Source organism: Hyla sarda, chromosome 3, assembly GCF_029499605.1.
Source record: "Hyla sarda isolate aHylSar1 chromosome 3, aHylSar1.hap1, whole genome shotgun sequence".
Taxonomy (NCBI): domain Eukaryota; kingdom Metazoa; phylum Chordata; class Amphibia; order Anura; family Hylidae; genus Hyla; species Hyla sarda.
Window position 1 is genome coordinate 378134446 of NC_079191.1, and position 288358 is coordinate 378422803.

General features: G+C 43.5%; 1 protein-coding gene and 1 pseudogene across 4 annotated transcripts; both read left to right on the forward strand.

Annotated features, from left to right (window-relative positions):
• Nucleotides 1-1965: 1965 nt before the first annotated feature.
• Nucleotides 1966-197997, forward strand: LOC130360833 (serine palmitoyltransferase 3-like). 4 transcript variants are annotated; one of them, XM_056563392.1, is made up of 13 exons: nucleotides 1966-2036; nucleotides 4004-4067; nucleotides 155124-155312; nucleotides 155608-155762; nucleotides 157410-157558; nucleotides 167701-167825; nucleotides 173198-173291; nucleotides 187630-187735; nucleotides 189871-190090; nucleotides 192277-192397; nucleotides 195434-195569; nucleotides 195991-196120; nucleotides 197050-197997. In XM_056563392.1, exons 3-13 carry the CDS (start codon nucleotides 155256-155258, stop codon nucleotides 197161-197163), a joined length of 1407 nt encoding a protein of 468 aa, XP_056419367.1. In that variant the 5' UTR covers nucleotides 1966-2036; nucleotides 4004-4067; nucleotides 155124-155255; the 3' UTR covers nucleotides 197164-197997. The 4 variants fall into 4 exon arrangements, with proteins under 4 accessions (XP_056419367.1, XP_056419366.1, XP_056419365.1 ...); XM_056563391.1 differs by lacking the exons at nucleotides 1966-2036; nucleotides 4004-4067 and adding an exon at nucleotides 121045-121252; XM_056563390.1 differs by lacking the exons at nucleotides 1966-2036; nucleotides 4004-4067 and adding an exon at nucleotides 133971-134296.
• A 39713-nt stretch (nucleotides 197998-237710) lies between these two features.
• Nucleotides 237711-237844, forward strand: LOC130363213 (U2 spliceosomal RNA; annotated as a pseudogene).
• The last annotated feature ends 50514 nt before the right edge of the window (nucleotides 237845-288358 follow it).

Consider the following 288358-nt stretch of genomic DNA (forward strand, 5'->3'; position numbering starts at 1 on the left):
TTTTTACATATGCAAAAGTCGTGAATCACCTGTGGGGTATTAAGGTTTACTTTACCCCTTGTTATGTTCCCCGAGGGGTCTAGTTTCCAAAATGGTATGCCATGTGTTTTTTTTTGCTGTTCTGGCACCATAGGGGCTTCCTAAATGTGACATGCCCCCCAAAAACCATTTGTCGCTCCTTCCCTTCTGAGCCCTCTACTGCGCCCGCCGAACAATTAACATAGACATATGAGGTATGTGCTTACTCGAGAGAAATTGGGTTTCAAATACAAGTAAAAATTTTCTCCTTTTTACCCCTTGCAAAAATTCAAAAATTGAATGTCATTTTGAATACTGTGGGGGGTGCAGTTTTTATAATGGGGTCTTTTATGGGGTATTTCTAATATGAAGACCCTTCAAATTTACTTCAAACCTGAACTGGTCCCTGAAAAAAAGCGAGTTTCAAAATTTTGTGAAAAATTGCTGCTGAACTTTGAAGCCCTCTGGTGTCTTCCAAAAGTAAAAACTTGTCAATTTTATGATGCAAACATAAAGTAGACATATTGTATATGTGAATAAAAAAAATTATTTGGTATATCCATTTTCCTTACAAGCAGAGAGCTTCAAAGTTAGAAAAATGCAAAACTTTCAAATTTTTCATCAAATTTTGGGATTTTTCACCAAGAAAGGATGTAAGTTACCACAAAATTTTACCACTATGTTAAAGTAGAATATGTCACGAAAAAACAATCTCGGAATCAGAATGATAACTAAAAGCATTCCAGAGTTATTAATGTTTAAAGTGACAGTGGTCAGAATTGCAAAAAATGGCTTTAAGGTGCAAAAGGGCTCAGTCCTTAAGGGGTTAAAGGGGTATTCCAGGCTAAACCTTTTTTTTTTTTATATATATATATATCAACTGGCTCCAGAAAGTTAAACAGATTTGTAAATTACTTCTATAAAAAAATCTTAATCCTTCCAATAGTTATTAGCTTCTGAAGTTTTCTGTCTAACTGCTCAATGATGATGTCACGTCCCGGGAGCTGTGCATGATGGGCGAATATCCCCATAGGAACTGCACAGCTCCCGGGACATGAGTCATCATAGAGCAGTTAGACAGAAAAAAACAACTCAACTTCAGAAGCTAACAACTATTGGAAGGATTAAGATTTTTTAATAGAAGTAATTTACAAATCTGTTTAACTTTCCAGAGCCAGTTGATATATAAAAAAAAGTTTTGGCCTGGAATACCCCTTTAAAGCCTGATGTAGCGTTTTGCTCTGCAGAATAAGCTTGCGCACCCTGAAAAGTGCTGGGTGTGGGGGGTTAGGGATGTTTGAGATCTCATAGTCTTGGACATCCTTGCCCTCGAAGACACTAGTCCTCCTGACCTGTATATGCGGGAGGGGGTGGCTAAGTGTCCCCCAGCCATATGGGGTTTTCTCTCTTATATACCTGGGATATATGGGAAATCTATAGTGACTATTCACCATTTTTATTTGATATTTATTTAATTCATTATAATTTGTTTTATATATAAAATATATTTTTTTTATTATATATTTTTTAGTATATACATTTTTTTATTTCTCATTTTTTTATATCTATATTTTTTTGATTTATCATTTTTCAGTTATATTTTTCTATGTAATTTTTTCTTATGGATTAATTTTATTATTTAAATATTATTTTCTATATTTTTTATTATTTATATGTTTGTCCTATGATTGGGCGCAACCACTCTAATTAGTTTAAGGTTAATATATAAGGGTTTTTGGAATATCGCACTGGTGTGAATGGCACAGCAAAATGTAAACTAGATGGTTTGTATAGCGTCAGTTGTTACCTGGATACCAGGTCGGGTGGCCTTGGAGAGGGTAACGGGATCGCGGCTCCCGTGTTTCCTCGCATTTATGCGAGTGATATCATGCGGGGTACTGTGGTCACGTGATGCATTATGGCCATGTGATCGGGCCCATGTGGCTGCTTGATAGTATCGCGCAGGCGCAGTGGAAATTACAGCACGCTAACGGCGCCATGTTCGTCATACAGAGCAGGTAAGCGCTATTCTCCTACATTGTTTCCATATAATCATGCACTTTTATGTATCTCATGTGCAATCTACTTATGAATTGTTGTAGATGATTAACTGTTATTGCGGAAATACGGGAGTTGTGATTCAAGCATTGTTTGTAACACTGAAGCACTTTCTAAGCACTTTACTGTTATATCTGGCACTGATATTTATAAATGTACATAACACTGTGATGTAATATTTGATATCATTTTTTTGTAATTGTGTGATTAAGTAGATGTTTAGATTTTTTTTTTTAATGACACTTACCTGGGTATATATACCCCTTAACATGTGTATATATATTTAAAGATATTATGAGCTACCCAAGAGAGAGACCGGACCCAAAGTTAAGTACCGTATTTTTCGCCCTATAGGACGCACCGGCGTATATGACGCACCCAATTTATAGGTGCAAAATCTAAAAAAATTAAGATTTTGAACCCAATAGTGGTCTTCAACCTGCGGACCTCCAGATGTTGCAAAACTACAACTCCCAGCATGCCCGGACAGCCGTTGGCTGTCCGGGCATGCTGGGAGTTGTAGTTTTGCAACATCTGGAGGTCCGCAGATTGAAGACCACTGCATAGGAGATAATACTCACGTGTCCCCGCCGCTCCGGACCCTTCACCGCTGCCCTGGATGTCGCTCCACCGCTGTTGCCGTGTCCCCGTCGCTCCGGAACATCTCTGCTGCCGGCCGGGTATCCTCGCTTTCCGTTGCCGCCATCACGTCGTTACGCACGCCGACGCACGTACGCGACGACGTGATGACGAGGAAGGAGAGCGCCGGCCATACAGGGGATCCCTGAACGGAGAAGACACCGAGGAGGCAGGTAAGGTCCCTCCCGGTGTCCTGTAAGCACTAACCCGGCTATTCACTCGGGCTGTTTGGGACCGCCGCGGTGAAATCGTGGCGGTCCCGAACAGCCCGACTGAAGAGCCGGGTTAGTGTCACTTTCCCTTCAGACGTGGCGGTAAGCTTTGATCGCCGCGTCTGAAGGGTTAATACAGGGCATCACCGCGATCGGTGATGTCCTGTATTAGCCGCGGGTCCCGGCCGTTGATGGCCGCAGGGACCGCCGCGATAGGGGTGTATTCGCCGTATAAGACGCACCGACTTTTTTCCCCCAGTTTTGGGGAAGAAAAAGTGCGTCTTATACGGCGAAAAATACGGTGACTACTTTTTATTCTGTATTCTAGCTTCCTCTACATTGATTATTTCTTTTTCTTTTATTTATTTACTTTTTTGCTGTTTTGCATAATATTAATATTTTGCAAAGTTATTGCTTTACACCGAACCTTCTAGTGCTGCATCCTTGTTTCTCACTATCCTTGGAACTTACTGCAAAACAGCTTCTTTTGTTAAAGGGGTTGTCCCATGAATATGTGGTGGCCCAGTAGAGCTTGTGCAGCAGCTTCCAAAAGGACTATTCTTGTTTGTACAAGGTTTGAAGGATGCATTGTATATGTCTCAAGTATTGTATGATAATGCAAGTATATTGTAAAATTTCTAATGTAGTTTCTGTATTACAGTGCATGTGAAAACACAGACTTAGTTCTACACTAGTGTTGGGCGCGAATATTCGCATTTAGAAATTTTAACTCAAATTCGCGAATATTGCGAATATATTCACTATATATTCGAAATTGCGAATATTCGTTTTCCTGCATATTCACATATTCCTTCTTTTCACTTGTGAGCCAATTAGAATGATGCAAATTCACTTGTCAGAGGATATCAACAACATCCCTAGCAACCAATAGTAAGGTTGACCACCGCCTCACAGTTTTCTTCCTCGAATATGCGAATATGCAATATAACGAATATAATGAATACGCAAAATTCGCAAATATAGGACGAATATTCGTCTATATATTCACAAAATATTGCGAATTCGAATATGACCAATGCCGCTCATCACTACATTACACTGCATTTCTTGTACAGCTAAACCAGACTTTTGGCCAATGAATTCAGGAGCCAGTCCTATCTCCCTAGCCTGGAAATAGAGGTAGATCTTGATCTTTTTAAGGACTATTGAGCCTATTGTTAATGACAGTTGTATCTTCTACATGTCACTAGTCCTGTCTGCAGCAAAGAAGTTCCTGAGCCTTGCCCAAATGAGTATATTTTTGCTCTTTATCATTTTTTTCGAAGAGATTTAACAAGGATAAGTTGTGAAAGGGCCTTGTTGTCTTTTCACTGGATCGTCTACTTGACCTCAAGTTTGGAACAATGCCAGCCTGTCTACCACATAAGGGGAATGTCTCCTGGTTACACTTCTCTGAGTGTCATGTCACAATTTACCACAACAGTATGTGGAGGGAAGTCTTTAGTCTGCAGTTCAAGCTACATTAAAGTTTATGTATTGTACTGGACTCATCAGGAGTTTTATTCCACAACGATAAATAGGTCTAAACAGATGTATTATATTATTATGTAAAATTAAATATAATATTTCAAATGTAAAAGTGTTACTGAAAATGTACAGATTGAAAAATATACATAATTATTAATTCCTTTTTTTCCCCTGTTGTCCTTGGTTATGACCATCTTAGGACATACACTTAGACGGTCACACATGCTCACTTCACCTGCATATTGCCCATTAGTCTCTACTGTGTATGCAAGCAAGGGGGATTGTGGGAACATATGTGCTCTTTTGCCTGGCAACAGCAGAGTCACAATTAAGAGAGGACACCAGAAAGTGATCAGATCCATGGAGGAGGGGTATAGCAGTACAAGGATGGATTTCATTTTACCATGAAAAAAACAGCACATTTGTCCTCCTTCACATGTATGTGTGTGCTATACAGCTGATTTTTACCAACTTTGCCATCAACTTTAGGTTATTGGAAAAGCCCTTTTCCTAAAGTTCAAGTTTACTGTAACTCTGGATGTGTGATATCCAAATATGTTCCGAATATGTGGCGCTCAATTATGAGGCACTGTGTGCAGGGTGATTGGATATGATCATATGGCCAGGGCACCTTTAACCTATATGGTCCAAGGATAGGACAGCTTCTCCTGGGCCAGGCGCGGGATAATAAATACACTGATGCCAGGCTATGGATAACTGTTTTTTTTACTGAGGCAGGAGTAGATGTTACAATCTTCACAGCGCAGATTAGAGTAGAAGAGATGCAGAGTAACCCTTGGAGCCCTGTAGACTTGCTTTGACTTGAAGTTTATTACACCCACTTGACTTCCTACTTGTTCCAGGCCTGAGACTTTAGATATAATGCTGAGGCCTCCTACGCTGGCTAGGGTTCTGATAATGTCCAATTAACGCTACACCGCCAGGGTATGAACTCTCACTGTGTGGGTTCCTGGGCGGGGAACACTTGAAGAATAGCATGGTCATTTGCTTGAAAATTTACTTTAGGCTTCCCTTGAACCACCTCACACTCCTGCTGTCTCTTCTCCACACTGGAGCTCACACCGTACTAAACTGAAACTAAACTCTCACTGAACTGAAGAGCTCCTCCCCCCTCACTATATTTGGCTTAGCTAGGGGGGCCTCCAATTGGGCAATTAGGGTCACATGGGTACTCTGCATCATGCCTTCTTACAGATATCCTGCACATTTCTTAAAGACACATTGCACAACAATATAAAAGAACAGACAAAGCATAACAAATATAATCAAAGCATCACCTGAGCAGCAGGGGGCAGCATAGGCACCTGAAGCAATGTTTACTTGACAGGACGCACTCCGGCACTGGGACACCACAAATATAATAGAAGTGAAATGTTCAAAAAGAGCGTGCATACACTCCCAATGAGCATGCATGTATTATGTACACAATACACTTCATAAATCATAAAGGAGCATAATCCATTTCCCATTGACATATATTATGTAAAGAAAACCACATTGCAACAGTATATATATGTATACATGTATTTATTTTTATAAATTTATTTTTTGCTGTATACAATAGAGTAGTCCACTACGCATTTGTATACAGCAAAATCAAATGTTCCATAGCTGTCTTAGTTGATTGGCTAAGAGGGACTGCATGGCTTACTAAGGTCCCATGATAGAAGAACTTGATCAATATCAGACAAAAGCCAGTGCACACCAGTCCTTGACCGTGTGATTTATTTCCCTTCTTTTGCTGATGGTGTGTTTTGTATGTGTGTGGGGAGGGGTATGACCAATCATAGAAAAATGAGTTGAAGCAGACATTGCACCTTGCCATTTTTGTAAAAAGGGGAGATGAAGAATATTGTATGTGGGCTGGTGTGGTTTAAAGGGGTACTCCGCTGCCCCAACATTCGGAACATTTTGTTCCGAACATTTGGAGCGGAGGTCATGAGGTTATGGCCACGCCCCCTTGTGATGCCCCCTCAATGAAATTCTATCGGAGGGGGTGTGGTGGCTGCCACGCCCCCTCCCATAGACTTGCATTGAGGGGGCGTAGCTTGACATCATGAGAGGTGTGAATATGATGTCACGACCCCTGCCGCCCACACCCTGCGTTCTACTGCACAGATATCAAAGGGGGTCTCAGCTGCGGGACCCCCAAGATCAGACATCCTATTTCCTATCCTTTTGAAAGGGGATAAGATGTCAAGGGGCACAGTACCCCTTTAGGTGCAGGAATGGCTTTTCTAAGCCTAGTCCAAGCCTGGGTACCACAGGCAATCATTGCACGCTGTGCACCTTTAACACCGCTGCTGAATCGCCGATCATACACATGCAGGAAATGGTCGGGAACACAGCTCTGAAAAGAGCAAGCGCCTTTAACTCTTGAAGGGTTTCTCTGGGGCACTGAACTTATCAGACACTTATCCCCTATCTACACTTGCCTATGTCCAGGAAGGGGGCTAGAGTGTGCTGAAGAGAGGTATGTAGGATGGGCCTATACAGTAGATCATGGGGGGACTCCAGCGGTTGGACCACCGCGATCTCCTGTACGGGGCCCATCCTACTTACCCTTTCTCAGCACATTCCTGTCCCCTTCCTATACATAGGCAAGTGATGTGTTTCTGTAAGGTAAGCTGCTGTGATATCCCTGGTGTGTTTCCATCAAGTATTTTCCTGTGAAATCACAAGTGTGTTTCCATCAGGTAAACTCCAGTGACATCACAAGGGGCTTTCAGTCAGGTAAAAGCTGTCAGCTTCTGTAACATCTAATATGACAAGTGTGTTAAAGTGAGGTAAACCTTTATGACATCCCAAATGGGTTTTAAACAGGTAAACATAACGTGACGTCACCAAAGTGTATCTTTCCGTTAAGCTGCTTGTCGAACTGCTTTGACATCACTCAAGAATTAGATAAACAGCTGTGAGATCACAGGTTGGTTTAAGTCAGGTAAGATACTGTGACATCACAAGCACTTTTAGACTTGGTTTCCACATACGTTTTTACATAGGTTTTTTTCTGGTATTTTTTGGAAAACTGCAGTGCCAGATGTGTATTCAAAAGGAGTGAGAGATATAAAGGAAGGACTTATACTTCTTCCTGCTGGATTCACTTCTGACTTTCGCTCAAAAACTGCTGTGGCAGTTTTCAAAAAAAAAAAACATCTGAAAAAAACTATGTGGAAACCTAGACTCAGTCAGTCAGGCAAGCTCAGAAATGCACATACCATATGAATTCATTTTGAGTCAGAAAAGCACCATTATAGGGAGATTTATCAAAACCTGAAGAGAAAGAGAGGTGCAGTTGCCCATAACAACCAATAATTTTTTTCATTTAAAAAAAGAGCCTCTTAAAAATGAAAGAAGCAACCTAATTGGTTGCTATGGGCAACTGCACCTGTCTTCATCTACACAGGTTTTTTTTTATATAAATTTCCCCAGTATTGATGTCAGACTTACTGGCCTATAGTTGCCTATAGTGATAGTTGGTATCACATCCTTTTAACGTGGGGACGCACTCCACCTATCCATAGTGAATCTGCTAATTCCCCTCGGTAAAGCCATGCATTCTGCAGTAACTCACAACAACGCACCCTACAAGCCAGTGTAAAGAAAATGTAAAGGTTTTTACCACCATAATACAGTCAACTATCAATGTTCCTGGGTTTGCCAGTGTTATGGATATGATTTGCTCATTGCACCTTATCACCTCACACTGTCTACAGATAGTACAAAATGTATCACTACTGTACCTGTAATCCTCTCAACAACTCATATATGGACTAGTGGTACTAGGCAGACCCAGCATTACAAGACAGTGGTGTCCTCTGTATAGGAGTCTCTTTGGATTGAAATCATTGATATACCGTAACTTATTGATGTGGAATGAGAAATAGGAATTATGGATTATATAGAATCCAGACAAGTCCCCTTCACTAATACAGACTACAGACCTGACCAACCTATATCAATTCAGACCCTATACCAGACTCATCAGATACTCACTCACCTCTCTGTGTTTTTTCTGTGTGCAGTACTTTTTACTACCAGACACTGCCACAAACATTGCCCTTATTCCAGACCAGAAAAGTACAGCACCACTAACCAGAGAGAATACAGCTAGACAGAGACAGAGACAGAGCATGCACTCATGCAGGCAACTTAAGGTGTGGCTCCAAAAGCCACTTTCATAACTAGGCCCGGCCTGAATTCCTGTAAGGTTCTAAACTGGTAATGGGTACTTGAATGACGTCTTCCCAGTTTCTCCCTCCTTTTCTCTCTCCTTTCATCCATAGTAGGGGACAAGATAGGTACTTGCCAGGGTAAATCTAGCACAATGCAGTGGCTCCCAGCGGCAAGGGTACTTAGGAGGTCTAGGCCTACAATAGAGAAGGGGGTAGATCAAACAGAATTTTCTCCCTTTGGGCAGTGGCTTGAGCATAGACATCCTACCTTCTGTCAGTGTAAGTCTATGGGCTAATACAAGTGCAGATAGGCTCACCTCTTCACAGGGCATATGGAGAGATATTAACGGTGCAAACATAAAATGCTTTTTTCCCACCATACACACTACACAGTGGGACACTGCACAGACCCTAGAACCCTAAACAAATGCACATGGCAGATACCCTAAATTCATAAATACTCATAATTCTCCTAAACTAAAACAAACTCCAGACCACCCACCTAAAACTACTACCTCAGACCAGACGCCACCAGATACCCAGCTCTCCTTATACATGCAGTCCATTTTACTCTGGGCACCACTGTTGACTGTGGACTACAAAAATGAGTAGACAACTTTTCCAGGAGTCACCTTTTTCTGGGAGCCCTCTGGGCATTTCAGGAGAGCTGGTCATGTATGTACATAAATAAGAATACATAAATAGAAGAATTTAAAACTTCACTAGCATCTTGCTGAAGAGAATAATTCCCAGAACCCTCTGCTTATGTTCCCCTTCACTTAGCACCCAGCAATCATGAAGATGAGAGTCACCTCCGAGCGCTTCCATCATTTCCCGTCTCTGGTTGGTGTATTGTTTATAATGTTCACAATGATTTGCAGTTATCTTTTCTTGCCACAAATTTATGCAAACTACCAGCAATTTTCTTTCATTTACATATATATTTTGTGACTCTGAATGCTTGAATTAAAAGGAAAAATAGAGAAAAAAAAACTATTCGCTGAGTTTTCTGTGTCTTAAAATATGATGTAAGATTCTTTGCTAAATTAATGTCTGATGTTGAGGGTTTATTTTATGCAAATAAGGAATGCAAATAAAGAATGTATCATTCGAGCATATATATATACCCAACTTAATGTCTTGATGGCTTCTTCTCGTCTTATATTTAAAGTTTGGTGCCTGTAAATCTTGGTGTCAAGACAGTAAAGATCTCAAGCATATGAATCACACCGCATGCACCGTCCATATGACATTTCCATATGGTTCAAATCTTTTGTATATGGCACCCGTAAATGGAACCACGAGACATCAGGGAATAGCGGCATTTAATGTTTAAATGCCGTAATCTGTATAGATCATGGTATTTAAACAGTTAAATGATGGACATTGGAGCGATCTCCGATGTCCGTCATTACTGGGAGATGTCAGCGGACATCTCCTGGTCATGACGCGGACCCTATCCACAGGTCCCCATCATGTTTGCCCACCCGACCCATGACATACATGTATGTCACGGGTCGGGAAGGGGGTTATATGTAATGAGGTATTTACAGGAGGAGTTAGTAGAGTTTATGTTCTGTGGCAGTTTATCAATGTAAAAGCTGGTGATAAAGAAAAGGGACAAAAAAACTATTAAAGCAAAGTCTTTGGAGAATATTCTCAATGCTGGAAGATATGTGGTCTGCAATGAAGTCCATTACTTTCTTTAGTAGGCTCTTTTAAGCATGGGGTAAAAGTGTGGGCAGTAGACGGTAGGCAGTTCCAAAATGCTGTGTTTAGAAAGGATCCTCACCATTCCAAGTGTCACATTGTTGGTTGGTTTGTTGTCATGTCATGTCAATTTTCAAAGAGTTTTATTAAAGATTTTTCAAGGGCATAAGTATAACAACATACACTGCTTAAAAAAATAAAGGGAACACTTAAACAACACAATACAATTCCAAGTCAATCACACTTCTGTGAAATCACACTGTCCACTAAGGAAGCAACACTGATTGACAATCAATTTCACATGCTGTTGTGCAAATGGAACAGACAACAGGTGGAAATTATGGGCAATTATCAATAAAGGAGTGGTTCTGCAGGTGGTGACCACAGACCTTTTTTAGTTCCTATGCTTCCTGGCTGATGTTTTGGTCACTTTTGAATGCTGGCGGAGCTTTCACTCTAGTGGCAGCATAAGATGGAGTCTACAACCCACACAAGTGGCTCAGGTAGTGCAGCTCATCCAGAATGGCACATCAATGTGGGCTGTGGCAAGAAGGTTTGCTATGCCTGTCAGCGTAGTGTCCAGAGCATGGAGGCGCTACCAGGAGACAGGCCAGTACATCGGGAGATGGGGAGAAGGCCGTAAGAGGGCAACACAGCAGCAGGACCGCTACCTCTGCCTATGTGCAAGGAGGAGCAGGTGGAGCACTGCCAGAGTCCTGCAAAATGACCTCCAGCAGGCCACAAATGTGCATGTGTCCACTCAAATGGTCAGAAACAGACTGGAGCCCTGTGCTCTTCACAGATGAAAGCAGGTTCACACTGAGCACATGTGACAGACATGACAGTGGAGAACATTCTGTGGAGAACATTCTGCTGCCTGCAACATCCTCCAACATGACCGGTTTGGTGGTGGGTCAGTAATGGTGCGGGGTGGCATTTCTTTGGGGGGCTGCACAGCCCTCCATGTGCTTGCCAGAGGTAGCCTGACTGCCATTAGGAACCCAGATGAGATCCTCAGATCCCTTGTGAGACCATATGCTGGTGCGGTTGGCCCAGGGTTCCTCCAAATGCAAGACAATGCTAGACCTCATGTTGCTGGAGTGTGTCGGCAGTTCCTGCAAGAGGAAGGCATTGATGCTATGGACTGGCCTGCCCGTTCCCCAGACCTGAATCCGATTGAGCAGATCTGGGATATCATGTTTCGCTCCATGCACCAAGGCCACGTTGCACCACAGACTGTCCAGGAGTTGGTGGATGCTTTAGTCCAGGTCTGGGAGGACATCCCTCAGGAGACCATCCGCCACCTCATCAGGATCATGCCCATGTAGGAAGGTCATACGGGCACTTGGAGGCTACACACACTACTGAGCATCATTTCAACTTGTTTTGAGGACATTACATCAAAGTTGGATTAGCCTGTAGTGTGGCTTTCCACTTTGATTTTGAGTGTGACTCCATATCCAGACCTCCATGGGTTGATAAACTTGATTTCCATTGATTATTTTTGTGTGATTTTGTTGTCAGTATATATTCAACTATGTAAAGACGAAAGTATTTCATACGATTAGTTCATTCATTCAGATCTAGGATGTGTTATCTTAGTGTTCCCTTTATGTTTTGTTGAGCAGTGTATATTCATATAGTGATGAGCGGCATTGCCCATATTCGAATTTGCAATATTTCGTGAATATATAGACTAATATTCGTTCTATATTCACGAATTTCGCATATTCAATGTATTCATATATGCGTATATTCGCATATGTGAATGTTACGCCGAGCGCTCCGGGTCCCTGCTCCTCCCCGGAGCGCTCGCGGCGTTCTCCTCTCTGCAGCGCCCCGGTCAGACCCGCTGACCGGGAGTGCTGCACTGTCACTGCCGGAGGGGATGCAATTCGCATAGCGGGACGCGCCCGCTCGCTGGTCGCATCTCAATCTACTTACCTGTCCCGTTCCCCGGCTGTCACGTCCTGGCGCGCGCGGCTCCGCTCTCTAGGGCGCGCGCGCGCCGGCTCTCTAAGATTTAAAGTGCCAGTGCACCACTATTGGTGCCTGGCCCAATCAGTGTAATTGCTCCCATCTGCTTCATTCCTATAAAACCTCACTTCCCCTTCCTGTCCGGGCCGGATCTTGTTGCCTTGTGCCTAGTGAAAGCGTTTTTGTGTATGCCCTTACCAGTGTTACCAGACCTTCTGCCGTTGCCCTTGACTACGAAGCTTGCCGCCTGCCCTGACCTTCTGCTATGTCTGACCTCGCCTCTGTCTAGTCCTTCTGTCCCACGCCTCTCTCAGCAGTCAGTGAGGTTGAGCCGTTACCGGTGGACACGACCTGGTTGCTACCGCTGCAGCAAGACCATCCCGCTCTGGTGAAAACCAGTAGCAACTTAGAACCGGTCCACGCCAATCCCTCTCTGACACAGAGGATCCACCTCCAGCCTGCCAAATCCTAACAGTAGATTCGGCCATGGATCCCGCTGAGGTGCCGCTGCCAAGTCTCGCTGACCTATCCACGGTGGTCGCCCAGCAATCCCAACAGATCACCCAAAAAGGACAACAGCTGTCACAGTTGTCTGCCATGCTACAGCAGCTTCTGCCTCTACAGCAGCAACCATCTCCTCCGCCAGCTCCTGCACCTCCTCCACAGCGAGTGGCCGCTGCTAGCCTCCGCTTGTCCCTGCCGGACAAATTTGATGGGGACTCTAAACTCTGCCGTGGTTTTCTGTCTCAATGTTCCCTACACTTGGAGATGTTGTCGGACCAATTTCCCACAGAACGGTCTAAAGTGGCTTTCGTAGTTAGTCTTCTGTCTGGAAAGGCCTTGTCATGGACCACACCGCTCTGGGACCGCAATGATCCTGCCACAGCCTCTGTCTAGGCCTTCTTCGCTGAAGTCCGTAGTGTCTTTGAGGAGCCTGCCCGGGCCTCCCCTGCTGAGACTGCTTTGCTGAATCTAGTCCAAGGAAGTTCTTCCGTAGGCAAATACGCCATCCAGTTTCGTACCCTCGCCTCAGAGCTAGCCTGGAACAATGAGGCCCTCTGCGCGACCTTCAAGAAAAGCTCATCCAGCAACATCAAAGATGTACTGGCGCATGAGAAATTCCTGCTAACCTGTCTGAACTTATCCATTTAGCCACCCGCATCGACATGCGTTTTTCTGAAAGACACCAGGAGCTCCGCCAGGAAAAGGACCTTGATCTCTGGGCACCTCTCTCCCAGAATCCTTTGCAACCTACCCCTGTGCCTCCCGCCGAGGAGGCTATGCAAGTGGATCGGTCTCGCCTGACCCATGAAGAGAGGTCTCGTCGCAGAGATAAAAATGTATGCCTGTACTGCGCTAGTACCGAACATTTCCTAGTGGACTGCCCTATTCGTCCTCCGTGTCTGGGAAACACACGCACGCACCCTGTGCACGTGGGGGTGGCGTCCCTTGGTGTGAATTCTGCTTCTTCACGTCTCACTGTGCCTGTGCGGATTTCTCCTTCTGCCAACTCCTCCTTCTCAGCTGTGACCTTCTTGGACTCTGGTTCTGCAGGAAATTTCATTTTGGCCTCTTTTGTTAATAGGTTCAGCATCCCAGTAACCCGTCTCGTCAAGCCGCTCTACATTTCTTCTGTCAACGGAAAAAAATTGGACTGCACTGTGCGTTACCGCACAGAACCACTGCTTATGGGCATTGGACTGCATCACGAAAAAATTGAATTTTTTGTTCTGCCCAACTGCACCTCTGAAGTCCTCTTCGGTCTGCCATGGCTCCAACGTCATTCTCCCACCCTTGACTGGACCACCGGGGAGATCAAAAATTGGGGTCCTTCTTGTCACAAACGATGCCTCACATCTGCCCCCACTTGTCTAACTCCTGAGGTTCCACCCTTACCAGTCCCTCCCAAGGCTTTCCAGGACTTTTCTGATATTTTCTGCAAAAAGCAAGCAGAGATCTTACCTCCTCATAGTCCCCTTCCTGGTACCACTCTGCCCCGTGGCAAGCTTCACCCTCTGCCCCCCTCCCCATTCCCACTTCTTCTGGAGTTCCTGCCATAGAGGAAATAACCCAGGACTTCTCCGTTATCTGAAAAGAGACTCAAGAGTCGCTCCCACTGGCCTCGTCTCGTATGAAGGGACAAGCAGATAAAAAGAGGGGGAGACCTAAGGGGGGGGGGTGCTGTTACACCGAGCGCTCCGGGTCCCTGCTCCTCCCCGGAGCGCTCGCGGCGTTCTCCTCTCTGCAGCGCCCCGGTCAGACCCGCTGACCGGGAGCGCTGCACTGTCACTGCCGGCGGGGATGCGATTCGCATAGCGGAACACGCCCGCCCGCGGGTCGCATCCCAATCTACTTACTTGTCCCGTTCCCCGGCTGTCACATCCTGGCGCGCGCGGCTCCGATTTAAAGGGCCAGTGCACCACTATTGGTGCCTGGCCCAATCAGTGTAATTTCTCCCATCTACTCCATGCCTATAAAACCTCACTTCCCCTTCCTGTCCGGGCCGGATCTTGTTGCCTTGTGCCTAGTGAAAGCGTTTTTGTGTATGCCCTTACCAGTGTTACCAGACCTTCTGCCGTTGCCCTTGACTGCAAAACCTGCCGCCTGCCCTGACCTTCTGCTACGTCTGACCTCGCCTCTGTCTAGTCCTTCTGTCCCACGCCTCTCTCAGCAGTCAGTTAGGTTGAGCCGTTACCGGTGGACACGACCTGGTTGCTACCCCCGCAGCAAGACCATCCTGCTTTGCGGCGGGCTCTGGTGAAAACCAGATGCAACTTAGAACCGGTCCACCGGTACGGTCCACGCCAATCCCTCTGACACAGAGGATCCACCTCCAGCCTGCCGAATCCTAACAGTGAATATTCGCATATTTGTGTATTCGAGGAAGAAAACAGTGAGTGGGTGGGCAACTTTACTATTGGTTGCTAGGGATGTTGTTGATAACCTCTGACAAGTGTATTTGCATCATTCTGATTGGCCCACAAGTGAAAAAAAGGAATATGCAAATATTCACAAAAGTGAATATTTATAATTTCGAATATGTAGGGAATATATTCACGAATTTGCTATAAAAATTTGAAATGCAAATATTCGCGCCCAACACTATATTCATAAGACATATTTAACCATTAACAGATAAAGGCCGATAGGGTCAATAGGGTAGACCACTCTTGCTCAGTTTCATTTAAGTTTTCGGTTATTTTGTGTTATTTTACAATAGCTTTCTTTGCTGCATCTTCAATTGCAAAGCTGATAGGGTCAGAGGTTTAGATGTAACCTTTGCACCACTTCTAGCTGCGCCACTGATTTGGACAGTGAATAGAAAGTCTTACAGAGGCAAAAACATGTGTTTGCAGCCCTAGGAAGACATATGTTTTCTATATGTCTTACCTGGGTCTTTTAGCAGTCACTTAGAGCTACTATTCTCATTCACCATAAAATAACCGCACACACCCTGGTAAGGCTTGTTTGATAGACACTGAGATTTCTGTTGTAACTTTACTTCTTTCTTTGCTTTATAAATTGATAACTATATGATGCACCTTTTGCTAATTTTGTATTTGTAATCATCCTTGGTGGGTTTATTTTGTATATGCTTAGTATATGATTGCAATTTTACTAGCCTTACAGTGTTATCTCACCAACCATCAAACTGGCCAAACAGAAAGTGGCCACAACTGGTTCACTCAGGAGATAAACACCTACACAAAAAGAACCAGTTATGTAAAAATAACAATTTTATTAGACATATATACAAAATGGACATACATATAAAATATCATGAAGGAAATAAAATACAGGTACTGAAATGACAATTACAGAAAAGGGGAGAAGGTATGGGAGGCTCAAAAGCAGGGAATACAGGGAATAATGCACAATATATAAGGCAACACCATTACTGATATAAAGAAACAAGGAAAAGGTTTCACAAGAACAAAAAAACTACATAGAAAAATCACAGAAAATGCCAACAACATAAAGATGTCTTGCCATGCATGCTGCTAACCTACCAGCTCCAACTCCAATGTACGTTTCGCTTTGTACTTCAGGGGGGCGTGTCTATAACCCCCAACCAAGTGGGTACATATATCATATATCAGCCAATGACCTAACAACATCATCTGAATGACAAGCAACCTGCCCAATCAGTAGTTGGATGTACTACAAAAAGCCCTGCCTATAAATCACTAATCATATTAACAACCTGTGTGGCAAAGAAGTATAAGCGTCCCGAATAGCGGGCGACATCATTGGATGTGACGACGCGGCGGAGTGGAAGTACGACTGCGTCAGGTGGTATGGTCATGTGATCGTGACTCTGATCACATGGCGCAGCATCAGCAGGTGGGGCATGGCCGGCTCTGGCTCCGTATTGGGTACTGAAAAACATAATATGCGCTGCATCCAATCAGAGGAATGTAATTCCCCCGAAGTATGCAGAGCATAAGAGATACCGGAGATGTAGCGCTTGCCAGCAGACATGAACAGGACAAGACAGACATGACTAAAAACGAAAAAGGCAAACATAAAACATGCAACCCAGTGTGTATAGTGTGCCACAAATAAATATAAACTGGTGCCACAGGGCAATCCCAAGTGTGTATTGTGTGAATGTGTACCACCACCGTGAAGATAATAAGGGAAGAGAATAGACAAATAGTGAGAAAAAGTAGATGTGTTAGGGAAAAGGTGTGCAAATGTAAATGGGTGAAAGTGTGTATGGTGAGAATGAATGGTGGATGTGTGTGCAGAAAGTGCAACAAACTAGGATAACCACCTACATGCAGTTATGTAATGTACAAGGTAAAGAACAAAATTCTCCTCAATGTCAAAAAAATGGAGTACTCAAGAATGCATGGTGACATCTAACAAATGGCAAAATCAAAAGGAAGTAGTGTTAAAAATAAATAAAAAAAATATATACAAAAAATATATATGAATATGAAAATATAAAAATATGTGATGAATATAGTGTTATGTGTGTGATCACAGTTTGTAATATAACAAAAATAGAAATATTAGTAATGAAGGGCATATATTGCCGTGAAACAGAAAGCTGGTGAAACCGATAGATGTTGGTGTAAATCACTTAGACCATAAATTGCATAAATGTAAACTAGTATATTATCCCTAGTACAGAAGAAAACTGATGTGAATACCACAAGATATAGAAAAAATAGTTTATTGACCTACTAAATTAGGAATATTGTTAAAAATAAGGTCCAAAAACAGAAGGGGCAAAAAACATGCACCAAAAATTGCAAAAGTGCTGGTATAATAGCAGCATACTTACCAAAGTGACAAGTGCAAATGCTAGAATAAAATCGGGGTTAAAACACAAGCTAAAAATGAGAGGCCGGTAGCAAGATGCATGGCAGGATGTACTAGAAGGAGAACGGCAACGGAAACATGGACGCGGCTTGGCTGAAGGACCTAAAAACAGAAAGAGAAAGAAGAAGAGAGAGTAAAGATTAAAATCAAATAGGATAAAATATAAAACCATATCAACCCACCAGACAGAGGGTAGTAAACAACAGACCAGGACCGACGGTAATAAGAATATACCCGATGCGCTTACAAGAATGGAACGAAACCAGCGTGATCGTTCAGGCCCTTAGGTTGTAAGGATTTAAGTTTATAAATCCATTTTCTTTCCAATTGGGTTAGTTTTATTTTCCAATTGCCTTCTCTAATGCCAGGAAAAATGCAGTCAATGCCTCTCACCTGCAGGCTACGCGGATCACAATCATGGAATGTTTTGAAGTGTCGAGAAACTGTAGTCAGACGTGTGGGGTCCGTTTCATGTCTTGCTGCTGTTATTCCAAGGACATGTTCTCTGGTATGCTTCTTGAGTTCACAGGTGGTCATACCTATATAGACAAAACCACAAGGGCAAGTAGCATGGTATATTACCCCAGATGTGTTACAAGAGATTGTGTGTCCAATCTGAAAGGAACGAGAGCCATCATGGTTATAGAAAATCGAATCTGGGCAGATGTTAGGGCAGGCAATGCATCTACTATAGAGGTGGCAAAGAAATTTGAAGGTTTTTTACCTTTGTAGTGACTATATACCAGCCTGTCTCTCAAATTGGCACTTCTGAATGTTATAGAAGGTTGTTTGGGGAGATACAGACTCAATGTGGGATCTGCCAATAGTATGTTCCAAATTTTAGATAAGATCTCTCTAACCTGGGATACCTGTGCATGGTAAGAGGTTATGAATCTTACCTGGTCATCCATCTTCTTCCTGTTTTTGGGTTGTAATAGACTTCGCCTGCTTGAGTGTTAAGTGACCCTTAGATATGCACGCCTGATCCAGTTGTCCTTATAACCGTGTTCAGAAAACCTGTTCCAAAGTTAAATTGACCGATGTTCAAATACCTCATCTGTGGAACAAATATGTTTAAAATGAAGAAATTGACCCATGGGGATCCCTTTAATCAAATCCTGAGGATGCGATGAATTGGCATGTAGTAGGGAATTGGTGGCAGTGGGTTTACGAAAAAGATCTGATTGTACATACCCCTGCTGTCCAAAAAATCCATGTGATGCCTTCCGGCTTTGTACGTGAGTTTACTATTCAGATTGTTCCTATTCAGAGAAGTCATAAATGTCTGAAGCTCCTCCTTTGATCCCTTCCAGACAAAAATGACATCATCAATATACCTATCCCACATTTAGATCAGTTAGAAAAATTGACCTCTCCCAGTTATGATGCGCTAGTCGCATCCAATGATGTCACCCGCTATTCGGGATGCTTATACTTCTTTGCCACACAGGTTGTTTATATGATTAGTGATTTATAGGCAGGGCTTTTTGTAGTACATCCAACTACTGATTGGGCAGGTTGCTTGTAATTCAGATGATGGTGTTAGGTGATTGGCTGATATATGATATATATATACCCACTTGGTTGGGGGTTATTGACATGCCCCCTGACGAAGCACAAAGCAAAATGTACGTTGGGGTTGGAGCTGGTAGGTTGGCAGGACGTCTTCATGTTGTTGGCATTTTCTATGATTTTTCTATGCTTTTGTTTTTTTTTGTTCTTGTGACTCTGTTACTCTTGTACCCATCTGTGGTCATACCACCTTTTCCGTGTTTCTTTATGTCAGTAATGGTGTCGCCTTGTCACGATGCCGGCTGGCAGGTAGTGGATCCTCTGTGCCAGAGAGGGATGGCGAGGACCGCGCTAGTGGACCGGTTCTAAGCCACTACTGGTTTTCACCAGAGCCCGCCGCAAAGCGGGATGGTCTTGCTGCGGCGGTAGTGACCAGGTCGTATCCACTAGCAACGGGTCACCTCTCTGACTGCTGAAGATAGGCGAGGTACAAGGGAGTAGGCAGAAGCAAAGTCGGACGTAGCAGAAGGTCGGGGGCAGGCGGCAAGGTTCGTAGTCAGGGGAGATAGCAGAAGTTCTGGTACACAGGCTTTAAACACACAAAACGCTTTCACTAGGCACAAGGGCAACAAGATCCGGCAAGGAAGTGCATGGGAGGAGGTTAGATATAGTCAGGGACCAGGTGGAAGCCAATTAAGCTAATTGGGCCAGGCACCAATCATTGGTGCACTGGCCCTTTAAGTCTCAGGGAGCTGGCGCGCGCGCGCCCTAGAGAGCGGAGCCGCGCGCGCCAGCACATGACAGCAGGGGACGGGAACGGGTAAGTGACCTGGGATGCGATTCGCGAGCGGGCGCGTCCCGCTGTGCGAATCGCATCCCCAACGGCCATGACAGAGCAGCGCTCCCGGTCAGCGGGACTGACCGGGGAGCTGCAGGGAGAAAGACGCCGTGAGCGCTCCGGGGAGGAGCGGGGGCCCGGAGCGCTAGGCGTAACAGTACCCCCCCCCTTAGGTCTCCCCTTCTCTTTGTCCGGTAACTGCCTCCCCTGGGATGAGGACACCGGGAAAGGATGGAGGGATTCCTCAACGGCAGGCAGAACAGCAGGAGTAGGAATGGGGAGAGAGGGCAGAGGGCGAGACCTGGCACGGGGCAGTGTGACACCAGGACGAGGGCCATGAGGGGACACAGAGGCTTGCCAGATGGGACTGGGAGGGGGGGAGAGGCATTTCCTGTGGCAGGCAGAGTCCTTAATGACCTTAAGGGGACCGGATACAGGAGGAATCACAGGATCACGGCAGGGAGTACTGGGAACCGGTTGAAGGCAGTCCTTGGAACAAGAGGGACCCCAACTCTTGATCTCCCCAGTGGACCAATCCAGGGTTGGGGAATGGTGTTGAAGCCAGGGTAGTCCAAGGAGAACTTCAGAAGTGCAATTAGGAAGGACAAAAAATACGATTTCCTCGTGATGAGGTCCGATGCACATTAGGAGGGGTTCCGTGCGGTAACGCACGGTGCAATCCAACCTGGCTCCGTTGACCGCGGAAATGTGGAGTGGCTTGGCAAGACGGGTCACCGGAATGCGGAATTTATTCACTAAGAACTCCCGAATAAAATTCCCAGAAGCTCCAGAGTCCAGGCAGGCCACGGCTGAGAGGGGAGAGCTGGCTGAAGTAGAAATCCGAACAGGCACCGTGAGACGTGGAGAAGCCGACTTAGCATCAAGAGACGCCACACCCACGAGAGCTGGGTGCGAGCGTGCGTTTCCCAGACGTGGAGGACGGATTGGGCAATCCACCAAAAAATGTTCAGTACTGGCACAGTACAGACAAAGATTCTCTTCCTTACGGCGATTCCTCTCTTCCAGGGTCAGGCGAGACCGATCCACTTGCATGGCCTCCTCGGCGGGAGGCCTAGGCGCAGATTGCAGTGGAGACTGTGGGAGAGGTGTCCAGAGATCTAAGTCTTTTTCCTGGCGGAGTTCTTGATGCCTCTCAGAAAAACGCATGTCAATGCGAGTGGCTAGATGAATGAGTTCATGCAGGTTAGCAGGAGTCTCTCGTGCGGCCAGAACATCTTTAATGTTGCTGGATAGGCCTTTTTTAAAGGTCGCGCAGAGAGCCTCATTATTCCAGGATAGTTCAGAAGCAAGAGTACGGAATTGTATGGCGTACTCGCCAACGGAAGAATTACCCTGGACCAGGTTCAGCAGGGCAGTCTCAGCAGAAGAGGCTCGGGCAGGTTCCTCAAAGACACTTCGAATTTCCGAGAAGAAGGAGTGTACAGAGGCAGTGACGGGGTCATTGCGGTCCCAGAGCGGTGTGGCCCATGACAGAGCTTTTCCAGACAGAAGGCTGACTACGAAAGCCACCTTAGACCTTTCAGTAGGAAACTGGTCCGACATCATCTCCAAGTGCAGAGAACATTGCGAAAGGAAGCCACGGCAAAACTTAGAGTCCCCATTAAATTTGTCCGGCAAGGACAGGCGGAGGCTAGGAGTGGCCACTCGCTGCGGAAGGGGTGCAGGAGCTGGCGGAGGAGATGATTGCTGCTGAAGTTGCGACACAATGGTGAATACTTCCGACAGCTGGTGGGTTAGATGGGCGATCTGTCGGGATTGCTGGGCGACCACCGTGGTGATATCAGAGATGTAAGGCAGAGGGACGTCAGCGGGATCCATGGCCGGATCTACTGTCACGATGCCGGCTGGCAGGTAGTGGATCCTCTGTGCCAGAGAGGGATGGCGAGGACCGCGCTAGTGGACCGGTTCTAAGCCACTACTGGTTTTCACCAGAGCCCGCCGCAAAGCGGGATGGTCTTGCTGCGGCGGTAGTGACCAGGTCGTATCCACTAGCAACGGGTCACCTCTCTGACTGCTGAAGATAGGCGAGGTACAAGGGAGTAGGCAGAAGCAAAGTCGGACGTAGCAGAAGGTCGGGGGCAGGCGGCAAGGTTCGTAGTCAGGGGAGATAGCAGAAGTTCTGGTACACAGGCTTTAAACACACAAAACGCTTTCACTAGGCACAAGGGCAACAAGATCCGGCAAGGAAGTGCATGGGAGGAGGTTAGATATAGTCAGGGACCAGGTGGAAGCCAATTAAGCTAATTGGGCCAGGCACCAATCATTGGTGCACTGGCCCTTTAAGTCTCAGGGAGCTGGCGCGCGCGTGCCCTAGAGAGCGGAGCCGCGCGCGCCAGCACATGACAGCAGGGGACGGGAACGGGTAAGTGACCTGGGATGCGATTCGCGAGCGGGCGCGTCCCGCTGTGCGAATCGCATCCCCAACGGCCATGACAGAGCAGCGCTCCCGGTCAGCGGGACTGACCGGGGAGCTGCAGGGAGAAAGACGCCGTGAGCGCTCCGGGGAGGAGCGGGGGCCCGGAGCGCTAGGCGTAACACGCCTTATATATTGTGCAGTATTCCCTGCTTATGCACCTCCCATACCTTCTCCCCTTTTCTGTAATTGTCATTTCAGTATTCCTTCATAATATTTTATATGTATGTCCATTTTGAATATATGTCTAATAAAATTGTTATTTTTACAGAACGGTGTGGGTGTTTACCTTACAGTGTTATGTGTACTTTAGGGATTGTTATTGGTGCCTCTATTTTTAATATGACTTTTTTTTTCTTTTAATTGTTAAAGATTTTTTCATTAAAGATTTTTTCATTTTTTTGATTAACCCCTTAAGGACCAAGGGCGTACAGGTACGCCTTTGTTCCCTGGTACTTTAGGACCAAGGGCGTACCTGTACAAATGCCCAAGGGGGTCATCAGACCCCCCCCATGTCAGCGATCGGCGCAACTCGCAAGTGAATTCACACTTGCGATTTGCGCGATTCCGGGTCATTACGGGTCTATGGTGACTCGGTGACCAGGAATATAAGGGGGATCGCGGGTGTCTAAGACACCCACAATCTCCTTGAAGAGATAGGAGTGAGGTGGCAGGGGTGCCACCCCTCCTATCCCTGCTATTGGTGGTCTAGACGCGACCACCAATAGCACATCGGGGGCGGGGGGTTAACTTTCGTTTTCCCCGTTCTGCCCACCCACAATAGGCAGGGCAGAACGGGGAAACGACAGAGGACCGGCGCCGGAGTCCACTTACCGATCTGCGGAGGCTGCGGGCGACGATCGGCATCGGAGATCGGCGGGCGGCGATGACGTGCAGCAAGCTCCCTGGATCCGACAGAAGCCGGTAAGTTGCCTAGCAACATCTGGAGGGCTGCAGTCCGAGACCACTATATAGTGGTCTCTATACTGTAGCACTCCAGATGTTGCAAAACTACAACTCCCAGCATGCCCAGACAGCTGTTTGTGCATGCTGGGAGTTGTAGTTTTGCAACAGCTGGAGGGCTACAGTTTGAGACCACTATATAGTAGTCTCTGAACTATAGCCCTCCAGATCTTGCAAAACTACAACTCCTAGCATGCCCACACAACTGTTTGCTGTCTGGGCATGCTGAGATTTGTAGTTTTGCAGCATCTGGAGGGCCACAGTTTGCAGTGGTCTCTATACTGTAGCTCTCCAGATGTTGCAAAACTGCAAATCCCAGCATGCTGGGAGTTGTAGTTGCGATCCCTCCAGCTGTTGCATAACTACATCTCCCAGCATGCCCTTCGGTGATCAGTACATGCTGGGAGTTGTAGTTTTGCAACAGCTGGAAGCACACTGGTTGGAAAATATTGAGTTAGATAACAGAACCTAACTGAAGGTTTTCCAACCAGTGTGCCTCTAGCTGTTGCAAAAGTACAACTCCCAGCATGCACGGTCTGTCAGTACATGCTTGGAGTTGTAGTTTTGAAACAGCTGGAGGGTTGCCCCCCCCCCCCCCATGTGAATGTACAGGGTACATTCACAAGGGCAGGCTTACAGTAAGTTTTCTGCTTCAAGTATGAGCTGCAGCAAATTTTTCGCCGCAGCACAAACTCCTAACAAGGAACTCATTGTAAACCTCCGCCAGTGTGAATGTACCCTAAAAACACTACACTACACTAACACAAAATAAAGGGTAAAACACTACATATACACCCCCTTGCACTGTCCCCCCCCCCCCCAAAATAAAAATTAAAAACGAATTTTACAGCAGTGTTTCCAAAACAGAGCCTCCAGCTGTTGCAAAACAACAACTCCCAGCATTTCTGGACAGCCACTGACTGTCCAGGCATGCTGGGAGTTTAGCAAAAGCTGGAGGCACCCTGTTTGGGAATCACTGGCGTAGAATACCCCTATGTCCACCCCTATGCAATCCCTAATTTAGTCCTCAAATGCGCATGGTGCTCTCTCACTTCGGAGTAAAACAGTTTAGGGCCACATATGGGGTATCTCTGTACTCGGGAGAAATTACACTACAAATTTTGGGGGCGATTTTTCTCCTTTTACCCCTTATGAAAAGGAAAAGTTGGGGTCTACACCAGCCTGTTAGTGTAAAAAAAAAAATATTTTTTACACTAGGTGTTGCCCTTTACTTTTTATTTTCACAAGAGGTAAAAGGAAAAAAAAAAGACCCCCAAAATTTGTAACGCAATTTCTCCTGAGTACGGAAATACCCCACCCCATATGTGGGCGTAAAATGCTCTGCGGACGCACAACAAGGCTCAGGAGTGAGTGCGCACTATGTACATTTGAAGCCTAAATTGGTGATTTGCACAGGGGTGGCTAATTTTACAGCGGTTCTGACATAAACGTAAAAAAATTAATACCGACATGTGACCCCATTTTGGAAACTACACCCCTCACGGAATGTAACAAGGGGTATAGTGAGCATTAACACCCCACAGGTGTTTGACAAATTTTCGTTAAAGTTGGATGGGAAAATGAAAAAAAAAAAAATTTTTCACTAAAATGCTGGTGTTACCCTAAATTTTCCATTTTCACAAGGGAAAATAGGAAAAAAGCCCCCCAAAATTTGTAACCCCATTTCTTCTGAGTAAGAAAATACCTTAAATGTGGATGTAATGTGCTCGGTGGGCGAACTACAATGCTCAGAACAGAAGGAGCGCCATTGGAATTTTGAAGAGAAAATGTGTCCGGAATTGAAGGCCACGTGTGTTGACAAAGCCCCCATAGTGCCAGAACAATGGACCCCCCCCAACATGTGACCCCATTTTGGAAACTACACCCCTCACGTAATGCAATAAGGGGTGCAGTGAGCATTTACGCCCCACAGGTGTCTGACAGATTTTTGGAACAGTGGTCCGTGAAAATGAAAAATAAAATTTTTCATTTGCTCAGCCCACTGTTCCAAAGATCTGTCAAATGCCAGTGGGGTGTAAATACTCACTGCACCCCTTATTAAATTCTGCGAGGGGTGTAGTTTCCAAAATGGGGTCACATGTTGGGGGGTCCCCTGTTCTGGCACCACGGGGGGCTTTGTAAACGCACATGGCCCCTGACTACCATTCCAAACAAATTCACTCTTCAAAAGCTCAATGGCACTCCTCCTCTTCTGAGCATTGTAGTTAGACCGCAGGGCACTTGACATCCACACATGGGGTATTTCCATACTCAGAAGAAATGGGGTTACAAATTTTGGGGGGTATTTTCTGCTATTAACCCTTGCAAAAATGTGAAATTTGGGGGGAAACACACATTTTTGTGAACCTTTTTTTTTTTTTTTTTTTTTACATATGCAAAAGTTGTGAAACCCCTGTGGGGTATTAAGGCTTACTTTATTCCTTGTTACATTCCTCAAGGGGTCTAGTTTCCAAAATGGTATGCCATGTGGGGTTTTCTTGCTGTTCTGGCACCATAGGGGCTTCCTAAATGTGACATGCCCCCCGACCAAAATTTGCTCTCAAAAAGCCAAATATGACTCCTTCTCTTCTGAGCATTGTAGTTCGCCCTTAGTGCACTTCAGGTCAACTTATGGGGTACCTCCATACGCAGAAGAGATGGGGTTACACATTTTGGGGGGTATTTTCTGCTATTAACCCTTGCAAAATGTGAAATTTGGGGGGAAACACACATTTTAGTGAATTTTTTTTTTTTTTTTACATATGCAAAAGTCGTGAAACCCCTGTGGGGTATTAAGGCTCACTTAATTCCTTGTTACGTTCCTCAAGGGGTCTAGTTTCCAAAATGGTATGCCATGTGTTTTTTTTTTTTTGCTGTTCTGGCACCATAGGGGCTTCCTAAATGCAACATGCCCCCCAAAAATCATTTCAGAAAAACGTACTCTCCAAAATCCCCTTGTCACTCCTTCGCTTCTGAGCCCTCTACTGCGCCCGCCGAACACTTTACATAGACATATGAGGTATGTGCTTACTCGAGAGAAATTGGGCTACAAACACAAGTATACATTTTCTCCTTTTACCCCTTGTAAAAATTCAAAAATTGGGTCTACAAGAACATGCAAGTGTAAAAAATGAAGATTGTGAATTTTCTCCTTCACTTTGCTGCTATTCCTGTGAAACACCTAAAGGGTTAAAACGCTGACTGAATATCATTTTGAATACTTTGGGGGTGCAGTTTTTATAATGGGGTCTTTTATGGGGTATTTCTAATATGAAGACCCTTCAAATCCACTTCAAACCTGAACTGGTCCCTGAAAAATAGTGAGTTTGAAAATTTTGTGAAAAATTGTAAAATTGATGCTAAACTTTGAAGCTCTCTGGTGTCTTTCAAAAGTAAAAACTTGTCAAATTTATGATGCAAACATAAAGTAGACATATTGTATATGCGAATAAAAAAAAATTATTTGGAATATCCATTTTCCTTACAAGCAGAAAGCTTCAAAGTTAGAAAAATGCAAAATTTTCAATTTTTTCATCAAATTTTGGGATTTTTCACCAAGAAAGGATGCAAGTTACCACAAAAATTTCCCACCATGTCAAAGTAGAATATGTCACGAAAAAACAATTTCGGAATCAGAATGATAACTAAAAGCATTCCAGAGTTATTAATGTTTAAAGTGACAGTGGTCAGATGTTCAAAGAACGCTCTGGTCCTAAGGTGTAAAATGGCCTGGTCCTTAAGGGGTTAATATCTGTGATTGTGTTTTTGATTTGGGGTTAATTATTGTAGGACACTATACTGGTTAAGTTTATTCTTACAGTGGTTTGAGCACCCTGTTTGTTTTCTTTTGTTTTCCATAAAATAGGTGATAAGATGTCTGACGTGCATACAACCATGCGTTCTCAATATTATGTTCAGAGCACTGGTTTTGGGAGGCCATGGTTGTGACGTCATGCCACTCCTCCTCCATTCATGTCTGACAGCTGGCAGAAATGAGTAAACTCATTTTACTCATCGTGGAATGGCTTCTATTAATAAAAACACTCAGTCAACCATTGTTTATTGTTAGCTGATCAAGTCCCAGATAACCTATTAATATCATCTCAGTCCTATATGGAGACATCACAAAGTGCTTGTAAATTATTTTAAATGATAAAGTATACTGTAGGAGACAATGATAATATAAAGGTAATAATAATAATAATGATAACTGCAATTAATTATAAAGAATAACACACTTAACAGGAATTTTCAGGGCAAGAAAATATATACAAACATAAGAGACACAGCAAAGCAAATAAACACATGCGCCCAACAGATCTTACAATTAATCACAAAGAGAATGATGCTGCATGCACCACTTGTATGCTGAAAAATCTTCTTTATTGGTGCTTTGTGGACAACGGGAATGACACACAAATCTTGTGTGGCTATTGGCCATTTTATGTCCTAAGATGCTTGATGGCGGATCACATGACACTTCAAATCTCCCAACAATGCCCACACGACTGGTCCCCTGTATTTATTTAAATAGCAATATCATGTTTTTCCCAGGGACTCTTCCAATGACCTATTTGCCCCCTGTTCTCAGCAGGCATAGCAGCAAATGGCCTTCCAGCTCTTAATGGGTCGAATCACAGCCGCTGATTTAAATACAATCACTGGTGATCCCTGTTCCTCCTATTAAAGCTGGATTCCCAGATTTTTTTTTGTAGCCTTGGGCTTTTGCTGATCCCCTTGATCTGCCCTGTATTTACCTTGCATTTATGTCTGAGGAATTGCTTGATTCCATTAGAACTTGCTCGATCCGAAAGGAATAGTCGAGTCACTTGCTTGCGGTGTTCAGCACTCGACTCTGCCTCTCCTCCATAGCCCTGTCGCCTATCGAGAAGTTGGCACTCTGACAACCACAGCCTTTAGTCAAACTGAGCTCGAAATACCTCACCGTGCTTTCTGTGGTGCCACAGAATGGCAGATGCTCCACCCCTCTCTGTTTCCCAGGTTGCAGTGCCCTCTGTCCTCCATATATCCTCCAGTGTGGATGCCACTCCGTCCATTCCTCCCTTCAGTCAGCTGCCGTCCGTTGCTGCTGCTGTTGCTGCAGTGGAGTTTGCCTCCATGCAGCCTACTGTTCCTACTGCCCCCTGCATTATCCATTGCCCCTACTTTAACCCCTGCTCTGTTGCTAACCCTAGACTGGGTGTTTCCAACACTCTCACTGCTCCTCAAGCTGTCCTTTGGGTTTCCCCGGTACCCAAGGAGCAGGCATCTGTTAAAGAGCAGAGTTATTTCAGTGCCAGGTCTTGTCGCTCGGTGTCCCCTGTCCCTGATCAACAATCTAGCCAAGGATCTACAGGAGGCACTCATAGCAACCCCAGAGGTCTTAAGGGTCTCCTATGCCTAGATGCAAACCTAGGTCATATGGGCATTGGCGCCTGTTTTGCTTCTCTGTGATGAGCCAGCGTTCTAGTTCCTTCAGGTTGCATTCTCTTTTAACTTCCTCTGACTCATCTGTCATCTCCAGGTTGTTTGATGAACCATCTCGCTATTGTGGTCGGAGATGTGGTCAATCATCTTGGATATTCCAGAACCAGCAGTGCCATGGTGTTGGTGGTTTTTACAGCTCCTGAAGCCTTTTTTAGTTTCTGCTTCTCCTGCAAGTGGTGGTGAATGTTCTTTTGGGAGGGCTTGGGGGTTGGGTTCGGGGTCTGAGCTTCACATGTGACCTACAATCCGATCTTTGAAAATAAGGATTACATTTCTGCTCCTATAATTTTACATTTCATATTGCTTACCTGGGAACTCTGGGTAAGATTTATTAAAACCTATCCAATCAGATCGCTTCTTTCATTTTTGAAAAGGCCTTTTGAAAAAGAAGCAATCTGACTGGTTGCAACTAAGCAACTTTTCCTCTCGACCGGTTTTAATAGATCTCTATAGATCTCAATAGAGGATGCGTCTGTGGTACTTGTGACCGTCTGCAAGCATCCTCCATTGTATGCAATTTTTGCTGGGGATGGCCCTTAGCAACGGTTCACAAGTGCAGGACCTCGACCCAAGCGATGGTGCACAGCTGCACTTGGGGTTGAGAGTTTCCTGCTATAACCATGTTCATGCATTTATAAGCCAACATGTCTTTGCTTAAGGCTTATACTAATGCACCTTTTTATCTTGCTGGGTAGCATTAGGGTTTCACCTGTGAGGCCTGCTATAAATGAACCAACCAGGGTGGGGCTTGTAACTTGTCTCCTCCCTCTCATTGTATGTGTGCTCAGTTCACACTGGAGGTAACTGAGGAGCAATCTGCAAGTCGGACCTATGGCTGCCGTAATTTGGTTCCTGGTTTTATATATCTGGCCAGGTAGGTTAGTTGATAGGTCCTGCACCATATGAGAAACCTTGGCGTGGTTTGCAGGCTCAAGTGTGTCCTTCATATAAGGATAAACTGGCTAATGTCTCAATTTTACATCAGTTTTGAGGGTTAGTTAATGTCATTGTTTACATTAAACACAGCAGTGAAACCACATTGTGATCCATAGGTGCAGGTCCTCCACTCCAACGTAGGTGCACAATAGTGATGAGCGGCATAGGCCATATTCGAATTCGCGTATTCGTCATATATTCGCAAAATGCGCATAATCGTTATATTCGCTTTTTTTTGCACATATGCGAAAATATATGCGCATATTCGCGAATATTGAGCCCTCCCTTCTTTAATGGTATAGGGAACTATGACTAGTGCATTAACTCTGTGATTTTTTGCACATTGAAAGCAATAGGCCCATTATGGTCTATGGGGATCTAATGGAATGTAAAACAGTAAGATAAGCAGGACTGTCTTGGCAGCACAGTGGAATGGGAGACCACCACTGGTTTGAGTCCCGGGGTGGGACAGAGTGTTACAGTGTTGTGGTTAAACTTTGCTTTCCTGGAAAAGTTTCTAAGTTGCCCATAGCAACCAATAAGATTGCTTCTGTCATTTTTCAGAGGCCTTTTCAAAAATGAAAAAAGAGATCTGATTGGTTGCTATGGGCAACTCAGAAAGTTTCCTCTGGACAGGTTTTGATAAATCTCCCTCTATGGGGGAGAGTCATCAAAACCAGCCTAGAGGAAGAGTTGTGCAGTTGCCCATAGCAACCAATCAGATTGCTTCTTTAATTTTTGAAAAGGCCTCTGAAAAATTAAGGAATCAATCTGGTTGCTATGGGCAACTCAGAAACTTTTCCAGGAAAAGCTGATGAGTTGCCCATAGCAACCAATCAGATCACTTCTTTCATTTTTCAGAGGCCTTTTCAAAAATAAAAGAAGATATCTGATTGGTTGCTATGGGCAACTGCACAACTCTTCCTCTACACTGGTTTTGATGAATCTCCCCCATAGAGGGAGATTTATCAAAACCTGTCCAGAGGAAACTTTCTGAGTTGCCCATAGCAACCAATCAGATCTCTTCTTTCATTTTTGAAAATACCTCTGAAAAATGAAAGAAGCGATCTGATTGGTTGCTATGGGCAACTCAGAAACTTTTCCAGGAAAGTAAGTTTAACCACAATACTGTAACACTCTGTCGCACTCTGGGACTCAAACCAGTGGTGGTCTATTCCACTGTGCTGCCGAAACGGTCCTGCTTAACGGGCCTATTGGTTTCAATATGCAAAAAAATCACAGAGTTAATGCACTAGTCATAGTTCCCTATACCATTAAAGAAGGGAGGGCTCAATATTAGTGAATATACGCATATGCGCATACATTTTCATATATGCGCAAAAAAGCGAATATTCATAATGTCGACTATATAGTGCTATATTCGCAATATCCGCGAATTCGCGAATATTCGATATTCGCAATAAAAATTCGAATTGCAAATATTCGCGAGCAACACTAGTGCACAACTGCACTTGGAGTTGACTACCTTGTATCACCTTAGACCACGTCAATGTAATTGTTTGTTTAATAGATCTCCACTTCTGTCCTTGTTATATATTTTCTTGCAATATTTTTATATATTGTTTGTATTTGCTCGATGGGTAAATCATACCTATTTACTGTCAAGCACCTGAATGCGGGCTGTCACGAAACTGGATGTGGATCCTCTACCTGTGTGGCTGATGACTCGGACCATATCGGGGAGCAGAGTCTAAGGTGCCGCTGGTCTTCACCAGAGCCCGCCGCAAAGCAGGATGGATTTGCTGCAGCAGGTGACACCCAGGTTGCTACCCCTGACACGGCTCGACCACACAGGCAACCGGAGGATGAGGCATAGTCAACGTAGCAGAAGGTCTAGGAAGGCGGCAAAGGTTCGGAGTCAAAAAACGCAGCAGGAAGGTCAGGAAACACGGGTAGGCAAAACAGGCAATAGGAACGCTTTCTCTTAGGCAATAAGCACTGAAGATCCGGCAGGGGGTGTGGGAGGTGCAACAACTTATAATGTGCTGTCAGGTGCGTTTACTAAATATGGGCGTACTAGCCCTTTAAATGTCAAAGTTCCTGCGCGCGCGCGCGCCCTAAGGGACGGTGACGCGCGTGCCGGAGCTGGGAGAGTGAGGGAGCTGCAGGACTAGGTGAGTGACGGGCCGGGATTCGTATACAGGCACGTCCCGCAATGCGAATCCCGGCCCCGCCGGTGGTTGGGGACAAGGGGACACTGCGCTCCCGGCCGGTGCTTGCGGTGTGTAACATTTACCGTGCCTTTTTCATTATATATATTATATTGTGTTAAGTGAAAATATATGTCATTTTGGATGTTTTTTATATTGATGACATATTCTTTTTTTCTTTACTTTGTTATGTTTATTATAAAACCATCCAATAACAATATTTAAAGCAAACAATACCTTTAACTACAAGCAACTACCTCAGTGTTTACCTGTACATGACATTGAGTCTTTGGATTCCAGAAAACATATGACTTTTCTATAGGAAGATTTTTGGTTTTTTGGGGGGGATGGGGGGCATTTTGTCATCCGCCTCCTGAAAACCCCCCCAGTGACCTCAAGAACATCCAGCCACTTAATTCTCTGCGAAGGTGTTGTAGATAGCCAAGCTCTGTACTCAGCTATCTCCGGCAGCTATATATAAAATAAATGGAATGGCTAAGCGCGCATACTAACTGACTGCTTCATTCAGTGGGAGAATCAGGTCCCTGTTGTTGAAAGTGCATAGGGCCCATCCTTAGAAATGGATAAAAAAATTTTTGCTGCAATACCACTCTAAACCAGGGTTTACTTGCATATGCTATAGTTAAGCCCTATGCCTGTAACACATATAGAGTGTTTTCTTGTTCCTATCACTTTTACTTAAAATTTTTAACTTCCATAACCACTAGAGGTCCCTACATATTCACCTAGTAACAATGACGTTAAACATTGAATAAATCTTTGTAGACTGTAGTACAACGTTACAGCTATAAAAACCATGTTAGTTACTATGTAAAGAAGCTAACATCACAGGTGCGGCCACCAAGCTGACCTTTTATAAAATACATATTGGGTATATTGTCATCTTATAAAATTCCATAAACTTCATTTCTACAGAAAGATACAGTTCATCGGTTTCAATATTACTATTTTAGTTTGTTATGTAAGGCTGCAAAAAGAATTCTAATAATGTTTGCCGTAATGTTATCCAAGTGCATACAAGTTTAGTACAAATGATGGAGGCTTTAAAAAAAGATAAGGGCCTCTAAGGAAGTATTGTAGAAGGCATTTTTAATAAGGTGCATATAGTGCTCTAGTCTAGTAAAAAGTGACCCCATGTGCATATCTAGGGGACCACAACTTACACCAAAATTTTGTTGATTTCGTACATATTATCCAAAGTGCACAGATCATCCATTTCAATTGTGCTCTCTTCCTTTCCTTGATGTGAAGGATCTTTTTGCAAGCTATGACATCACATCACAGCCTCAGTCCTCCCTGCCCAGGTTCCCTGCTGCCTCATCTAATGAGCCGTTAAGCTAATGGGGACAATTTATCAAAACCTGTGCAGAGGAAAAGTCGACCAGTTGCCCATAACAACCAATCAGATTACTTATTTTAGAGACCATTTAAAAAATATAATCAGCACTGTGGTTGCTATGGGCAACTGCTCAACATTTTCGCTGCACAAGCTTTGATAAATCTCCCTCATTGAGTGGTAAAACCAGTCCTTTTGTTTACATCACTGTGGTCCCGTGCTCACACTAGGGGGAGGAAAGGAGGAGAGGAGACGGAAAGCTGAGGCACTTCAAGGAAAGGCTGCATTTCCATTAGTGTTTGTGGTGACACAGGGGTTGCAAATTATACTTGTCAGGTCGTGATGCCAGGGCACCGTTAGCCCATACATGGTCCGAGGTGGGGCCAGCTTCTCCTGGGCAAGGCAGGTTACGGATAACTGTCTTTTACTGAGGCAGGAGTAGAGGGTACAACACTCGCAGTACAGAGCAGAGTGGAAGGGATGCATTGTAACCCTTGGGAGCCCTGTTACCTTGCTGGGACTTATGGTGCTTTTTACACACTTGAATTAGATAGACTGGAGATTTGAGACTTGGATATTAAGATATGTCCCACACTGACAAGGGTTCTGCTAAGGTCCAACTTCTGACACCGCCAGGGTATGACTCACCAACTCCTGGACGGGGAATACTTGCAGAATGGTGCGGTTGATTTGATGAGAGATTTTTTTAGGCTTCTCTTGGAATCACCTCACATTTCTTCCACCTCCTTTCCACACTGCCGCTCTGCACACAGCAGCAGCTGAACTCTGAACTAGAGCTCGGCTGGAATTCAACTGAACTGGGACAGCTCCTCCCCCCCTACACTATATACAGGGCAATTTGGGAGTTCCCATTGAATAATAAGGTCACCTGATTACTTTGCATCTCACAGTAAACAATAAACAATAGAACAGTGGGCCCAACACAGGAGCAGCAGGCATGTTTGAGGGGATCCACAGGACAGCCTTTGGTGCTGGGATACCACATTGATGGTAAAGCCAAAAGTAGATTCATGAGGAAGGAGTTCACCTGTTCATGGTCAGCCTGTTCATTCACACTAAACCTAGTACACTGGGTTAAAGTGTGGGTGAATATTCAAATTCGGCTGGCAAGCCTGCCTCCAGTGTGCAATTCACCGAAGATAGAAGCGTATATTTGGATGGACACCGCGACTGACTAAAGGTACGTATTTAATTCACTGACCTTCCATCGGTCTCCTGTGTATTGGGTTTAGTGTGGGTGAACACGATGACCGTTTTCCTACAAAGGGGTGTTGCAGCGAAAAGCAATTTATCCCCTATCTACAGGATAGGAGATAAGTGTCTGATCGCAGGGGGTCTGACCACTTGGACCCCCTGCAATCACCTGAATGGATCCAGGCTCTCTGCAAGGAGCACATGCTACAGACAGCACATGCTTCATTCATTTCTATTGAAGCACCGGGGTTGCTTGAGTCTCTCCGGCACTCCTGTACTGAATGCGTGGGTGCTTGCCGTCTGTAGCATGTGCTCCTCACAGAGAGCCAAGGCCTGTTCAGGAGATCGCGAGGAATCCCAGTGGTCGGACCCCCTTGTGATCAGACACATCCTCTGGATTGGTTATAAATTGCTTTTCTCTGAACACCTCTTTTTAGTCCTTCCAGTATATTTCCCATTCTTTTTTAATTCACTTATGGCTTTGACCCAAAAACTGCCAATTGGAAACACAGCCAAATGAAGGCAGCAAAGCGGACATGGATAATCTGTGGACTTTGAATAATAACACTATATTAGTTGCTTTATTACACTTTTTTGGCATATGCAGGTTGTTTCTGTTGCTGGACAACCCCTTACATTTTTAAGCATTTTTTTTTTCTTTTTTTTTGGGGGGGCGTTTCATGCACTTTTTTTTATGGAGCATTTCTAAAGTGTTTTTGCTTTTGTTTGCATTTTGGCACCTTTTATGGACAAATCAGGTCTTTGCATACAATTATCAATTGTTTTGATGCATTTACGACAAAGGAAAGCATCGGGCAGAGCACAAAACACACACATTTTCTTGCATGTAAAACAGCCTTTTTATATACAAAATAAGTACCATGCATCATGCAAAAAAAAAAAAAAAAACAGCAGCAAATGGGAATTGAAAAACCTTTTTACCATTGAATTCAATGTAAAAAAGTAAAGTTGCTTCACATTTCAAAATGCACTCCACAAAACTATTTGCAAACATAGTCTGATACAATTATAAATAAAAAATACAATTATTCCCATAAAAAAACATGTTTGGTATTGTTGTAAACATCAAGACCATTGGACACAAAAAAACAATAAAACAAAAAATAATACTATATATAAAAATAATAGTATATACTCGAGTATAAGCCGAGTTTTTCAGCACGATTTTTCATGCTGAAAACACCCCCCTCGGCTTATACTCGAGTGAACTCTCCACCCGCAGTGGTCTTCAACCTGCGGACCTCCAGAGGTTTCAAAACTACAACTCCCAGCAAGTTTTGAAACCTCCGGAGGTCCGCAGGTTGAAGACCACTGCGGCCTTCGACATCATCCAGCCCCCTCTCACCCCCCTTTAGTTCTGTACAGTACTCACCTCCGCTCGGTGCAGGACTGCAGGACTGTCCGGAGAGGAGGTGGTCCGGTGGGATAGTGGTTCCGGGCTGCTATCTTCACCGGGGAGGCCTCTTCTAAGCGCTTCGGGCCCGGCCCCAGAATAGTCACGTTGCCTTGACAACGACGCAGAGGTACGTTCATTGCCAACGTACTTCTGCGTCATTGTCAAGGCAACGCCTCTATTCCGGGCCCTCAGCGCGGAGAAGAGGCGCTCCCAGTGAAGATAGCAGCCCGGAACCACTATCCCACCGGACCACCTCCTCTCCGGACAGTCCTGCAGCACCGGACCAGCGCAGAGCGGAGGTGAGTACTGTACAGAACTAAAGGGGGGTGAGAGGGGGCTGGATGATGTCTAAGGCTGCAGTGGTCTTCAACCTGCGGACCTCCGGAGGTTTCAAAACTACAACTCCCAGCAAGCCCGGACAGCCGATGGCTGCCCGGGCTTGCTGGGAGTTGTAGTTTTGAAACCTCTGGAGGTCCGCAGGTTGAAGACCACTGAGGGCGGATGATGACAAGAGGATGATGAAGGGGGGGTGTGGGATGATGACAAGAGGATGATGAAGGGGGGGTGTGGGATGATGAAGGGGGGTGGGGATGATGACAAGGGGATGATGAAGGGGGGGTGTGGGATGATTACAAGGGGATGATGAAGGGGGGTGGGGATGATGACAAAGGGATGATGAAGGGGGGTGGGGATGATGACAAGGGGATGATGAAGGGGGGATGTGTGGGATGATGACAGGTGATGATGATGAGGGTCTGGATGATGACAGGCGGTGATGATGATGAGGATGTTAATGACGGGTCTGGATGATGACAGGGGGGGATGATGTATTTCCCACCCTAGGCTTATACTCGAGTCAATAACTTTTCCTGGGATTTTGGGTTGAAATTAGGGGTCTCGGCTTATACTCGGGTCGGCTTATACTCGAGTATATACGGTAATACTAATTAAATATATTCAGTCAGAATGCTAGGGTCTACATGCATTAAAGATTACCTGTCATCAACTAAACTTTCCCTATGCCTATTGAGGTTTAAAACGCTGTGGAAATACCTTTTTTTTTATCCCTCTTCATTAGCTCAGGAGCACTGTCTTTCTGAGGGGTGGAAGGAGGCGGGTCCCGGCAGGCATGATGTCACATGAAGCCTGGCTGGGACTCTGCTTCTGCCAGTCTTCCTGTATGCTGTTCTCCCTCTGCAGCAGTGTTTCCCAACCAGGGTACCTCCAACTGTTGCAAAACTACAACTGCTGTCCGGGCATGCTGGGAGTTGTAGTTTTGCAACAGCTGGAGGAACCCTGGTTGGGAAACACTGCTCTGCAGTGTGCATACAGACTAAGTACAGGGGAGGGACGGCAGCCTCTATCTCTCTCTCTCCTATGTCTCTCTGCACTAAAAAGTCAATGCTGAGAACCAGGGGCGGTGGGAGCAATTACAGAGGCAGTAATTAAGATGAATGTCAGGGGGGGGGGGCTCAGAACAGGGAGTGCAGTGAGATAATACAATGTATAAGATAACGTGTGGTGAGGGGCAGGGAGAACACAGAGCAGGGGGGAGGTGACTGGCCTCTGTTATATGAGAGGCATGTGCAGGCTTGTAGCTCACAGTGCGAGTCCTGAGCTGAGAGCACTGAACTTCCTGTGGAAGGACCAGAGCCCTTTCAGCATTAGTCCTAAAAGCTGTACACTTACTATGAAAAGCATAGGAAGCTGCCTGCAGACCAGGCATAGAAGAGAGACCCCTAGTGGCCAAAAGTATAAAATGAAAAAACTGGTATAAATATTAATATTTTTTAATGAAGATATATTACAATATGTCTTCATTAATGATTATGAACAACATATTAAAGGTTTTTGTTCATGACAGGTACTCTTTAAGTCTAAGAACTACTGGTTGCTGAACACTGCTCTGTAGAAATACCATTTACATATATGAACTGGTTGACAATGTAGGAAAATGATTATCTAGTTTTATATTGCCTCATGTGATAATAAAGTAACAAAGTGAAGGTCACAGTTATCCAGTCACATGACTGCATGCTTTATTTATTGCTCACCGTGATATGCTAAACCATAGCCCCAAAGCCTGCTGTGCTTCATGTAATCTGCTGTCAATGGTTCTACAAAGCGATGAACTATCAGGTGATATGCAGAATCATTATGTCACGAGTCGATCTTGGTAAGGCGGGCCTGTCTCTGTGCTGCAGAGTCCTATAATGATTTACTATCTGCTGAACAGAGGAAGAAAAGGGGATATGAACTGGAACGCCTCTACAATGAGCCCAATAAAACCAGGCAATAAACCAGCAATTGAATAGACACATCCAGATGTTAAATATCGCGTCCTGAGATAAAAGCCAACAAGGTAAAAGATTGTGCTTTTTATTTTGCAGCAAAGGATCATGCAGCAATGCTAAAATGCCCATTAAAAGTGTGTAAAATGTCTTCCAGCTGTATAACTTGGCTATACTCAACAACACAAGAAAGATCAGATGTCCCTTGTAGATAAGTTGTTATAAACTAAGGGTATGGCCCAGTTTGTAGCTACTGTACAAAACTACACCCACATGTAGTGACCATTGGCTGATCAATTTTGTCAGTAAGGGTACATTCCCACACGGCATATTTGCTGCACCAAATACGCAGCAAATACGCAGCAAAATACGCCGTGTGGGAACGTACCCTAATACTACATTTTTACCAAAAAAATTTTGTGACTAATGGGCACCATATGTGGGTTACATTGCATGTGTTATCTGTAACATGGGACTGTACCCTTAGCATATACCTGAGGCTACTACCTGAACCACATCCAATACTCTATTACCCCCTATCCACAGGAGTCCTGGGTCAGCCGGTAATTTGCGTGGCAGGTTGTCACTGAAACCTGTCTGTAAGGGTGGGAGCCAGAGTGCGCCAAAGACACGTGAGTAGCCGGCCCCCATACAGGAGATTGAGTTGGTCCCAGCGATTGCAGGGCCGGTGTAGGGATTTAGGGATTTTTGTCTACACAGACGTGAAAGTTGAGGTCTAGCGTTTGTAGGAAGCACCTGGGGCTAGGCAGAGTATTAAGCTATATTCACATGGCAGAAATTCTGCATGTGGATTCTGCATCAAGTAGTCTTCAATGGGATTCCACACTCCTATTCACACTTCAGAATTTCCACATGAAATCCGCACAAGCAAGACACTACCCAAATGAATGCGGATGCGGAATTGGTGCAGATGTGCGGAAATTCTGCCAAGTGAATATAGCCTTATGCATCCCAGGGGCTTGGCTAGAAACCAAATGGCCCTGTTGCAAAAAATTGCCTTGGGGTTTCTTCTTCAGCTGAATCCCACCCCTGCACTGTCCTCCCCCAGACCCCTCTATCCTCCTCCTCCTCCAGTCTTCTCTGTTACACACATCCCCCGACCCCTAAGTCCTCTCCATGCTCCTGTGTTCCACCCCTCCGACCCTTAAGTCCTCTCCTCGTACCTCTGTTTCACCCCCCCCGACCTCTAAGTCCTCTCTACGCTCCTCTGCCTCCTCCCTTAGACCCGAAAAGTCCTGCACCAGAAAGCTGTCAGAACATGAAAGGAGTTATAGTTGTGCAAAAGCTAGAGAGCAACAGATTGGAGAACACCAATCAAAACCAATATTTTCCAACCCATCAGTTGTGTATTTTTAGTTTTGTGTTGCCCTAGGCCAACCTGTACCTAATCACCTCCTGGGCCCCACCCTTGCCCATTGATGTACGTTATATGTATTTATGGATGATAGATGTGTATATGACTGTTGTATGTATGATAGATGTGTGTAAGTATGATAGCTACGTGTGATGGATGTGTATACGCATGATATATGTATGTATGATAGATGTATGTACGATAGATGTGTGATCTATCATACATACACACATCTATCATACACATACAATTATTATCATACATACACACATATATCATACATATACACATATCTATCATGCATACACACATCTATTATACATACATATACACATATTATCATACATACATACATTATCATACATACACACATCTATCATGCATACACACATCTCTCATACATACATACATACATACAAACACACATCTATGATAGATATATGCATCTATCAAACATACACACATCTATCATACATACATATACACATCTATCATACATATGGACGTATGGACATATGGACGTTGATGGACGTATGTCTTTTTTCAACCATACTAACTATGTAACTATATACACATACATATATACACACATTGTCATACATACACACATCTATCATACATACACACATCATACATACATATCCCCCCTCTTACCCCTGGTCTCCTCATCACCCCTTCCACCTTCTGAGTTCACTGTCCCCCCCCCCCGCATCGCATTCTTGGTCTCCTCGATTGCACCCTAACTTCTCAGTTCACTGCCTCCCCACATCCAATTCAACACATCCCATAATCTAACACCCCCCTCCCCCACATTCTTGGTCTCCTCTATTGCACCCGTACTTCTCAGTTCAGTGCTTCTCCACATGCAATCCAACACATCCCATAACGCCCCCCGTACCGCATTCTATGTCCCCTCGATCGCACCCCCCACTTCTCAGTTCACTGCCTCTCCACATCCAATTCAACACATCCCATAACCCAAGCCACACCCCATTCCCCGTTTACTCAATCTGACCGATACAATTCAACACATCCCATCCCCAACACAATCCAACCCCCCCTTGCCCTGCACCACATTCTTGATCTACTCTTGATCTCCTCTAATTCAACACATCCCATAACCCCACCCCCTTACCCCATTATTTATCTCATTGATCTCACCCATACTGCCCCAGCCCGCCACAACCCCCCTCCCAGTTCACTCCCAGTTGCGTGAGGCAGCGTGAGCAATGTGAGGAGGCGGAGGCTGACGTCTACAAGGGATCGTGCGGGGACAGAGGTAGGGAGAGGTCAGGTGATTGGAGCAGACGTGTGTCCCTGCGTGGGGCACGTCTACTCCCATCAGCCCCATGCCTGTTCCCTGCTCAAGTACAGTTCTGAGTGGTGATGCATACATGGTACGCATCACTACTCATTTTACCTTCTTGGGGGGGGGGGGGGGTGCTGGAAGTGATCGAAATCCCCTGCCATTGGCTGGGGATTCAGATTTTTCCACTCCCTACTGCCAACGCCCTAAGGCAGCTGCCTTAGCTGCCTTAGGCTATATCCGGCCCTGAGCGATAGGACCCCCCTGTGATCAAAAAATTTCCCCTATCCACAGTATAGGGGATAACTTTTTTTTTCATCATAGCACCCCTTTAAGAGTTGAGTGGTGTTGATACAATCAGCAAGTGTCACCTAATAAGTTTGACTTAAGGTCACTGTCTATGGTCCTAGGGTCTCACTTTCAGCTGCTAAACAGGGAATTACCTGGTCACTGCCTCCAGGAGTGGTCTTGGAGGGTTGGCAGAGTTTATTTGAGGTCAAAAGTGCTCTATTTGGTGGCACCCTTGGCACTTTATGTTCTACACAGTCTTCTCAGGAGCATTGCACTAGCCCCCCTCCGGCAGCTTCTAACATGCTCTCTCGGTCTAGCACAGCACAGCACAGCTTCTCTCTAATCACAAATATACATTATGCAGCATGGGTGGACACCCTGCCCTTTAAAGAGAGCATGGGGACTTTCTCACTACAGTCACATGTTCTCACACACACCAATCAGTTCCTATCTACAGGTCTTCCAGTTCTAGCCCCCACTATCACCTAAAGCAGGGGTAGGAAACCCCTGGCACGCATGCCACTCATGGCATGCCGAGTGCATTTGAGTGGCACGCGAGCGAGTGCCGACCTGCAGGTAGTCCCGTGACACTGTCACTTTAAGTGGCTTCTAAAAGATCCAGCCAGGGACGGAAGATGTATCCCTCCCCCTCCCTGCCCGGTTATTGCTGTGCTGCACTGTGAACAACTTCAGAGAGAGAGAGTTTTCTCTCTTTTCCTCCCCTGTCACCTTTCAGCTGCCGTCCTCCGCTGTCTGTCGGCAGCATAGAGGGGGATCGCTCTGAGCGCTGTACTGGCCGCAGTGAGGTACCTGAAGGGGGTCAGGGGTCAATGCTACAGACCAGTAAGTCGTCTGTATGTTTCTGTGAAATACACTTAGCTCAGCTCCTGGATCTGACAGCAGCTTTCCTGCCCCAGAGACCGGCTCTGGTCTGGTCAGTCTATAGATCCCCATAACTGTGTTATCTATAGATTACCCCATAACAGTGTTCATTCACAGCTCCCCCATAACAGTGTTCATTCACAGCTCCCACATAAGTGTGTCATTCACAGCTCCCCCATAAGTGTGTCATTCACAGCTCCCCCATAAGTGTGTCATTCACATCTCCCCCATAAGTGTGTCATTCACAGCTCCCCCATAAGTGTGTCATTCACAGCTCCCCCATAAGTGTGTCATTCACAGATTCTCCATAAGTATGTCATTCACAGATCCCCCATACGTGTGTCATCTAAGGAACCCTCATAACAGTGTGTGATTTGCATATTCCACAAAGGCGTATCATCTTAAGATCCCCCATTAATGCGTCATCCAGGGATTCCCCCATAAGTGTGTCTACAGATCCCCCTATAACAGTGTATCATCCCGATAACAGTCATCTACAGATAATGCATGACAGTGATACTGGGGTCTGATTCTGGGGTCTGTATTATGGTGGGGACTGATTCTGGGGTCTGTATTATGGTGGTTGGTGATTCTGGGGTGTGTATTATGGTGGGTGGTGATTCTGGGGTCTGTATTAGGGTGGGGTCTGATTCTGGGGTCTTTATATGGAGGGGTCTGAATCTGGGGTCTGTATTATGGTGGGGTCTGATTATGGGGTCTGTATTATGGTGGGTGGTGATTCTGGGGTCTGTATTATGGTGGGTGTTGATTCTGGGGTCTGTATTTTGGTGGGTGTTGATTCTAGGGTCCGTATTACTGTGGGATCTGATTCTTGGGTCTGTATTATGGTGCGGGGTGATTCTGGGGTCTGTATTATGGTGGGGTCTGATTCTGGGGTCTGTATTATGGTGGGTGGTGATTCTGGGGTCTGTATTATGGTGGGGTCTGATTCTGGGGTCTGTATTATGGTGGGTGGTGATTCTGGGGTCTGTATTACTGTGGGTGGTGATTCTGGGGTCTTTATTATGGTGGAGACTGATTCTGGGGTCTGTATTATGGTGGGTGGTGATTCTGGGGTCTGTATTATGGTGGGGTCTGATTCTGGGGTCTGTATTATGGTGGGTGGTGATTCTGGGGTCTGGATTACGGTGGGGTCTGATTCTGGGGTTTGTATTATGGTGAGTGGTGATTGTGGGGTCTGTATTATGGTGGGGTCTGTATTATGGTGGGATCTAATTCTGGGGTCTGTATTATGTAGGGCAGTGATACTGGGGTCTGATTCTGGGGTTGTTTTATTGTGGGGTCTGATTCTGGGGTCTGAATTAAAATGCTTATCCATGCTAAACAAATACTTTTGGCTGTTGTGGGCAATCCCTTCTCTTTGTATTGTCCTCACTGTAAGTTCCTTACAGCAGGGACAATATATTGGAAACATTTAGAAAAAAAAAACACCCTGTGACAAGCCACAACCCCACAAACCCCACCCACAGTAAGCCTCACCCATAATAAAGCCACACCCATATTTCCGGCACACCAAGTGCTTTCAAAAATTTTTTGGGGCACAGCACTACCAAAAAGTTGCCTATCCCTGACCTATAGGCAGCATGATGCATGAGGCTGAGAATTCCCTACTACAGTGTCCTGGATGAAAAACAGAGGAGCCAGTAGGAATAATAAGGGTTGTAGTCAATTGTCATGGTCTGGGTCGCAACAGTCAAGGTGGCTGGAGTGGTCCCACCAGAACTCCCACACTCCTTAGGCAAGCACACAGTTGGGTTAACCAGCGGTTATGGTGGTAGTAGACCCCTGGTGAAGTCCCTGTAAATATGGTTTTGGCTGATGGTGATGTTTAATTAATCCAGAGACAATGAAGCCGTTTGGGAAAGAACAACTCAAAGTTCTCTTTACTGGCAAATGCCGGTAACACTCCCAAGATAAAGGCACAAATATTTACACAGGTTCAGGCAATCTTTTGCTTTGGCTGGAGAAGGTTTTTTTTGGAGTAAACTGTAGCCGTGTGTAGTACTGTCTCTTGATAGCAGTTGCCCTTTTGCATATTTTTTCTTTATCATAGGGACAGGTCTGCTTGGCTCAGTATTCCCAATGCCCTAGTATGAATCTTTCTGGTATCACGATTTCCAGCTGCAGAATGCCATCATTCCCGATGTAGCCCCAAAGCTAAAGGGTCTTGTCTGCTTGTCTCAAAGTAAAGCCCAGAACCAGGGATTCTTCTTCTGCTTGGCTCAGTATTCCCAATGCCCTAGGATGAATCTGTGGTGCCACGGGGGTGCAAGGGATTCTTGTCAATTGGTGACGCCGGGGCACCGTTAGCCTATACACGGTCTGAGCTGGAGACAGCGGCCGGCATTAATCATTGTGTTTACCCTTTTTCCCCATCTATATTTGGTGCTATTTTGGTGCAAGTGTCCTTTTTAGCGCCTTTTCTTTTTTTTTTTTTTCTTTTTTTGCACCTTTTGGTTTACACATTTCGGCTGATTTTGAGTTGCAATCCGCTGTTTTTGGCAATACCTATGATATGGATGGGTTTTTGTGAAAAGGCGCAAGACCTCCAGAAAGGCGCAAAACCCTCCAAAAACCTACACCAGCCAAGACTTAACTTAGCTTTTTGGTGTATGTGAAGAGTAACAAATGCTCTGCTACCATTTAATAAATTTGGCGCTCCTACACATTACCGGCACACAAAAAAAAAAGGTGTAAAAAAAAATGCTTCATTTACACCTACAATGATAAATGCCTTCTCCTGGGCCAGACACAGGAAGTAAGAAACACACCAAAGTTAGGTTGCGGATAACTGTCTTTTACTGAGCAGGTGTAGATGGTACAACACACAGTAGTGCATATCTCAGGTCCATAGAATTCAAGTGGGTAAAAAGCACCATAAGTCCCAGCAAGGCAACAGAGATGCAATGTAACCCTTGGGAGTCCTGTTGCCTTCCTGGGACTTATGGTGCTTATGCACAGTAGATAAATAACATAATGAATGCAACAAATATAATAAATGTAATAAAGTAACATAGTAAACATTGTAAACATTTTCACAGTGGGCCCAACACAAGAGCAGCAGGCCTGCCTGAGGAGATCCGCAGCCCACAGGACAGCCCCTGGTGCTGGTACGCCACAAATCCTTCTGGTATCACGAATAAAGCAAAGAAAGCAGACAGTGGGATGGATAGGTTAGAGAGGGGTCAGGACATAATGGTGGGTGGAGAGGAGTCCTGTGGGGGGAGGTTAAGAGCAGTGGATAAGGAGATCCATGGGTTACAAACCAGCCGTAAAAATAAATGTAGCCCGAAAAATTGTAATACCAATAATTCAAAAAATTCCATTAGCCCCAATAACTCAATAACTACAATAAGCCCCATTAACTCAAAAAATACTGTTAGCCCCAATAACTTAAATAACAACGTTAGACCCAATAACGCAAAAAATCCCATTAGCCCCAATAACTTAAATAATAACGTTAGACCCAATAACTCAAAAAATCCTATTAGCCCCAATAACTTAAATAGTATAATTAGCCCTTATAACTCAAATAATAACATTAACCCCAATAACTCTGAAAATCCCATTAGTGAGACTATATGTGTAAAACTTAATGGAAATGTAAAGTGTATGTTCACAAATGCCAGAAGCCTAGCAAATAAAATGGGGGAGCTTTAGGCCTTGATACTGGAGGAACATATTGATATAGTTGGGGTCACTGAGACATGGCTGGACTCCTCGCATGACTGGGCCGTTAATCTGCAGAGGTTTACATTGTTTCGCAAGGATAGAATGAACAGAAAAGGTGGTAGAGTCTGTCTGTATGTAAGAAGTGGTATGAAAGCCAGTGTGAACGATGCCATAGTGTGTGAGGATTCTGAGGATGTGGAATCACTGTGGGTAGAATTACAAAAGTATGGAAATACTGAAAAAATAATATTTGGTGTAATCAACAGACCCCCTAATATCACTGAAGAGATAGAAGGTCGGCTGTATAAACAAATAGAGAGGGCCGCCCGGGCAGGTACAATGGTAATAATGGGAGATTTTAACTATCCAGATATAGATTGGGGCCGGGGGCTGGCTAAAACTACAAAGGGGAGAAAATTCCTACATTTATTGCAGGATAATTTTATGGGCCAGTTTGTGGAGGACCCAACAAGAAGTGATGCCTTGTTGGATCTGATCATTTCCAACAACACAGAGCTGGTTGGTAATGTAACTGTGAGGGAAAACCTTGGTAATAGCGACCACAATATAGTTACTTTTGACTTAAAATGTAGAAAACAAAGACAGACGGGGAAAGCAAAAACATATAACTTTAAAAAGGCAAACTTCCCTGGGCTGAGGGCTGCACTACAGGACATAGACTGGGGGAGGTGTTCTCAAATACTGATACAGAAGGTAAATGGGACATCTTTAAATCAACTCTAAATAACTATACAGCTAAATATATACCAAAGGGGAACAAATATAAACAATTAAAACTAAATCCTACATGGCTGACAAATGAGGTTAAAAGAGCAATAAACAACAAAAAATAGCCTTCAAAAAATTCAAATCTGATGGGTCAGCTATAACATTTAAACAGTACAAGGAGCTTAATAAAATCTGTAAAAATGTAATAAAAACAGCAAAAATTCAAAAGGAGAGACAGGTGGCCAAAGAAATCAAAACTAATCCTAAATATTTTTTTTAGATATATAAATACAAAAAACCCAAGGACAGAGCATGTAGGACCCCTTAATAATGATAATGGGGAGGTTGTCACGGGCGATCAAGAGAAGGCAGAGCTACTGAATGGGTTCTTTAGTTCTGTATACACTATGGAAAAAGGAGCTGACATTGGCCAGGTCAGTGCTGGTAACACATCATGTAATGTACTAAACTGGCTTAATGTAGAGATGGTACAAGGTGAGTTAAGTAAAGTAAATGTAAGCAAATCTCCAGGGCCGGATGGACTACACCCAAGAGTTCTTAGAGAGGTAAGTTCAGTAATATCTGTACCCTTGTTCATGATATTTAGAGATTCTCTGGTGTCTGGTATTGTGCCAAGGGACTGGCGCAAGGCTAATGTGGTGCCAATCTTCAAGAAGGGCTCTAGGTCTTCGCCAGGCAATTATAGACCGGTAAGTCTAACGTGCATTGTGGGTAAATTGTTTGAAGGACTTATAAGGGATTACATACAGGAATACATAGGGGATAATAGTATTATAAGTGATAGTCAGCATGGGTTTACTAAGGATAGAAGTTGTCAAACCAATCTAATTTGCTTTTATGAAGAGGTGAGTAGAAGCCTTGACAGAGGAATGGCTGTGGATATAGTGTTTCTGGATTTTGCCAAAGCGTTTGATACTGTCCCTCACAGACGTCTGACAGGTAAGTTAAGGTCCTTGGGCTTGGAAACTTTAGTTTGTAACTGGATTGAACACTGGCTCATGGATCGTACCCAGAGAGTGGTGGTCAATGATTCGTATTCTGATTGGTCCCCGGTTATTAGTGGTGTACCCCAAGGTTCAGTACTGGGCCCGCTGTTGTTTAATTTATTTATCAATGATATAGAGGATGGTATTAACAGCTCTGTTTCTTTCTTTTCAGATGACACCAAGCTTTGTAGCACGGTACAGTCTATAAAGGATGTGTACAGGTTACAAGATGACTTGGATAGACTAAGTGTCTGGGCATCCACTTGGCAAATGAGGTTCAATGTGGATAAATGTAAAGTTATGCATCTGGGTACTAATAACATGCATGCATCGTATGTCTTAGTGGGGATTAAACTGGCAGAGTCACTGGTAGAGAAGGATCTGGGTGTACTTGTAGCTCACAGACTACAGAATAGCTGGAAGCTGCTGCTTCCAAAGCCGGCAAGATATTGTCATGTATAAAAAGAGGCATGGACTCGAGGGACAGGGACATAATACTCCCCCTTTATAAAGCATTGGTACGGCCTCACCTGGAATATGCTGTTCAGTTTTGGTCACCAGTCCATAAAAGGGACACTGCGGAGTTGGAAAGGGTGCAGAGACGCGTGACTAAACTAATATGGGGCATGGAACATCTTAGCTATGAGGAGCAATTAAAGGAGTTACAATTGTTTAGTCTTGAGAAGAGACGTTTAAGGGGGGATATGATAAACATATATAAGTATATAAATGGCCCATACAAAACATATGGAGAAAAACTGTTCCAGGTTAAACCCCCCCAAAGGACGAGGGGGCACTCCCTCCGTCTGGAGAAGAAAAGGTTTAGTCTAAAGGGGCGACACGCCTTCTTTACCGTGAGGACTGTGAATTTATGGAACGGTCTACATCAGGAACTAGTCACAGCAGGAACAATTAACAGCTTTAAAACAGGGTTAGATACATTCCTGGAACAAAATAACATTAATGGTTATGCAGAATTATAAAACTACATCCCTTTCCCTTATCACCTTACACCCTTCACTTCAATTCCCTGGTTGGACTTGATGGACGTATGTCTTTTTTCAACCATACTAACTATGTAACTATGTAACCCAATGCACTGGCTAATAGTGTGGGTGAACAGTATGCTGATGCAGAGTCTCTGACTAAGATATGTACCTGCAGCCCGTAGTGGTGTCCCTCTGTAGGTCTGCTTCTTTCTTCAGTAAATTGTGCACAGGAGGCGTGCCTACTAATTCTCACTTGACGAGTGCCCATGAATATTCTAATTCACCTGGTGGACCCGCCTCTTGTGCGCAATTCAATAAAGAAAGAAGTGGACCTTCAGAATGACACCGCTCCGGGCTGCAGGCACATATCTTAGTAAGAAACCCCACATCGGTCTCCTGTTCACCTGCACTATAACCCAGTGTATTGAGTTTAGTGTGGGTGAACAGGATGACGGTTTTCCTTTAAAAAAAAAAAGATCAAACTAAAGACAGCAAAACCAATCAAACTAAAGACAGTGGAACGATTAAAGACAGTAAAACCGATGCATTTGTCAAGGTACGTCTCATCAGGATTCCAGGCATACATTTTTTATTTCATCTTCTTCAGCAAAATATATGCCTGGATATCTGCCTGGTTAGAGTCCATGTCCTGTTTATTACCACCCCATGGTCCGCTTACATTCGCCTACCCTGTTTGACTGACTCTTACTAGATAAAGAGGGCATGGATTAAACTTACCTGGGCACTTGGAGTGCTAGGGAAAGCCCCTTGGGCACTTGAGCTCCTTTATATATTAACAAAAAGGCTCATATCTTACTGATAGAGAAGAACATTGTAATGAAAAGAATTATGCACAGAATCTTGACATCTAGCAATATGTTTACATCCCTGTTTTCCTGCAGTCAAGTCCACTTTAGGGCACATGTAACACTTTGTAGGGGTTGCTTAGGGACACAACACTACCTGCATTTTGGTTTAAAGGAGTTTTCCAGGAATAAAAAAAAACTACAGAGCTAATTTCATCCAAAAAAAACACACACACTAGTCCTCCGGTTGCATGTGGTATTACAACTTTGCTGAAGACATGTGTGCTGCTGTTTATTTGAAGACATCAGCTATGTTTTTGCAATTCTGGATAAAGCCTTTAACCAGGGGTGGACACAGATAGCAGAGGGCCCCTTGTGTAAAGAATGTGCCTGACCCCCCCCCCCCCTTATATGTCAATTGTTCAGGACCCCCCCCCTTCATATGTCACTTAATCCAGTGGACCTTCATATGACACTTGTTCAGGGGGGCCCCGACCAATATCAGTTGCTCAGGAGGACCCCCCCTTAATATCAGTTGTTACTTGTTTATTAAGGCCCCCAGCATGCTGCAGCTCCTTCAGGCCCCCCGCATTAGATAGCATAGTTTCCCCACATTAGATAGCATAGTTTCCCCACATTAGGATGCGTAGATTCCCCACATTAGGTAGCACAGATTCCCCACATTAGGTAGTGGTTTCCCCACATTAGGTAGCGTAGACCCCCCCCTCCCCCCAACACACAGACAGACACACAGACGCACACACAGACACACACGCACACACACACACAGACACACAGAGAAACACTCACCTGGCCTGCGCATTGTTTCTCTCTGGCGCCGGCCTGACGAGTGACGTCACTGACGTCCTCCTGCGCCGGTCTGAAGAGGTACGTCACTTGCGTGACGTCCCGCGTCAAACCCAGGTTGGCCAGCAGGCTCACTGTCTAAAGTGCCCGCGGCAGCTTTTGAACAGTGAGCAGCCGCTGCTCACGTGTGTGTTGTGTGGGGGGGGCCCGCCGCCCTTTCAAAGGGAGGCGGGCCCCCTCACATGCTGGGCCCCTGTGCAGCTGAACCGGCTTCACGGGTGATATGTCTGTCCCTGCCTTTAACACCTTGGCACACCTGTGCACATACATTTCTCAGTAGTGAACATTAAAAGATAAAACATTACTGCAACATTAGAATGCAGATGACCAAACTGCCTCCCCACCATCTTACACATTGATGGTTTTGGAAGAAGGCTCAACTCCTTTAAATCTATGTCTATGTCAACTGTACAGAATTTGGAGCTTTGTACTATGCTCCAATAGCTGTAAAGGTACAGTTTGAAATCAAGCAGCAAAAAGTTTTGTAATTCTGTAGGATATATTTTAGACTATGGGTAGATTAACTTGACCAAGAAATTACTCCAAAAATTACTCAGAAAATCACAGAAAAGATGCCATACTTACTGGTTGTACCAGAAATCATAGAGTATGGCCTCTTTTTCTGTGATTTTTTGAGTAAATTCTCAGTTAAAGGGGTATTCCGGTGGAAAATAATTGTTTTAAATTCCTCCAAAGGGAAACTTTTTTTTTTTCTTTTCAAAATCAACTGGTGCCAGAAAGTTTACAGATTTGTAAATTACTTCTATTGAAAAATCGTAATTCTTCCTGTACTTATCAGCTGCTGTATGCTCCAGAGGAAGTTGTGTAGTTCTTTCCAGTCTGACCACAGTGCTCTCTGCTGAATCATCTGTCTGTCTTAGGCAGTGTCTAAAGCATGAGCAAATTTCCATTGTAAACATCTCCTGTTTCTGACAGATCCTGACATGGACAGAGGTGTGAGCACAGAGCATTGTGGTCAGACTGGAAAGAACTACACAACTTCCTCTGGAGCATAGAGCAGCTGATAAATACTGGAAGAATTAAGATTTTAAATAGAAGTAATTTACAGACCTGTACATCTTTCTGGCACCAGTTGATTGTAAAGTATGTATTTTTACATTTTGTTTCTTCACTTTATTTTACTTATTTAAACAGTGTAAAATAAATAACAGCATGGAGGACTTACTAACATAACAACCCCTTTACATAGTATGTTGATTGCTTTAACCCCTTAAGGACTCAGGGTTTTTCAGTTTTTGCACTTTCGTTTTTTCCTCCTTACCTTTTAAAAATCATAACCCTTTCAATTTTCCACCTAAAAATCCATATTATGGCTTATTTTTTGCGTCATCAATTCTACTTTGCAGTGACATTAGTCATTTTACCCAAAAATTCATGGCGAAACGGGAAAAGAAATCATTGTGCGACAAGATCAAAGAAAAAACGCCATTTTGTAATTTTGGGGGCTTCCGTTTCTACGCAGTGCATATTTTGGTAAAAATTACACCTTATCATTATTCTGTAGGTCCATATGGTTAAAATGATACCCTACTTATATAGGTTTGATTTTGTCGTACTTCTGGAAAAAATCATAACTACATGCAGGAAAATGTATACGTTTAAAAATGTCATCTTCTGACCCCTATAACTTTTTAAATTTTCCACGTACAGGGCAGTATGAGGGCTCATTTTTTGCGCCGTGATCTGAAGTTTTTATCGGTACAATTTTTGTTTTGTTCGGACTTTTTGATCACTTTTTATTCATTTTTTTAATGGTATAAAATGTGACCAAAAATATGCTTTTTTGGACTTTGGAATTTTTTTGCGCGTACGCCATTGACCGTGCGGTTTAATTAATGATATATTTTTATAGTTCGGACATTTACCCACGCGGCGATACCACATATGTTTTTTTTTATTTTTTATTTACACTGTTTTATTTTTTTTATGGGAAAAGGGGGGTGATTCAAACTTTTATTAGGGAAGGGGTTAAATGACCTTTATTAACACTTTTTTTTAAACTTTTTTTTTGCAGTGTTATAGGTCTCATAGGGACCTATAACACTGCACACACTGATCTCTCATGCTGATCACTGTATTAACACGCCTGTGATCAGTGTTATCGACGCTTGACTGCTCCTGCCTGGATCTCAGGCAAGGAGCAGTCATTCGTCGATCGGACACCGAGGAGGCAGGTAAGGGCCCTCCCGGTGTCCTGTAAGCTGTTCGGGACGCCGTGATTTCACCGCGGCGGTCCCGTACAGCCCGACTGACTAGCCGGGATAGTTTCACTTTCAATTTAGAAGCGGCGGTCAGCTTTAACCGCCGCTTCTAAAGGGTTAATACCGCACATTTCTGTGATCGGCGATGTATGGTATTAGCCGCGGGTCCCGGCCGTTGATGAGCGCCGGGACCGACGCGATGTGATGCGGGGTCGCAGGGGTTAAAAGAGGTATAAATGGAGAAGACCAGTAAGACATGACAATCAGTCCTATGGGGTGATCTTTTGCACAGTGGCAAATCATTGGCCAAATAAGACCTATTATGCTAAACATTGTTTGTTTTTGTTTTTTTTTTGTTTTGTTTTCTTAAATCCAAGGCTGCAAAAAAAAAAAAATTATCTTGGATCAGACTTTTGGCAGATTTTAGTCTTCCATTGGCCAAAAGCAAACACTTTACAGACAAAGGGCATCTCAAATAGCCAAAATCAACCATTTTGGCTAACTGAGGTTGATGACCCTGTGTTTTTTCCCCAAGACCATTTTTGAAATAGTCTGGGGAAGTCTTGTAGACAGTATTATGTGAAACACTAGTTAAATAACATGTACTGTTGATTTTCTAACCGAAAAGCAGGTAACTACAACAGGTGAGCCCTAAAGCTACTACATCCACTCTCTAAAACTATTTACTTATGTACAATAGAGGTGCCGTCATTGTCTGTAGTAAATCTTGCTGGAAGGCAGTTGCCAGGGACTTAAATACTGACAACTGGTAAGAGACACTCGTAGTTCTCACCAAGGTGTTTAAGCTACTTAACAATACAATATTTGTAAAGCCTATGAGGGACATTTATCATTGTGTGTCTTTAGAAAGTGTGTTTTGAAGTAATTTATCTTTTCTTTGGTTTTTCTTACGTGCAGCATATTTATTATAATACTAGCTGAGTACCCTGCATTGCCCGGTTTTTCCTTCCTAATCCTTGTTGGGGAGGAAAATCAACAAAGGAGGAAGCTTGTTACTTCATATCCCATCCTCATATATTGTTGTTATATCCCAACCCCATATTCCGTCTTCATGTCCCGACCTCCTGTCCCGACCTCCTGTCCCGACCTTATGTCCCGACCTCGTGTCCCGACCTCATGTCCGGACCTCATGTCCCGTCCTCATATCCCGTCCTCATGGCCCATCCTCATATCCTGTCCCCAGGTAGGACTGATTTGTAATGAAGATATTGTAAGCTGAAAGTAGAAGGGGACGTAGCTTTGTACGACTGGGTGTGATTTGCTAGCCAGACCGATGCACATAAAGGGTAGAGAATAAAAGGGGGGGACTTAAACAGTTGGCATGGCTTTGTGAGATGGGGTGTGGCTTGCAAGATGGACTGTCACATTCACCAGGAGATGCAGAGCAGAACTTGTGCAGTAAGGTACTGGAAGTCCTATATACTTGCACCTATGGGACTTGAAACAAAAAAACATCTTTTATATAAGGGTGTAGGTAAGAGTTAATTTAACTATCATATATTTTTATTTGACATTTAAGTAATATGTGTACCAGGTATTATTGAAATATCTCCAGCTGTACAGAAGTTATGCTGGAACATACATTTCCCGTAGATTTGCATGGGACTTTAACCCAGGACATATGGGTACACCGTAGCTCCTTGGTACTTAAGGACCCAGGGCGTACCTGTACGCCCATGGGAATTTTGGTCCTCGCCGCACGCCGGGCAGGGACCTGACCGGGATGACTGCTGATATCTATCAGCAGGCACCCTGTGGAAACCCCTGGGGGGTCCTGAGACCCCCCAATGTTGGCGATCGCCGCAAATCGCCGATCAATTCAGACCAGCGATTTGCGGTGATTCCGGGTCAATTGAGTCTCTGGTGACCTGAAAAAAAAGGGTAAATGGGGCTGTCTGAGACAGCCCCATTCACCCTTATCCAGTAAGAGTGAGGTGGCACGGGTGCCACCTAGGGTTGCCACCTTTCCCTCAGAAAAATACCGGTCGTGGGCGTGGCTATGTGGGAGTGGAGCTAAAAATGGGAGGGGCCCGATTGCACAGAGGACGAGGGATCAGGGGTTTAAGAAATGGCATGGGGGATGGGAGGGGGGTAAAGAAATGGCATGGGGGATGGGAGGGGGGTAAAGAAATGGCATGGGGGATGGGAGGGGGGTAAAGAAATGGCATGGGGGATGGGATGGATACAATATATATGCGGGGGGAACTTTCCTATATCGCACAAAAAAATAACATTTAGAGAATAAAACTTACAATTGTAAATAACATTTATTTAACAGGCATTGAATTTAAGGGGTTACCCAGCAAATACAAATATAATATAAATATATTTGACAACCTAACCAAATAGTGCAAATGCAAACATTTTAACAGCTCCTCTGTATACACACTACCAACAACAAAAAATAGGATGAAAAACTCAAAACCAAATTGATACCGATAAAGCCCTCATATAGGTCTGTAGGTGGAAAATGGAAAATGTTGTACTGAATAAAACCACTATACACAGACCAGTATACTATAAAGGATCTGTATACAATATAAGTGATTATATACAGGACCATATGGCGGTAGATATCAGCTGTACACAGGATGTATATACCATATAAGTGATTATATACAGGACCATATGGCAGTAGATATCAGCTGTACACAGGATCTGTATACCATATAAGTGATTACAGTTACATTTTGGGACTCACAATTACGTCTTTTCTGATCAGCGGCGTCCTCTTTCCTTTTCTTCTCCGTCCGGATAAGACCGCCATGTGGATCTCTTAACATCTGCAGGAAAAACATGTCAGACTCTGCATATATTCAGTGCCCTCCCCTCCTCTACACAATCTTCCCATCTATAGGCCCACAAGCAAGTAATAAAGCCCTCCTTGGTGTCCTGCACAGTAAAAGGGCAGGTAGGTAGGTAGCCAGGTAAATAGGTAACCAGGTAGGTAGATCAGGAAGCCGGATATGTAGGTAGGTGACAAGCCAGGTAGGTAGGGGGCTAGCTAGGTAGTTAGGCAGCCATGTATGAAGGCCAGGTACATAGTTAGATAGCCTGGTATGTAGGTAAGTAGTTAGGTAGCCCCCCCAATAAGTATAGGCAGTTACACCCCCTCCCCCGTTCCCTATAGGCAGAGTCACCCCCTCTCTTCCCCATAGGTATAGGCAGTTACCCCCCCTCTCTCTCTTCCCCATAGGTATAGGCAGTTACCCCCCCTCTCTCTTCCCCATAGGTATAGGCAGTTACCCCCCCCTCTCTTCCCCATAGGTATAGGCAGTTACCCCCCCCCTCTCTTCCCCATAGGTATAGGCAGTTACCCTCCCCCTCTCTCTTCCCCATAGGTATAGGCAGTTACCCCCCCTCTCTCTTCCCCATAGGTATAGGCAGTTACCCCCCCCTCTCTCTTCCCCATAGGTATAGGCAGTTACCCCCCCCCTCTCACTCTTCCCCATAGGTATAGGCAGTTACCCCCCTCTCTCTTCCCCATAGGTATAGGCAGTTACCCCCCCTCTCTCTTCCCCATAGGTATAGGCAGTTACCCCCCCCCCCTCTCTCTTCCCCATAGGTATAGGCAGTTACCCCCCCCTCTCTCTTCCCCATAGGTATAGGCAGTTAACCCCCTCTCTCTTCCCCATAGGTATAGGCAGTTACCCCCCTCTCTCTTCCCCATAGGTATAGGCAGTTACCCCCCCCCCTCTCTCTTCCCCATAGGTATAGGCAGTTACTCCCCCCCCTCTCTCTTCCCCATAGGTATAGGCAGTTACCCCCCCTCTCTTCCCCATAGGTATAGGCAGTTACCCCCCCTCTCTTCCCTATAGGTATAGGCAGTTACCCCCCCCCTCTCTCTTCCCCATAGGTATAGGCAGTTACCCCCCCCCCCCTCTCTTCCCCATAGGTATAGGCAGTTACCCCCGCCTCTCTCTCTCTTCCCCATAGGTATAGGCAGTTACCCCCCCCTCTCTCTTCCCCATAGGTATAGGCAGTTACCCCCCCTCTCTCTCTTCCCCATAGGTATAGGCAGTTACCCCCCCCTCTCTCTCTCTTCCCCATAGGTATAGGCAGTTACCCCCCCTCTCTCTTCCCCATAGGTATAGGCAGTTACCCCCCCTCTCTCTCTTCCCCATAGGTATAGGCAGTTACCCCCCCTCTCTCTTCCCCATAGGTATAGGCAGTTACTCCCCCTCTCTCTCTTCCCCATAGGTATAGGCAGTTACCCCCCCTCTCTCTCTTCCCCATAGGTATAGTAAGTTACCCCCCCCTCTCTCTTCCCCATAGGTATAGGCAGTTACCCCCCCTCTCTCTCTTCCCCATAGGTATAGGCAGTTACCCCCCCCCCCCTCTCTCTCTTCCCCATAGGTATAGGCAGTTACCCCCCCCCCCCCTCTCTCTTCCCCATAGGTATAGGCAGTTACCCCCCCCTCTCTTCCCCATAGGTATAGGCAGTTACCCCCACCCCCTCTCTCTCTTCCCCATAGGTATAGTAAGTTACCCCCCCCTCTCTCTCTTCCCCATAGGTATAGGCAGTTACCCCCCCCCCTCTCTCTCTTCCCCATAGGTATAGTAAGTTACCCCCCCCTCTCTCTCTTCCCCATAGGTATAGTAAGTTACCCCCCCCTCTCTCTCTTCCCCATAGGTATAGGCAGTTACCCCCCCCCCCCTCTCTCTCTTCCCCATAGGTATAGTAAGTTACCCCCCCCCCTCTCTCTTCCCCATAGGTATAGTAAGTTACCCCCCCCCCCCCCCCGCGCCTCTTCCCCATGGAATTGGGGTGGGGGGGGAATTGCCACAGGGGAATTGGGGTGGGTGGGGTGGAATTCAGAGACACACACACACACACACACTTGCCGACAGACACAGACACACAAACACTGACTGACAGACACACAAACACTGACACACACATAGTAACAGACACACACAGACATACTTACCTACTACCGCAGCACCTCTCCAGTCTCCTCTCAGTCTCGGGCCTGCGAGTGACTTGACGTCCTGCGCGGGTCTGCGCAGTGACGTCACTTCCGCAACGTCCCTCCGCAGATCCAGCTGCCCGGCCGCACAGCATTGCGCAGTGCCTGGTAAGGTTTTAAACTGGGACAGCCTCAGAGTCAGACAGGGTGCTGTGCTGAGCGGCATGGTGCGGACGTGCGGCCCGCACCCCCGCTCAGCGGCGCCGCTTTTTTAGGTTAGTGTGTGATGACAGTGAATGAAAAATACCGGCCATTGCATGGCCGGTATTTTTCATCCAAACTTACCGGCACAGCCCGGAATCTGAACTAAAATACCGGCTGTGCCGGTAAAATACCGGTAGGGTGGCAACCCTAGTGCCACCTCACGATCACGTGATTCATCGGTCGGAACGACCGATTAATCACTGCCCAGTTGGGCGGTGATTGAGGCAGCGATCAGGGTTTGTGGGGGTCTCCTACCTCTCCCTGGTCCGGAAGGGGTCACCTCAGAAGCAGCGTCGGCGGTCCCGGCGGCAGGATACAGCAGGAGTTTAGGCCTGTTCACCTTCTGCTGTTGCTTAGCAACAACTCTCAGCATGCACAGACAAAGGGCAAGCTGTGAGTTGTAGTTTTGCAACAGCTGGAGTTCCAACTACAACTCCCAGCATGCCCTTTGCCTTTGGTAGTATGTGCATGCTTGGGGTTGTAGCTATGCAACAGCTGGAGGCACATTTTTTTGTGAAAAAGTGTGCATCCAGCATAACTACAACTCCCAGCATGCACAGACTACCAAAGGGCATTCTGGGAGTTGTAGCAGTGTGCCTCCAGCTGTTGCAAAACTACAACTCTCAGCATGCTCTTTGACTGTCAATGCATGCTGAGTGTTGCAGTTTTGCAACAGCTGGAGACACATTGGTTGTGAAACAGAAATTGTGTACTAACTTAGTGCTTCGCAACCAGTGTGCCTCCAGCTGTTGCAAAACTACAACTTCCAGCATCCAGAGACTGTACATGCTGGTAGTTCTAGTTTTGCAACAGCTGGAGGCACACAGGTTGCGAAACACTGAGTTAAGTAACAATCTCTGTGTTTTGCAACCAATGTGCCTCCAGCTGTTGCATAGCTAACTAGGTTTGCAACAGCTGGAGGTTTGCCAACTCCCCCATGTGAATGTACAGGGTACATTCACACGGGAGGATGTGTACAGCTTTCTTTCTGCGGCAAGTTTGAGATGCAGCAAACCCCTGCCCATGTGAATGTACCCTTAAAACACTACACTACACAAAATAAAAAGTAAAAACACTACATATACCCTTACATAATCCCCCCCCCCCCCAATAAGAAAAAAAAACAAAACTTCTTGTGCGCTTTACAAAACGGAGCCTCCAGCTGTTGAAAAACAACAACTCCCAGTATTGCCAGACAGCCACTGACTGTCAAGGCATGTGGGAGTTTTGCAACAGCTAGAGGCACCCTGATGGGGTATTTTGGTGGTGGATGCAAATCCCCAAAATAGGCCTCAAATGCGCATGACGCTCTCTCGCTTTGGAGCCCTGTCATATTTCAAGGCAACAGTTTAGTGCCACACATGGGGTATTTCCGTACTTGGGAGAAATTGTGTTACAAATTTTGGGGGTCTTTTTCTCCTTTTACCCCTTATGAAAAGGTAAAGTTGGGGTCTACATTAGCATGTTAGTGTAAAAATGTTTTATTTTTTACACTAACAAGCTGGTGTTGCCCCATGCTTTTAATTTTCACAAGAGGTGAAAGGAAAAAAGACCCTCAAAATTTGTAATGCAATTTCTCCTGAGTACGAAACTACCCCATATGTCGGTGAAAAGGGCTCTGCGGGCGCACAACATGGCTCAGAAGTGAGAGTGCACCATATACATTTGAGCTCTAAATTGGTCATTTGCACAGGGGTGGCTGATTTTACAGCGGTTCTGACATAAACGCAAAACAATAAATATCCACATGTGACCCCATTTTGGAAACGACACCCCTCACGGAATGTTACAAGAGGTATAGTGAGCCGTAACACCCCACAGGTGTTGACGAATTTTTGTTAAAGTTGGAAGTGAAGTGAAGTGGATGTGGATGTAAAGTGCTCTGCGGGCAAACTACAATGCTCAGAAGAGAAGGAGTGCCGTTGAGCTTTTGGAGAGAGAATTTGGTTGGAATATGTGTCATGTGCCATGTGTGTTTACAAAGCCCCCCGTGGTGCCAGAACAGTGGACCCCCCCCCCACATGTGACCCCATTTTGGAAACTAAACCCCTCACAGAATGTAATAAGGGGTACAGTGAGCATTTACACCCCACAGTGTTCCGTGAAAATGAAAAATTTAATTTTACATTTGCACAGTCCATTGTTCAAAAGATCTGTCAAACACCAGTGGTGTGTAAATGCTCACTGCACCCCTTATTAAATTCTGTGAGGGGTGTAGTTTCCAAAATGGGGTCGCATGTGGGGGGGGTCCACTATTCTGAGCATTGTAGGTCGACCGCAGAGCACTTTACATCCACATATGGGGTATTTTCATATGGGATTACACATTTTGGGAGGCTTTTTCTCCAATTACCCCTTGTGAAAATGAAAAATTTGTTGTTCTGGCACCATAGGGCTTCCTAAATGTGACATGACCCCTAAAAACTATTTCAGAAAAATTCACTCTCCAATATCCCATTGTCGCTCTTTCCCTTCTGAGCCCTCTACTGCGCCGGCCGAACACTTTACATACACATATGAGGTATTTCCTTACTCGAAAGAAATTGGGTTACAAATTTTGGGGGGATTTTTCTCCTTTTACCCCTTGTAAATTTTCAAAAACTGGGTCTACAAGAACATTCGAGTGTAAAAAATTAAGATTTTGAATTTTCTCCTTCACTTTGCTGCTATTCCTGCGAAACACCTAAAGGGTAACACACTTTCTGAACATCATTTTGAATAATTTGAGGGGTACAGTTTTTATAATGGGGTAATTTATGGGAAATTTCTAATATGAGGCCCTTCAAATCCACTTCAAAACTTAACTGGTCCCTGAAAAATTTCAATTTAGAAAATTTTGTGAAAAATTGGAAAATTGCTGCTGAACTTTGAAGCCCTCTGATGTCTTCCAAAAGTAAAAACATGTCAATTTTATGATGAAAATATAAAGTAGACATATTTTATATGTGAATCAATATGTCATTTATTTGTTATGTCTATTTTCCTTATAAGCAGAGAGTTTCAAATAAAAATAAAAAAAATGTCATCAAATGATGCAGGTATGGACAAAAATTTATCACTGACATAGAGTAGAATATGTCACGAAAAAAACTATCTCGGAATCAGAATGAAAAGTAAAAGCATCCCAGAGTTATTAATGTTTAACCCCTTAAGGACCAAGGACGTACTGGTACGTCCTTGGTCCTGCTCTTCTGATATAACGCGGGGTTACACAGTAACCCCGCGTCATATCATGGCGGGCCTGGCGTCATAGTGAAGCCGGGACCCGCCTCTAATAGCGCGCAGCGCCGATCGCGGCGCCGCGCGCTATTAACCCTTTAGCCGCGCGCTCAAAGCTGAGCCGCGCGGCTAAAAGTGAAAGTGAAAGTTCCCGGCTAGCTTAGTCGGGCTGTTCGGGATAGCCGCGGCTAATCGCGGCATCCCAAACAGCTGACAGGACAGCGGGAGGGCCCCTTCCTGCCTCCTCGCTGTCCGATCGCCGAATGACTGCTCAGTGCCTGAGATCCAGGCATGAGCAGTCATCCGGCAGAATCGTTGATCACTGGTTTCTTATGAGAAACCAGTGATCAACATAGAAGATCAGTGTGTGCAGTGTTATAGGTCCCTATGGGACCTATAACACTGCAAAAAAAAAGTGAAAAAATGAGTGAATAAAGATCATTTAACTCCTCCCCTATTAAAAGTTTGAATCACCCCCCTTTTCCAATAAAAAAAAAACACAGTGTAAATAAAAATAAAAATAAACATATGTGGTATCACCGCGTGCGGAAATGTCCGAATTATAAAAATATATCATTAATTAAACCGCTCGGTCAATGGCGTGCGCGCAAAAAAATTCCAAAGTCCAAAATAGTGCATTTTTGGTCACTTTTTATATCATTTAAAAATGAATAAAAAGTCATAAGTCCTATGATCAATAAGTCCTATCAATGCAAAAATGGTACCGTTAAAAACTTCAGATCACGGCGCAAAAAATGAGTGCTCATACCGCCCCATACACGGAAAAATAAAAAAGTTATAGGGGTCAGAAGATGACAATTTTAAACGTATTAATTTTCCTGCATGTAGTTATGATTTTTTCCAGAAGTCCGACAAAATCAAACCTATATAAGTAGGGTATCATTTTAATCATATGGACCTACAGAATACATATCAGGTGTCATTTTTACCGAAAAATGTACTACGTAGAAACGGAAGCCCCCAAAATTTACAAAACAGCGTTTTTTTTCAATTTTGTCGCACAATGATTTTTTTTCCCGCTTCACCATAGATTTTTGGGCAAAATGACTGACGTCATTACAAAGTAGAATTGGTGGCGCAAAAAATAAGCCATCATATGGATTTTTAGGTGTAAATTTGAAAGAGTTATGATTTTTTAAAGGCAAGGAGCAAAAAACGAAAATGCAAAAACGGAAAAACCTCCGGTCCTTAAGGGGTTAAAGTGATAGTGGTCAGAATTGCAAAAAATGCCCAGGTCCTTAAAGTGAAAATGGGCTGGGTCCTTAAGGGGTTAAACAAAAAACCCTGACCCTCAGAGATGGGGTAGTTAAGGGTTAAATTAACTATTCTATATTTTTTGTGGACATATAAGTAACATGTGACCACATATTATCGAAATATATCCAGCCGTTTGGAAGTTATGCAGTAACATATATTTCCCATAGACTTGTATGGGACTTTAAACAAAAACACAGACCCTGGCAAATGGGGTCAGTAAGGGTTAAATCACCTATCCTATGTTTGTTGTTGACATATAAGTAACATGTGTGCCAAGTTTCATGTTAATATCTTTAGCCGTTTGGACGTGATGCTGGAACATACACACATACATACACACACACACACACACATACACACACACACATACACACATACACATATGATAACCTAAGGGGAGTAGAGTATGGGGAGTGTAGCTGTGCAGGTATTAAAGGGTGTTTGTTAACCCTTGCTATTCGTGATGCCAGGGTGAGGGCTCCTCAATAAAGATTTTCCTACTGCCGCCCTTCCCTGGACCGATAGGGAGATAGATGATAATAGGTTTGAGGTAGATAATAAAGGATTGTCCACAACCGGAAAGCTTCTGTAAACAGCGTTAACTTTACTGAAGATTTTCTGTACGCTTCAATAACATAACAGTCTCTTATCATAACAACAGCTTCCTTTGAAGATTGACAATGGTTGGGACTTTAGCTTTAAGAGTCTTTTAGTCTATTGTGCTGTTCCACTGGAGTTGCGGTCCAACAGTCACACTAGCTTTAGCAGGAATTAGAGTAAAACTCACAATTTTGGTTCTGCTGAGGCCGTAGGTTTTGAGGCCTAGCGTGTCTTTGAAAGTTGCGTAGCACACCGTCCTGTTAGTCCGACATCCACGAGAGCAGCAACACAAGAGAGCGATAATTGGATGCAGCTCCCTTATAGGGGCAGGGGCTGGACTAATGCTAATTGGTCCAAACTGATATCAATCACCATTACAAAGATTTGTGGGTAACACGTGACCCAAGGACCTCCTAAGGTCCTGCAACATACCATAGAGGTTACGAGCATGGTCACATGACTGAAGGTCCTGCGACGCTGAACAAGTTAAGTACTATACATTTCTATAGAATATATATCATTATTAAATATATACATTTATTAATATCACAGTTAAACTTAAGGAGAGGCGACTAGGGGCTGTCCCACCTGAGGAACCCTACCTGAACGTAGTTACTCTGACTTTGGGGACCTCTACACTAGGTACTGTATGCAATACGGTACCGGGACACCACACACACATACACGTTGAGTTTTATATATATATATATAGACTGTACAAGGGTTGATAAATTTGGTGCCTGTAAGCAAAAAAGCAATACATCACTTTAGAACACCTCTTTTATTGATTGCTCCCCATCGACTTTCCTGCAACTTTTTACCCTGTTGCTAAAAAATTATGAGAATTTTATTAAAATGCTTTCCAAAGAAAGTATTGTAAGCCAGGTCAGGGCTGGTGTAGATTTGTGAAAAACTGACTGCTATGCGACAAGCTTGTGACTTTTTAATGGCACGGTGGCAAGGCAGGGGTATAAAGCAAGCTCAGGAGATGAGCTTGTATCATACCCGCATGGTCCCAGCTGCTATCAGCAGCCAGGAACCATGGCTAATGCCAGACATCACCGATCAGGGCAATGTCCAGCATTAATCCTCTAGACGAAGCAATCACATTTGATCACGGCATCTAAAATAGCAGAAATCTGTTCCCGGCTGCTCAGCGGAGCTGATATGGACCATCGCAGAGAAATCACAACGTCCCAATCAGCTGTACGGACATAAGGAAGCCTCTTACCTCCTTTCCTGACGATCAGTGCTCCTTTGCTGCAGCCAGCCATTACAGGCTGTAGCCATCGAGCACTGATAACAATGATCATTGCTCTCCTATAGAGCAGCACTGATCAGTGTATGAAATCTGAAGATTACATGCAATAATCTCCTATGGGGACTAAAAATAGTGACTAAAGGGTTAAAAAAAAAAGTTCATAAATATATTAACCCCATCCCTAATAAAAGTTTGAATACCCCCCCCCCTTTTCCCATTTTTTAAATAAAAATATGAAAACAAAAAAAATATATAAACATATATGGTATCACTGCATACGTAAATGTCTGAATTATTAAAATATAATGTTAATGTAACCGCATGGTCAATGACGTGAATGTAATAAAATACCAAAGTCCAGAATTTTGGTTGCTTCTTATACCAGAGAGAAATGAATAAAAAGCATTCAAAAAGTCCTATCAAAACAATGGTATAAATTGTATAAATAAAAACTTAAGACCATGGCGCAAAAAATGAGCCCTCATACATCCCCATCTATGCAAAAATAATATAGTTATAGGGGTCAGAATAGGACCATTTTAAACATACAAATTTTCATACAAAAAGTTATCATTTTTTTAAAGTAGTAAAATAAAACAACCCTATATGTTTGGTATCGTTCCAATCATATTAATCATGTAGAACTACAGAAAAGATATAACATGTCAATTGTAGAAATGGAAGACCCCAAAAGTTGCTAAATTGCTTTTATTTTTTTATTTTTTATTTCTTCACACAAATGTGTATGTGTATATATATATATATATATATATATATATATATAATTTGTTTTATTTTGTTTTTTGTTTGTTTCGCTGCAGATTTGGTGGTAAAATGAATAATGTCACTACAAAGTATTGTTGGTGGCGCAAAAAACAAGCCCTTACATGGGTCTGTAAGTAAAAAATTTAAAGTGTTATGGCTTTTAGAAGACGTGAAGGAAAAAACGAAAGTGCAAAAAAAAAACATGTCCTTAAGGGGTTAAATAAAAGTTGCACTTTATAAACCAGCAGCCACTGCAAAGTGAAAAACCATAAGTGTGTACCAAAGTAATTTTAGTCATAAACCACTTTAGCTTCAGCTGGTTAAATCTCTTTTATTTTTATCAAGACCAGTATAAACCTTCCTGCACAAAACATTGTCTCAAACCTGAAAACTAATTACCAGAAATGTTATAAACCATTATATGCATATGTAGTGAACGGAGACGGTTACAATACAGGTCAAATGGGGGTAGTTTTCCTTCAACTGTTATGCCACATGGCAGGGTGTGTGGTAATCTAATGTTCCCTGCAAACCCAACTATCTTTTGTCAAATGATTTGTTACCTTTATGCAGGAATTAGACCTCTGGGCACTAGGACTAACTTTGAAACTTTACTGATTATTTATTTTGCAAATCTAATACATTAAAGGGGTACTCTACTGGAAAACATTTTTTTTTTTGGTGCCAGAAAGTTAAATTTGTGAATTACTTCTATTAAAAAATCTTAATCCTTCCAGTACTTATCAGCTGCTGTTATGATCCACAGGAAGCTCTTTTCTTTTTGAATTTCCTTTCTGCCTGACCACAGTGCTCTCTGCTGACACCTCTATCCATTTTAGGAACTATGCAGAGCAGGAGCAAATCCCCATAGCAAACCTCTCCTGCTCTGGACAGTTCCTAAAATGGACAGAGGTGTCAGCAGAGAGCACTGTGGTCAGGCAGAAAGGAAATTCAAAAAGAAAATAACTTCCTGTGGATCATAACAGCAGCTGATAATTACTGGAAGGATTAAGATTTTTTTGTTAGAAGTAATTTACAAATCTGTTTAACTCTGGCACCAGTTGATTTAAAAAAATTGAACAGTGATCTGGAACTGTTTGTTTTTTTGGATTGAACACCAAAGGGATGGCCCATTCAGATCGTCAGTGTCAGGCTGTATACCCAGCACCCTGACAAACCCTTTGTTTGGTCCTTCCCCCTGTTATCATATTAATCTACATATGCTTTCATTGTATATACACATGTCATTTTTTATAGGAATAGAAAGATCGTCCAGCTCTCCACCGCCGCCTCAGTGCACGGACTTGTGCGGACACCACGAGGACGAACAATTGAAATGTAGAGCAATGTCCAGCACAAAAGCACGATGCAAGATGAAATTTATAGTGGATACACACAGCAAACAGCAACACGGATCATGGAGTAGAGTGACGCGTTTCAGCAACCTTAGTCGCCTTAGTCATACAATGGTGTACTCGGATCAATCTGGCTCTTATAATGGGCAGCACCGCCCCTCCCCACCAGGTGAAAACACCTGAGTGGGACGGGGCGGCGCATAGCCACACACACAAGGGCCAGACCGAAGTCTGCGTTCACACTAGACAAAAAAGAACACTATAAAAAATATATATATATAGATCACAAATAAAAACTAACTGTGAAATATCATGGACAGAAAAGAATATATACAATCAAAATTCCTAGGGATAAAGACTGACCGACATGTATAAAAAACATAATAGTAAATCAATGACCTAAAAATACATAGTAATATACATTGTCAGTCACACCCTATGTGTGCTCAAGTTTATCGATGTTGGACACAGTATAGAACCAATACCATCATCATCTTTAAGATATCAGGCCAAGTCACTTCAAATATAACAAATAATGTTAATATATTAAAGGAAAGGAGGGACTTGGTATAAAAAGATTGGTAAGAATGCTTAAAAATTATTTTGGATAGATTAAGAACTGATCCCTGGATATACCCCACATCCGAAAAAGATAAATGCAAAAAAATTTTTTTTCCCTAAGCTGATATAAATTTTAATATAGATGCTAACAATCTGTGTAAACGGATGTGGGACAATCCATGGGAAGATATCTAGGTTCTATAGAAAAACGTAATGAAGGAAAAAGGTGAGGGCCACTAATCCAAAGTCTATAAGACCACATATAATTGGATATGATACGTATATAATAAAATGAATAACATATATTGTGGTAGATATAGACCTAAGGAAAATACCAATTGATAAGACAAGAGGACTATAAACTATAGAGAACTGAATTATTAAGTTTAATATATAGAAGGGAGTATCTGAGATAGCTGTATTATATACTAAGCTATAACGTCCCTATACATATGGGTTTAATGAGGGGATAGGAACAGGGGCAAGATATCAAGTTAAAGTTCAAAAAATGAAATGAACTGTCAGTACGTATACTTCATTATATACAAATCTAATAATACAACATGGTGTCCTGCCTTTTGTTCAGACCCCTCGGAGACCTAGTATCAAGTTTTAAAATCCAAAACACCTCACGGTCAAGTAACTTTTTTCTATGGTCTCCGCCGCGCAAAGGCATGGTAACTTTTTCTATGCCCTGAACATATAAGCTGCGAATTGACCCAGAATGTTTCTCTGCACAATGTCGACTCACCATGGATACGTGCCGGGAGTTAAAGTGGGGGATGTCCGACAGGTGCCTCCGAATTCTCACTTTCAGGGCACCCGTCGTGCACCCCACATATTGGATGTTACACTCCCGGCACATGATGAGGTAAACGACATGGTGTGTGTTGCAATTGACAAATTGTGTCATGTTAAATTGCTCACCATTGGATGCTGACACAAAGTTCGTGCTGTTGAGCATAACAGAACAACAAGTGCATCTGCCATGACCACATCTGAACGAGCCTTGATGTTGCAACCAATTCGTCTTGTGACTCCTAGTATTCAAAAAGAGACTAGGAGACACTTTATTAGATATGGTTTTGGCTCTCTTAGATATACATCTGAACCCACCACTGAATATTTCGGAAAAAGACGGATCACCTGAAATCATGGGAATGTATTTTTGCACTATATTGCGGATAGCATGAAAGTCATCACTATATTGGGTCACAAACGTAATGGGGTGATGTCTTTGTATCACCACATCGTCATCGCTGGTGGGACAAGACAATCTCTTCCCACCAGACAAAAGTTTTGGGCGATCACGGTCGCGGGCAATATTTATCGCCCGTTGAATGTGTCGATCGTGGTAGCCCCTTGATCTCAAACGAGATGAGATAACTCCGATCTCACGATCAAAGTCCTCCTGTCTAGAGCAATTACGTCTAGCACGTATCATCTCCCCCACGGGTAAATTTTTGGTCACGTGGGTGGGATGACACGAATGATGAGCCGATTCGTGTCATCCCACCCACGTGACCAAAAATTTACCCGTGGGGGAGATGATACGTGCTAGACGTAATTGCTCTAGACAGGAGGACTTTGATCGTGAGATCGGAGTTATCTCATCTCGTTTGAGATCAAGGGGCTACCACGATCGACACATTCAACGGGCGATAAATATTGCCCGCGACCGTGATCGCCCAAAACTTTTGTCTGGTGGGAAGAGATTGTCTTGTCCCACCAGCGATGACGATGTGGTGATACAAAGACATCACCCCATTACGTTTGTGACCCAATATAGTGATGACTTTCATGCTATCCGCAATATAGTGCAAAAATACATTCCCATGATTTCAGGTGATCCGTCTTTTTCCGAAATATTCAGTGGTGGGTTCAGATGTATATCTAAGAGAGCCAAAACCATATCTAATAAAGTGTCTCCTAGTCTCTTTTTGAATACTAGGAGTCACAAGACGAATTGGTTGCAACATCAAGGCTCGTTCAGATGTGGTCATGGCAGATGCACTTGTTGTTCTGTTATGCTCAACAGCACGAACTTTGTGTCAGCATCCAATGGTGAGCAATTTAACATGACACAATTTGTCAATTGCAACACACACCATGTCGTTTACCTCATCACGTGCCGGGAGTGTAACATCCAATATGTGGGGTGCACGACGGGTGCCCTGAAAGTGAGAATTCGGAGGCACCTGTCGGACATCCCCCACTTTAACTCCCGGCACGTATCCATGGTGAGTCGACATTGTGCAGAGAAACATTCTGGGTCAATTCGCAGCTTATATGTTCAGGGCATAGAAAAAGTTACCATGCCTTTGCGCGGCGGAGACCATAGAAAAAAGTTACTTGACCGTGAGGTGTTTTGGATTTTAAAACTTGATACTAGGTCTCCGAGGGGTCTGAACAAAAGGCAGGACACCATGTTGTATTATTAGATTTGTATATAATGAAGTATACGTACTGACAGTTCATTTCATTTTTTGAACTTTAACTTGATATCTTGCCCCTGTTCCTATCCCCTCATTAAACCCATATGTATAGGGACGTTATAGCTTAGTATATAATACAGCTATCTCAGATACTCCCTTCTATATATTAAACTTAATAATTCAGTTCTCTATAGTTTATAGTCCTCTTGTCTTATCAATTGGTATTTTCCTTAGGTCTATATCTACCACAATATATGTTATTCATTTTATTATATACGTATCATATCCAATTATATGTGGTCTTATAGACTTTGGATTAGTGGCCCTCACCTTTTTCCTTCATTACGTTTTTCTATAGAACCTAGATATCTTCCCATGGATTGTCCCACATCCGTTTACACAGATTGTTAGCATCTATATTAAAATTTATATCAGCTTAGGGAAAAAAAATTTTTTTGCATTTATCTTTTTCGGATGTGGGGTATATCCAGGGATCAGTTCTTAATCTATCCAAAATAATTTTTAAGCATTCTTACCAATCTTTTTATACCAAGTCCCTCCTTTCCTTTAATATATTAACATTATTTGTTATATTTGAAGTGACTTGGCCTGATATCTTAAAGATGATGATGGTATTGGTTCTATACTGTGTCCAACATCGATAAACTTGAGCACACATAGGGTGTGACTGACAATGTATATTACTATGTATTTTTAGGTCATTGATTTACTATTATGTTTTTTATACATGTCGGTCAGTCTTTATCCCTAGGAATTTTGATTGTATATATTCTTTTCTGTCCATGATATTTCACAGTTAGTTTTTATTTGTGATCTATATATATATATTTTTTATAGTGTTCTTTTTTGTCTAGTGTGAACGCAGACTTCGGTCTGGCCCTTGTGTGTGTGGCTATGCGCCGCCCCGTCCCACTCAGGTGTTTTCACCTGGTGGGGAGGGGCGGTGCTGCCCATTATAAGAGCCAGATTGATCCGAGTACACCATTGTATGACTAAGGCGACTAAGGTTGCTGAAACGCGTCACTCTACTCCATGATCCGTGTTGCTGTTTGCTGTGTGTATCCACTATAAATTTCATCTTGCATCGTGCTTTTGTGCTGGACATTGCTCTACATTTCAACATGTCATTTTTTACTGCCATTTTTCATCCGCATATATATTCCCATCACATTTTAATTTACATTGTACATACATGTCATTTTTATCTGCATATATATTCCCATTCATATTTTTTGATTATGATCATATTTCATATATACTCATTGTCTTTTTTTATATTATTTATACTTTATGTCAGCAAATCTTTATTGCTAGATTCCCCATGTACATACATTTGCCATTAATATAATATTTTGTCCTATCTCTAAATCGCTAAGATTAAGATATCGGTATGTCCCGTTAAGTGCCTCCGGATGTTGCGGGGCTACAGCTCCCAGAATGCCTGGACAGGCATGTTGGGAGTTGCAGTTGGGAGACACTGGTATAAAGCCTAATCAACTAGAGACAGGAAACAAGTAGACTGATGCAGATTTGCACTAATTAACAATGGATGTGATGTCACTATTTAGGGGGGGGGGGGGGGGGGTTCAGCCTATATATACTTTTCAAAATGACTCCTAAAACCATTACTGAATGAGCTGCTGAAGAAAAGACCTACAGAGGTCTTGAAATGCGTCCAGCCTATACCTGAATATATGTATAATCATATACTACTGCTTTGATATTGGCTATATTGATTGTCAGTGCTCTGTCAATCAAACAACTTCCTTGTGGATACACGAGGACATCGCAACTACTCATCCCCGCTACTTTACCGCTTCAAAAGAAGTTTCCATCAGGACAGCTGCCGGCAGAACGACTTCTAGGACTTCTAGGACCAGCGCCAAGCGGAGCCTCACTAACCTGCTATCTCCCGGGCTGTGAACACTACCGGGATAGGTGAGAGGTGCAACACACCATTTGACTTTCATTATCTTGCTGTATATGCGGAGGAGTGAGTAGCTATTTCATTCTATTAAGGATCTAGGTGTAAAACTTTAGTATCTACAACAGCATCTGCACTACCATAGGATCACAATACGCATATGAGTGATTAACTACTACAGCGACGACAAGTCCCATATTGCCTTATAAAGACAAACATTTACTTTCAATTAACTACAAGATGCATAATGCCTTTCTAATCATCTGTGAATATCACTGTAACGCTGAGCGCTCCGGGGCCCGCTTCTCCCTCGGAGCACCCCTGCAGCGTTACACTCCTGCTTGCAGCGCCCCGGTCACTCGCTGACCGGGAGCGCTGCTCTGTGTCTCTCGGCGGGGATGCGATCCCTGTGGCGGGACGTACCCGCCCGCGGGTCGCATCCCGTGTCACTCACCGGCCCCGTCCTCCTGCTCAGTCCTGGCGCGCGGCCCCGCTCTCTAGGGCGCACGCGTGCCGGGTCTCTCAGATTTAAAGGGCCAGTGCACCATTAATTGGTGCCTGGCCCAATTAGTTCCAATCACTCCCTACACTATAAAAACCCACCTCCCCTTCCTGTCCCTGCCGGATCTTGTTGCCTTGTGCCCTGAGAAAGCGTTATAGTGTGTTCCCTAGCCTGTGTATCCAGACCTTCTGCTGTTGCCCCTGACTACGAACCTTGCCGCCTGCCCTGACCTTCTGCTACGTCTGACCTCGCCTCCGTCTAGTCCTTGTGTGCCGCGCCAGTCTCAGCTGCCAGAGAGGTCGAGTCGCTACTGGGGAACAAGACCTGGTAGTTACCTCCGCAGCAAGTCCATCCCGCTTTGCGGCGGGCTCTGGTGAACACCAGTAACTACTTAGAACCGATTCCCCAGTACGACCCGCACCATCGCCTTTCTGGCACAGAGGATTCACCTCCTGTGTCCTCACCAGTCGCCAGTCCGGATCCTGACAATCACTAAGCACTTTTGATCATTAGCAGCAATATTGTTATATTCTTTTTTTATTACTATTTTAATTATTTTACTGCAAGTAGCCGCAGTGTGGTCACAAGAGCCCTTTGACATACCCAAGGGAATTTTACTATATAATTTTACTATAATAAATATCTGTCTTTAATTTGAGAAGCAAATCTATTGTATTTTATACTGTATCCCTCTCCTTATTTACTTGTATGGTACATACCAATATTATTTTATTGAAATATATATAATATCCATGACCTTGAGCCCCAAATCCATATACAGTGGTCCCTCAACATACGATGGTAATCCTTTCCTAACGAACCATCGTCTGTTGAAACCATCGTATGTTGAGGGATCCGTGCAATGTAAAGTATAGGACGTAATACTCACCTGTCCCCGCCGCTCCGGACCCGTCACCGCTCATCACCGCTGCCCTGGATGTCACCCTCCATCGCTGCCGCTCCGGACGTCCCTGCTTCCCGAGAATCCTCGCTCTCCGTCGCCGCCATGACGTCACTACTCACGCCGCTCCTATTGGATGACGGGACGGGGTGCGCGGCGACGGGGTGCGCGGCGACGTGATGACGACGAAGGAGAGCGCCGGCAATGCAGGGGAGCCCCAAGGACAGGTAGGAGACCATCACCAGAGCACACGGGGCACCGTAAACTGCTATCCGGTGGAAGCTGAAGCAGTCTGCGCTGCCGGATAGCCATTTATGCGATGGCCCCGACATACAAAAGCATCGTATGTTGATGCTGCCTTCAACATGCGATGGCCTCTGAGAGGCCATGGTATGTTGAAATTATCATATGTCGGGGCCATCGTAGGTCGGGGGGGGGGGTAACTGTATTTATTTCTATAATTTCTGGACACCGTGGGTATAGGTGTCAATTGGGCGTCTCAGGTCTTTGTGGTGACTAGTCTGACAAGAGCTTCTCCGATGTTATCTCTAGATGCCCAATTCGCTTGTTCTCTTTTGATAAGAATATACACAGTCTGGCTTACTTTGGTGCAGTACTCTTGTTTGCAGCACGAAACCCGGAGGGACGTATGCAGGAAAACTTTCAATGGCGTGATAGCCACCCAGCACTAACTTGTGACCGTATATCACTAAAGAGATTAGTGTATTGAAGAGGGACTATTGATCAGCCTTGTTATTCTTCTCTGACTAAGATGATAAACTCCTTCTTGGAGATGAAGACTTGACACAGTTTTTCCTTACAGCGTGGACTGGAACAGGAACCACCACAGGATTTTACCTAGAAATTACACTTTTGCCCTAGTTGTAGGAATGCCAAGCAGGAGCAGAGCTGGGAGATGTTCACACTTTGCTAGCCTGGGCCAAGCTGACTGAACAGGCTTGGGTCCACACTTTTCTTGGGAGAGTGAATACTCCTACAGCCATAGACTTGACAAGGCTCAAATGACAAAGGCATCATTCATCTGATGCAATAATGCAAATTTTAACTCTTTCATTCTTGTTTTACCCAAGTGCATATCATTAAAGAGATACTCCACTGCTCAGCGTTTGGAACAAACTGTTCCGAACACTGGAGCCGGCAGCTCGTGATGCCATAGCCCCGCCCCCTCATGATGTCACACCCCGCCCCCTCAATGCAAGTCTATTGGAGGGGGCATGAAAGCTATTACATCATGAGCTCCCGGTGCCGGCTCCAGCGCTCGGAACAGCTTGTTCCAAACGCTGAGCAGCGGAGTATCCCTTCAATGTGTTATTATGCAAGAATCAACGTATGAACACTACATTTAAACCAATAAGCATTGGCTTGGTTCTTTTATGGTTTAGAGCTGTGTGGCAATGTAAGGAGAATACTACATTACAAACAACAATGAATCCTAATATCTGTCTTCTGCCTTTAAAGGGGTACTCCGGTGCTTAGACATCTTATCCCCTATCCAAAGGATAGGGGATAAGATGCCTGATGGCGGGAATCCCACCGCTGGGGACCCCCGTGATCTTGCACGCGGCACCCCGTTTGTAATCAGTCCCCGGAGCGTGTTCACTCCTAGACTGATTACCGGCGACCACAGGGCCTACGGCGTGTGACGTCACACCTCCGTCCCCATGTGACGTCACGCTCCGCCCCTCAATGCAAGTCTACGGGAGGGGGGCCCCCTCCCGTAGGCTTGCATTGATGGGCGGAGCATGACAACATCACATGGGGGTGGGGGCGTGATGTCACACGTCGCCTGCCCTGTGGTCGCCGGTAATCAGTCCCGGAGCGAACACGCTTCGGGGACTGATTACAAACGGGGTGCCGCGTGCAAGATCACGGGGGTCCCCAGCGACGGGACTCCCGTGATCAGGCATCTTATCCCCTATCCTTTGGGAGAACCCCTTTAAGAAAATTAAAGTCAAAAACAGGACAATGACAATGATCTACAAGATTTCAAACTTTAAACTACTTAAAGGGGTTGTTCAGTGAAAAACAACTTATTTTTGGGGATATGGGTGCTGTGGTCGACATGCTCTCAATTCTTATCTATAAGAGGTGCTGAGAATACCTCAGGGCAACATCCAGGTATCTTCTGCGCTCCCATAGAAAGGAATAGAGCACGTGTCATCTTCAGAAAGTACTTTCTCTGAGAACTAGGGCCCCATTCTGGAGATCGCAGAGGGTCCCAATGGTTGGACCCCTTGCAATAAGACACTTATGCCTTATCCTGTGGGATAAGTTGTTTTTCACCGGACAACCCCTTTAAAAGGGTATTCCAGTAAAAGTATTTCTATTCTGCTAAGGCTTTTGAAAAGAAAGAAAACAAATTCTTCCTTATCTATCTAGAGCCTCCTTGCAGCCCCTTCTGTAGCTCTGGTTGTGGCTCCTATTGATCCTTGGATTCTCTTCTCTTCTGCCTGTTTTTGAGATGAGTAACTAGAGCAGGACCTGCCCAGTTAGCCAATCACTACAACTACAACTCCTAACATGCCCTATAACTCGCAGCCTGTCATAACATAATGGAATAATACTATCATTACAGCTGGAAAGACATTGGTGGAGAAAGCCGCTTAGCAGAACAATAAAAAAATGGTTTAATATAAATGATTCAAAATAAAAGTAATAAAAGAATATAACCAAAAGACAACCAATTAGAAAAAAAAATCTTACAGGAACATTTCTAGGAAAATGAAGTTTACCATTAAAACCATTGTTATACATTTACCTGTAAAATACAATATACCTTTGGCACCATGCACTGAAAAATTGCATGCAGTATATCTGTAGTAAAATACAGTATAACTTTGGCACCAATAAAGAATTTCAGCTGTTGCTAAATTTAAGGTGTGTTATAATAGCAGAGAAAAAACGTGAATGTAATGTGTACAGTAATGATTATCCTGTAATTTGTTTACGCCTAAATACTTAAACTGTAACTACAGGAAGTACAGCTACATTGGTTCTGAATATTTTGACGTCAGTGTGATGCAGAGCTGCCGGAGCAAGAGACTGGGAATTAACCTGTTATCTCATGTACTACAGATATCTAGGCTCAGAACTAGAGGTGATCCTATGGCTCCTTGTTTTGATGACAACACTACAGTTAAAAGTGGCCCAAACCTGGGTTGTTTTCTGGGGACTTGATTTGGGAAGCCCCCTGGTTTAATGGTTGCCTGGACCTAGAACGAGTAGGTATACTATATAGGGGCCTGATATGGGATCTAGATGAATTAAAGGAGAACTGTGGTGCTAATTATTTTTTTAACTTTTCCTGTGTACGGGCAGCAAAAACTAAAAAAATCTAACTTTAACTCACCTGCCTACATTACCCCGTTGCGCCGATATAGGCATCCCGTTCCTCCACTGCTGTTTGGCTCCCTGCTTCTTAGGCTCGGAACGTCACTCTGCAATCAGTGTATCACTGGCCACAGCGATGTCCCGCCTCAGCCAGTGATAGGCTGAGCGCACTGTCATGTAAGGAGCCCCGGCAGCAGAGAGAAGGCAGGGCCCGAGCTCCTTACATGACGCTCAGCCTATCACCAGCCAAGGCAGGACATCGCTGTAGCCGGCAATACGCTGACTGCAGTGATGTGGCGTTCCGAGCCTAAGAAGCAGGGAGCTGAGCAGCAGCGAAGGAATGGGACGCCGATAACGGCGCAACGGGGTAACGTAGGAAGGTAAGTTAAAGTTATTTTTTTTTTGTTTTTGCAGCCACAGGAAAAGTTAAAAGATTTGTGCCACAGTTCTCCTTTAAGGGGTCTGAGGTTTGAATTTATTTGGTTGTCTTGTCAGGGGGCGGAAGTATTTTTGATGTCTGGTTTGGAGTCTGAACCAATTAAAGTGCCCCTGTCATTATAAAAAAAAATTCACACATCGCAAGGATATGTCAAAAGGTTTGATTGATCAGGATCTGAGTGTCCATATCCCCACCAATCTCTACATATATCCAATGGAAGCACTTAAAATGAGCGCTTCACTCCCTGGCTCCCTGCAATCTCCATCTCTTATGAGTCTATGGGACTTGTCACGTGCACCATGGTGAAAATTAGAGATGAGCGAATATTTGGAAAATCCGAATGGGCCGATTCGCAGAATTTCCCGAAAAAATAGGTTCAGTCCGAATTTATTCATGGCGAATAAATCAAAAATGGCTATTTCTGGGCAACAGAGAGCCTCTATAGGGGTGTATAACACTTTGCCTTGCCGTAACACGCATAGGGAGTGAAAAAATACTGTTATTCAGTATGACATGCAGATTACAGGCATCGCTATTAGAATCACTGCCGCAGAGCGTCTGGATGTGGCGACATTTTTTTTATTACATTTTTATTTTGTTTAATTTTAATTTATTTTAATTTTTTATAATCCTTTTTTGAGGGCCCATTCTGGTGAGCATCGAACTGGCGGTTCGCAGCGAGGCGAGCTACCGCCTGTCCGAGCCCCTGCCTCTCAGTGCACCCCCATGCTCTGAGTGTCCACTTGAAAAGGGAGGGATTGCAGTACCAGCAACTTAGACAGGAGCATATTCAGCTTCTGCGCTGTTGGATAAGTAGATGCATACTGCTAGAAGTTGCTGCAGTGAAAAAGCTCGTACTTGTAAATGTAAAACTGCGAATGTTTCATTTAATCAGTAATGGTTCATTGTTATCGCTCCAACCTGTTTCATTGGATTCTTGTGGTAATTCCCGGTGTTTACTTTGAACTAATACTGTATGACCACAAAACCCAATATAACAAGGAGTCACATGGCGGCACAATTACAGAGCCTAGAGGTGGCAGCAGCCTGACAAGACCATAGGGCCTCACAATTGAAAAGATTCTAGATATATTTTTTTAAATTAAAATTGAAGATTTCAAATAGATGAACCTAAAAAGTTTCTTTTAATGTGCCAGCAGCATGAGGACACCACATGGTGGCACAATGACACAGCCTGGATGTGGCAACATGAGCATGAGGAGACCATATGGCGGCACAATAAGAGAGCCACAACTTGGCAGCATCAGTATGAGGAGACCATATGGCGGCACAATGACAGAGCCTGGAGGTGGCAGCATCAGTATGAGGAGACCATATGACGGCACAATGACAGAGCCTGGAGGTGGCAGAAGCAGCATGAGTGCTATGCCAACTGAGGGTTGAGTCTGAGTAACCCACCGACTGTTGACTGGGGGTGCTGGATGTCACTTGGGATGAAGTGCATGAACGAGTGACATGACTGCTAGCTGACACCGGGAGCTCAGACCTCTGGCTGCGACTCCTGCTGCCACATGCCCCTACTCTGCTGTGACCTCTGCCTGCGCCTGATGAATTTATGCCTCTGCCACTCCTATGTGAATGTCCTGGCACCTCTCTGCCTGACAAACTTATACACCAGCTGAGTGTGTATATGTTACATTTATGAGAGGAGGACAATAGGCTCCACTACGCTTGAGACTGTATTTGGCTACAAAAGCAGGTGTGTAGTTTTGGCTGGCCTTTCAGAATAACTAGGCCCTTATGACTTTAACAGGAACAAAATTGTACACCACGTAGATGTATGTACAGTATACACTTATGATAGGAGGACTATGTGCTCCACTACTCTTTAAACTGTTTTAGACTACAGAAACAAGTGTGTAGCTTTGGCTTAGTGCTGGGCGGTATACCGGTTCATACTGAATACCAAATTTTTTTTCCTGCATGATATGAATTTTGCCCATACCGTAATTACCCTCACCCCCTCGAATGAGTGAATTATCCGCCACAGCACGCTGTTCCCACATCGGGGAACTAATCATATGTGACCCGCGAGCGCTGTTCTGCCTTTCTTCAGCCCCCCATTGAATTATCAGTTGCGCTGTCCCCACATCTGTCCCCGCATCATGTCACCCACAAGCGCTCCTCTGCTCATCCTCCTATGAGTTGCGGGCCGCCGGCGCTAGAAATCTGTACTGTACTACAAATAACATTGCCCAGGCTGCAAAAATAAACAAAATAAACGTTAACATACCTTCCTACATTCCCCCGTTGGTCCAAATTTCACCCATCACCGGCCTCACCTGCTTCCTGGGGATGGGAACATGACAGAGCTGTCAGCCTATCACCAGCTGCAGCGATGTCCGGCCCCGGCTGCTGATAGGCTGAGTGCACTGTCATGTACGGAGGCCAGCTCTTTACATGACAGTGCACTCAGCCTATCACCGGCCGCAGCGATGTCCCGCCCTGGTCGATGATAGGCTGGCAGCTTTGTGACTTTCCCGACAGCAAGAGGATCGCAGCGCAGGACAGTGAAGACTGTACCAGAGCCGGGAAAAGTTATTTGTAGTACAGTACAGATTTCTAGCGCCGGCGTCCCGCAACTCATAGGAGGATGAGCAGAGGAGCGCTTGAGGGTGACATGATGCTGGTGACATGATGCGGGCTGTGTAGTAGAGCCCAGTACAGTATTATTATGCACTAATAGCAGGTGACAATGGCTTTTAGTGCTCAGCCTAACTGGCCCTATAAGCTTTAAAGTTGCTGTACACCACACTGCAGCAGTATAGAGTCGCTGTGTAGTACACCCAAGAGTGTACTTTCTCTCTCTCTCCCTTCCCTGTCAGTGCTTTTCTTCAGTGATTTGGGCTTGTGGTGAATCGCTGCTGTAAAGCTGTTTTTCTGTGCAACACACACACTGCTCTATCTCTGTCTGCAATAAAATGCTCTCTCTGAAATATAACGCTGGAATGGCTGGCCACAAGATGGCTGCCATTTATTTAGGGCTGTGGCATCACAGGGCTGGCTGCTGATAGGCTGCATGCTGCATGTGATTCCCTACCCGCCTTCCGCCTACCCGCCTTCCCAGAGTTCCTTCCCTCATGTCCTCAAATGGATCCGATATTTTAGATACCTTGGAGCCTGGACCACACAAAATGGAGTTTAATTAAGGGATTTGTCTCATCGATGTCTGGGGTGCCACAGCCGAGATCGCGGCGGTCCCCAGTGGTGGACCCCCGCGATCAGACATCTTATCCCCTATCCTTTGGATATGGGATAAGATGTCTAGGGGTGGAGTACCCCTTTAAGGAAAATGGCCTCTTCTAAAAGCATAGTTCCCAGAGCCACCATTAGAAATTTCTAGGGCCTCAGGCAGCCAAGAAATCAACTTCTGGGAATGGGCAATAGAAAGCAGTGGGAAAGTTTGCAGGGGTGAGAGACAAACTAGCAGGTGCTTCAATACTGCATCCTAAGGAACATGACACAACTATTTGTACGAAATCAGAGGCATATGGAAATATGCACCATAGGTGTCATTTGTAGACATAGTACAGCTCTGCTTGCAAGGAATAGTAATTTGACTGTGTGCAGGAGGCCTAAAACTGGATTTACTGGTGACCCAATCCATTACTGAAACCAACAGATAAGCGTCTAAGTGAACTCCTGTCTTTTATATGCACAGTTTTTATACCATTTTGCATATGTAAGACAGGTGTGCCATATAATTGTTTAAGTTTAGCTCTTGCTTTTACATTTGTTATGCTAATTGATAGCTCAATCATGTGTCAAAACTAAAAAATCTTAGAAATGTCTAACAATATACTTACTGGCTGCAAAGTAATGCAAAATTGTCTGGCCTAAAGCAACTCCCCTGCTAATAATGTAAAGAACACATTACCACATCAGGCAGTGATGAAATGAAGGTAAAATGTGGAAAAAGACTAAGTTGAGATTCCGCACTGCTCCCCCACAGCTCCCGTCTGGTCCCCAATCTTCTGTCTTCTTAATGCTTCAGAGACAAGCACTCATTGTAGGTCCTGCCAGATCAGCCAATCAGTGGCCACAGTAGCGTCCAGGTTTGGGCAGTGATTGGCTGAGCAAGAAGTTCCTTCAACGATCGCTTTTCTCGGGAGCAGATAGAAAATTGCATGTGGTTATTTTCCAGTAAAATGACAGACACTGAATAAAAAAGTACTTTAGCACAATTCTATGCTCTCTTCTTTTTTGTCTTCTTTTTCAATATCAAAGAAAAGTACCCAAAACATGCCACCACACAACCAACTGGGCTGAAGGCACTGCGATGACCATCAAAACCCTTAAATACCTTGTACAACAAAATTTCTGTTGGAAATTGTGTTGTTCCCCTACGTTCCTAACTTAGAAGTAACAGATGTTTTGTATATATCTAGAACAAGAGTGACCCTCGGCCTGCATCAAGATGTGGAGTGCTCTGGAGCATCCATACTTTCACTGTAGTACAGAGATGCACAAAAAATATTAACACGTACAAAATCCTTGCAGGGTGGAAAAAAAATATATATGCTTCTCTGCTCACCGGGGCACTCATATGCTTTTTCAAAGATTTGTCCAACTAACTGTCCTATTGGCCAGCGATAGGCTGTTCAGCAGTGTGATGGACTGAGCATTGGCACTGGTCCTTTTCCTGGTGCCCAGGCATAATATATACATACATACAACACTGTCACTCAATCAGGGGGAGGGACATCAATGTAGCCCGCGATTACCTGATCAGCAGTGTGCCACTTGACTGTTGGCAACCAGGAAGAATACGGCCCTGAAGGACTGGAATGGCTATATCAAGGCACCGCGAGAGCGGTGGCAGATAAGCACAGGTGATTGTTTTATATGCTGGCAGCCCAGGGTAAAATATCCAAACACGAGTAAACCTTTAAAGTGTATGTATATATATATATGTGGTAGACATGGGGAATAAAGCCTTGTGGGGGTGTAGGGTAGTTGGGGTGTTGCTGTTCAGTATTATAAAGGGCACTGTTAACCCTTGTCACTCGTGACCCCAGGGTGAGGGTTAAAACTCTGTAGTGATGCTGGGCCACCCTTCCCAAGAGCGATAGGTTAGTGTAAAATAAATGGATTGTACACAGCAGTGCTGAACTTAAAATTTGCAGGAGCTACTGAAGATTTTCTGTACATGCAGTATCGGTAACAGTCCAGATAACAGAGTCTTTATAGACAGCACAGCAGTGACTGACAGTTGCTTAGAACCGGAAAGTTCTCTTAAGGTTAGGAGGATTAGATTTGCATAGATCCGCTGGATTTAGGGGTTGGATTAGGTCCACAGATCTTGCAGAGATAGCAGGGAATTGTAAGAACTATCCATCTCTAGCGCAGGCTTAAGCCGCAAGGCTTTGGCCTAGTAATTGTCTTGTAAGCTGCAGAGGTCCTATCTCGTACAGAATCAGCAACCCAAGAGAGAGACAAAATGGCGCAGCTCCCTCATATGGGCAGGGGCTGGCCGTTTTGGATTGGTCCATATCAGCTGTCACTCACGTGACAGTGATCACCTGACTAGAACCACCAAAGGTCCTTTAGCAAAACCATAGAGTTCTGTAACCCGGTCACATGACCCGCAGGTCCTGCGACGCAAACAATGTAGGAATATTAGATATACATCTTTACATTTATATTTACATGAATTCTAGCTAAATGAGGGGTGACGAGGGGTTAACTAAGGAAGAGGACCCCCACTGTTCCTAGGGACTCTGACTTTGGGGACCTCACCACAAGGTAACGTATGTAACACGGTACCGGGACACCACAAACCCCCTAACTTAAAACAAGTCGACCCCGACACCTGTCCCCTAAGGCAGAGGAATTAGGACTAGTGCCGGATTACTTGACTAAAATACACATCCTGACAAAATCTGAGTCAACATTAGAAACTACTTGCACTATCAGAATCATTAATTAGGCCTAGATATATAAAACTAAACTTTATTAAATGACAGATAAATTTTGACATAGAGACATATGAGTTAAATCAAATAATACTAAGACACAGTTGAGTGGGTCACGACTGTCAAAAGATAATAACAACGCACATCTTGTGGGTCCATGCGTCTGAGCTATCTGGGCGGGGAAGGCCATTGGGTCGATTGAACAGGGACACATAGTCTTACTTTCTGACCACGGCTCCATTTATGGGACTTTATTATCAGGTAATTACTGTATGAGAAGGGATGTACCTTGGCTTGCATCAGGATGGGCCAACATTGTCTAATCTGTAAGACTGTACCATCTTCCAATTGTGTGTCTAGGTCCTGAATTGAACCTGCTTTTGGGATCATCTATATCCTATTAATTTAGCTCTGTCTGAACTATACAGGGATCATCTCGCTTTTCTGTTGTTCCATTGTGAACTTGATACAGAGTTTTCTTCGGTCCTAAGCTGGTATCGCTTTGGAAGGGGCCGTTCATATCAAATAATGGACTGATTTATACACATTTGCTTAATGAACTCAGCTTGTATGCTTGACTGTTATTATCTTTTGACAGTCGTGACCCACTCAACTGTGTCTTAGCATTATTTGATTTAACTCTACTGTTACGCCGAGCGCTCCGGGTCCCCGCTCCTCCCCGGAGCGCTCGCTTCACTCTCCCCGCTGCAGCGCTCCGGTCAGATCCACTGACCCGGGGCGCTGCGATTCCGCTGCCAGCCGGGATGCGATTCGCGATGCGGGTAGCGCCCGCTCGCGATGCGCACCCCGGCTCCCGTACCTGACTCGCTCTCCCTCGGTCCTGTCCCGGCGCGCGCGGCCCCGCTCCCTAGGGCGCGCGCGCGCGCCGGGTCTTTGCGATTTAAAGGGCCACTGCGCCGCTGATTGGCGCAGTGATTCCAATTAGTGTCTTCACCTGTGCACTTCCCTATATCACCTCACTTCCCCTGCACTTCCTTGCCGGATCTTGTTGCCATTGTGCCAGTGAAAGCGTTCCTTGTGTGTTCCTAGCCTGTGTTCCAGACCTCCTGCCGTTGCCCCTGACTACGATCCTTGCTGCCTGCCCCGACCTTCTGCTACGTCCGACCTTGCTTCTGTCTACTCCCTTGTACCGCGCCTATCTTCAGCAGCCAGAGAGGTTGAGCCGTTGCTAGTGGATACGACCTGGTCACTACCGCCGCAGCAAGACCATCCCGCTTTGCGGCGGGCTCTGGTGAAAACCAGTAGTGGCTTAGAACCGATCCACTAGCACGGTCCACGCCAATCCCTCTCTGGCACAGAGGATCCACTACCTGCCAGCCGGCATCGTGACAGTAGATCCGGCCATGGATCCCGCTGAAGTTCCTCTGCCAGTTGTCGCTGACCTTACCACGGTGGTCGCCCAGCAGTCACAACAGATAGCGCAACAAGGCCAACAGCTGTCTCAACTGACCGTTATGCTACAGCAGTTACTACCACAGCTTCAGCAGTCATCTCCTCCACCGGCTCCTGCACCTCCTCCGCAGCGAGTGGCCGCTCCTGGTCTACGCCTATCCTTGCCGGATAAATTTGATGGGGACTCTAAGTTTTGCCGTGGCTTTCTTTCCCAATGTTCCCTGCATCTGGAGATGATGTCGGACCTGTTTCCCACTGAAAGGTCTAAGGTGGCTTTCGTAGTCAGCCTTCTGTCTGGAAAAGCCCTGTCTTGGGCCACACCGCTCTGGGACCGCAATGACCCCGTCACTGCCTCTGTACACTCCTTCTTCTCGGAAATCCGAAGTGTCTTTGAGGAACCTGCCCGAGCCTCTTCTGCTGAGACTGCCCTGTTGAACCTGGTCCAGGGTAATTCTTCCGTTGGCGAGTATGCCGTACAATTCCGTACTCTTGCTTCAGAATTATCCTGGAATAATGAGGCCCTCTGCGCGACCTTTAAAAAAGGCCTATCCAGCAACATTAAAGATGTTCTGGCCGCACGAGAAATTCCTGCTAATCTACATGAACTTATTCACCTAGCCACTCGCATTGACATGCGTTTTTCCGAAAGGCGTCAGGAACTCCGCCAAGATATGGACTCTGTTCGCACGAGGCGTTTCTTCTCCTCGGCTCCTCTCTCCTCTGGTCCCCTGCAATCTGTTCCTGTGCCTCCCGCCGTGGAGGCTATGCAGGTCGACCGGTCTCGCCTGACACCTCAAGAGAGGACACGACGCCGTATGGAGAACCTCTGCCTGTACTGTGCTAGTACCGAACACTTCCTGAGGGATTGTCCTATCCGTCCTCCCCGCCTGGAAAGACGTACGCTGACTCCGCACAAAAGGTGAGACAGTCCTTGATGTCTACTCTGCTTCTCCACGTCTTACTGTGCCTGTGTGGATGTCTGCCTCTGCCTTCTCCTTCTCTACTGTGGCCTTCTTGGACTCTGGATCTGCAGGAAATTTTATTTTGGCCTCTCTCGTCAACAAGTTCAACATCCCAGTGACCAGTCTCGCCAGACCCCTTTACATCAATTGTGTAAACAATGAAAGATTGGACTGTACCATACGTTTCCGCACGGAGCCCCTTCTTATGAGCATCGGATCTCATCACGAGAGGATTGAACTTTTGGTCCTCCCCAATTGCACCTCGGAAATTCTCCTTGGACTTCCCTGGCTTCAACTTCATTCCCCAACCCTGGATTGGTCCACTGGGGAGATCAAGAGTTGGGGGTCCTCTTGTTCCAAGAACTGTCTAAAACCGGTTCCCAGTAACCCTTGCCGTAACTCTGTGGTTCCTCCAGTAACCGGTCTCCCTAAGGCCTATATGGACTTCGCGGATGTTTTCTGCAAAAAACAAGCTGAGACTCTGCCTCCTCACAGGCCTTATGATTGTCCTATCGACCTCCTCCCGGGCACTACTCCACCCCGGGGCAGAATTTATCCTCTCTCTGCCCCAGAGACTCTTGCCATGTCTGAATACGTCCAGGAGAATCTAAAAAAGGGCTTTATCCGTAAATCCTCCTCTCCTGCCGGAGCCGGATTTTTCTTTGTGTCCAAAAAAGATGGCTCCCTACGTCCTTGCATTGACTACCGCGGTCTTAATAAAATCACGGTTAAGAACCGCTACCCCTTACCCCTCATCTCTGAACTCTTTGATCGCCTCCAAGGTGCCCACATCTTTACTAAATTGGACTTAAGAGGCGCCTATAACCTCATCCGCATCAGAGAGGGGGATGAGTGGAAAACGGCATTTAACACCAGAGATGGACACTTTGAGTATCTGGTCATGCCCTTTGGCCTGTGCAACGCCCCTGCCGTCTTCCAAGACTTTGTTAATGAAATTTTTCGTGATCTGTTATACTCCTGTGTTGTTGTATATCTGGACGATATCCTAATTTTTTCTGCCAATCTAGAAGAACACCGCCAGCATGTCCGTATGGTTCTTCAGAGACTTCGTGACAATCAACTCTATGCCAAAATTGAGAAATGTCTGTTTGAATGCCAATCTCTTCCTTTTCTAGGATATTTGGTCTCTGGCCAGGGACTACAGATGGATCCAGACAAACTCTCTGCCGTCTTAGATTGGCCACGCCCCTCCGGACTCCGTGCTATCCAACGCTTTTTGGGGTTCGCCAATTATTACAGGCAATTTATTCCACATTTTTCTACCGTTGTGGCTCCTATCGTGGCTTTAACCAAAAAAAATGCTGATCCCAAGTCTTGGCCTCCTCAAGCAGAAGACGCCTTTAAACGACTCAAGTCTGCCTTTTCTTCGGCTCCCGTGCTCTCCAGACCTGACCCTTCCAAACCCTTCCTATTGGAGGTTGATGCCTCCTCAGTGGGAGCTGGAGCTGTTCTTCTACAAAAAAATTCTTCCGGGCATGCTGTCACTTGTGGTTTTTTCTCTAGGACCTTCTCTCCAGCGGAGAGGAACTACTCCATCGGGGATCGAGAGCTTCTAGCCATTAAATTAGCACTTGAGGAATGGAGGCATCTGCTGGAGGGATCAAGTTTTCCTGTTATTATCTACACCGACCACAAGAACCTCTCCTACCTCCAGTCTGCCCAACGGCTGAATCCTCGCCAGGCCCGGTGGTCTCTGTTCTTTGCCCGATTTAATTTTGAGATTCACTTTCGTCCTGCCGATAAGAACATTAGGGCCGATGCTCTCTCTCGTTCCTCGGATGCCTCAGAAGTTGAACTCTCTCCGCAACACATCATTCCACCTGACTGCCTGATCTCCACTTCTCCTGCCTCCATCAGGCAAACTCCTCCAGGAAAGACCTTTGTTTCTCCACGCCGACGCCTCGGAATCCTCAAATGGGGTCACTCCTCCCATCTCGCAGGTCATGCGGGCATCAAGAAATCTGTGCAACTCATCTCCCGCTTCTATTGGTGGCCGACTCTGGAGACGGATGTTGTGGACTTTGTGCGAGCCTGCACTATCTGTGCCCGGGATAAGACTCCTCGCCAGAAGCCCGCTGGTTTTCTTCATCCCCTGCCTGTCCCCGAACAGCCTTGGTCTCTGATTGGTATGGATTTTATTACTGATTTACCCCCTTCCCGTGGCAACACTGTTATTTGGGTGGTCGTTGATCGATTCTCCAAAATGGCACATTTCATCCCTCTTCCTGGTCTTCCTTCTGCGCCTCAGTTGGCTAAACAATTTTTTGTACACATTTTTCGTCTTCACGGGTTGCCTACGCAGATTGTCTCGGATAGAGGCGTCCAATTCGTGTCTAAATTCTGGAGGGCTCTCTGTAAACAACTCAAGATTAAATTAAATTTTTCTTCTGCATATCATCCCCAGTCCAATGGACAAGTAGAAAGAATTAACCAGATCTTGGGTGATTATTTGCGACATTTTGTTTCCTCCCGCCAGGATGACTGGGCAGATCTCCTTCCATGGGCCGAATTCTCGTATAACTTCAGGGTCTCTGAATCTTCCTCCAAATCCCCATTTTTCGTGGTGTACGGCCGTCACCCTCTTCCCCCCCTCCCTACCCCCTTGCCCTCTGGTCTGCCCGCTGTGGATGAAATTTCTCGTGACCTTTCCATCATATGGAGAGAGACCCAAAATTCTCTCTTACAGGCTTCATCACGCATGAAGAAGTTCGCGGATAAGAAAAGAAGAGCTCCTCCCGTTTTTTCCCCTGGAGACAAGGTATGGCTCTCCGCTAAATATGTCCGCTTCCGTGTCACTAGCTACAAGTTGGGACCACGCTATCTTGGTCCTTTCAAAATTTTGTGTCAAATTAATCCTGTCTCTTATAAACTTCTTCTTCCTCCTTCTCTTCGTATCCCTAATGCCTTTCACGTCTCTCTTCTCAAACCACTCATCCTCAACCGTTTTTCTCCCAAATCTGTTCCTCCCACTCCTGTTTCCGGCTCCTCGGACATCTTCTCTGTCAAAGAGATCTTAGCTTCCAAAAAGGTCAGAGGGAAAACTTTTTTTTTAGTGGACTGGGAGGGTTGTGGTCCTGAAGAGAGATCCTGGGAACCTGAGGACAACATCCTAGACAAAAGTCTGCTCCTCAGGTTCTCAGGCTCTAAGAAGAGGGGGAGACCCAAGGGGGGGGGGTACTGTTACGCCGAGCGCTCCGGGTCCCCGCTCCTCCCCGGAGCGCTCGCTTCACTCTCCCCGCTGCAGCGCTCCGGTCAGATCCACTGACCCGGGGCGCTGCGATTCCGCTGCCAGCCGGGATGCGATTCGCGATGCGGGTAGCGCCCGCTCGCGATGCGCACCCCGGCTCCCGTACCTGACTCGCTCTCCCTCGGTCCTGTCCCGGCGCGCGCGGCCCCGCTCCCTAGGGCGCGCGCGCGCCGGGTCTTTGCGATTTAAAGGGCCACTGCGCCGCTGATTGGCGCAGTGATTCCAATTAGTGTCTTCACCTGTGCACTTCCCTATATCACCTCACTTCCCCTGCACTTCCTTGCCGGATCTTGTTGCCATTGTGCCAGTGAAAGCGTTCCTTGTGTGTTCCTAGCCTGTGTTCCAGACCTCCTGCCGTTGCCCCTGACTACGATCCTTGCTGCCTGCCCCGACCTTCTGCTACGTCCGACCTTGCTTCTGTCTACTCCCTTGTACCGCGCCTATCTTCAGCAGCCAGAGAGGTTGAGCCGTTGCTAGTGGATACGACCTGGTCACTACCGCCGCAGCAAGACCATCCCGCTTTGCGGCGGGCTCTGGTGAAAACCAGTAGTGGCTTAGAACCGATCCACTAGCACGGTCCACGCCAATCCCTCTCTGGCACAGAGGATCCACTACCTGCCAGCCGGCATCGTGACATCTACTACTGTACATTATCTGCAATTCTTGATATTTATATGATTTAATTTTTTCTCCTCCATTCCCTAATGAACCCTAGTCATTAGCTAAGGGAGAAACGCGTTGGAAAGGGAGCACGAGATGCTATACAAACCTGTTGTGTTGATGACTTCTTTATAAAGGAATGTTCATATTATCCAACCCCTGTCCACACTTATTGACTAGTGAGGGCAAGGATATTAGACTAGGTAGGGCTCTTTATTGAGTAGGGGTTCACCTGTACCCTTTACCCCTTCCCTACCTTACCTGTGATTTGTGTCCCTTATTTGGTTGAAAGACACAATGTTGTACTGTTTTTGAAAATATTTATATGTCTCTATGTCAAAATTTATCTGTCATTTAATAAAGTTTAGTTTTATATATCTAGGCCTAATTAATGATTCTGATAGTGCAAGTAGATTATTTATTTGTCATTTAAGGGCATTTATCATAATTTATATACGAGGGTACATATATTATCCCCTCGTTAGGTGAAATTCAACATTAGAAACCTTTAAATTCTCTGGATACTCTGACTAGCATTTTGACTAGACAATCATGAAGCTATCTAGACATTTTGAAGCTATCTAGACATTTTGAAGCTATCTAGACACTTTTAAGCTTACTATACATTTTGAAGCTTGCTAGACATGGATGAAGCTATCTAACCTTTAGTTTCTAGCTCCTTGGACATTTTTATAGCTCTCTATACATTTGCGAGGCTAACTAGACTTTAGTACAGCTCTCTATACCTTTATGAGGGTAACTAGACATTAGTATAGCTCTCTATACCTTTAGTTTCAAGCTGACTAAACATTTTTGAAATCTCACCACATTTACTTTTGTTTTGCCACGATGAGTCACCTGTTAGTACACAAAAAGGTATATTGGCTTGCCTGAGGCTCTCTACCAATAAGGTTAGCTACTAGTGTCTATCGGCTACACACTACTTATCCCTAGAACACAACAGTATAACCTCACCTAGGTTACCTTTAGAAATACGTGTTTAATTTTAAGCTCGCAAGATCACCTACTGGGCAGGTAGAGCATCTCACACACGTAATAAAGAGAAGAGAAATGTGAGTGTACCTAACAGTGGCAGGAATTGGATATCAATAGGCTACAATAGCTAAGTGTTTGTTGAATGTGAGATGTATTTTTGTTTTTGTGTATGTACTGAAGAAGACTGAGGTAGTACATTTAAGTGAGCTATTTGAGGTACTATGTGTGCAGGTACTGCTTAATAGTTAGTCTTGCTATCTTAAGGGTAGTTTCTTTGAGGAAAGGTGCAAGCGATTGGCGACTGGAATGCTACTCTCGGAGTCGGGAGAGTCACCTATTTAGTAACTACTAAAACACCTTTTTAGTATTTTTATACATTTGTATGTACATGTGTACAAGAATTATTTACGTTTTTTGTTTTTTGGTGTACACGTGCATCTAGCGGACAATTTTCCATGTGCAACCGTTACTTACTTTTTATGTACACACAAAGCTTTTCTATGTACAAGAACCATATACATTTTTATTACACAGACTTACATATTTATTAACACTCCAACAAGGTTCAGGTGCATACACCTGATAAGTGCAATTTTTAGCAAGAGAGTTTCTTAAATATAGAGGTATATACACAAAACTGGCGTGTAAGGATCTGCAGTCCACCTACACTAGGAGTCTATGTTTCACGGCTGCCACAAATCAACTGGGCACAAAATTTACGAATCTCCTACTGGCTAGGAGTCTCTTGACCTAATGGTCAGACACAAAGCTTGATGGTTACATTGCTGAACTTGGAACTGGAACAGTCTGAGCATAGTCCTGCTAGGCACGTATGTCTTGAACTTTGTTACTGGAAAACAAAAGTGGTTAGCAAAGAAAAGCAACAGTCATTACTTTACAGTCTTTCAGAAAATATTCATTCAAACTCTTCTTGTGCCTCTTGTAGACCCCCTAGCCCTTCCAACATCAGGGGCTGGCTGGGAGTTAATGTAACTCTCCCACACCACATTGGTGAGAGTAGAATGGGTAACAGTGGGATTCAAAGTGACCAGGGGCTTACTGGTCAGGATCAAGGTTAGTGCATAAGGTTTTCGCACCATCTCCATGCCAGGAGTGGGCCAGAGCACTTTCGTTGGTACCCTGGAAGAAGGCAAACTCTCCACATCGGAAGAGGGCATTGGTACATACGTTGGTACCTGTGCAGGAGGCAAACTCTCATTGCTCAGAGAGGGCCTAGGTACGTACGTTGGTACCTCTGGAACAGACAAACTCTCATTGCTCCGAGAGGGTCTAGGTATGGTCTTTGGTGCCCGCAATTTGGGCTTACTTTCTTGGCCTTGAAAAGGTCTTGGCACTTTGCTGTACGAAACAGATGACTGATGCTGTAGAGGCTCCTCCTCCTTGAGTACGTTGGTGGAGGCATCAGGAGCAGACCATTTCGGCCTCAGGTTGAAGGGATCCGATTCCCAATCTGTAGACGGAAAGTATTTGAAGGGAAGCTGTGTTGGGGCCGTTGGTCTTGTGACTGCAGCAGCCCCTTCTCCATGCAGGCTCTGGACAGGGGTGTACCTCCAGAGAGTAGAACTTTTTGTGAAGATATGGCCTCTGTACTGCTCGCCGGTTTACGAGGATGGTTTGCCCTGTGTGGCAATCTAGGAGTGTCCCATTTTGTCGAACTTGGCCACAGTTGCTCTTCGTCGTTCTAAAGGCTCCTCTCCTTCTCGGGGGTGATCTCACTTGCGGATGTAGAGTGCTTCCATTTCTTTAGTATTCTCCTGATAACAAATTCTTTCCGCAGGAGGCAAATGCACATGCTTTGGGGCGTACAATTCTCTGTGTCGGGCCTTTAATTTGTCCATCAACTCAGCCAGCTCGGCTTCCTGATGGGCCCTTTCTCTTTGTGCGGTTGGAATTGATGGGAGTGGCTTCCCAGGTATAGGTTGTAGAACCGCGTGCATATATTCGATGAGTCCCGACTCGTCCCCAAAAATCCAATGGGGCAAATCTGGTGAGCACGGTCGTGCACATGGCAAGCTGGATAGGGGAAATTCAACTTCAGGGCTGGAGGAGGAAGAAAAGGCCGCCTATGGCGGGGTACTCACTGCAGACTCCTCCAATGGGATCTCGGCCCACGAGCCCCAAGTTCTGGGGTGAGGGGACAATCTCACTGGTGATGCACCTCCAGGTGTCCCTGCGCTCTCTGCTGGAGGTGTGTCCGGCAATAAGGCACCTGGTGCAAGAGAACAGAAAGACAATGTGGTAACTAATGCAGGAGCCAAACATTCATGCATCTGGTGCAGGTAGGCACAAATAGGAAAGTGTGTAAGGCCTTCATGTAAGGCCTACATATATGCAAGCTAAACCTGTTACTCAATAAAAAAAAAATCCATGAATTTGAGAATGCTTCACAATACCCCTGTTGCAGCATTAACTCTATCTCCAAAGGAAGAAATCAGCAAGACCATATGTTGCATGCATATGGTCCAGTGCAGGCAGCAGAACTTGTAGTTGCGTCTAAGCAAGGTAATGTGGGAGCAGAACAAGCTACAAGACCATTATTGCTGTGCTGACGTGCCTATGGGGTGAGGTGGATCATAGCTGGAAGGCTTTGTCAGAGGTGGTCGCCACATAGCACTATGGCTTTTAGGTTACAGATCCACTCGAAGGAGGTGGCTGTGATATCACAGAACATAAAAAAATGCATTGTATTGTAGATGTATTGTAGATTGTAGATGTAACGGAGATGCATTTGTAACATATTTTTTTGCATAACAGGGTTAATACCAGATTTGCAATATTAAACCCACTTGTATGATATCATAATGGGTTGTATGAAATTAAATGCAGCTTTTCAACATCTGGAAACAGATATTCTACCGCTAAGGCATAGTAATATTACAATACATGATGGTAGTAGTAAATACTCTGCTCAAAAAAATAAAGGGAACCCTAACATAACACATCCTAGATCTGAATGAATTAACTAATCGTATGAAATACTTTCGTCTTTACATAGCTAAATGTGCTGACAACAAAATCACACAAAAATTATCAATGGAAATCAAATTTATCAACCCATGGAGGTCTGGATATGGAGTCACACTCAAAATCAAAGTGAAAAACCACACTACAGGCTGATCCAACGTTGATGTAATAACCTTAAAACAAGTCAAAATGAAGCTCAGTAGTGTGTGTGGCCTCCACGTGCCCGTATGACCTCCCTACAACGCCTGGGCATGCTCCTGATGAGGTGGCGGATGGTCACCTGAGGGATGTCCTCCCAGACCTGGACTAAAGCATCCGCCAACTCCTGGACAGTCTGTCGTGCAACGTGGCATTGGTGGATGGAGCGAGACATGATGTCCCAGATGTGCTCAATCGGATTCAGGTCTGGGGAGCGGGCGGGCCAGTCCATAGCATCAATGCCTTCCTCTTGCAGGAACTGCTGACACACTCCAGCCACATGAGGTCTAGCATTGTCTTGCATAAGGAGGAACCCAGGGCCAACCGCACCAGGATATGGTCTCACAAGGGTTATGAGGATCTCATCTCGATACCTAATAGAAGTCAGGCTACCTCTGGCAAGCACATAAAGGGCTGTGCGCCACCCCACACCATTACTGAAACACCGCCAAACCGGTCATGCTGGGGGATGTGGCAGACAGCAGAACGTTGTCAACGTCGTCTACAGACTCTGTCACGCCTGTCACATGTGCTCAGTGTGAACCTGCTTTCATCTGTGAAGAGCACAGGGCACCAGTGGCGAATTTGCCAATATTGGTGTTCTCTGACAAATGCCAAACGTCCTGCACGGTGTTGGGCTGTAAGCACATCCCCCACCTGTGCATGTCAGGCCCTCATACCACCCTCATGGAGTCTTTTTCTGGCCGTTTGAGTGGACACATGCACATTTGTGGCCTGCTGGAGGTCATTTTGCAGGGCTCTGGCAGTGCTCCTCCTGCTCCTCCTTTCACAAAGGCTGAGGTAGCGGTCCTGCTGCTGGGTTGTAGCACTCCTACGGCCTCCTACACATCTCCTGATGTCCTGGCCTGTCTCCTGGTAGCACCTCCATGCTCTGGACATTACGCTGACAGACACAGCAAACCTTCTTGCCACAGCTTGCATTGATGTGCCATGCTGGATGAGCAGTACTACCTGAGCCACTTGTGTGGGTTATAGACTCCGTCTTGTGCTACCACTAGAGTGAAAGCACCACCAGCATTCAAAAGTGACCAAAACATTAGCCAGGAAGCATAGGAACTGAGAAGTGGTCTGTGGTCACCACCTGCAGAACCACTCCTTTATTGGGGGTGTCTTGCTAATTGCCTATAATTTCAACCTGTTGTCTGTTCCATTTGCACAACAGCATGTGAAATTGATTGTCAATCAGTGTTGCTTCCTAGGTGGATAGTGTGATTGACTTGGAGTTACATTGTGTTGTTTAAGTGTTCCCTTTATTTTTTGAGCAGTGTAGTTTGATATGTTGTATTTCTGAACAGTCACAATCCTGGAAGCTCTTTCTATAATACAATTAAGAGATAATTTCATATAGATATATATATATATATATATATATATATATATATATATATATATATATATATATAAAACTCAATGTGTGTGTGTGTGTATGTTCCACCCCACAAAAAAACCCTTAGGCGGGTCAGGGATCCCACTAATATATATCACACAAACTCGGGGCCTTAGCCCAGGGCACAAATCCCTTTTAAAGTGTACCCCCCAAATTAAAGTAAAATATAACTTTTATTGTGTTGGTATAAAATGATGACAAGTGATTAAAACCACAATTTCAGAGTTCCGGGTAATTAGTAAATTCTGGGATTGACCCAGTAGTCTCCAATCTTATGGGTCTGCAGTACCCAAACAAATGGAATCTGTGAAATTGATTAAAATCTGAAATTTGCCTCCTCAGGAGGAATAAACGGCAAACACCCGTCCACGTGTTTCGTTCTATCTTTTATACACTAGGTTTGACACCTCATCACTCCCCGACACTCTGAAGGACCAATCTTAAGCTCCGATCCTTATATCCAATAGGTATCTACCACCTCATTCACCTGTGTAGAATGTAACCAACAAGGTACATGTTTACCTGTTCCCATCCGATGACGTAAGTTGCTGTCATCACAGAGCGCCATTGTTGTGATTCCGATCATGTGTGTGATCACATGACCAGTGGACGCCTTCTCCAATTTTCGCGCATATGCCCGGACTTAACCCCTTAACGACGCAGGACGTATATTTACGTTCTGCGCCAGCTCCCGCGATATGAAGCGGGATCGCGCCGCGATCCTGCATCATATCGCTTTGGTCCCGGCGCTCATCAACGGCCGGCACCCGCGGCTAATACCACACATCGCCGATCGCGGCGATGTGCGGTATTAACCCTTTAGAAGCGGCGGTCAAAGCTGACCGCCGCTTCTAAAGTGAAACTGAAAGTATCCCAGCTGCTCAGTCGGGCTGTTCGGGACCGCCGCGGTGAAATCGCGGCGTCCCGAACAGCTGATCGGACACCGGGAGGGCCCTTACCTGCCTCCTCAGTGTCCGATCGACGAATGACTGCTCCGTGCCTGAGATCCAGGCAGGAGCAGTCAAGCGACGATAATGCTAATCACAGGCGTGTTAATACACGCCTATGATCTGTGTAAAAGATCAGTGTGTGCAGTGTTATAGGTCCCTATGGGACCTATAACACTGCAAAAAAATTTTTAAAAAAAAGTGTTAATAAAGGTCATTTAACCCCTTCCCTAATAAAAGTTTGAATCCACCCCCCCCCCCCTTTCAATGGCGTACACGCAAAAAAATTCCAAAGTCTAAAAAAGCATATTTTGGTCACTTTTTATACCATTAAAAAATGAATAAAAAGTGATCAAAACGTCTGATCAAAACAAAAATCATACCGATAAAAACTTCAGATCCCTGCGCAAAAAAGGAGTCCTCATACCGCCCAGTACGTGGAAAAATAAAAAAGTTATAGGGGTCAGAAGATGACATTTTTAAACGTATAAATTTTCCTGCATGTAGTTATGATTTTTTCCAGAAGTGCGACAAAATCAAACCTATATAAGTAGGGTATCATTTTAACCGTATGGACCTACAGAATAATGATAAGGTGTAATTTTTACCGAAATATGCACTGCGTAGAAGCGGAAGCCCCCAAAAGTTACAAAATGGCGTTTTTTTTCCGATTTTGTCGCACAATGATTTTTTTTTCCGTTTCTCCATGCATTTTTGGGTAAAATGACTAATGTCACTGCAAAGTAGAATTGGCGACGCAAAAAATAAGCCATAATATGGATTTTTAGGTGGAAAATTGAAAGGGTTATGATTTTTAAAAGGTAAGGAGGAAAAAACGAAAACGGAAAAACCCTGAGTCCTTAAGGGGTTAAGGACACATGACGTTCTCATACGTCTCCATTTCCGAGTCCTTAACCCCTTCACGATGAGCGACGTACATGTACGGCGCCGCGAAGTGTCACTTTGCGCGCGGCGACGTACATGTACGTCGCGGGGTTCCGGAAGCGCCGCGTCACCGGTAGCGGTGATCGGGCCGTGATGACTGCTGTTATCTAACAGCAGGCATCCCGGCACATCGCCGAGGGGGGTCCTGAGACCCCCCCATGACCGCGATGTGCGCAAATCGCAGGTCAATTCAGACCTGCGATCTGCGCGGTTCCGGGTCATACGGGTCACTGGTGACCCGGTGACCCGGAAAATAAGAGGGATCGTAGGTGTCCGAGACACCCTAGATCCCCCTAAAGGCATAGGAGTTTGGTGGCAGGGTTGCCACCCCATCTATCTCTGCTATTGGTCGGCCGAGCGACCGACCGATAGCAGACCGGGGGAGGGGGGGGTTAAAGTTCGGTTCCCCCGCTTTGCCCACCTATCGGTGTCCGGGCAAAACGGGGGAACCGTCCAGGGAGGGTCAGCGCCGAAGGTCCCTACCTGGATCCCGGATCGCGATCCTCCATGCGGGGATCCCCCACGTGCGGCGGCTTCCGGGTCCTGCTAGGTGAGTTGTTGCCTAGCAACATCCGGAGGGCCACAGTTTACAGTGGTCTCTAAACCGTGGCCCTCCAGATGTTGCAAAACTACAACTCCCAGCATGCCCAGACAGCTGTTTGCTGTGTGAGCATGCTGGGACTTGTAGTTTTGCAATATTTAGAGGGGTTCAGGTTGTAGATCACTAAGTGGTCTCAAACTGTAGCCCTCCAGATGTTGCAAAACTACAACTCTCAGCATGCCCAGACAGCAGTTTGCTGGCTGGGCATGCTGAGAGTTGTAGTTTTGCAACATCTGGAGGGCCACAGTTTTGAGACCACTGGACAGTGATTTACAACTTGAACCCCTCTAAATCTTGCAAAACTACAACTCCCAGCATTCAGGAACAGCATAAGGCTGTCTTGGCATGCTGGGAGTTGTACTTGCTTGCCTCCAGCCATTGCATAACTACATCTCCCAGCATGCCCTACCGCAATCAGTACATGCTGGGAGTTGCAGTTTTGCAACAGCTGGAGGCACACTGGTTGGAAAATACTGAGTTAGGTCATAGAACCTAACTCAAGGTTTTCCAGCCAGTGTGCCTCCAGCTGTTGCAAAACTACAACTCCCAGCATGCATGGTCTGTCAGTGCATGCTGGGAGTTGTAGTTTTGACCCCCCTCCCGTGTGAATGTACAGGCTACATTCACACTGGCGGCAGATTATAGCGAGTTCCCCGCTGCAAATTTGAGATGCGGCAAATTTTCCGCCGCAGCTCAAACTCCTAGCGGGAGACTCAGTGTAATCCGCCGCCAGTGTGAATGTAACCTAAAAACACTACACTACACTAACATAAAATAAAGAGTAAAACACTACATATACACACGTACACTGCCCCCCCCCACCCCCCACCCCCCTTCTCCAATAAAAATGAAAAACGTATTGTATGGCAGTGTTTCTAAGATGGAGCCTCCAGCTGTTGCAAAACAAAAACTCCCGGCATTTCTGGACAGCAATTGACTGTCCAGGCATGCTGGGAGTTTAGCAACAGCTGGAGGCACCCTGTTTGGGAATCACTGGCGTAGAATACCCCTATGTCCACCCCTATGCAAGTCCCTAATTCAGGCCTCAAATGCACATGGCGCTCTCACTTTGGAGCCCTGTTGTATTTCAAGGCAACAGAATAGGGTCACATATGGGGTATCCCTGTACTCGGGAGAAAGTGCCTAACAAATTTTGGGGGGCTTTTTCTCCTTTTACCCCTTATGAAAAGGAACAGTTGGGGTCTACACCAGCATGTTCGTGTAAAAAAATAAAAAAATTTACACTAACATGCTGGTGTTGCCCTATACTTTTCATTTTCACAAGAGGTAAAAGGGAAAAACGCCCCCCAAAATTTGTAACACAATTTCTCCCGAGTACGGAGATACCCCATATGTGGGCGCAAAGTGCTCTGGGGGCGCACAACAAGGCCCAGAAGGGAGAGTGCGCCATGTACATTTGAGGTGGCTGATTGTTACAGCGGTTCTGACAAACGCAACAAAAAAAACACCCACATGTGACCCCATTTTGAAAACCACACCCCTCACGGAATGTAATAAGGGGTGCAGTGAGAATTTACACCCCACAGGTGTCTGACGGATCTTTGGAACAGTGTTCCGTGAAAATGAAAAATTTTGCACAGCCCACTGTTCCAAAGATCTGTCAGACACCAGTGGGGGGTAAATGCTCACTGTACCCCTCATTACATTCTGTGAGGGGTCTAGTTTCCAAAATGGTATGCCATGTGGGGGTTATTTTGCTGTTCTGGCACCATAGGGGCTTCCTAAATGCGACATGCCCCCCGAGCAAAATTTGCTCTCAAAAAGCCAAATATGACGCCTTCCCTTCTGAGCATTGTAGTTCGCCCATAGTGCACTTCAGGTCCACTTATGGGGTACCTCCATACTCAGAAGAGATGGGGTTACAAATTTTGGGGGGTCTTTTCTGCTATTAACCCTTGCAAAAATGTGAAATTTGGGGGGAAACCCACATTTTAGTGACATTTTTTTTTTTTTTTTTCATATGCAAAAGTCGTGAAACACCTGTGGGGTATTAAGGCTCACTTTATCTCTTGTTACGTTCCTCAAGGGGTCTAGTTTCCAAAATGGTATGCCATGTGTTTTTTTTTTTGCTGTTCTGGCACCATAGGGGCTTCCTAAAGGTGACATGCCCCCCAAAAACCATTTCAGAAAAACGTACTCTCTAAAATCCCCTTGTCGCTCCTTCGCTTCTGAGCCCTCTACTGCGCCCGCCGAACACTTTACATAGACATATGAGGTATGTGCTTACTCGAGAGAAATTGGGCTACAAATATAAGTATACATTTTCTCCTTTTACCCCTTGTAAAAATTCAAAAATTGGGTCTACAAGAACATGCGAGTGTAAAAAATGAAGATTTTGAATTTTCTCCTTCACTTTGCTGCTATTCCTGTGAAACACCTAAAGGGTTAAAACGCTGACTGAATGTCATTTTGAATACTTTGGGGGGTGCAGTTTTTATAATGGGGTCTTTTATGGGGTATTTCTAATATGAAGACCCTTCAAATCCACTTCAAAACTGAACTGGTCCCTGAAAAATAGTGAGTTTGAAAATTGTGAAAAATTTCAAAATTGCTGCTGAACTTTGAAGCCCTCTGGTGTCTTCCAAAAGTAAAAACTCATAAATTTTATGATGCAAACATAAAGTAGATATATTGTATATGTGAACCCCAAAAAAATATATATTTTGAATATCCATTTTCCTTACAAGCAGAGAGCTTCAAATTTAGAAAAATGCTAAATTTTCATTTTTTCATCAAATTTGGGGATTTTTCACCAAGAAAGGATGCAAGTTACCATAAAATTTTACCACTAAGTTAAAGTAGAATATGTCACGAAAAAACAATCTCAGAATCAGAATGATAACTAAAAGCATTCCAGAGTTATTAATGTTTAAAGCGACAGTGGTCAGAATTGCAAAAAAACGCTCCGGTCCTTAAGGTGTAAAATGGCCTGGTCCTTAAGGGGTTAAAAGGGATTTGTGCCCTGGGCTAAGGTCCCGGGTTTGTGTGATATATGTGTATGTTCCACAATCACGTCCAAATGGTTAAAGATATTAACATGAAACTTGGCACACATGTTACTTATATGTCAAAAACAAACATAGGATAGGTGATTTAACCCTTACTCACCCCCATTTGCCAGGGTCGGGGTTTTTGTTTAAAGTCCAATACAAGTCTATGGGAAATATATGTTACTGCATAACTTCCAAATGGCTGGAGATATTTCGATAATACTTGGTCACATGTTACTTATATGTCCACTTAAAATATAGGATAGTTAATTTAACCCTTAACTACCCCCATTTGTGAGGGTCGGGGTTTTTGTTTAAAGTCCCATGCAAATCAATGGGAAATGTATGTTCCCACATAACTTCCGTACGGCTGGAGATATTTCAATACCTGGTACACATATATGAGGACGGGATGAGAGGTCGGGATAGGAGGTCGGGATAGGAGGTCGGGATAGGAGGTCGGGATAGGAGGTCGGGATAGGAGGTCGGGATAGGAGGTCGGGATAGGAGGTCGGGATAGGAGGTCGGGATAGGAGGATGGGATAGGAGGACGGGATAGGAGGACGGGATAGGAGGACGGGATAGGAGTTCGAGATAGGAGGTTGAGATAGGAGGACGGGATAGGAGGTTGAGATAGGAGGACGGGATAGGAGGTCGAGATAGGAGAACAGGATAGGAGGTCGAGGTAGGAGGTCGGGATAGCAGGTTGGGATAGCAGGTCGAGATAGGAGGTCGAGATAGGAGGTCAGGATAGGAGGTCGGGATAGGAGGACGGGATAGGAGGTCGGGATAGGAGGTCGGGATAGGAGGTCGGGATAGGAGGTCGGGATAGGAGGTCGGGATAGGAGTTGGGGATAGGAGGATGGGATAGGAGGTCGGTATAGAAGGTCAGGATAGGAGGTTGGGATAAGATGACGGGATAGAAGGTCGAGATAGGAAGACGGGATAGGAGGATGGGATAGGAGGATGGGATAGGAGGTCGGGATAGGAGTTCGGGGTATGAGGACGGGATATGGGGTTGGGATATGACAACAATATATGAGGACGGGATACGAAGTCAAAAGCTTCCTCTGTTGATTTTCCTCCACAACAAGGATTAGGGAGAAAAAAACGGGCAACGGTTATAAATAGGGCGTTTCTCCAATGCAAATCCAGACTTCAGAAATAATAAAACACTGGATCTCTTTACACCCTGACATATTATTTACCAGCCTATTAACAGAAAAGTAGGACAGCGATGTAATGTCAGTTCATTGTACGCAGGTAAACTCCCTCAGGTATCAACAGATTACATCCTGTCTGGTATGTGCAATAATTCTATGCATATAGCATAGGTGGATGAATATACACTACTTTACATGCTGCACTTTGCCGCCATTTTTTATTGTTTTAATGCATCTTGAAGAAAAACTTTTCATTACAATACCCTTTTGTGTCTCTATGGGTACAGACTACAAACAAACCCTGTAGTCTGACCCTGCAGTGACCTTGCATACTCTTCCTATTTATTGTTGGCATACATTTGGTATTTTAGCAATTAATATGTTGAAAATGTATATACATTCATCTCAACTATTTATTTATAGATTTTTTTAAATATTATATGAATCATTCATGTAGTAAATTATGCACTAAGCTGTGATCTCAAGTGATTTGCAAACCATGTTTGTCAATACTACGGGAAGGAAATGTAATGGGACTGCCGCGGTGTACACACTCATTCATAAACTAAGTGTGCCTATGATACTTCCTTATACTGCATGCATCACCGGTATTTACAAGCAATGTAACTAGTAAGCATGCTGAACTCCACCCACTTAGTCGTGTCAGCTACAAGAAAAAATAAGAATTTTTGTTCTATTTACATTTACCATTTTTTATTAGGTTTACGTCCCTTCACAAATGGACCTACTATTGCCACAGCAGACATCCCATTGCAATGGCGTTTTCAGTGACTAACTAGGAACATGCAGTTATTAACACTGAAGCCAGTTGGGACTCATAGTTCTTGTTAAAGGGGTATTCCAGGCAAAACCATTTTTTTATATATATATCAACTGGCTCCGGAAAGTTAAACAGATTAGTAAATTACTTCTATTAAAAAATCTTAATCCTTCCAATAGTTATTAGCTTCTGAAGTTTTCTGTCTAACTGCTCAATGATGATGTCACGTCCCGGGAGCTGTGCATGATGGGAGAATATCCCCATAGGAACTGCACAGCTCCCGGGATGTGAGTCATCAGAGAGCAGTTAGACAGAAAACAACAACTCAACTTCAGAAGCTAATAACTATTGGAAGAATTAAGATTTTTTAATAGAAGTAATTTACAAATCTGTTTAACTTTCCAGAGCCAGTTGATATATAGAAAAAGTTTTGGCCTGGAATACCCCTTTAACAGAATTAGTATCACAGCAACACTAAGAGGAATCACTTGCCCTGGGGCACTGATGTGTGTCCCCACATTGAGGGGGTGCATAGGTAATTATGGTCTCTGTCCCCGATGCACACCTTGTGTACCATGTCTGGTGGATGGTAAATTGGGTGCCATATATGTTCAAAAAAAAAAGGTAAACTTTGCAGAAAAAATTCTTTACAGGCTTTGGTAAGACTACTCTGTTGTTCACAGTAAGGCAATGGTGCATGTGAGGACAACTTAATAGCCATAGTGCAGGCAGCTGTATGTGGGAGTATTAGATAATTCACTCTTTAAAGGGGTACTCTGGTGGAAAACTTTTTTTTTTTTTTAAATCAACAGAAAGTTAAACAGATTTGTAAATTACTTCTATTAAAAAATTCTTAATCCTTTCATTACTTATTAGCTGCTGAATACTACAGAGGAAATTGTTTTCTTTTTGGAACACAGAGCTCTCTGCTGACATGAACACAGTGCTCTCTGTTGACATCTCTGTCCATTTTAGGAACTGTCCTGAGCAGCATCTCTTTGCTATGGGGATTTTTTCCTTCTCTGGACAGTTCTTAAAATGGACAGAGATGTCAGCAGAGAGCACTTTGCTCGTGATTTAGCAGAGAGCTCTGTGTTCCAAAAAGAAAAGAATTTCCTCTGTAGTATTCAGCAGCTAATAAGTACTGGAAGTTTTTTTTCATAGAACTAATCTGTTTCTTTCTGGCACCAGATGATTTAAAAAAAAAAAAAAAAGTTTTCCACTGGAGTACCCCTTTAAGCCTTTAGTAGGGATTGGAAAACAGTCCTGAAATCATTTACTAAGTGGACTTTCACTTCTTGACTCTCAGTGGTTGAAGATATACGTTGTAATATAGCACTCATGAAGGTTATGCTGCAGTGACTGTTACGTTATGCGCTCCGGCCGCACACACCGGCGGGGCTGGGACTCACATCACGGGACGTGCCCGCATGCGAGACCCAGTCCGTCACTCACCTGGTGCTTCTCCTGCCCCAGCCTCTGCCTCTCTGCCCTCGGCGCGCGTTTCCCTGTCAATTAGGGCAAGCGCGCTGGAGCTTTAAGATTTAAATGGCCAGTGCGCTCATTAGTGTAATTCACCTGTGGCTCATTGATAACTTCCTCCACCCCCCTCAATTCCCTGCCGGATCTTTGTTGCCTTGTGCCTGAGAGAAAGCATTCCTGAGGGTTGCCTTACCGTGTATCTGATTCTTTGCTCTGTGACTTGACCTTGCTCCTCTGCCTCCTGCCTACTGACCTCCTGCTACATCCAGACTACGCTACTTTGCCACCTGCCCTGACCTTCTGCTATCCAGACTACGAGCTGCCTTATCCCTCCTGTGCCTCGCATCTTCTCAGCTGCCTGTGTGGTCGAGCTGTGCCAGGTACCGCCTGCCGCAGCAAGTCCATCCCACTTTGCGGCGGGCTCTGGTGAAAATCAGCGGCACCTTAGACTCCGCTCCCTGGTATGGTCCGAGTCATCTGCCACACAGGTCCAGCAGATCCACATCCACCAGAGTTCCGGTCTTCTGAAACATGAGTGTTACAGTAACCTATGGCAGGATGCACGTATGTACAATGTCCTGACATGATAGCCACATACATTGGTCCTGGCCATAGCTCTTGTGAAAATGATCCTGTATAAATAGACAATCTACTCTTCTTACATGAACATGCTGAACAAAGTGTACATGTATTTCCATTGGAAAGATGGCAATAAGCTGCCAGGCTTAGTGGTTTATCTCTATCTTAAACCAACAATTGGAACGTTGAAACCAAACATATACAAGTTTGAACACCTTCAAACAAATGTAATAATCCAATGGTGCCTTCAATTTTTGGCGAGTTCAAATTTTATCTGATCTTTATTAGCACTTTAAGAAGTAAAGGGACTGATTCCAATGATAAAAATAAGGGAAGTCGCCAGTTTTCCTATCTGTTAAATGATAACTATAATCTTAAACTTATAGTTACATAGTTAGTTTGGTTGAAAAAAGACAGGTCCATCAAGTTCAAACAAGTAGGTGAAGGTAAGGGCTATGGTGATGAAGGGGAGGAGATGCTATATGTTTGCATATGCATTAATGTTATTTTGTTTTAGAAATGTATCTGAGGCAGACTGTTCCATAAACTGTTCCAGTGGGTTCTTTAGACATAGAGCAACACATTCCATGCTGCAAATTCAACTTGAGAAAAAACAGACATGGTCGCACATCCACAACATGCACCTTGATCTAATGCTTCTCAGCAACATTTATCAAACTTTATGATCATGAAGTGCAAGCCCACTAGCCATGTCACGGCCACCTGTAAGTAGTGGGTCCCTAACATCCCTAGCATAAAATGGCGCAGCACTGAGTGGCGACCACCACCGCCACAACACCAGTTCTCACAGGGGGAATGACACAACTGGCAGAGGAGCCCCAATGCCACTCAAACCAGTCCCAGTACCGTGCCACCCCACAGACACAACGCCAGGGCAGCAACGGACGCCAAACAGAACTGCACCAGGGGAACAGATGTAAAAAGCTCACTCACCATGTGCTCCCAGTATGAGAATGGGAGGCTGCCAGGAGGAATAGGGCCCTAATGCAGCTTCCTGCCAATTATATAGGCATGGGCTGAGGGGGGAGGGGCAGAATGCAGACCAAACAAAAAAACAAAAACAAAAGGGGGATAGAAAACACAGTGTGAATTCAACTTGAGAAAAAACAGACATGGTCGCACATCCACAACATGCACCTTGATCTAATGCTTCTCAGCAACATTTATTAAACTAACAGGTCATTAGTGTACTTTATGATGAACCCTTATGCAGTCTCCTGCTATTAATTAGCAGATGATTGCATAATGGTTTCCTCCTAACATTCTCCCAACCCTCTGGTAGGGAGCACATGGTAGGTGTTCACACTGGTGTGGTTCTCTGTGGCGGCCATTGTTTCTGTGAGGCTTTGTCTGTGGGGTGGTGCAACCCAAAGGTCGGGCAGCAGTGGGGATGCCGGGCCACTAGGTTGTTCCCCCTGTGGGCATGGTGTCTCAGAGTCAATGGTCACCACCCAGCGCTACGCCAGTGTTAGCTTAGGGACCCACTCTGACTAGGTGGCCTTGACGTGGTGAATGGGCTTGTACTTTTCGATCAAAACGTATACTAACAGCCTGTTAGTTTTTTAAATTATGATGTGAAGCAAGTAGATGAAAATACAAATGGTGGATGCGCGGCTAGGTTTCTCTTTTTGTGTTGTACATTCCATGCTGCTCTGTCGGGGTTTCCAATACTAGGTTAATGACCAAGTCATTACAAATAAGACGTGCACAGAACTCACTGGGCTTTGTCTGGTTGTAACTGCACCATCCAATGTTGAATGTGTCACTCCGCACTCCATGTGAACATAATAACATAACTTGTAAGGTTGAAAAGGAGACAAGAGTCCATCGAGTTCAACCTAAAGCAGGGGTCTCAAACTCCCTGTTTTGAGTTTGTGGCCCGCACAAGGTATATGTAATTTGTATTGCCCGACGCCCGGGACATGCAGTTCCGGGCGCCGGGCAGGTAACTTCTTCAGGCATTTAGCCCTGCTTTAGGCAAGCAGCGCTAAACGTCAGAAGGCTTCACTTATCCCGCCCTCCTCCTCCCCGTCTCCGGGTGGCCGGCCTGAGTCTGATGAGGGATATCGTGGAAGTGCCTTCCCCGCGCAGACCCGTACAGGAAGACATCAGTAATGTCACTCGTCAGGCCGTTACCGGAGAGGAGAAGCACAGCGCAGGACAGGTAAGTGTGTCTATGTGTGTGTGCATGTGTGGGTGTCTGTCTGACTGTATGTGTATGTGTGTGTCTATGTGTGTGTGCATGTGTAGGTGTGGGGAACCTGCTACTACCTAATGTGGGGAACCTGCTGCCTACCTAATGTGGGGAACCTGCTACTACCTAATGTGGGGAACCTGCTACTACCTAATGTGGGGAATCTGCTTCTACCTAATGTGGGGAACCTGCTACTACCTAATGCGGGGAACCTGCTACTACCTAACGCGGGGAACCTGCTACTACCTAATGTGGGGAACCTACTGTCTACCTAATGTGGGGAACCTGCTACTACCTAATGTGGGGAACCTGCTTCTACCTAATGTGGGGAACCTGCTTCTACCTAATGTGGGGAACCTGCTTCTACCTAATATGGGGAACCTGCTTCTACCTAATGTGGGGAACCTGCTTCTACCTAATGTGGGGAACTTGCTACCTACCTAATGTGGGGAACCTGCTACTACCTAATGTGGGGAACCTGTGGCCTACCTAATGTGGGGAACCTGCTGCCTACCTAATGTGGGGAACCCGCTACTACCTTATGTGGGAAAACCTGCTGCCTACCTATTGTGGGGAACCCCCAGAAGTAGCACTCCCATCATCCGTCAGCTCATGCTATTACCACACGGGTAGGAGGAATGGGGCGGTTGCTGGTGGATGATGGGGGGCACATGATGGGGGCATTATATGTGAGGGGCACATGTGGCCCAGCCTCACCCAGCTGCTACCTCCAGTGGCCCCCGGATGATTTGAGTTTGAGAGACCTGACCTAAAGCTATACTGTGTTGATCCAGAGGAAGGCAACCCACCTTTCCTCCATGAGGCTGATGCCAATTACCCCATGATAGAGGAATAAATTACTGAAAATGATGCACAGACATGAAGAACAGAGTTCAAGATTACAGTTACCCTTTACACTGAACCTACACTTACTGTGGAAGGTGAAGTTGGTATTATTAGCTCCAGTATGTAAAAGATTTTAGGGAGGGAATTTTGACAGTGACACAATGGACAACAAACCAACAACCTTTCCCCTAGAGAAAGCTATTTACCTTCCCCCACCAAAGTCTAGTATGTACTGCCTGTTCATTTTTACCAGCTCCCCTCTGTAGGCTCATACTGGATGTTGAGGCATTTGTTTAAAAAAAGTGTCAGTTTTCAGACAGTTTCAGTGGGCTAAATTGTTGTTATTTCTACCAGATTTACGACAAATTGATGAAAATGATGCACAGACAAACATAGTATAGTATATATCAAAGTATATATCAAATAACTCTACAATCCAGGAATGTCGCACAAATGAAAAACAATGGGGGACATAGTCAAAAACTTGTTTAGTTTTACGAAGACTCGACAATCTATGATTGTGTGACATCTTTAACCCCTTAACGACATTGGGCATAAATGTCTGTCCTAGTGCCTGGTACTTGAAGTACCAGCACAGCCAGTTGGTAATCGTAGATATCAGCAATCCTGCTGATGTCTGACATTAACCCTTTAGATACCGTCTTGATGCCGTCTTGAGTCTTGATGCCGGCTGGAGCTTCACTCACGAGCTCCACGGATCTTCTGTGGTCAAACAGACAAACATGTAAACATGAGTATTTTTTTAAACGTATTGACCTCCAGAATAAAGAGTACTGTATTACTGTAAAGTGCACAGCATAAAAAGGAAATTGCAAAATTGTGATTTTTTTTATCTATTTCCCCACAAATCATTTTTTGGTAAGATAGAGGTGTCATTACAAAACACAAGCCCAATTGGTCTGTGGATGGAACAATAAAAGAGCCAGCAAAAATTAAAGCTAGCTGTATCCTTAAAGTGGTACTCCGCCCCAAGGCATCTTATCCCCTATCCAAAGGAGAAGGCGTGACGCTAGTACATAGCCATCACGCCTCCTCTCATAGACATGAATGGGGGGGCGCCATCATCCTGCACAGAGCGGAATTCGCTCCATGCATGACTGGGTTGCCTTGCCTGAGATCGCTTGTGGTTCCAGTGGTGACCCTCCACGATCAGACATCTTATCCTCTATCCTTTGAATAAGGGATAAGATGTCTAGGGGCGCAGTACTTCTTTAAGACCGAAATGGGCTGTGTCCTTAAGGGGTTAAGACCAAAATGGGCTGTGTCCTTAAGGAGCTAAAAGTGTTTCAGGCTGTTTGAAAATCTGGCACACTTTACAATGTGTGCTCCGGTACATTAGAAGTACTTAAAGTGTCTGACTGTGGGGTGTCAGACTACTGGGACCCCCTTAGATCTTCTGGTTGGCTGTTCGGCTCTATTCATGCACGGAGTGACCTCTGCTTCATGCACGGATTACTGTCGACCCCCACAGTAATGAAGCAGGGGTCACTCCGTGCATGAGTAGAGCCGATGTGCAAGGCAGAAGATCGCAGGGGTTCCTGTGGTTGGACCCCCCCCCCCCCCCCATGATCAGATACTAATTCCCTATCTTGTGGATAGGGGATAAGAACTTATGTACCAGAGTTCCTCTTTAACCCCTTAAGGACTCAGCGTTTTTCCATTTTCCTTTTTTCTTCATCACCTTCTAAAAATCATAAAAATCATTGTGCGACAAAATTGAAGAAAAAATTAAATTTTGTAAATTTTGGGGGCTTCCGTTTCTACGCAGTGCATTTTTCGGTAAAAATAACACCTTATCTTTATTCTGTAGGTCCATATGGTTAAAATGATACCCTACTTATATAGGTTGGATATTGTCGTACTTCGGAAAAAAACCATAACTACATGCAGGAAAATTTATATGTTAAAAATTCTCATATTCAACCCCCTATAACTTTTTTATTTTTCCACGTACTGGCCGGTATGAGGGCTCATTTTTTGCGCAGTGTTCTGAAGTTTTTATTGGTACCATTTTTGTATTGATCGAACTTTTTGATCGCTTTTTATTCATTTTTTCATGATACAAAAAGTGACCAAAAATACACTATTTTGGACTTTGGAATTTTTTTTGCGCGCACGCCATTGACCGTGCAATTTAATTCATGATATATTTTTATAGTTCGGACATCTTTGCACGCGGCGATACCACATATGTTTATATTTATTTACACCGTTTTTTTTTTGGTTTTTTTATGGGAAAAGGGGAGTGATTCAAACTTTTAATAGGGAAGGGGTTAAATGACCTTTGTTAACTTTTTTTTTTCCACTTTTTTTTGCAGTGCTATAGCTTCCATAGGGACCTATAACACTGCACACACTGATCTCCTATGCTGATCCCTGCAAAGCCATAGTTTTGCAGGGATCAGTCAGATAGGGGCTTGATTGCTCAAGCGTTTTCAGATGCGGCGGTCAACTTTGATCGCCGCGTCTGAAGGGTTAACAGCATGCGGCACAATGATGGATGCCGCGCGCTGTTAGCCCTGGGTCCCGGCTAACGTTAGCAGCCGGGACTGACCCGGTGTGATGCGGGATCACGTCGTGACCCCGTTTTTCACACTGGGACCGGGATTAGGGTGTACAGGTGCGCCCTAAGTCTTTAAGAGGTTAAAAACAGATTTTTTTTTTTTTGGTCACAGACTTTTGAAAATTTGGCGTAATTTAAGCCATGCCCCCTTTTAAAGCGGTCTTACATGGTGCAAACATGGCTATTAAAATTGTGTCTTGCACCATTTTCGCACCAAATCTGGTGCAGTCTGTGCAAAAAAAAAGTCTGCTTTGAACAATCCCCAAATATCCCCTACATTAGTATTATTTTTTTAAATAATTTTGTCTATGACGATTTTTGTAAATGTTCCACACCATGGACTTTGGACTTGGATATGTACTTATTTATACCACTATGAAAGCAAGTCTGTGTATTCTATATGCTATTCCAGGTTTTTCCCAACCAGGGTGCCTCCAGCTGTTGAAAAAATATGCAGCCCCCTGAATGCTAGTCTATGGAAGGGAGCGTGGCAGCTGCTATATATATTTTTGTTTGGGTGTCTGATCAGGGAATGTCTGTTTTTCAGAGAGATTGTAAATTCAACAAGGCAGAAGTGGTGGGTGCTGCATAAGCAATGTGTGTTACCTGTGGGGCTGGGTGTTTTGTAATGCGGCCTTTAACCCCTTAAGGACTGAGCCCTTTTTCACCTTAAGGACTCGGCCATTTTTTGCAATTCTGACCACTGTCACTTTAAACATTAATAACTCTGGAATGCTTTTAGTTATCATTCTGATTCTGAGATTGTTTTTTCGTGACATATTCTGCTTTAACATAGTGGTAAATTTTTGTGGTAACTTGCATCCTTTCTTGGTGAAAATACCAAAATTTTATGAAAAATTAGAAAATTTTGCATTTTTCTAACTTTGAAGCTCTCTTGTAAGGAAAATGGATATTCCAAATAATTTTTTTTTTATTCACATATACTATATGTCTACTTTATGTTTGCATCATAAAATTGATGAGTTTTTACTTTTGGAAGACACCAGAGGGCTTCAAAGTTCAGCAGCAATTTTCCAATTTTTCACAAAATGTTGAAACTCGCTTTTTTTCAGGGACCAGTTCAGGTTTGAAGTGGATTTGAAGGGTCTTCATATTAGAAATAACCCAATCAATGACCCCATTATAAAAACTGCACCCCCCAAAGTATTCAAAATGACATTCAGTCAGTGTTTTAACCCTTTAGGTGTTTCACAGGAATAGCAGCAAAGTGAAGGAGAAAATTCAAAATCTTCATTTTTTACACTCGAATGTTCTTGTAGACCCAATTTTTGAATTTTTGCAAGGGGTAAAAAGGAGAAAATTTTTACTTGTATTTGAAACCCAATTTCTCTCGAGTAAGGACATACCTCATATGTCTATGTTAATTGTTCGGCGGGCGAAGTAGAGGGCTCAGAAGGGAAGGAGCGACAAATGGTTTTTGGGGGGCATGTCATCTTTAGGAAGCCCCTATGGTGCCAGAACAGCAAAAAAAATAAATAAATAACACATGGCATACTATTTTGGAAACTAGACCCCTCGGGGAACATAACAAGGGGTAAAGTAAACCTTAATACCCCACAGGTGATTCACGACTTTTGCATATGTGAAAAAATTTTTTTCCCTAAAATGCTTGGTTTCCCAAAAGTTTTACATTTTTAAAAAGGGTAATAGCAGAAAATACCCCCCAAAATTTTAAGCCCAAATTCTCCCGTTTCAGAAAACACCCCATATGGGGGTAAAAAGTGCTCTGCTGGCGCACTACATGTCTCAGAAGAGAAGGAGTCACATTTGGCTTTTTTGAAGGAAATTTTGCTCTGGGGGCATGCCTAATTTAGGAAGCCCCTATGGTGCCAGGACAGCAAAAAAAAAAAAAAAAAAACACATGGCATACCATTTTGGAAACTAGATCCCTTGGGAAACGTAACAAGGGGTAAAGTGAACCTTAATACCCCACAGGTGTTTCACGACTTTTGCATATGTAAAAAAAAAATTTTTTTTTTTTACCTAAAATGCTTCTTTTCCCAAAAATACCCCCCAAAATTTGTAACACAATTTCTCCCGAGTACGGCGATACCCCATATGTGACCCTAAACTGTTTCCTTGAAATACGACAGGGCTCCAAAGTGAGAGTGCCATGCGCATTTGAGGCCTGAATTAGGGACTTGCATAGGGGTGGACATAGGGGTATTCTACGCCAGTGATTCCCAAACAGGGGGCCTCCAGCTATTGTAAAACTCCCAGCATGCCTGGAAAGTCAGTGGCTATCTGGTAATACTGGGAGTAGTTGTTTTGCAACAGCTGGAGGCTCCGTTTTGGAAACAGTGGCGTACCAGACGTTTTTCATTTTTATTGGGGAGGGGGGCTGTGTAGGGGTATGTGTTTATGTAGTGTTTTTTACTTTTTATTTTTTGTTAGTGTAGTGTAGTGTTTTTAGGGTACAGTCGCACGGGCGAGGGTTCACAGTAGTTTCTTGCTGGCAGTTTGAGCTGCGGCAGAAAATTTGCCGCAGCTCAAACTTGCAGCCGGATACTTACTGTAAACCTCCGCCCATGTGAGTGTACCCTGTACATTCACATGGGGGGGGGGGGGGGGACATCCAGCTGTTGCAAAACTACAACTCCCAGCATGTACGGTCTATCAGTGCATGCTGGGAGTTGTAGTTTTGCAACAGCTGGAGGCACACTGGTTGTGAAACACCGAGTTTGGTAATAAACTCAGTGTTTTGCAACCAGTGTGCCTTCAGCTGTTGCAAAAGCTACAACCCCCAGCATGTACGGACAGCGGAAGGGCATGCTGGGTCTTGTAGTTATGCAACAGCTGGAAGCATACTACTTTGGCTGGGGATGCTGGGGATTGTAGTTATGCAACAGCTGGAGACACACTGGTTTGCTACTTAACTCAGTGTGCCTTCAGCTGTTGCAAAACTACAACTCTCAGCAGTCACCGACAGCCAACGGGCATGCTGGGAGTTGTAGTTATGCAACCAGCAGATGCACCACTACAATTCCCAGCATACACTTTAGCTGTTTGTGCAAGCTGGGAGTTGTAGTTATACAACAGCTGAAGGTACACTTTTCCATAGAAAAAATGTGCCTCCAGCTGTTGCAAAACTATAAGTCCCAGCATGCCCATAAGGGCATGCTGGGAGTTGTGGTGGTCTGCCTCCTGCTGTTGCATAACTACAGCTCCAAGCATGCCCTTTTTGCATGCTGGGCGCTGTTGCTAAGCAACAGCAGGAGGCTGTCACTCACCACCAACGATCCACGCTGCAGGTCAGTCCCTCGTCGTCGCCGCCGCCGTTCCTGGGGCCCCGATCCCAACATTGACGCCGCGGATCGAGGTCCCCAGCTCCCGGGGTGCACGTCCCGCACCCGCTCACGTCCTCCGGAAGAGGGGCGGAGCGGGAGTGACACCCGCAGCAGGCGCCCTGATTGGTCGGCCAGGAAACCGGCCGACGAATCAGGGCGATCGTGAGGTGGCACCAGTGCCACCTCACCTCTGCTGGCTATGGCTGTTCGGGGCAGTCATAATGACCTCCCTGGGCGATATGCCCCGATGCCTGCTGAACGATTTCAGCAGGCATCGGGCACCGGCTCCCCTCCAGCTAGCGGTGGGGGGCCGGGATTTGACAGGACGTACTCAAACGTCCTGAGTCCTTAAGGACTCGGAAAAGGGGCCGTTTGAGTACGTCCTGCGTCCTTAAGGGGTTAAAGGGGTACTCCAATGGAAAACACTTTTTTTTTATATCAACTGGTGCCAGAAAATTAAACAGATTTGTAAATGACTTCTATTTAAAAATCTTAATCCTTTCAGTATTTATCAGCTGCTGTATCATCCACAGGAAGTTTTTTTCTTTTTTAATTTCCTTTCTGCCTGACAACAGTGCTCTCTGCTGACACCTCTGTCCATTTTAGGAACTGTCCAGAGCAGGAGCAAATCCCTATAGAAAACCTATCCTGCTCCAGACAGCTACTAAAATGGACAGAGGTGTCAGCAGAGAGCACTGTGGTCAGACAGAAAAGAAATTCAAAAAGAAAATAACTTCCTGTGGATCATACAGCAACTGATAACTAATGGAAGGATTAAGATGTTTTAATAGAAGTCATTTACAAATCTGTTTAACTTTCTGGCACCATTTGATTTAAAAAAAAAATGTTTTCTAGTGGATTATTTCTCTGAGTCTGAAGAAATCCACAATGAGTATTTTCCCCTTTAAACACATTAGAGCTGTTCTTCACTTTAATGCCTAGTAAATGATTTTCTGTACATGAGAGCATGCCCAATAACCAGAGCTATACACATATTACTGGTGACAAGGGCTGCGCAATAGGATCAATTTCTATTTTAGACTCATTAGTGACCAGTGAACCGGATTCCATTTCCTTTGTCTATTGCAATGATAAGAGTGTCTACAACTATGTACAGAAGAGGAAACAGGAATTCAACAGGTCAGCCGGCAATGGCCCTCATTTACGATTGCAAATCCCACATGTTTAGTCGGGTTGTGCGCCAGAAATTCTGTCTGCGCCAGAATTTGCGTCAGAATTTAAGAAACCCGACTAACTCTCCATTTTACTAAGAAAACCTGAAAATGGGCATGGCTGTCAGGGAAAGGGGGCGTGGTCACCCAAAAGGGGCGTGTGCCTGACATTTTCACAAAAACCCAACATATTTACTAAAGTTTCCACAGAAAATGTGTTGGATTTGAGCTGAGGAAAACCCGACAGATCAGAGCAGGTGTAAAAAAAGCAAAGTGTAGGGAAAGTGGAAAATGTAGGGAAACCTTAGTAAATACCGTGGGAAATAAATTGTAGGGAATTAAAACCCAGAAAGAAAACTACACAACACTCTTAGTAAATCAGGGCCAATGAGTATGTAGGCAAATTGTGAACTGGTAAAAACTAAGGTGTTAATTGATTCAAAAACTTATGGAACTTGCTGAAGCACTTTCTCAAATATTGATCAGCATAAGAGATCAGTGTGTGCAGTGTTATAGGTCCCTATGGGAGCTATAGCACTACAAAAAAAAAGTAAAAAAAAAAAGTTAACAAAGGTCATTTAACCCCTTCCCTAATAAAAGTTTGAATAACCCCCCTTTTCCTATTAAAGAAAAACTGTGTAAATAAAATATACATATGTGGTATCGACGCATGTGGAAATGTCCAAATTATAAAAATATATTGTTAATTAAATTGCACGGTCAATGGCGTGCGCGCAAAAATATTTCAAAGTGTAAAATAGTGTATTTTTGGTCACTTTCTAAATCATGAAAAAATGAATAAAAAAGCGATCAAAAAGTCCGATCAATACAAAAATGGTAACGATAAAAACTTCAGAACACGGCGCAAATAATGAGCCTTCCTACTGGCCCATACACAGAAAAATAAAAAAGTTATAGGGGTTAGAAGATGAGAATTTTTTACATATAAATTTTCCTGCATGTAGTTATGATTTTTTTCCGAAGTACAACAATATCCAACCTATGTAACTAGGGTATAATTTTAACCGTATGGACCTACAGAATAAAGATAAGGTGTTATTTTAACCGAAAAATGCACTGCGTAGAAAGGGAAGCCTCCAAAAGTTACAAAATTACATTTTGTATTCAATTTTGCCGCACAATTAATTTTTTTTCCGTTTTGCCGTGAATTTTTGGGTAAAATGACTAATGTCACTGTAAAGTAGAATTGGTGGCACACAAAATGAGCCATCATATGGAATATGCAAAATTGAAAGCCATATGATTTTTAGAAGGTGATGAGGAAAAAATTAAAATGCAAAAACGGAAAAACACTGAGTCCTTAAGGGGTTAAATAAGTAAAAATTAGATTTCTGGAAAAAAATTTCTGCTGAATGTGGATATACAGTCTCAGTGGTCTACCTGCAGCATGCCAGTGCCTTGGATGCAGAGCGCAGGACTCCTATAGCCCCACCTGCAGCCTCGCAGGCATGCATATGGCATTGATCTACAACCTGTGGCTCTGTAGTTAGTGTAAGGCTAAGTTTCTACTTTTCCCAGCAGCATATGTTTGCTATGGGGATTTGCTCCTGCTCTGGACAGTTCCTGACATGGACAGAGGTGTCAGCAGAGAGCACTGTGGTCGTGACAGAAAAGAAATTCAAAAAGAAAAGAATTTCCTAAGTAGTATACAGCCGCTAATTAGTACTGGAAGGATTAAGATTTTTTTAATAGAAGGGTTTTGCAAATCTGTTTAACTTTCTGGCACCAGTTGATTTAAAAAAAAGTTCCCCATTATGGACAGATCACAGCGGGTATCACTCCTGACACCCGATCGTCCTATCTATTGCAGAAATGCGGAGCAGCTCTATACAGCGCTCACATCTCTGCACTATACTCCGGCCGGCCAGTGATATGAATAGAACATCACTCATTCATATTTCCCTCTGAGAGCTGTGATTGGCTGCAACCATCCAGCCAATCCCCATTCTGGGCGGAAAATATGAGTGATGTTCTATTCACATCACTGGCCAGCCGGAGTATAGTGCAGAGATGTGAGCGCTGTATAGAGCTGCTCTACATCTCTGCAATAGATAGGATGATCACATCGGGTGTCAGGAGTGACACCCGGGGCAATATGTCTATTAGTATAGGTACTACTACTCACATCATGGAACAGTGTGTTCCATGCTGGGAGTAGTAGTACTAACAAAAAAATGTAAAAAAATTTGAAAAAAGAGGAAACACACACACTAAAATTAATTAAAATGTAGTTATAAAATATATACATTTTGTTAAATACATTTTTTTTCCATCACTAGTGCATCTTTTTTTTTATAAATTTTTTTTTTTAGTACCCAACAAATTTTGAAAAAGTCTGAAAAAACGCAAGAAAAAACGCCAAACACAGAAAATGCTGTGGCGTTTTTTTTCTTGCGCTTTTTGGGCCACAAAAAAAACAAGTAGAAACTTAGCTTAAGGATATGCTCACACTGATTGAGTTCCGTGTCCGCATTAATTTGTCCAAAATCTTGCATCTTTCAAGGATTTGTTGAATTTATGCAAAATTTATGCACTTAAAAAGGTGGACTCTTCGCAAATTTCGCACAAATTCTACATTTTGCACAGTAAATCAAGCTTCATTGACTTTACTGAGATTCCACAGCGGAATTCTGCATATATATATAAGTCGTGTCTTATATTTTTGGCGGAATGCAGAATTTTAGCTGCTGTGTGAATGAGACTGCTGTAAAATCAAGTGGATGGCTGTGTTTTCACTGGTTGAAAAAGCAAACCTGGCACGTGGGGTAATGGTAAAGGGTTGGTCCAGGCGAAACTAACACCAGAGCTGAAGACAGGGTCATACGGGACCAAGGTCTTCCCCTCAGGAGACAGAGAGACACTGTACATGTCTGCAGTCTGCCGCTAAAGGGCACGAACCGTCTGCTGGTGAGCTGCCTCTCCTCTCTGGCACCTGGCTGCTGGGGCATAAGTGCAGTGAGCCTAAGGGATTAACTTTCTTTACCCAGGAGTCAATGCTTTCTGTACAAGAACTGATAATATGTCTCATTCCCATCCTTCAGCCAATTATGGGTTGTAGCTCCACCCTAGACAGGTAGAGGAACCAAAATTGCAGAAGTCAGACAGTGTCCTCAATGTGCCTGCTGGCTGCCTTCATCCTGTATACTGTTCATTTGTATATTATGCCAGCAGCAGGAACATGCTTTTAGTTGTAATATTATACAGAGCGGAGGAGAGCCAGCTCAGGGGGAGACAGGGGAGGGGGGGGGGGGTTAATGGAGAATAGGAACTTGGAGTGAATCTCAGCCAGCAGATACTGCAGGCTGCGGACACTGCACTCCTGGCCCCAGTGGCAGATCCAGGGGGGGATGTGGGGCAATTGTGCCTACCGAGATTGAGCCCCCACCCCATCCAGTACACAAGAATGGTGGAGCAGGAGCTGTCAGCTCCCACTCCACCATTTACTCTCACTCACACGCTGCACGCACTTCTTATTTGTAGCGTGTGAGCCGCGGCACGATGATGTGACGTCATTGCGCCTGGCCGGAGATCCTGTCCCCGCGGCTCACACGCTGCAATTATGAAGAGAGGGAGAGAGCTGCTTGTGGAAACATTTTTACTATGTTTGGGACACTATGGTACAAGGGGTATTATTTAAACTTGGGGGCACAGGATAGGGGCATTATATGTGAGGGGCACAGAACAGGGGGCACAGCACAGAGGGCATATAATGAGAGGGGCATAGGACAGGGGGCATATTATGTGAGGGGAACATGACAGGTGGCTTTATATGTGAGGGGCACATAACAAGGGGCATTATATGTGAGGGGCACAGGACGAGGCATTATTCATATTATTGTGCATTCTCCTCAATATGTCCCATCAGAGCTGGAGTCACTTATATTCTACAGTTATGATGGGTGAAACTACAACTCCCAGCATACTTCAACACCACTGCTTAGGTTATACTGGGAGTTGTAGTTTTACATGGTAAAAACCTCTTGATCATTATACTGAAAATAATTTTCCACAATGCGCTACACCACTGGGGCCTGTCACAACAGTCAAAAATTACTTTTTGTAGTGGGGGGTTATGGGATGACACCATTTTCTAATGCACCAGGGGACACCAACCCTAGCATCGCCACTGCTCATACTCATTGGGGGACATTTATCATTAAGCGTCTATTGTAGACACGGATCTACCCCTTTACACTGCCTAATTTACACTGTTTCTCAGAATTTACAAAAGTTGCGCATGTCCTTTGATAAATTTTGCACAAATATAAAAATGCCCCCCTCGCTCTACCGTGCCCTCCTTCTCTACCTCACACCTCAGAGAGCTGTGGCATTTTTCCGCGGTACACTTCTCACATAGCTAGAATTTTCGGAGCAGCAGTGTGTGCCGAACAAGACTCTGTACAATAGTAAAATCATAAATCTTTATAAAGTACACAGAATGTCTGGGTTTAAAAAATATGTAATTTTTCTGAACAATCTGTTCCCTTACCTCTATATCAGTTTTACCAACCAGAATATCTCCAAGTGTTGCAACACTGGAGCATGCTGGGAGTTGCAGTTTTGCAAAAGCTGGAGGCACCCTGATTGGTAAACACTGTGTACATTGTACCAGAGCTTAGTGTGTGATCATGTACATGTAGCAGAAATTAGTGTGCGGCATGTGTATGGAGCAGAGCTGAATGTGTGATTATATGTAAGCATGACCACGCACACACTCAACACTGCTACATACACCTGATCACACACTCAGCTCTGCTGTATACACATGATCACACACTCAGCTCTGCTGCATACAAATGATCACTCATTCAGCTCTGCTGCATACACACAATCACACACTCAGCTCTGCTGCATGCACACAATCACACACTCAACTCTGCTGCATACACGCAATCACACACTCAGCTCTGCTGCATACACACAGTTGCATGCTCAGCTCTGCTGCATACACACAGTCATACTCAGCTCTGCTGCATACACATATTCACACACTCAGCTCTGCTGCATACACATAATCACACACTCAGCTCTGCTGCATGCACACAATCACACATTAAGCTCTGCTGCATACACACAATCACACATTCAGCTCTACTGCATACACATGATCACACATGTACTTAGACCTAACAGCCATACTTCCTTCTCCCTCCCTGCACATACAGTGGTATTAGCCGTACGTCACCATGGTTACCCTCTACACAGGTGCAATCTCCTGCTCTCATCAAGAACAGTGGGAGTTTTAATTTTACACAGTTAGAAGTTTGACCATGGGGAATAATTTCTACCTCCTCACATCCTCATAGCTGATCAGAACGCTGTGGTTTTACTGTGGTGGTCCCAATAAGCTCTGCTGAACTGCCTGGAAGTATTACATTACAGCTATTATGCTGGGTGACCCCACATTATAGCACTGGAAGGGGGAATGTTCTGTTCTGCCCGTATTCCTTGGAGCAAGATGAATGATTTAGAGCGAAGTTTTACACGTCCTCCGTGCTGATTTATTTTTGCGTAATCATTTCGCTACTTGTGCAAACTTTGAGCGTCTATACTAAAAATAGGCAGTTGATAGATTGAGGTAAACTGCATAATTAGTTCTACCATAGACCGTAACTTAGAATTTCAGATGTGATCTTCTATAAAAAATTAAGCAAAAAATACACGCAAAATACGCACAATTTTTTTTAGAGCCTGAAAACAGTGTATATATAATGATAAATCTCCCCCAGTATCCTCTGGGTTCTGTAAGCAAGGCCTTATTTTCTGCAAAATACTCTGATAGTGCCCCTCCCAAGACTAAACTCTGGATCTGCCGCTGCCTGGCCTCTACCCCCAGGCTCCATGGCATCTGCAGGGGGCCTCCATGGGGATAGGGGCTCTGGAAGGAGCATGCATGCAAGGAAGATCATTGGAGGAGACAGAGACAGGCCTGGGCTGGCCAATAGGCCAGATCAGCACAGTGGCGCTTTTGTGGTTTTTTTTCTGAAAAAAAAAGTATAAATTATTTGATGTGGTGTGTGTGTGTGTGTGTTGGGGGGGGGGTCCAATCTGTGCTATCTTTCTATTGTAGAAAGTGGGGAAAAATCTTCAGAAAAAAAAAAATACCCACACACATTCAAACGTTTCTGCCATTATTTTCAACCTATAGAGTTGTATGGGAAGAAAAAATGCCACAAAATGGAGAAAGAAAACATTATAGCCAGAGCATGCTAAAAAAAAACTAAAATACCATGTAGATATGGAAGAAGATTTATGAAAACCTATGCAGAGGAAAAGTTGACCAGTTGCCCATAACAACCAGTCAGATCGCTTCTTTCATTTTTGAAAAGTCCACTGAAAAATAAAAGAATCTGATTGGTTCAAGCGATCTCATTGCTTACACAAGTTTTGAAAAATCTCCCCTCTTGGTGTTTTATATTTCCCCTTTGACCCCAGTTAACATTTGGCTACAGAGTTTCTACCCCAAAAAATGCCATGTACTGCCAATGGTGTTTTTTGAGTTAATCTACTCTGAGGGAAAGTTTCATACACAGCATTTTGTTGCAGTTTTTCATAAATTTTTTAGGTCAAATCCACAAGTGGTTCCAGCAGGAAGGAGAAGTACAGGGCTCGGTCCACACTGCGTTTTGCCTCTCGTCAGACGTATCCATTTGGATAGTGGACTTGATAGCGCAGCAGACCGTGCTTTTAATGTGGCCGGAACATATTGTATACAATGTGAGCAGTGACTCAATTTGGGTGATGAAATGAATGGTATCCACTACCCTCCATTACAGTATAAGCTGGAATGCAGTTTTTTAGCAGGATGTTGGGCATAACGCAGTGTGGACCTAGCCTTCTGCCTTGTTTTATAGTTCTCATGCCTTTTTAAATTCACTTCTTGGTTTAATAATTAAAAAAATAAAATAAAATAAAAGGAATAAAATGGAAAATCACCCCTACGGGAGAAAAACAACACTAACTGGGTGAAAAAATTTCACACATGGGGGACATTTATCAAAACCTTTGTAAAGGAAGAGTTTGAAATCTGAATAATCTGTAGGCTAGGGCTATGCTTATTGCATAATAGAAAATTGCATCCATTTTGTTCGCTCAATATATTTTGTTTAACTTAGCTTTTAGGTGACTATATTACAGTTGCGATTTGGCTGTAAAAAAAAAGCCAAAGCTCAGAGAAGTTGTGAGGAAGATGGATTTTGGGTCACAAGTCACAGCCACATTGGCAATTATTAGGTGCAATGTCTGAATGCAATCAGAATGCAGAATACAATCTTCATGTTGTGCGACCAATGATGTCATAATGGCCTAGCCTTAGACTTAGATACTTAGACACATTTTGTAGACATCTGAGCCTCCTCTTTTCACCAATGCCATGCCCACAAATTCAGCGTGAACCTAGCCTAAGACAGTTTTTGCTGTGCTACATTTCTGAATTACAAGATCTATGAAAAATATAAAGAAAATTTTTTGAACGCTAGCATTGGTAAAAAGACCACAGAAAGAGTGTGCAATGAAAATCTAATGGAGAATAAAACACCTGAAGAAAGGTATGTTGAGCATGTTATTCCTGAATTTAGAGTAATAAACCTGATAACAAGAATCTAAGGTTTTTGGGGGGAGTGCTATTTAAAACATAACTTTTAATGTTTCTAATAAAATATCACCCAATATGTGATTCCATCACCAATTCTTAAAAATGCGACACAGGATCCGTTTGGATCACCACTCATCCGATGGATTTATCAAATGTATCAAAGATATCTCATATGTATGTCAGATATTCTCATCAAATGTCTCAAAAATATCTCAATTGTATATCAATTGTTCTCTACGCGTTTCTACTCCCATTCGGAGCGTCCTCAGGAGAAGCTATGAATATACAGATACCACACAAGTGAAACTGAGTATCATATATAACAATAAAGATGTCATATGCTCATAGAGATAGCATTGTTAGATGATGGGTAGATGGCATATTAATTCTGCATGCCATCCCACGGGTGTGATCGTAGCCAGCAGTCCAATGGAGAAATACAGGTATGACAATTCTCTCCGTTGTTGCAGACACGGTTTGCTGAACGTGATGCCGATCACAGGATCCTTTAGTGTGCGCAACCCGCAGTGACAGGGAGCCGGAATAAGTCTAACCGGCTTGTCTGCGCTCACCTGAAGTTATGTTTTAAATAGCACTCCCCCCAAAAACCTTAAATTCTTGTTATCAGGTTTATTACTCTATTCTTTGATCCTGGAACATTGTTGGACCCCTTGTAGGTCTTGTACGTACAGTAATTCTACATATGCATCTATATATATACATGTTATTCCTGAATACAGAAATGCCGCTTTTGTAAAAAGAAAAAAAAAACACCCAATATAATGACATACCCACCACATGTGCTTCTTTGGTCAAAAAACACTGCAGGCAGTTGTTGGGAGTTGATAGAGAAACATGCAGGGCCGGTTTTAGGCTTAGTGTGGCCCTAGGCAAAATCAAAAGTGGGGCCCCAAAAGTCATAATAGTGCACTAACCAGATTTGCACATTTTTGGTCACTTCAAATACCATAAAGAAAATCTCTAAAAAGCTATTGAAAAGTCCCATCAAAACAAAAATAGTACCGATAAAAACTACAAATCAAAGCGCAAAAAATGACCCTCATATATCCCCATATACAGAAAAATAATAGTTATAGGGATCAGATTAGGTTCCCCACATAAGTTGCAGTCCAGTTCCCCACATTAGGTGCAGTATAGTTCCCCACATTAGGTGCAGTATAGTTCCCCCACATTAGGTGCAGTACAGTTCCCCCACATTAGGTTGGCAGTACAGTCCCCCCCCCCTCCATTAGGGGCAGTACAGTTCCCCCACATTAGATGCAGCACAGTTCCCCCACATTAGGTGCAGTACAGTTCCCCAACATTAGGTGCAGTACAGTTCCCCCACATTAGGTGCAGTACAGTTCCCCACATTAGGTGCAGTACCGTTCCCCACATTAGGTGCAGTATACTTCCCCACATTAGGTGCAGTATAGTTCCCCACATTAGGTGCAGTACAGTTCCCCACATTAGGTGCAGTACAGTTCCCCACATTAGGTGCAGTACAGTTCCCTACATTAGGTGCAGTATAGTTCTCCCCACATTAGGTGCAGTATAGTTCTCCCCAAATTAGGTGCAGTATAGTTCTCCCCACATTAGGTGCAGTATAGTTCTCCCCACATTAGGTGCAGCATAGTTCTCCCACATTAGGTGCAGTATAGTTCCCCCACATTAGGTGCAATATAGTTCCCCCACATTAGGTGCAATATAGTTCCCCCACATTAGGTGCAGTACGGTTTCCCCACATTAGGTGCAGTACAGTTCCCCACATTAGGTGCAGTACAATTCCCCACATTAGGTGCAGTATAGTTCCCCACATTAGGTTAAGTATAGTACCCCACATTAGGTGCAGTATAGTTCCCCACATTAGGTGCAGTATAGCTCTCCCCACATTAGGTGCAGTATAGTTCTCCCCACATTAGGTGCAGTATAGTTCCTCCACATTAGGTGCAGTATAGTTCCTCCACATTAGGTGCAGTATAGTTCCCCCACATTAGGTGCAATATAGTTCCCCCACATTAGGTGCAGTACGGTTCCCCCACATTAGGTGCAGTACAGTTCCCCCACATTAGGTGCAGTACAGTTCCCCCACATTAGGTGCAGTACAGTTCCCCCACATTAGGTGCAGTACAGTTCTCCACATTAGGTGCAGTATTGTTCCCTAAAATTAGGTGCAGTAGAGTTCCCCCACATTAGGTGCAGTATAGGTCCCCCACATTAGGTGCAGTATAGTTCTGCACATTAGGTGCAGTATAGCTCGGAGCTATACTGCACCTAATGTAGAGAACTATGCTGCACCTAATGTGGGGAACTATACTGCACCTAATGTGGGGAGCTATTAGCTTCCCACATTAGGTGCAGTATAGTTCCCCACATTAGGTGCAGTATAGTTCCCCTACAGACATACAGCCTTCAGCCATATACAGTGTATGGCTGGAGGCTGTATGTCTGTGTACTGCCCCACTTCAGTGTTCCAATTAGTGTTGCTTGCGAATATTCACAATTCAAATTTTATTCGCGAATATCGCATATTCCCAAATTCGCAAATATTCGCGAATATAGCACTATATATTCTAAATTACGTGCTTTTTTAAAAAAATGTTTACAGTACACATCACAGTGATCATCCCTCTCTGCTTCCAGCTTGTGTGGTATAAATATTGCTCCCTCCCTTCTGCTGCTTCTATCAAGTAACACTGGTATACTTGCTATAAAGTTCATAAATTTTCACATATGCGAATTATCGCATATGCAAATTTACGCATATGGAAATTTACGCATATGCAAAAAAATGCAAATATTACAAATATGCAAACTTAGCGAATATATGACGAATATTCGTCCATATATTTGCGAAATATCGCGAATTCGAATATGGCTTATGCCGCTCAACACTAGTTCCGATCACCGGACCTCCGGTCCCGGGTCACGATCTACTGCTATGGCCTATAAACCATAGCAGTAGGTCCCGGGACCAGAGGAGCGGTGGTCGGAACAACGAAGATGATGTGCTGCCAGCTGGTGCTGGTGACTTACCATGCCGGCCAGCGCGTCCTCCTCGATGCTCCGCTCCTCCGTTGCTATGGGCACATGCACGGGACATCAGTGACGTCCCTGCGTGCGCTACCTCCCGGCGGCCGCCGCATAAAGGTAACCGAGACATCCTTGTGTCCATAAAAGATCTTTCGGGACACAGGGATGTCCAAAATGTGACGGGGGCCCTCAGTGGCTACCGCGGATCCCCCCCCTGGGTGCGCACGCCTATGCTGAGCAGCCATCAGGTGGCCCCCTGGGGGATGGGCGCCCTAGGCAATTGCCTGGCTTGCCCCGCCCTAACGCTGGCCCTGGAAACATGAAACGCCATACCCACATGAAGACATTCCACAGCTGTGTTCACAAGGCAGAAATTCAAAGCGGAATTCTGCAGGAATTTTTCGCTCTAAAGTTCCATAATTCCACCGCAGCAGAGCCCCATTTTCAATGGGATTCTGCTAAACGGTGCATACGGAGGAAGTCTTGATTCCAGTGTCTGCAGAAACATTGATCTGTTCAATGCTTCTGAGGATTCTGCTTAAGGGCACGTTCCAATTTGGCGCATACCTAGCGTATTTCACACTGTGCAAAATCTGCAGCAGCAGCGGGAAATGCCCTGCTTACCATTCACACAAGGCTTTCCGGCGGCAGCCCTATGTGTGCAGTGAGTTTTGGATGCGGAGCGGTGCATCACAGTCAAGCCGGCACAGATTTTGCGCATATACGCCGAGTAGGAACGTGCCCTAAAAATGCATTGCTGTCAGCGGTCCTATTTTCCGGACAGACATTTCTCCCATTTCTGACTGTGTGAACAAGAGAGGACAGTTTAAAATGTTCCAGATATTTAAAACATTCTGAACCCCTGTTAAAAATCTGGCGCAATTTTCGACTGCCTGTCTAAATTAACTAGTGTTTAGCGGCATAGACCATATTAAAATTTGCGATATTTTGCAAATATATGGACGAATATTCGTCATATATTCGCTAAATTTGCATATTCGTAATATTCGCGTTTTATTTTCGCATATGCGAAAATTAGCATACACGAAAATTAGCATATGCAAAAATGAGCATTAGCATAATTCGTCCACTAGTCTCACACATTTATTAGAGTATTAGAGCCTTCTTTACATCACACAAGCTGGAAGTAGAGAGGGATGATCACTGGGATGTGTACTGTGAAAAAAAAAAAAAAAAAAAACGAATATTCGTAATTTTAAATATATAGTGCGATATTCGCGAATAAAATTCGCATTGCGAATATTTGCGAGCAACACTAAAATTAACACTTCCTCAAAATTAGCCAAAACAAACTATTTTTGGAACAAAAATGCCACATAAACTGCATCATATATAATCATACTATACATAGCAGTTTCTCTCATTTGAAGGAGGAGGAGAAAAATAAGGCGACATTTTTATTTTTTTCAGGCAAAAAAAAAAAAAACACCAAACGAAAGTTGTGTCTGTTCATAATGCAGCCCTTTACTCCTTCCCTGGTCTTGTAAACCACAGTAATATCCATAGCTTGGGGTGAACGGTAATGGCTTCTCCGGTAGTCAATGATTAACCCTAACATGCACCTGTCTTGGTGAATAACTTTTTAACTAAGGCTACAAGTTTCTGTTCCTGCACAGTATGTACTAGTGGTGTATCTCTTTAACCCCTTAAGGACCAGGCCATTTTACACCTTAGGACCAGAGCATTTTTTGCAATTCAGACCACTGTCACTTTAAACATTAATAACTCTGGAATGCTTTTACTTATCATTCTAATTCCGAGATTGTTTTTTTCATGACATATTCTGCTTTAACTTAGTGGTAAAATTTTATGGTAACTTGCATCCTTTCATGGTTAAAAATCCCAAAATTTTATGAAAAAAATTAAAATTTTGCATTTTTCTTACTTTGAAGCTCTCTGCTTGTAAGGAAAATGGATATTCAAAAAAAAAATTTCTGGATCACATATACAATATGTCTACTTTATGTTTGCATCATAAAATTGATGAGTTTTTACTTTTGGAAAAGTTCAGCAGCCATTTTCAAATTTTTCACCAAATTTTCAAACTCGCTATTTTTCAGTGAACAGTTCAGTTTTGAAGTGTATTTGAAGGGTCTTCATATTATAAATACCCCATAAATGACTCCATTATAAAAACTACACCCCCCCCCCCCAAAGTATTCAAAATGACATTAAGTGTTTTAAGCCTTTAGGTGTTTCACAGGAATAGCAGCAAAGTGAAGGAGAAAATTCACAATCTTAATTTTTTACACTCGCATGTTCTTGTAGACCCAATTTTTGAATTTTTGCAAGGGGTAAAAGGAGAAAATTTTTACTGGTATTTGTAGCCCAATTTCTCTCGAGTAAGCACATACCTCATATGTCTATGTAAATTGTTCGGCGGGCGCAGGAGAGGGCTCAGAAGGGAAGGAGCGACAAGGGGATTTTGGAGAGAACATTTTTCTGAAATGGTTTTTGGGGGGCATGTCACCTTTAGGAAGCCCCTAGGGTGCCAAAACAGCAAAAAAAATAAAAACACATGGCATACCATTTTGGAAACTAGACCCCTCAGGGAACGTAACTAGGAATTAAGTGAGCCTTTATACCCCACAGGTGTTTCATGACTTTTGCAAATGTAAAAAAAAATAATAATTTTACATAAAATGCTTGTTTTCCCCAAAAATTTACATTTTTAAAAAGAGTAATAGCAGAAAATACTCCCAAAATTTTAAAGCCCAATTTCTCCCGATTCAGAAAACACCCCATATGATGGTGAAAAGTGCTCTACTGGCGCACTACAGGTCTCAGAAGAGGAGTAGTCACATTTGGCTTTTTGGAAGCAAATTTTGCTCTGGGGGCATGCCGCATTTAGGAAGCCCCTATGGTGCCTGGACAGCAAAAAAAAAAAAAACCACATTGCATTATATTTTGGAAAATAGACCCCTTGGGGAATGTAACAAGGGGTAAAGTGAACCTTAATACCCCACAGGGGTTTCATGACTTTTGCATATGTAAAAAAAAAAAAAAATTACCTAAAATGCTTGTTTTCCCAAAAATTTTAAATTTTTACAAAGGGTTAAAGCAGAAAATGCCCCCCAAAAATTTGAAGCCCAATTTCTCACGATTCAGAAAACACCCCATGTGGGGGTGAAAAGTACTCTGCTGGCGCACTACAGGTCTCAGAATAGGAGTAGTCACATTTGGCTTTTTGGAAGCAAATTTTGCTCTGGGGGCATGCCACATTTAGGAAGCCCCTATGGTGCCGGGACAGCAAAAAAAAAACACATGGCATTATATTTTGGAAAATAGACCCCCTGGGAAACGTAACAAGGGGTAAAGTGAACCTTAATACCCCACAGGGGTTTCATGACTTTTGCATATGTAAAAAAAAAATTACCTAAAATGCTTGTTTTCCCAAAAATTTAACATTTTTACAAAGGGTTAAAGCAGAAAATACCCCCCAAAATTTGAAGCCCAATTTCTTCCGATTCAGGGAACACCCCATGTGGGGATGAAAAGTACTCTGCTGATGCACTACAGGTCTCAGAAGAGGGGTAGTCACATTTGGCTTTTTGGAAGCAAATTTTGCTCTGGGGGCATGCCACATTTAGGAAGCCCCTATGGTGCCAGGACAGCAAAAAAAAAAAAAAAACACATGGCATTATATTTTGGAAACTAGACCCCTTGGGGAACTTAGCAAGGGGTAAAATGAACCTTAATACCCCACAGGGATTTCACGACTTTTGCATATGTAAAAAAATATATTTTTTTTCACTAAAATGTGGGTTTTCCCACAAATTTCACATTTTTGCAAGGGTTATTAGTAGAAAAGACACCCCACAATTTGTAAATACATTTCTTTGGAGTAAGGACATACCTTATTTTTTGATGATTTAGGCTTGGCGGGTGCACAGCAGGTCTTGCTTGAGTGGGAGCGCAGTCAGGGACCTTGAGCTTCATATGGTGCCAGGATGTTGGACCCCCCCTTAAGGAGCGTTAATGGGGGGAGCACTGAGCCCTAAAATAGGGGAACACTATGGGGGACAACGGTCCGTAACTGGGGTAGACAGGTGGGGTACAGAGGGCCAGTAATATGGGGTACAGTGGGCCAGAAAATTATAAAACATAATAAAACAGGATATGTTCCCAGAATGATGACCCAGAGCATAGCCAAAACTAAAACAAAATATGCCCGCCCCAAACCCTATGCTCTGAATCATCATTCTGGGAATGTGATGTGTGTGGCCGTCCCTAACCTGTTGCCTCAAATGCGCACCCGCTCAGTTGGAGAGAGAGCGCTGCACATTTGAGGCAACATAAAAAAGTCCCCGATGACAGTGACTCAGTGACCTATGACCCATTTTTGACAAAACACCCCCAGAGGTCTTATCAGGTTTTTTTTTTTTTTTAAGGTTTTTTTGTGCAATTTAGTGATTTATGGGGGTTATATTTTGGAATGTACTCTGGACTTGGTACATTGGTCAAATTATGGAAAATTCAAATAAAAAGGGAAAATTTAGGGCTCCATGGAAGTGCGATACTCCCTGAAGAAGCCTATGCAGAGGCCCGGATTATCTGGGCAAGTGTCACACTGAATGGTGGTGTCCCTTTGTCTCCCCTTCCTTTAACACACTCTGCATTTTTTCTGGGATCGTCCCTTCTTTTCACTGGGGGGGGGGGGTGGGGAACTTCACCTGGAAAGTGTGGGCCTGGGACGATCCTGGCGCCTATAACTCCAGACCCTTGGGAAGTCCGGCCTGATCTTTCCCAGTCAGCAAAGATCAGGAACCTTAGGACTTCTTCTTGGTACTGGAGGAATGTCCCTGTGTTGCCAGCGTACTGGGATAGTACAAAAGCGTTGTACATGGCAACCTGTACCAAGTACACCGCAACTAATTTGTACCATGCCCGTGTTTTCCGCATGGCGTTGTATGGCTTGAGGACTTGATCTGAGAGATCAACTCCCCCCATATACCGATTGTAGTCCAGAATACAAACGGGCTTGAGGACCGGTCCCACGGTACCTAGCACAGGGACAGGGGTTCTGCTGTTCCAATGAATAGTGGTCAGCATAAGGACATCCCTCTTATCCTTATACTTCACCAACAACAGGTTATCATGGGTAAGGGCATGGTACTCACCCTTGGGGATAGGCGTTCTAGCAAAATTTAGAGGGTGGCCTCTCTGGTTCTTCCGCACAGTCCCACAAGCGGACGTGGATCTGGCGGAAAGGGATTTGAACAGAGGGATGCTGGTATAAAAGTTATCCACGTACACGTGGAAACCCTTATCCAGCAATGGGTGCACAAGGTCCCAAACGAGTTTCCCACTAACACCCAGAGTGGGGGGACATTCTGGGGGTTCAATACGGGAATCTCGTCCCTCATATACTCTAAACTTGCAAGTGTACCCGGAGGTACTCTCGCAAAGTTTGTAGAGTTTCACGCCATACCGCGCCCGCTTCGAGGGAATATACTGGCGGAAGATGAGTCTCCCCTTAAAATTGATGAGAGACTCATCTACCGAGAGGTCCCTGAGCGGTAAGTAGGCCTCCAAAAATTTGGCCCCAAAGTGATCGATGACCGGCCTCACTTTGTAAAGCCGGTCATGGGCGGGATCACCTCGGGGCGGACATGCCGCATTATCTGCATAATGGAGGCATTTCCGAATGGCCTCGAACCGCCTCCGTGTCATCGCCATACTGTAAAGCGGGGTCTGATAGAGGACGTCCCCGCTCCAGTAATGATGAGCACTTGGTTTTTTGTCCAGGCCCATATGCAGCGTGAGGCCCCATAATGTCCTCATTTCTGCTGCATCACTGGCGCGCCATTCATTGGGCCTGGCCAAAAGCGAATCGGGAGGGTGGGCAATGAACTGCTGGGCATACAAGTTTGTTTGCTCCCCCATGTGATTGACCAGGCTGTCCCTGAAAAAAACTTTAAAAAGTCTAGATCAGTGAAGCCAGCATGGTCAATCCGGATTCCTGAGTCGCCAACAAACTCAGGAATCCGTGGCTGATAACCCTCTGGGGGGCTCAAGACAGGGTCACCGGAAGGGGGCTCCAGTGCACTTGTCTGGGGGGCCGAACTCCTATTACGAGCAGCATTGCCACTCGTACTAGTGTCGGCCACTGGGTCACTCTCATGGTGGGTGCGTGGCCTCGTCTGGCAGCGTCTCCGCCGTACAGGGGACTCATCATCACTACTAGATGATGAGGTGGACGAGGAAGAACACAAAAATGTAGGATCTTCCTCATCCTCACTGGCAGATTCGGAGTCGGGGGCTAAAAAAGCGTAAGCCTCTGCTGCCGAAAATGCCCGGCGGCCATCGCCTTTTTTCTACGGTGGCGGCAGTGGCGGGGGGGAGTGGGTGTGTGCGGTGGGGGGCAGGGAAGTATGTAGTGTGTGGTGCTTGGTGTAAAAAATTTAATAACAGTAATAGAAAAATAAAAAAAAGCTGCGGCCAAAAAAATAAAAAAAAGGGGTGGCAAACGCAGCTCCCTGAACCCCTAATAGGACCCGGGGTAAGGGGTCAGACCCTAATAGTACCCTGGGGGACCTATTAGGGGGTCAGGGGGGGGGATTTTTTTTTCTTATTAAAAGAAAAAAAAAAGCTGAGGCCAAAAAAGACCCGAATAGGACCCTTGGGGACCTATTAGGGGGTTGGGGGGGACTTTTTTTTTTTTTTTTTTTTACTTTTTTTAATACTTTTTTTTACTTTATTAAATCCTACCTGTCTCTGCAATCCACTGTCCCTATTCTAAGGCTCCTGAGAGGGCTCCGGAGCTCTGAGGGGGGATCCACGGTCTTCTCCTCACTGCTGCACCCGCTGCCTGAACACAGAGAGCGGGTGCAGCAGCAGGAAGGGACCGTTAACCCCTCCTCTGCCGCACTGCTATTGGCTGGACGATCGCCGGCCAATAGCAGCATTGCAATACTGTCACCGCTCCCCAGCAACGGCAGGTGATTGGCGGTGAATTGTACACCGCCGATCACCATTTATTACCGGGTCATCAGTTCACAAGTGACCCGAATGACCCGAATCGCGGAAGATCACTTGCGTGATTTTGCAAGCGATCTCCGGCGATCGCCGACATGCGGGGGTCCCGGGACCCCCCTAGGCATTTGCATGGCATGCTTGCTGAAGGATTACAGCAGACATGCCGTTGCGATCACTGCCCGGCGTGTGGCAGAGACCGGAGAAACACCAGGACGTTCTGGAACATCCTTGGTCCTTAAAGCCCAGGGTGCGGGGACGTTCCAGAACATCCTTGGTCCTTAAGGGGTTAAAGGGGTATTCCAGTGGAAAACTTTTATCATTTTTTTTTTTTTTTTTAATCAACTGGTGCCAGAAAGTTAAACAGATTTGTAAATTACTTCTATTAAAAAATCTTAATCCTTCCAGTACTTATTAGCTGCTGACTACTACAGAGGAAATTCTTTTCTTTTTGGAACACAAAGCTCTGTGCTGACATCATGACAACAGTGCTCTCTGCTGACATCTCTGTCCATTTTAACAACTGTCCAGAGTAGGAGAAAATCCCCATAGAAAACATATGCTGCTCTGGACAGTTCCTAAAGTGGACAGAGATGTCAGCAGAGAGCACTGTGGTCATGATGTCAGCAGAGAGCACTGTGTTCCAAAAAGAAAAGAATTTCCTCTGTAGTATTCAGCAGCTAATAAGTACTGGAAGAATAAGATTTTTTAATAGAAGTAATTTACAAATCTGGTTAACTTTTTGGCACCAGTTGATTTAAAAAAGAAAAAAAAAGGTTTTCCACCGGAATACCCCTTTAAATCACTCTACTTCACTCTAGTGTGTTCTGGCCAGAGGCTCCTTACAAGTCTGTTGATTTATTTGCGGGTTTCCGGCTGCGTATTTGAAAGGGGGCGGGCTCTTTGCGGTTGTCTGCAGCAGATTTTCCACTGCGTAATTTCCGCTGCAAGCCCTATTAAAGTCAGTAGGGTCTGTGTGGCGGATTTTCCGCTGCGGAAGTTACGCAACGGAAAATCTGCTGCGGACCCTTTCAAATACGTAGCAAGAAAGCGATATTCACAACTTTTTTTTTCCTCACATTTTTAAAGGTCTTTTGTGATGCCTTGAAAATATGAAAATATGTGAAAATTCTATTTTCTGCCACTTTTGGTTTTTTTTCGTGCCCCCAATTTTTTTTTTGTTGCAGCCATATTGGATTTTTATGCCAAATTTTAGTGGCAGAAACATCTCGCAAAATTTTCCATGGTTACTAGTGCCCAGACAAGCGATAACTGTATAAATAAAACATGTCTGAGCTTAAATGGGAGTGCAGGTGCAGTGACAAAGAAAAAAAAAATATAATTTTTTTTTAATAACATTTTTCAATAATAATTATTTCTTTTTCTTTAATAATTACTTAAATAACACCTTTCCCGACAAAAAAACTAAGGGGAAAAAAAAAACTACAACCATTTCTGTGATATCTATAGTGTTGGGCGCGAATATTCGCATTTCGAATTTTTATGGCGAAAATATGAAAAATTTGCGATTTCGCAATATTCGCATATGTGAATATTCACATATTCCTTCTTTTCACTTGTGGGCCAATTAGAATGATGCAAATACACTTGTCAGAGGTTATCAACAACATCCCTAGCAACCAATAGTAAAGTTGCCCACCCCCTCTCTGGGGTCTTCCTCAAATACGCGAATATGCGAATATTCACATATGCGAATATTCACATGTTCAAATATGCGAATATAACGAATACGCGAAATTCGCGAATATAGGACGAATATTCTATATTTTTATCGTCTATATATTTGCGAAATATCGCGAATTCGAATATGGTCAATGCCGCTCATCACTAGTGTTGGGCGCAAATATTCGCATTTCGAATTTTTCTCGCGAATATTGCGAATATATTCACTATATATTCGAATTTGTTAATATTCGCTTTTTTTTCCACATTTGCATACGCGCATATTCCTTCTCTTCACTTGAGGGCCAATTAGAACGATGCAAATACAAATCAAATTAAATGCAAATGAAAATCAGAGGTTATCAACAACATCCCTAGCAACCAATAGTAAAGTTGCCCACCCCCTCACTGGTGTCTTCCTCGAATACGTAAATATGCGAATATAATGAATACTTGAAATTCGGGAATCTAGTGATGAGTAGTGACGGGCGGCATTGCCCATATTCGAATTTGCGATATTTTGCGAATTTATAGATGAATATCTATAAATTCGCAAAATATCGCAAATTCGAATATGGGCAATGCCGCCCGTCACTACTCATCACTAGATTTCTACACTATCAAAAAGCTGGTGTGAAATTTTTGATGTAAACCGGACTCTCACCCCTTTGACAGTATACGTGGACACGCCCACTTTTACAAAACTGACGTAAACTGATGTAAACCGCGGCACAAAGCTCTTTGAAAATGTGGTCGATACTTTTCGCGCCAACATTTTTTGCCACAAAATTCTTTGAGAATCTCCCCCAGTGTGTCTCCAGCTGTTGCGAAACTACAACTACCAGCATGCCCGGACAGCCTTCGGCTGTCCGGGCATGCTGGGAGTTGTAGTTTCGCAACAGCTGGAGACACACTGTTTGGAAAACACTGGTAGGGACAGACAAGCAGTGGATGAGGTCAACGAAATGCCTCCCCCATGCCCAGAGGTCTATAGGTGTATAAAGGTGACAGTTTGCTTCAAGGAGCGAGATGTAGGATAAGGAAGGGCTAGTTCGCTTCCTCCTCCCCGTGCTACCACACCCTATCCCTGGATAAGCCTGACAGACTGGTTGACTACCTGCGGCTGAGCACTTCATTCTCTGTATGTATGTGCAGCAGGGGTGCACTGTAGTTTCTCTCTCCGATGGCTCAGCCCAAGTTTGCCTCCTGTAATGGGACACACAAACCGCACCAAAACCATCTCAATGGGATTACCAAGAAGAACGGATTCACTAAAACACTACAGGTAAGTGAGAACACGAATAGCGGGGGGGAGATTTATCAAAACCTGTCCAGAGGAAAAGTTGCCCAGTTGCCCATAGCAACCAATCAGATTGCTTCTTTCATTTTTAAAATGGCCTGGGGAAAATGAAAGCAGCGATCTGATAGGTTGCTATGGGCAACTGCACCACTTTTCCTCTGCACAGTTTTTGATAAATCTCCCCCAATGAATGACGGGGGGGGGTCTGTATATAGTTATAAACTGATGACCGGCAATGAAAGGGGGCGTTATCAATCAACGCAACTCCTCAACGCGGGCTAATGGACTCCCCTGGTGATGCTAAATACTTGTGAAACGTCTTGTGTTGTAAAAACGTCACGTAGACTCAAGGTGATAGAGATCTTATTTTAGTACTTTAGTCTCATGCCAGGCACCTGTCATTTTTTTCGATTCACCTTTTAAAAAATAAAAAAATAAAAAATAAAAATAATTATCGGCGGTGGTCACACCGGGAAGAGCGATACTAGAATACGGAGCGCCCGACAAGATAGCCACGTTTATGCAAACCCTTTGACCGTCTTCTAATCTGCTTCTCATTGTGACTAGTTAGCATTAGGCAGGCTACCGAGCACAATCCTGGTGTCATGGTGCTCAGTGATTCATTGGAATAAAAGCTTTCCTAAAGCAAATATTTCTTCTTGTGCGGAGTCACCGCACACTTATGCGCTGCACATTCATTCACAATTATTTGCTTTACTTATCTGATAAATACTGACATATTTGTTATACAACATTACTGGTTTGGACATCAAATGGGACCGTCAAAGTTTTTGTTTACACCCTCATATGAGAAAAACTGCTATGTATAGTACTGTGTGTGTGTGTGTGTGTGTGTGTGTGTGTGTGTAAAAATAAATAAATAAATAAGAAAAGAAGAAAAATTAATAACAAAAAAAAATAAAAAAAATTATGTATGTGTGTGTATGTATATATATATATATATATATATATATATATATATATATATATATATATGTGTATATATATATATATATATATATATATGTGTGTGTGTTATATAAAAATATTTGCATATAATCTATCCAAGGCCATGTTCACACAGTGGAAAACATGCGGAATGTCCTCACGGAAAACAACAGGTGTGGACATTCCGCACATTTGAATAATCCGGAAGGCGCTAGGACCGCTCGGAAATGCGCCACCTTATGGATGGCAATTCATTTCCGAGCGAAATCCGCTAAAAGAATAGATAGGTCTAGTCTTTTTATGGACCTTGCAATCAGGAGTCAGTGCAGCAGAATCCTATTGAAATCAATGGGACTCTGCTGCAGTGGAATATTGCAGCGGAATTCCACACAGACATTGAGGGAGATTTATCAAAACCTGTCCAGAGGCAAAATTGCTGAGTTGTCCATAGCAACCAATCAGATCGCTTCTTTAATTTTTTTTTTTTTTTAAAAGCCCTCTGAAAAATGACAGCAGTCAACCAATCTGGTTGCTATGGGCAACTCGGCAATGTTACCGCTGGACAGGTTTTGATAAATCTCCCCCCATTATGAACATACCTTCCTAGTTTCAACTGATCTGGGCTCCTCCCTAGTAGCCTCTGTTCACACTAACCCCATGGTTTCTGTTTATTATGGAAGCCATGATGCTGCGTTTGATCAGTTTTATAATAGATCCAAAGTGGCACTAATGGACTCCATTGACTAATGTAAGGGTTTCGGCAGAATCCCATTGAAATTAAGAAGACTCTGCTGTTGCGGAATTTCCATGTGGAATTCCGCACAAAAATTCTACCGTGTGAACGCACCCTAAGGATATGTTCCCGAGGCAGAATGACCATGTGGAATTCCGCACGGTCCCATTGAATTCAATGGGATTCTGCTGCACTGTTCATACGATGGAGTTTTGTGGAAATCCTGATTCCGGTGTCTGCAAAATGAATAGCCATGTCCCTTTTTTTCCTTATTTTTTTTTAATTTTTTGTGTGGATTTTGCTAAGATTTGTCTGAGACAATGCATTTCGGACCGTTCCTAGCACCCCCTGGATTCTCCTACGTGTGGACATTCTGCACAAATTACGCAATGTGCATGCGGCCTAAGAATATGTTCACACACACACACACATAGCAGATCTGCTGCCAATCAGGTGAAATAAAATCTGCAGCAGATCCGCAGACTATGAACATACACTAAGGCAGTATTTTTCAAATTTGAGTGCCTCCAGCTGTTGCAAAGCTACATCTCCCAGCATGCCTGGGCAGCCAAACACTGCCCTAAGGACCCATGCACACGTTTCCAAGAGAAAATTCTGAGCAGAATCCGGATGCAGCGTAATTCGAGAGAGAAATAAGCGGCTGCCATTCTCGACTGCTTATCTCTCTGAGAACAATAAGGTCGGGCAACCAACATGGGCAACTGTTCTCTCCTAACATGATCAAATTGGGGGGGGGGGGGTGGTGTATGGGCACCTTCACACAAAATGTAAGTTTTCACTATATAGTGAAGTCACGGGGGGGATTTATCAAAACCTGTGCAGAGGAAAAGCTGTGCAGTTGCCTACAGCAACCAATCAGATTACTACTTTAATTTTTTAAGTGGCCCTATAAAAAAAAAAAGCAACCTGGTTGCTATGGGCAACTGCACCACTCTGTACAGGATTTGATGATAATTCTCCCCTCTACAGTTTTATTGTATTAACGTAATAAAAAATAAATAATGGATGCTGATTCGCTAAGGATTTGGTCAGGTTCATGATCTCCTCCATCTATTGTTATGAGCAGCCATACTGTCTAGCTTGTGATAGTGTGTACTGTCACTATGGTGACCTAAATACACATCCTTTGATTCTTTACTCGGCTATCCCTGTTATCGTGCAGCACCTTTAAGACAAGATTTTGCAAAACTACAACTCCCAGCATGCCCAGAGAGCCAAAGGCTGTCCGGGCATGCTGGGAGTTGTAGTTTTGCAACAGCCGGAGGCACCCTGGTTGGGAAACATTGCTGTAGGAAAATAAAGCCTTGACTCCAACAATACTAAAATGCTTAGGTTGGGTTCACACAACGATTGTGTCCCGGTACAGAATGTGGTTCTGTACAGTTCCTAAAGTCCCCTCAGGTAGAGTCCACAGGGCTCTCCTGCAGGATCCCCCTAGGTCATTATCCCCTTAAGGACCAGAGCGTTTTTTGCACATCTGACCACTGTCACTTTAAGCATCAATAACTCTGGGATGCTTTTAAATTTCGTTCTGATTCTGAGACTGTTTTTTCGTTATATATTCTACTTTGTTAGTGGTAAAATTTCCATCGATACTTGTATCATTTCTTGGTGAAAACTTCCAAAATTTTATGAAAAATTTGAAAATTTTGCATTTTTTTTTTTTACTTTGAAACTCTTTGCTTATAAGGAATATGGATATTCCAAAATACATTTATATATTGATTCACATATACAATATGTCTACTTTATATTTGCATCATAAAGTTGACGTGTTTTTACTTTTGGAAGACACCAGACGGCTTCAAAGTTGAGCAGCAATTTTCCAATTTTTCTAAAAATTTTCAAAATCAGAATTTTTCAGGGACCAGTTCAGTTTTGAAGTGGATTTGAAGGGCCTCCATATTAGAAATATCCCATTATAAAAACTGCACCCCTCAAAGTATTCAAAATGACATTCAGAAAGTTTGTTAACCCTTTAGGTGTTTCACAGGAATAGCAGCAAAGTGAAGGAGAAAATTCAAAATCTTCCTTTTTTACAAGGGGTAAAAGGAGAGAAATCTCCACAACCTTTGTAACCCAATTTCTCTCGAGTAAGGAAATACCTCATATATGGATGTGAAGTGTTCTGTGGGTGCACTAGAGCGCTCAGAAGGGAAGGAACAACAATGGGATTTTGGAGAGTGAATTTTTCTGAAATGGATTTTGGGGGGGGGGGGGGGGCATGTTGAATTTAGGAAGTCCCTATGGTGCCAGAACGGCAAAAAAAAAAAAAAAAAAAAAAACACACACATGGCATACTATTTTGAAAACCACACCCCTCAAGGAACGTAACAAGGGGTGCAGTGAGCCTTAACACTCCACAGGTGTTTGACAACTTTTCGGATGTGTAAATGACGAAAGAAAAAATTTCACTAAAATGCTGGCTTTCCCCCCCTCCCCCAAATTTTTTTTACATTTTTACAAGGGGTAATAGTAGAAAATGCCCCCCAAAATATGTAACCTCACTTCTTATGAGTATGGAAATGCCCCATGAGTGAACATCAAGTGCTCTGCTGGTGCACTACAATGCTCATAAGAGAAGGAGTCCCATTTGGCTTTTGGAAAGAAAATTTTGCTGAAATGGTTTTTAGGGGGCATGTTGCATTTAGGAAGCCCCTATGGTGCCATAACAGCAAAAAAAAAAATTATTAAAAAACACACATGGCACAATATTTTGAAAACTACACCGCTCGAGGAATATAAAAAGGGGTACAGTGAGCCTTAACACTCCCCACGGATGTGTAAATGGGGAAAAAACATTTCACTAAAATGCAGTTTTTCCCCTAAATTTTACATTTTTACAAGGGGCAAAATTTGTAACCCCATTTCTTATGAGCATGGAAATACCCCATGTGTGGACGTCAAGTGCTCTGCGGGCGAACCACAATGCTCAGAAGAGAAGGAGCGCCATTGAGCTTTTGGATAATTTTTTGGGAAAGGAAGTCGGGGGGCAATGTGTGTTTACAAAGCCTCCATGGTGCAAGAACTTTGGACAATGGGAACCCCCCACAAATATATATATTTTTTATACTAACATGCTCGTATGGTCACCAACTTTTCCTTTTCATAAGGGGTAAAAGGAGAAAAAGCCCCGCAAAATTTGTAAATGTGGCCCTAGACTGTGTCCTTAAAATATGACAGGGCCCTGAAGTGAGAGAGCGCCATGCGCATTTGAGGCCTAAATTAGGGATTTACATAGGGACGGACCCGGATGCAAGTGTTACAATTGGCTCTGCTACCAAAATATTATACACCAGTGATTCCCAAACAGGGTGCCTCCAGCTGTTGCTAAACTCCCAGCATGCCTGGACAGTCAATGGCTGTCCGGAAATGCTGGGAGTTTGTTCTTTTGCAAAAGCTGGAGGCTCCCTTTTGGAAACACTGCTTTACGATATGTTTTTCATCTTTATTGGGGGGAAGGGGGAACAGTGTAAGGGGGTGTATATGTAGATTTTTACCCTTTTTATTTTGTGTAGTGTAGTCTTTTAAGGGTACATTCACACGGGCGGGGGTTTACGGTGAGTTTCCCGCTAGGAGTTTGAGCTGCAGTGGATAATTTGCCGCAGCTCAAATTTGAAGCAGGAAACTCACTGTAAACCCCTGTGTGAATGTACCCTGTACATTCACATGGGGAGGCAAATCCCAGCTGTTGCAGAACTACAACTCCCAGCATGCACTGACAGATGCTGGGAGTTGTACTTTTGCAACAGCTGGAGGCAAACTGATTGGAAAACCTTCAGTTAGGTTCTGTTACCTAACTCAATATTTTCCAACCAGTGTGCCTTCAGCTGTTGCAAAACTACAACTCCCAGCATGTACTGATCGCCGAAGGGCATGCTGGCAGTTGTAGTTATGCAACAGCTGGAGGCACGCAACTACAACTCCCAGCATGGCGAGACAGCCTTTTGCTATTCTTGCATGCTGGGAGTTGTAGTTTTGCAAAATTTTTAGGGCCACGGTTTAGAGACCACCGAACAATGATCTCCAAACTGTGGCCATCTAAATCTTGAAAAACTCCAAGTCCCAGCATGCCCAGGCAGCAAACAGCTGTCTGTGCATGCTGGGAGTTGTAGTTTTGCAACATCTGGAGGGCTACAGTTTAGAGACCACTGCATAGTGGTTTCCAAACTGTAGCCCTGAAGATGTTGCTAGGCAACTACTCTCCTCCTGCAGCAGGATCGCTGCATGCTGCTCAAGCTGGAGGATTGCCGCCCACCATCACCAATCGCAGCCTGGTAAGGGACCTCCGCCGCCGCTCGATTTCCCCCACTCTGCGCGGACTACTGTGGGTGGGCAGAGCGGGGAAACCTAACTTTAATCCTCCCCCCGATCTGCTATTGGTTGTTCGCTTCTGACCGATCAATAACCACCTCACTCCTATCCCTTCAGGGGGATTGGCGGTGTCTTGGACACCCCCAATCCCTCTTATTTTCCAGGTCACCGAAGACCCAGAATTGAAGCAGATCGTGGTCTGTATTGACAGGCGATTTCCAGCGATTGCCGACATAAGGGCGTCTCAGGACTCCCCTTGGCGAAGTGCTGGGATGCCTGCTGAATGATTTCAGCAGGCATCACGGTCCGGTCCCCAACCAGCTAGCAGCAGGGACCGAAATTCCCACGGGTTTACCTGTACGCCTTGCGTCCTTGAGGGCTCAAGATGCAGGGTGTATGGGTATGCCCTGTGTCCTGAAGAGGTTAAAAAAAATTGTAAAAAAATTTAAGTGTACCCGTCGCTCTAAAAAAAAAAAATAACTTTTTGACATGTCCCAGAGACATGTCAAAAGATTTGATTTGTTAGGGTCTAAATGTTTAGACCTCAACTGATATTGTTAGAACGAAAGAAAAGCATGTTATTTTGGGGAGAAAGGCATGGCTAACCAAGACCATCCCATAGGTTTACATTGTAAGTTTGTCACACTTAGCGTGCTCTTCTCCCAGCTCATTCTAAAGATTTGTAGTGGTCTGAACACTCAGACCCCAACCGATCAAAACTTTCTACAATGTATTTTAATTTTATTTATTTTTTTACTGTTTTGTGTAGTCAGTTGGGCAGTAGTGTGCCATACAGCAAAATGTGGTTTGCAGCAAATTAAATATTTTTTTTACTGCATGGAAGCACAGATATATAAAAGCTACCATGTGTCTCCTTGTCCTTACAGCATATTACAGTGTCAGCAGTTTGGAACAGGAATTGATGGATTCCCTTTAAAGTGTACCTGTAATGGTGATCTGGAGATGCTGGTCCTTTCTTTGGTGGTATAGTTACTGAGGTAACCATGTGACGCCCCATGAGTTCCATGCACAAGTCCATTTCTTATGACTATTTCTCATGCACAGAATTTGTTGGGCGTCACGTAGTTGCCTCAGTAACTGTACTGCCCAGTGTGGATATAAGTCTGTCCACGCCTGATCTGAAGAATGAACGGGAGGTCAGTTTTATGGGTAAACTTTAACCCTTGCTAAGAGATGTGGACTTTAATGCAAGCAAATTCCTAGGTTGCGGTAGCACTAATGGAGCCGAGGTGTGGTCAGGAATAGAGTCATCACCAGGAGAGCTATCAGGATGTGACAGGCCAGAGGATAAACCAGAAATAGCCAGAAGTCAGAACCAGAAATACAAACAGGTATCAGGCAAACCATCCAGAGGACAAGGCAGAAATATAAATAAACAGGACGAGGTAAACCATGGGGATGATAAGGGTATCTTCACACTGAGGAATTTCCTTGAGTAATTCTTCTAGCTTTTTCAGCTTGAAATTATTCAGCAAATGATTTTCCATTCACTTCAATGTATTTTCCGCTTCTCAGTTCACACTGAGTAAATACTGCTCGCTGAATTCAGTTCCGCTTGAAGAAAGATGTTCATTCTTCAAACGGAATCCGCAAGCAGAATTCAATAGATGTCAATGGTAAAAAAAAAAATTCTGCCCCACATCTTTTTCAAGCGGAATTCAGAAAAGTAGAATTAAATAACCTCCTCCTTCATTCCTCTCCATTTCCGCATAGAAATTCCGCTCTAATTCCGCTTGAATGATAAAATGACAGAAGACTACAATTTCCTGACGGAAATGATTAATCTTGAATTCCTCAGTGTGAACATAGCCTAACAGTTATGCTGCAGTTCAACTGGGAGTAAAAGTCCTGAGGATATTTTTGTCCCTTTTTAATTGTTACTTTTGTGGTGGCCCAGTACGGGAGATGTTGCCCCTTACCCTTGCTAACCTGTCAGGCAGCCTCCTTCCATGGCCCCTTTCACCTATTTCACCCTGTAAATATGTTCTGCAGTGTATTGTATTCTAAAATGTGTTGTATCTTTAAAGGGTAGCTCCCACCATCCTTTTTTTTTTTTTTTTTTCCTGTCCCTGCCTATTGCCCATCTATCCCTAACCCCCTCCTTGCCTTTAATTTTTGTTTTTAAACATATTAAGGGCATGCTGGGAGTTGTAGTGGGGAAACAACTGGAGGCATACTGTATAGGTGAACACCGTATCTGTGATGGCCCGCAACCCCCCCGTCCGAATTCAAGCGTGATGTCACGCCAGGCTGCAGCCGGCCTCTAGGAGGGAGACCCCTAGTGGCCGGTTTTTAAATGTAAATTAAACCATTTTAATGAAAAAAATATATAAAAGTATATTAGAGATATGTTGTAGTACATAAGTACTACAACATATAAAAAAAAAAATTTGGTGACCGTGCCCATGTGATTGTTACCCAGGAGGTACCAGTGACGAGGTGATCCAAGAGTGACCTATGGGCTTCCTGTTAGTCTCCCCGATATAAGCCTGGGGTGGAGCTTCTCTCTCTCTTTTCTCTTGGAGCTCTTAGCTCTTGCTTCATGCTGAGGTCCAGTGCAGTCGTGCCTAGTGTGTGTGTCCAGAGTGTTGGAGACCTCAAAGTCAAGTCCTGCAGCCACAATCAATTCAAGTAAGCTAATGTAACAGCTTTATGAATCAAGTCAAGTCAGTCCCTGTCATCTGTCAAGTCAGCGTGGTCTGCATTCAACTGTCCATTCCCACTACAAGTCCCAGCAAGCCCTTAAGGTCTCTGCGTCACTGGTAACCTCCTTGGGCCCTGGCTGAACTGTATAGACTTTATCAACTGTCTACCCTCAGTAAAGCTACCGTTGTCCGTAACTTGTTGTTGGAGTCTTTATTGCCCCCGTGCCTAGCCCAGGATCCAGCGGTATACCGTCAGGTAGTTTTAGGCTAAACCATGCCCTGGCGTCACAAATAATGCCATCTGCCCCTAGGGTAACAACATCTGCTCTCATCACACCCGCTACCACACTTTTATAGCTGATGTACTGAATTCAAAGTCTCTGGTGTGCTCATAGAGAATATATACATGTAGTGACTATTGCAAATACAGATGTAAACAGATGTTGAGAGTCAAATTAGTTTATACTGTACTGATGAGGATCTTCACAAGTATACTTTTACTCACACATCTCTAGTTTGATAGCCGTATAAAGGAAACATTCAATGACATGACCGCCATCCAGCACTATCTCTGACAATAGGTGTCTGAAGAGATTAGGGTATTATAGAGAGACCCTTGTTCAGCCTTGGTGTTCTCCTCTGACTATGATGAGAAACTCCTTGGAGATGAAGACTTGAGCACTTCATGATCACAGTGAAGAACAGTGTCTTGATTGTAGAATGAAATTTCACCTAGCATGATACATGTGGCCTTGGTGTATGTATTCCTAGCACAGTGTTTCCCAACTAGGGTGCATCCAGGTGTTACAAAACTACAACTCCCAGCATGCCTGGACAGCATGCTGGGAGTTGGAGTTTTGCAACATCTGGAGTCACCCAGGTTGGGAAACACTGGCCAAGCAAAAGCAAGGCTGGGAGATGTTCACACACTACTGGCCTGGGTCAAACTTCACTACAGGCTTAGGTCAACTCCTTCTTCTGGGAGAGGAGGCTGGACTAGGGACTTCTCCCACAACCATAGGCTTAGGGAGGATCACGTGACCAAAGCATCATTCATTTTATACAGTACTACAAATGATAACCCTTACACTTCTGGTTTTACCTCTTTTTATGCTATAATTGTGGTACAACGCACACACAAAAACAAATAAACTTACAAAACTTTTTTTTTTTCTCGGCCACAAAAGAAGATGCCAGGTCCTCAGTGAAGGAGAATGGCAGCCCTGCCGGTCTCCGACATTAAGCCCTTTAAAAAAATTGAAATTAGCTACATCCTTAAGGGGTTGACCACCAAGGTAGCATGCTGCCCCTGAGATTTGCTTTAAGGCTAGGTTCACCCTACGGAATTTCTGCCTGCAATTCCGCTTTGAAATTGCAGGCAGAAATTCTGCTTACTAAAATGTATAGTAATGGGTTTCCATTCACAAATTCACACTTCGGAATTTGTGAATGGAAAATCCGCTTGACAATTTCTTCCTGAAGAATGGCGTTGCTCACGGAACACATTGCAGTCTAATGGAGACTGCAGTGTCTGCGCGGTCCAAGCGCCGACTGATTCATTCGGCGCTGACTGCACTCGGAATCTCCGGGCGGAAATTTTCTGCTCGGAGATTCCGTAGTGTGAACCTAGCCTAAGGGTAGGGTCACTGCGTATTTACTTCTGCATATTTTCCTAACTATTAAAGTCAATAGGTGGAAAAATCTGATGGGTATTTTCCTACCTGTTGACATCAATGGGTAAGATACAGCAAATACGCAGCAAAATACAGCACATGTGACCCTACCCTAAATAGGCCGCCAACCCAGGCATCAACTGGAGGCTCTGGTGAACACAGGAAGCTGACGCAGGGGACAACAGGAAATGGAGGGCCAAGGCCTACAGCAATAGCACACTGGAGCTGAGGCAAGAAGCATCAGGTTACCAAGCAACCTGACACGACCATCAGGTTTAGCCTTGGCTGTCAGTGGAGCCCCGGCACTAGAAGGGGGCGCTGTGAGTAACGTTTAGTCTGCAAACTTCTATATCCAGCCATTATATAGACTTATAGGCTTAACTCCTAGTTTTACACCTATTTTCCAGCTTCCTTCATGGTGGAAACATGGTTTCCCAATAGGAAATAAGGGAATATTGCCCCAGTTAGTCATCCAGCAAACTAAAGAAAGACCTGTTTTAAGAAGGTGTAATATGGATGTTTTATGAGTCTATACTATGGCTGTAACCATGCATTTAATGACCGAAACTGGTTACGTCATAAAGATATATTGCCGCATAACTGCTAGTGTGGATAATCCTAAAACTAACCTGACCGCACCGCACAATCTGTGAACTGTTCAGATGAAGGGATCAAAGGACCCTAACTCTAGGCTCAGATACTGTAGGTCAGTGTTTTCCAAGCAGGGTGCCTCCAGCTGTTGAAAAACTACAACTCCGAGCATGCCTAGACAGCCAATGGCTTTCCAGGCATGCTGGAAGTTGTAGTTTTGCAACAGCTGGAGACACCCTGTTTGAGAAACACTGCCGTAGGTTAAAGTCACATACAGAATTATACTTGACATTTATGTGATAACTGTGCGGTAGTTTACTAAATATATATATATATATATATATATATATATATATATATATATATATATATATATATATATATATATATATATATATATATATATATATATTAGTGAACCATGGCACAGTATCACATTTACTGATGCATAGTGACATCACTATTTACACAATACAGCAATGAAGGGCAATAATGAAGTCATTGGCCAACATTTCAGGCTATAAATAAATGCCACAAGGTATGTGCACATCTCCCCTTGGATTAACATAATTCAGTAATGAGCCCAATAAAATGCATTAAGCCATCACACAATAGATGCTATTTATATTTATAGTCTGAACCTGCATATGCATAATTTTTATTTATTTTTTTCCTTTGCTCAATACCTGTCCTTAAATTGAACTGAGCGACAGTGCTCCCCTTAACAGAGCACAGCGGAGGTGTGAACAAGCCCTTAATAACCAGGAAACCTTGTGACTACGACTAAACAGAAGAGACTCCGGCATCAGAGGGACAGGAGTGGGAATGAAAGAGTAGGACGGGAAGGGGAGTTGAATTACTACTGTAGGTCTACCTTATTTTGGGCTTCTGTCTGAGGGGATCGTTGGATAGTTGGATATTTTAAAGTAGCCATTCGTGGTTGATGGTTATGGTGCCCCTATGCCAGTGGTGGGCAGCTAGGGGTAATCAGAATTTTCTTTTTCTGGTATAGAGTATGTACAATGGGTAGAAACATATTCTGTTTGCGGGTTTACTGCAACGGAAATATGCAAGCAGGATTTTTGCTGTAGAAAACCTGTGAACAGACCCATAACCTGTATTGTGTTTTTTTTTTTTTTTTTTTTTTTTTTTTTTAAATGATATCCTTTTTCTTTCTGTTATGTCTCATAATAAAATGGCTTCTGTGGACAATTTAATCCAAACCCATGTCTTATATTCATTTAGGATATTTGGGGAAGTTAAATGGGCACTGTCACTTTAAAAAAACTTTTGACATGTTGTTGTAGAGACACGTCAATAGTTTTTGATCAGTCAGGGTCTGAGTGTTCAGACCCTGACCGATTGCTAGACCTAGCTGAAAAAAAGAGCAAGCAAAGCGAGGCAAACAGTGTAAGGCTATGGGATTGTCTCTTTTCTCCCCACTTGTTCCACTTGTTCTAACAATCAGACTCAGACACCGACCGATTAAAACTTTTTGATATATCTCTAGGGCATGTCAGAGTAAATTTGTTTTAATTTATTTTTTTAAAGTTGATACACAAGTGGATGTTATATGTGTTACACATCGTGCTTTTTTAAATTTTTTTTTAAGCTAGACATCAGTCTAAAGGGTTACCCCATCTTTTAATGTGTAACCCGTTAACGACCATGGACGTCTATGCTTGTTCATGTGCGGCTAACTGGGTATGGATCAGGCTCCCGACTCGATCCCGCGTCATACCGGCCTGGCCCCAAGCTGATTCCTGTAGCTGGGGGCCGGCGTTAATGCGGCGATAGCCGCGGGCGGCTATTAACCCTTTAGATCGCCGCTGTCAAAGCTGACAGCGGCATCTAAAAGTGCCTTTATTCCATAAATTAAAATATAAATTAAAAACACACATTAACCCCTTCCTTATTTAAAGTTTAAAAGCTTCCTAAATTCCATATAAAAAATATATAAACATAATAAAAATAAATGTGATATTGCCGCATGCGTAAATGTCCAAACTATAAAAAAAAATCATTAATTAAACCGCACGGTCAATGGGGCACGCGCCAAAAAAAATCCAAAGTCAAAAATAGCGTATTTTTGGTCACTTTTTGTACCATAAAAAAAGGAATAAAATGTCCGATCAAAACAAAAATGGTACCAATTAAAAATGAGAAAAAAAAATTAGCCCTCATACTACCCCATTCGCGGAAAAATTAAAGTTATAGGGGTCAGAAGAGGACAATGTTAAATGTATAAATTTTCATGCATGTAGTTATGATTTTTTCCAAAAGTACAACAAAATCAAACTTCTATAAGTATGGTATTTTAATCATACGGACCTACAGAATAAAGATAGTGTCATTTTTACCGAAAAACGTACTGCGTAGAAATGGAAGCCCAAAAAATTTACAAAATGGTGTGTTTTTTTTTCTTCTATTTTGTCGCACAATGATTTTTTTTTTTTCCCATTTCGCTGTAGATTTTTGGGTAAAATGACTGATGTTATTACAAAGTAGAATTGGAGGCACAAAAAATAAGCCATCATATGGATTTTTAGGTGCAAAATTGAAAGGGTTATGATTTTAAAAAAGGAGGAAAAAATGAAAGTCCGAAAACGCTTGGTCCTTAAGGGGTTAAGCATATCACTATATGCCATAACATTATGATCTTCTTCTTGGAGTCTGTATGGTCTTCTCTGAACAAGGAACCACAATACAATGCTATACAGGGAAACTTCCTTCTAATGTTTGGTTTACGCTACAGAATTTCTCTGCTGAAAATATTCCTCATCAGGAACTTCCTCATTAGCGGCTTTGATCCAAAGAGGATTCCAGGCAGTATTTCCACATGGAGATTCTGCTCAGATCTAACTTAGGCTATGTTTACATGTTGGAATATCCGCTCAGAAAATCTCTATTCCAACGTGTAAACATAGCCTAAGATAACAGAGAGATTTTCTGTGCGGACATTCCGCAGACTGCGGACACCAGCATAACATGCCGGCGCTAAGGCCGCTCGGGAATGCATTTCGTGCGGAGTCAGCAGAAAGAATGGACATGTTCATTCTTTCTGCGGACACCAGAATCTGAAGTTCCATGCCTGAAACCTCTGGTGCGGAAATTTTGCCATGTGCACAGCGCAGCAGAATCTTGTTGAATACAAGGGGACTCTGCTGATGCAAAATCTCTTTGTGGAATTCTAATGCAGAATTCCGCAGGAAAATTCCGATGTGTGAACATGGCCTTAAATTACTTACTGTATATCCCGGCGTATTAGACTACTTTTTAACCCCGAATTTTCTTCTGAAAAGTCGGGGGTCGTCTTATACTCAGGGTATTGGGGTCCAGGATAGGAAAACTTCTGATGATCTGCCCAGGCCGGCTCCCCTGTGTGGCTGCAGGCGGGGGCCGGCCAGAGCAAGTAAAAACTAATACCGTATACAAAAAACCAGGATGCCTCCAGTTGTTGTGAAACTACAACTCCCAACACGACAAAGGCTGTCCGGGCATGCTGGAAGTTGTAGTTTTACAACAGCTGGAGGCCCCCTGGTTTTTAGTACACAGTATTAGTTTTTACCTGCTCTGGCCGGCCCCCACCTGCAGCCACACACGGGAGCCGGCCCGTGCAGATGATAAAGGTATTCCAATGCCGGACATTCCTGTGTCCCGAAAAATCTTTTCGGGACATAAGGATGTCCGCCGGTCACTTACCATTCCCCGGCGGCGCGTGTCCTCCTGCGATCCTCCTTCGGTCCTCCTGTGGTCCAGTCCTCCGTCTCTATGGTTGTACGCATGGGACGTCAGTGACATCCCGTTCCTACAACCATAGAGGCAGAGGAGCGCAGGACCAGGAGGACCGCACGAGGGCACGTGCCGATCGGGGGCCTGGTGAGTGACCGGCCGTGCTATCTTAAGTGATCCGGCACCGGTCCCAGCACCTACTGCTATGGTCCATAGGCCATAGCAGTAGATGGTGACCCGGGCTGGAGGAGCGGTGATCAGAACACTGTGGGGGCAGACCAGTACAGACATACAGCCTGCAGCCATACACTAGATTGGCAGCTCCCCCCAACAGACATATAGCTTCCAGCCATATACAATGTGGGGGGAGCTGCCGACCTAATGTGGGGGGAGCTGCCGACCTAATGTGGGGGGAGCTGCCGACCTAATGTGTGTGTGTGTGTGTGTGGGGGGGGGGGCGGGGGGGGGAGCTGCCTACAAATGTGGGGGGGGGGAGCTGCCTACAAATGTGGGGGGGAGCTGCTGACCTAATGGGGGCGGGGAACTGCCTACTATTGTGGGGGGGAACTACAAGGTACCGTATATCGCGGTAGGAGGGGTAGTCTTATATGGCGAGTATATCCCAAACTCTATATTTTAACTGTAAAAGTCGGGGGTCGTCTTATACGCCAAGTTGTCTTATACGCCAGCACATACGGTATGTGGGAGGAGAAGAAGAAATTCAGCTAGGAAAATATGTAGTGTGAACCCAGCCTTAGGATCATGGATATGTGATGACTGACCCTAAAGATATTCCAACATGTCATTTAATGAAAAATAGTCAAATTAGTCTATTAAACCACAGTTCTTGGTAATAAGAGACAATTCTCTGCCTCTCCCTGATCACCTACTTTTTATTCAGAGGGAAACTAAGTTCCTGACTCATGTATGTGCTCATGTTACTTAAGTCAGTGGGTGAGGTGAGTGACTTCACCATAGTCATTGATTAACTGCACATGTCCCATATGACTGTCAGAGTGTGACTGAACATCCAAGGAATGGAAAAGCAAAAACACCACAGTAGTCTCCTTGCAGATGCCATATATAAATGCGTATAACCGATATTAATGTCAAACAGATGAAATCTGAGTCAATATGTAATATAAAGGGGTACTCCGGAGAAAATAATGTTTTTAAATCTATTGGAGACAGAAAGTTAGGCAAATTTTGTAAATTACTTCTATTTAAAAAAATAAATAAATAAAGTCAAGCCTTCAAGGACAGCTCCTGACACAGAGGTGACAGCAGAGAGCACTGTGGTCAGTATTTACAAACCTTTGTAAGCTTTTTTATAGTATCCATTGATGTGAAAACAGATTTTTCCTCTGGTGTTTCCCTTTAATTGGGTCCCTCTAGTTTCTATCGTGATGTCTAGCAGTTCACTGGAAAAAATAGTAAACCATGCTGCACTACTTTTGGTATTTTGCAAGAAACCTGTATTGGAGGCCCTACCTGAGTGTGAACCCGTCCTTAAAGGGATACTCCACCTCTAGACATCTTATCCCCTATCCAAAGGATAGGGGATAAGATGTCTGATCACGGGGGTCCCCCCGCAATATAGCATGCGGCACCCACTTGTTTATGCTCCAGAAGCGCTGGAGGGTCTGGGTCCCGACCACCATAACAGAAGTCTGTGACGTCATGACTCCGCCCTGTGTGGCGTCACGCCCCATCCCCTCAATGCAAGTCTATGGGAGGGGGCGTGATGGCCGTGGGTGGGACCCCCGCGATCAGACCTCTTATCCGCTATCCTTTGGATAGGGGATAAGATGTCTAGGGGTGGAGTACCCCTTTAAGGTACCCATACACCACTGGCTAATGGCGGACTCTCGACTCGACTCCGACAAATTATGTCTATGGAGAGAGGGGTCAAGCATGGTGGATCTTTACAGTCTGACCATGTTGATCTGGGAGGGATAAGCCAGAGTTACAGCTATTTGACTGCAACATACTCTTCCCCTCCTCATTGACAACACATGACCGTTCTGCCATGTCAAACATTCATATTTATGGGGAGGTTGGGCAAAATGACAGTCGACCTAACAAACATTTGGCTGACAGTTATTAAAAATGGATAGGCACCCTTTAAGGAGACTTCTCTTATAGAAACTCCAAGGGGAATTCTGATGTTTGTTTTTTGTTTCCCCATGAAGATGTATTTCTTTGTTATACATAGCAATTTACCCAAACCAAGTTGTTTGGTATATACTGTGCCAAGGCATTTCATCATGGAACACTATAAGAATGAGTCATGAAGCAAGCAACGACAAAAGTTTCTGCTCTCCAGATCCCGGAAATGTTGCAATTTAAAACAAATTGTAAAAGGTGTTCTATCAGATTGTTGCTGTGTCTGTGAGATTCTGGACATCCTCCTAGAGACTTTGCCTTCTTTTGGCTTTTTGCCAGCACTGCTCCAAGGATCATGAGGTCACTCCCTGGCGGCCTTGTGCAAACAATTTCAGTAGGGAGCGACTGTTTACTCTGATAGAGATTGAACCACTACAGCATGCTTCCTTTAGGATGGGCTAGTGGTGAAACAAAGATTTGATACAGAATTCACATCTGTATGTGGCTGGGTGCATATAGGCACTGATATGAACAGAAGAAGATGGATTTTGTCTTTATCTTGTATGCCAACCTGGATGCTACATACTGTAGCCATTAGCCCACATTTATTTTGTCTGATTTACTAAAATTTTGGCTACACATTGTGGCACATAGAACTTGAGACACACATTGGGGGATATTTATCAAAGGATTTAGACTGGTTTTTCCTGTCTAAATTTGTTACACAGAAAGTCGCAGTCTAAATATATGCGACTTTTCTGCGCCTTTTGCTCTAGAGGATTTTTAGAACATGATGCATGCTAGTCTATTTTAGACTGAAATGCATTGGAAAATGCATTGGTGCTGAATTTATCAAAAGCGACTTTTCAGCGACAAGTTGCATCGGCTGAAAGTACGCTGAAATGTCAGACCATGTTGGAGCAGGTTTAAATACAGTCTAAAGCATAGATCACGAAATCTGTGCGCAGAATTTATCAAGAGCCTTGCGCCTTTTGATAAATTAAGTGCACAATAGACCAGCCAAACCCTCTGTAGTTTGGTCTATATTGATGCGGGACATAGACAACCTTGATAAATCTCCCCCATTATGCTGTATGCACCAAAAAGAACAGGAAAATGTACCCAACTTAACAAGGATCATTGCCTCTTGGGAAAGGAGCATGACACGCAAAAAGGAGACATGACCTAAAATTCTATGTCATGTGCCAAAGTTTGGTGCAATATATTTGCCTGAAGTAAGCCAAATAATAGCTGTTGTTAAAAAAAAAGTCAACAATATAAGCTTAGACAGTCTACAGATGCACCAGATCAGAGCCTTGCATCGGGATAAGGATCCTGCGGGACCCAATAAAAAATTGCAAGTGGTAATGAGGTTGTTGCGGGTGGGAGGGAGCAGTCACAGAACATACAGCAGGTCCTGCAAAATCCGGCCCAGTCCCTCAACCTTTGAAATGCCACAGGGGGCTGGTGAAATGGCACAAGGGGGTCATAAATAGGAACGAGACATACTATCTCTAAAAGCTGTGACAAAATGTTTCAGGAGCTGGCAGGATTGGACACTTGTTGAAGTGGAAAACACACCTTGTGGGAGCAGGCAGTAATGGTAAGAAATCCAGCAGGAGTGAGATTAAGAAAACAGTCCTGAGCAGGGCTCTACACCAGATCTATTAGTCCATCAGCGACTGTGATAAATCTGGTATGGTGAGCCACGGTGAAGGCGGGACCACAGGGTGTAGTGGTGTAGGTGGATGGAGCAGAGGGTATTAACCTCAGGGGCAAGATGTTATTAACCCCTAATGTTCATGACGCCAGAGTGGTTTTTGGGTATCGGGAACCACCCAAACGATATCTCCGCTATCCCAATGGCTAAGCAGTGAAATACAAATCCACAAACAGGTTATGGTTTAACGGAGGCTTTACTGAGGTCAGAAAGTTGTTATAGTCTCGACAGCTCGGCCAAAATCCCAGAGAGGTAGCCAGGAACACAGAAGGACGTCACAGCTTGCTGGGACCACTTATACTTGTAATGGACTTTAGATCGTTGACTTTAGGCTTGACTGGACTGTAGGTAGCGACAGTAGACATAGCCCAAATCCAGGCTAGAAGCACTGATAGGGAAGGGAGTGAGATCGAGAGATTGCAATGTTGAGTGTAGTACATAGCGACTGTGTGCTGCAGCACTGGTGTGTAAAACAACTAAAAAGCTAATAGTAGCCAGCCAGTTAGGGTGAGCAGAGCACTAAAAGCATATTGTCCTCTATTAAGTGTAACCTGTGCGTACATCTAAGTGGTCTACCATTTTTTTCCTGTTAGTCTCCAGCCACCTCCAGGCTGTCTCATTCTGCAACTATATGGTCTCCTCATGCTTCCTCCACCTCCAGGCTGTGTCATTCAGCCACTATATGGTTTCCTCATGCTTCCACCACCTCCAGGCTGTGTCGCTGTACCGCCATGTGGTCTCTTCATGCTGCTGGCACATTAAATAAACTTTTTAGGTTCATCTATTTGAAAATTTTAAATGTTAAAAAAATATCTTTAATCTTTTCAATTGTGAGGCCCTATGGTCTCGTTAGGCTGTTGCCACCTCCAGGCTGGGTCATTCGGCCACTATATGGTCTCCTCATGCTGCCACCACCTCCACGCTCTGTCATTCAGCCACTATATGGTCTCCTCATACTGATGCCACCTCCAGGTTCTGTCATTGTGCCGCTCTGCGACAGTGATTCTAATAGCAATGCCTCTAATCTGCATGTCATACTGAATACAGTGGTCCCTCAAGTTACAATATTAATAGGTTCCAGGACGACCATTCAATTTTGAAACCATTGTATGTTAAGACCATAACTCTATGGAAACCTGGTAATTGGTTCTGAAGCCACAAAAATGTCATCCAAAAAATAGGAAAAAGTGAGAATTAAAGATAAATAAGTAGATAACTAATACAGATAAAGCAAATCCTTACACATAAAATTAAGAAAGATCTGCAGGGAGCTGTAAATCAGTCTATTTCAGTGTTTCCCAACCAGGGTGCCTCCAGCTGTTGCAAAACTACAACTCCCAGCATGCCCGGACAGCCAAAGGGTGTCCTGGCATGTTGGGAGTTGTAGTTTTGCAACAGCTGGAGGCAACCTCTTTGGGAAACACTGGTCTATGTAGAGGACAGAAGCTTCTTCAGGGTCCTGTACAGAACACGCAATGTCCTAAAAAAAAAAATGGAACTGCCCTCACCTGATTCCCAAAGGAGAAGCTAACCGTGGCACATGTACAGAGTACAGAACATGTAATACCTCCCTGTACTGTAGGGGGCGCTACCAGACATCAGTCAGTGCATGCACAGGGGTTTTACCAGTGAAATATCCATTCTGATTGGTCGGTTCTTCCAGCCATTGACACGTTTCGCAGATTCCAAAGCATTGTATGTTGAGTCTGGTTTCAAGTTACAATGGTCCAGAAAAGACCATTGTATGTTGAAACTCTTGCATGTTGAGGCCATTGTAAGTTGAGGGATCACTGTAACAGTATTATTTCACTCAGCACCCAGCACACACCCTATGCGTGTTACAGCAAGGCAAAGTGTTTTACACACCTATTGAGGCTCTCTGTAGGCCAGAAATAGCCGTTTTTAATACAGATTCATTCATTGGAACCGAACCAAATTTTTTGGGGAAAACTCGGCGAATTGACTGTATCAAATTTTTTTAAAAATCGCTAATCTCTAGTTGGGATGCAAGTGCCTAATTGAGACATGATTTTAATAGCAGCCGTTTTGTCAGTATTATAGGATATAATAAACATCCCCATCAACCATTGGATATGGTGCATATAACGGTGATCTTCACAAAGAGTGCTATTTAATGAGAAGACAAGCTCAACACAGGCTGTGCTTTTAAGTTACTCTCACATTTAGTACTGAAGATACAAATTGATTTCAAAGTGATCACAATAAAGATTGTTTTCACCAGTCTTCCCACAAAAAATTCCCAGACATCTAAGCTCAATATTTTAAGTCAATTGTCATTTTTCTACAGAATGGAACAGCAAATGGAAGTCTTTACAAGAGAGAGTTCAAAGAGTCCTTTGAAGAAGCTCCACTGTATGTTGCAGTACTTACCTACATAGGTTATGGCGTTGTCACGTTGTTTGGCTACCTACGAGATTTCATGAGAACATGGGGATGGGAGAAATGTCACATGGCTGCCGAAAGGGAAGAACAAAAAGTAAGACTTTGCTAATATGTAGAGATTGGTAACGTTTTTACTCCACTAAATGTTGAGCAAACCCAAGGGAATATTTATTCTTAAAAGATAAAGATACCCATTATCGTATCCTAGTTTTGTCAGTATCCTCCAGTACTGTATTAAAATATATATTTATTAGGACTGCCCTGTGTAATGAATTTACTGGCTCACATTGCCACACAGGAGAAGACGTTTTGGGTTCATTGCCACAGTAAGTGATGAGAAAAGTGTGTAAAGCAAAGTTATGATGACCCTTTCTTTATAACAATTGTAGGACTTTGTACCCCTTTATCAAGACTTTGAAAACTTCTACACAAGAAATCTATACATGAGAGTCCGAGACAATTGGAACCGCCCTATCTGCAGTGTCCCTGGACCTCAGTTTGATCTCATGGAGAGAGTAACTGATGACTACAACTGGACCTACAGGTGATTCGGTCTGACATGTTTGACCTGTGGCTAAAGAAATGAAGCTCATGTGTAGTGTGTTTAGCACTAGTAGGCTATATTCCACAGTGTATTTTGATTTTACAAACAAAAATCTAAAATGTTTTTTTTTTTCCTTCCATTTGGACCACTTTTTAAGCCATTTTTAAAGGGGGTTATCCAGAGGAGAGGCAGGGTACTGAACTATGCCCATTGTATAAGAGATAAAAATAAATGTCTACTTACCTCCAGCATTCCAATGGTGCCTCCAGTGTCCTGTTCCAGTCCTCCAATGCAAACGTCTTCCTGAGCTGCAGAGTGACTATTTATTTATTTTTAAGTTTTTGAGCCAAAGCCAGAAATGGGTTCAAAAGAAAGAGAAATAGAAAAGAAGGACTTAAAATGTTCCTTCCTCATTGATCCACCTCTGGCTTTGGCTCAAACTGCACTGGCAAAAAAAAATAATAAATTGGTATTGGTGCGATGACCCCTTAGGTCTAGATTCCATGGCTAGAGGCATTTGGAGCATTGGATGCTGCACAGAACTCTTCTCTGGTTTAGGACTGTAATGGCCAAATATATTTCCCTTTTTACATGTTTAAAGGGAATCTGTTAGCACTTAGAACAGAGTTGCTGACAGTGTTACGTAGCTGATGGCTAATGCTGATCATAACTTTCCTGTAGCTCTCCATGTTTTGTAAACTTAAAAAGACCTTTTTTTCTTAAATGAAGAGTAAAAGAGGCGTTGGCCAGCCAGATCTGTGCGCGGTCTGGCACCTCTCTCTGCCTCTTTCCCTCTTCCTCTCCCTTCTACTAAAATTCAGCATGAGCGCAACATAATAATCACTTTCCTGTGCCATCAGTGCGAAGGGCGGTGCCCACATGGTGAGTTGCTCAGCTAGGGAGTGGAACTGGCTTCAGATACTCAGCCCCATGTGCTTTGTTCATGTTCAAGAAAGATTCCCTTCATTCTGCAGTTTTGGCAATACCAGATACATAGATAAACAGATTTATTTTTTTATGCTTCTTTTTCAAATAAAAACACTTTTTTTTTTTCTTTTGTTCACCATATGTTAAAAGCTCAGGCTTTATTGACAGCTGTTGTTTTTGTGGGATGATTTGATGCTTTTATTGGTGCCATTTTTTTTTTTTTTTATGTGGGGACCAGAAAGCAGCAATTCTGGCATGATGAATGAATGATGAACCTGATAGGTATACTAGTATAGCGGAACTGGATGCCATAATTGGGCATCCAGATGCCATAGCAACCAGTCAGCACCCCACTGTTTCGGGGAAGCAGATGGAATCATATAGGGAGCTGCCTATTTCTGTCTAACCACCATGCTATGGTCGTTATTGGCTGCAGCATCTAGTGGGTTAAACTGCCCGGATGGGCATTATCATGGAAATGATATAAAGTAAGCAATATTACTGAATTGGTGGCCTGGACTTCATTCGCTGCTGAGGCCAAGTCATCACCTTATACTGACTGGTGGGACCCAAGTAGAATAAGTTTGAGAAGCTCTGACCTAGAGAAAAGCACACCAGATTTAATATTAGGTACACAGCTGCCCTTTAAAGAGATAGATATATGGTATGAAAAATAGATTATAATGTAATAAAAAAATATATATATTTTGTTTAATATAGGTACACTGGAAGAGTCATTAAGGATGTTATAAACATGGGATCATATAACTATCTGGGTTTTGCCGAGAATAATGAAGAGTCGCTAGAAAGTGTGAAAAATATACTGGAGAGATATGGTGCCGGGGTCTGCAGTACAAGGCAAGAAATGGGTAAGTCAAGCATCCCTAAGGTATTAGCGATCTGTGCAAACATTGAGTCCATACTCTACTCCATGGTCAGGTAAATCCACCTCTCCTCCCTACCATTCCAATCCAATCTGTCCCCTCCACATATCATCTTCGCTCTCCTCTCAGATTACATTCACACCCATAAAGTAGCCTACATTCAGGGTATACATTGGCAAACTGCTGAATTTTATCCTGACCTACATCTCAGTGTCAAACATGTTCAGCAGTGAAAAACTTGGTGGTATTTATTGGTGAGGTAACAAAAAGCCATAAAAACGGGAGCGGTGCTCAGGACGACGCCCGCTTCGCAGGTGCTACCTGCTTCAACTGGCCCCTTTTAGGGGCCAGTTGAAGCAGGTAGCACCTGCGAAACGGTCATCGTCCCAAGCACTGCTCCTGTTTTTATGGCGTTGCTACCCCACTAATAAATAATTTGTCACCACTGAACGTGAGTGCCATCCTCTATTCCTTCTCAGTGATATTGATTTTACAATTGGAACTATAGCTTTTTGGATTGAGCATCACCACACGCTGCGGTTAGAGGCGGGGTGAATCCTGCGGGTATGCGCACCGGTGAAGTGCTGTTACAAGGAGTCTGAATAGTGCCGACCGTCCTTTGTTGCTCATCAGCTATGCACCTCAGTGTATTTGTGCTGGGTCCATTAATTTCTATGGTTCAAATGTATTTTCATAGCAACTACATTTGATCATTTCTGAGCATATACAGAGAGACTTCAAAACGCAGTCCGCCGTACTTTGAAGCCCCACAAAAAAACTGAATATGTTCAGAAATGGACCTAGTTTAGTCCTTACTAGACTACATTTACACTCTTAAACTGAACGGGCCAAATTTTAAACAGATTTGTAAATTACTGCTATTAAAAAATCTTTATCCTTCCATTACTTTTTAGCAGCTGTATGCTACAGAGGAAATTTTTTTTCTTTTTGAATTTCTTTTTTGTATTGTCCAGTGCTCTCTGCTGACACCTGATGCCTGTATCAGGAACTGTCCAGAGCAGGAGAAAATCCTCATAGCAAACCTATGCTACTCTGGAAAATTTCTGACACAGACAGAGCACTGTGGACAAGCCAAAAAAGAAATTCAAAAATCAAAGAATTTCCTCTGTAGCCTACAGCTGCTATTAAGTACTGGAAGGATAAAAATTTTCCACCGGAGTACCCCTTTATTAAGCATGTGAATGTAGAGTTATCTGTTCTAGTGATGAGCAGCATTGGCCATATTCGAATTTGCGATATTTCGCAAATATATAGACGAATATTCGTCCTATATTCGTGAATTTCGCGTATTCGTTATATTCGCATATGTGAATATTTGCATATTTGCATATTCGAGGAAGAAAACGGTGAGGGGGTGGGCAACTTTACTATTGGTTGCTAGGGATATTGTTGATAACCTCTGACAAGTGTATTTGTGTATTCTAATTGGCCCACAAGTGAAAAGAAGGAATATGCAAATATTCACATATGCAAATATGCAAATATTCACATATGCGAATATGCGGAAAAAAGTTAATATTTGTAATTTCGAATATATGGCGAATATATTCGTAATATTTGCGAATTTGCGATATTCGCGATAAAAATTCAAAATGCGAATATTCGCACCAAACACTAATCTGTTCCTCACATCTCTATCTCAAACACTTTTTTTCCTATGGATAGACAATCAATATTAGATCAGCTGGGATCTGCCTCTCATCACCCCCACAGATCCACTTTTTGAAGGGGACTGCAGTGCAGCCCCATTCACTTGAATAAGATAACGCTGCAGTACCTTGCACTGTTGCTTCTAATAGTACAGCCATACAGGTTAAAGTGCTGGTAAATATTAGACATACACCTCCAAGAGTAATCCCGGGATCAAGCAAGGCGCATGGATCTTGTTCAATTGTAGGATAGTTTATTACCCACAAAGCAATGCGTTTTGGTGGGAGACCGCTTCATCATGTATATGCCTGATGAAGCTGTCTCCCGTGAACCGCGTTGCATTGTGGGTAATACACTATACTACCATTGAACAAGATCCATGCATCTTGTTTGACCCGGAGATTACTCTTTGAGGTGTTTGTTTGGTTGCTGTTACTACCTCAGGAGCGGCTGCTGGACCCTGGTTATCATGCTTCCACCTGCTGTTACCATTGTTGTATGTGGCTTAGTACAACCATCACTGGTGAGCACCAGATCTTCTGGTTTTCAATATAATTTTGCCTTACGCTATCACACATGGATCGCTTTCCTTTGTTCTACTTGGTAAATATTAGAGGCAGAGACCCTTCCACAGCTAAGTCACTTCAAACAGCTGATTGGGTGGAGGTGTTGGAAGTAAAACCCTATCTGACCGATCTAGTATTGGGGGCCTATCCTGAGAATAGGCCATCGATTTTATAAAGCTTTTAAACCCATTTAAAGGGGTACTCCTGTGGAAAACTTTTTTTTTTTTTTTTTTTTATAAATCAACTGGTGCCAGAAAGTTACAGATTTGTAAATTACTTCTATTTAAAAAATCTTAATCCTTCCAGTACATATTAGCTGCTGAATACTACAGAGGAAATTGCTTTCTTTTTGGAACACAGTGCTCTCTGCTGACATCATGACCACAGTGCTCTCTGCTGACATCTCTGTCCATTTTAGGAACTGTTCAGAGCAGGAGAAAATCCCCATAGCAAATATGTCAGCAGAGAGCACTGTGGTTATGATGTCATGATGTGTTCCAAAAAGACAACCATTTCCTCTGTAGTATACAGACCCTAAAAAGTACTGGAAAAATTAAGATTTTTTAATTGAAGTAATTTACAAATCTGTTTAACTTTCTGGCACCAGTTGAAAAAAAAATTTTTTTCCACGGGAGTACCCCTTTAAGTGTTCTAGATTGTAAGCTTTCATTGATAGAACTCTTCTTCTGTATCAGTTTATTGCTCAGTTATTACAATTGTATATGCTAATTGCTGCTACTTTTGAAGCCCAAAGGGGACCGGATCTAGTTGAAAGTGTACAAAGACGCTGCTTGGCTAAATGTTCTTCATATGTATTTATTCAATCTTCCAAGTAATTCTTATCTCTTTATAGTATCGCAGATAAGTAGTAATATACATTTTCCTAACGTCTATAAAATGAACTTTTACCCACTTATAATCTCAGTCTACGCCACTAAGTATTTCCAGTAAGATCAACACACACTCTTTACATCACATTGTCTGCTACAGTGTTACCTTTTCAGAATGTTCTCTTAAACACTGGAAAAACCTGTTTTCTATGTGGAATGTGTATTACCTAAAGCACAACCTTGTTGACCCGGAAACTAAGTTTTCACATGTGACTAACAGAATTTCCAAGTCTGAAGAAGTAACCTGCAAAACTCTTGCTTACATAGTAATAACCCTTACAAATGTTACTTTCTGCACACTATATATACTGTATGTGTGTGTGTGTGTGTGTGTGTATATATATAATATATATTTTGGAGTGGCTGTATTAGTTCAGTGATGTGGATGAAAAATCATAGCACAATTTTGTAATACCTTTTTTTTTATTGGACTAACAGTATTTTGTAAAGGCAAGCTTTCAGGAAGTCAAAGGCATTTCTGAGCACATAGGAAGAAAACACACAGGTTACATCTCACAAAATATCCAAGGGTTAAAACAACATATGTGGAGAATTCACACTAAGTTGGGCTATAAATTGTACATAAGATGATGGACCACATAGATGATGGTAAGGAGGGAGGTGGGAATTCATGGGAATTACTACATATCATAGTGTTGTGGTGGAAAAAATGTAAAGTTCTAGGACATAAAGTCAGAAGAAATGTCCTGCCTGGTATTACCTATAAGGCAGCTCTATCTGCTCACCTGTGCCTGAGCAATATTGTGTCTCTTGCAGTTACCTCCAGCAAGAGCTGTAGCTAGCTCCTTTTGTGCCTGAGGCAAGCCCAATAAAATTGCACCCCCCCCCCCCCCCCACACACACACACACACACACACACACACTAAAAATAAGTAAATAAATAAATAAATAGTTACAGGAGTGGTTCTGGAGTATAATACAGGCATTAACTCAGAAACAGTACAGGAAAAATAATGTAATGTATGTACACAGTGACCCTACCAGCAGAATAGTGAGTACAGTCCTGGAGTATATAATGGGATATAACTCAGGATCAGTACAGGATAAGTAATGTAACATGACCTTGCATTCACTGAAATAGTGAGATTTTGGCCGATGGGTGGCACTCATTGTGAAAAATGTATCCATTGCAGCAAATGCAAAGTCACATTACATTATTTTCCTAGGAAGCAGCAGGTCACTTACCTAGTCTCCTAAGGAAACTGAGTTGACCAATGTGATGCTCCCCAGTTACTAATATATATGTGGCAGCTCTGGACTGCAATGAAATATAACTTAAAACCAGTACAGGATAAGTAATGTAGTGTATTTACACAGTGATCCCACCAGCAGAATAGTGAGTACAGCTCTGGAGTATAATAAAAGATATAACTCAGGATCTGTACAGTAATGTATGTACACAGTGGCCTCACCAGCAGAATAGGGAGTACAGCTCTGGAGTATAATACAGGATGAGGATGTAACAGGGAGGCATTAGAAGAATGCCCATACTACATTATATATATATATATATATATATATATATATATATATATATATATATATATAATCTCCCCTCCAGCGCTTCCGCTGTGCCCTGCTTCGGTCCCCGGGTGCAATCCTCTTCCTGACTTGCAGCATGTTTTGGGCCCGGAGTGATATCGTGGCCCAGTGTGTCATACTGCTGCTGAGCCAACCAGTGACTGTAGTGATGTCCCGCCTCGGTCAGCTAAGCAGCAGCATGACGCGCTGAGCCCGAGCGTCCCACTGCAGCTCAGGATGAAGTCTGCACCCAGGGACAGGAGCAGGGCACAGCAGTTTAAATTTTTTTTTATATACCTGTAGAATGGACATTTTATCTAAAATGCACTCTGAGCTGATCAGATCCACTGTAGCAAAATTGCGGTGTCTGAGTTCATATGTTGTGTCTCCGCATGAACTATTCAAATATATCTTTAAATAAATAAACCGTACGGTCAAAGTCCAGAATTTATGATTTTTGGTCACTTTATATACCATAAAAATTAAGAAAACATGCTCAAAAAATCCCATAGAGACAAAAATAGTAAATCTAAAAACTAAAGGTCATGGCACAAAAAGTGAGTCACCATACATCCCTGCATATGGAAAAATAGTATAGTTTCAATTACAAAAAGTAGACATTTTTAAAAAGTAGTAAAATAGGACAAAACCTATATAAATTGGGTTTTGTTGTAATCATATGGATCTATAGAATAAAGATAAGGTGTCAATGTTTTTTTTTTTTTTTTTTTTTTTTTTTTTAATACGGAAAAGTGCACTGCGTAGAAAGGGAAGCCCCCAAAACTTACAAAATGGCTTTTTTTTTTCTGCCCTTCAAATATATATTTTTGTTTCACTGTAGATTTTGTGGTATAATGAGTGATTTCATTACAAAGTACAAGTGTTGGCACAAAATACTTTTCTTTCATTATGCCTGGGCTGCCAGCATAGCCCAAAAAAAAAGGAATGGCACTCACCTGTCGTAGCTTCCTTGGTGGTGCCCAGTATCACTGCTGCAGTCCTCCACTGCTGTCTCCTTCCTGGTTGCCCCTGGTCAACATGTCACAGCTAATCACTGGCCACAGCGATGTCCCGCCAAGTCTGGTGATAAGTTGAGCAACAGTCGAGCATTGAGCCTCAGCACCAGGAAGATCAGTGCCGCCCTAGGCCAGTGATTAGCTGAGCTGCAGTTTGATGCATTGACCATGGGCAACCAGAAGGAAGACAGCAGTGGAGGACTGGAGTGGTGATACCGGGGCACCAAAAGAGGCCAGTTCGTTGTTATATCATATCAGCCAGGGCATAATGGCTGAAAAAAGATCTGGACCCCTCTTCTTGAAGGGGTTAGTCTAGTGATTCCAAACCAGGGTGCCTCCAGCTGTTGCAAAACTACAACTCCCAACATGTTTAGACAGTGAAAGGAGGTCCAGGCATGCTGGGAGTTGTAGTTTTGCAACAGCTGGATGCACCCTGGTTGGTAAACACTGGGTTAGGCCCTAAGGGGTACTGCAGGTAAGGAAAATGTATCCCCAACCTTTTCCCCAATCTAACTTTTTTTCCCCCTATTCTTTGGATAAGAGATACATTTTCCTAACCTCAGGTACCCCTTTAAGGATGCATTAATTAGGTAGGAAGGTGGGTGGGGTGGTTAGGTATGTGGGGCCTGAGGGGGTTTATTGGGGTAGGCGGGTGGGGGGGCAGGCAGGCTGGTGGGGTTTAACTATATGGAGGCACGGTCAGGTTTAATTGTTGTAGTTGGGGGGAGGGCATGCCAGTGGGGGGGGGTTACCTATATGGCGGCACTAGCGGGAGGCCTGGCGCTGCAACATTCTGTAGCAGCACAGGAAGTCAGCAAGCGGTGCCGCAGCGGTTGAGGTAGACTGACGGCGGGTGGCGGCAACATGTCACTGACGTGACGACTCACTACTCCCAGGCTTCCACTGCGGTACTCTCGGGTTGCACGCCGCAGGCTGCTTGGGAGGTAACAAAGAATAAAAGAGAGGGAGCGCGTCTGCTCCCCCTTTTACAGAGGCTCCACTGCAGCCACCTGCGGGATGATTAAAAAAAAAAGGGGGGGGACCACATCTGCGCCCTCTTTAGAGACTGTAGCTACGCCTGAGGCGACTGCCTCAGTCACCTCATGGCACCTACGGCTCTGCTTCAGCTGCTGACCAGTTGCCCCAGCCTCACCTCTGCCTGTATCCCTGGTGTTTGGCAATAGGCTATATGACAGAGTTGAGCAAACTTTTCAAAAGTTTGCTTTGGCGTGCTTGCCGAATTAAAAAAAAAAAAAAAAAAGCTTGGTTTACAGAGAACAGGTTGTTAGAAGTTTAGAGGTGTCACTTCCTGGATTTGCCGTAAAAGACATGTATTGGCCCTGGTCATAGCTACTACTCCAATTATCTACGGTGGCCTGCACTGTGCTGCACACAGACAACTGCATGGAGTGGCCCACCTTCTCCACCAAATGATTGTGCAAAGCGGGGACAGCTTATTTGGCAAAATGGCAACAAGATATGCACCACCTGGACTGGGCATACCTAATCATAAGATGGGATGGTGTTGTCTGCACCACCAACAACTTGGTACGATTTCAGAAGCTCAAATTGGCTGAAATCGTATCTGTGCACGGACATGTACGGGCCCAGTCCGTATCAAAAATCTGACCTGCTGAGAAAATGACCAGATCGTAGTCACTAACTGACTACGATCAGGTCCACAGCCCTATAATAGTTAATGGGCCTATACATGTCCGTGCACAGATACAACTTCAGACGATTTGAGCTTCTGAAATCGTATCTGTGCAGCAGACACTCAAATTGTGATGTGAAGCCAGCCTAAGGCTGACTGTCCCATACACAACTCCTCCACGTGACTAATGCTATCCTTCTGCATAGCACCAGTGAGAGAAGCAAAGGCAGAGATGATGGAACAGACCATCTAGGATGGACATTTCCACTGCACCATGTAACTGTAGATGAGGAATTCACTACAGACACCTGGCTCAATGTCATATTGTCAGACTCTTCCTCCTACTGAGATGACCGCAAATAAGTTAACCAGTCTACAAAGGCCTCATCGTCCTCCAAAAACACACAATCCCTGGAAGACAGTGAGAAGTTTTGCTTGCTGATACTACTGCTACATCTACCACATCTGCTGCTGCTGCTGATACCTGTCCTGGGCCTAGGCAAATAGGTGGTGCACACAGAGCTGCTACTGCCACTAACAATTTTTTTTTTTTTATTGAAAAAAAGTTTCTGAGGTTATATTTTGGGGTGATTTGGCACTCACCAAGTAGTCAAGTGGCAGAGGAACTGTCAGTAAACTTTCACTCTCAATACTGTAAAGCATCTTAATAGTAAACACAGGTAGAAATACTGTGTTTGATTAAATCCAGAAAATACAAACAACTTGACCTAAAATGCATATTCCACATTGACTATAGACCCTTCTGTGGTGCAGGGAACCACCTTATCACTTCGTGACACCAGGGCACCATTAGTCCAAGGTTGGATACAGCTTTGTCAGGTTACAGATAACTGTCTTTACTGAGCAGGGTGCAGGTGTTGATACACAGACAGTATGTTGCAGAGTGAGAGGAAGCAGTGCAACCCCTTGGGAGCCGTGTTGCCTTGCTGGGACTTGTGGTGCTTTCACCCAATATATTGATGCTGACTTGAGAGAATTGAAGATTGATCCATGTAGCTAGGGTTCTGTCAATGTCCTGTAGCCTTCTCCGCCAGGGCATGAACTTCCACCGTGCGGGTGATCCTTGCAGAATGACCGGATAAGATAGATTTGTTTTGGGCCTTTTCTTTAGGGCTTCTCCACACACCTCGTACCCTTTACCACATTTGTGCTCATGGTTAGAACTAGGGCTAGACTAGTCTGGGGCAACTCTCCCCCCACTACTCTATATACTAAAGAATTTAGGAGTTCCCATTGGCAGGCAGTCACATGGGTCCACACTGCTCCTCTCTTACGGGTACAATAATGCATATATAACGTATGTAGAAATAACATATAACATGATAATTATGAAAATGTGTTTAAACTTTTAGTGAAGTGCTGGAACTTGACAGAAACAATAATCAGTCCCTCTGTGGGCCCAATGCCTGTGCCGCAGGTCTGTCTGATTAAGTTCGAAGCCACAGGACAGCCTTTGGTGCTGGGACACCACGCCTCGTTCTGCAGCAACACTGCTGAGATCTGTAGTGCACCAACTGAACACAGTAATGCAGGGAGGTGATAGAAGGTTGCTGTCTGAAGTCAGCCCACTTCTCAATGCTTTGCATGGCTTGCTTTGAATTGGATAAAGGCCTTTTGGAATCAGTAGTTCCTGTGCACTGTCTGCTCTTTCTCAGCATTCTCACAAAGATGGTGGCCGCAATGCAGTGCATAGGGTTTTTTAGCCTCTTAAACTTAACTTTATGCTGCCACCTGCCTAGAAGCTGCATGTTACATAATGCAATCTATCATTGGCTTGTCTGGGGTCGTGTGGTTTTAATGCTAGCTGCAAGGTATGCTGGGCTACCCTGAGGTAATCTTAGTGTTCCTAGCACCTCTTCCATTCATTCAAGCACCAAAACATCAAGGAGATTTATCAAAACCTGTCCAGAGGAAAAGTTGCTGAGTTGCCCATAGCAACCAATCAGATCGCTTCTTTAATTTTTAAAAAGGCATCTTAAAAATAAAAGAAGCAATCTGGTTTCTATCCGCAACTCTGCAATGTTTTTCTCTGGACAGGTTTTGATAAATATACCTCCATGTGTTCCTTATCCTTTCTGCTAATAATAGCACCGATGCCAGGCTTGCACAAGCCTAGTCTGGCAAAGTTCAAAAGTTCTGCTTGCCGAATTTTCCCTAAAGTTCTGAGAGAGACTGGTTTGCCAGGCTCAGGTTGCTCATCTCTGTCTGGCCTACTGGGCCAGCCATTACAGACCACTCTTAACAGAGACCTGGTGTCATACAGCAGCAGAAATTTAACGCCACTCCTGTGTTTAGCCTCAAATCATATTCTTTCAGCGGGTCCAGATACATTGAAGTATAATAAAATAAGGGTGCCATTAAAAAGTAAACCTTGCCCCACAAAAAACACTAACCTCAAACTTGTGTCTTTTAGCGGCTAAAATTTCATATGCTTTAGTCAGCATTTCTACTGACCAACTAATACGAGTGATTTTAGGAATATTTTACAAAACAAAGATGGACAGTTCATTGAGAGTTTCTTCACAGTAGTCCCGCCAGGAAATATTAATATTTAACAATGTAGATTATGGATGTACAATAAAATTATCTTTCCAACACATTCCTTTACAGTCAAGGTTAAAGGCAAACATACACGGAATATATATATATTTTTTATCTCTAACATTTTCAAGCAATGAAACAAAAAAAAGTCCCTGCTTTCTACAGTATATCTAATGATATTAGCAATTCTTAAATCCGCATTTCTAATTGCAGTATTCTTTTGCAGGACATTTGGATATTCACCAAGAGCTGGAGGATTTGGTAGCAGAGTTCGTGAACACAGAGGCAGCCATGGTATTTAGCATGGGATTTGCTACAAACTCAACAAACATTCCAGCACTTGTTGGCAAGGTATGTCTTCATTGGAATATGTGAAAATGGTTTTAAAGGGGTTCTCCACTGCCCTGTCTTCCGGAGCTCCGCTCGCAGCGTCCGGAAGTGTATTACTCCGAACGCTGTGTGCGGGCTTCCATGTTCAAGGCCGCCCCCTCGTGACGTCACGGTAATTTTTTGTCTGGGGTATGATATGACTAAAAATCAGCAATTTTGGAAATGGCTGAAAATAAGATTCAAAATGAGTCTCAAACAAGTGTGTGAACATAGCTCTATAATGTACAGGTTAATCATTTAATAATGATTCTTTTGGTAACAGGTCTACTCTAACAGTAAAGACCATAGGTGACAGAGAAAGAAGTAATTTTTGTGTGTTTAACCAGACATCAGTTTCATACATTTTGCGCTAGTGGCTGTATTTCAGAATGGCAAGCCTATGTTTGTCAACAATCTGTATAGCACACCGCTGCCAGGAAAATGTTAGCATTATTTTTAGAATAATTTCCCCAGGTGACATAGGCCTGATACAGCCAAGTGAGCTCTCTCTACACTATCTTTCTAGCAGATGGTTATAAATCTGATTTTCGAACACTGCTTTACATACTTTTATACCTACCTTTTATATCTATTAAATGTGACAGGGTCTTGTTGAGACAACCCAAATGGGGCCCCTTTACAGTGACATACATTGACTCAAAGGGGATGTCATCTTGGCGTGTTCTCTTCTTTTTTCTCTGTCCATTCCATCCAGCCATAACTACTTTCTCCAGCCGTGACGTCTGTATCCACAGAACCTACTCTGCACATTTCCAGCATCCTCCTCAGCTTTTTCCCACCCATAATACCCCAAATGCTAATGAAGCCCCACAATAGTACTTACTAGGCCCCATGTGTGTTTTGACTCAATAGATTTTCTCCTTTGCCATAATAAAAAATAAAAAGAAAGTAATACTCGCCTCTCCCTCATTGAGCACTGCTTCCCCTTAATATAAGCACTGTCTGTGCCAGGAAGCTGTCATGATTACTTGTAGGCTGCAGGCATAGTTACATAGTTACATAGTTATTATGGTTGAAAAAAGACATACGTCCATCAAGTCCAAAGCAGCCTGTGACCTACAAACATAAGTGACAGCACTACGCTATAGACACTATGACACGGTGCTGAGCACAGCAGTGTGACTATCTTGGATCCTGACCTTTTTGCACTTAAAAGGGTTTTACAGTGAAAAACAACTTATGCCCAATTCTCAGGATAGGAGAAATGTCTGATCACGGGGACTCTCCACAATCTCCAAAACATGGCTGGTTCTCAGATTGTGCATGTGCTGCAGAGGACATGCTCTATTCTTCTCTATAGGAGTGCCAAATATGCTGGAGTACAGCACTTGGACATCTTCTGAGCTCCAATAGCAATAGTATGTCTGCAGTAGGTGCTTTCTCTAAAAGCCAGGGCCCCTTTTCTGGAGATTGTGGGGGTCCCAGCAGGGAATAAGTTGTTTTTCACTGGACGACCCCTTTAACTCATTGTCACAGTGCATACAGGGGACCACTGATCCCAGTGTGGCAGAAGGGCCCTGTTGCTAAGCCACTGGTTCTATTTCACTAAAAAATAGATTATAGAGTATGCCTTCAGCAGCCTGTCCCATCAGTTAAAGGAACTATACATACATATAGTATAATTTAAGTTTTATTTTATTACTAGAAAAACGGGTAAGGTACCATCATCTGGTCATTTAGGGCTAATGTTGGGCCCCGATTAACATGGTAGTGGTAGTGGGTAGTGGGAAGTAGTAGCAGCAGCAGCAGTATTTTCTCTTTCATAATTTTTCTGAGTAACTGAATTCCAGGAGTTACCCAGTGACATCTATAAATAAACCTGTTCACACTCAGACAATAAGAAGATAAACAAGGACATGGGAACATTATTGTTGTTCTTTATGGCGACTGAAGACTAATAATCAAGGTGGCAATAGCCTGCAGTTTAATGGCGTGATCATTTAAGCGACCCAATCGGAACAACAAAAATACCACTAAAAATTTATCAGACTGGCTAAAAACGTATTAGTCTACCTATTACGTCCTCTGCCCCCTATATGACTTCTGTAAAAGAAATAGAAGTGTTGAATGCCAGAATAAAACCAGAAGGTCTGTTCTGCACATTGTATTGCACATATACCTTTGCTTTAACCTAAATGGGTTTACGAAGATACTTAGAATTATTTGTTTTTACCTGGGTTAGCACTCTTTACACTACCTACTGTACATGTTCGGCCCCTGTATGGTTGATCCCTTTTAGGGTTTGTACAGACACAGATTTTGGCTCAGCGTTTCTTTTATGGTCTGAAGAAAAGCCACATAAAAGCCATGTTTTTTGGAGTATTTATTTATTTTTTTTAAATAGTGTGTATTAATATATGCAATGCTTTGTGTTGTGTTTTTTTTTTCTTGTCTGCCATTTTCTCTTTACAATTGGGTAATGCTTCTCCTTAAAGGGGATTTCCCACCAATTGTCATATATGTAATTAGCCCATGTGCTTGCCCTGTTATGAATGTTGTTGTCCTTAGTTACGTTCCTGAGAAGCCTAGGTTACGCATGCTTAGTTGGCTTTTCTGTTCCCTGTCCCTGTGCAGTGCCTCTCTTCTTCTCGATCAGTTTGCCTGACACAAGCACGGAGCATTAAAAAGAAACATTTCTCCCTGCTCACCCAGTCTGCCACTTCACTCTCCTGCTCTGTCAGTTTCCCCGACTCCCCAACAATCCAGCAGCCTGATATTGTGCAGTGTATTACACAGACAAGTTTTCACAGTGAAGTAGGAGGAGGGGGAGGTTGTAGGACAACATTCTGCTTCCTAATCCTTCCCTTCCCCTTGTTCACTACCAAGACTTGTCTGTGTAGTACACTATACAATATCAGTCTGCTGGACTGTCAAACAAAGGGTCAGGGAACCTGACATTGCAGAAGAGAGGCACTACAAAGGGATTATGCTTCTCAGGAATGTTGTGTCCCACATAATTACAAAAGAAAATAACTTTCATAATAAGGCAAAAAAAAGATGAAATTATTATATAATGTTGTCTCAGCAAGCACCAAAAAATATTGCATTTAGTGGTACAACCCCTTTTAAGGAGGTCATAAATATGTATGGAGACTTGCTTCACTTGGATTTCTGGGAAGAAAGAACATGCAAAGCAGCTCTCACATGACCTTATCAGGAGGCTTTTCCTTCAAGTCAATGTTTTACTCCAACTAAGAGTCCTGGAAACTAACTGGGGATGTATGCAAGCAAGCCAAAGATCTTTCCAGAAGGCAAATATGGATATTTGTTCCTTATGGCGAGATCTCTGGCTTTAACAATAACCCCTTTAAGAGCAAATACAATGGGAAATCTCTTTGAGACAACCAAATTTGAAAATTGAAGTAAAAATTGTCTTCTAGAGGGATGAAAAGGGGTCATTATACATAGAATAAGGGTGAATTCAAAGTGAACACATTTGTTGTAGAACTTTATGCCCATGTCTTATTCATCTTCCTCATTTTGGTGAACAGATCTAAGTTTTAGTTCCAGAAAAATCTGCAACACATCTGCCATGTGGGAACTCCTTTTAGAGTACATTCACACGGGTGGGTTTACAGTAGGTTTCCTGCTGTGAGTTTAAGCCTCGGTAGGTTTTCCGTGGCGGATTTTTTGCAACGAAACATACATAGCAGGTTACATTAAATTCGCCCACCACTGCTCAAACTCTCATCAGAAAACTGATGCCTGTGTGAACATACTCTTAAAAAACCTGCCAAATTCTGCAGAAAAAAATAAAATCTTTCAGCATTGGCCTTCTCAAAAAGGCGATCTTATGGAGATCTTTAGACATTGACTGACTGCAGAATTGGCTGTGATGCTTTTATTTGTTTGGAGTTTCTTTGCTGTGCTTTGTTATATTATTTTCCTCAAAACACAATAATTTGTAATAATACATTTCTTCTCAATAGAAGAATATGTTTCTGGATCCAAAAATTCAAGAGCTACACCCAGATATCTTAGGAATGCCTTAGTGTTTGGGTAAACTTTTATTTCCTAAAGAACATTCCTTATGTGAATCCAACTGTGAGGTTTCCTCTGATTGTATTACTATATGAGGAATCTGAATTGTAGATGTTTTTTTCTTTCATTTACTTAATTTGGCTAATTCTGGTGTTGTAGACTCTAAGTCAACAAGTGACATGCAAAAAGTAAATGTTAGGAATACCGTGTTTGTAGTCTGAAAAGTGTCAGAACTTCTATTCTTTTATCAGAATTTGGGAGAAATTGTAAGCAAGAAGGATTAAACTTCAATACCAGGAACATCCTATAGGGGGGAAAAAACTGTTGCAGATATTGCTGTGGTTTTTCCAAAACCATCGCAAAAAGTTAGAATAAACACATGACCTGGAAGCAGGTTTGCCAACCTAACTTTTTTTTTTTTTTCTTTTTTTTTGGACTCTCGCCACATTGAAAAACCATTACAGATCATAAATAATATAAAAAGATAACTCAGGTACTAAGTTCGCAGAAGAATTTACAGTGGACTTAAAGTAAATCTGTCATCAGTTTTACCTGCACTAACCTCTTGGTACAGACAAGTAGTGCGGGTGACACTGATGACAACGATACTTACTTCATCCCCTTTTGTGCTCTGGTTCTTCCGCAATCTTCCACCGTATGTTCTGTTCTGGGGCCGACTTGGAGCATGGGCGAAGCTTTGCGACGTCTCCGCTGCTGTTCTCTGCTGGATGCTGCTGCTAAAAAACAGCAGCTGCGACATCACGAAGCTCTGTCTATGCTCAAAGTCTGCCTTGGAACAGACAATACAGCAGAAGATTGCAAAAGAACCAGAGCACGTAACGGAACCAGGTAAGTATGGTTGTCATAAGTGTCTCCTGCACTACTTGTCTGTACTGACAGGTTAGTGCAGGTGAAACTGATGATAGATTTCCTTTAAAAAATCAGTCAATAAACATAAGGAAATCTCAGACATTTCAAATGTTTTTCAAGGACCCTGGAAATAATTCTCTAATTTTATAGATTATGTTGCAATTTACAAAATAGAAGAAACATGGGCACTCACCATGAAAACATAGCCTTTATTCTGTCGTGTTAAAAAAAACTCTCATGAACAGGGAAACATAAACAACTCCTGCGGCCGCCAGAGTCCTTTCTGTATCCCTGTCAATGAGCATTTATTAAATACTGAAGAATAAAGGCTATGTTTTAATGGTACGTGCCAATGTTTCTTCTGTTTTTGCAATTTACAGATGGTTGTCGGTCCTTCTTGGCAACTACTGTTCCTGTTCTAATAATATGTAATTATAATTTTTTTATATCAGTGATTTTATTAATTTACTTCTTAACTTTAGGGCTGCCTTATTTTAAGTGACGAGCTGAACCATACTTCTCTTGTTCTTGGTGCTAGACTTTCAGGAGCGACCATTCGAATTTTCAAGCACAATAGTAAGTGTTGTCAAATGTAAAGGGTTATCAGATCGTAAAAATGTCTGTTCTAACGTTCTATTTATTCTTTTCCATGAAATAAAACTAGTGGTTCAAACAAAAGGAAACTAGTGATAGGTCTATTAAAGTAAATTAACACCTCCACATGTAAAGATCAATTTTCTTTTTTACCCCTATAAAATATTGGATAGTTGTGCTAAGCCACAAATAGGGACTTTTTCTAGGCAAAATGCACCGGAATTCTGTCTCCAATTGCAACAAAAAATGCCATAAATGCTATTTGCCAAACTTATTAATTGGTTTAGAGCCTTTTTGTGCCTCACTATAAACTTTTGCAAATTGCTACTTTCTAAGACACTGGGCACTTCATGGGCCCCAACCATGTGCCACATATAATGTGTGGTCTTAAGGTGCCAGTGCAGAGGTACAACAGCTAAACTGGCACGCTATATTGCTTCAATTTATTTTTCACTGCCACAGTATTAATGTAAATCTTTTCCTGCTTGTGTTGGGTTGCCATCGTAGAATAGCAAATGCTTCCTGGTGAGTGCAGGCAGTCATAACACCCCCAGGCAAGCAATAAGGTAACAGTATTTAGTTTTTTACTGTCTCCAATAAATTTGGATAGTGAGTAAATGACAAGAGTTTTTACCATATATAATGTCTGTTTGTCAAATGGTCAACTGAGTATTCAGGGTAGAACATACCTAAAACAAATACTATTTTGTTTGCAATTTTTGGACCTACCTAATACAGGCTTTCTGACCCTGGAAAATTCTACCTTGTCCAAAGCCTGCCTCAACTAACAATACTACTAATAATTTACCCTAAAATACTCCTCGCAGCAGTCTCATTGCTTTTACATTTGGATGTTGTCCGGACTTATAACTATAAAGGAGAAGGGGGCATTCCGACATATCTTGTATAATGAGTACTAATTGAACTTCATAGATTCTGTGACTAAACGATCAATTGGGCTTCATATTATATCAGCAAAAAAGATTGCTAAAGCTTAAACTATAATGGCCATCACTGAACCGAACGCCTGTAGGAAAACAGCCCTATTGATCTACCTACATAACAATAAAGGGAAGATCAGAAGTCCAACTATAAAAAGCTAACCTGTGTAACATTCCCTTACAATGACCCCATGGTCTTTAAGTGCCATTAACCTTTGCTATAGTTAACCATTCACTTCATATAAATGTAGCACATGCATCAACTTCTTACTTAGAAATAAAAAAATAAAAATAAAGGGTAAGGCAGTCTTTTTAGGAAAGCAGCTTTTCTCTTTACATAGTGAATACAAACCGCACATTACGTCATTAACCAAATAAGTGAACTATTATACTAATGGAAAATCTATATACCGTTATAGTGTACAGATAAATGGTTCAGTGTTCAATGTGAGATTCTTTAAAGGGGTACTCCGCCCCTAGACATCTTATCCTCTATCCAAAGGATAGGGGATAAGATGTCAGATCGCCGGGGTCCCGCTGCTGGGGACCCCGGGGATCGCCGCTGCAGCACCCCGCTATCATTACTGCGCAGAGCGAGATCGCTCTGCACGTAATGACGGGCAATACAGGGGCCGGAGCATCGTTACGTCATGGCTCCGCCCCAAGTGACGTCACAGCCTGCCCCCGTCAATACAAGTCTATGGGAAGGGGGTGTGGCAGTCGTCACGCCCCCTGCCATAGACTTGCATTAAGGAGATGGGCCGTGATGTCATGAGGGGCGGAGACATGATGTCACGCTGCTCCGGCCCCTGTATCGCCTGTCATTACGCACAGAGCGAACTCTCTCTGCGCAGTAATGATAGCGGGGTGCTGCAGCGGTGATCCCCGGGGTCCCCAGCAGCGGGACCCCAGCGATCTGACATCTTATCCCCTATCCTTTGGATAGGGGATAAGATGCCAGGGGCGGAGTACCCCTTTAAGCATTCTCTAGTATGTGATGACTCAGTTATGACGGAATTCTGCGAGCGGAGATACTGTTCACATTATTTAATGTGAACATACCCTTAGGGTAGGTTGACATCGATATCACACACATCAGTTTGTGCTATACCAAAAACCAATGTACCAAAACAAAATCAATTTGACTCAGTGTTGTTTTAAACATATATACTTTTTGTACATATGTTAAAGGGGTACTCCGCCCCTAGCATCTTATCCCCTATCCAAAGGATAGGGGATAAGATGTCAGATCCCGCTGCTGGTTCCCCCGGGATCTCCGCTGTGGCACCCCGCTATCATTACTGCACAGAGCACGCTCGCTCTGTGCGTAATGACAGGCAATACAGCTCTGAGCTCAGAACACACCTTAAAGGGGTTATCCAGGAAAATACTTTTTTTATATATCAACTGGCTCCAGAAAGTTAAACAGATTTGTGAATTACTTCTATTAAAAAATCTTAATCCTTTCAGTACTTATGAGCTTCTGAAGTTAAGGTTGTTCTTTTCTGTCTAAGTAATCTCTGATGACACGTGTCTCGGGAACCGCCCAGTTTAGAAGAGGTTTGCTATGGGAATTTGCTTCTAAACTGGGCGTTTCCCAAGACACCTGTCATCAGAGATTACTTAGACAGAAAAGAACAACCTTAACTTCAGAAGCTCATAAGTACTGAAAGGATTAAGATTTTTTAATAGAAGTAATTTACAAATCTGTTTAACTTTCTGGAACCAGTTGATATATAAAAAATTTTTTTTTCCTGGAATACCCCTTTAAACCTTTCATAGTATTCTGATATTCTAATACTGAGAAAACAATTTGAATGTTTTGTTAAACTTTTCTTTTTGAAGTGTTCACAATTGTTTGGTCTTATTCCATATAAATATATTTTTCCATCTGATCTAATCTATGAGTTGATGTTCTACATACAGTGACTTGCTTTTCTTTTTTGACTACATACATTGACAACCTTAAACTCTGTGTGACACTTGACATTTGCTTATTTCTTCTGCTCGTTTAAAGCGCTTTGATGTGCCCTTTATGAGATGTGGTGTGATCCGCTCTTTCCACAAGTGTTGTTTTTTGTATTTCTTTTTCCTATTTCTGCAAACTTTGAAATTTAAACCGGTGTTTTGAAAAAAATATATTTTAAGTGTCTTGTTTGATTCTTCTGCTTATTTTCATTCTGATTGTAAATTATAAAGAACTTCGGTCATTCGGTTCAGCAAAACCAGAATAAAACTGGAAAAAGACAACTCCCTGTTTGCTTGATGTTGCATGGTTAAACGTATTCTAAAGGTGCTGTCTTCTGAAGACAATTTATTTTTATGTGACCTGTTTGGGTACATGGACATCATAAGGGGGATCTGGAAGGGGGGGGGGCTCTTTCATCGAAGGCGCTTTACCGTTTATATAGAGTGGCTCCTATAATGATCACCCTTCATGTCCGCATATGAAAAGATTGTCGTTCCTTTGATGTAGGGCTCGCTGCAGCACCATGGACCATCTTTAACTTAGTAAAGAGTTGTCTTCAAAAGGCAACTCCATTTAATAGTTGAACAACTTCGCTTATACTTTCTTTTATCTTGTGCTCTAAGCCTCCCTAGTATTGTTCATTCACACCCAAAAATAAGGTAATAATTCAGCTATTTCCTCAAAATCTGCTATTTCCTCTCCTGTCATCTGTCCCACAATGATTTGCTCCCTCTTAAGATAATTTTATATTTTTTTTAAATATGGCATTTTAAAGGGAACAAGTTGACAAATTGATGCTGTCCTAACCACAGGCATTGTAAAATATCAAAATGCTTCTTCATTGAATGAATGAAGCTTTACTCTGAAATGCTGAGTTGTTTTAGAAAATGCATAGTTTGTAAAGTGGTCAGCAGGGAAATTTTTCTGGTTTGACTGGATTAACTGGTCTCTCACTATATGCAAATAATCAGCTGACTGTTTCTTGTTAAATTACATCATTTTCAAAAAAGTGGTAATTTTTTCTGGGCATATAAAAGGTTTTCAAAAAAGAAAAAAAAAAAACATACTTGCATGCCCTGACCCCCTAGCAGCTGCTGTACTGACAGACCCCCTAGTTCTCACTACTCACTGTTTCTAAAGAAAACCTACCACAAGCAGTTACTGCCTGCAGTGGTGACCTGACTCCACGAGTGATTGGCATTTGAGTGAACATTTCATGCAGGAACAAAATGTTTTTTTTTTTTTTTTTTTTTTTTTTTTTAAGCACCCCACTCCAGTGTAAAACCTTTTTTTTTGTATACTCAGGAAGCTCCTTTTAAATTCTCTTGAATTAATTTTTGAGAGCAGTGCACTGTGGGGAAGATCACAATGAATGAGTAAAAAATTAATTGCATACAAATACCAAAGAAACAAGCAAGAAAACAAGATCTACTCAGAACAAAATAAGTTGGTAAAAGTATTTTCAGCAATATTTACCATTGTCTGTAGAATCATAGCAGTGTTGCAAATCCTGTATGTAGTTCTGTAACGATCGCACCTGGCCAGGCATCACATGCTGCACCCTGGCCACTCAGGAGCTGCAGGCGCCAGGCCAATCGGCTCTGGACTATAACAGGCTGCTTTCAGCAATCGGTTGGGAAAAAATTACTTTTATCTAGGCTTGTTCTCGGACTACTCTTCTGCTTACTCTATTTGTACTGCAATGCTCTCACTGGTATCAACTTGGCTTCCTGCATTCCCTGTCTCTTTGCTGTGATGTTGTTACATTTTGTGCCATGACCTTTTTCCTGACATCTGTACTGTGTTTATTACTTTGACTTAACTACGCCCAGCACTTTAGTAGCTTGGAGTCCGACACCGTTGGAGATGGTCACCTCAAAAGGCAGAGACAGAGTTACGGTAATCCCCTGTATGTTATGTAACAAGTTCTGCCTTTAACATATAAAAAAAAAATTCTTATCTGCTAAAACCTTAGATAAGAACTGCTAGGAAAATTTTAAACCTTGTAAAACATAAAAAAAAGATCTTAAAGGGTTTTTGGACTGTGTCTTAAATGTATTTCTTTGATTTCTCACTTGAACCAGTGTTATACTCAGACATTCTCCTTTGCATTCCAAGGCTTTAAATGGATCTGCTTATATCCACCCCTGGTCAGCTATCCCATGTATATCTTTTGTCTACACTTGTCCAAATTACTTACAACAACCTGAGTGGCATTAGGGTGGGACTGGCCCGCCAATATAACCAGGATCCTCTGGTGGGCTCAAGAACTGACACCATAATGAACACAAATGTTCTACAAAGAGACCATCCCACTTGAAGCCAACCACTTACCGCGAGGTTCTGTTTCCTTTTGAGCTGGAAATATATATCCTGTTCGATCGTATTGGTGATATATCATCTGTCTACAATGTTAACAATAATTAATATGCTATTTAAAAGTAGGCACATATTCAACATGGTCTGTATGGATGAAAGGTGTGTTTTTTTTTTTTTTTTTTTTTTTCTCTTGGTGCTTATAAGTTAAAAAAGCAAAGTGACCTATATTCCTTAAGCACTTGATTCAGGACTCTTTATTATCACAGAGAGCAAACACTTGGGTGTGCATTTATTCAGCAGAGTAATGCATGACTTTGGTGATGCAATTTCTTAAGTAAATGCTAGCACTGACTGGCTATATATACATGATGAGATGATGACCTCCACTCAAGGTCAAGTGTATGACATTGAAAGGATAAAGGATATTGGTTTCCAACATATGCAACAGTCAGACATTGAGATATAGTAGATACACTTAAGCGTTTTAATATGAAGAAACTATTCTGAATCATTTTGTAATCCTTTCCACAGATTTTTGATATTTAATATACTATTATTAGTCTTTGCTGCCTCACATGGTATGGACAATTTTTTTTAGCTCTGGGCCAAATTGTTGCTGTGCATTGACATTTCTGGAGTTCACACAATACCCTCCTGTTCTTTACACACTTCCCGGCACTTTGTGATTTTTTAACACTGTAAACCTTTTTGACATTAGAAGTTTGTGTGGACAGCCCTTAAGAATCATATGGAGAATTATTTTTAGCATGTCACAGAAGGTTTACCTTCCAATCCTATACTGTATATACAGTACTTTTTTTTGACAGTATAAGACTGACACTTCCTGTATTACACTGACTGTCAGTTTTTCTTGGTGTGTTATTCTAACTAGAGATGAGTGAATAATTTTTTTTTTTTTATTAGTGGTGAATCGCTATCAAAAACGGCTATTTCTGTCCTACAGAGAGCCTCAATAACCCCTATTGAGGGATTCTACACCCCGTAGAACACTTTGCCTTGCTGTAACGTGCACAGGGTGTGTGCTGGGTTAGTAAAATAATATTGTTATTCAGTATGACATGCAGATCAAAGTCATTACTATTAGAATCACTGTCGCAGAGCGGCACAATGGCACAGCCTGGAGTTGTTGGCAGCATGAGGAGAACATATAGTGGCTGAATGACACAGTGTGGAGGTGGCGAAAGCATGAGGAGACAATATAGTCTCAATAGGGTTGTAGTACACTTTGCCTTGTCCGAACACGGATAGGGAGTGTGCTGTATTAGTGAAATAATACTGTTATTCAGTATGACATGCAGATTACAGGCATCGCTATTAGAATCTCTGCCGCAGAGCGTGTGGATGTGGCAGCAGGAAGACCATATGGCGGCAAAATTTAAGAGAGTAACGATGATTTTTATGTAATTTTTACACCTGTTCCAGCCCCTGCTTCTCAGCGCCCCCTGACTGTGAAAGTGCGAATGTTTTTCATTTAATCAGTTATGGTTCATTGTTATCACTCCAAGCTAATTCATTGGATTCTTGTGATAATTCCACAGATAATAACATCCACGAACCTAGTGCCTCAGTGTGAGATTACATCAATTTTTTTAAATTTAAGATTTATATGAGATTCCCAAGTTTAATGTCCCGGCGTTTACTTTGAACTAATACTGTATGACCACAAAACCCAATTTAACAAGGAGTCACATGGCGGCACAATGACAGAGCCTAGAGATGGCAGCAGCCTGACGAGACCATAGGGCCTCACAGTAGAAAATATTTAAAGATATTTTGTAAAATGTTAAATGAAGAATTTAGATACATGAAAAATGTTCACGTTTAATCTAAGGTGCCAACAGCATAAGGGGACCATATGGTGGCACAATGACACAGCCTGGAGGTTGCAGCAGCATGAGGAGACCATAGGGCCTCACAATTCCAAAGATTAAAAGATACATTTTCAAATTTTAATTGAAAATTTTTGGTAGCTAGTGCTACCATAACATTTTTAGGTAATGTCCCAGCAGCATGATGAGACCATATAGTGGCTGAATGACACAGCGTGGAGGTGGCGGCAGCATATAGTGGCTGACTTACACAGACTGGAGTTGGCGACAGCATGAGGAGACCATATAGTGGCTGAATGACACAGCCTGGAGTTGGCGGCAGCATATAGTGGCTGAATGACTCAGTGTGGAGGTGGCGGCAGCATGAGGAGAACATACGGTGGCATTATGAGACAGCTTGGAGCTGGCATTAGCATGAGGAGAACATATGGTGGCAGAATGAGACAGCCTGGAGGTGGCATCAGCAGCATCAGGAGTCCTGAAAGTGACCCGGTGACAGAGTGGTGCGGTGGGTGGCAATACCAGTACCCAGTGACTAAGATGAATGAAAAAAGGAGAGCTTGGCATCAGATGTGAGGCATCAGGCGGGTGGCAGGATCAGAATAGTAGCTGAGGCAGGTAGGCAGAAGAAAACGTTCTATTTTGTAAAAGTGTTAGTGTGCACAAGTAAGTATTCATATGCATTATGTAAAACTTAACTTTTAATATGCTTAGACATATATGCCCCCCCCCCCCCCCCCCCCAATTTTTTTTTTTTTAAATCAAACCAAAGGAAAGGTGTGCAATAAAACACCATGTGCCACCTACACCACAAAGTATTGATGTGAGGCAAATACCTCTAAAAGGTGGAAAGGAACAATGTATGGTCCATTGTAACCAGTAGGGGTAAAAACTTCCCCTGCAAGGCCCTACTCTCGCATTATTAATTCCCTTCTTGGCAAGTGTTATTTGCACTAAAAAGGGCGGCCCCACACAGGAACCTCCCTATTTCCACCTACAAACACTGCAATTTCCCATGGTTTATAGGTGGAAATAGGGATTGGTTCCTGTGTGGGGCAGCCCTTTTTGGGGTGAGTAACACTTGCCAAGAAGGGAATTAATAGGGCAAGAGTAGGGCCTTACAGGGGAAGTTTTTACCCCCACCTGCTACAATGGACAATACGTTGTTCCCTTCCACTTTTTCGAGGAAAGTGTTACTAGTCTTAAAAAGGGCGGCACCACACTAGTAACATTTTCCTCGAAAAGGTGGTAGGGAACAAAGTATTGTCCATTATAGCAGGTGGGGGTAAAAACTTCCCCTGTAAGGCCCTACTCTCGCCCCATTAATTCCCTTCTTGGCAAGTGTTACTCAACCTAAAAAGGGCAGCCCCACACAGGAAACACTCTCTATTTCCACCTAAAAACCCTGGGAAATGGCAGTGTTTGTAGGGGGAAATACGGAGAGGTTCCTGTGTGGGGCTGCCCTTTTTAGGGCGAGTAACACTTGCAAAGAAGGGAATTAATAATGCGAGAGTAGGGCCTTTACAGGGGAAGTTTTTACCCCCACCGGTTACAATGGACCATACGTTGTTCCCTTCCACCTTTTTAGAGGTCTTTGCATCACATCAATACTTGGTGGTGTAGGTGGCACATGGTGTTTTTTGCAGACGTTTCCTTTTGTTTGATTTCCAAAAAAATTTGAGTACATATATTTTATCCTAAGCAAATTTAAGTTTTAGCTAATTCATATCCTCAATCAATACTTGTGGTCTGATAGCGAGGAATGTCTGTAACTGGGGAGCAGCACCTTGAACATGTTTTGCACTATCCCAATTTGTGAAGTGTTTGTGTGGCACCATGGTCATTCTATGCATTAGGCATTGGTGGGTGGAAATCCTGGCTGATCCATGCCTGATTCATCTTCATTTGTGGACAGATGAGTTCTTCTTGGGGTTACTTTGGCCCCCGCCGCACTAAACACCCACTCTGATGGCACACTACTGGCCGGGCAGGACAGCTTTTCCAGGGCAAACTCTGCTAGTTGCGGCCACAAATCAAGTTTGGCTGACCAGAAGTCCAGCGGATCTTCAAGGTGTGTTGGCATGGTCATGTAAAGGTATGCCATCACCTGCTGGTTCAGGTCCTCCTCCATGTCTACCTGCTGCTGATGAGTTGCTTCACTATGTGGGTGACGAAAGCTACTGTAGACTCAGGCTGCTGCTGATGGAGCTGGTACTGCTCCTCCCACCCTAGCATGGCAGTGGAAGGTGAGCACTCTGTCTCTGTAGTAGGTCAGTTTGTCCTCCCTCTCAGTGGGTGGGAAAAAGGCCCCCATTTTGTGGCGGTAGTGAAGGTCCAATAAGGTGGCGATCCAGAAGTCATCCTGCTGCCGAATGGTGACAATTCGGCTGTCACTACCCAAGCAAGTGAGTATGCATCGTGCTATTTGTGCAAGTGATTTAAAGGGACTCCCTGCCTCCATTTCCACTGCATACTGTCACGGTGTGTCTGGGTTCTGTGTCTCACCTTCCACATAACCCTCTAGCTCCTATAGCTGCTCCTGTGCCTTCTCTCCTGTCAGATGACTACAAAAACCGCCCATCTCCCGAAACCTAAACTGTGCTCCACTGTGCCTTTCCCATTCCTCCTCCAGTTCAGCCCCCACAGGGCTCATGTGGCCTTGAGGTTTAGGCGCCACGTCTCCAGTGCTCTGTCCAGCCATTGTTTCAAACATGTGTTTGTAGTAGATGAAGCAGTGGAATGATGTAGTTCATCCTGTAATCCTGGCTACTGATTAATAATGTGGCTTCCTCAAAGGGCCTGAGCAAACGGCAGGTGTCACGTATGAGCTGCCACTGGTTGACATTGAAGTTACATTGAAGCTTTGCGGTGTAAGAATGGCTGAAGTGCATGCAAAGTTTCCTTCCCATTGTTAGGATGACTTGCAGATGGGGGGGGGGACACTTCAGGAACCGCTTGACAACCAGGTTGAACACATCTGCCATGCAGGGCACATGTCTCAGGCTTCCTTGTTGCAGCGCAGACAAGATGTTCTTCCCGTTTTTGGTCACCATGGTTCCCATTTCCAGTTGATGAATCACTTTTAGCAGTTCACCGTGCTGTGCACATTGGTACACACAGACAGGCTCAAGGACTGGCCCACCTTCTGTTCCCCAAAATTGTGCAGTGCTGGTACTGCCTTCTTCGCAAATAAATGACTGTTTGGCGCTCTCCACCTTGGCTCGGCACAAGCCATCAGTTCTCTGGAAAGGTGCAGAGTCCACCACTTGAAAAGGGAGGGACTGCAGCACCAGCAACTTGGACAGGAGCACATTCAGCTTCTGCGCCATTGGATGAGTGGGCGCATACTGTTGTCTCTTGAACATGGCTTCACCGATGGATTGCTGGCAGAATTACTGACTCTAAGTAGGAGGAGCAGGATCATCTGGAGTGACAGAAGATGGGTATGACACACGGCTCCCTTTGGCTGAGGTGGTGGAGCCTTGGCTGGCTGAAACAGGGAGCGGCACACCACTGGGTGATGCAGTAGGCTGGACCACCACATCGGAGTCACGGTTCTCCAGGCTGCTTTATGGTGACGCTGCATATGTTGACACAGGGCTGTGGTGCCAACATTGGGACCCTGGCCACGCTTCACCTTCTGCTGGCACATCTTCCATGTGGCCAGGTTAACCTCCTCCGGATGCTTGATGAAAAACTGCCACACTGCCACGTAGCTGCTTTTCCCACCAACAGTCCACTAAAGATGCCGACTCCAGGAACCCCTGTTTCACTACCTCCCAGGAAGGCAGGCTGCCGCAAAGCAGGTGGTCTACCCCAGGCTTTCCACTTCTACCACCATGCTAACTGCCAACCATGCTACCACCTTGCTGGCTCAGCTGCTGCCTCATGGGCAACCAGCAACCCTCTTCTCCTGATGATGATGAAGCCCCTTCTGCACCTGGCTCCCAAGTGCGATCAGCTTTATCATCATCGAGTTGTGTCTGCACATCACTAATGTCCTCCTCAGGTTTCTCAACAGTGTCTGCTTCAGGAGCCTGAATGCTCGTAATACCACCTCCCACGCCACTCTCCGAATTACTACTTGCTCGCCTAGTGTAGGAAGCGGCGGATATCTCCTCCACTTCTTGGCTTGGCTGTATCTGCTGATTGTCCTCTAGATCGTTCTCCCTAAATAGTGGAGCCGAACCCACAGCATAAGATACTACATTAGGGGAGGGAACAGCAGGGGACCGAGGCAATGAGAGGACAGGAACTGCTCCCGGGCCATGCCAACTGAGGGTTGTGTCTGAGGAACCCACGAACTGTTGACTGGGGGTGTCAGATGTCACTTGTGATGAAGTGGATGACCGTGTTAACCAATCGATGACTGCAGATGGGTTGCTGGTCGAGACATGATCGCTTACTGATACCGGGGGCTCAGGCCTCTCACTGCGACTCCTGCTGCCACTCGCCCCTAGTCTGCTGTGACCTCTGCCTGATGAATTTAGGCCTCTGCCCCTCCTCTGTGCATGTCCTGGCACTTCTCTGCCTGACATATAGTGCGTATATGAGAGGAGTACAATACGCTACAGTACGCTTAAAAAAGTATTTGTATACAACACCAGCCGGTGAGTACTTTTGCCTAGCCTTTCACAGTATCTAGGCCCTTGAGACTTTAACAGCAACAAAATAGTAACTTAGATGTACACATGTGGTATGCATTTATGAGGGGAGAAAAATGCGCTACAGTACGCTTAAAGTATTTGTGCACAATAGTGGCAGTATACACCAGAATCTCATTCGGATTCGTCAGATTCGATTCGCTCATCCCTCTTTCTAATGCTACAACCTGCAATTTATAAGAACACTTCTATTACCTCCCAAATTATTGTTGCAAATTCACAAAACCTAGTATTTTGTTTATTTTTGCAGTTAAACAAAATATCAACTGATATTTAAAAGTGACATGTGAATACACCCATAAAGAGTCGCTGTCATTTCAAACAATGTCACCCAGTGTAGTGGCCTATGAAATTCCTAAAAAAAAAAAAAAAAAAAAAAATATATATATATATTATAATATATAATAATATGTGTGTGTGTGTGTAAATTTAATTTTACCAAAAATTACTGGTTACTTCAAAATAAGCTCTAAAGTTTTTTGGCCTCTGTGTTTTTTACTTCCCTGAAATCTTCTGTTCACTGCCTGTTGTTAGGCTCAGTCCATCTCTAGTAACATGTCTGTAGATAACAAAGTAAATGGGGGCAGGGCTTAACTTTTGTTATCTTTGGAGAAAGGGAGAGTGCGTCTGTGTATCTGCAATTTATGAGCCTATCTGCCTTCTCCAGAGGGTCCTCGGTATGCCTGAAAACTAAAATCCTCCTCAAGCACAGTGCCTGTTCAGCCCAGTGCACAGTGTCTGTTTAGTCCAGTGCACTCTCTACAGTACTATGTAATTGCACAGCGCAGTCCTGGCCAGATACTTACAGGAAAGGAAGTCCAGGTGTGAATATTGCTGGCAAACAACTCAGCGGTGGTCCTATCCCCTGAAATGGAGAGAATGAGAAACAGCTGTGCACCATAGAGGGGACACTAAGAGGCTCAAAAACAGTAGTAGGAGCACTAAAATGACCTTGTCAGCACTCTAAAGGGTTAATTTCACAAAATGTGTGGTGAGCACTGGAGACAATAATGGGAGTTAACATGAGGGTAGTAATCGGAATCTAATGTCATGTAGTCTTATACCCAAAGGTCCCTTCTTTGTCCCCACATCTCTTAAAAATGAAGCTGTTCTCTTGCACAAAGCCCAGGAATTTTTTGTGAAGCAACTTTAAACTTTACTTGACTCCTGATGCAATCCAGTACAGTACATATACTTGAAAGTATCTTGATACAGTACAACTTTAGGATATTACTTTTTAAACTAAGGAGAAGCAGAATCTAGATACTTTCCATGTAAGTTAAGGCAGCTTTCACAGACTATGCTTTCAGCAGAAACCTGCCTTTTGGTGCTTTGGCACACACACATTAATATGTCTTATGGAGATGAAGACAACTCTCTGATGTGCTAGCTTAATGTTCTAATTACTGGACCTAACCAAACCAGGTTCTTACAGTGAGGTGACCGTGGTGAGAAAGAGACTGTAAAACTTCACTTACTTTTGTGGCAAGCTGGGACACAGCACTTGGAGAAGTATAGCCAGGTGACGTTCCCCCTGACCTAACAGGTTTGCGAAGGCAAAGATCCAGTCTGAAGACGAGAAGGTCCTTAGAAGGTACAACTTAACCTTGAAAACCCTTGAAGAAAATGCTGAAGATTGGAAATAGCCTTACATTAAGACTTTTGGTCTAGGCACAGGCTTGTTTTTAAAATGAAGACTAGTCTTCAAGACCAAAACTAATGTGGCCTATCTGTAGAAAGAAAGTATGCCTGAAATGAACTATACCCAGGCTCACTATGGCAGCCTTCTCAGTAAGAGAAATGTGACAGGAGGTAGGCAACTCGCATGTTCTCCTGACCAAAGCCAGAACTAGACTAACTAGAGTAAACTCAAGATCTACCTCTATTCCCAGGCTGGGGATGGAGTTAGGACTGGCTTTTGCATTCAAAAGCTAGGTGTCCTACATGTAACTAGATTCTGACAAGAAAATGCAGTGCATGTGCAGTTGTTAGCCCTTCATACTCTGAACGCTGGGGAAGTAATGACAGAAAAATATTAAAAGACAAATTTGCAATGTAGAAAATACAGTTACCTAGGCCTTCAGCAACAGAGATACACACACCTTTTGGGCAGAGGGTAAATATTCTGAGACATTCAAAAAGTTGAAATTATTGAATTCATGTGAGGTGTCCACTTAAAGGCATTAATAAAATCAATGACCTTCTGAAGAAGAGCTTTGTCCAGTTCCATTGTTTGGGTGTATTACTGTTATCTTTTCTTTATAGGGATCTAATATCTCTTGGTCACATAATTCTTTATTTGAAGTTTATAAAGTTACATATATGTTTTGACTATATGCTTCTATGATGTTAGCTTTAAATCAGACTATTCATTTTTGTTCTGCTGCTTCTGTTGTTTTGTCATATTCACTTTAATATCTTCTGTGCGGAAGTTCTATAATGAAATGAAAATAAGATGACAATTCCTCTATAGTCAATGTAGGACTTCTCTGCTTAGGCTGCTTTCGCATACAGAAAAAGTTTGTGATGCAACTCAAGTTTCTATTTAACCTTCTTTTTTTTTTTTTTCCCTTTTAGACATGCAGAACCTGGAGAAATTATTGCGAGATGCTGTGATCAATGGTCAGCCACGCACTCATAGAGCCTGGAAGAAAATCCTTATTCTTGTAGAGGGAATTTATAGGTATGAACCCAACAGCTAGAAGATGTATGATTGCAGGGGTCTCTCCACTGGGGACCCCCGCGATCTCTGTGCTGCCCCCGGCACTCTGGCAGTCACGCCCCCCCTCCCATAGACATGAATGGAGGGGACGTGGTGTGCCATCACTATGGGATAAGATGTATATAGCAAGAATACTTCTTTAACAAGAGCATGACTAGAGGGGGTGCGGAGGCAGCAGTTGCACCTGGCCTCTGGTGCAGGAGGAGGACCAAAGACCCTTCTGTCACATAAGAAGAAACCAGTATCCAAAATGGCACATGGTAGATAATGGGTCTGGTACAGATTTAACGCACAGGCTAAGTTTATAGATCCATTCAATTCCCATTGTTTGAAAAACTTAAAGAATGTATCACTATCCACTGATGCTGAACTTCCCTATTGTGTCACACAAAAATGGACAGAAAAAAACAATTTGCTCATAATAATTTCCTCTTTTTGGTCACATCCCTATACATATAAAGCACCAAGATCTTTCTCTTCACTATCTATAGGATTCATTTATGAATGTAGTCAGAAACTTAGCTGGCAAACCTGACCTGGCATCTAATGGCAAAAAACTGAGATTGTGTGTGGTTGTGTTTTTTTTGTTGTTGTTGTTGTTGTTGTTGTTGTTGTTGTTGTTGTTGTTGTTGTTTTCTTCTTCTTTGTATTGTTTTCCACTATGATGGGGACATGAGTTTGATAGTAAATCCTTCTCCTTTTCACACAGAAGTAACTTGAACGTTTGGCCAAGTCTAATGGAATTCAGTCTTCAATCCCCAATTACGTCCAGCTTTATGGCCATACTTACTACATCATACTATTACTCTTCTCTTTCAAACTATGTATGAGAAGATACATAAAATGCTAAAAAATAAATAAAAAAAAATAAAAAAATACAATTTTCCTATTAAGATAGAAGCAAATCCTACTTTTAAGGAAGATCTGAATACTAAAGGCAAAAGGTCATTTCAAAGATTCCCAATATTCCAGTAAATTATAGGGACAGAGGGTTGATCCAGGGATTTATTCTGACTGATTTTTACCTCCCTAATATGAGGGTTTTTTGCCTTCCTCTGGATCAACTCAGTAGGGACTCATTAGGGTTATAGGTTGAACTTGATGGACTCTGGTCTTTTTTTCAACCCTATAAACTATTTTACTATGTTAGTAATAACCATTCCCTGTCGCTGAGCCAATAAATCGTATTTAAAGCAGACCTGTCGACTTTGCTGACATATCTGTTATAGTAAATCATCGTATACCTTATGAAATAACTTAGCACTCTGCCATTCCTTTGTTATTCCTCTTTGAAATGTAATAAAGTGACAGTTGGGCGATACTGTCCCCCCAAATCCCATCCCCCCGTCCCCCCCCTTGTGTACATATGTTGTACCTAGAGATGAGCGAAGTTACAGTGATTCGATTTGTCACAAACGTCTTGGCTCGGTAGTTGCTGACTTTAGCCTGCATAAATTAGTTCATCTTTCAGGTGCTCCTGGGTACTTCTAGGACTGTATCCACCGTTTCCAGCCCACCGGAGCACCTGAAAGCTGAATTAATTTATGCAGGAAAAGTCATCAACTGCCGAGCCGTGAGGTTCGTGACAAATCGAATCACTAACTTTGCACACCTCTAATTGTACTCTACACAGATGGCATTATTCATTTAAATAGAAGTAAGAAATCAATAGTAGCCAGCACTCACCATTCAGAGAACTTTATTGTTGGTATCTGTCCATCTGTACAACTTCGCTGGGCAGGATATTAAGAGCAGAGGTATTGGGACAGCACTGTTTCGCACAGCTCGTGTGCTTCCACAAGCCGATGAGGACTTCTGCTAATCGAAACAGTGTTACTGCTGTGGAAAAAGTGCAGGAACTCTGTTCCCATGCGTTCCTCCAGGACTTGAGCCCTGGTGCAACCTCATTTTCTGGTGCAAGCAAGAGATTTTAAGATCTGTAATGTTTATCAACAATTGATTCCCTAATATCTTAAATTTCTATCACATACTGATCATTCCTCACTTAATAAGCCTTATTTATTACAAACATTAAGAGGAATTATCCAAAACACAATAGGTTAGACCGCTCTCTCTCTCTCTCTTGCATTTTCCAGCATGGAAGGGTCCATCGTCCGTCTTCCAGAAATAGTAGCATTAAAGAAGAAGTACAAAGCATACCTGTACCTGGATGAAGCACATAGTATTGGAGCTGTGGGGCCTACAGGACGAGGTGTGGTGGAATATTTTGGAGTCAACCCTTCAGACGTTGATGTGATGATGGGAACGTTTACCAAAAGCTTTGGAGCCATGGGAGGATATATTGCTGGAAAAAGGGTAAGCTTTTTTGCCATAAGGAAAATGTAAGCCATACTAAGATTAAGTTTACATTACAATGTATGGTTAACAGGAATCCAAACCTCGAAAGTTAATAATATCTCTTTTATTTATATAGCACACACAGGTTCTGCAGCGCTGTACACTCAAACTGGTCCCTGTCCCCATTGGGGCTCACAATCTAAACCTATCAGTATGTTTTTGAAATGTGGGAGGAAACCGGAGTACCCAGAGGAAACATATGCAAACACTGAGAGAACATACAAATTCTTGGCAGATACTGTCCTTGGTGGGATTTGAACCCAGGACCCCAGCGCTGCAAGGCAACAGTGCACTGTATAATACACCAAACAGAGCAAAAACTAATCTCACCCATTACACTTAAAAGGAGTCTACTAAAAGAATACAATGCCCCCCTCCCTCACTATAAAAAAAGCCCATAGCAGACACATGAGCTGCCTCCATGTTAGATACACCTTTGTTCAAGAGTTAAATTTTGATTAACTCACAACCTTAAATTTCATTCTTACCAATATTTAAATTGCCAAATTAGGACATTTAAATTCCACCCCCTAGAAACACCCCAGGGAAATCTCTAATATGGCCAGAAATGCCCCAGAAATGGTCACCTTGGATGGGATTTGCATAAATCCAGGTTTTCACAATTGTTGGCAAGTCTGAAATTGGAGCATGAAATTAAAGGGGTACTCCGGTGGTTAATTTTTTTGACTATATGGCATCTTCTTTGTAAGTTTAGTTTTTTTGCAATATACATGTGTTATATGTTTTGGCAGCATGTGTGTGTTTTTCTTACCTGTTTGTTGGGCAGGAAGGTCTGTAGTTCAGAGGGTTTTCTTTTACTGTTGTCCACAGTTCTGAGTCTGTTGTGGACCAGCTTTTTTTCTTTCTGTTTGCATGAGAGGAATAAGCCACGCCCCCTCATTTCATCCAGCTGAGTACACAGCTCCTCCCCTCCCCTCCCCTCCCCCCTGCTCTGTATTCTAAGGATGCAGGTCTGCACAGGAGAAGGACCTCACAGAGAAGTGTTATCTGAAGGGGAGGATGAGAAGGTGCATGGGCTGGGGATGTATGGACTGCAGGGGAAGAAATCTCATACTGGGAATGATCTCTATGGGGGAGATTTATCAAAACCTGTGCAGAGGAAAACTTGCCCAGTTCCCCATAGCAACCAATCAGATTGCTTCCTTCATTTTTCACAGGCCTTCATAAAAATGAAAGCAGCAAGCTGGTTGCTATGGGCAACTGGGCAAGTTTTCTTCTGCACAGGTTTTGATAAATCTCCCCCTATATGTGAAGGGGGAGGGGGGACTCCTGAATGACACATGCTGGGAGTTGTAGTCCCTGGTGTGTGTGTGTGTGTATGCTAGTGTTTACAAACCAGTGTGCCTCCAGCTGTTGCAAAACTACAACTCCCAGCATGCCCTGACAGACTTTGGGCATGCTGGGAGTTGTAGATTTGCAACAGCTGGAGGCACACTGGTTGGGAAACACTGTTCTAGCCTATTCAGCATACACATCTTGTTACACCAGTGTTTCCCAACCAGTGTGCCTCCAGCTGTTGCAAAACTACAACTCCTAGCATGCCCAAAGGCTGTCAGGGCATGCTGGGAGTTGTAGTGTTGCAACACCTGGAGGCCCCCTGGTTGGGAAACACTGGTGTATGCCCTATATAGGTGTGGTGAAATACAACCCCCAGGAGACTACAGAGGCAGCATGTTGGTGTTAAACCACAGACTGAAGACTCCTGAATGACACATGCTGGGAGTTGTAGTCCCTTTTGTGTGTATGACAGTGTATCCCAACCACGGCTGATTATATTAGTATGCTGTGTATAAGGGGGCTGACCCGGGAAAATAGTAGGATGGGTAAAGGGCGGAACAAACAAACAAAAAAAAGGAGCTACCCCAAACCAGCAAGGCATGTGGCATGTTGGGATTTGTAGTTTGCAGCACAGCAAGAAACAGGAAATGGAAGCAAAGATAGGAAAACAAAGTGGGGGATAAAAAGACAACAAAGAATGGAAATGGAGTAGGCTAAACAGCAAGAATAGAAATGAAACAAAACAAATAGGGGAAGTAAAAAATGGAAAAACACGTTGACCACCGGAGTACCCTTTTAAAACTTTTATACGTGTGTTAATCTATAAACATTTCTTTATCTTTTAGGATCTTGTGGCTTACTTAAGAAGCCATTCACATAGTGCACTTTATGCAGCATCAATGTCTCCTCCGGTGACCGAGCAAATAATCAGAGTAATGAAATGTATCTTGTCACATGATGGGACTGGTGAGTGTTGTGTAAAACCCATTTCATCTGCATTGTATCATTTGTGCATTGTTATACATTGTAGTTTAGATTTCACACCGATTTGTTTATTTGCAATTGAGAAAGGGCATGTGAATGCAGCCTTAACCCCTTAAGGACGGAGCCATTTTTTACCTTAAAGGACAACTGTAGTGCAACACTTTTATATATTACCGTGCCCGGGCCTCAAAAATAAACAAAATAAACTTTAACATACCTTCAAACGAGCCCCCGTTGGGCTGGCACAGGCCTCACCGTCCAGCAGTGCGAACCTCCTTCCACTTCCTAGGGACGGGGATGCCGCAGAGCCGTCAGCATATCACCGGCCGCAGTGATGTCCCAACCCAGCCGGTGATAGGCTGAGCCCACTGTCATGTAAGGAGCTCTGGCCGGCTTATTACATGACAGTGGGCTCAGCCTATGACCGGCCGGGGCAGGACATTGCTGCGGCCGGTGATGCGCCGATGGCTCTGCGGCATCCCCGTCCCCAGGAAGTGGAAGGAGGTTCGCACTGCTGGACCGTGAGGCCTGTGCCGGACCAACGGGGGCTCATAGGAAGGTATGTTAAAGTTAGTTTTGTTTATTTTTGAGGCACGGTAATATATAAAAGTGTACCACTACAGTTGTCCTTTAATGACCAAGCTTTTTTATTTTTTTATTTATTTGACATGTCTCTTTAAATGGTGATAACTTTAGAATGCTTTTTCTGAACGGAGCGATTGAGTTTTTTTGTGACATTTTTTGTACTTTTATATAAGTGGTGCATTTTTGTTGACACAAAGCATATTTTTATGAAAAACTCACAAATATTGTGAAAAACTGGAAAACTGGCATTTTTTCATTTATGGTGTTCACTGTGTGGTAAAAGTGATGTTATATTTATTCTGTGGGTCGATACAATTATGACGATACCAATTTTTTATAGCTTTTTATGTTCTTTTTCATTTTTCTGAGCAAAATTCTTTTTTCCCTTTTTTGTGTTATCATGTTCTGACAATAGCATAGAAAAATAAAAAAGTTACCACTGAGTGAGGGCTTATTTTTTGCAGGACAGGCTGTACTTTTTAATGGTATAATTTTTGCAATACATGCGACCTTTTTGATCTTTTTTTATTCTGCTATTTGTATTAAAATTAGCAATTTACATTATAGCTTTATAGTACACGTCATTACAGATGTGGCTATACCTAATATGTATATGATTTGAGTTTTTGTTTTATGATACTACAGCTCTTTTATTTGGAAAGGGTTTTTTTTTTTTTGTTTTAACTTCATACTTTTGACAAACTTTTTATAATTATTTTTTTACTTTTACAGGTTATACTATGCTGCAATACATTTGTACTGCAGCACAACATGACCTGACAGCTGCACACAGTACAGCATGTGCAATCCAGCCTCTGGCTGGATTTCACAGGCTTCCGTAGCAGGCAGACAGGAGGTCATCATCTGACCACCTGCTGCCATAGCAACCAATGGCGACACTCAATTGTGTCGCAACGCCACCATTGGTGAACAGGGGGAGCTCACTCTGTCACCAGTGATCAGTGCTGCGGTCAGATTGATTGCAGCACTTAAGGGGTTAACTCTCAGGATCGGAGCTGCACTCTGTTCCTGACAGCTGCGGCAGGTGCCCGGCGATATGCAATCACCATCCCCATCCGCCAATCACCACCCGCACGCTCGCGGTGCCGTGATTGGAAATGGACGTATATATAGAAGTTCATTTGCGTGAAGTCACAGGGAAAATGGATGTATATATATATATATATATATATATATATATATATATATATATATATATATATATATATATATATATATATATATATATATATATATATATGTCTATTTGCGGCAATGGGTTAAAGCCTTACTGACATTTTTATAAACTTTTGACATCTTGTCCAGACATATTTAAAAGCTTATATTGCTTTGGGTTTCACTCCTGAGACCAGACGCCATCTCGAGTAGCCACATGAAGTGTGCATGAGCGCCCCTCATACCCTGGCTGTCATTTAAACCTATCGTGTTCACTGCATAAGTCTATAGAGTGAAAAAGGTTAGAAGGAGTGGCCTGACTGGTTATAACTCGCGATGGCAGCAATCTAATTTTTTACATTTCTGGACAACATGTCAAAAGTTTGTCACACTTTAAAGGGGTATTCCGGGCTCAACTAACTTTTAACTATCCTGGCCATTATGAAAAAATATGCTAGTTCTACATTTACTTGCTATACCGCTCTGCCGTATGTAGTCTACTTTTTCTTCTTTATATGGTCCCCCCAGGTCTAGCTGAGATTCTATGTATTGGGCTCCCAGACTGCCCACCACAGTCAGATGTCTGGAGACAAGGATTGAAGTGGTACTCCGCCACACACATCTTATCCCCTATCCAAAGGATAAGGGGACAAGATGTTAAATCACAGGAGTCCCGCCACTGGGGACCCTTGAGATCTCCGGGCCGGCACCCCTGTCATTCGGGTCATGAAGCTAACTCTGCTCCATGCCCGATGACTGGCGATGCAGGCCGCCACACCCCCTCCCATAATAATGAATGGAGGGGGCATGGCGTGACATCACGAATGCGGAACCTGCAGGCTTCTGTGTTCCGGACGCCACAGCTGCTGGCTCAGCGATCGCTGCTGGCCTGGAACCCCCGCGATCTAACTTCTTATCATCTATCCTTTGGATAAGGGATAATATGTATGCAGCGGAGTACCCCTTTAAGCATGTTGGATTTCCAAATGGCAGATCCCTGCAGGCAATGGATTTCCACGTCACAGATATTGCAGGCAATAGTTTTTACCTTTTGTAGCGTAGCTCCCACAATGCATTTCCTTTTGATAACTATAATATTAGCTTTCTGTTTGGACAGATAATAAAGCATTACATGGTAACTAAACCACAAGGTTTAGAAAAGTGATTGACCAATTTATTCAGATCATATGTTGTGCGAAAATTGAGATTTACTGTAACACTGTTAATACTTTTTGCGTGTCTTTTCATCTGCTGTAGGCCAAGAAAGAGTCCAGCAACTCCTCGAGAAGACTAGATACTTCAGACATAGATTAAGCGAATTGGGATTCATTATATATGGCAACAAAGATTCTCCTGTGGTTCCTGTCCTCTTGTACATGCCAGGAAAAGTAGGGTATGTACAATGGAGTGTGCCACTGCCCCACTCCTATTTTTAGGATAAAGATTTTGTCTATTGAAGGTTTTCCGCAAGGGTCAGCACTGTAAATTTGCCTTCCTATATAGCAGTGCTGAATTAATAAAGGGTTAATGGGAAGGTTCACTTTCAGCATTTCACATTGGCGGATGTGTTATTTTCCCCCCATGTTCAATATATATTATGATCTGTGATGTAGAGAGGTTAATTTTATATTCAACTCCATTTGACACACAGGGACTTGCCAATACAGGGAACATATTGGCTACATCAATCATATTGGGCTTTTTTGTTTTTGTTTGTTTTTTAGAGGGAATTCTATTAAAAAAACATTCCTACCTGTACTAAGCTAACATTTTGTAAGTAAATGAATATTTTGTTGTTGTTCCTAAATCCACAGGGCATTTGCACGGCATATGCTAGAGAAGAAAATTGGTGTTGTCGTCGTTGGATTCCCGGCAACTCCTATCACAGAAGCCAGAGCAAGGTTTTGCATTTCCGCAGCACACACGAAGAAGATGCTGGACATTGTATGTATAATATAAATGGACTCCAAATGATTGTTTAGTCAATGCTATTAATAAATCATTACTTCTATAATATGCCACCAACACTCTTCCCCCGCAATCTCTAGAACAGGTCCCCAAATCTCTTACTGCATTCTCTATGGGAGCACTGGAGATTTACAAGCTCCACGCAGCAGGGAGATTCGGGGTCCTGTTTTGAAGATCACTGGTTTACTTTTTTTCTTGTTTCAGTTTGGAAGAGGTCCAAGGTACTGCAACGTTACCCCATTCTCTTGTATGGGACAAAGCTGTTGTACCTTGTACTGCTATTATTTAAAGTATGGCAATGAATGTACAAGTGCTAGTAAGTAATAAAGGGGCTGCAGCCCCTTCAAGCTGGACCCCCACCTTCCTAATACTGGTGGCCTATCCAGTGGATCGGCCGTTATTTTATATTAGGTTGGATAACTCCCATAAATGACTATTTCTATAATGAAACCATCTCTTTGGTAAATGATGTGATGGATTACTTGTACCACAGTTGAGCTAGCCCTACCCTACATGCAGTGGACCATGCACTGTAAATATCATCAGAAGTAAACAACACCGACTGAAACGGTAGTAATAATAAAATGGCAATAGCATTGATCCATGTGCTGCAGCTAGAATGAACTGGTATAAATAATGTATATACCTTTCCGCGTCCTATGTCATATCTGAGGTTGCCCATACAGTTCCTAGCAATTTATTACTTGTCTGCAACTTAAAGTAATCTTCTGCAGCTATGGCCTGGAACAACTGTCTACAAAAAAGTCTGGTCCATGTTGGTTTATGGTCCATGTTGACCTAGTCTAAGATGATTTCCAGATCCGATTTGCCATATGTAATTGAATATTTATAAATGCATTTCATTTTATAGGATCCTGTTTATAACTCCCATTTTCATTTTACAGGTTCTTGATGCACTGGATGAAATGGGCGACTATCTACGACTAAAGTATTCCCGTCACTCCCCATCAAACCGTGCACTGGTTTATGAGGAGGCAAATGATGAACTTGATTCTTGAACTTCAGTATATTTTATCTTTGACTTTTAATTTTTAATTTTTTTTTCATTCTCCACTATTGTGGAGTTCCCTGTCATTGGATGAAAAGAAACTCTACGTGGCTTAATATACAGCAGGGGGCCATACTAAACAACTTCTCGATGAAGACAATATAATGTGCTATAAATGTCAGGTCTACAGGGCCCATTATTCTCTATCCAGTTATGTTCTTAGGATGGAATTCAGATTTGCATTACATGAACTGATTACTAATGTCACAGGGAAGGAAAGTCAGGAAAATGTGAATTTCTACCTCTTTATTTATAAAACCTGAAACCAGTTTACTGCAAAGTGATATATCTAATAAGAGAAGGTCACAACTACGTGCCAATTTCCAGATCCTTATTGGATCCTTATTTTTCTTTCAATTTTGGGAAATGCAGTATTAACATAACTTAAGTAAATGTAATGACTGACCACACTATAAAGAGTCTGAGTTCGTTGGTTTTATACACAGTTCCGAAACAAAAAGGTCCCTAAAGGGCTAGTCCGCCTTTCACCATGCCTAATTGTTATAAAGGTTTAATAATTATACACTACCGTATATACTCGAATATAAGCCAAGTTTTTCAGCACGATTTTTCATCCTGAAAATGATCCCCTCGGCTTATACTCGAGTGAACTCTCTGCCTGTCAATCCCTTAAGCCATCGGCTGTCCAGGCATGCTGGGAGTTGTAGTTTTTAAACATCTGGAGGTCCCCAGGTTGAAGACAACTGTGGCCTTCGTCATCATCCAGACTCCCCTTTAGTTTTCTACTCACCCCCCCCCCCCCCCCCCTCTGTGGGAAGCAAGGGTGAGCTGGTCCGGGCCATCTATGCTGCAGGGACCATCCGGTGGGGAGGGTTAGTCGTTCCGGGCTGTAGATCTTCACCGGGAGGCCCTTTTCTCCGCTCCGGGCCGGCCTCGGACTAGTGACGTTGTCTTGACGATGACCCACAGGACGTCCGTGCTGAGCAGACGTCCGTGATGTCCCTTCGCATGAACGTCACTGTGCGTCGTCGTCAAGGCAATGCCGATAGTCCGGGGCCGGCCCGGAGCGGAGAAAAGGTCCTCTCGGTAAAGATGGACAGCCCAGAACAACTAACCGTCCCTACCGGACAGTCCCTGCAGCATAGATGGCCAGGACCAGCACACACTCATGCTGGGAGTTGTAGTTTTGCAACATCTACCCGAAGAGAGTATATAAAAGTGGGTTTTCTAAACTAGACAACCCCTTTAGTAGGGGTATCACATTATATGCTTCTATTTAATATCTGTATTGTCATCTAATATGTTGTCCTTCAACTAAATTATTTGGCAAAAAAAGAGCTTATACCTTTTTAAATAACAGACCAACATATACAGGATGTAATGGAATTGAAGATCCATTACAGAAAAATCTGATCTGGATTATCTCTCGTTTCTCTCCTAATCTCCTTTCCTTCTGCTCTATAACATGATGCCTGCAGACTGCACTGCATTTTTAATGTGATAAGTTCCCTTTAAGAAATATTTTAATTATTAAATTGCCTTTTTTTCATTCTCTATGTTCTTGTTTAATTGTTGCACTTGGGTTCTAGTGCGAAATTTTATTTTTCATTTTATTATGCCCAGATACTTCAGACCAGCCATGGTGTGACAGGATTGTTCAAAATATTTAGCATGTAATGTGTCTTAGTTATTTTTGCTATTTATGCTTTTGGATGTTTGAGAGTCAGGAAATAGCTTGGTGTTTATCTTCATGTATAAGACTGCTTAGGAGTAATGGTCGTATACATGAAGGATCTGAGTATTCTGTTTAACAAGAACTTGTTTTGCACTGACAATTGTTTAAATTCAATGTGTCTCTTATGGTAGATGAACTGGATGTATTAAATAGTCACGATGTAAACCTGTGTGTATTATGGGTAATGTTATGTTTTTTATGTTTTACAATACTCATTGCACTAGTATCTTTTTAAATATCTTTTATAATGTACAGCTAAGTTTTTGAATGACAGTGGTCATTTAAGGAGAACTATGGCAAAAATCAACTTATCCCCTATCCACAGAATAGGGGATAAGTAGCTTATCGCCGGGGGGGGGGGGGTCCGACCACTGGGACCCCCGTTATCTCCGGGATGGAACCTGGCACTCAGTGAGGAGAGCGTGCTGCAGACACACGCTCAATTTATTTCTATGGTAGTGCCGAAAAGAACAGAGTACAGCACTTGCACATCATCAACATTCTCCCATACAAATTTATGGAGCGCGCGCCATCTACCAGTAGACGACACATGCTCCTCAGTGAGAGAGCTGGTCCTGTCCCGGAGATCACCCTCCGTGATCAGCTACTTATCACCTATCCTGTGCATAGGGGATATGTTCATTTTGAGTTCTTTTAAAACCTAATGAGGGATTATATGCTAAGCCAGAATCGCCTCCAAAAGGAGGAGTAGATTGATTGTAAGTAGAGTTACCTCCAGTAGGTGGCACTGAAAAGCAAATGCTTTCTTTCTGGAAATTAGCTACTTTGCATATTCTTTTCCCATTAAACTTTGGCTTGTAAGACTCCATACACCAGGTTGGCGGTCTCCACAAGGAGATGTACTACTTGCAGTTTAGAAAGCTAAAAGCATTTCCCAAAATTTGCTCTGGATAGTTAGAGAACAATTTACACATAAATTGAGCCTACAAATATATACTACTTTTAGGTGATACATAAATATTTATTTTACATAAAGTGGTTAGACTCCGTAGCTTCCAGTGTAGCGTAGAATAAGGAATCACTAAAAATGAATGGCTAATGTTAATGGTTGTGTCATGCTACAGGGACCGCTGCACATTTGAACCCTGTTCCCCATATAACCAGTTACTGCAGGTTCCAGTGGGACTCGCTGTTCTGTGCTTTGTGATAGGAAAAGTTGTAAAGTCATAATTTTAATGGCCCCAGCAAACGCACAGTTGTAGTTTTATTATAGGATTGTTTTATTATAGGATAGTTATTTTCTGATACCATTAGTTTTTTTTTTTCTTAAACTTTTGTTTTTCTAAATTATATATATTTTTTACACATAATGATACTGTAGGATTTAAAAGCATTGTACCTGAATAGAAAATATGGCTGCTCCACCCTTAGCCGGGGATTGTCTGGTACTGCAGTTCAGTTCAATTACAGTGAATAGGGAAAAACTGCAATACCACACGTGAACAGGTGTGGCACTGTTTTTTTGGGTAGAAATCAACCACATTTTCTTATCCTTCAAGAAATACTAATCTTAGGCTTTGTGCAGGCTGCATTTGAGCATTTTATTTGAGGTAAATATTAGGAAGGCTCTAATATATGTCACTGTATAGGCAAACCCCATTGACTCTTGTTTAAAAAAATAAAATATATATATCTATACCAACTACAAGTATATTGGTTTTGCAGTGGCATTCTGCGTAGATATAATGACATGACACGTATACCTCCAGCAAAAATAAAAGGGCAATCTTGGGAGAATGGGCCTAGCTGATATATTTGACATAGATACGTAAATCATTTTTTCTGCTAAATACACCAAACACTAGGCTCAGATACCTATCACCTACAGGATATGTGATTGTTGGGAGTCTGACCTCAGGGACCCTTATCAATCATGGGAATGTCCCCTGTGTCATTCTGGTGGTCAAGCATGTGCAAAGTCGCTCCATTCACTTGATATGGGATTGTCAAAGACAGCTGAGCACTGTACTAGGCTCTTTTTTGGCAGTGCTATTGCTGACAGATTGAAGCTACTGTCTCTTTTCGAAACTTTTGAGATCACATAGATATGCCATAAGTTTTTATTGGCTGGGGTTTGGATGTTCAGTCCCCCCACCGTGCGCTAGATAGACCCAGGAGAAGTGCGTGGCTGAGCCCTTCACCCTGCAGCTTGAAATCTACCCATCTCGTTGCAGGCATAGGATTTTGAAGTAAGTGTACAGAGCCAGACGCCTGCAAAAAGACCGTGGTCCGGTGAGCAGCGGAAAAAAGTCATAAGGTTTTTTTTTTTTTAAGTGACAATAACACCTACAGAACATATGACAGATATATAACTTCATTGTATAGCTCCTGTCATAATGTAAATAGTTGAAGTTGTTTGTTTTTTATTGCCTGGTATTTCTTTTTTTTTTTTTTTTTTTTGCACCTTTTCATTATCATTTATTGTATCACATAAATTACCTGCAGTCATTTTATATATTTATTCCCTTCACTTTGGAGTAGATTTTGGGGACTTAATGACCACATTTCCCATTTCCTATTATCCAAACATTCAAATGTTGTTATTTTTATTAATAATTTTTTATATTATCTCTGTATTATAGCATTTCTGCAGAAGTGGTAGATGCAAATACAGTAAAGGAGTTTAAGCATAAGGCTATTCTTCATATAGGATAGGGCCAGGGACTATTCATAGTATTCAGAATATTGTGTGTATGTATATATGTATATGTATATATATATGTATATGTATATATGTATATGTGTGTATATATATATATATATATATATATATATATATATATATATATATATAATATGTGTATATGTATATATATGTATATGTGTATATATATATATATATATATATATATATATATATATATATATATGTGTGTGTGTGTATATATATATATATATATATATATATATATATATATATATATATATATATATATATATATAATATATATTCTCTCTCAAAGTCCATAAGGCATAAGTGAGTGGCAACCACAATTTCTTTCCAGGCTTTTATTATGCGAGGTATGGGTGCACAAGCGGGATGCACACCGGTTCACTTTGTTACCGCCTTTATGGACTTTGATTATTATAACATTTGACTGCTACGCACAACCAATAGGGCTGATGTTTTAGTGACTGTGGCATATAGATAAATATAGATAGATGTGTGTGTATACCTTTTTTTTTTAGTTGTATGTTTTGCAGGTAGCGTTTTGCATAAAAAATTTACTTATTTATATCACAGTACAAATTGTAACAATTTCTTTCTTTTTTTTTTTTTTTACTTATTTAGACAAACCCCATAATATGTTATTAGATTTGCTCTGCACGTTCTCACTGTTATGGTGGTACCTAATTACATGTACATTATGTATCATAATTTTGTCATATGCATAATAAACTTGATTACTTATAACTGTTTTTGTTGTATTTTTTTTATTTCTTATATAGACATAGGATTTGTTTTCCTTCCTGCATTGCTGATCATTCTGCTTCCAATTTCCCACTTTGTCAGTGTTGTCCTTTCGGTGATGACAGGTGCGCTGGGACCTGCTGTGTGCAGAGGATGATTCTAGTCATTTGCAATGTTTCTTTAACAGACATTTAGCACCATCTAGAGGATCATTTTAGTTTTATTGCACTACAATTAAACGCTGCAGAAAGCACCACAGATTGTTTTGCATCTCATAAATATAAGGAAATAAACCAATCGTTTCAGGCCATAAAACCTGCAAACTTTACATTGCAATTGTTAAAACCAAATAAATAAGATCAGAACAGATTTAAGTATTTCATAACTTACCCCAATGTATGCAGAGAATGTGTTCATCCAAAGATTACTGGCTCATATAAATGTATAATTAAATGAAAATGTGAAACATGACAGTAAATACATGTACAGATAAACTATAATGCAAACTGTGCAAATCTTCCCGATTTATAAATAAAGTGGATAAAATAAAATATCTGTAAGAAAACATTAGAATAAAAAATGGTTGTGTAATGGATAAGATAAAATGTCTATTTTAGAATATGCTTGCTAAATTGGCCACTCACTAGCTCGCTCTCCCTCCCATCATGTTTAAAACAATGGCCCTTATTTACTAAGAGTGTTGTGTAGGTTTCTTTGTGGGTTTTAATTCCCTACAATTTATTTTCCACAGTATTTACTAAGATTTCCCTACAGTTTCCACTTTCCCTACACTTTGCTTTTTTTTACACATGCTCTGATCTGTCTGGTTTTCCTCCCCTCAAATCCACCACATTTTATGTGGAAACTTTAGTAAATATGTTGGGATTTTGTGAAAATGTCAGGAACATGTCCCTTTTCTGTGACTACGCCCCCTTTACCAGACGGCCACGCCCCTTTTTCGGGTTTTCATAGCAAAATGGAGAGTTAGTTGGGTTTTTTCATTTCAGGTGCAAATTCAGGCGCAGGCACAATTTCAGGTGCAAATTCTGGCGCAGACAAAATGGCTCACGTCCCAACAAAACATGTTGGGTTTGCAATAGTAAATGAGGGCCAATGTGTATAAGATGGTGCCTCCTTCTGGAGCTACACCCAAGATGATAGACCCACATCCTGGATGAAGAACACCTGCAGATGCAAGAAACCAATCATAAGGACAGCTATTCATGACCTATGGCTTTGCACATGGCACATTGTTACAGTCTATATAAAGCCATGTAACTCTCGTAATACAGGAAGTATCATTTAGCTGAACAGTGTGTCAGTGTGATTTCTTTTCACGTGCATGCACTGATGATGAAACCTAATTAGGAAGGGGGAGATCTGATCTCATCTGATACCAGGTCCAGTTCTGATCCATTTCAGCTGTACTGAAGAACTTAGTGACTTCCAATATACCATATTAAACGGGGTTCTCCAAAGAGTAAATGAGATGCCCTCTCACAGTTTTTCCCTACCAGTGTGCCATCAGCTGTTGCAAAACTACAACTTTCAGCATGCTGAGACAGCCTTGCCGCATTACCCAACCAGTTTGGCTTGGGCTTCGCCTGGGAGCAGTGTGTATGCAACCTATAGGTTTTAACCATTTATCCCACTCAAGGATGTTGAAGCTGGACTTAGCTGCTAGGGAGTATTAGGTCACTTCCCAAGTGTGGCCCAGGAGTCTGGCTCAGCAGACAAAGTGACACAAGGGGGTCAGGCAAGAAAGCGTGGTCTGCAGTCCAAGACCAGTACTAAAGCGTTAATACAATACACAAAGAAATGTGGAGTCTGAAACAGGTTATAAGGTCAAGACAGGCAGCATAGGTTCAGAAAAACGGGGGGGGGGAAGAGTATGGAACTGACTAACAGGACTCTGGCAGAAACAACCTACCGGCATTACTCATATGCACAAAACTATTATTAAAAAAAAAGAAGTTAAATAAATAAATCTTTCAGGTCTTCCAGTTTACACCCAAAAAACATGCTGATAGGTAAAATGGCCATGTATTCATGAATCAAGGCTGGGGGGGCAAGGAGAAGCAGGCGAGGACCAGCTGAATGATTTATGGTTCAAGCGGCATCAAAGTGATGACTTTAAAGGGCCTGAATGGGGGAAGAATGTGCCTAAAATAATTAGCATTATGTTTATTTGGGGTGATGTACTGCTGACCAACAAGCACTTTTATGCCTGCATAAACATTAAGAGCAGCCTAACAAACAAGTGTGTGCATGTTTGATAGATGATCGTGGCCATGTCTACATGGGCAGAGTGTGTCTGAGATAAGGAAAATTAGATTATAAACTCTACTAGGGACAGGGACTGATCAGAGATCATCTCTGATCATCTATCTTTACAGTCTATACAGCACTGAGGAAGAAATTGGCCTTATGTAAACAACAGAAAATACATATTCGGGAAAAAAAGCCCTTTTTGTTTTCAGGAATTATGAAATTTTATGAAATATTTTCCATAGGTTCAACACTACTTACAACCCCTTTAAGACAACAAAAGACTAGGTGGCAAATTGTATCTTAGGGACAAGCACACAGCACTGACCCACCTGTTCTGCACCCCCCACCACTGCCACCAATAGACAACACATGAATGTTTGGCTGTCTAGATCATTCATGTGTATGGGAAGCAAGCTTGTAAATAATTGTGGCAGCAGTGTTGGACTCGGCAATCCTTTGATGTTTCACACCACCATTCTGTCTTTGCCCCCTCAAAACGCGTTGTTTTGCACAGAAATAAGGCCTTAAAATCTACACTGACTCGGTGTCATCCTCAGGCGAGCGCCTACCAAGCCTAAAAGTCTGAATTTTCCTCGGACATCTGGCTAGCCCTGCAAGGCAACCCAGATTCCACATCTGAAATACTACTCATGGTTTAGGATCCTAGATCTTGCTCTGACTCAATCCCAGTTATGACTTAAAATCATCTGGCTTAATTGACCTCCAACAAAGCTGGAACTTTCTGTAAAGTTAACACATGAGGCAATGTGGTGAGGGTGTGATGAGGGCAGATGGAATTAGCCTAGGGGCAGAAGGCATTAGCCCCTTTCTAACACTCTGTGGATCTAAGGCTGTGGTTACTGGGAAAGTAGGTTGCACTGGGACAGTGATGGTATAGGCCTTACTACCACCCATAGTGGCTCTTGAACAGGTGTAAGGGGAGTACAAGATTCCTCTAACTCAGTCCCGGACTCAATCACTTGGATAGCCAGTCTTTTAACCCCTTAAGGACGCAGGGTTTTTCAGTTTTTGCATTTTTGTTTTTTCCTCCTTACCTTTTAAAAATTATAATCCTTTCAATTTGCCACCTAAAAATACAAATTATGGCTGCTTATTTGTGTCACCAATTCTACTTTGCAGTGACATTAGTCATTTTACCCAAAAATCCACGGCAAAATGGAAAAAAAAATAATTGTGTGACAAAATCGAAGAAAAAACACCATTTTGTGACTTTTGGGGGCTTCCGTTTCTACGCAGTGCGTATTTCGGTAAAAATGACACCTTATCATTATTCTGTAGGTCCATACGGTTAAAATGATACTCTACTTATATAGGTTTGATTTTGTCATACTTCTGGAAAAAATCATAACTACATGCAGGAAAATGTATACGTTTAAAAATGTCCTGTTCTGACCCCTATAACTTTTTATTTTTCCATGTTTAAGGCGGTATGAGGACTCATTTTTTGCGCCGTGATCTGACTTTTTTATCGGTATCATTTTTGTTTTGATCGGACTTTTTGATCACTTATTTCTTTTTTAATGGTATGAAAAGTGACCAAAAATATGCTTTTTTTGGACTTTGGAATTTTTTTTACGTGTACGCCATTGACCGTGACCCCATAGGGACCTATAACACTGCACACACTGATCCTTTACACAGATCACTGGCGTGTATTAACACGCCTGTGATCAGTGTTATCGGCGTTTGACTGCTCCGGCCTGGATCTCAGGCACGGAGCAGTCATTCGCCGATCGGACACGGAGGAGGCAGGTAGGGGCCCTCCCGGTGTCCTGTAAGCTGTTCGGGACGCCGCGATTTCACCGCGGCTGTCCCGAACAGCCCGACTGAGCCGGGATACTTTCACTTCTGACGCGGCAGTCAGCTTTGATCGTCGCGTCTGAAGGGTTAATACAGGGCATCACCGCGATCGGTGATGTCCTGTATTAGCCGCAGGTCCCGGCCGTTGATAGCCGCCGGGACCGACCCGATATGACGCGGGGACACCGCATGACCCCGCGGCATATCGCAGGAGCCGGCAGAGGACGTAAATATACGTCCTTCTTCGTTAAGGGGTTAAAAGCAGGGAATAACATGTTAAGGTTTTGGACTGCTAACATTCTCAGTTGGGCCTTGTCCCACTTGTTCTGGGCTCCATCAATGAAGCTGTCCATTAACACTTTGTTGCCCTGCTCGAGAGTTATACCATCTAATTTTTGGACAGTCTCTAGGGCATTCTGCAGGGCTACAGCATATGCTCTCAAGGTCTCACCTGGCTTTTGTTGCCTTTCATACAGCCAGAGACGTATCTCTGATGGAGAATGGGACTCAAATACCTGGTACAGTCCTTCAAAGATCTGCTTCACCGTCGCCTTTTCAGATGCTGGCCAGGTGCAGACTTCCTCTAGTGCCGGTCCTTGGAGTTGTCCTGTTAGCACCTGTTGGTTAGGAGGGAAAGAGGAAAAAACAAACAAACTCTGGATCTTCTTTTTGAAATCCCTCAGGGTGAAGTGGTCTCCATTGTAGGTGGGAAGGACAGGTTTCCCCATGAATACCGGTGCTGTCACTGGAACACCAGGATTGTTCATGCTTACAGGGGCCTGGATACTAGTTGCTGGAGCAGGTGATGACCTCGCCGCTGGAGCTGAAGGGGCACTGGCACCAGGTGTGGCCTGGGGTGGCCCGGTGGGTCTGTGGTGCTGGGTTCAGACATCCTGTTGATTTGTGAATGAGCAGAAGAATGAGGTGCATTCCCCTTTAAGAGAATTGATGAAGTGCTGCAGCGGCTCCGGTTTGACTGATGGGGGTACTACAGTGGACACTCCCCCTCTATTTTGCAGGTACCCTGTGATGAACAGTCTTGCAACCAGACTTGCAGACGGTAATGTGACGGTAATGACAGATTCGGGCACCGGAGACTTGATACTGATGATCGGTGGTGGTTGCGGAGCCTGTGATGCAGCGTGGCTTTGCGGGTGACTGGGTGGGTGACAGAGATGGGCGCAGCAGCCGGAACCTCCAAGATGGCTGTGCCCAGGAAACTTCCTAAGTCCGGTCAGCAAAATCTTCCCCTGTCCAACACAGGGAGTCTCTTTGGTCCCTCCTCACTTGATTGAAGAGGCGTCACCGCTGGGAACTGACGTGGGCACAGCTGTGACCGCTCACTCGTGCGGGAGGCACCGGACCAGATTAACTCTTTCAGGTACAGACTCTATACAGTTCAAAATGACAGATAACAGTCTTTTCTTCTCATCCCCCTTTTTCACAAATGCCTCAGAATAAACACTATTCACTGATAAAGTCCCGAACACTTTCTGGTGCAATTTTAGTTCGCATCCGTGTTCAAATTTTCGGCAATACTGGACACAGTCCGGACTGGGGGAGGGGGGGGTACTTTTCGCATAATCTGCACACATGTATCCTGTTTGTAGGATGCCAAAAGTTGTGGTGAGGGTGTGATGAGATCAGATGGCATTAACCCCTTGTGTTAGTGACTGTCACTAGTGACCAGTCCGGATCCTGACAGTAGATCCGGCCATGGATCCCGCTGAGATCCCGCTGCCCAGTGTCGCTGACCTAACCTCCGTGGTCATCCAGCAATCTCAGCAGATCACGCTACAAGGACAACAGCTGACTCAGTTGACTGCTATGCTACAACAGCTTCTGCCTCAAGAACAGCAACCATCTCCTCCGCCAGCTCCTGCATCACCTCCGCAGCGAGTGGCCGCTCCCAGACTCCGCCTTTCCCTACCTGACAAGTTTGGTGGGGACTCTAAACTGTGCCGTGGGTTCCTGTCCCAGTGTTCCCTACACCTGGAGATGATGTCAGACCAATTTCCTACTGAACGGTCTAAGGTGGCGTTCGTGGTCAGCCTGCTGTCTGGAAAGGCCTTGTCCTGGGCCACACCGCTTTGGGACCGCAACGATCCTGCCACTGCTACTATCCAGTCCTTCTTCTCAGAAGTACGCAGTGTCTTTGAGGAGCCAGCCCGGGCTTCCTCAGCCGAGACGGCTCAATTGAATCTCGTCCAAGGGAGTTCTTCAGTGGGTGAATACGCCATCCAGTTCCGCACCCTCACCTCTGAGCTATCCTGGAATAATGAGGCCCTCTGCGCGATCTTCAAGAAAGGCTTATCCAGTCACATCAAAGATGTTCTGGCCGCACAAGAAATTCCTGCTAGCCTGTCTGAACTTATCCAGTTGGCCACCCGCATTGATATGCGTTTCACTGAAAGACGCCAGGAGCTCCGCCAAGAAAAGGATCTTGTTCGCACCAGGCGATTTCCTCGCTTGACACCTCTCTTACAGAGTCCACTGCAACCTACTCCTGTGCCTTCCGCCGAGGAGGCTATGCAAGTGGATTGGTCTCGCCTGACTCATGAAGAGAGGACTCGCCGCAGAAATGGAAATTTGTGCCTGTACTGTGCCAGTACCGAACATTTCCTAAATGATTGTCCTATTCGTCCTTCGCGTCAGGGAAACGCACGCACACACCTAGTTAACGCAGGAGAGGCGTTACTAGGTGTGAATTCTTCCTCTCCACGATTGACTATACCTGTGCGGATTGCTAAACCCACTAATACTACTTCCTTCTCCGCTGTGGCCTTCTTGGACTCTGGTTCAGCAGGAAGTTTCATTGAAGACTCCCTAATCAATAGATTCAATATTCTAGTTACCCGTCTTGCCAAACCTCTCTTCATCTCATCCGTCAATGGAGAAAGGCTGGTCTGTACCGTGCGTTAACGCACTCAACCTCTGCTCATGAGTGTTGGACTTCACTATCATGAACATATTGAATTTCTTGTGCTACCCAACTGTACTTCAGAAATTCTTTTGGGCTTGCCCTGGCTCCAACGTCACTCGCCTAGCCTCGACTGGGCCACCGGGGACATTGAGAGTTGGGGATCCTCTTGCCACAAGCAATGTTTCCACCCAGTTTCTTCCTGCCATGTATCTCTGGCTGCTCCATTGCCAGGTCTTCCTAAGGCCTACCAGGACTACTCGGATGTTTTTTTGGAAAAAGCAAGCAGAGGTCTTGCCTCCACATAGACCCTATGACTGCCCCATCGACTTGCTCCCTGGTACCACACCGCCCCGTGGTAGAATTTACCCACTTTCTGCCCCGGAAAAACAAGCCATGACAGAGTACATCCAGGAAAACCTCAAAAGAGATTTTATCCGGAAATCTTCTTCTCCAGGCAGAGTTGGATTCTTTTTCGTGGCCAAGAAGGATGGATCTCTTCGCCCTTGTATAGACTACCTCGGACTCAATAAGATCACAGTGAAAAACTGTTACCCTCTACCACTCATCTCGGAACTATTTGATCGATTGCGTGGAGCTAAGATCTTCACCAAACTTGATCTAAGGGGCGCCTATAACCTCATCCGTATACGTGAAGGTGATGAATGGAAAACTGCCTTCAATACCAGAGATGGACACTTTGAATATCTTGTAATGCCCTTTGGTCTATGCAATGCCCCAGCGGTCTTCCAGGACTTTGTCAACGAGATTTTCCGGGACATGCTGTATTCCTGTGTGGTGGTCATTTTTTCTTCCAACTTAGAGGAACATCGCCTCCATGTCCGTCAAGTGCTTCAGCGCCTGCGCCAAAATCATCTTCACGCCAAAATTGAGAAATGTCTACCCTTCCTGGGATACATAGTGTCCAGTCAAGGTCTTCAAATAGATCCTGAAAAAAACTATTCTATAGGAGACCGTCAGCTATTGGCTATCAAGTTGGCACTTGAGGAGTGGAGACATCTTCTGGAAGGATCCCTTCATCCCATCACCATCTATACAGATCACAAAAATTTGTCTTATCTTCAATCCGCCCAGCGGTTAAATCCTCGCCAGGCTAGATGGTCATTGTTTTTTGCCCGTTTCAACTTTCAAATCCATTTTCGTCCTGCAGACAAGAATATCAGGGCAGATGCCTTATCACGTTCCACCGATGCCTCCGAAGCCAAGACCCTTCCTCAGCACATCATACCTCCTGAGTGCCTGATCTCTTCTGCTCCTGCTTCTCTGGTGCCAGTTCCTCCAGGAAAAATGTATGTTCCTCCATGTCTTCGCCTCCAGACTCTCCAATGGGGTCATTCCTCCCATCTGGCTGGTCACGCCAGAATTAAAAAATCCTTACAGTTGATTTCCAGACACTATTGGTGGTCTTCCCTGGAAAAAGATATGACTGATTTCGTACGGGCCTGTACAGTATGTGCACGTGATAAAACTCCACGCCAGAAGCCTGCAGGTCTTCTCCACCCCCTGTTGGTGCCTGAACAGCCATGGTCCCATATAGCCATGGACTTCATCATGGACCTTCCTTCATCTCATGGCAACACTGTCATTTGGGTGGTCGTTGATCGTTTTTCCAAATTGGCTCATTTCGTCCCGCTCCCTGGCCTTCCTTCTGCGCCACAGTTGGCGAAGCAATTTTTTCTGCACATTTTTCATCTCCACGGGCTTCCCACGCATATTGTCTCTGATAGAGGCGTTCAATTTATCTCAAAATTTTGGAGAGCACTCTGCACTCAATTAATTAATTCTCGTCCGCTTATCACCTTCAATCCAATGGACAAGTGGAAAGAGTAAACCAGATTCTTGGCGACTACTTGCAGTATTTTGTCTCCTCCCGCCAAGATGATTGGCCTCATCTCTCATGAAGAGACATACCGATAAAAAGAGAAGAATTCCTGCTGTTTTTGCCCCCGGTGACAAAGTGTGTCTCTTTCCAAATACATCTGTTTCCGTGTCCCTAGCTACAAGCTTGGTCCTCGGTACCTTGGGCCTTTTAAGATCAAGAATCAAATCAATTCTGTCTCTTATAAGCTTCATCTTCCCTCTTCTCTTCGCATTCTTAACTATTTCCATGTGTCTCTTCTCAAACCTCTTGTACTTAACCGCTTTTCTCCCAAGGTCACTGTTCCTGCTCCTATTTCTGGCTCCTCTGATGTCTTCTCCGTTAAAGAAATCCTCACCTCCAAAGTCCTTTCAAAGGGCGCTGCTGTTGTCCTGGTGAGATGAAAAGTCTGAGGCAGAAGTATTTTGCAAGATATAGCTTCTTTATTGGTGTAGAATCATAGCAAGCAGGGATACAGGCAAGATTTATCTTGCCTGTATCCCTGCGTCTGACTATGTCTGACCTTGCCTTGCCTACTCCTGTCTCAGCTGTCAGTGAGGTTGAGTCGCTATAGGGTGGAACGACTTGGGGGTTACCTGCCGCAGTAAGTCCATCCCGCTTTGCGGCGGGCTCTGGTGAAAACCAGTAACCCCTTAGATTCCGTTCCCCTGGTACAACCCACGCCATCACCTCACTGACACAGAGGATCCACTACCTGTGTCATCCCTGCATACCAGTCCAGATCCTGACAGTGACACCAGGGTGTGGTTTATCCTCTACACCACCTGAAGGTATACTGCTGGATCCTGGGCCAGGCACAGGGGCAAATAATGACTCCGATGCCAAGTTATGGAACAACTGCAGCTTTACTGAGTCAGGCAGATGTAACAGTCTATACAGCTTGGCTAGGCCCACAGAGGTGACTAGTGACTTCAGAGACCACAGGGCTTGCTGGAACTTATAGTGGACTTGGACAATTTGATGCAGGGCCACACTGACTTGAGACAGATGGGCTTGGACTGACTTGACTATGACAGACTTCACCCCACTTGTAGCTTACCAGGTTTTTACTTTCACCTGTTCAGCAGTATACTTGTGGATCCAGGCTGTGTGGTAGGCTTTAGGCCTCCTTAGGACACCAGACACTCTCTCCAGACTTGACCTTGCTCCACTCAGTAGAGAAGAGTATAAGAGACTGAACTAGCTTCACCCAGGGTTTATATGGGAGACTCTGGAGGGGTCCCATAGGTTACCCTGTAGGTCACATGGTTACTGGTACCTTCCTTGGTTACAATCACATGACAACAGTACTTAAAGCCATAGAACAATTATGTTCATTGCATTGGATAACATATACAGTGTTTAACTATTCAGGGCACACAGGTGAAGGGGAGGCCCAGGGGTCACGGAATGGAGTCTGCCTCACAGGGCAGCAATGATACAAGGGTACAACTCCTGCACTGGGCCACCACACAATATAAGATATATAGATTTCCTTACTTAATAACACCAATAGATGGCAGAAAAGTACAATATGTGTGTGTAAATATGTGGTGTTAACCCTTCACCATCTGCCAGTAAGGTGGTATATTAATGAAGTGCAAACATTAGCAAAGACTTGACTTTTTCTAAGTGTAGATTCAGAGTATAAAAGCATGGCAATAAAACAAGTTGTGCTACTCCAAATCCAAATCTAAAAGCAGGCCCTTGATATTCGGACAATAATATACAACTGTTTTAACCCTATGGCCATTGCCCTTATGTAATAAATGGACTGAAGGGCTGGTCCTTCATTCTTTATAGAGAGGTTAATCCTGCCCAATCTTGAATGAGCACTGCATTCATATTGGGGAACATGTATCAATGTTGGTGTAGGCAGACGTCTTTTTTAGATCATTTTGGTTGGTCTAAATGTGGTGCAATTGCACCAAATTGACCATACTTGTGCAAGGCACATGATAAATTTTGTGCAAAGTTCTAAATTTACATACAGTTCTATTTGTACACCTGACAGGAAAAGTGGACACAGGGATTTTGCCCTATTGCTTTGAGGCTTGGCTTCCATTGATGTTTTTGTCCACCAGCAAAAACGCCAGAAAAACTGTCACAGCTTTTTCTTGCGTTTTTTCTTGCATTTTTGCTGGTGTGCGGAAACAATAATTTTTTTACCCTGTGGTGATTTTTTTCACTGCCTTCAGGTACCACGCCATGGGTCGGATGCAGAGCGTCCGGTCCACAGAGTGTAAGAAGGTGAGGAGTGATGTATAGCATTTACATATACAGGGTGCAGAGCATCACTACTTACCTCCGCCGGCTGTATAGTATATACATATACAGGGTGCAGAGCATCACTACTCACCTGCGCCGGCTGTATAGCATATACATATACAGGGTGCAGTGCATCACTACTTACCTCTGCCAGCTGTATAGTATACAGGGGTGCATAGTGTACCCATGTATACTATACAGGAGCCCAGCAAGGAAAGCGTTAACCACCCTGCTGCTGAGCAGCTCTGGGTTAAGTCTTTGTGCGCTATCCTGTATATACACCCATCTATAGGTGACTGTATATACAGGATACAGTAGGTAGACATCAACAATTGGGGGCTCCCTGTTGCACTGCAGTATGGGCGCACTCCCCAGGGGAGTGCAACAAAAATGTACTATCCTTTTTTTTTTTTTTCTTCTCATTTCAGATACGTGAATGCGGAGGACTATGTCAGATACGGTGGATTGCGACAATGACCAATAGTTTTTTAATGTCAATAAAAGGGTTAATGAGGGCTGTGGGGGAGTGTTTTTTAAATAAAAAAATGTTTTCAATGTGTCGTGTTTTTTATAATTAAATTTTCAGGGTTAGTAGTGGAAGGCGTCTTGTAGACAGAATCCATTACTAAGCCAGGGCCACAAACCAGCTTGTGCTAACCCCCAATTATTACCCTGGTACCCACCGCCACAGGGGTGCTGGGAAGAGTCAGAGCCAACAGGCCAAAACATCAAAAATGGCGCTCCTGGGCCTAGGCAGTAACAGGCTGGTGTCATTTAGGCTGGGGAGGGCTAGTAACAATGGTCCTTGCCCACCCTAGTAACATCAGGTTGTTGCTGCTTGGTTGGTGTCTGGCTGAGAATGAAAATATGGGGAACCCTATGCATTTTTCATTTATTTATTTAAAAAAATAAACGCATAGGGTTCCCAGTATTTTCATTCTCAGCCAGACACCAACCAAGCAGCAAAAGCCTGATGTTACCAGGGTCGGCGAGGACCATTGTTACTGGCCCTCCCCAGCCTAAATAACGCCAGCTTGTTACTGCCTAGGCCCAGGAGAGCCATTTTTGACGCTCCAGGCCTGTTGGTACTGGCTCTTCCCGGCACCCCTGTGGTGGTGGGTACCAGAGTAATAATTGGGGGTTAGCACTAGCTGTTTTTGGTGCTAACGCTAAGCCCGGCTTAGTAATGGATTCCGTCTACAAGATGGCTTCCACTGCTAAGCCTGAAAATTAAATGATAAAAAACATGATACATTGAAAAATAACATTTTACTTTAAAAAAAACACTCCCCCACAGCCCTCGTTAACCATTTTAATGACATAAAAACGATGATCATCGTCGGAGTCCACCGAATCTGACATAGTCCTCCGCATTCACGTATCTGAAATGAGAAAAAAAAGAAAAACACGAAAAATAGTTAGTATTTTTTTTCCCCTGGGAAGAGCGCACATAATGCATTGTGTTCCTAAACAGGGAGCCTCCAATTGTTGCTAAAGTACAACTCCTATCATGGGGGGGCTGTAGTTAAACAATATCTGAAGTCACCCTGTTTGGGAACACACTGCCAGAAAGGCTCTGGGGGAGATTTATCAAAACCTGTAGAGAAAGAGTGGTGCAGTTACCCATAGTGACCAATTAGATCGCTTCTTTCATTTTTCAGAGGCCATTTTATAAATGAAAGAAGCGATCTGATTGGTTGCTATGGGCAACTGCACCACTCTTCTTCTACACAGGTTTTGATAAATCTCCCCCTCTTTTCCCATTATGTGAAACGCATAATTCTGTCCCATGATGGGAGTAGTTGTAGTATTGCAGTGCTGAGGGCTGGCTCCTGCATCGTCCAGCGTCAGACACTTTTCTACGTGTCCTTCCTACCGCTCGTAGATTTGTAGTTGATTTTTGCAACAAACAAAAGCGCAATTGCGCAAAAAAATCTACGTTTTTTTTGCGCAAATGATACATTCCAGTCCACTGGATTAAGTTGTATATGGTGCACCAACTTTAGGAAATCATCCACCAAAAAATATGCAGCTCAAATGCAAAAAAAAAGCGCAATTGCGCAAAATCTGTAGACATGAAAAGTGGGTGGCTGCTAGGGGAGCCTGTGATGTCAGTAATGACATCACAGGGTTCCCCTTACCAGAGTGGGAAAAGACAGAGAAGACGTGATTAGCATTATCCTCCCATGGTTGTTTATACAGATCAACCTATCAATGGTAATGGGCTTTTATCAGTGATATATATATACACACACACACACACACACACAGCAGGGAATACATATAAAACATGTGCCCTACTAAAAGATGACATCCTCCTCCAAAGAAGTGCATATCACACATCAATTTCACACATACTGCATGAGAAAAACATGTTTTGAAGGGTGTCAGGTGTCCTGGAATAACCACAATTACATAAGCAACAATGGCGGGCAATTTTAGTTAGCTTTATCCCAGCCCTATCTGCTTTTGAGCTTTTACTGAAAGGTTCCTGGGCCTGGATGATCATCACCCAAAGCTATGGGAGTGTGATGCCTTTAAAGCCAAATTAGGGTCTTTGCTATTGGTTCTGTACCAACATCTTATGTCTCACAATATATAAATATATGGAAAGAATTCCAGTTTCTGACAATTTTCCCTAGAAAAGACCTGCACTAATTTGAAAAATAATGAGAAAGCTCCTCCTCAAAAAAAAAAAAAAAAAAAAGATAAACACCCTGAGGGTACGTTCACACATACAGGATCCCGCGCAGATCTGATGCGCAGTATTTGATGTGCAGGATTTTCTGCTGCAGATTTCAATGTAAACTAAATGACTGAACACAGCTTATAATCTGCAATTATAAATCCAGACCCCTGGGCCGAAGCCTGGGGTAAAAAAAAACCTAGATATACAACCCCTAAAATGTAACTTTTAATAGTTTCATACAAAATGTGTCCTCAAAGTGATGATTAAAACTGACACTAAACCAATGTAATATATGTATAATACTAAATGAGACTGACTCTCGTGTTTTCAACTGAATGTGTGCCGCATAAATAACGGGGTTATTTGGCCCCTAACTACCCTGAGGGTTGTTTTGTTAACTAATTCAGTTACAAATCCTGCACATCAAATCTGCACAGGATCCTGTACGTGTGAACGAAGCCCATGTGTCTTTTCACATGTACGGTATCCCGCACATATTTGATGCGCAGGATTTGAAGCTGCAGATTTCAATGCAAACTAAAGACTGAACAAATCTGCTGATTCAAATCCTGGGCATCAAATATGTGTGGGATACTGTAAAGGGACAGTGACCAAATACTCATCTGCACTAAAAGGTTTAACTTTATACTCTGTGCTAAAGTAGCTATATTGTATTGGATTCGCACAGAAGCACAGAAGTTTGACTAAAGTGTTAAAGTTGTTTCTCGGAATCCAGTTGTCTGGAGGTCTCATTCCTGCACTTTGCACTATAGGAACAACTCATTTGACAAAGGGATCTTGGTCTCACAGGGAACATCAGGTTTGCTACACTACCCTGCCACATGACAGAACATACGCTGCGGATCCGTACTGTGTGACCCTATCCTAATTCATTGTTTCCCAACCAGGGTGCTTCCAGTTGTTGCAAAACTACAACTCCCAGCATGCCCGGACAGCCTTCTGCTGTCCAGGGATGCTAGGAGTTGTAGTTTTGCAATAGCTGGAGTCGCTCTGGTTTTGAAACACTGAGTTATGGTAGGGTCACATGGAACCGATCCAAAGTGTATTTTACATTGCGGATCCGCCAATGACTGACCCTATATTGTGTCTCCAGCTGTTCCACTCTGTGTGCTGCTTGCAGCGGCAAGGCACTGCTCCGGGCAGCCACACAGGGACTTGTAAGTCACCCCGAGCATGTGCAGTGTATTCAAACATCATGGCCGCGCCGCTATATCTGTGAGTAAACTGCGAGTACGCATGGGGACTCGCAGACCCGTGTGGCTGCTCGGAACGGTGCATTTCTGCTGCGAGCCGAACACAGGGGGGAACATCTGGAAGCACAATATAGGGTCGCTGTGGATCCGTTCTGTGTGACGCTACCCGTAAAAGACTACTATTGCACAACAACTGTTCCTGTTCACTCCAAATTTAGCTCATGGTCATGAAATGGGTTAATCCAACTCTATTGCGTGCACAAAGCCTAACTTTTGGGCCAATAACTAAAGGTTTAAAGTTTTACATGTGTTTTTATCCACTCCCAAAACTACAGAGAGATGCTGAAAGGGCTTTTGGATTTTAACAGCAATGCGTTTTTGGTTAGGCACGCCTCGAAACATCTTGAAAGCTTACATTATAGATGACATGACGTGGCTAATGTATTTTTAAAGTGTACCAAAAGCAGCAGACGGGGCACAGGAAGAGGCTAATTTAGGCTTATGGGTCAATGCCGTCATTAGTCATGAGAGTTAACCAGATTTCCTCATCACTTCTCCGGCACATATTGAATCAATAGTAAGCTCTCTTCACGTATTTACTTCTCCACATACTTCAGATTGCTTCTCCATTATGAACTGTTGACATTTTCTTCGAGAGTTGCGGGATTTTGGTCTGGAGTCCGTTGTGCAGTAGAATTTGGAGATTTATCAGCCACAGACAAACAGCAAACACCAACCTTATCCAAACACCTGTCATTCAACTCCAACACATTATTACTAGGCTGACCCCGGGATCTGTGCCGTCTGGACATTGCAATGTTCTCTGTAATCAGATTAAATGGCAAGTAAACAGAGTTTGTCTCAGCAGCGAGAAACTATAAGTTCTCCAAGTGCTTTGATCATATATACAGATCCGACAGACCACCAACATCTTGATGTCAAATATTGCCGTCTATTATATGGCATCAAGACACAGCTGCTATTCTCCTAAGAACTGACAAATATCTGTAATTAATGTGATGGGCGCCGATTCTACATGACTTCCGGAATCTATACTTCTTTCAATTTTTCACAAACATTTTTAATATAAATTTTTGAGATAATATGTAATTTCCATACAGAGATCACAAACAGGAGAATGCAACAGCACACTGCTAGCACAAAGATACAGATAAAACATGAAATGCTATATTGCTACAATGAAAAATTGAGGTGCTTCACTCACCATATGGCCAAATAGTTTGGACCATCCCACCGCGATAAGGTGACCTCATTGGGACAGACCCTACACTGTGAATGGGCCTCTGTGCAATCAGTTACCAGGCGTGTAAGGTCTGAAACATCCAGCACCTTATAAGATGGGTGGGGTGCAGGAACCAACATGGAGGTAGCCACCCCATATGTATAACACAAAAAAGGACAAGTTGGCCAGCACATACTGATAAACAACTATTGCATAGACCTGGTATACAGGTGCACGCTGCTAGGCTAAATATACACAAACAGGAGAATACAGCAGCACACTGCTAGCACAAAGATACAGATAAAACATGCTATATTGCTACAATGAAAAATGAAAAATTGAGGCGCTTCTCTCACCATTTGACCAAATAGTTTGGACCGTCTCAAGTGACACATTAGTACCTTGAAGGGGTTCTCCACTGCTTTAACCTACTTTTGGCAGTTAGTTAGCTCTGTGGTTATATGTTATTATGGCTTTTTTTCATGTTGCTAAAGGTTCTGTATGTGGTGTTTTACTTACCTTTTTTCCAGACCTGGAAGCTGGTTTCTTCATTTGCTTCCTGCCTTTTCTCGACCACTTTGTTTCTTTTCTTCCGCCGCCATCTTGCCATCGGGACATCACTGTGGAGGGTGGTGTGTTGGAGGCCGGCCTACCCCTCGCTCCGTACGTGCCCGCCTCCCGCGTGATGGAATCCTTGGTTGTCATCAGCGCGCACCCTCCTTACTTTCAGCTTCTTCTAAGCTGAATGCGGATTGGGCTGCTTTCGGCGAATCGGATGCAGTGATGGGCGTTTGCGCAGTTGGTCCTCGCTCCGGAGGATCATCTGCACATGTGCCATAGTGATGCCAGCATCGGGCCTGAAACGCTGGGGGTTTGTTAACCCTAACGTGGCCAGAGCTAAGTTCTGGAGCGCTGGACAGCTCCTGAAGGTTTGCTATGGCAGTGTTTCCCAACCAGGGTGCCTCCAGCTGTTGCAAAACTACAACTCCCAGCATGCCCAGACACCCGAAGGCTAACCTTCAGGAGCTGTCCAGCGCTCCGGGACTCACCTCTGGCCACGTTAGGGTTAAAAATCCTCCAGCGTGTCAGGCCGATGCTGACATCACTATGGCACATGCGCAGATGATCCTCTGGAGCGAGGACTAACTGCGCATGCGCCCATCACGGCATCCGATTCGCCGAAAGCAGCCCAATCCGCATTCAGCTTAGAAGAAGCTGAAAGTAAGGAGGGTGCGCGCTGATGACGACAGAGCATTCCGTCACGCGGGAGGCAGGCACGTACGGAGCGAGGGGCAGGCCGGCCTCCAACACACCACCCTCCACGGTGACGTCCCGATGGCAAGATGGCGGCGGAAGAAAATAAAAAAAGTGGTCGAGGCAAGGCAAGAAGAAAATGAAGAAACCAGCTTCCAGGTCTGGAAAAAAGGTAAGTAAAACATCACATACAGAACCGTTAGCAACATGAAAAAAAGCCATAATAACATATAGCCACAGAGCTAACTAACTGCCAAAAGTAGGTTAAGGCAGTGGAGAACCCCTTTAAATTGTACGTCAAAACAGGACATAGAAAAGGACTTGGGTGTCTTAGTTAACAGTAAATTTATCTGTAGTGACCAGTGTCAGGCAGCTGCTGCCAAGCCAAATAAAATCATGGAGTGCATCAATAGGGGCATAGATGCCCACGACAAGGAAATAATTCCACCGCTGTACAAATCACTAGTCAGACCACACATAGAATACTGTGTACAGTACTGGGCACCAGTGTACAAGAAAGATATAGTGGAGCTGGAGAGGGTTCAAAGACGGGCAACCAGAGTAATACGGGGAATGGGAGGACTACAGTACCCAGAAACATTATCAGAATTAGAGTTATTTAGTTTAGAAAAAAAACACAGCTTAGGGGCGACCTAATACCTATGTGTAAATATATCAGGGGACTGTACAGAGATCTATAACAACGGGGTATCCTGTACCAAGGGAGCATTCTTTACATCTTGAGGAAAGAAGGTTTCTAAACCAGCACATACGGGGGTTCTTTACTGTAAGAGCAGTGAGTGTATGGAACTCTCTGCCAAAGGAAGTGATCATGGTGAATAAAAGAGTTCGAAAGGGGTCTGGATGCATTTCTGGAGAGTAATAACATTACTGGTTATGGATACTAGATTTATAGGGACAGAACGTTGATGCAGGGATTTATTCTGTTGCCATATTTGGAGTAGTGTTGCTCGCGAATATTCGCAATGCAAATTTTATTCGCGAATATTGCATATTTGCGAATTCGCGAATATTCGCGAATATAGCACTATATATTTGTTATTACGAATATTCGTTGTTTTTTTTTTTCTTTTTTTCCCAGTACACATCAGTACCCTCTGCTTCCAGCTTGTGTGGTGTAAAGAAGGCTCTAATACTACTGTGTGAGACTGGCGTGTGAGACTGCTAATTTTCACATATGCTAATTTCCGCATATGCTAATTTTCGCTTGCGCGAATTTGCGCATATGCAAAAATAAAACGCGAATATTACGAATACGCAAATTTAGCGAATATATGACGAATAGTCGTCCATATATTCGCGAAATATCGCAAATTCGAATATGGTCTATGCCGCCCAACACTAATTTGGAGTCGGAAATTTATTTTTCCCTTGGTATGGGGTAATTGGCATCAGCCTCATGAAGGTTTTTTTTTGCCTTCCTCTGGATCAACACAGTAGGGACACAATAGAGATATAGGTTGAACTTGATGGACTCTGTTTTTTCAACTTTACGAACTACGTAACTATCAATAATGACAATACATCATTATTTAATTAAAGGGCTTTTTTGGGGACATAATGATGATGACATGTGGAATCAAACTGATGGAACTCCATCACCCAAGGGTTGTCCCACATATAAATTTTGATTTACCCTGTTAAAGCATACAAAATACAACAAGTTTTTAATTGAAATAATTAAAAAAGGTTGCTTTAATTTACTTCACATGGGCCACTCTGGTGTTCTTTTGGTTCCTTCTCCGCATATCCCCCTGTTATGCTCATTGCTGGGGGTCACACATGCTTATTGGCTTTGTTCACAAATCTTTTTTAAAGCATGTGAGAAATGAATGGATGGCACTCACCAATCCTTGCTGTGACACTTTATTCCATCAGATAAAAACAGGTACGTATACAGGTTTGTTTCAATGAGAAAAGCAACAATTGTTTTGCGCTAATTGCGCTTCTTTCTAGATTACAGGAAGAAGCACAACTTGTGCAAAACAACTGTTGCTTCTCTCATTGAAACACATCTGTATACGCACCTGCTTTTATCGGGTGGAATAAAGTGTCACAGCAAGGATTGGTGAGTGCTGTCCATTCATTTCTCACATGCTTTGGATTTGGCTGTAATTGGACTTTGAGAGTACCATTAGCAGACACCATCTCAGAATAATGACTGTGCCTGAATAGACTACTTAACCCGGGGCCGTATGTCTGGACAGGTTTATCTAGCATTGCCAGCTCGCATTTCTCATATACTTGGGCCCAAATCTTTTTTATTGGTGGTGAAGTGATTCCTGCTAAAGTACAGGTCAGCCATTAAAGGAGATCTGCAGCCATAGACACTTATCCTCTAGTGAGGTCGACAACACGTGCATTAGCTGTGCAGAGTCGTGACAATGCCGGGTCCCTATACAGTAGATTGTGGGGGGTCCCAGTGGTCGGACCTTCCACGATCAGACACTTATCCCCTATACGCAGGATAAGTGTCTTAGGGTCTATTCACACGGTCGGAATTTCTGCACCAATCCCACTTCCTTGGGTGGTTTCTGGCTTGTGCAGATTTTGTGAGGAATTAGTGTGGAAATTCAGAAGTTTGAAATCCCATAGAAGTCTATTGGGCTTTCAATTAAGGCGGAATTCCACAAGCAGAATTCCACAAGCAGAAATTCCGCCTGTGTGAATAGACCCTAAGGCTAGGTTCACACTGCGGAGTCTCCTGGCAGAAAATTTCCGCCCGGAGATTCCGACTGATTAATTCAGCGCTAGGATTGTGCGGACACTGCAGTCTCCATTAGACTGCAATGTGTTCCGCGGGTATTTCCGCCTGAAGAATGAGCAACCCCATTCTTCAGGCGGAAATTTCCAAGCGGATTTTCCGTTCACAAATTCCGCTTCACAAATTCCAAAGTGTGAATTTGTGAATGGAAACCTATTCACTACACTATACATTTTAGCAAGGGGAATTTCTGCCTGCAATTTCAAAGTGGAATTGCAGGCGGAAATTCCGTAGTGTAAACCTAGCCTAAGGGTCTATTCACACGGCAGAATTTCCTCAATCGGAATTCCGCTTGAGGAATTCCTCCTCAAATGGAATTTCTGTTTGGATTCCACACCAATTCTGCATCAATTCCGCACAAATTCAGCACAAAATCCACACAAGCGGAATTGTGGCGGATGAGCGGAAATTCTGCCGTGTGAATAGACCCTAAGACTGCAGTACTCCTTTTAAACTCAGTTTACTTAAAGCAGTTTTTTCTCATATGGTTACACAAAGAAGGAATCAAACAACTCTAGGGGTCAATATAAAAAGTATAGAACAACAATATTTAGACACAGGAGTATTTTTTAAAAATTTCTAAGTGAAAAAGTATGTTTTTCCTGATCTAATGGTCTCTTTTTGGTATTGCAACTAAGCCCTATTCATGTCGAAGAGACCGAGCTCCAATATCAAAACTACAATACCAGACTGCGCTGCCTGGTTTGGCTATGTTCACACACAGGAGAGAATTTATCAAGGATTTATACCAATGGTTTTTTTTTTTTTGTTGTGGAAATTGAATGCAAGTTTTTGCACAAATGGTATTGCAGTCCACCCATTTCTGTAATTGACTCAGCACCATCTCCAGTTCAGCCATGTCCTTCTTATATACAGGTGAACAAAATATACGGTATTCCATGTGCAGGTCGACTTTTTTCTAGAAATAGATCAAACACAATAATAGTAGACTATGTTTGGTCCATTAAAATCAATGGGCCTGCTGAGAGCTTACCTTTTTGACAGGTTGCCAACATACACTGACAATAGCCCTGATTTACTATGGTAAAGTCGACCTGTTTTATTAGGTTGTGCACCAGATTCTGGCGCATTCTGGCGCCAGAACTGAAAACAACCCGACCAACTCTCCATTTTCCAGAGAAAACCCGAAAAATGGGCGTGCTTGTCAGGGGAAAGGGGGCATGGCTGCAGAAAAGGGGCGTGTTCCTGACATTTTCACAAAAACCCAACATATTCACTAAGGTTTCCACAGAAAATGTAGTGGATTTGAGCTGAGAAAAACCCTACAGATCAGAGCATGTGTAAAAAAAAAAAAGCAAAATGTAGGGAAAAGTGCAAAATGTAAGGAAAAATTGTAGGGAATTAAAACCTACAAAGAAAACTACACTCCACTCTTAGTAAATCAGGGCCAATGTGTTGCTAAAATGTTATACTGTACAGATGGGCATTCAAAAGAGATTCCTACGTTATAACATTGATCCTCAATCGATATGTGATTAGTGGACATCTACTCCATGCCTTACAAGTGTGGCTTCTTGGTACAATTATATGAGTATGAGTTGCCTCTGGGAGAAACAAGGAACCCCCATTATGGCATTGTTGAAAGATAGACTGCTGACCTATCCAATGTATATTGCTTTAAACCCGAGTACTCCTTTAAAGGGGTATTCCAGGCAAAAACTTTTTTTTATATATCAACTGGCTCCGGAAAGTTAAACAGATTTGTAAATTACTTCTATTAAAAAATCTTAATCCTTCCAATAGTTATTAGCTTCTGAAGTTTTCTGTATAACTGCTCAATGATGATGTCATGTCCCGGGAGCTGTGCATGATGAAAAAATATCCCCATAGGAGCTGCACAGCTCCTGGGTCATGAGTCATCAGAAAGCAGTTAGACAGAAAACAGCAACTTAACTTCAGAAGCTAATAACTATTGGAAGGATTAAGAAGGATTAAGAAAAGTTTTAGCCTGGAATACCCCGTTAAGTTCATATGTAATTTATGATAGAAGTATATAGAAGAGGTACATATAAAGCTTGCTTTTTTAATATTTGGCAAGGAGAAACAATACAGATCAGGAACATCTGACGCGTTTGGCACAGTAAGGTGCTTAGTCGTGGACTACGATTAAAGGGGTATTCCAGGAAAAAACTTTTTTTTATATCAACTCACTCCAGAAAGTTGAACATATTTGTAAATTACTTCTTTTAAAAAAAATCTTAATCCTTCGAAGAATTATCAGCTGCTGAAGTTGAGTTGTTCTTTTCTTGCTGGCAACAGTGCTCTCTGCTGACATCTCTGCTTGTCTCGGGAACTGCACAGAGTAGAAGAAGTTTGCTATGGGGATTCACTTCTACTCTGGACAGTTCCCGAGACATGTGTCATCAGAGAGCACTTAGACAGAAAATAACAACACAACTTCAGCAGCTCATAAGTACTGAAAGGATTAAGATTTTTTAATAGAAGTAATTTGCAAATCTGTTTAACTTTCTCGAGCCAGTTGATATATATAAAAAAATTTTTTTCCTGGATAACCCCTTTAAGCACCTGACGGTGTGAAATGCGTCAGACATTCCTGATCTCTATTGTGACTCCTTGCCAAGTATTAATAAAGCAAGCTTTATATGCACATCTGGTGCCGAACATTCTTCGTTGGATTTGTATAGTGATGCCAGGGCGGGACCGGCGGGTCCGATAGCACAGGTGTGCATCAGTGGTCACAGGTGGATGAGCGGACAGCACAGCTCTTTGTTTATATAGAAGAGGCACTCACTGTGTCTATAGTGTACTGATCTCCGTGGCGTCCTACCCGGCCTGCTGTATTTTATGCACATGAAGAAATAAAGATCCGTACACTACAGATGCAGTGAGTGCCTCTTCTATATACTGTACTTCTATCGAGAATTTTGTACTATTTGTTCAAGATCTATTTGTTGAAGGTTGACCCTGTATTTGGATTAATCCAGCGAAGCAACTCCATGTTGTTTTTTAACATGGTGAATAGGGAGAGTGAGCATTGGTTGTGCCGACGTCTGTCTCTTGTATATATTTATTTTCATATGTAATTTATATTTGTCATAAAGTTGTTCCAACCTCTGACTCCCAAAACTGTTGCTCAGCTATAGGTTAACTAGCTCTTTTATTTTTTATTTTTTTTAAAGAACTCAATTGACATTGCTTGTCAGCACTTTTAACCAAATTTTGACATGGTCGGGTAATATAAAAAAAACATAAAGTGGTGACTGGATGAACTTTTGTCTTCAAAGGCTACAACAATTGTTTCTGCCGCATAACATCTGGTCTTCCATTCTTTTTTTTTTTTTTTCTAACAAAAAATTTGTAAAACTGTTCCTTATAAATGACTAATCATGACGGCAAATGGTCAGAGGTTGTCAGCTCCCGGAAATACTACAATGTTCCCAATTTGTTCCCGATCAATATATATCATTCGAGGGGATGAGGGTCCTGAAGAACTGAGCATTTGAGGTGGATTAGTTGACAAACTCTCATAATATTTGCTTCTGCCCCTTGCACTCTGGTTTTCCCACTCTATGCAGTCAGGGGTATATAATGCGAATGATTAAGGGTCCCGCTTTGATCTGTCAGGACAGCAAGAATTTAGTTTGATCTACAATGTCTGGTTTTGTTTAAGACTTCTTTAATTCCTACCATATTGAGGCCACATTTCCTCAGATAACAAACACTTTTCATGATAAATGCTAAAAAGTGGGAAACAAAACAGAATATATAGGACAATTTACATGATCACAGCCTTTTATGTGACCTTTAAAATGGCCAAACTTCCATTGTCCATCATGGTATAATAAATGTACAGAACTAACTTGAATAAAGCAGATAGTATTCGAGTTGTCAGGCCTGCAGGGCAAAGTGTGGGGACATACTGCGGATTTAATCCTACTGGTTACTTCATGATACACATTAGGAGTGAATTTACAGTGGTCTTAGCCCCTTGAAAATAAAGATGTATACCCAAATTAGACATTTATGGCATATTAACAGAATGTCTGATGTCTGCACCTACTGTCGGGAATGTCTGATGGATGCACCTACTGTATGTGGAGAATGAGATTCCCATGATCCCCTTGGGTCAATCAGGCATTTATTAAAATTCAGTGGATATGCTATAAATACCCCTTTAGAGGTCTTGGCCTTTACCAACCACTAGAGTTATACTTGGGCTGTGTTCACATACTGCATTAGAATGGACAATCCTTAAAGGGGTAGTCCAGTGGTGAAAAACGTATCCCCTATCCTAAGGATAGGGGATAAGTTTGAGATCGCGGGGGTCCGACCGCTGGGGCCCCCTGCGATCTCTCTGTACGGGGGAGCCAGACTCTCCGGCCAGATAGCGGGTGTCAACCACCGCACAAAGAGGCGGCCGACACGCCCCCTCAATACATCGCTATGGCAGAGCCGGACATTGCCGAAGGCAGCGCTCCGGCTCTGCCATAGAGTTGTATTGAGGGGGCGTGTCGGCCGCCGCTTCATGCGGTGGTCGACACGGCCCCTTCCCGCGGGCTGTCAGGGCCCCGTACAGGAGATCACAGGGGGCCCCAGCGGTCGGACTCCTCGCGATCTGCAATTTATCCCCTATCCTTAGGATAGGGGATAAGTTGTTCACCACTGGACTACTCCTTTAAAGGGGTATTCCAGGAAGAAACTTTTTTTATATATCAACTGGCTCCAGAAAGTTAAACAGATTTGTAAATTACTTCTATTAACCCCTTAAGGACTTAGCCCTTTTTCACCTTAAGGACTCGGCCGTTTTTTGCAATTCTGACCACTGTCACTTTAAACATTAATAACTCTGGATTGCTTTTATTTATCATTCTGATTACGAGATTTTTTTTTTCGTGACATATTCTACTTTAACATAGTGGTAAAATTTTATGGTAACTTGCATCCTTTCTTGGTGAAAAATCCCCAAATTTGATGAAAAAAATGAAAATTTAGCATTTTTCTAACTTTGAAGCTTTCTGCTTGTAAGGAAAATGAATATTCAAAATAATTTTTGGTTCACATATACAATATGTCTACTTTATGTTTGCATCATAACATTTATGAGTTTTTACTTTTGGAAGACATCAGAGGGCTTCAAATTTCAGCAGCAATTTTCCAATTTTTCACAAAATTTTCAAACTCGATATTTTTCAGGGACCAGTTCAGTTTTGAAGTGGATTTGAAGGGTTTTCATATTAGAAATACCCCATAAATTACCCCATTATAATAACTACACCCCCCCCCCCCAAAGTATTCAAAATGACATTCAGTCAGAAAAATCCCAAAATTTTATGAAAAAAATGAAAATTTTGCATTTTTCTTACTTTGAAGCTCTCTGCTTGTAAGGAAAATGGATATTCAAAAAAAAATATTTCTGGATCACATATACAATATGTCTACTTTAGGTTTGCATCATAAAATTGATGAGTTTTTACTTTTGGAAAAGTTCAGCAGCCATTTTCAAATTTTTCACCAAATTTTCAAACTCGCTATTTTTTAGTGAACAGTTCAGTTTTGAAGTGTATTTGAAGGGTCTTCATATTATAAATACCCCATAAATGACTCCATTATAAAAACTACACCCCCCCCCCCAAAGTATTCAAAATGACATTAAGTGTTTTAACCCTTTAGGTGTTTCACAGGAATAGCAGCAAAGTGAAGGAGAAAATTCAAAATCTTCCTTTTTTACACTCGCATGTTCTTGTAGACCCAATTTTTGAATTTTTGCAAGTGGTAAAAGGAGAGCATTTTTACTTGTATTTTTAGCCCAATTTCTCTCGAGTAAGGACATACCTCATATGTCTATGTAAAGTGTTCGGCGGGCGCAGAAGAGGGCTCAGAAGGGAAGGAGCGACAAGGGGATTTTGGAGAGAACATTTTTCTGAAATGGTTTTTGGGGGGCATGTCACCTTTAGGAAGCCCCTAGGGTGTCAAAACAGCAAAAAAAAAAAAACACATGGCATACCATTTTGGAAACTAGACCCCTCGGGGAATGTAACATGGGATAAAGTGAGCCTTAATACCCCACAGGTGTTTCATGACTTTCACAAATGTAAAAAAAAAAAAAAATTTGCCTAAAATGCTTGTTTTCCCAAAAATGTTACATTTTTAAAAAGGGTAATAGCAGAAAATACCCCCCAAAATTTGAAGCCCAATTTCTCCCGATTCAGAAAACACCCCATATGGGTTGAAAAGTGCTATGCTGGCGCACTACAGGTCTCAGAAGAGGAGTAGTCACATTTGGCTTTTTGGAAGCAAATTTTGCTCTGGGGGCATGCCGCATTTAGGAAGCCCCTATGGTGCCTGGACAGCAAAAAAAACAACCACATGGCATTATATTTTGGAAACTAGACCCCTTGGGGAACGTAACAAGGGGTTAAGTGAACCTTTATACCCCACAGGTGTTTCACTACTTTTGCATATGTAAAAAAAAAAAATTCTCCATATGTGACCCTAAACTGTTGCCTTGAAATACGACAGGTCTCCAAAGTGAAAGCGCCATGCCCATTTGAGGCCTAAATTAGGGACTTGCATAGGGGTGGACATAGGGGTATTCTACGCCAGTGATTCCCAAACAGGGTGCCTCCAGCTGTTGTAAAACTCCCAGCATGCCTGGACAGTCAGTGGCTGTCTGGTTACTACTGGGAGTAGTTGTTTTGCAACAGCTGGAGGCTCCGTTTTGGAAACAGTGGCGTACCAGACGTTTTTCATTTTTATTGGGGAGGGGGGCTGTGTAGGGGTATGTGTATATGTAGTGTTTTTTACTTTTTATCTTATGTTAGTGTAGTGTAGTGTTTTTAGGGTACAGTCGCACGGGCGGGGGTTCACAGTAGTTTCTCGCTGGCAGTTTGAGCTGCGGCAGAAAATTTGCCGCAGCTCAAACTTGCAGCCGGATACTTACTGTAAACCTCCGCCCATGTGAGTGTACCCTGTACATTCACATTGGGGAGGGAGGGGGGGCATCCAGCTGTTGCAAAACTACAACTCCCAGCATGCGCTGACAGACTGTACATGCTGAGAGTTTTAGTTTTGCTGTAGGCACACTGGTTATGTATCACTGAGTTTGTGACCTAACTCAGTGTTTCACAACCAGTGTGCCTCCAGCTGTTGCAAAACTACAACTCCCAGCATGTACGGTGCATGCTGGGAGTTGTAGTTTGCAACAGCTGGAGGCTCCGCCGGTTTCACATCGGTCGTGAAACACTGAGTTAGGTTAAAAAAAAAAACTCTGAGTTTCACAACCAGTGTGCCTTCAGCTGTTGCAAAACTACAACTCTCAGCAGTCACCGACAGCCAACGGGCATGCTGGGAGTTGTAGTTATGCCACCAGCAGATGCGCCACTACAACTCCCAGCATGCACTTTAGCTGTTTGTGCAAGCTGGGAGTTGTAGTTATACAACAGCTGAAGGTACACTTTTCCATAGAAAAAATGTGCCTCCAGCTGTTGCAAAACTACAGCTCCCAGCATGCCCTTTTTGCATGCTGGGAGCTGTTGCTAAGCAACAGCAGGAGGCTGTCAATCACCTCCAACTGCTGACGGCACACAGGTCAGTCCCTTGTCGTCGCCGCCGCTCCTGGGGCCCCGATCCCAACAGGGACGCCGGGGATCGGGGTTCCCAGCTGCCGGGGTCCACGTCCCGCACCCGCTCACGTCCTCCGGAAGAGGGGCGGAGCGGGTTGCGGGAGTGACACCCGCAGCAGGTGCCCTGATTGGTCGGCCGGTAAAACGGCTGACGAATCAGGGCATCGTGAGGTGGCACCAGTGCCACCTCACCCCTGCTGGCTATGGCTGTTCGGGGCCGTCAGAGACTCACTGGAGTCCCGATTGACCCGGAATCGCCGCAGATCGCTGGGCTGAATTGTCCAGCGATCTGCGGCCATCGGTGACATGGGGGGACATAATGACCCCCCTGGGCGATATGCCGCGATGCCTGCTGAACGATTTCAGCAGGCATCCAGCTCCGGTTCCCAACCGGCTAGCGGTGGGGACCGGAATTCCCACGGACGTATGAATAAGACCTGTGTCCTTAAGGACTCGGAATGCAGGGAGTATCCATACGCCCTACGTCCTGAAGAGGTTAAAAAATCTTAATCCTTTCAATAATTATGAGCTGTTGAAGTTGAGTTGTTCTTTTTCTGTCTGGCAACAGTGCTCTCTGCTGAGAAGAGGTTTGCTATGCGGATTTGCTTCTAAACTGGGCGGTTCCTGAGACACGTGTCATCAGAGAGCACTTAGACAGAAAAGAACAACTCAACTTCATCAGCTCATAAGTACTGAAAGGATTAAGATTTTTTTATAGAAGTAATTTACAAATCTGTTTAATTTTCTGGAGCCAGCTGACATTTAAAAAAAAAAAAAGTTTTTTCCTGGATAACAACTTTAAATAGACAATGGAGAGGACATACAGAGTCCATAACCTCCTTTCAACCTCCTTGCAAATAGATTCTGCCATAGACAAAGACAGTTCATATGAGGTACAAAGAGTAAGACCTATAAAAGTAAGAGTAAGACTTATAAAAAATGTAGGTATCGTAGGCATATGCCATAAGGGTTTGTCATTGGGCTACCCTTTAATGGAATACTCTGACTATTGAGGTGTGAGTCCCACCTGCCAGAAAAGGTTATTAATAAGAAAAGATTAAATAAAAACAGTAATATAGGGACAGACAAAAGAAATGATGAATCTTTAGGTAGTGAACAGCAATATCCAACCCGGTTCTGTTTTACTTAAAAATTTAGCCCAATGGCAAATTTGAATAAAAAAATCAATTAGAAACAATTGGTTTCTGTTACAGAATGATACAGATTTAGTAGAGTAGACAAGAGGAGTCCCTTTGGTGTCATTTAGAAAAAGCAAGAATTTAAAAGATGAGCTTGTGCAGAGTAAATTGAAAGTGAGCAGCCCAGATGAGAATTGGTTAGGTAGAACATTAACCACTTAAGGACCCATGATGTACCGGTACGTCATGAGTCCGCTCCCGTTCTATAACGCGGGGCACGGCCACAGCCACTCCTACCTTGCCTCTTGGTGTCCAATCGCCGAATGACTGTTCAGTGCCTGAGATCCAGGCATGAGCAGTCAAGCGGCAGAATCATCGATCAATGGTTTCCTATGAGAAACCACTGATCAATGTAAAAGATCAGTGTGTGCAGTGTTATAGCCCCCTATGGAAGCCATAACATTGCTAAGAAAAAAGTGGGGAAAAAAGTGAATAAAGATCATTTAACCCCTTCCCTAATAAAAGTTTGAATCACCCCCCTTTTCCCATTTAAAATAAAAACAGTGTAAATAAAAATAAAATTTAACATATGTGGTATCGCCACGTGCGGAAATGTCCAAATTATAAAAATATATAATTACTTAAGCTGCATGGTCAATGGCGTACGCGCAAAAAAAATTCAAAGTCCAAAATAGCGTATTTTTGATCACTTTTTAAATCATGAAAAAATTTATAAAAAGCTATCAATAAGTCCGATCAATACAAAAATGGTACTGCTAAAAACTTCAGATCATGGAGCAAAAAATGAGTCCTCATACCACCCAATACGCGGAAAAATAAAAAAAAGTTATAGGGGTCAAAGATGACAATTTTAAACTTATAAATTTTCCTGCATGTAGTTATGATTTTTTTCAGAAGTACGACAAAATCAAACCTATATAAGTAGGGTATCATTTTAATCGTATGGACCTACAGAATAAAGATTAGGTGTAATTTTTACCGAAAAATATACAACATAGAAATGGAAACCCCCAAAATTTACAAAATTGTGTTTTTTCTTCAATTTTGTAGCACAATGATTTTTTTTCCATTTCGCTGTAGATTTTTGGGTAAAATGACTGATGTCAATACAAAGTAGAATTGGTGGTGCAAAAAATAAGACATCATATGGATTTTTAGGTGCAAAATTGAAAGACTTATGATTTTTTTTTAAAGTAAAGAGGAAAAAATTAAAGTGCAAAAACTGAAAAAATCCGGGTCCTTAACTTGTTGGGGACAAAGGGCGTATGGATACGCCCTCGCTTCTTATCACTTAAGGATGGAGGGCGTACCTGTATGCCCTCCGCATTTCCGATCACCGCCGTTCGCTGGGCGTGATCGGACAGGGATTACTGCTGATATCTATCAGCAGGCATCCCGTGGCAATGTCTAGGGGGACCTGAGACACCCCATGTCGGCGATCGCCGCAAATTTGCGGCGATTACAGGTGACCCCATCGCCTGGAAAATAACAGTGATCGGAGTTGTCACAGACAGCTCTGACCATGCTAAAGGATAGGAGCGAGGTGGCAGTGTTGCCACTCCTCCTATCCCCTGCCATTGGTCGATCAGGCTGACGACCAATGGCAGTTGGGGGCAGGAGGGATAAAGTTCATTTTCCCCGCTCTGCCCACCAATCGAAGTTTGGGCAGAGCGGGGGAGAAACAAGGGGGGGGGGAGACCGGACTTACCGGAGTGGTGGCGGCAGCGGCGGGAGAGGCCATTGGGCGGCGGTGGCGGAGACATCAGGAGTGCGGCCGGAAAGTGCGGCGGTGGAGGAGGCTGCAGTGAAGATCGCCGGTAAGTGATCTTCACTGTGGCCTTCTGAAAGTTGCAAAACTACAACTCCCAGCATGCCCAGACAGCCTTTGGCTGTGTAGTGGTCTCCAAACTGTGGTCCTCCAGATGTTTCATAACTACAACTTTCAGCATGCACTATACGGTGGTCTCTAAACTGTATCCCCCCCAGATGTTGCAAAACTACAATTCCCAGCATGCCCAGACAGTCAGGGATACTGGGCAGTGTAGTTCTGCAATATCTGGCCCATCATATGTTGCAGAACTACAACTCCCAGCATGCTTGGACAGTCTGGGCATGCTTGGAGTTGTAGCTCTGCAACATCTGAAGTGCCAGATATTGCAGAACTACACCGCCCAGCATCCCTGACTGTCTGGGCATGCTGAGAATTGTAATTTTGCAACAGCTGGAGGCACACAGGTCGGAATCACTGAGCTAGAGTCTGTTTCCTAACTCAGTGGTTCCCCGCCAGTGTGCCTACAGCTGTTGCAAAACTACAACTCCCAGCATGTACAGTCTGTCAGTGCATTCTGGGAGTTGTAGTTTTGCAACAGCTGTATGTGAATGTACAGGGTGTTTACAGTGGATTTCCTTCTACAAGTTTGAGCTGCGGCGGAAAATTTGCCACAGCTCAAACTCCCAGCGGAAAATTCACTGTAAACCCCCGCCTGTGTGAATGTACCCTAAAAACACTACACTACACTACACTGACACAAAATAAAAAGTAAAACACTACATACACCCCTACACAGTTACCCCCACCCCCAATAACAATGTAAAACAACAACTCCCATTATTGCCAGACAGCCATCGACTCTCCTGGCAGGCTGGGAGTTTTGCAACAGCTGGAGGCACCCTATTTGGGAAACAATGCCATAGGGTTTTGGTGGAGACCAGCCCCATCCTTGTATCCGGGTCCGCCCCTATTGCAAAGTCCTAATTTAGGCCTCAACTGCGCATGGTGCTTTCTCACTTCAGAGCCCTGTTGTATTTAAAGGCAACAGTTTAGGGCCATAAATGGGGTATTTCCGTACTCGGGAGAAATTGCTTTACAAATTTTGGGGGGGATTTTTCTCCTTTTACCCCTTATGAAAAGAAAAAGTTAGGGGCTACACCAGCATGTTAGTGTAAAAAATAAAAAAAAATTACACTAACATGCTGGTGTTGCCCCATACTTTTCATTTTCACAAGAGTACAGAAATACCCCATATGTGGATGTAAAATGCTCTGCGGGCACACAACAAGGCTCAGGAGTGAGAGCGTACTATGTACATTTGAGGTCTAAATTGGTTATTTGCACAGGGGTGGCTGCTGGTTACAGCGGTTCTGACATAAACACAAAAGAAAAAATACCCACATGTGACCCCATTTTGGAAACTACATCCCTCACAGAATGTAACAAGGGGTATAGTGAGCCTTAACACCCCACAGGTGTTTGACACATTTTTGTTAAAGTTGGACGTTAAAATAAAAAAATTGTTTTTTTTCCCCCTGAAATGCTTGTGTTACCCCAAATTTTTCATTTTCACAAGGGATAATAGGAAAAAAGCCTCCCAAAATGTGTAACCCCATTTCTTCTGAGTATGGAAATACCTTATATGTGGATGTAAAGTGCTCTGCTGGTGAACTACAAGGCTCAGAAGAGAATGAGCGCCATTGGGCTTTTGGAGAGAGAATTAGGCTGGAATTGAAGGCCATGTGCAAAGCCCCCATGCTGCCAGAAAAGTGGACTCCCCCCAAATGTGACCCCATTTTGGAAACTACACCCCTCATGTAATGTAACAAGGGGTGCAGTGAGCATTTCCACCCCACAGGTGTCTGACAGATTTCTTTCAACAGTCTTCCGTGAAAATGAAAAATTTAATTTTTCATTTGCACAGTCCACTGTTTCAAAGATCTGTCAAATGCCAGTGGGGTGTAAATGCTCACTCCACCCCTCATTACATTCCATGAGGGGTGTAGTTTCCAAAATCTAGACACGTGTGGGGGGTCCACTGTTCTGGCACCATGGGGGCTTTGTAAACACCCATGGCCCCCGACTTCCATTCCAACCAAATTCTCTCTTCAAAAGCCCACAAGCGTTCCTTTTCTTCTGAGCATTGTAGTGCGGCAGCAGAGCACTTTATATCCACATATGTGGTATTTCCATACTCAGAAGAAATGGGGTTACAATGAAAATTGGGGGTAACACCAGCATTTTATAGAAAAAAATTTTAAAAAATTATTTTTACGTCCCATTTTAACTATGGTTTGTCAATTACCTGTGGGGTGATAAGGCTCGCTTTACCCCTTGTTACAGTCCTTAAGGGGTGTAGTTTCCAAAATAGTATGCAATGTGTTTTTTTTTTACTGTTCTGGCATCATGGGGGCTTGCTAAATGCGACATGCCCCCCAAAAACCATTTCAGCAAAATTCACTCTCCAAAACCCCATTGTCGCTCCTTCCCTTCTGAGCCCTCTAGTGCACCCACAGAGCACTTAAGATCCACATATGAAGTATTTCCTTACTCGAGAGAAATGGGGTTACAAATTTTGGGGGGCATTTTCTCCTATTACTCCTTGTGAAAATGAAAACAATGGGGCTACAATAACATGTTAGGGAAAAAAATGAAGATTTTGATTTTTCTCCTCCAATTTGCTGCTATTCCTGTGAAACACCTAAAGGGTTAACAAACTTTTTGAATGTCACGTTGAATATTTTGAGGAGTGCAGTTTTCATAATGGCGTCCATCATAGGGGATTTACAACATAAAGACCCTCAAATTCACTTCTAAACTGGTCCCTGAAAAATTGTGATTTAGAAATTTTTGTGAAAAATTGGAAAATTGCTGATGAACTTTGAAGCCCTCTAATCTCTTCAAAAAGAAAACCATGTCAACTTTATGATGCCAACATAAAGTTAACATATTGTATATGTAAATCAATATGTAATTTATTTGAGCTTCAAAGTTAGAAAAATGCAACATTTTCAAATTTTTCCTGCAATTTTTCACCAAGAAATGATGCAAGTATCGATGAAAATTTACCACTAACATAAAGTAGAATATGTCACAAAAAACAATCTCAGAATCAAATTTATAAGTAAAAGCATCCCAGAGTTATTAATGCATAAAGTGACAGAGGTCAGATTTGAAAAAAATGCTCCCGTCCATAGGATTATAATGGTCTCCGTCCCTAAGGGGTTAAAGGGGTACTCCGGCGGAAAACTTTTTTTTTTTTTTTTTTTTTTTTTAATCAACTGGCTCCAGAAAGTTAAACAGTTTTGTAAATGACTTCTATTAAAAAATCTTAATCCTTCCAGTATTTATCTGCTGCTGAATACTGCAGAGGAAATTATTTTCTTACTTTCCAGAGTAGGAGAAAATCCCCATAACAAACATATGCTGCTCTGAACAGTTCTTAAAATGGACAGAGATGTCAGCAGAGAGCACTGTGCTTGGGATGTCAGCAGAAAGCTCTGTGTTCCAAAAAGAAAATAATTTTCTCTGTAGTATTCAGCAGCTAATAAGTACTGGAAGGATTAAGCTTTTTTAATAGAAGTCATTTACAAATCTGTTTAACTTTCTGGCACCAGTTGATTTAAAAAAAAAAAGTTTTCCACCAGAGTACCCCTTTAAGCCCCAAGAATCATTGTTGCGGCATGTGTAACTGGTGCCAATACCTCTGTACTGATAGAAACCTGGTTGTTGGAGGTGTGAATGTCACATTAAAAAATGTAATGTCATGCAAATCCAATTTCGTTGTCTATGTCGTGTCTTGCACTTGCCACAGATTCTAGATTGGGTGCACGATCAGGGTTCTGAACGTGCGCTTCCGCAAATCAAAACTGGTAAAGGTTCTCTGAGGTGAATTAACCATATACAAGAAGAGCAGATATAAGTGTTTTATATTGTGGGCTTGAAATGGTTAAGTACAGAGATGGCAAAGAGAGACGCAGGGCTTTATTGCAAAGAGACAACAACCTTTAGGGGTCGCCCCCCAAGGGGTTAACCCTAAACTAGAAACCCCCCTTAAAACTAAATTTTATTGAATCATTTAAAATGTATGAGCTCCGGTGTTGTGATTAAAAACACAGCTAGTAGTTGCTAGAATAGTATGCTTGCATCCTATAACTTCTTTTGTAGTGATATTGTGCTTTGATGGCACTAATCTGCGGATGCCGCTATATTGACAGAAAAGCACTGATAGCTGCTAGTTAAAATGTGAATAGCCCTCCGCTTCCTGACGTTTCGTTGGATAAACCAACTTTATCAAGGTACAGAGGCTAATTAGGCTAATGAGGTTAATTAGCCTCTGTACCTTGATAAAGTTGGTTTATCATGTGTGGCATTCAGCTATCCCGAATGAAGGTGATCGGCATAACTGAAACACGTCAGATTAGAATAACTGAAACAGTGATATCACTAAAGTCTAAATGCCTCAAAATGGCATAACGAGCCAGGGCACATCGCTTCTCAGCCTTTTGGCTAAGATCAAGTGTAGTATCTGTTCTTATCAGGTAGTCCACTGGTAGGAATGGATGGCTACATAGAGGAGCAGGTGTACCGGGGCGTTCCAGGGCTGGTGCCACGAAACCAACTCAACGGCTGCCCTGATGTGCTCTGTTTCCTCCGGGTCTCGCCATAAGGCTGGGAGGGTCTAGAGCTGAGGTATTTTTGTGCCCTGGGGAGTGATGACCCTGAGGTGCCGAAACTCACTGGGTGTTATAACTCACTGAGTGGACACACTGCACCACACACTCTTTACCCTTGGTATCACAGCCTTCTGGCTAGGATCAGGGAAATTTTTATAGATCCGGCTGGATGACTGGGCAGTATATCTGCACTCATCCACTTATTTTTATTTTTTTGTACGTCACTGTGCCACTTTTACGTTTTTGTTTTTGTACACAGGATTTGTCAGGGTGCGGTAGCCCTTCTGGGTGTCCCTCCTGGAGGTCTAGGGGTGGTGTGTGTGGCAATTCGTTTCCTCACCTCCTTGCAACCCCTGGGCATCTTGGCTTCGGTCAAGATGCCATCAGTATACGGCTCCTCGGCTGATACCTTGGTTTACGCCTAGGTTGAAGCCAGGTGCATTTGTGGCCCCTAAGTAGCTTCGGCGAAAAGGGGCATTGAACCTGGATCCTTGCAGGTGCCCTTTGGCCCGGAGGTGAAGGGTATGTTTGTTGAGGGGCCTCTCTCCTGTTGGAGAAGGGCTTAGCGATAGACCGTATCCTTTGTTTTTTTTAGTGTGACACATTTGCACTTTTTCTTGCACTTTGGGTGATAGAGAGCACGTGCCTCGGCTCTTAACCTCTTGGGGACGAAGGGCGTACCTGTACGCCCGTGGGAATTTCGGTCCCCGACGCATGGCGGGCGGGGACTGGACCGGGATGCCTGCTGAAAACAAACATTCAGCAGGCATCCCATCCTGAGACCCCCCCCCCATGTCAGCGATTCCGGGCTGATCGGAGCTGTCAGAGACCGCCTCCTCCTATCCCCTGTGATTGGCCGATCAGGACTGATAGGCGAATCGCAGGGCAGGGGTGAAAGTTCATTTCGGCGAGGTGCGGGGGCCGTGGATGCGGCGGGGACCAGTAGCAGTTACCTCCGATCAAGCGGGGACCAGGGACCAGCGGCAGGCAAGTGGTGCGGCGGCGGTGTCAGATGCTGCAGTGAAGATCGCCGTAAAGTGATCTTCACTGCAGCTTCTAGGAGTTTCAAAACTACAACTCTCAGCATGCCTCGACTTGAGGCATGCTGGGAGTTGTAGTTCTGTAACATCTGGCCCTTCAGATGTTGCAGAACTACAACTCACAGCATGCCTGGACAGACTCAGTGCTGGGATTTGTATTTTTGCAAAATCTGGAAGGGCACAGTTTGGAGACCACTATGCAGTGATGTCCAAACTGTAGCGCTCCAGATGTCAATTCAAAGCATGCGAGACTGTCCAGGCATGCTGGAAGTTGTAGTTCGGCAACATTTGGCCCTTCAGATGTTGCCGAACTACAGCTCCCAGCATGCCTGGGCAGTCTGGGCATGCTTGGAGTTGAAGTTTTGCAACATCTGGAGGGCTACAGTTTGGAGACCACTACACCATGGTCTCCAAACTGTTCTCCTCCAGTTGTTGCATAACTACATCTCCCAATATGTCTTTCGGCTGTCTTGGCATGCTGGGAGTTGTAGTATTGCAACAACTGGAGGTGCACTGATTGGGAAACATTGCCTTTTTCCTAACTCAGTGTTTCCCAACCCGTGTGTCTCCTGCTGTTGCAAAACTATAACTCCCAGCATGCACTGACAGACCATGCATGCTGGGAGTTGTAGTTTTGCAACAGCTGGAGGTATGCGGATTGGGAAACACTGAGTTAGGAATCAGACAGTGGTGCGGAAACAATGCCGTAGTCTGTTACCTAACTCAGTGTTTCCAAATCCCAACCAGTGTTCCACTAGCTGTTGCATAACTACAACTCCGAGCATGCACGGTGCATGCTGAGAGTTGTAGTTTTGCCCCCCCCCCTCCCATGTGAATGTACAGGGTACATTCACATGGGCGGGAAGTTTCCCGCTTCAAGTTTGAGATGTGCAAACACACTGTAAACCCCCGCCCGTGTGAATGTACCCTAAAAACACTACACTAACCCTAAATAAAGAGTAAAACACTACATATACCCTACACCCTTACACTGTGTCCCCCCCCCCCCCAATAAAAAAAAAAAACGTCTTGTACGTAGCCTCCATCTGTTGCAAAATAACAATTCCCAGTATTGCCGGACAGCCATTGACTGTCTAGGCATGTTGGGAGTTTTGCAACAGCTGGAGGCACCCTGTTTGGGGAAAACTGCCGTAAAGTATTTTTGGTGGAGGAGGCAAGTGTAACGCTTGCATCCGGGTTCACCCCTATGAAAATCCCTAATTTAAGCCTCAAATGCGAATGGCGCTCTCTCACTTCGGAGCCCTGTCGTATTTCAAGGCAATAGTTTAGGGTATCTACGTACTCGGGAGAAATTGCGCTACAAATTTTTGGTGACTTTTTCTCCTTTTAGCCCTTATGAAAAGGTAAAGTTGGGGTCCACACCAGCATGTTAGTGTGATTTTTTTTTTTTTTACACTAACATGCTGGTGTTGCCCCATACTTTTCATTTTCAAAAGAGGTAAAAGGAAAAAAAGACCCCCACAATTTGTAACACCATTTCTCCCAAGTACGGAAACATCCCATATGTGGACGTAAAATGCTCTGCACGGTGCACAACAAGGCTCAGGAGTGAGAGCGCACCATGTACATTTGAGGCCTAAACTGGTGATTTGCACAGGCATGGCTGCTGGTTACAGCGGTTCTGACATAAACTCAAAAACATTAACATCCACATGTTACCCCATTTTGGAAACTACTTCCCTGACGCAACGTAACAAGGGGTGCAGTGAGCCTTTACACCCCACAGGTGTCTGACAGATTTTTGGAACAGTGGTCCGTGAAAATGAAAAATGTAATTTTTCATTTGCACAGCCCACTGTTACAAAGATCTGTCAAATGCCAGTTGGGTGTAGATGCTCACTGCACCCCTTATTACGTTCCTTGAGGGGTGTAGTTTCCCAAATAGTATGCCATGTGGGGTGTTTTTCGCTGTTCTGGCACCATGGAAGCTTCCTAAATGTGACATGCCCCGCAAAAACCATTTCAGCAAAATCCGCTTTCCAAAAGCCCAATGTCGCTCCTTCCCTTCTGAGCCCTCTACTGCACCCATAGAGCACTTTACATCCACATATGGGGTATTTTCTTACTCGAGAGAAATGGGGTTTCAAATTTTGGGGGACATTTTCACCTATTACCCCTTGTGAAAATGAAATATTTGGAGTAACATTAGCATTTTAGTTAAAAAAATTACATTTTTCATTTTCACGTCCAACTTCAATGCAAAGTCGTCAAACACCTGTGGGGTGTGAAGGCTCACTGTACCCCTTGTTATGTTCCTTGAGGGGTGCAGTTTCCCAAATATTATGCCATGTGGGGTGTTTTTTGCTGTTCTGGCACCATGGGGGCTTCCTAAATGTGACATGACCCGCAAAAAACATTTCAGCAAAATTCGCTCTTTAAAATCCCATTGTCGCTTCTTCTCTTCTGAGCCCTCTACTGTGCCCACAAAGCACTTTACATCCACATGTGAGGTATTTCCTTACTCAAGAGAAATTGGGTTACAAGTTTTGGGGGGCTTTTTCTCCTTTTACCCGTTGTAAAAAATAAAAAATATGGGTCTACAAGAACATGTTAGTGTAAAAAAGGCAGATTTAGATTTTTCTCCTCCACTTTGCTGCTATTCTTGTGAAACACTTAAAGGGTTAAAAAAAAACTTTCTGAATGTCATTTTGAATACTTTCAGGCGTGCAGTTTCTATAATATGGTCATTTATGGGGTATTTCTCACAGAAAGACCCCTCAAATCCACTTCAAACTTAACTGGACCCAGAAAAATTATGATGTCTTCAAAAAGTAAATTATAATGTCTTCAAAAAGTAAAAACATGTCAACGTTATGATGTCAACATAAAGAAGAAATATTGTATTTGTGACTCAATATATAATTTATTTAAAATATCCATTTTCCTTACAAGCAGAGAGTTTCAAAGTTTGAAAAAGGCAACATTTTCTAAATTTTTCATGAAACTTTGGGATTTTTCACAAAAAAAGGATGCAAATAACGACAAAAATTTACCACTATGTTAAAGTAGAATATGTCACGTAAAACAATATCGGAATCAGAATGAAAGGTAAAAGCATTCCAGAGTTATTAATGCTTAAAGTGACAGTGGTCAGATTTGCAAAAAAGCGCTGCGTCCTTAAGGTGAAAATGAGCTGCATCCTCAAGGGGTTATTAAAAAAATAAAATAAAAAAGAGCCAGGGCACATTCCTTCCTATTGGTGTATCTCCTATTGCTACAGAGGAAGCAAGAAGGTAACACTACCCATAGGACCAGAGGAGCGCTGTATAGGAGTGAAGGCAGGTAATACTATGCCATGCACTCTTTATTCAAGGATAGTTTCTGTTGGGACACACAAGTAACTTGTTCCAGACCGCAGTGGCAACTGCCAGCTCATGATAATGTTTATCTAAAACATGAGTGTATTATGGTTTTGAATACATTAGAGCTTCTGGAACTGGCCTATTACATGGGGTGATTATAGGATGAACAGGCCAATATTGCCCTGTGTGATTGAGCCAGGAACCAGCCGATAAATGAGCAGGCACTTGTTCGTTCACTGATAGGGTCGTTTTGATCTGTTTAAAATAGGGGGGGTGTAGACTTCAAGTAAGGTCCACACAAAGAATCCAGTGATCGTTCTTGTGGACCTTCCTGCATGGCGATAGAGCCTTGTAATAGCCTCTGTAAACAAGCACCGATCTGTGAGACTGGCACTGCGAGATCGGCGAGATCTGCAGCCTGCGTTGTTTAATAAGACCATAATTTGTGCTTTCTAACTACTATTGGTCTTTGCATAATAATGCATAATTAACATCTGAGGGCACAAGCAAATAGCTGGAAGTGTTTTTCTGATGCATATTACTACCCTCATCATTGCATGAGCAGCATACCCTGAAAAGACTAATGGAATCATACACTGGCTCTTTTATGTATATTTATCATTTTTGTCATGAAGGTTTTATTGATACATAATAACATTGTTTTACCAAAATTTTTGGATTATGTTTTAGGCCGATTAAATAATAAAAATATTGCAATATATTAAAATGTATCACAATTCCACAACTATGGTCAGAGAAGATCATGATAAATATATGAGTATTTTATTAGGAATACATATTAGGCTTCTTTCACACTTCTGTTATGACACAGCAGTGCGATGTGTGATGTGATCGGGGAGTCGGGGAGAATAGCGGGAGAAAAATTGCTGCAAGCGCCGTCTTTTTCTTCCGCTATTCCCGTCAAAAAACAACGGCGCCCGGCGACCCCCATTATAGTAAATGAGAGCAGTCACGGGAACGGCCATTAAAGTCACAGCAGGAAAAAAAAGAGACTTTAATGTTCTTGACAGGGAGCAATGGCAGTGGGAAAGGGGCCTTATTATTACCACTTTGAGCTGATTATATAAATATATATATATATATATACCGTATTTATCGGCGTATAACACGCACTTTTTAGGCTAAAATTATTAGCCTAAAGTCTGTGTGCATGTTATACGCCGATACACCCCCAGGAAAGGCAGGGGGAGAGAGGCCGTCGCTGCCCGCTTCTCTCCCCCTGCCTTTCCTGGGGTCTAGAGCCCTGCTGCCTGCCCTTCTCACCCCCTGGCTATCGGCGCCTCTGCCCGTTCTGTCCCCCTGACTATCGGTGCCGGCGCCGATAGCCAGGGGGAGAGAAGCGGCGCCGTCAGCCAGGGGGAGAGAAGGGGCAGCGGCACCCATTGCCGGCGCCGCTGCCCCGTTGCCTCCCCCCATCCCCGGTGGCATAATTACCTGAGTCGGGTCCGCGCTGCTGCAGGCCTCCGGCGTGCGTCCCCGGCGTCGTTGCTATGCGCTGAATGGCGCGGCGCATGACGTCAGTGCACCGCGCCGTGCATAGCAACGACGCAGGGGACGCACGCCGGAGGCCTGCAGCAGCGCGGACCCGACTCAGGTAATTATGCCACCGGGGATGGGGGGAGGCAACGGGGCAGCGGCGCCGGCAATGGGTGCCGCTGCCCCTTCTCTCCCCCTGGCTGTCGGCGCCGCTTCTCTCCCCCTGGCTATCGGCGCCGGCACCGATAGTCAGGGGGACAGAACGGGCAGCGGCGCCGATAACCAGGGGGTGAGAAGGGCCGGCAGCAGGGCTCTAGACCCCAGGAAAGGCAGCTGCCGCGACCCCTCCCATAGACTTGCATTGAGGGGGGGCGTGACATCATGAGGGGGTTGGGCTATGATGCTACAAGCTCCCTCCACCAGCTCCAGGGTTCGGAACACTTTGTTCCAAACACTGAGCTGCAGAATACCCCTTCAAGGGCATTAGATAATCCTTTTACGTGGCAACTTTGCTGGCACTGTTAGGCTAGGTTCACACTACGGAATTTCCACCTGCAATTCCGCTTTGAAATTGCAGGCAGATATTCCGCTTACTAAAATGTATAGTGTAGTGAATGGTTTTCTGTTCACAAATTCACACTTTGGAATTTGTGAAGCGGAATTTGTGAAAGGAAAATCCGCTTGGAAATTTCCGCCTGAAGAATGGCGTTGCTCATTCTTAGGCTAGGTTCAGACTACGGAATCTCCGGGCAGAAAATTTTCCGCCCGGAGATTCCGAGTGCGGCCAGCGCTGACTGAATCAGTCGGCGCTAGGACCGCACGGACACTGTAGTCTCCAAAAGACTGCAATGTGTTCCGCGCGGATTTCCGCCTGAAGAAAGAGCAACCCCTTTCTTCAGGCGGAAATTTCCAAGCGGATTTTCAGTTCACAAATTCCGCTTCACAAATTCCGAAGTGTGAATTTGTGAACGGAAAACCATTCACTACACTATCTATTTTAGCCTGGAGATTCCGCAGTGTGAACCTAGTCTTATAGGGTTACTCTACCAGGCACCGATTGATTTCCAAACAACCTTATCTCATGTCTGCAAAAATAAACCCAACATAGGGTTGAAAATTTAGATTGGTGCCCCAATTACCACTTAGCCAGTCCTTACAAATGTCTTTCTTTATGTTTTTTCTTTTGACATAAATAATAGTATAAGAAGCATAAAGAAATAGTTGAAAAGCCTGTAAACAATTTGCGTTCTATTCTGGGAATCATATGGGGATATTCATAATAGCTGTTGGTACACAGTAGCGCCTGCCATAGCCTAGTGAATTACTATTAAGTATAGTGACTGCAGTAATGTCCATGTGATACTCTCTCAACTCACTGGAATGGCTTCATTTTCAAACTCGTAGCATATGTTGACTTTAGCCCCGGGCGGGTGTTGATTTATTAGCTGTGGCTGTAGCTTTGCTTCTGATTTTAGAAGAAAGGACAGTAGCTTTCCTCGCTTCTGCTTGGTTTTGAACACAGAGTTACTATTGTGAATCTGCCTTCCACATGGGCCCTTGATCTGTTATAAAGAATTGCCAAGATAAGGACTGCTGTACATATTTTTGATTATTCGTATCAGATAAATGTTCTTTTCGTCTTCCATAATGTCTTCTGAAGCACCTGGGCCCCATAGCAAAGATTGTAAAAGCGTTCAATCTACCATGCGGCATTTAAAAAATTGGTGGTGGGGTTAAGCCATTTTCCTTGACCCATCAGAATGCTGGACCCGCATCACTTACTGTTGCTTTGGTCCTGAAAAATGATAGTTACTACCCACAGGCGCGCACACCACCATTCCCGTACTGCGAGTGCTGTGGATGAGGATGTGCGGAGTAAATGTCATTTCAGATGACCAGCTGAAACCTGTGTCACTTCCAGTGACCGACATTTTGTTGGGTAAGTAGTTGTTGGTTTTCAGGTGTCAGGCCCTCACTGATCACATATTTATGGTCTAAACCGAGGAGGGGCCATCAATAAAAAAAAAGTAGCAGGGCTGTGCCACTTTCTATATTACAGGGAAAGTGTTATCAGAAAATTATTTATTGTTTAAGTTACACTTATTTTTTGAGACTTTTTGGTGAATTTATACCATCTTCCTATATTAAAATAACCCTGAAATCTTACAGTTATCAGTCTGGCCGCTAAGCCTAATAATTACGCCATGACCACAGGGAAAGGTTGAAGATGTTATGAAAAGGCCTGCTGGTACATTTCAGTTCTGGCAAACTCCTGGCCTTCTTCCTCAGCTTTAGTCACTGCTCAGTCATTTGTTGAGCAATCCAACATCTTCTGGACACTTCATGTGTTGCAGGGTAATACACGACAATAATCCCAGGGATTCATACTGTATTCCCTTTACGTATTTTAATGTTTTTATCATATACCCTTTGTCTAGTCTTCCTTAAAAGCTATACTGACTTCTTACCAACATGAATACACTGAGGGGGGTATTTATGAAGCATTTTACCCTTGTTTTCTTGGGAAAAATTGTCTCAATATTTTGGCATAGTGTGTGTTTTGCAACTTTTAATATATGTGCATTCCTGTGTTGGGCTGTGGTATGCATGTTTTGAGTCGGGTTTTTGCAGTGGTCTGGAATTTATGAAAATGTGACTTTTCTTTTTTAAAGGTGCAAAATTTGGCGCAACCCCTTTAAGAGGGCACAAATCACCACCTTAAAAAAGTGGCAAAAAAACACACATTACAAAAAATTTTTAAAAATACTCATGAATGTAAGAAGACCAACTTGTTATTTGAAAAAATAAATAAATAAATAAATATGGTAGAGAGGCTCGTATTAACCTAGTGACCAATGGCTCGAGCTACCCAAACAGCACCTATACCCACGGTGCCGAAAAAGGGGAAGATACAAATTGAAGAAATTGGGGCTCAGAGTCTTCAATATTGGATTAAATTAAAACGTTTATTAAATATGATATAAAATTGTACATATAGGTATAATATACTGCGGATCACAGGGCCCTTGTGAGCCCACAGTAAAATTAGTAAATATTTCATCCTTGGCAATTTAATATATAATGTTAAAATACAATAATTATAATAAACAAATAAAAATGTACAACAATAAATAAGTGTCCACATATCTATAAGGATGATCGGAATTGGTGATTTGTGAATAGTGGTAATATAACAGTTTGAGTTGCTATTTTCACAAATATTTGTATCCAGTTGGAAGAGAAAGTGGTTAAAGTCTTGAATAGAATACAGCAAAAATGAATGGTAATTGTATCACTTTGTATATACTTTTGTATCAGTTTCCAATGCTCTGTGCAGAGGGCTCGCAGCTGGAGACACTGCCATTTCCTGAATTATGCAGCGGCAATATGACAAATGAATAATAAAATCGCAGTGTTTTGTAATAAGTTCTAATCCTCTGTGCCGAGGATTCGCTGCTGGGGACACTGCTGTCTCCTATATATGCAGCGGCAATTTTGAATGTAAAACAGCACTTTTGAAATAAGTTCCGATCCTCTATGCAGAGGGCTCGCAGCTGGAGACACTGCTGTCTCCTATTATGCAGCGGCAGTACGATGTAAGGTACAATGCTTATGTCTTATAATCAAAGTGGGTACCTTATGTGGTTAGCGCTGGTCATAAGACGGCTCCTGGTCCCTGAATGGAGGGTGCACTGCTGGAGGCTCGGCAGCCTCCATCACATTTATCTTTGCTGCTGAAGAAAGGTCCTACGGAGGACCTGAAACGCGTCCAGCTCTAACCACTTATTCTAAGTGCCACATCAACTTTATCAAAGAATACAGCTTTTTCAAAGGATTCACCATATCTGTCAATCAACCTCTGACAGTACGTGCTACTTCCCACCACGAGGAGACCACCGGCCCAGCATTACTGCCGGCAGGACAACTGCTGCAGTATCCATAAACGGAGCCCACTTCTGCCGCTGCATACCTGAGGCTGCCAAGCCTCCAGCAGTGCACCCTCCATTCAGGGACCAGGACCCGTCTGACGACCAGCGCTAACCACATAAGGTATCCACTTTGATTATAAGACATAAGCATTGTACCTTACATCGTACTGCCGCTGCATACTAGGAGACAGCAGTGTCTCCAGCTGCGAGCCCTCTGCATAGAGGATCGGAACTTATCTCAAAAGCGCTGTTTTACATTCAAAATTGCTGCTGCATATATAGGTATATGCACATATACCTATATGTACAATTTTATATCATATTTAATAAACGTTTTATTTTAATCCAATATTCAAGACTCTGAGCCCCAATTTCTTTAATTTGTTTAATTTTTCTTTATTTATTATTTTTAATTTGTAAACATTCTTCAATATGGTTAGGATGGACATGTTTAAAAGTCTGGATATTTGGTACAATTAAGTTTACAAACCATACTTGTTTACATGTTTAGCCAAATTATTACCTTCAAATTAAAATAATCCGTAAAAAGTTTTTATGGTTGCAAATTAGACACCTTTTGTAATATGGGAAAATATATGTATATACCAGTCCTCAAGAACACTAGGTATGTGTAGAATAAAGAGGAAAGAAAATAGTGGATCTAATAAGGATTTATTAATATATGTATATAAGTAAGTAAATGCAAATAAATCGCCAATCACACTGCAGGGCCCTTGCAGGAATGAATTGGTAATAATCAATTAATATATAAATAAAAATGCAAAAAAAATGCTAATGAAAATGCAGATAAAAATGCAGATAAAAATAATATAGCAGAAATGCACCAATGTCCACTACGGTGGTTAGCAACGTGTCTCTATTGGTTAGTAGTCACTCTTGGTCACAGTTAAGTCCAAGGATATCCAATCAAAAGAGTCACAGTTCAGTAATCAACTCCTATGATACTGTAGGATATAGCAATAGTGGCGATAATAGCAGCAGTTGTAGTAATTATGGCAGTAGTTTGTAGCAACTTTGTTGCGATTATAAGATGTAGAGTATCGGTGCACAGCACCACTCACCCTCCTTCTCGGCTGTTAGCGATCCCGGCAAGCAACGATGTTAACAGGTAACGATTTCGGCAGACCGCGATGTCCTGTAGGTGATAAAAGCTGTTTGTATTGTCGGCATGGGTCGTGGACAGCATCAGGCTTGTCCATGAGTCATGGACAAGAGATGACTCATGGACAAGGCTGCATGAGCAGGTGCACCAATCACATCTCACCACCACAAGGCAGGGACACCCCCCCCCCCCTTCCCCTTATCGGATTTATAACCCTGTGAGCTAATGAAAGGATATAAAATAAAATGTAAAATAAAGGACTTTCACAACGAAGCTACTAAACTGCGCTGCAGTAACACACAAGGTATCACCTCTGATATAGCTTCCTGGAACTATCACCTGAAAGATGGGTAAATTCACACATATCTGAAATTGCTCCAAATTTATAGCCCAACTTGAGCCTTTTTGTAAATTTTGTGCAGTGAGTTAAAAAGACAACCATGAAAAAAGGGAGTAAAAAAACATATTCCACAGCCATTATTTGTTAATACCCCCTGAATGCCTTCATTTGAAAACATTCATGACGCTCCTGGACCAGAAGGTATTATGGGAATACTTGTCAGTATGGGAGTACTTTGCATAGAACAACAACAGATATCACAGATTAGTTATCAAATAGGTGACAACAAATCCTCATGAATCTCATGAACAGCTTTGGTTTTGCAACCAAAATTCTGCAACCCTGTCAGAAGGAACACACCAATGTGAATAGGTAACATTTAACCCCTTAAGGACCCAGCCATTTTACACCTTAGGACCCGGCCATTTTTTGAACATCTGACCACTGTCACTTTAAACATTAATAACTCTGGAATGCTTTTACTTATCAATCTGATTCCGAGATTGTTTTTTCGTGACATATTCTACTTTAACATAGTGGTAAAATTTTGTGGTAACTTGCATCCTTTCTTGGTGAAAAATCCCAAAATTTGATGAAAAATTTGAAAATTTAGCATTTTTCTAACTTTGAAGCTCTCTGCTTGTAAGGAAAATGGATATTCCAAATATTTATTTTATTTTATTCACAAATACAATATGTCTACTTTATGTTTGCATCATAAAATTGACGTGTTTTTACTTTTGGAAGACACCAGAGGGCTTCAAAGTTCAGCAGCAATTTTCCAATTTTTCACAAAATTTTCAAACTCACTATTTTTCAGGGACCAGTTCAGGTTTGAAGTGGATTTGAAGGGTCTTCATATTAGAAATACCCCACAAATGACCCCATTATAAAAACCGCACCCCCCAAAGTATTCAAAATGACATTCAGTCAGAGTTTTAACCCTTTAGGTGTTTCACAGGAATAGCAGCAAAGTGAAGGAGAAAATTCACAATCTTCATTTTTTACACTTGCATTTTCTTGTAGACCCAATTTTTGAATTTTTACAAGGGGTAAAAGGAGAAAATGTATACTTTTATTTGTAGCCCAATTTCTCTCGAGTAAGCACATACCTCATATGTCTATGTAAAGTGTTCGGCGGGCGCAGTAGAGGGCTCAGAAGGGAAGGAGCGACAAGGGGATTTTGGAGAGTACGTTTTTCAGAAATGGTTTTTGGGGGGCATGTTGCATTTAGGAAGCCCCTATGGTGCTAGAACAGCAAAAAAAAACACATGCCATACCATTTTGGAAACTAGACCCCATGAGGAACGTAACAAGGAATTAAGTGAGCCTTAATACCCCACAGGTGTTTCACGACTTTTGCATATGTAAAAAAATAAAAATAAATTTTCACTAAAATGTGTGTTTCCCCCCAAATTTCACATTTTTGCAAGGGTTAATAGCAGAAAATACCCCCCAAAATTTGTAACCCCATCTCTTCTGAGTATGGAGGTACCCCATAAGTTGGCATGAAGTGCATTACGGGCAAACTACAATGCTCAGAAGAGAAGGAGTCATATTTGGCTTTTTGAGAGCAAATTTTGCTCGGGGGCATGTCGCATTTAGGAAGCCCCTATGGTGCCAGGACAGCAAAATAACCCCCACATGGCACACCATTTTGGAAACTAGACCCCTTGAGGAATGTAACAAGGGGTACAGTGAGCATTTACCCCCCACTGGTGTCTGTCAGATCTTTGGAACAGTGGGCTGTACAAAATTTTTTATTTGCACAGCCCATTGTTCCAAAGATCTGTCAGACACCAGTGGGGTGTAAATTCTCACTGCACCCCTCATTACATTCCGTGAGGGGTGTAGTTTCCGAAATGGGGTCACATGTGGTTTTTTTTTCTTTTTTGCGTTTGTCAAAACCGCTGTAACAATCAGCCACCCCTGTGCAAATCACCTCAAATGTACATGGCGCACTCTCCCTTCTGAGCCTTGTTGTGCGCCCCCAGAGCACTTTGCGCCCACATATGGGGTATCTCCGTACTCGGGAGAAATTGCATTACAAATTTTGGGGGGCTTTTTTCCCCTTTACCTCTTGTCAAAATGAAAAGTATAGGGCAACACCAGCATGTTAGTGTAAAAAATATTTTTTTTTTACACCAACATGCTGGTGTAGACCCCAACTTCCCCTTTTCATAAGGGGTGAAAAGAGAAAAAGCCCCCCAAAATTTGTTAGGCAATTTCTCCCGAGTACGGCGATACCCCATATGTGACCCTAAACTGTTTCCTTGAAATACGACAGGGCTCCGAAGTGAGAGCGCCATGCGCATTTGAGGCCTGAATTAGGGATTTGCATAGGGGTGGACATAGGGGTATTCTACGCCAGTGATTCCCAAACAGGGTGCCTCCAGCTGTTGCAAAACTCCCAGCATGCTTGGACAGTCAACGGCTGTCCGGCAATACTGGGAGTTGTTGTTTTGCAACAGCTGGAGGCTCCATTTTGGAAACAGTGGCGTACCAGACGTTTTTCATTTTTATTGGGGAGGGGAGGGGGGCTGTGTAGGGGTATGTGTATATGTAGCGTTTTTTACTTTTTATTTTATTTTGTGTTAGTGTAGTGTAGTGTTTTTAGGAGACAGTCACGCGGGCGGGGGATTACAGCGAGTTTCCCGCTGCGAGTTTGAGCTGCCGCGCAAAATTTGCTGCATCGCAAACTTGCAGCCTGATACTCACTGTAAGCCCCTGCCCATGTGAATGTACCCTGTACATTCACAAGGGGGGGGACCTCCAGCTGTTGCAAAACTACAACTCCCAGCATGCACAGTCTATCAGTGCATGCTGGCAGTTATAGTTTTGCAACAGCTGGAGGCACAAGGGTTGGGAAACACTGAGTTAGGAAACAGACAATGTTTCCCAACCAGTGTGCCTCCAGTTGTTGCAAAACCACAACTCCCAGCATGCCCAGGCAGCCGAAGGGCATATTGGGAGTAGTGGTTATGTAACAGCTGGAGGAGAACAGTTTGGGGACCACTGTGTAGTGGTGTCCAAGCTGCAGCCCTCCAGATGTTGCAAAACTACAACTCCCAGTATGCCAAAACTGTCCAGGCATGCTGGGAGTTGTAGTTCTGCAACATCTGAAGGGCCAGATGTTACAGCACTACAACTCCCAGCATGCCTGGACAGTAAGGGCATGCTGAGGATGTGTAGTTTTGCAACATCTGGAAGGGCACAGTGGTCTCCAAACTGTGGACCTCCAGATGTTGCAAAACTGCAACTCCCAGCATGCCCAGACGCCAAGGGCTGTCTGGGCATGCTGGGAGTTGTAGTTTACAGGGTCCCATTACAGCAATGCACGTCGCTTTACGGCGACGTGCATTGCTGTAAAGGGCCCGACCGCGGCTGAAGATCTACTCACCTGTCGCCGCCGCCGCCTTCTTCCTCGCCGGGATCCGGGTCTTCAGGGACGAGGTAAGTACCGGGGCCGGTCCCCAGCACTCCCCCGTCCCCCGCCGCGTCCTGCGGTCTTCCTCCCGTCCTCTCCGGACTTCAAGGGGCCGGGCAGGACGGGAGGAAGTAACCGCCCCCCCTCCTGCGATTGGTCGGTTAACTAACCGACAGATCGCAGGGTATAGGAGGAGGTGGCAGGTTTGCCACCTCGCTCCTATACGTTAGCATGGTCCTGGCTGTCTGTGACAGCCGGGATCATGCGAAATTACCGGGCGGTCGGGTCCCAGAGACCCGATCAGCCCGGTATCGCCGCAGATCGCAAGGGCGATTTCCCTTGCGATTTGCGGCGATCGCCGACATGGGGGGCCTAGATGGCCCCCCTCGGCGTTTGCCCTGGATGACTGCTGAAGCATTTCAGCAGGCATCCGCTTCCGATCTCTGCCCAGGGCGCGGCAGAGACCGGAGAAACACCAGGACGTACTAGTACGTCCTGGGTCCTTAAAGCCCAGGGTGCCAGGACGTTCTAGTACGTCCTGGGTCCTTAAGGGGTTAAAGGGGAACTCCGGAGGAAACAAGTACAAAAAAAATGTTTTCAAATCAATTGGTACCTGAAAGTTAAACAGATTTGTAAATTACTTATATTAAATAATCTTGATCCTCCCAGTACTTATAAGCTGCTGTAAAAAACTGAGAGATTTGTGAAGTTCTTTCCAGACTGACAACAGTGCTCTCTGCTGACACCTCTGCCCTTGTCAGGAACTGTCCAGATTAGAAGCATATCCCCATAGAAAACCTCTCCTGCTCTGGACAGTTCCTGACACAGACAGAGGTGTCAGCAGAGAGCACTGTTGTAAGGCTGGAAAGAACTTCACAAATTTCTCTGTAGTATATCTGTAGTATAAAGCAGCTGATAAGTACTGGAAGGGTTAAGATTTTTAAATAGAAGTGATTTACAAATCTGTTTAACTTTCTGGCACCAGTTGATTTGAAAACATTTTTTTTCCACCGGAGATCCCCTTTAAAGAGGCACTGTCATTATTAAAAACATTTTATATTGTATAGTACTACTGATGAGATGACTTTTTTAAATTTACATTTATTAAAAAATCGAAAATGAAAATAGCCGCCACTAGGGGTCATCTGTCTTTATGCAGACAGACTACTCTGTATTTTGCAGCATACTGGATACCGGCCATAAAGTGTGTTGGTATCCAGTATAGGAGATCACCATTGCACCACTACAGCCCTCAGCTGTTACTAAACTACAACTCCCATGATGGGAGTTGTAGTTTTGTAACAGCTGGGGGTACAATCTTTGTAAAACTCTGTTTTAGGGTGCATTCACACGCTATTACTAGCAACAGGTTTCACGCTGCGTGAAACCTGCTGCGAGCTAAGCTACCATTGATTTTAATGGGTCCACAGACAGTCCGCAATAGTGTCAGATTTGTGGACTGTCCACAGACCCATTTAAATCAATGGTAGCGTAACTCACAGCGGGTTTCCTGCAACGGGAAACTCACTGCTAGCTACTAGCATGTGAACGCACCCCTAGAGCTGTGAATTCTCCAGCTGTGTGCCTCCTGCTCTATCAAAACTACAGACAAAGGATGTGTGGGCATGCTGGGAGTTGTAGTTTTGCAACAGCTAAAGGCAACACTGCTCTAACACAATGTTTTACAAACTCTGTAACTCCAGCTGTTGCAATGCAAAACTACAACTCCTAGCATGCTTGAACAGCCAAAGCTTTCCCTGACTCCTGAATGACAAAGAAGCTGATCAGACAGAGTCTGTGAAAGCTGAATGACACACATAGTGACAGCTATGTTGATTAGCATCCAGCTTTACTAGGAACAGATAGAAAATGTGTGTATCAAAACTACTGTGCAGTGATTTGCAGACTGCCAGTCTGCTCCCTGACACAGGACATGCACGGACACGCCCCCTCCATAAGACAAGAACACAAAGCAAGTGAGCAACATATAAATGCTATTTGTTAGGGATCTATAGGTCCTAGACACATAAAAATGATATGTACATGATCAGAATTAGGTACTGAGTAACATATCACTTATTTTTATTTATTTATTTTGCGCTATGACAGATACTCTTTAAGCATTTAGACAGATAAGAGCTATTATTTGACTAGTCACTGTGGGCAGCAGTGTAGTTTTTGATGCACTCACTTTGTCAACTTCCGCCCGTTATTTAGTATACAGTAAATCCGCTTGAGAATAAACACATTGTACAATAGCTCGGAGGTCGGAAATAAAAATAATAACGAGCTGTTATGTGAAAAGTTATCATACTTTCCATTGGTGGAACCCACTTTCCAAAACAAACATGTTTTTCTCGGCCCCGCTGCCTTGTTATATACCAGCAGATGTGTTTACAGCTTGGCATAAGGGACAGATAGAACGATGATATCATCCTTGTTCTTGCAATAATGTGTGATCAGAATGTCGCTCATTGGAATGTGTAAAACTGGCTTCAGAGATGAAAGTCTCTCTATGTCTTTATTATTAAACCGCAGGAACTTTATTTGCATATTTATTTTTGGTTTTAGTTTACTTGGCTTCAATTGTAAAATAGAACAAGAAAGCGAAAACAGGAAGCAGTACATATTTCCATTCTGTCATCACATAATATTATAATTGATATTTAGAGCACTTTTTTTAACTAAAGGTCATACATATTAGACCGAAATAGGTTGATGGTTGAATGAATGATGGTCTTATGACTGATCTTATGCCAGACACAGCCGTACACATTTTTTTGGCCATATTGGACGATCACAGTTGCTAAATCTGGCTATACATGACCAATGACAACGAGCGAAGGATGGAGATCTTTCTAGGAACATCCTGGGAACATTCTGAGAAAATTCTTTACCAATAAATTGTTCATGGCGTAAAGACCTTTCATACAACTATTGGCCAAAAACTTCAAATATGGCTGGCTTCTTTTCAGACTATGATAGTTTGTTGTTAAATACCGGACAAACAATTGTTTTAGTTATTATCCATTTTCAGCAACTTTAATGTAATCTGTATGGGGGACCTTAAAGGAGTACTCAGGTGGAAAAAAAATGTTTTCAAATGGCTCCAGAAAGTTAAACAGATTTGTAAATTACTTCTATAAAAAAAAAATCTCAATCCTACCAGTACTTATTAGCTGCTGAAGTTGAGTTGTTCTTTTCTGTCTGACCCCAGTTCTCTCTGCTGACACCTCTGTCTGTCTCAGGAACTGTCCAGAGCAGGAGCAAATCCCCTTAGCAAACCTCTTCTGCTCTGGACAGTTCCTGACATGGACAGAGGTGTCAGCAGAGAGCACTGTGTGACTGATAAGTACTGGTAGGATTAAGATTTTTCAATAGAAGTCATTTACAAATCTGTTTCTTTCTGGAGCCAGTCCATGGCAAGCACTGAACCCGCCCTCACTCACCATGCATTCACTTTCCCCCTAAGTCTGCTCTGCTGGGTCTCTCCCTCCAATCACTGCAGACTGCTCTGTAACTCTGTGTGATAGACAAGGCACAGAGAAGTGCTATTCCCCCCCTCCCCCCCCCCCCCTCATGTGCTAGACTTTGAATACAAAAAGAAGGTTGCGGCAGCACCCTTGGTCAAAAAATGGAGGCTCTTAGCACACTTTTTGATTAAAACATGACCCCATCCACCACACAGCGGTGGCCTCACTTTGGATGGGACCCTAACACGCTCAATCCACTTACCTCTGCTGAGCATATGGCCCCTGACTGGGTGACATGCAGGATCAACTACAAATTTAAAAAAAACTATCTGAATTGAGGCCACCTCCACTTGGTGGATGGGGGATACATTTTGATCAAAAAGTGTGCTAAGAGCCTCCATTTTTTGACCAAGAATGCTGCTACAACCTTCTTTTTATAAACTTTGTATTTTCCCCAGTAGCATGCGCCTGTGTATTAGGTAGTTGTGCTGGCTATTTTTCTTTTTTTTTTTTCACTAGACTTTGTCCATGTCTGTGCTTCAGCTTGGACAAAGATGATGCTGCCGCCGGACAGGATTATGTTCTGCATAGTATGAGGACCCCTAGTGGGCTATAACTACTATAAAATAGAAATGTTTGTAAAGTAAAAATGTTTGTTAGAAATTATATTAGAAAGGTTAATGTCTTGTCAAGATGTACAACATATACTGTACATATTTTATTTATATATTTTTTTAATTCTGACAGTGGGTTTATAGCAGACAGAATGGGGGGGGGGAGAATCCAGATGATCCTTTAAAAGGCGGATGCATATAGCGGCGCAGATAGAAAAAAAACACTGTAAGGGTAGGGTCACATGTATTGTATAGGCTGCGTATTTGATGCTGTGTATTTCAGTGTTTGCAAATTCTAAGGGTGTTCATTATTACTCCCATAGACTTTGCTAGTGCAGAAATACACAGTGTCAAATACGCAGCATATACGCTACATGTGACCCTACCCTAACAGGTTAAATAAAACTGAGATACATATTACTCTATGCTGTTTTCTCCCTACTTTAATTTGTGCTGTAATATTTACAATAATAAATCCATAGATGTTCTCACACCAGTGATTTACCTGTAAGTCAGTGTTTTCAAACAGTGTGTCTCTAGCTGCTGCAAAACTACAACTCCCAGCATGCCCGGACAGCTTTCAGCTGTCCGGGCATGCTGGGAGTTGTAGTTTTGGAACAGCATGAGACAAACTGTTTGGAAGACACTGCCATAAGCACTGTGTTACTGTAAGCATTGTATTATTCTGAATTGACCACAAGAGGGCGCTGTTCCCCTAAATGTTTTTTTAATGAGATGCTGTCATCTCCTGCTTAGCAAAATTGATTATGGTCTGAACAGTACTGTTGTGTTTCTTTTCTTGGCCAATGATACATAACACTAGTTGTGACCGTATAATAAATTAGGCTAATAATCTGTGATATACTAAGTCAATGCGCACAGAGCGGATATTAGCAATTGTGCCTCTTTATCCTATGACAAGGCAAAGATTATCATAATCAGCAAATGAAGTATAGTAAAAACACTGAGACTGGTTTTTTTTATGCTCAATTGTGTATGTGTTTAATTATACAGATTGGTATTACAAGGCCTTGGAATTACATGGACATTGAGGCAGGCCGCCCTGCGGCTTTTGCTGAGCGCTTTGTTACCTATCATCTACGTAGCTGCTGTCTTGTGTTGCAATGTAAGAATGCACATTAATATACACTATTATACGTAGGTTTATCTTAAAGGGGTTATCCACCATAAGGTGATTTTAGTATTTACCTGCCAGACAGTAATGGACATGCTTAGGAAGGATCCGTGCTTGTCTTGGGGCTAAATGGCTGTGTTGTAAGTCCACAGCCATTTAGCCACAATATTCTCCCTCCCACACATCAACAACTCCACCCATTGCAGCACACCTGAGCTCCCTTCCATGTGCTTGAAACAACAATTCCCTGCGGCCCTATTGAGAATTATCTTACCCCCCACCCACCAGTCGCTCCATCCATTGAAGCAGACAGGCTCCCTTTCAACACCTGACAAGTGATGTAATGTCTTGGGCCGCATTGCAACCTGGGAAAAGCAGAGGCCACTCTCATTTTGCATACTGTTAAAATAAACATAAGGGCAAAGATCAAATAAGAATTATGAGACTACCATCAAACACAGGTACAGACACTATATTATGAACTTCACTAACTTTACAGTCCTGGCAGCACAGTCAAATAAAAATAAAAATAAAAAAAAAGCCATAGAATACCCCTTTAATGTCTTTCAGGGATTCAATATCTTTACAATTAAGCCAGTCCAACTCTCAGCTAGTCATTGGGAGTCCAACTTCTGAAAACCCACTGCCACATTTTCCTTGCGTTAGCATAACAGGATGGTCATTGTAATGAACGGCCAGTCATTTAATACATGGGTAAGTCTGTCTCTTAGAGCCAATACCAACTAAAAATAATCTCCAACAAAGGATCACCCACTATAATGGCTACCTGCTCTAATAAGCTTCATAAAATAATTCCTTTAACATGATCCAAGTCATGAAATAAATGTCACCTAAGGCTTCCATAATTGACTGTTTTCCTTATGGCTGTTTAAGATTTTATGTCTATAACTAGCACTATTTTCCAGAATGAAAACTGTGCATGAGAGAGGAAGAGAGAGAGAGAGAAAAATTGTGTACCTGCAAGCTGTGTCCATTCTAAGGAGGACCTGCACTGTCCATTAAAGGTAAATCAAGGTTTCCCTCTCATCTCAGCAGAAGCGGGTTAAATGTTTTATATAACCCCTCCCTTGATTGTGCTTAAACACAGCAGGCAATCTCATCAGAAGAAGTTGCCACATATGATGTTGCAGAGGTGACAAAGCGAAAAGCCAAATGAAACCAGATTTGAATCGCTGCAGCCCGAGAGTAACACTATCAGGAATAGGGGGATAGGTTAGGATTGATTTAACTCTACTATATTTTTAGTCAACATATAAGCAACATGTATACTCAGTTTAACTGATATATCTCCAGCCATTGGGCAGTTGAGCTGGAACATACACACACATATATTCACACATATATACATACACTAGCTGAATACCCGGTGTTGCCCGGTTTTTCCTTCCTAATCCTTGTTGGGGAGGAAAATCAACAGAGGAAGCTTTTGACTTCATATCCCGTCCTCATATATTGTTGTCATATCCCGACCCCATATCCTGACCTCCTATCCCGACCTCCTATCCCAACCTCCTATCCCGTCCTCCTATCCTGACCTCCTATCCCAACCTCCTATCCCATCCTCCTATCCTGACCTCCTATCCCGACCTCCTATCCCGACCTCCTATCCCGACCTCCTATCCCGACCTCCTATCTCGAGCTCCTATTCTGACCTCCTATCCCGTCCTCATATCTTGACCTCCTATATTGACTTCCTATCTCGACCTCCTATCCCGACCTCGTATCCTGACCTCCTATCCCGACCTCCTATCCCGTCCTCCTATCTTGACCTTCTATCTCGACCTCCTATCCCGACCTCGTATCCCGACCTCCTATCCCGTCCTCCTATCTTGACCTTCTATCTCGACCTCCTATACCAACCTCCTATGCCAACCTTCTTTCCCGTCCTCATATCTTGACCTCCTATCTCGACCTCCTATCCCAACCTCCTATCTCGACCTCCTATCCCGACCTCCTATCCCGACCTCCTATCCCGTCCTCCTATTTTGACCTTCTATCCCAACCTCCTATCCCATCCTCCTATCCCGTCCTCCTTTCTCGTCCTCATATCCCGACCTCCTATCCTGACCTCCTATCTTGTCCTCCTATCCTGTCCTCCTATCCCAACCTCCTATCCCGTCCTGCTATCCCGTCCTCCTTTCTCGTCCTCCTATCCGGAGCTCCTATCCCGACCTCCTATCCCGTCCTCCTATCCCATCCTCCTATCTCGCCCTCCCCGCCCTCCTATCTCGACCTCCTATCTCGACCTCCCATCGCGTCCTCATATCCCGACCTGTAATATGTGACCAGGTATTGAAATATCTCCAGCCGTACGGATATTATGTGAGAACTAGTGATGTCGCGAACATAAAATTTTCGGTTCGCGGACCGCGAACGCGAACTTCCGCAAAAGTTTGCGAACCGGGCGAACCGCCATTGACTTCAATGGGCAGGCGAATTTTAAAACCCACAGTGACTCTTTCTGGCCACAATAGTGATTTAAAAGTTGTTTCAAGGGGACTAACACCTGAATGTGGCGTGCTGGAGGGGGATCCATGGCAAAACTCCCAAGGAAAATAACATAGTTGATGCAGAGCCTGGGCATAAATCACCTATTATTCCTAAATGGTTTGGAATAACGTGCTTTAGCCAGCACATAGTTAGAGCCCCCCTTTAGGCAGCACATAGTGGGATTTGAACCCAAGGCCCCAGCGCTGCAAGGCAGCAGTGCTAACCTCTGAGCCACCATGCTACCCTTACCATACAGCTAATATGCACAGTTGCTAAAATGTACAGAGATGTCAGCAGAGAGTACCAGAAAAATTAGGCATGTACACATGGCTCAAAAATTTGGTATTGTTGCAGCCGCAGCTGTAGCAGCGCCCAGAAAAATTGGGGCAGCATAAAAAGTGCAGCACCAGAGGCCAGAAAAATTAAGCATGAACACATGGCTGAAAAATAAGAACAAGCGCACATCCAAGAGTCCAGAAGACTCTGTAATGCAGGACGGAGAAACAGACAAAGAAATTATTTTCTAAATAAAAATTTTCATCAAATAAAGAAACAGAGTTCATCCCTCTCTGTATTTTATTTTTGAAAATTTAAGTTTAAAAATCACACGCAACAAGTGTTCCTTGGTGTGATGTTTAGTACTCTGGAAAATTCAAGTTTAAATTATCAGAAAGTCCAGAAGACTCTATGATGCAGGACAGTGATGCGGTGTGACTCTCCGCTTTGAGGCAAGTCAACCCCAAGATGGCGTGACACTGCTGTATCCGGGATGTGGAATAGCACCTGTGGAGCTGGGGGGGGGGGGGGGGGGGGTGCCGGTGATGTGGAGCAAGACGCAGCAGTGGAAGAGGACTCGGCTGAGGAGGTTATGGAAGAGGATGGAGTAGGAGGAGTAGAGGAGGTAGCAGCAGGCCTGCCTGCAAGTCATGGCGGTGTCACCAACTCCTCTGCAGAGCCACGCATTCCATGCTTGGCAGCCGTCACCAGGTTTACCCAATGCACAGTGTAGGTGATATACCTGCCCTGACCATGCTTTGCAGACCAGGTATCAGTGGTCAGATGGACCCTTGCCCCCCTGGTGAGATGGACCATGCCAGACATGCCATAATTTCCTTTTGCACAATGGAGTAAAGGTTGGGGATTGGCTTTTGTGCAAAAAAAATTCTGCCGGGTACTTTCCACTGCGGTGTCCCAATGGCTACAAATTTTTTTAAAGGCCTCAGACTCCACCAGCTTGTATGGTAAAAGCTGGCGGGCTAGCAGTTCCGACAAGCCAGCTGTCAGATGCCGGGCTAGGGGGTGACTTTGAGAAATTGTCTTCTTGCGCTTAAACATCTCCGAGTCCTTGACAGACACTTGACTGTGGGCAGATGAGCAGGAACTGCTCAAGGTGAGAGACGGAGAGGCGGATGGTTGAGAGGGGGCAAGGAGGGCAGTAGTGGTTGACCTGGCTGAAGATGCTGGACCAGGAGGAGGATGGCGGCTTTGACTTTGTGTGCTGCTTGTACTGACGTGTTGATCCCATAGGCGTTTGTGATGTGACATCATGTGCCTTCGCAAAGCAGTTGTGCCTAGGTGGGTGTCGGACTTCCCACGACTCAGTTTCTTCTGGCACAGGTTGCAAATGGCCTCGCTGTTGTCAGAGGCAGACACACACAAAAAATGCCACACTGCTGAGCTCTGCGATGACGGCATTCTGGTGGTGGCAACACATGCGTTGATTGGCGTCCTGTCTGGCTTACCCCGGGTGCCGATGCATGCTGTCTGACTGTGCCACTAGCTCCTTGCGATGACCTCCCCCTGCTTCCAACTTGTCTCCTCCTCCTCTCTGTCTCCCCATCTGAACATTCCCCCTCTTCTTCTCTTCTAGCGGGCACCCACGTGGCATCCACGGACACATCGTCATCATCAACACCTTCACCGCTATCTGACACCTCAAGAAAGGAAGCAGCTGCGGGTACAACATCATCATCACACCGTACGTGTAATGCTGCCTGACTGAGACATATCCCTGTTAACTCCATCCTCTTGGAAATAATGGTTGTGCATCACTCATGTCTTCAAACTGATGTGTAAATAACTCCTCTGATGGATCAAATAAAGCTGCTGTGGTGCTAGTGTTGGTGGTGGCGGCAGGCGGGCAAGTGGTAGCATGAGAGGTGCCCAAAGCTAAGCTAGAGGAGGAGAAGGACGGTGCGTCAAGGTTCCGAGCGGAAGCTTTAGTAGTAGATTGGGTGTCTTGTGATAGCCAGTCAACTAAGTCCTCAGAACTTTGGGGGTTCAGGGTACGTGGCCTCTGAACACTGGCCATTCTGGGACCAAAGGGAATCCCTGCACCACGAAGGCCCCTGCGGGGTGGCCTTCCTCTGCCTGGCATTTTTTTGGTTAAATTTACACAAGTGTCACACCTAATGTGATTTGCACTAGGGTGACACAATTTGCCCTGCAGGCAAGAAAAATGGCAACTGTGACGTCAACTAACAGTGACGGCTGATTTTATTTCACAGCCAAAAAAGGTATTTTTTTTTAATTTGCACAACTGTTGCAGATAATGTGATTTGCACTAGTGTGACAATGAGCAAAAATACTTGACAGCGGAGTTCCCCTTTTATGCAGTGGTCCCCAACCAGGTTACCTATAGCTGTTGCAAAACACACGGACTGATATCTTTCAGCCCTTTGAATACTGTAGTAGTTAGTTGCTTGAAGGAACTTAAGTTTGATTCCGGAGTACCCCTTTTAACCAGCGGTTCCCTCCCAACCAGGGTGCCTCCAGCTGTTGCAAGAATAACGGACTGATATCTTTCAGCCCTTTGAATACTGTAGTAGTTAGTTGCTTGAAGGAACTTAAGTTTGATTCTGGAGTACCCCTTTTAACCAGCGGTTCCCTCCCAACCAGGGTGCCTCCAGCTGTTGCAAGACTAACGGACTGATATCTTTCAGCCCTTTGAATACTGTAGTAGTTAGTTGCTTGAAGGAACTTAAGTTTGATTCTGGAGTACCCCTTTTAACCGGCAGTTCCCTCCCAACCAGGACTTATATCTTTCAGCCCTAAAAAGGGCTTTTTTGGGTGCTGTCCTTAAAGCTGATGTTACACTAGTGTTTTAGGAGTAAACTGGACCCTGAATACACCACCTAGCAGCAACCTAGCTATCGCTTTCCTGCAGTATGCTGAATGAGGCTAAACTGGCGTCCGATCTGGAAGGGAGGGACTGATGCTGATTGGCTGTAATGTGTCTGCTGACTCTGACTCACAGGGTCAAAGTTTACTGCAATGTTAAAGTATAGGGGGCGGATCGAACTTCAAATATGTTCGCCCGACGATGCGAACGTGAACATGCGAAATTCGCCGGGAACTGTTCGCCGGCGAACAATTTGCGACATCTCTAGTGAGAACATACATTTCCAATTGATTTGCATGGGACTTTAAACAAAAACCCCGACACTCACAAATGGGGGTAATAAAGGGTTAAATTAACTATCCTATATTTCAAGTGGACATATAATTAACATGTGGCCAAGTATTATGGAAATATCTCCAGCCGTTTGGAAGTTATGCAGTAACATATATTTCCCACTGACTTGTATGGGACTTTAAACATAAACCCCGCCCCTGGCAAATGGGGGTGAGTAAGGGTTAAACCACCTATCCTATGTTTGTTGTTTACATATAAGTAACATGTGGCCAAGTTTCATGTTAATATCTTTAGCCGTTTGAAAGTTTTTGTGGAACATACATACATAGATATATACATACATACATACACACATACATATATACCGTACATACATACATACATATATACATACACACATACATACATACATACATACACACATACATATATACCGTACATACATACATACATATATACATACACACATACATACATATATACATACATACATACACACATACATATATACCGTACATACATACATACATACATATATACATACACACATACATACATACATATATATATATACACACATACATACATACATACATATATACACACATACATACATACATACATACATATATATATACACACACATACATATATACATACATATATACACACACACATTGAGTTTTATATATATAGATATGTCGTGTTCTGTGCAGTTCCTAAAGTCCCCTCAGGTAGAGTCCCACAAGTCCACAGGGCTCTCCTGCAGGATCCCCCTAGGTCATTATTATGATTACTATTGTACATTAATTATGTACATTTATTATAAGTACTGTACAGTGAATGTAAATTATGTATAAGGTTTATTAGGATGTTTAAACTGTATAGATCCTTCCTAAGGTCATGTGATAGGATCATGTGATATGTGATCACCTGATACCCAGAGTTCCAGAGGCACAGGTAACCACCAGCAACCAGCTACCAATGGGCTTTAGTCCGGTCCCCTGATATATAAGGGGCTGCAGTCTCCACACTAGCTGTCTTTTCTCTTTCCCTTGATTCCTGGACAGTAAGAAGGCACAAGTCCTGTACAAGTTCAGTTCAGTACCGTTAGGCCAAAGCCTACAAGTCTGCAGCCACATCTAATCTGTAAGTCTCATCTATGTCTACCAGTCAAGTCTCTACTGTCCCTACCAAAGTCCTAACAGTAGCACAATGGCCGCATCATCATTATTACCACTACAAGTCCAAGCAAGCCTGAGGGGTTCCCTGTGTCCCGGTCACCTCTGTGGAAGTTGTCGATCTGTAAGAACCGTTATACTGCCTCCTTCAGTAAGTTCCAGTTGCATCAAAACCTGCTTCGGACTCTCATTTAATACATGCCGTTTCTGGGTTTGTTGCCTACACCAAACAACCACATCCAGGCGTCACGAACAATAGGGGTTAACAATATCTTGCCCCAGGGGTTAATACCATCTGGCCCCACCATCTACACCGCTACACCCCGTGGTCCCAATATACACCGTGGGTCACCACACATACACACATGGATTTTAATATTTATAGATTATCATCTCTTGTTGTACTGAAATATTTCCTCACCAAGATGTCTAGACACAAGACTGGAACACTGACTAAGAAAAGTATTTCCATTGTTGTGCAGCTTGCCTATAAACGTGGCTGTAGTCTTGGCCTTCTTGTCTGTGTGGCGTTGATGGTCTGCTGGCACAAGACACTGCCTTTTTTTGTGCATCCCTCTGGCAGCCTGTTATCAGTTTGGGAGGGAAAAAATATCAGATGTTTAGAGATTTCTGCCATTTTAGGAATACGTAATACTAACCAGATGTAGAACAATATGTCCTGGATGTTTCTCTCTCAGAACCTGGCGCATCCACTGATTGATCACCTGTTCGTGGCCATGTGTATAAGACATAGAGGACGGCTGCTGATATATGGGCAGAATCTTTACAAATCTTAAGAAATGGTTTTCAGGTGCATTGGTCTAATTGCATAATGGAGGATTCTACCGTTACATAACATTTACTAGCAGAATCATAGGAAGCAAAGAGAGGCCTTCAAAGCATGAAATGGAGGCCCTGTCTGCCATGACTACTGACAGCACAAAGTAGTCTCAGGAATTTTTACAGTCTTCTCCTTTAACCCCTTCCTTGGCTGGTCATCTCTTTCCATTACATTGTCTACGGCCTCTCCCCTTCTTCTATGGCATATACCATTTTTGTCTCTCCCCCTTATTGTCTAGACCAGTCGTCTCCAAACTGTGTCACAGCGTGAACTGGCACTTAACTTAAAGGAGTAATCCAGTGTAAAAAAAAACGTATGCTCTATCCGCAGGATAAGTGTGAAATCACTAGAGGTCTGACCGCTGGGACCCCCCGTGATCTTCTTGCCCCGTCTTTTGACATGAATGAATGTATTGACCACGGCATGAAGTAGTGGCCTACACGCCCCCTCCATGTATCTCTATGAGAGATGGAGATTCCGGAATGCTGTATCTCATTCATGGGGAGAGACGGGGAGCTGGGCAGGAGATTCCGGGGGGTCCCGGCAGTCAGACCCCCTTGTGGATAGCGGATACGTTTTTTAAAATTGGACTACTCCTTTAAAGATAGCGACTGGGAGTACATAAATGGCCTGTATGGCTGTAGGCCTAGCAATGACTAAAGCTAGCTGAAGCACATGTGACTCTGGCCAATGCCTGGCCCTCAACTAATAAGAACTGGTTGTGGGCCACATCTTTTCTGAGCAGAGAAGGGTTTTCATGCCCTCAGTAAATAGTGCTAGCTAAAGATGCCTTGCATAATGGCAGGTACAGATGCCCCCTATAGTGCCAGTCGATTGGACCACCTTTCCAATGACAAGTAATACATGTCCTTAGGTCAGAATACTATCAAGAGAAAGAGAATACAAGCCTTTACTGTGACCCAAGAAAAATCTTTGATCTATTTACTTATTTTTACAGACCATATTTGTGCATCCAACCTTTACATTTGTTCCCTGTGGGTCGCATTTATATTTTGCAATATAAATGTCCCTTTTTTTCTGGACAATTTTTGCTACAGATCACAGAGCTATGAAGCGTGCGAGCATCGGGATTGCCAATACATGAGTTACTAATTTTCAGAAAGCGACTTGTCACTTTATTTCCAGACCTTTGAAGCGTCTCCAGTTTCCTAATAGTTCTGCAAAGTCCTTTTATCATTTACACTTGCGAGGACTTCATACAGTTTTCATGGCACCATATGAAGGTCCCGAATGATTATCTCTAAATGTGGATAATCACTTGTTCCTCCACTTCACCCTCCCCTTTAGAAATCATTAGGGGAAGTAACTATTCTTTTGTTTGTATCCATTAGGCTTGTAAACATTCTGAAGAGCCATTGAGCGAGCATTTACACACACACACATTTAAATGCCACATGTCTGCCTGTACTCGAAAAAAATATATGGCCCCAGAAACTGTGTTACTATTATCTGCAGCCTGTGTCTAGTATTGAAGATTACTCCCATTTAAAAAGGGGTACTCCACTGGGCAGCACTCGGAAGTAAATGTTCCGAACGCTATTTTCCCGCTGAGGGGGTCGTCTATGCCCCTCAAGACACCACGACCACACAGTCCTGCATCACTAATGCCCAAGGAAACGTGAGTGTGAGAAAAACTTGGGTTGAAATGTGATGGTCTTCATTAAATTTTGGTAGGTGAGAAAGACACCCCATCTATGATGCCCCCAATCCTTGGCCTTCCTCAGTTGGTTTACATTCATTCCTTGTAGAACATCAGCTTGTCCTTCCCTGTCCAACTCAATCGTGAAACTAGAAAAGGGTAGTTTTGCTGGTGTGTCAGAAGACTTAGGGGGGCATTCATCATTGTAGGTGTTAGTGAAGCTTTTTTTTTTTTTTTTACACCTTTTTTTTGTGTGCTGGTAATGTGTAAGAGCACCACATTTATTAAATGGTCACAGAGACTTTTCGGTGTTTTTGCACCTCTTTTTGCACCTTGTTACAAAAAAAGGCGCAGTTCATAAAACCCGTCCATATCATGCCTATTGCCAAAATCAGTGGATTACAACTCAAAATTAGCAGAAATGTGTAAACCAAAAAGCGCTTGCGCCAAAATTTCTCAAGAAATAGATGGAAAAAAGGGTAAACACAATGATAAGTGCCGGCCTAAGTATTCTAGGTCATCCCAAGGTCCATCATTGACAATGTAGTTCTCCAAGGCTGCAAACCCTTCTATGAAGCATTCTCCTCCATCTCCAAGTTTAAATTCACAGAGGCCTTCGGGTACTACCCCAATGGAGCTGGCTGGCCTTAATGCTATAAAAACAAGTCCGGACACTGTTCACAGGGTGCACAAAGAGGTCTTCTTCTGAAAGATTTTAGCCCTGGGGTTGAATTTAGATAAAGATACAATCATACAACAAAAAAGATTTTATATAATAAGAATGTTGATGTCTGGTCTTTAGCATCTGTTCACCAGTATACAGTGTACAGTTCTACACCCTATATAGAAAAGCCATCAGATAGGTAACCCAAGAAAAGCAAGTGAACCTTATTGATATTTTAGGCTGAAAGTAGATTGCATGATTGCATAACATAAGGTCACCCAATTGTTGCTGGATGGGGTTGTTTTCAGAACCATAACAGTGATGTAATAATTCAGTATATTTGTTTATATCTTTTATTACTTTTTCCAGTTTGTCTGGTAGTGATTTAAACAGAAGGCAGGTGTAGCAATAGGGACGCCTGTTGCACCCAACTTCCTTAATATTATTTTCTAAATATTTTATACTATAAAATCCCAAAAAGGGCACCATAGATGCGGCACATGTTGTTGGTGTGATGTTCTTATGAATGTGAGCTATACATACTGCTCAAAAAAATAAAGGAAACACTTAAACAACAAAATGTAACTCCAAGTCAATCACATTTCTGTGAAATCACACTGTCCACTCAGGAAGCAACACTGATTGACAATCAATTTCACATGCTGTTGTGCAAATGGAACAGACAACAGGTGGAAATTATAGGCAATTAGCAAGACACCCCCAATAAAGGAGTGGTTCTGCAGGTGGTGACAACAGACCACTTCTCAGTTCCTATGTTTCCTGGCTGATGTTTTGATCACTTTTGAATGCTGGTGGTGCTTTCACTCTAGTGGTAGCATGAGGAGGAGTCTACAACCCACACAAGTGGCTCAGGTAGTGCAGCTCATCCCAGATGGCACACCAATGCGAGCTGTGGCAAGAAGGTTTGCTGTGTCTGTCAGCGTAGTCTCCAGAGCATGCAGGCGCTACCAGCAGACAGGCCAGTACATCAGGAGATGTGGAGGAGGCTGTAGGAGGGCAACAACCCAGCAGCAGGAATGCTACCTCTGCCTTTGTGCAAGGAGGTTCTTGCAAACTAGTGAAATTATAAGTGTCAGCACTTCCTCTATTGCCTTGCTGGATCTTTGTGCCATCATTGCCTTAGGGAAAGCATTCATTTGTGTCTTGCCTTGCCGTGTATCTGACCTTTGCTACATATCCTGACCTTGCTCCTGTGCTGCCAGCCTTCTGACCTCTTGCTACGTGACCTGACCTTGCTACAGTGCCACCAGCCCTGACCTCCTGCCTGTCCTGACTATGATTTGTCTCACCCTTCGTGCACAACGTTACACCTCGGCAGCCTGTGTGGATAAGTCATATCAAGGCTAGCGACCTGGGTGCCGCCTGCCACAGCAAGTCCATCTTTGCGGCGGGCTCCGGTGAATACCAACGGCACCTTAGACTCCGCTCCCTGGTACGGCCTACGTCATCATCCACACAGGTCCAGCGGATCCACTTCTCCACCTCCAGCCGTTACAGTAAGATCCGGCCATGGATCCAACCAAGGTGCCTCTTTCTAGTGTTGCAGATCCCTCCACAGTTGTGACTCAGCAATTGCAACAGTTAGCGCAACAGGCCCAGCAACTGAACCAGTTGTCAGCCATGATGGAATAGCTCCACACCATACAGCAGCAGCGGCAGCAGCAACCCGCTCCTGAGATTCCTTCAGTTACCGCACCTTCTGTGGTATCCCTTGGTCCCAAACTTCGTTTGTCTTTGCCCTCCAAGTTTGAATGGGACCCTAACTTGTGCAGAGGTTTTGTCACCCAGTGCGCCACGCACGTGGAACTCATGGCGGATCAGTTTCCTTCTGAGCATGCTAAAGTGGCTTTCGCAAGGCGCTGGCCTGGGCTACTCCTCTCTGAGACAAAGGAGATCCTGTGACATCCAACCTGCAAGCTTTCTTTTCTGAATTCCACAGTGTCTTCAAGGAGCCAGCACGGGTATCTTCGGCTGAATCTGTGCTCCTGAATTTCCGACAAGGGGACTCCTCTGTAGGCGACTGCGCAGTCCAATTCCGTACCCTTGCTTCTCAGTTGGATTGGAATGATGCAGCCTTGTGTGCCTCCTTCAAGAAGGGACTATGCAGAAAAGTAAAAGATGCCCTGGATACATGGGACCCACCATCTTCCTTGAGTGAGCTGACTTTGCTGGCTACCCGCATTGATATACGTTTTGCCGATAGGCAGGACGAACTCCGCCAGGAACATGAACTTGCTCATTCTCATTGTTTTCCTTGTTTGGCTCCGGTGTTCCAGCGGTCACCTCTGCCTACTTCGTTGCCTTCTGCCGAAGAGCCTATACAGGTGGATCATGCTCACCTGACCCCTCAAGAGAGGTTGCGCCGACAAGAAGAGAATCTGTGCCTGTACTGTGCCAGTACAGAGCATTTTCGCAATAACTGCCCTCTTCGGCCTCAGCGTCCGGGAAATGCACGCACCTTGGGCACGTGAGAGAGGCATCTCTAGATGTGAATACTCCCTCTCGCTTGAACATGCCAGTCCTCTGGGCCCTCGTTCCTCGCTTTAGCTTTTGTGGACTCTTTATTGATGCCTCTCTGGTTCAAAAATATCATCTCCTGGTCACTCAGCTCGTCAAGCCTCTTCACATCTCCACAATCAATGGGGAGTGCCTAAATTCCGTGGTGAAATATCTCAATGAACCACTTAAGATGCAAGTGGGTGTTATGCACAAGAAGGGGATCAAGTTTTATGTGCTTCCTCACTGTTCTTCTCCGGTACTACTCAGTCTGCCTTGGCTGCAACATCATGCCCCGGTGCTCGATTGGTATTCTGGAGAAGTCTCACGCTGGGGACAGGATTGTTTGAACCACTGTCTGGCGTCACTGCAATTGAAGCTTCCTACTTTTCTTCCATCGTTCCCGGGTCTGCCTCCTCCGTACCAAGACTTCACAGATGTCTTTTGCGAGAAGCAAGTGGAGACTCTTCCTCCTCATCGTGTCTACGATTGTCCAATAGATCTTCTCCCGGGGATCTTCACCCCCTCGGGGAAGAATGTACCCTTTGTAAGCTCCTGAGATGCAGGCCATGTCCGAGTACATCTATGAGAACCTTCAGAAGTGCTTCATTCGTAAATCCTCCTTTCCTGCTGGGGCCGGTTTCTTCGTGGAGAAAAACTGAAATGAAAGATAGACATTGCTCCGTAGTGTGATAACGTTGTTGCATATATTTGGCTTGAGGTAAAATAGCGCTTACCGCAACAGGCTACACTCAACCAAGTGCAACAATGGAAAGTGACATAAAAGGTGGGCGTCCGCAGCTACTCCATGTCATAATAAATATAGCAAAACCAGGACATCCAATATGACGAAGGGATAAAGAGCGCAGGACAACCAAGTAAAAGGGATCTGAGGTTTATTCACCCACGATGCAACGCGTTTCACAGATAGACTGCTTCATCGTGCAGAAAAAGGATGGGTCTCTTCGTCCTTGCATTAATACCAGCGGCTTAATAAGATCACCATCAAGAACCAGTACCCCCTTCCGCTGATCTCAGAGCTTTTTGACCGTCTACGGGGGGGGGGGGGGGGGGGGGCAAGATTTTTACCAGGCTGGACTTGCGAGGGGCATACAACCTCATCAGAATCCGGGAAGGAGATAAGTGGAAGATGGCTTTTCATACTTGTCTTCCACTGTTCTCGAGTCAAGGTCAGATTGGACTTTTCATCGGCATATCACCCTCAAACCAACGGCCAGGTAGAGCGGGTGAACCAAATTCTTGGGGAGTATCTCTGCCATTTTATTTCTGCCCGTCTGCCAACCATCGAGATTCCGAGTCTACAAGAACCTCTCCGTTCTTTACTGTCTACGGTCACATCCTCGTCCTCCTCTTCCTCTACCTGCCTCTTCTGGAGTACTAGCAGTTGACTTCCAAGCCATTTGGCAGGATACTCGGCACTCTAGCTCTCAAACAAGAAAAGGAGGTCACCACCATTTCTTTCTTCTGGGGACAAGGTTTGGCTATCTGCAAAATATGTTCGTCTGAAGCAACTCTCTTACAAACTGGGTCCACGGTCTTGGATCCTTTGAAAGTCTTGCGCCATATCAACCCGGTTTCTTACAAACTCCATCTGCCTCCTTCCCTTCGCATTCCGAACTCCTTCCATGTCTCCCTCCTTAAGCCGTTGGTTCTCAACTGGTTCTCCCCGAAAAATGTCATTTCCACTCCTGTGACCAGTGCTTCTGACGTTACAGAAGTGAAGGAAATCTTAACCTGGCCACCAAGACCGTTAAGGGAAGAAGCATTTTTTGGTGGATTGGAAAGGTTTTGGGCCTGAGGAAAGATCCTGGGAGCCGGAAGAGAACATCTTAGATCGGGATCTGGTTCTCAGGTTTTTGCGGCCTAAAAAGAGGGGGAGACCTAAGGGGGGGGTACTGTTAGGGGTTATGCTGCCCCTAGACATGATGGCTGAGAGCGCACCCCTGTGCTGTCCCCCAATGCCAGTGGCGCCGCTGTCCGCATGTCGGGATGCGGTCGCAGGCGTATGCTCCCTCTGTCTGCGGGCACGCGCGTGGCCGCTTCTTGGGGAGCGCGAGTGCCAGCTCTCAGAAATTTAAAGGGCCAGTACGCCCTTAATTGGTTCTTGCTAATTAGTGAAATTATAAGTGTCAGCACTTCCTCTATTGCCTTGCGGGATCTTTGTGCCATCATTGCCTTAAAGAAAGAATTCCTCTGTGTCTTGCCATGCCGTGTATCTGACCTTTGCTACGTATCCTAACCTTGCTCCTGTGCCGACTGCCTTCTGACCTCTTGCTACGTGACCTGACCTTGCTACAGTGCCGCCAGCCCTGAACTCCTGCCTGTCCTGATTACGAGTTGTCTCATCTTTCCTGCGCCATGTTCCACCTTGGCAGCCTGTGTGGATGAGTCATATCAGGGCTAGCGACCTGGATGCAGCCTGCCGCAGCAAGTCCGTCCCGCTTTGCGGTGGGCTCTGGTGAATACCAGTGGCACCTTAGACTCCGCTCCCTGGTACACAGGTTCAGCGGATTCATCATCCACACAGGTTCAGCGGATTCACTTCTCTACCTCTAGCCATTTCAATATCCTGTTTTTTGCGATTGTGGACATTATTATGTGGGTAAAACCATACGACCCATGTTTTAAAGGTTTGCTGAACATGTAAGATCAGATTGCACAGGAAAGGGATCACCCAGATCAAGGACCAGTACAATTAGGCCCATACGCCATTTAAAGACCAAGCCAATTTTTAAAAATTGGAGATGTATGACTTTATTAGGGAATTACTCTGGTAACGTGTTGCCAATCACGATAATTCTGACAATGTTTTTTTGCCACAAGTTGTACTTCATGAACATAGTAAAAGTAAGCCGATATCATTTGTATTTTTTTTTTACAATGCAAAAAATTATAAAAAAAATTTGCACAAAAAAGATTTTTTGCTATTTTAACACTAATAGGTTGCATATATGTATACTAACTGAGCAAAAAGTTTATGAAACTTATACTTTCAGATGTCTACTTTATTTTGACAGCATTTATTTTTTTTTTAAATTAACATTTTTAATGAATTAGAAGCCCAACAATTTTACTTGAAATTTTCAAAATTCTGGAAATTTGAAAAGCACATCTATTTTTCATGTGTTATGCAAGGTTTGCAGAAACTTAGAGGTGGTAGAACATAGGAACCCCCCTAAATGACCCCATTTTCAAAACTAAACCCCTTAAGGTATTCACTAGGGGGTTAATTGAGTTTTTTTTTTTACCTAGATTTTTTTTCACAAATACTTCATTTGTGGGACATATTTTTTGTACATTGCTTCTGATATTGAAAGAAATGAACCCTATGTTTTGTTGAGCTTCTTATTCCATGTTTGGAAATACCCCCGCTTAGGCCATATTTGGTTCCTTGGCCACAAGGCAGGACCCAGAAGGAGAGGAGCATCATTTTAGGCTGAAAGGATGATAGGCCGCACTTCATGTCTGCAAATGGTTTTAGCTGCCAGAACAATACAGAACCCCCACAAGTAACCCCATTTTGGAAACTACCCCCCTTAAAGTATTTGCCTAGACCAAAAGTGAGTACTTTGAGTCCTTTATGTGTGGCTATAATGGTTACAAAATCTGTGGGGAAAAAATTATTTTGCTTTTTTTTTTTTTTCACAAATGCATAATTTGAGGGACATATTTTTTGAACATTGCGTCTAAAAAAAGGAGGAAGTGCACCCCATATTTTATTATGCTGTTCATCCCCTGTTTGGCAATACCACCGCTTAGGCTATATTTGGCTGCATTGCTACATGATGGGACCAAGAATGAAAGGAACCCCATTTGTATTTCAGGACTTCATTATAAAAATTATAAGTTCCTCTCCATGCCTGCAATGGATTGAAGCTGGTAGATCCATAACGCACCCCCACAAGTGACCCCTTTTTTAAAACTACACCCCCTTAAAGTATTCACTTAGGATAGTAGTGCATTCCTTGAGGCCTTTTTGTGTTGATGGTATTAGCATAAGTCAGTGTAAAATATTTAAAATCGTTTCTTTTTTCACATATGCATCATTTGTGGGATAAATTATTTAAAAATAGCTTTTGAAATGAATGAAATGCACCCTAAATTTAATTATGCTGCGTGTCCCATGTTAGGGAGTACCCCTGCTTAGGTCATATTTGCTTGCATGGCCACACAGTTGGACCCAAAAGGAGAGGAGCGCCATTTGGCTTTCAGGAAATCATTACAAATTATAGGCCGCACTTCATCTTGCAAAGCATTCTAGCTGTCAGAATAATACTGCAACCCCAGAAGTCAACCCATTTTCAAAACTCCGCCCCCTAAAGTATTCACCTAAGGCAAAAGTGAGTACATTGAGCCTTTATTGTATGGTTGAAATGACTTCAAATTCAGTGGAAACAATGAGAAATTTGCTTTTTTTTCACAAACACTTTATTTGTGGGACATAATTTTGGTACGTCGCTTCTGAAATGGAGGAAATGCGCCCCATATTTTATTATGCTGTTCTTTCCGGGCTGGGCAGTACCCCCACTTAGGCTATGTCTGGTTGCATGACCGCCTTGTAGGACCCAGAAGCAGAGGAGGACCTTTGGCTTTCAGGGCATCATTATATATAATTTTTTCACTTTTTTTCTACACTTTTTTTTTTACTTTTTTTTTTTTAGTACTTAATACTTAGTATTCCAAAGCATTCCAGTTATATGCTGTCTGCCAGTTTCACACTGGCGGGCAGCATATCAGGATGTGCTGACCTGCATGTCCTGACAGGCAAATACCTAGGCAGACCTGAGGGTCATTGTTGGATCCCCGGCTGCCCAGGTGTGCAGCAGCACCCTACAATCGTTGTGGGGTGCTGCAGGAGAGAGACAGAGGGAGCCCCCTCCCTCTATCAAACTCCTTAAAGCTTGTGGTCCTTAAAGTTTACTTCGGTCCCGGCAGTGCGGTAGGCCCCTGTCTGCCGGGGATCACACGCAGCACCCCGCGATCACGTTGTGGGGTGCTGCAGGGGAGACAGAGGGAGCTCCCTCTGTCAAACCACTTACAGTCAGCGTTCACTTCCAACCACAGCTTTAAGGATTAAACTGCCGGGTCCGAAGTTTACTTCGGTCTTGTCAGTGTGGCAGGGTCCCGGCTGTGTGTTACAGCCCAGTCCCTGCTGTGATCTCGTAGGTACACTGGGCAGTACCCACGAGAACCATGGATGTGTATACTTGTCCAGGTGCGGGAACGTACATACCCACTGGACGTGTATACATGTCCATGGTCATTAAAGGGTTAAATGGGTTATCCACCATAAGGTGATTTTATTACCTGGTAGACAGTAATGCACCTGCTTAGGAAGGATCTGCGCTTGTCTTTGGGCTAAATGGCTGTGTTGTGAGATTACCATAATACTGAGGGATTTTGTAAACTGGATATTTCCCGTTAGAGTTTGTTTCCTCAACATCCCGGTTTATTAGTCGCCTGCCACACCAATCGAATGCGTTGGTGAAAATGTTAGTGGTTTTGAAGTACTATTTTATGAACTCCATAAAACAAATATGTTTCGAGACAGGACAGTCCTGTTCTAAATGCTACAATGGCTAACTGCATTTTTGTGTAAAACTTGTTTTTACCACAATCTGACAGATTGGCCCTCATTTACTAAGAAAATCGGGTTGTAAGTCTATGTTGCTTTCTTACCCGACTGCTTTTTTGCCCTGGTATTTATTATTATGTCGCATCCTGTTTGTCGCACGTGGGTTTTGTAGGTTTTGGTTTCCAACTCCTCTGAGCTGTCGGGAAAAAATCCACAACAATTCAACAAATTCGGGTTGGAAACCTTAATAAATACGTGGGAAAGCTCAGAAATGTCGGGTTACGCCCCTTTTTCGGGTTTGGGAGAATCCACATCGGGTCCGTCGGGAAAAAATGTCGCATAGTGTCGCAGACTGGCGCACGATGTCTGCGACATGGCGCAGACAAAGATGCGCCAAAAAAACCTGACAAAAGAGGTCGGGTTTAGAATAGTAAATGAGGGCCATTATGTTTATTGTCCTTCATTTAATTTTTATTCTGCAAAATTAGAAAAATCACAACAGAAAACCTATTTGGTATCAATTCATTGGTAATACAATACAACCGCAATACAGTACTCATGCAAAAAAGTGTGGAGGCACTCACGGTTTCAAGATGCAGCAAATTACTTTATTTTCGGTGCAGACAGGAGCATAGCATCAGCTGGACACCATAGCAGTTACACAGGTGCAGCTGTGTACCTGCTATGGCATCCCGCTGATGCTATATCTGCACCAAAAATAAAGTAATTTGCTGCATCTTGAAACCGTGAGTGCCTCCGCACTTCTCTTGTCCATACTTTGGAATATGCATGTTTTGCTCTGGAGGATTGAGCATCTTGTTTTGTTACAGTCAGGATCCTGCTTCCCTGTAGCACTGTGTTCATATTGCTGCTGGCCAGAGCCTGTGAGAGGCTGCTTGAAACCAGAGACGGCAGTGCCGGTCTTAGTCTCTTTATCTTTTGTGTTTACTACATTATTACTACTGCACAGTAAAATATATATATATATATATATATATATATATATATATATATATATATATATAAATTAATTAATTATACCACCAAAATTGTGCCATTAAAGGGAAACTCAGGTGGGAATTTTTTATCTTTTTTTTTTTCAAATGAACTGGCTGCAGAAAGTTAAACAGATTTGTAAATTACTTCTATTTAACCCCTTAACGTATATTTACGTCCTGCGCCGGCTCCCGCGATATGAAGCGGGATCGCGCCGCGATCCTGCATCATATCGCGACGGTCCCGGCGCTCATCAACGGCCGGGACCCGCGGCTAATACCACACATTGTTAATACACGCCTGTAATCTGTGTAAGAGATCAGTGTGTGCAGTGTTATAGATCCCTATGGGACCTATAACACTGCAAAAAAAAAATGTAAACAAAAGTGTTAATAAAGGTCATTTAACCCCTTCCCTAATAAAAGTTTGAATCACCCCCCTTTTCCCATAAAAAAAATAAAAAGTGTAAAATAAATAAATAAATAAACATATGTGGTATCGCCGCGTGCGTAAATATCCGAACTATAAAAAATATATCATTAATTAAACCGCACGGTCAATTGCGTACGTGCAAAAAAATTCCAAAGTCAAAAAAAGTGCATTTTTGGTCACTTTTTATACCATTAAAAAATGAATAAAAAGTGATCAAAAAGTCCGATCAAAACAAAAATCATACCGATAAAAACTTCAGATCACGGCGCAAAAAATTAGTCCTCATACCGCCCTGTACGTGGAAAAATAAAAAAGTTATAGGGGTCAGAAGATGACATTTTTAAATGTAAAAATTTTTTAGTTATGATTTTTTCCAGAAGTGCGAAAAAATCAAACCTATATAAGTAGGGGATCATTTTAACCGTATGGACCTACAGAATAATGATAAGGTGTAATTTTTACCGAAATATGCACTGCGTAGAAACGGAAGCCCCCAAAAGTTACAAAATGGCATTTTTTCTTCGATTTTGTCGCACAATGATTTTTTTTTCCGTTTCGCCGTGCATTTTTGGGTAAAATGACTAATGTCACTGCAAAGTAGAATTGGCGACGCAAAAAATAAGCCAAAATATGGATTTTTAGGTGGAAAATTGAAAGGGTTATGATTTTTAAAAGGTAAGGAGGAAAAAACGAAAGTGCAAAAACGGAAAAACCCTTAAGGGGTTAAAAGTCCTTAAAAAGAGTCCTTAAGGGGTTAAAAGTCTTAACCCTTCCTATACTTATCAGCTGCTGTATACTGTTGTCAGACTGGAAAGAACTTCACAAATTTCTCTTTAGTATACAGTAGCTGATAAGTACTGTAAGGGTTAAGATTTTTTAATAGAAGTAATTTACAAATTTGTTTAACTTTCTGGCACCAGTTGATTTGAAAACATTTGTTTGCCACTTGTTTCCACCGGAGTTTCCCTTTAAAACTATACAAGGACCCAGACAGATGCATCCTTAACCCATTAAAGGACACAACCCATTTTCACCTTAAGGGCCAGAGCGTTTTTTGCAAATCTGACCACTGTCCCTTTAAGCATTAATAACTCTGGAATGCTTTTCCTTTTCATTCTGATTTCGAGTTAGTTTTTTCGTGACATATTCTACTTTATGTCAGTGATAATCTTTCATCGATACTTTTATCATTTCATGGTGAAAAAATCCAAAATTTTATGAAAATTTTTTACATTTTGCATTTTTTTTTACTTTGAAACTCTCTGCTTATAAGGAAAATAGACATACCAAATAAATCATATATTGATTCATGTATACAAAATGTCTATTTTATGTTTGCATCATAAAGTTGACATGTTTTTACTTTTGGAAGACATCAGAGGGCTTCAAAATACAGCAGCAATTTTCAATTTTTCACAACATTTTCAAAATCGGAATTATTCAGAGACCAGTTCAGTTTAGAATTGCATTTGAAGGGCCTTCATATTAGAAATACCCCACTGTTATTCAGTATGACATGCAGATTACCGGCATCCCTTTTAGAATCACTGCCGCAGAGTGGCACAATGACAGAGCCTGGAGGTGGCATCAGTGTGAAGAGATCATATAGTGGCTGAATGACACAGCCTGGAGGTGTTGGTAGCATGAGGAGACCATATAGTGGCTGAATGACACAGCGTTGAGGTGTTTGAAGCATGAGGAGACCATATAGTGTCTTAAGGGCACAGCGTGGAGGTGTTGGCAGCATGAGGAGACCATATAGTGGCTGAATGACACAGATTGGATGTGGCTGAAGCATGAGGAGACCATATAGTGGTTGAATGACACAGTGTGGAGGTGTTGGTAGCAGGAGGAGACCATATAGTGGCTGAATGACACAGTGTGGAGGTGTTGGCAGCATGGGGAGACCATAAAGTGGCTGAATGATACAACCTGGAGGTGGCTGAAGCATGAGGTCCAGGCCCAGACCCAGCAGCATCAGTTTACCATATATTGGCTGAATGACACAGCCTGGAGTTGGCTGAAGCATGAGGAGACCATATAGTGTCTGAATTGCACAGCCTGGAGTTGGCAGCAGCATGAGTAGACACTAGGGCTTCACAATCCCTAAGATTAAAAGATGAATTCTGAAATTTAAACTGAAGATTTTGGGTAGCTAGTGCTACCATAACAACATTTTTATTCCCAGACCCAGGCCCACCAGCATCAGTAAACCATATATTGTCTGAATGGCACAGCCTGGAGTTGGCTGAAGCATGAGGAGACCATATAGTGTCTGAATGGCACAGCCAGGAGTTGGCAGCAGCATGAGTAGCCTGGAGGTGGCTGAAGCATGAGGAGACCATATAGTGGCTGAATGGCATAGCCTGGAGTTTGTGGCAGCATGAAGAGACCATATAGTGGCTTAATGGCACAGCCTGGAGGTGGCTGACGCATGAGGAGACCATATAATGGCTGAATGACTGCCTTGAGTTGGCAGAAGCATGAGGAGACCATTGAAATTTAAGAATTTTAAATAGAAATTTAAGATATTGAAATTGAGGATTTTGAAATTGAACTTTTAACTCCCACGTTTTAGTGTCCCGGGCCCCGGCGTGTGGGTACAAAGGACCAAATCTAACAAGGAGTCACATGTCACATGGCAGCACAATGACAGAGCCTGAGAGAAGAGACCATATAGTGGCTGAATGAGACAGTCTGGAGGTTGCATCAGTATGAGGAGACCACATAGTGGCTGAATCACTGCCTGGAGTTTGTGGCAGCATGGGGAGACCATATAGTGTCTGAATGGCACAGCCTGGAGTTGGTGGCAGATGAGGAGACAATAGGGCCTCACAATCTCTAAGAATAAAAGATGAATTTTGAAATTTCCATTGAAGATGTATGGTACCTAGTGCTATCATAAACATATATAGGTAATGTCCTTGGCCCAACAGCATCACTAAACCATGTAGTTGCTGAATGACACAGACTGGAGCTGGCTGAAGCATCAGTAAACCATATATTGGATGAATGGCACAGCCTGGAGGTGGCTGAAGCATGAGGAGACCATAAAGTGGCTAAATGACACAGCCTGGAGTTGGCTGAAGCATTAGAAGAGACCATATAGTGGCTGAATGAGACAGCCTGGAGGTGGCAGCAGCAGCATCAGGAGTCCTGAAAGTGACCCGGTGACAGAGTGGTGCGGTGGGTGGCAATACCAGTACCCGGTGACAAAGGTGGGTGAAAAAAGGTCTAATGCGGAGGAATGTTTGCAACTGGGGAGCAGCGCCTTAAATCTGCATATCTCCATATCCATAATCTGTTGGTGTGGCACCATGGTCAATCTACTCTCATGCATGGTGGTTGGAAATCCTGGCTTATCCATGCCTGATTCATCTTCACAAAGGTCAATCTCGCCACATTTTTCGTGGACAGACGAGTTCTCCTTGGGGTGACTATGGCCTCCGCCGCACTAAACTCCCGGGCAGGACAGCTTTTCCAGGGCAAACTCTGCTAGTTGCGGTTGCAAATCAAGTTTGGCTGCCCAAAAGTCCAGCGGATCTTCAAGGTGTGTTGGCATGGGCCTGTCAAGGTATGCCACCACCTGCTGGTTCAGGTCCTGCTCCAGGTGTACCTGCTGCTGATGAGTTGCTTCCCTATGCGGGTAAAGAAAGCTACTCATCAGCGACTGTAGACTCAGGCAGCTGCTGATGGAGCTGGTACTGCTCCTGGCACCCCACCCCTTCCCAGCAGCCATGGCAGTGGAAGGTGAGCGCAGGGGGCCCCCCGATTCAGACCTGCAAGAGGATGGACGATGGCGCCGATAGGCATCGCCCAACTGACTACATAGGATGCCTCTATAGTAGGTCATTTTGTCCTCCCTCTCAGTGGGTGTAAAAAAGGCCCCTATTTTGTGTTGGACGCGAGGGTCCAATAAAGTGGAGATCCCGAAGTCATCCCACTGCCGATTGGTGACAATTCGGCTGTCACTACGCAAGCAAGTGAGCATGCATCATGCCATTTGTGCAAGCAACTCGGTGGGACTCCCTACCTCCATCTCCACTGCATACTGCCACGGTGTGTCTGGGTCCTCTGTCTCGCCTTCCTCATAACCCTCTAGCTTCTCTGGCTGCTCCTGCTCCTCCTCTCCTGTCAGATTACTAGAAAACCGCCCATTTGGCGAAACCTAAACTGTGATCCACTGTGCCCCTCCTCCTCCTCCAGTTCAGCCCACACAGGGCTCATGTGGCCGTGAGATGTAGGTGCCATGTCTCTGCATATGTTGACGCAGGGCCATGGTGCCAACATTGGGACCCTAGCCATGTTTCACCTTCTGCTTACATATCTTGCATGTGGCTATGTGAACCTCCTCCGGATGCTTGATGAAAAACTGCCACACCGCAGAGTAGCTGATTTTCCCACCAACAGTTCACACTAATTGATTGCTACTGCCGCTGTCTCCAGAAACCCCTGTTCCACTACGTCCGGGGAAGGTAGGCTGCCACGAAGCCGGTGAGTAGTTGTGCCTGGAATTTCACAGTATCTAGTCCCTTGACAGATTAACAGGTTTGTCACCAAACACAAAATATGAATATATGTTGCTGAAATATCAAATACTTACACACCTAATCAGAACAAATTCAGCAATAAACAATACATGTACAAAAATGCTAAACTTTATTGAAGATATACATACATTTTAGACTTTTAAAATACATAAGCACAGTGCACAGAACTGATAAAATGCAGGAGGTGTAGGCTAAGACACTGGAACAGAATAAATAAAAGTGCAAATATATAGTGACTTCAGGTATAGAATATATCATTAATGGTACATATAAACCCTATAAAGAGTAATAGAACCTATAAACATGCACAAGACAGGAGAAAAGTAGTATATCAATGTAGAGCCATATGCCACCTGCACTTACCCCAACGTACGTTTCACGCTACTGACGAATCGCAGTAGCACGAAACTCACTCTGAACCCGCCCATGTGAATGTACCTTGTTCATTCACATGGGGTGGGGGGGGGGGCAAACCTCAAGCTGTTGCAAGACTACAACTCCCAGCATGCTATTTGGCTGTCCGTGCATGCTGGGGGTTGTAGGAGACACACTAGTTGCAAAGCACTGAGAGTTTGTCACTTAACTCAGTGTTTCGCAACCAGTGTGCCTCCAGCTGTTGGAAAACTACAACTCCCAGCATGTTCGATCTGTCAGTGCATGCTGGGAGTTGTAGTTTGCAACAGCTGGAGGCACACTGGTTGCGAAACACTGAGTTAGGTAACATACTGTGTTTTGCAACCAGTGTGCCTTCAGCTGTTGCAAAAGCTACAACCCCCAGCATGCACGGACAGCCGAAGGACATGCTGGGACTTGTAGTTATGCAACAGCTAGAGGCATACTATTAACACTCCCATCATGCCCTTTCGTTGCCCATGCATAATGGGGGTTGTAGTTATGCAACAGCTGGAGGCACACTGGTTGCAAAACACTGAGAGTTTGTTACTTAACTCCGTGTTTTGCAACCAGTGTGCCTCCAGTTGTTGCAAAACTACAACTCCCAGCATGTTCACTATATCAGTGCATGCTGGGAGTTGTAGCTTGCAACAGCTGGAAGCACACCGGTTGCGAAACACTGAGTTAGGTAACAAACTCTGTGTTTTGCATCCAGTGTGCCTTAAGCTGTTGCCATACTACAACTCGCGGCATGCACTTACAGCCGAAGAACAGAAGATCATGCTGGGACTTGTAGTCATGCAACAGCTGTAGGCACACTTCTTCCACTCCCAGCATGCCCTTTGGTAGTTTGTGCATGCTGGGGGTTGCAGTTATGCAATTGCTTGAGGCACACTTTTTCATAGGGCATGCTGATAGTTGTAGTTGTGCCTTCTGCTGTTGCATAAGAACAACTCCCATCATTCCCTTTTGTGCATGCTGGGAGTTGTTGCTAAGCAACAGCAGGAGAAAAGCCTTACCTCCTGCTGCTGTGCACACGCCGGATAGTTTTCCACTGGAGTACCCCTTTAATGAGTGACAATAGCATTAAAAAAAACAATAGAGTCGGCAATCCCGGCTCCAAGTTCTTACTTCTATAATACTTGATTATTTTTCCATATTCATCTATTGCTTTTGGGGTACAATATCTTTGCTTTGAAAGGTTTTGTATTTTTATGAAAGGTTTTGTATTTTTTGGACTATTAAACGTTTAGCCTAATATTCCCCCTGTATTCAGTACTCCAAAATAAACAAGTCATATGTTATAAATGAAAAAGAGAGTAGATTAAGACTTTATAGTAAGAAAAACTGTGACCTGATACATTTATTGGGGGTTTCTACAGAGTGTGAACCTCTTAAAGGAAAATCCGACCCTACAACACAATATTAAAGGGGTTGTCCAGGGAAAAATAACTTATGTGGATAGAGGCTAAGTTTCTGATCGCTGGGGATTCGACCACTTGGAATCCCTGTGATCTCCAGAAAGACGCCCCAGCTCCTATAGAGAGAATGTGCTGAAGACAACACGCACTTCATTCATTTATGTTGGAGTGCTGAGTACGGGCATTTAAAAAGAATAGAGTGAGTCCATCAGCAGCAAATACTCTCTGAGAGCCAGGGCCCTGTTCTGGCGATTGCTGAGGAGTGTTAAGTAATGTATTTCAAGTGGCTACAGAGATGATAAAGTATTACTTTCATTTAAAATAAAACTCGACAAGTCATAGAAGACATGTCTGGGTGCTGAGAATCATTAGAACAAGCGGGGACAAGCGCTCAGCTGAGCACCCCTTGTTCTAATGATCGGTGTCTCAGCATCTGGACCTGAAAACTTATGATAGGCCTCTATGAAACCAAAAGGTTTTTGTCTTGTTTTTTATATGACAAAGACACTTTCAAAGAAAGTCAAATGTTTTTTTCATTCTTATACAGTATTGCCTCAGGCACAAAGCCTCTTTGTCCTTTGTGGTAAATGTAGGTTAGTTATACTAGGATACATTTATTAAGTCTGTTGTGTTTTGTCTTATACTTTTCGATAGTTATTAAATAGTCACTGTCATTTGAATAAATTTTCAACATGTTGTCCAGACATCTCAAAAGTTTAGATCGCATCGGGTCTCATTTGTGAGACTTGCTGCTATCGCGAGTTACAGCTGGGAGAAGTATGCAGGACCGCTCCAACTGACCTTTCCACTCCATAGACTTATACAGTGAAAGGGTCGGGTTTGAGTGACTGTAAACTTTTGAAATGTTTGAACAACCTGGGAAAATGTATTTAAATGACAGTAATGCTTTAAATATACAAGTACCCCCCACCCCAAACCAACCATCCTGACAAAATGTCATATTATAGTCATGAGTCCCAGCCAGAGCTTATGAATATTTTAACACACTGCCACGACTGGATATAAATTATCTATAAATCTGGATTTAGTACAATGTTTTATTTCTTGGCGAACGTCATATTCATTTGTTTGAAATGGTTGACACCCGGATATGTTTGGAAACCACTGAGGACAACGTTTCACATCTGGTTGAGTTCATATTGTGGAAACCCCTCTTCTATGGAAAAGCAATCCCAATAGTTATTGTGTCTTGTTTTTTGAGAAACTGTAAGTGGAAGAGTGGATTTCTGTGGGAATTTTCTTTGCCAAAAATATCCCTTTAAAAATACCACAACTCTTTGCTGGTTTTAGGAACTGGAGAGAGAGCTGTAGTAAAAAGCCTGGTCTCCTCGGCTGTGTGTTGTGTTTTTTCTGTATTATTGTACATATGTTTTGCTTTAGATAGTGAAAGTTATATTTTATATTCTCCTTCCATTTACGTAGTCATTTTACTTGACTTAAAATAAACTAAGTAGTAAAAAAAATTTCATCAATATACACAGCAGGATTTCATACATTTCCTATCTGTAAAGTGCAAACAACAATACCCAGACTGGACTTTATTTCCTCTGGTCTGAAAATCCATTGAAATTCAATCTTCCATTTACATATATGTATTCTGTGCTTCACCAGATACAATGTAAAATGTCCTGTGTCTGCTGAAGTACTGACAGTACTGACAGATACAGAAATGTCTTCTACCGTGCGCTATAGCCATATGGCTCTCCTGCACCCCAAATGTGCAGTCCGGCTCTCTGTACTTGGTTAGATATAGGATAGAAAGTATGATATTTTCCCCTTTTTTCATACATGAACTGCAAGTATTGGTTAACCACTTAATATCCATTTTCACCTTAAGGACGCAGCAAAGTTTAGTTTTTGCATTTTTGTTTTTTTCTCCTTCCCTTCCAAAAATCGTGTTTTCAATTTTGCACCTACATACACATATAAGGTATTTTTTTTTTTTTTTTTTTTTTTTATACTTGGCAATGACATCACTTATTTTATAATATAATCTGGAAAGTAGAGAAATGGCGAGGTTCTCAAGGACTGTGGGTTGGTTTACATAAACCAACCCACAGTCCTTGAGAACCTCGCCATTTTTCTACTTTCTATTTTTCTAAATATTTAAGGTGGGTTGAGGATACCACCAGGTGAAAGTTCTCGGACCTCCACACAGATTGAGTACATCCACATATAATTTATCTTATAATATAATCTGGGGTGAAATTTTTTAAAAAAACACGCCATTTTGTAACTTTTGGGGGCTCCCGTTTCTATACAGTTCACTTTTCGGTAAAAATGACACATTATCTTTATTCTGTAGATCCATACGGTTACAAGGATACCCAATTTATATGGGTTTTATTTTATTTTAATACTTTAAAAAATTATAAACTACATGCACCAAAATTAGTATGTTTAAAATTGGCATCTTCTGACCCCTATAACTTTTTCATTTTTTCGTATGGGGCTATACGAAGGCTTATTTTTTGTGCTCTCTAGTTCTTATCAGTACCGTTTTTGTTTTGATGAGACTTTTTGATCGCTTTTTATTAATATTTTTATGGTATATGAAGTGACCAAAAATGCACAATGTTGTACTTTGTTATTTTTTTACTTGTACACCAACGACCGTGAGATGTAGCTAAACTTATATTTTAATAGTTCGGACATTTACGCATGTGGCGATACATATGATTATTTTTATTCTTTATTACATTATTTTATTGAAAAAATGGGAAAAGGGGGGGTGATTTAACCTGTTTTTTTTTTTTTGTTTTTTTTACTGTCCTGGCATCATGGGGGCTTCCTAAAAGGAACATGTCCCCCAAAAACCATTTCAGCAAAATTCGCTCTCCAAAATGCCATTGTCGCTCCTTCTCTTTTGAGCCCTCTAGTGCACCCACAGAGCACTTTACATCCATATATGAGGTATTTCCTTACTCGAGAGAAAATGAATTACAAGTTTTGGGGGGCCTTTTTACCTTTTACCCCTTGTAAAAAATGAAAAAAATGGGGATACAATAACATTTTAGTGTAAAAAATTTAGATTTTGATTTTTCTCCTCCATTTTGCTGCTATTCCTGTGAAACACCTAAAGTGTAAATAAAACTTTTTGAATGTCATTTTGAATACTTTGAGGGGTGAAGTTTTCATAATGGGGTCCATTATAGGGATTTCCAACATAAAGACCCTCAAATTCACTTCTAAACTTAAAGGGGTACTCCAACCCTAGACATCTTATCCCCTATCCAAAGGATAGGGGATAAGATGTCTGATGGCGGGGGTCCCGCCGCTGGGGACCCCCACAATATAGCATGCGGCACCCACCTGTTTCATGTCCGGAAGCGCTGGAGGGTCTGGGTCCCGACCACAGGAACGGAAGTTCGTGACATCACGACTCCGCCCCCGTGTGACATCACGCCCAGTCCCATAGACATGCATTGAGGGGACGGGGCGTGACATCACGAACTTCCGTTCTCGTGGTCGGGACCCAGACCCTCCAGCACTTCCGGACAAGAAACAAGTGGGTGCCGCATGCTATATTGAGGGGGTCCCCAGCGGCGGGACCCCCGCGATAAGATGTCTAGGGGTGGAGTTCCCCTTTAACTGGTCCCTGAAAAATTATGATTTTGAAATTTTCAGGAAAAATGTGAAAATATTTGCTATACTTTGAAGCCCTCTGATGCCTTCAAAAAGTTAAAACATGTCAACTTTATGATGCAAACATAAAGTAGACATATTGTATATGTGAATCAATATGTAATTTATTTGACATGTCCCTTTTCCCTACAAGCAGAGAGCGTCAAAGTTTTCCTGAAATTTTGGGATTTCTCACCAAGAAATGATGCAAGTATCGACGTAAATTTACCACTAACATAAAGTAGAATATGTCACGAAAAAACAATCTCGGAATCAAATTTATAAGTGAAAGCATCCCAGAGTTATTAATACATAAAGTGATAGTGGTCAGATTTGCAAAAAATGCTCCCGTCCTTAGGGTTATAATGGGCTCCGTCCCCAAGGGGTTAAAGTTTTAATAGGGAAGGGGTTAATTAACTTTTATTAACTTTTTTTTTACACTTTTAAATTTTTTTTCGCCCAACATGCAATCTTCTGATTGCTTACACTGATCAATGCTATGCCATTGATGAGCGTACTCAGCACTCTGCTGCTCCTGGAGCATGGTGCAGTAGATCACCGATCAGACAACGGAGAGGCAGGTAGCACCCTCCCGTCGTCCTCTCAGCTGAACAGGGCATCGCAATTTTGTCACAATAGTCCCAATCAGCTCAGCTGAGCTGCCAGGACAGTTTTAGTTTCATTTTAGATGCCGTGATCAATTTTGATCGCGGCATCTAAGGGGTTAATGCCGGGCAG

Bases quoted from the DNA above. Each gene is read 5' to 3' on its own strand.
- LOC130360833 (XM_056563390.1), top strand. From the start codon at position 134,195: ATGGCTCAGCCCAAGTTTGCCTCCTGTAATGGGACACACAAACCGCAC. The intron at 155,763-157,409 runs GTGATTCGGTCT...TGTTTAATATAG, and splicing joins GACTACAACTGGACCTACAG to GTACACTGGAAGAGTCATTA. The intron at 167,826-173,197 runs GTATGTCTTCAT...TCTTAACTTTAG, and splicing joins TTCCAGCACTTGTTGGCAAG to GGCTGCCTTATTTTAAGTGA.